The sequence below is a fragment of the Heloderma suspectum genome, chromosome 7, assembly GCF_057233095.1.
Source record: "Heloderma suspectum isolate Gila_16-S chromosome 7, 16-S_ref, whole genome shotgun sequence".
Taxonomy (NCBI): domain Eukaryota; kingdom Metazoa; phylum Chordata; class Lepidosauria; order Squamata; family Helodermatidae; genus Heloderma; species Heloderma suspectum.
The window spans coordinates 53,366,962-53,619,549 of record NC_139464.1 but is presented as its reverse complement, the minus strand read 5'-3'; the positions used below and the strand labels follow the sequence as shown (position 1 = coordinate 53,619,549).

The 252,588-nt window shown below is 41.8% G+C and overlaps 5 protein-coding genes across 15 annotated transcripts; 2 read left to right on the top strand and 3 right to left on the bottom strand.

The window, feature by feature from the left end:
- Positions 1-9,339: 9,339 nt before the first annotated feature.
- On the bottom strand, positions 9,340-92,197 carry FGD6 (FYVE, RhoGEF and PH domain containing 6). 3 transcript variants are annotated; one of them, XM_084810257.1, is made up of 21 exons: positions 91,874-92,197; positions 69,662-72,074; positions 56,037-56,193; positions 53,577-53,644; positions 53,450-53,480; positions 44,532-44,683; positions 42,201-42,357; positions 39,902-39,989; positions 28,007-28,057; positions 27,182-27,240; positions 25,158-25,229; positions 23,813-23,881; positions 22,580-22,663; positions 20,696-20,775; positions 20,295-20,397; positions 19,111-19,257; positions 16,865-16,967; positions 15,915-16,045; positions 13,208-13,336; positions 11,343-11,491; positions 9,340-10,712 (listed from the first exon to the last, which is right to left on the bottom strand). In XM_084810257.1, exons 1-21 carry the CDS (start codon positions 91,884-91,886, stop codon positions 10,676-10,678), a joined length of 4,293 nt encoding a protein of 1,430 aa, XP_084666383.1. In that variant the 5' UTR covers positions 91,887-92,197; the 3' UTR covers positions 9,340-10,675. The 3 variants fall into 3 exon arrangements, with proteins under 3 accessions (XP_084666383.1, XP_084666385.1, XP_084666384.1); XM_084810259.1 differs by lacking the exon at positions 22,580-22,663; XM_084810258.1 differs by lacking the exon at positions 25,158-25,229.
- Positions 92,198-92,409: 212 nt separating this feature from the next.
- On the top strand, positions 92,410-149,798 carry VEZT (vezatin, adherens junctions transmembrane protein). 5 transcript variants are annotated; one of them, XM_084810266.1, is made up of 13 exons: positions 92,410-92,480; positions 109,538-109,672; positions 115,844-115,894; positions 120,440-120,529; positions 121,810-121,985; positions 124,521-124,796; positions 130,061-130,198; positions 133,288-133,435; positions 134,695-135,026; positions 140,461-140,654; positions 141,615-141,715; positions 143,003-143,210; positions 145,383-149,798. In XM_084810266.1, exons 1-13 carry the CDS (start codon positions 92,445-92,447, stop codon positions 145,937-145,939), a joined length of 2,442 nt encoding a protein of 813 aa, XP_084666392.1. In that variant the 5' UTR covers positions 92,410-92,444; the 3' UTR covers positions 145,940-149,798. The 5 variants fall into 5 exon arrangements, with proteins under 5 accessions (XP_084666392.1, XP_084666391.1, XP_084666394.1 ...); XM_084810265.1 differs by having other exon boundaries at positions 130,049-130,198; XM_084810268.1 differs by lacking the exon at positions 115,844-115,894.
- On the bottom strand, positions 149,249-202,864 carry LOC146339796 (uncharacterized protein C3orf20-like). Of its 4 annotated transcripts, none has more exons than XM_084810262.1 (19): positions 202,674-202,864; positions 197,246-197,312; positions 197,059-197,162; positions 193,477-194,024; positions 191,504-191,578; positions 190,174-190,273; positions 186,641-186,871; positions 185,044-185,193; positions 181,962-182,079; positions 177,612-177,743; positions 175,744-175,854; positions 167,490-167,628; positions 165,733-165,949; positions 164,407-164,505; positions 159,941-160,226; positions 159,211-159,327; positions 156,267-156,409; positions 151,451-151,543; positions 149,249-150,435 (listed from the first exon to the last, which is right to left on the bottom strand). In XM_084810262.1, exons 2-18 carry the CDS (start codon positions 197,288-197,290, stop codon positions 151,489-151,491), a joined length of 2,670 nt encoding a protein of 889 aa, XP_084666388.1. In that variant the 5' UTR covers positions 197,291-197,312; positions 202,674-202,864; the 3' UTR covers positions 149,249-150,435; positions 151,451-151,488. The 4 variants fall into 4 exon arrangements, with proteins under 4 accessions (XP_084666388.1, XP_084666386.1, XP_084666390.1 ...); XM_084810260.1 differs by having other exon boundaries at positions 151,485-151,543; XM_084810264.1 differs by having other exon boundaries at positions 150,389-150,468; positions 151,485-151,543.
- A 95-nt stretch (positions 202,865-202,959) lies between these two features.
- Positions 202,960-215,619, top strand: METAP2 (methionyl aminopeptidase 2). The gene is made up of 11 exons (XM_084810277.1): positions 202,960-203,160; positions 204,311-204,415; positions 207,940-208,005; positions 208,873-208,975; positions 210,881-211,042; positions 211,553-211,734; positions 211,816-211,910; positions 212,005-212,101; positions 212,423-212,526; positions 214,120-214,235; positions 214,843-215,619. Exons 1-11 carry the CDS (start codon positions 202,998-203,000, stop codon positions 215,093-215,095), a joined length of 1,446 nt encoding a protein of 481 aa, XP_084666403.1. The 5' UTR covers positions 202,960-202,997; the 3' UTR covers positions 215,096-215,619.
- A 4,896-nt stretch (positions 215,620-220,515) lies between these two features.
- USP44 (ubiquitin specific peptidase 44) lies at positions 220,516-247,574 on the bottom strand. Of its 2 annotated transcripts, none has more exons than XM_084810275.1 (6): positions 247,462-247,574; positions 232,930-234,426; positions 227,056-227,254; positions 226,100-226,208; positions 222,535-222,740; positions 220,516-222,163 (listed from the first exon to the last, which is right to left on the bottom strand). In XM_084810275.1, the coding sequence occupies exons 2-6, from the start codon at positions 234,349-234,351 to the stop codon at positions 221,964-221,966; spliced, it is 2,136 nt and encodes a 711-aa protein (XP_084666401.1). In that variant the 5' UTR covers positions 234,352-234,426; positions 247,462-247,574; the 3' UTR covers positions 220,516-221,963. The 2 variants fall into 2 exon arrangements, with proteins under 2 accessions (XP_084666401.1, XP_084666402.1); XM_084810276.1 differs by having other exon boundaries at positions 247,514-247,574.
- Between the last annotated feature and the right edge of the window lie 5,014 nt (positions 247,575-252,588).

The following is a 252,588-nucleotide window of genomic DNA, read 5'->3' as shown; positions in this document are numbered from 1 at the left end:
TGGTCAGTCCTTCAAATAGAGGACACCTTCAAACAGAGGACAGTCCTCTAGGAGCCCTTCACGTAGAGGGTGTCACTTGGCTACCCAACCAAACCATGTATCTAAAGTTACAGGGAACATATTGATATACGTTTTAGGAAGTAATTTGGGACCTATAAATGTTGACAAACAAAGCTGCAGTGTCACTAATAATCACAAGTGCTGGTAAAATTCCAACCGCAGTTCCATCTAACTTGTGGGTTTTCTCTGGAAAACCTGAAAGCTAAAACCAGGGCCATCATCTGGTCCTAGCATCGTCGGGCAGCTGCTCAGCCCCCCATTAATTTTTGTTCTGTATCCTAGTGTTCCAAGCAGCATCCGGTGGCTAGATGTAGCCACTCTGTTAATATCCCTTCATGGACTGGCAGCACTGTTCTGTGAGTGTAAGGGAAAACAAGCAAAACAGCATGCCCACACGTTTTTCTGCCCTTCCCTTCCTGTGAGTTTTTCTGCTGCCACCAGGTGGAAACCGTTTTTCTCTGGCAGCCTCCACAAATCAGCCTTACAACTCTGGTTCTTAGGTATCTACTTTTAACTGCAGCAGTGAATTCTACAAGTAGTTACATGTTGTTGTTCAGTCGTTCAGTCGTGTCTGACTTCGTGACCCCATGCACCATAGCACGCCAGGCCTTCCTGTCCTGCGCTCTCTCCCGGAGCGTGCTCAAGTTCATATTCATTGCATCAGTGATGCTATCTAGCCATCTCATCCTCTGCCATCCCCTTCTCCTTTTGCCTTCAATCCTTCCCAGCATCAGGACCTTTTCCAGTGACTTTTCTCTTCGCATTAGGTGGCCAAAATATTTGAGCTTCACCTTCAGTATCTGTCCTTCCAATACGCACTCAGGGTTGATTTCCTTTAGGATGGACTGATTGGACCTCCTTGCAGTCCAGGGGACTCGTAAGAGACTTCTCCAGCACCACAGTTCGAAGGCATCAATTCTTCAGCACTCAGCCTTCCTTATAGTCCAGCTCTCACAGCCATACGTTACTACTGGGAAAACCATAGCTTTGATTATGCGGACCTTTGTTGACAAGGTGATGTCTCTGCTTCTTACTATGCTGTCTAGGTTTGCCATAGCTTTCCTCCCAAGGAGCAAGCGTCTTTTAATTTCATGGCTACAGTCACCGTCTGCAGTGATCTTGGAGCCCAAGAAAATAAAATCTGTCACTGCTTCCATTTCTTCCCCTCTATATGCCAGGAAGTGATGGGGCCAGATGCCATGATCTTCGTTTTTTTAATGTTGAGTTTCTAACCAGCTTTTGCACTCTCCACTTTCACCCTCAACAAGAGGCTCTTTAGATCCTCTTTGCTTTCTGCCATTAGGGTGGTATCGTCTGCGTATCTGAGGTTGTTGATAATTCTCCCGGCAATCTTAATTCCGACCTGTGATTCATCCAACCCAGCGTTTCTCATGATGTACTCTGCATATAAGTTAAATAAGCAGGGCGACAATATGCAGCCTTGTCGTACTCCCAATTTTGAACCACTCGGTTGTTCCATGTCTTGTTCTTACTGTTGCTTCTTGACCCTCGTACAGGTTTCTCAGGAGACAGGTAAGGTGGTCTGGTACTCCCATCTCTTTCAGAATTTGCCACAGTTTGTTGTGATCCCCACAATCAAAGGCTTTAGCATAGTCAATGAAGCAGAAATAGACATTTTTCTGGAATTCTCTTGCTTTCTCCATGATCCAGCGAATGTTGGCGATTTGATCTCTAGTTCCTCTGCCTCTTCGGAACCCAGCTTGTACTTCCGGTAGTTCTCGGTTCACATACTGCTGAAGCCTAGCTTGTAGGATTTTGAGCATAACCTTGCTGGCATGTGAAATGAGCACAATTGTACGGTAGTTTGAACACTCTTTGGCATTGCCCTTCTTTGGAATTGGAATGTAAACTGACCTTTTCCAGTCTTGTGGCCATTGCTGAGTGTTCCAAATTCGTTGGCATATTGAATGCAGCACTTTAACAGCATCATCTTTTAGGATTTTAAATAGCTCAGCTGGAATACTGTCATCTCCGCTAGCTTTGTTGTTAGTAATGCTTCCTAAGGCCCACTTGACTTCACTCTCGAGGATGTCCGGCTCAAGTTCAGTGACCGCACTATCATGGCTATCAGGGACATTCAGATCTTTCCTGTATAGTTCTTCTGTGTATTCTTTCTACCTCTTCTTAATCTTATCTGCTTCTGTTAGGTCCCTGCCTTTTTTGTCCTTTGTCAAGCCTGTCTTTGCACAAAATGTTCCCTTGAGATCTCCGACTTTCTTGAAAAGATCTCTAGACTTTCCCATTCTGTTTTCTTCAATTTCTTTGCATTGTTCATTTAAGAAGGCCTTCTTGCCTCTCCTTCCTATTCTCTGGAACTCTGCATTCAGTTGGATATATTTCTCCTTTGCTTTTCGCTTCTCTTCTTTCCTCAGCTACTTGTAAAGCCTCATCAGACAGCCACTTGGCTTTCTTGCATTTCTTTTTCTTTGGGATGGATTGAGTTGCTGCCTCCTGAACAATGTTACGGACCTCCATCCATAGTTCCTCAGGCACTCTGTCTATCAGGTCTAATCCCTGAAATCTATTCCTCACCTCCACTATATATTCATAAGGGATATGATTGAGGTCATACCTGAATGGTTTAGTGGTTTTCCCGACGTTCTTCAATTTCAGCCGAAATTTTGCAATAAGGAGCTCATGATCTGAGCCACAGTCAGCTCCAGGTCTTGTTTTTACTGACTGTATCAAGCTTCTCCATCTTTGGCTGCAAAGGACATAATCAATCTGATTTCGATATTGACCATCTGGTGATGTCCATGTTGCCTCTTGTGCTGTTGGAAAGGAGTGTTTGCTATGATCAGTGTGTTTTCTTGGCAAAACTCTATTAGCCTTTGTCCTGCTTCATTTTGTACACCAAGGCCATGCTTGCCTGTTATCCCGGTGATTTCTTGACTTCCTACTTTAGCATTCCAATCCCCTATGATGAAGAGGACATATTTTTTTGGTGTTAGTTCTAGAAGGTGTTGTAGGTCTTCATAGAACCGATCAACCTCAGCTTCTTCGGCCTCAGTGGTTGGGGCATAGACGTGAATTACTGTGATGTTGAATGGTTTGCCTTGGATTCGTACTGAGATCATTCTGTCATTTTTGAGATTGTACCCCAGTACTGCTTTTCCCACCCTTTTGTTGACTATGAGTGCTACTCCATTTCTTCTAAGGGATTCTTGCCCACAGTAGTAGATATGATGGTCACCTGAATTAAATTTGCCCATGCTTGTCCATTTTAGTTCGTTGATTCCTAAGATGTCAATGTTCAATCTTGCCATCTCATGTTTGACCACCTCCAGCTTACCTTGATTCAATGATCTTACATTCCAGGTTCCTAAACAATATTGTTCTTTACAGCATCAGATTTTCTTTTCACCACCAGACACATCCACAGCTAAGTGTCCTTTCGGCTTTGGCCCAGCCGCTTCACTCTTTCTGGAGCTTCTTGGAAATACCCTCTGCTCTTCCCCAGTAGTATATTGGACACCTTCCGACCTGAAGGGCTCATCTTCCGGCATCATCTCTTTTAGCCTTGTGATACGTTCCATGGGGTTTTCTTGGCAAGAATCGTGGAGTGGGTTGCCATTTCCTTCTCCAGTGGACCACATTTTGTCAGAACTCTCCGCCATGACCTGTCCGTCTTGGGTGGCCCTGCACGGCATAGCTTATGCCTTCGCTGAGTTACGCAAGCCCGTTCGCCACAACAAGGCAGTGATCCATTAAGGATTAGTCGTTACATACTGAAGGAAAATATATGCACTTTCTCATGAACATGTACATGGTTTTATAAATTTATTTATTTCATGTCCAGATCAAACTTTGCTCTGCCAAAATGTAGCCACTGCCACAGCTTTGTCATTAGCTTGTTGTAGATTGTCAACAGTACAAGACTCCAGCAGTAATTGACACACCATCAGATGCACTGGGTCTTGGGTTTCTCCATGTTCATAATGTATTGTCGTCAGCCAGCAACCCCCACTTAAATAAATTCGTCTTACACCTTGGTACCCCCACCCTTATCCTGTTCATTGTCCTCCAACCTATATAAGGGAGAGTATTTCCAGCGGCCATTTCTTCCTTCGTTAAAATACTCAAGTCGGTACACTCATTCCTCCATTTACTTAACCGATTCTGTTCTTTGGTCCCCTCTAGGAGATTAGTTCTTGACATAAAGCTCTTTCTAGATCTAAGTTGACGAATTGGGGGAATATATCGGCTTTCATCATGTTTTTGTCTAAACTAAAAAAAAAAAAAAATTCCTTGTAGGGAAAGCACTCCAAGCCCCGATAATTTTGGTTGCCTTTTTCTGCAACTCTTCCAGCTCTATTTTGGAGCTTATTGTGATCCAGATCTCATCTTTTCCAGGCACTGTGTAATCCTAACTTCTTTCAATGGCTATCCAAAGAGAATTGGGGTGGGCCGGGGCGGGGCACCTTGACACTGGCAGAAAGCTCCATGGGCATAGGTCTACCACTGGCAGGAATATCAAACCGGGGCAGGGGTGGCTTTGGATCCAGTGGAGCCCAAGTCCTTCCCTGTTTCCCTGAGAAACCTCTGGATCAGGCCACTCAGTTGGCATAGCTAGTTTCACTACTCCAAGGGAGGTGAGATTTCCAAAAATGAACATCTGCTGGGCAAAACAGCACAGTAAAACTGCCCTCCCCCCCGGCTAGTGCGAGCTGGCTGTTTCGGAACTAGTGGGCAGTAGAGTGCCACTTCACTCCCCTCTCCCAGTTAACATTAATATAAATAACAATTGGCAAAGCTATGCTATTAGCTACTTTACATGGACCCCCCCCCCCAAATCCTTACTTCAAGAAGCTTACAATCTAAAAATTCATATGGGAGGCAAAAGAGGGATTGGAGGACAGAGGTAAAGAGTGGAAGAAGCAATGCTAAGTACTTTCGTTATGCATGTACTTAGGCTTAAAAAGATGTTAAGTTTTACACATAAGTTTTGAGGACAACTTTTTAGACTGCAAAATAATGAATGCACACTATGATATGATTGACTTAGCCCTCACTGATCCATAAGATTATCAAGATTGAATTATTGCTGGATGCGGGCAAACAAACTGAAACATTCAGAGAAGAAAGTAATGCTGTTGCTTGGGGGAATCAACTGATTTGTTTTTATTTATTTATTAATTAAATTTATTAATCGCCCATCTGGCTGGTCACCCAGCCACTCTGGGTGACACACAAAGTATATAATAAAAGTTTAAAACAATAAAATTCTACAGTAAAAACATTTTCTAAAATACCCTAACCCACCCCAAATGCCTGCCTGAACAATCACGTTTTTAATGCGTGGCGGAAGCTCATTAAAGAGGGGGCATGGCGGAGTTCCCTAGGGAGGGAGCTCCACAGAGTGGGGGCCACCACAGAAAAGGCCCTCTCCTTCGTCCCCACCAGGCTAGCTGTCCTGGCTGATGGGACAGAGAGAAGGCCATCCAAGGCTGATCTTGTTAAGCGGCCTGTCTGGTGTGATCCTGCAATAGGTGTACAGCTTTGTGTGGGTTCACTTACATCCCATGTTTGTAGCTTTGCGGTACTCCTTGATCAGGTGCTGCTTTTGGATGCTTAGGTGACAGTGGCTAGGAGTGCTTTTTACCAGCTTTGGCTGGTTCACCAGCTACATCTTTGACAAAAGACAACCTGCCCATGGCCATTTATGAGCGGGCAACCTCCACAACTGGTTCAGAATGTAGTTTGGGGAGGGGAGAGGGAATTTGGAGTATATTAACTGAAATGGAATTGATTTGGGATATTTATGGCTCAGTCCAGCCCTCTGTTGACTTGCTTATGATCTTGGGCAAGTCACTTTGTCTCTCAACCACGCTATTTTGCCTTTTGTAAAACAGATGTTAGGAAGCAGCAGCATATACAGAAATAAGAGTGATTTGGTATTTTGACTTTTAGACCCCTTGTCTAGGAGCACAAACTGAGTACAAGTCACTTATCTCTACCTAGTACAGCATTCTAATCAGATGCATCTGGGAAACTTATAAACAGGGCAACAGTATTCCTGTTTGTCCCCAGCTTCTGGCATGCACAGCAGCAGCCTAATCAATGCTTGCCCAATGTGACATTTCCATATGACATGTATTTATATGACACACACATCCCTTGATCACACTCCCAGCATGACCAACAAATGGGTTGAGGCAGTGGGGTCCATGCCTTTCTGAACATCCACAGCCATTTTTTTCTTTACTTCCCTTGGCATCTTCAGCAGTTCTGTCTGAGAGCAACCGCATTTTGGTTGAAGAATGAACATTAAGAGAGGGCGCCAGAGTTCACATTAGGCTCCTGACCTCATCTGCCTCCCCTCAGCAGTAGTTACCTCTACCTCTTCAGTGTGCAGAATGGGTTTACATAGTGATACGCCTGTAACCTAGGCAACAAAGTGTTATTATCAAGAAGGGAAAGGACAGTTCTCAACAGTTTGAGATTTCAGCTGCTGTAGAAAATGCACAGCCCTATGTGACCAGTGGTTTTGTGTTGGACGTACTCTACTGCAGCCTTCCCCAATCTGGTGACTTTGAAATGTGTTGGACTACAACTCCCATCATTGCCAGCCAGCATTGCCATTAATCATGGTGGCCTGGTAAAACAGGTGTGGTCCAAGACATTTGAAAGTCACCAGGTTGAGGAAGGCTTCTTGAGTGACTGCTAATGAGAAAGCTGTGAGACTGACTGGGGGTGGGGTGGGGGTTGAGTGCAGCAGGAGAAGCTAAAAATATGCCCAGTCATAACTTCTGACACCTCTAAGAACATAGGAAGCTTCCTTATACTGATTCAGACTGCTGATCATCTGGCCCAGTATTGTCTCTACACAGACTGGCAACAGCGCTCCAGGGTTTCAGGCAGGAATTTTTCCAGCCCTATATGAAAGATGTCAGAGACCTTCTGTATGCAAAGGATGTGGCCTACAACTGAGCCATGGCCCCTCTGTAGTTTATGTCTATTTTAAACACACAAACTCCTGCAGTCTGACTGATTTACAGGTGACTGCTGTGCCATTTTTTGGCAGAAAGGCAGGATATAAATTTAATAAGCAAGCTTTCGTGGGAAATAAGTGGATAGCAGCTGAGGAAACTTAACATGTGGTAAAGTCTGCAAAAATCCATATTCTGTATAAGGTAAACCTAGTGGCGGCCAGAATATTTAGGTAAAGAGGCAAATGTGCATATTTTGTTTACTCTATTGATGTACATAGTATTTTTATTATATTCAAGAGACTGCTTTTACTTTTGCTCAAGTTAGGGTGCAATTAATGCTGGCTGGGGCATGCTGGGAGTTGTAGGACTTTTTTCTCTAAACATGTATACGATTGCGCTCTTAGATGCTTGGGGAAAAAAGACATTCGCAAGTTTATTTTGATAAAAACTATTTATAACTACTTTCAATTATTTTAATTTGCAATGTAAAAGTTTCCGTTCTTTCATTTACTATTAGACAATACAGTACAATTCTTAAGCACTCAACATAAAAAGTACTTAGAAAATTAGATAACAGTACTTGAAAGAAACAAAATTGTTAAATACCTCTTAAAGTCCCTTCCAAACTTCAGAAGACCACTGTGGTCTTTTAAAAGATATAAACTGAAGTTTGAGGTTCAATCATTTATTTAATTTAAAATTGTGCAGTAATGGTTGAATGTTGCATAATAAATTGCTTTACTGCAGACGCTTAACAATATAAAACAATTAGAAACATGATTGCTTGCCCCATTCTAAAGTGTCTGGTTGATAAGGAATAATATGCTAAAACTAAATGATCATAATTTCCCTTAAAACTGAAAATGTTTAATTATATAGATTGCGATCCACAGGGCCATCTAGTGACATCTGATTCATTTCTCCTGTCTTTCAAATGTCATCCCTGCTTACCAAACCACTTCTGAACCATTTCAAAGTAGTTCGAGGTTCCGCACAAGACGTTTGGAGTGGTGGTGGTAAGACTGAAAAGGCCCAGTATGCCCACACAAATCTAAAGGGGTTCCTGGATTGCAGCTACAGTCTGTTTGCTACTTTCTTACGTTTCTTTTCAAGTACTCTAGAGGCTTAAAATTAGGAGCTGACAAATTTTGACTCAATCTTAATGTAATGTTCTATTTGCTATTTTAAAATATTTTCATAAGCTGTTAGTGCCATTTCCGTTTGGAGCTTGTCATAGATTTATTCAGGGAGAACATTTGTATCTAAATGACAGACTAAGAACTCTTTCTGCTTTTTGTCCATTAAGTATTGAAGACTCCTTATGCTGGAAACTGGGAATGACAGAAATTATCCATCACATCAGTGCTTAACATTGATTCAATTTCATACATAAAATAATCAAATCAGTTCCATAGTACTACTCAAATAATTATAGTGTTCCTCTTGTGGCTCTTATTTTATCCTCTGTACCAAGTCTCTTGAAGAAGGGCCTATAAAATCTACACAGGCCACTAGAGCATGCTTGAGCAGTTCCCAATCATTTCACTGAAACTTGCCCAGGAGTACTGTGCTCATTTCCGTAAGCTGTGCAGTCACATCAACCAGAACATTAGTGCCATCCATGCCTAGTAAAAATACAGACTGCAGGAAAAGTACTGTGGGATGAGGATAAATACATGTTAGGTTGGGTGCCCATAGTCTACAGAAGTGCAAATATTTCTGTGTCAAGAGGAAAAGTTCACTACACTTCTGTTTTTACTGAACACATTTTAAAGCTCACAGAGGTTGGATACCCTTTAGACAAAACTCTGACTTCTAGCACTTCGCTGGCATTTTCCCTTTCATTGTCCCTGCTCATGAAAAAAAATCTTATGCAATCACCATAGGTTTAAGCAGTTAAATGGGATCTACAACACACTCTTCACATTGATTGAGATAGGTGCATTTTTCGATCAGGCTATTCAGAGATGTTCCTCAGTTCAGGGTACATTTAAGTGCATAGCTAGTTCCTCGGTTCAAAACTGACCACTTGAATTTTCTCATTGAAAAACTAATGCCTACTAACAAATCAGGAACAGCAGCCTAAAATGAGCAGTACATTTCCTCGCATAGGCAAGTTAATATAGTTCAGGTGCAATCCTATGCAAGTTTAGGCAGAAAAAAGTCCTACAACTCCCAGCATTCCCCTGCCAGGCTTATTTCTGTCGAAACGTGCAAAAGACGGCATAGAAAATATGTTTCCAAAGATCAAGAAGTCTTTTGGGATCATATGCTGATCTTTGGCAGCAAGACAAGCATTCTGTTAGTGATGCTTTTGATCCAACCATCCTTGCATTAGAAACAAACAAAAATAGAAATAATTTTCTTTTCCCTTGATGTGTACCTGAACTGAGGAATTGTAGGGAAAAATGATTTCATAAGGACTTAGATCAGTTCAGCTACACTCAGAGCTGAACTGTAAAAACCATTAAGAGCAAGGATTTGAACAAGCAACTTGAAGTTGAATACAGAAGTATCTTATTGTCGATATCCAATAGGCTTGGATATAAGAATCTTTTTACTATTCTATGCATTGTTTCTTTGACTTATTCCTACACTTTTCTAGTACTAGTTCCAGTTATTATTTTTTCAAATATTAAATATACCCAAATTACTAATTATGAAAGTACTTAAAAAATATAGTTCAAAGAATGTCTTGAAGGGTCTAGCAGATCAAACTGTGAATGGAAAACTAGAATGAATGACATTTCTTATCAATGTCATTACTCTAAAATATTGTGCATTCTTGATACTACAATTCATTTCAGCTTTTATTAAAATGGTACAGAAAACATTTACTTTCAAGACATTATGTACCATGTTTTACATGATATTGGCTTCGCTGGGAATATATATGACAGAAAAAAGTATGCTAAAAATAAGCTTTTGCCACACTTTAGAAAGAGTACATTGCATATTCATTTTAAAATCTCTTTGGCATTTATCATTTGAAATCACACGTGGTGTAACACTGCAGGGAAAGCAGAGTGACTATCCTTTCAGTTTTCCTTAAAAGTCCAAAAACAGACGGGTGCTAAGAAACTTCCCTGTTTCTCAACTATGGTTCTAATTCTAAGCCTCTTGTGATGCAGGATGTCAAGGGGAAACTTCACAGTCCAGATATGCTGGTGTATTCCATTTCACTTCAAAAAGACTCCATTAATGTAAGCAAAATTATGTCTCCATAGAACCACTCAGAAACCAACTGAGAACATACATAAATGTACTGAACTAAATACGACTATTTTAAGCGCACATATGACAATACTGCAGCAAACCAAAGAGCAATGGCTTGTTTACAGCTTTCCAACAAACAAAATTATCTAAGGTCAAGGACACTTTGGAATTCAATGTGAATTTCAGAAATGATTCTGACCATTAAGTAAAACAGTGGCGGAGTTTAATAAATAACACTTTTTGTATGACAAAAAGACAAGTATACACATTTCTTTAAAAATTATTATGCCTGGAAAAAAGAGGCAGGGTTTCCTAGCTCTGATGAACAAACCAGTTTTGTTTAGGTTGATGTTTGCAAAATTCAGTGACTCTTCACCAAACAGAACTGTAGTGTTCACTTTGTCACCGGATATGTTTACTTTAAACAAAGGACACCACCAACCATGCTATAATATTGTGGCTTCTTGAAAAGCTTCTATCCACCTGTTGGAAAAGGAAAAACATTACTGTGACCAAACAGAATGGTTTTCAAAACTTGCATAGTTGAACACTTTCATTAAAATGTTCAATTACTCAACTCAGTTTGTCATGATCTAAAAATACAATAAAAACCACATTCCCAGGCATTATTAAACAGGTTTCAAAATTCTGAATTAAAAATACAAAGGATCATGGGATTGTAACCCAACTATATTTGGGACAATATGAAATTTAAAGTTGCACGCTACTAATTGATATCCACCATACAAACTTTGAGGAAAAGGTTGTTTTCTCTGTCTTCCTGCTGTACTTTTGTACAAGCAGCAAGCATCTGCTTGTGCTCTCCGCAAAAGTCCAGTGTAAAGGAAAAGATGGTCCTTCCTTTGTTAGGCTTTTTCCTTTCTTTTTGCTGTTCATAGATAATTCAGAAGCGGCATCTCTGTGTTGGGTATGTGAGTCAGGCAACCTGGTGAGTGGGTTTGTGTAACCCTGCCCTATGATTTACATAGGCAGGCCAAATCATAGCTGTACAACTACAAAAAACGTGTAAAACTATAGTAGATATTCTAAAAGTGCTTGTATAGAATCCTGAGTTTCTTATTAGCATATAGGTTGAATAAATGGCCAACTTACTTTTGTGTTGATTGGGAGTCATCTGCTTTGAATATGTAAAATAAAGTATTTTTGTGCAACAAATGGAAAACTTTAGATTCTAAGTGTTCATCTTTGACTTCGGCAACTGTAAATCCCAATAAAGGTTGGCTCTCCAAAGCAGCTACATCCTAATGTTACCAAAAAAATCCAGAATCAGACATGGCTTTCCTATAAATGCAACCATTTGTAAAATAATTTAATTGGTGCTTTCAATGGCATACAAAAATGTTTCAATCTCGAGGCAGTACTAAATCCTTGGGTTGGATCCTAAGGAGACAACCTTTGGATTCAACGCTCTGTTTTATTCCTTTATTTTTCTATTGATATAATACTTGTCTCCTCCGTTCTGCAATTCCTGCCAGAGAAAACTGATAATGGCCAATTCTGCACAAAACAATAAACTAGAATTCCTGAAAATATTGGCTTATTGTTCATAACCAGCATGCTAGTGCACACTGCTTGCTTGGCACCTCCCACCAGCAGAAGCAGTTACAGTAACCAGGAAGTCACCAGGAGGAAAAAGCTTAGGGTTATATCTAAACCAGGACTCCTGGCTTGTTGCTCTCCAACAAGCCAGGAATTAGAAGCCAACTTCAAACACTGGCTTCAGTGTTTGTTAGGAGAACAAACAACAAGGGTTCCCAGTTAGGATATAATGTGAAGCTTTTCCCTCCTGGTGAGTTCCTGTTACTATAGCTGCTCCCACTGGCAGGAGGAGCTAAGCAGGGGCGCATTGCTTGTGAACAATAAGCCAAGATTCTCTAGAATTCTAACTTACCATTTTGTGCGCATGCAGCCATTGTTCACCACTACACCTATTTTTCCCAGACAAAAACAGTCTTGTGGCACCTCAAAGGTAACAAATGTATTCTGGAATACCCTTTCATGTACTACAGCCCACTTTCATCAAGTGCATGGAGTACAACAGAGTTTCTGGTTTATATATAGTACATATGGGTGTGTTGGGGGTGGGAGTAAGAATTATAAACAGTGAGGGCAGAAGGAAATTAAATGCAAAGAATGACAACCACACTATTAACAGTTTTTCTACTCAGTGTTTATTATTAACAGTTGAATTTCATTTCCTTCTGACCTCAAGGTTTACAATTCTCCCTCCACCAGTCCATATACACCACATGTATTGTATATAACACCTGAAACTCTTCATAATGCTCCATGCATCTCATTCATTCATTCATTCATTCCATTTCTATGCCACCCAATAGCCAAAGCTCTCTGGGCAGTTTACAAAGATTAAAACCCTAAAAATATAATATAATAATGTAATATTTGCAAAAAAATATAAAACAATTTTGTACAATCGACAATAAAAAAACCCAGGACCTGTTAAAATTCTTATCATATGCTGTCAAATGCTTGGGAGTAGACGAAAGTCTTAACCAGGCACTGTAAAGATGACAATTTTCGCACCAGGTAGACCTCACTGGGAGAGCATTCCAAAATCAGGGGGCTACCACTGAGAAGGCCCTCTTCCTTGCTACCATCCTCCAAACCTCCCTTGTAGGAGGACCTCTGATGCAGATTGTAGTATATGTGTAGGTTCATACCATGATAGGTGCACTGGCATGATGAAGTGGGCTTTAATGCCAGAATAAATTTGTTAGTCTTTAAGGTGCCACAAGACTGTGTTGTTTTTGCTGCAATAAACTAACACAGCTGCCCCTCTGGAAATTATTTTTCAGATGACTCGTCACTGACTTGATTAAAGTCACCATGTCTGAACAACAATTTGAACCCAGGCCTTTGGGCCCCACTCTAATGTTCTACCCACTTACCCATGAAATGTATTACATTAAATTGAGTTTTAAGTTTTGATTTCTTACCTCACTGGCAGCATATGTGTATAGCACCTTATTTTTTATCACAAACCACAGGTGTTTCCATGGTTTTTTGCTGCCCTTTGATCTGTATAAATAGCCACTCATTGAAGAATCTTCTGTACTTGCTGACACCTACAATTAAAACAAATATGGTACAGTAAAAGTGCATGAATTTGTAGCACAACTGCTACATCCTCCCTGTCCACAAATGTTTTAATATTTGTCTTGGCAACATCAGTACCCCCATCTCTAATATAATCCTGCTAAAAAGGACAAAAATACTTTAAAATTCTAAATGAGGTAAAGAGTATGCAACATATACCAAGTGAGATAAAAATAAAGCATTATCATCATCATCATCATTTATTTCATTTCTATACCACCCCATAGCAGAAGCTCTGGGCAGTTTACAAGTTAGACATTGAGGAGGAAAGAGTTGAAAAGGCACAGTTAAAAAGCCTTGTGGTCAAGACAGCTGGTGGAAGGAGTAGTCAGATATGTTGAGCCAGTATACTGAATAAAAAATAATGTACTATATTGAATACCCGCATATTTCTGGTTAAATTTCCCTAAATACAACAGTTTGTTCAAATACTTGATGTGTTTCAGTCTGAGTAGATTCAAGGGCAATATATCTCACCCTAGATTCTGACCTTTATCTGCACTGTCAAGCATACTTGTCCTACTGCTCTCTAGTTCAGTAGGTAGTACCAGTGATTTGCCTTGGATGAGTAGGGTGAACCTGGACCCAGTGGACAAGCTGGTCTACTAGATACTTAGGTACTTTGGTTTACCCAGCTACCTCTAGGGGCCAGGGCCTTGTGCGGTACCCAAGAGACATCACAATGTTTTTCATCCTGCACTCTCGTTGTAAATGAAAAATATGTGGCTGTTATCTATCATCCATAACTTTAAATGTGACTTGGTTTAGGAATGTACCTCTCCTGCAGGATAAAGAAATACAATCAAAATGTCTGCAGTTGCAACTGGAAGGTTTCTAATGTTAAATTTGTTGGATGCATTTTGGGTAAGGGAACAGTACAGATAAATGTGCAGAATAAGGGAATATTTTTACTAGGAGTATTAGGGCAATTTTCTTTCTCATTCTGAAAATGCAGTGCTTCTCTTCCATCCTCATAATGCTGTCAGGTATGGCACAGGGACACATATGGGTACATTTACTTCTAGTGTGAAGTGCTAAAAAGGATTATAACAGATGTTGGAATATGCAGCACTAGTCACCAATGTCTAACTTGTAAACTGCCCAGAGAGCTTTGGCTATGGGGCAGTATAGAAATGAAATGAATTAATTAATAAAAGCTGACAGTAGTGTGCCAACTGCACGTTCGTAAGAGATGTCTAGGACACATGCCTTAGTTACATCCCTTTTGGATTACTGTAATGTGGGGGCTGCCTCTGAAAAGTGTTCAGAAACTTCACCTGGTCCAGAACGCTGTGGCCAGACTGTTGATTGGGGTTGGTTACAGGGAGCACATGACTACCATGTTACAGCAGCTTCACTGGCTACCAGTCTGTTGCTGAACACAATTCAAAGTGCTGGCTATGACCTATGAAGTCCTATATGGCTTGGGACCAGGCCACCTGAAATATCGCCTTCTCCAATATGAACCTTCCCAGGTTTAAAATCTTAGGTGGAGGCTCTTCTCTTGATCCCGCCACCACTGGAGGCACGTTTGGTTGGTGGGACTTCTCGGTGGCCACTCCCAGGATCTGGAACTCCCTGCCAAGGGAGACTAGGTTGGCTCCCTATCTATTGTCCTACTGCCAACTGGCAATTTTTTTTATTCAGGCAGCTCTTTAGTATGCAAGTTGGTCTTTTGCTGAAAGGGGATTTAATTGGTTGGGTGCTGTTTATTTCTTTTACTGTTGTATTTTTAACTGGGTTTTTAATTTGTTATGTTTCAATTAAGGTTTTGTTTTTAATCTGTATTTAATTATCATTAGCCATCTTCAGCGCCATTTGCTGGCAGAAAGGCAGGATATGAAGTAATTAAATAAATACATGGTGTGGTAGGAAATTAGACCTGCACCTGTATTGGCCTCTGGCTCCTATTGGCCATATACACAGCTGGGGTTCCAGAGACCCTTCCCAGCATTTGCCATGCTTGCCCTGTGGTTCTGAAGAGGCAAGCGACGCTGTTGGCTTCTCATGCTTGCAGCAGTGCCTCATTTTTCCTAGCAAAGGGGGGCAGGACTGACCAGAGAAAATAGGAGGAAAACGAGTGTTGTGACTCTGTGGAAGGGGCGAAGGATTTACTGATGGTATTGTATTGGAAAATGGAAAACATCTAATAAGCTGTTCATAACACAGAGATAAAAGAGTGAACATGTGAACTGGTCCCAAGGGCCAGGAGTTGCATTCTGCCATGCTTCCTGTATTGTAAATTCCATAACCATGGGAAGGAACATGATGTAGGTAGCAGAGGGCAAGATAATTCAAGGGACAGTAATGGGAAAGGTGAGGGAGAAATGCTAGTGACAGCAGCTGCATCTAGAGTAGCATACTATAAGTACACCCTGGCCATACATGAACTCTGCCTCCCACTATAACGTTCTGTGTTTAAAAAAAAGAAAAGAAAAAGGCAAAATAGCATAATTTGCCTCATTCAAATAGATCCCACTCCCAAGTAGTTTACTGAAGATTAACAATGGATCAGAGATCATTTTAAGGCTAATATTCAACACATACTTCCTTGAGAGCAGCTGGGATCTTTTTCTGCTTTCTTCCAGATGGGATACTGTGCAACACTGTAGACAAGGCACTAGATGGAGATCTGTGGTTTACCGGAGACCCATTTTTAGGAGAAGTACACAGATTATCTGAAATGGAAACAACAGTCACACTAGTCTTGTATTTCAGAAAAAAATAGGAAGCACAGCTTCCTGTTTTTTGTGAATTGCAAGTTTTACATGCACACCACCCACCCACCCACTTCTGACAGTATTTTCATAAGTGACATGAAATGTAACTTTTTGTTTTGTCTTGTAATATTTGTACATGTGTGAGTAATTCTATTGCAGTTTTGAGTGTTTTGGAATCCATATCCCCCTTTCACAGTCTTACTTGTGAACACAGCTGGAGTAATAGTACTAAAAGATTTGTGTAGGAATGGATGATTAAAATAACTGTCCAGGCTCTTGCTAAACTGTACTCAAATGGATGCATGTTTTTCCCAACATTGCATGAACTCAAAACAAGTCTCTGCAAAATACAATTTAAATTAACAGATGTGCTTATGTAAAACATTTTCAAAACAGCAAAACAAGAAAAGATGATTAATATGAGAGGTATATTTTTACCTCTGGAGAACCATAGTGTTAAAAACTAAAGCAGGAGGAGTAGGCAGTTTGGTGACCAGATTTTTTTGACCAGCATGGCTAATGGTTAGGGATTATGGGAGTTGTATTCCAAAACATCCAGAGGGCACTGGGTTGCCTACCCCTGAACTAAAATGTATGTTACACAGTAATGCATTACATTTTCCTTCAGGAATTTGATTCTGTTCTATTTAATCCTTAAATAACTGCCACAAGCTATACTGAAATAAGGAATGTCCTGTCCTAGAAATTACAGGCTCTGAAAAGAAATTTGAAGCAAAAACAAAGTAGCAAAAACGAAAAGCAAAGTTTGTACCATACCCTGTTTTTGTAGTTCCTTAAAGCAATAATCACATACTCTTGCAGGGTGATTTTTCATGTAGTCTAATGCATGCTTATTTGATGAACAAGCTTGGCAGATTATCTGGAAAAAAGAAACATACAGAGTGTGTACACACACACACACATACACACCCTCTACACCCCTTTCAAGCCTTGCTTCTGTGTGCATATTTGAGGACCTGGGGGAAGTCTTGCTTCTCTGTGTGCAGCTGTGTGCAGGGATGTTGGCATGTGTGTGGGTTGCGGGGGGGGGGTAAAAACTTACACCATCAGTTTTCCTTCTGTGAAATGGGTATTTTGTTGTGCTATGTGGGATCAAATATGGGATTTGATACTGGACCTCAAACATAACCTCTGCCTTGTATTCAGTTTCTTGAGGAAGTTACTTGCCCTTTGTGACTAGGAAGGCACTCACAGCAGCCATTTTGTGGTGATGCCCAATGACACTTCCTCATATTTCCAAATGTGCCTTCATGCTCAAAAGAGTTGGAGTCCCCTGAGGGTCTTAGGAATTAGATATTGGAGATGGTGGAGGCAGGGAATACAGCCATAAGACTTTTCCTACTTTTGCACACAATGACAACTCAGAATATATGGGTTGTTGTTGAATCGTGGGGCTGTTGCTATGTGCAAACCCTGCACTATAGCTTAACTACGGGTTGTTAACCACTAACAACCCAGGAAGAGAAGCCATGTTTCGTTGCTGGGTTGTGAACTCTGGGCTGTTTGTGATTAACAATCCATCGTTAAACCATAGTGCATGGTTCGCACATAACCATGATTCAGTAACAACCCACAATTCAATGACAACCCATACTCAACCCGTACTCTCAGTTGTTGTTACATGCGAACCAGGTCTATGGCTCAGTTCAGATGTAATGATAAACTATAGTTTAGCACTACGGGAACAAGCTTGGTTGGCCTTGAGCTTGCATGTTCCCTTCTTCTCTAGCTGCAAGCAGGAGATTTGAAGCATACACTTTCTTGTTTAACCTAACATGAGGTTCTCATGATGTCTGAAATGGGAACTCTGGTTAGTTTAAACCAGGGTTGGGCAACACCTGACCCATGGGCTGCATGTGGCCACCACCAAAATGTACAGTAGCAGAACATCTGGTGGTTTGCCACAAACCACTACAGAAGGGTAAAATGGACACATTTGGCTTGAAAACAAACAAAAATATGTCCATTTTACCCCTCTGTAGCAGCTTGCTGCTAAAATTCAGAGGCAAACTGCTGGTTTTTTGGCTGCCAACAAATCTGTCATTGGCAGAAGTGTGGCCTGTGGGGGGGGGGGGTGCCCATGAGGTCAGAAGTAGCTTCTGGACTTCCCAAGTTACCTACCCCTGGTCTAAATTATGGGATTTTTTAAACAAAGCCAGGATCAGAAATCATGGTGGGCTGCATCTGAGCACATAATGTTCAACCATAAAACAAAGCCTCCCCTACACAAGACTCACTTGCTTCCCACTCTGGCTTGACCATGAGGAGTTTCAAAGCCTCCATTTTTTTAAATTAACCACATCTTCTTGTGTCATCCAAACCCAGACAAACTGTTGTTAAATGTAATGATGTTAATGAAAAGAAGCCAACTTCAAAGTACAGCTTGCATTCTCGTTAGGGTTAGATGGTGAGCTCATATTACACCAATTCTATACCGGCTGCACTGGTTGCCAGTGTGTTTCTGGGCCCAATTCAGAGTGCTGGCATTGACTTTTAAAGCCCTAAATGCTTTGGGTCCAGGTTACTTGAAGGACCACCCATATCCGTATGAACCTGCTCATGTTTTAAGATCATCTTTGGGGACCCTTATCTGGCTTGCCAATAAGATCAGTAAAGATGGGGTGCACCACTTCTCTGTAGTGGCCTCCACCCTATGTAATCCCTTCGCAAGAGACATATGGCTGGCTCCTTCTGTGGCTGCTGTTGAGGGTGCTGTAAAACCATGCTTTCTCTGGTTTTTAATTGAAAAGATGTTATTGCATTTGCTGCTTCTACGTAATCAAAACTTCCAATCTCCTCCTTGCAGCTGTGTCAGAGGAGGGTGGGGGGAGCAGAAAGGCCCGAAACTATTAGTCATAGTGTGCAAGCTATATAGTGAAGATCACTGTAGCGCAAAATTGCAACATCTTCTCCAAATCGCAGTACTTCATTAGTAGGCTGCAGTCCAGCTAATGCGTATTTTAACTAATAGAGATGCAATATAGCTATGAAACTTTTCCAACCTTCCCACATGCTCGGCAGTGATGTCTTCTCCATGTCAGCGTGAATTCACTAGTACAAATCATACACATGGTAGCTCTAGTATCAGGAATCCAGATTGGAGCCTTTGACCCTATAGGACTATCTTCTTCCTCTTTCTCTACGTCTGCCTAAGGAAGTGAGAGAAGGATGACTTGATGCAAGGAAACCTCACATGTTTATGGATGTTTAAAACTTCATTTTTTCTAATTAGGACTGTATATAGTACATCTGTTCAATTATCAATGACATCAACACATTTTTAAAGAGCTATAGTTTCCAGAGGCACCATTTCAGATTTCAGTGTGCATTGGAGTGGGAGACCAAGTTTCTGTTTGGGGAGGGGGCGAGGCGGAAGGAGATTCACATCTAGGTACAAAAGTGCTCTTCCGTATATTCAAGATAAATTGCAAAAAGAGCAGTATATTTTAAGAGCATTGATTGTACCTCATAGACTGTACCTCATAGAGTCATAGAGTTGTAGGGGCCCTTGTAGGCCATCAAGGACAAATTCATGGAGGATAAAGCTATCAATGGCTACTAGTCCTGATAGCTATATGCCACCTCCAGTATCAGAGGCAGTATGCCTATGTACACCAGTTGCTGGGGAACATGGGCCGGAGGGTGCTGTTGCACTCATGTCCTGCTTGTGGGCTTCCTGTGGGCAGCTGGTTGGCCACTGTGTGAGCAGAATGCTAGACCAGATGGAACTTGGTCTGATCTAGCATGGCTCTTCTTATGTTCTTGAGTCAGACCTCCTCCCCAGTACATGAAATCCAGAGGTAGAGCATACCCAACAGATGGCTACCTAGCTTCTGCTTCAAGACCTCCAGTGAAGAAAAGCCTCCCCTCCCTGGTAATTGATTTCTTTGTCTAAAATTGATCTAACCTTGAAGATGTTTCTCACAATGTTCAGCCAAAATCTGTCCTATAGCGAACATGGTAGCTACAGAATTGTTATTAGCACATGTCAAACATGAAGACACCCCCCGCCCCCCCGAAATGGCAAGTTGTACCTTTGGCATGCATAGCCAAGTATATGGGTCCACTGTACAGAACCAGTGAACAGGATCAGAATGGTAGGTGCTCCTGGCAAAAACAGATGGGTTGGGACAGGGCATGACTTAACTCCAAGACAAAATATACTGGCAATCAATAGAAAACTTACCTCTTCCAGACTTTTACTAGGGTTAAAGGTTATTCTTTTCTTTGTATAGTCTTCAATTGATCTGGAGATAGCTTCTAACCATTCATCTCTTTCTGTGGCAGAACTGTTGGGGGTCAAATATATACTTTGGTTAAGCACACTCTCACACAGCATTACTAAGGGTGCAATTCTATGCTTGTTTATACAGAAAAAAAGTCCCACAATTCCCAGCATGCCCCAGCCAGCATGCCCGGCTGGGGAGTTGCATGACTTTTTCTGTTTAAACACACATAGGATTGCACCTTAGGACGCTTTCCCTTTTTATCACAACATTTAGCTATGAATTCACATGTTTTGGGGCAGGGGCAATAAACAATACTTTGCTACCCAAGTATACATAATTTTGTGTCTAGAGAGCTTACCTTGCTGACAGAATGAAGGACCGTTCTACACTTTCTATGTTCAGTTCATTCTGGTAAGCTTCATGGGTTGGCTTTCTAACCTGACAAGGAAGCAGAATGAATAATCCAGTTGTATTTGGTTTACCCAGAAAAGGAAATGTCCTGTCAACTTGTCATGTCAAAAGGCTTAGCAAAGAGAAACAATAGGCATTACAGACAAGCACAATGCTTTGAGAAGTCAGAAACTACAAGGCAGAGGATGATGACAATATAAAGAGAAAAAGAGTAGTTTTTAATGTGACACAGCCCAAATATGGAAGTAATATAAGTCATGCTTAGGAATATAAATAACGCAGAAGGAGCTGAAATGATCAGACAGATACAGCAGGGGGCAGGGGAAGGGAGCAGGTTTCCCAGGTAACAGGAAAAGAAGGTTGGCAGTTGCTGTGGAAGGATGGGGAGAGAATGAAGAGCTGGAGTGGGAGAGTCATGTCTGACACAGAGGTAAGCTAAAGAAATTCTTCATGAGACAAAGAAGAAAGCAGTGAAAAAAGTCGAGAATAAGCACCCAAGAAGCAGCAGACTGAGAGTAAAAGATCTGATAGAGAAGCAGTTACGGTTAACAGAAGAAGCGTCTGTTCCTGAAAGAACCAAAGATCTGTGCTGTGTGTCTGAAGGAGGGACTAAGGGGTTTATGTTTTCTGATGGAACACCTCTGGAGGTTGAAGAAAGGAGAGACAGAACTGCAACAGACTCACTGTAGCATACGTGTTACCACTCGTTGAAACTGTATTTAATTAAATGTTGGAAACACTTGTTTACTCTGGCATCATTGTTATATCTATTAACTTCCCTTTCTTTATTATCTGAATTCTGTACTTACCCTTTATTTTATACATGTGTGTTAATCTTGCCCTGTTGTTTAGATCTAACTACATTTCTAGGAACCTGGGGTTCACTATGGCAGGGTTAGCAATATTTATGATTGGAACACCATTCCAGAATGTCTACATAGAGTAGGGATGGGAATCTCTGGCCTGGAGGCCAATTTGGACCACCAAGGCTATCCATGTGATGCACTGGACCTAAGGTGAGTTCTATTTACCTTTCCAAAGCATGTGCCCCCCTGCCCTGCTGGCAAGGCTAGTGTGTAAGGGGATCCCCACCGTTATCAATGACTGGAGATAAGAGCAGAGATTCCTTTCCCCACTAGCTTTGCCTACCCTGCTTCCTCTCCGATGGGGGACAGCATGGGGCAGGCAAAACCACCCTGGCTGAGATGTAGAATGGAGGAGCACTCTTCCATCTGGCGCCTTGGCCAAGGTGGCTTTGCTGTGCGCTGGCTTTCCCCAGCTGGGGAAAGCCTGCTCACAGCAAAGCTAGGTCCCATGTACCCATGAGCTATGATGCACCTAAGCTAAGGCACCATGTACCCATGAGCTATGATAGTCCAATACCATAGCCACTATACCATACTGAGATCAGAGTGGCCCAGGTTCAAATTCCCACTCAGTCACAAAGCATACTGGATACCCTTGGGCCATTCACCATCTCTCAGTCTACTTCACAGAGTTGCTGTGAGGATATAAGGGGAGACCACGTATGCTGCCCTAAGTCCCTTGGAGGAAGGGGAGGATAAACATGTAATACATTATAAACAAGAAAACAGACTGTAGAGCAGATCCTCCATACATTTAAGAAGGATTTCTTCTAAGAAAAGCACAGAAGTCTCCATTAAATACAGGCATTATCAGTAAACCAAAGATGGTATTCTTTAGCAAAGGTTGCAGCGGAACAGCTGATCTTTGTCTTAGCACCCTTTAATGTTTTATTACAGAAGATTTTGGTGCAGGAGTTCAAGCTATGTGTTACAAGGCATGACAGGGAGAAATTTCATTCACTCACTTTCATTCCAGCCAATGACAGCATGTTGTTGAGTTTATGCATTCCAGACTGTACAGGAGTTGTATACAACAGAGCATCATTAAACTGCAATATAAATATGATTGAAATTACACTGTATTTAAAATAAAGGAAATGTGTACACTTCAGTGCAAACTTCCACCTACACAGGGCAGGCAACAGACAGTCAACTCTGCCCCTCATCACCACCCCCACCACCATGGTGGGCATGCAGCAATGTGCTGTGACCAGGCATGGCAACCCAAGCTCATCCTCTCCCCGAGGAGCATCCTGGGGCCTTAGACATGTAAAAATAATCATGGTATCTTACCAAATACACAAAGAAATTGGGTAGTATCCAACTGTGTCATTCCACTAGTGCAAATGATGTTGCGGTAGGGAAACTGAACTACGCGCAAGAGAAGAATCCAACTAAAGTCACTTCTGAGAAAGCACAGTCGCGAAAGTGGTTTTGCGTAACTCTTGTGCAACCCATTGTGCATTCCTGTTATGCAGCTGGTTATGCAACTGCTTGCACCCACTGTGCAACATGTTGCACGATGCATTGTGCAACCAGTTGCACAACTGCTTGGACAACCAGTTGTGCAAGCATAAGGGGCAACCGCTTGCGCAACGGAAAGATTCAGCGGAGCTCCGCTAGCACTATTTGAGTCTGTGGAATGTCACCGTTGGATCCTGCCTACTGTGGCTGCATAACTTTCCTGAACGATTTCATCAATGTTCCTTCTTTGAAAAAGACCTGGATGATCAAGCACGCATCCATTATTTGGGGAACCAGTGTGAAGGATATGAACCCTATGATGTTGAACTCCCACCCCTCCAGATAGGTACTATTGCAGCAGATTGGTACCATTCTTTAAAGGACTTGCTAGTCTAACTAGATAGTAGATGTCTGGATTGTACATAGACCTTGGCACATCTGAAAAAGTAGCCTTAGTTTTTACAAGAACTGAACTTTTAACCTGAACTTTGAGAAGAACTTTTTCAAAAAGTAAAGGCCCCTAACCAGGAAAATGGGAAGAGTGCTGCATTGCACTCATAGAAGATGAATTCAGGAAGCCACAGTGAAGGGAAAAACAGCAGTACAAACTGCAGTATAAATTATTCAAAACCATTAGCTGAACTTGCTAGTTATTTATATTTGTAGTGGGACTGGCTGCACCATTATGAAAGTACTCTAGCATTAAGCACGTAAAAATGCTCATGGTATCTTACCAGAAAAAACACTCGTGGCTGCATAACTTTCCTGGACAGTTTCATCAGTGTTCCTTCTTTCAAAAAGACCTGGATGATAAAGCAAATAAATAAATGTAGAGATCAGCTGCTGAAGGCATACATTCACTCAAAAGAAAGGGAGCTTCTGTACTTTTAAGAGATTATTGACATACTAACCAAGAGCCTGACAAAGCAACGGGCCCATGGAGTCAGGAGCGGAGAAAGAAAAAAGGAAGGTGAAAATTGCCAGGAGAGGAGCAGCTACCATTAGCACTAAAATTAAGTCTGTACAGCCAGGACGCTGCTGCTGCTGTAAGTCAGGAGGGGAGAAGGCGGAGGCCGCATTTTGCATATAGGCAGTGATCTCGCACGTAACAACAATCCATCGGCTTAAAAACTGATGGGTTGTTGGGAATGAGCAGGAGAGGTGCCTGCAGCATGCCAGCCTCTTCCGCTTTACCGCACAACCAGCTTCTTTGTAGGTTGTGCAGCGTGATGTGCAAACCCAGCAGTTAACCCACGGTTTGTTGCTGGGTTAACTGCTGGGCTGTTTAGCCTCTAAACAACCCAGCAGTCTGGGTTCGCACATCATGCTACACAGCCTATGAAGGAGCCAATCATGGATTGTGCTGTAAAGCGGAAGAGCTGGGCACACTACAGGCAGTGCCCCTGCTCGTGCATGACAACTCATCAGTTTTTAAACTGATGGGTTGTTGTTATGTGTGAACAGGGACAAGGGAGAAGCTGAATTTCACATGTTGAATTTTAGTTGGGATATAATGCAAACCTAGACAGGGTTGGTATAAGCAGAGCTTCATGGAGCATCAGAAACTAGAATAGTGGATTGTGGTAATGGTACCAGGCTTTGCTTTCTTTTCCCTCCCACCATGGCAGTAGCACTCTTGCCTTTGGAGAGGAAATGTTTACTAACAGATTTCATACAATCATAGAATAGTAGGGTTGGAAGGGGCCTATAAGACCATCAAGTCCAACACCCTGCTCAATGCAGGAATCTAAGTCAAAGCATCCCTGACAGATGGCTGTCCAGCCTCATCTTGAATGCCTCCAAGTGCAGGAGAGCTCACCATTTCCCTAGGTAATTGGTTCCATTGTCGTATTGCTGTAACAGTCAGGAAGTTTTTCCTGATGTTCAGCTGTAATCTGGCTACCTGTAACTTGAGCCCATTATTCCGTGTCCTGCACTCTGGGATTTGGAGGTGGGTAATGAAGCAAAGAACCTAGTCCATCTCCCCACCCTCTCTTTTAGAGCTAGAACCCACAACTGGGCTACAAAATTGGCATTTAGTTTTCTAATAATCTCATTCATACTCATTAGTGAACTTACCCTCCCTGGTTGTACAATTTCATGGTGACCATTTAAACTGTACTGTATTTGTATAAGCTTCTGAAAGTTATCCTAAAGGGTGAAAGTATAAAGTCACTGTAAACAAATGGGCATGAGAAATATTGCCAATATAAGATACAATCCTTTCAAAGCACCAGAGAGCCACATTGGAAGCTAACTCAAACTGTCTTCAGAAGTGCAGACACTTCTTCTGCCCTAAATTAGTCACACTTCCACGTTCTATGAAATATACCACTAGAAACTTCCTGCCCCTGGAAGTCAGGCAGGCACCAAGTCTGTGCTGCTTTCGGCACCTCCTGAAAACAGCTCTTTTCCAGGAAGCATTCCGTAGCTGACCAGCTAGTTTTTATTGGTATTCTGTTTTTAAAAGAACAATTTTAAAATGTTTTTATCTTCTTATTATTTTACCTTTTATGTTCACTGCTCCAGAATCTGTTTTAGATGTGGAGCAGTATATAAAGGTTGTGAAACAAACAAACAAATAGAAGCCACACAGGGAAAGAGGATTTTCTGAAGAGCAGAATTAGAGAAGCTACAAGCTGGAGGTTCAGGTCAAGTCTTATGGCTTGAAATTACAGGCTTAGTTCTAAACACAGGCTGCATTCACACAAAAGGGGAAGTCAGAACTACTGAGAATTACTGTTGTATCTCCAGGTGCCTCAAGAGGGAATATTAGAGATGAGGGGTGTTGGGGTTAAACTGAGGTGGTCTGTAGCTGTGTTTGCACCAAACAGATAAGGCAGAACTGTTGAGAATTCTGGTTCATCGGTAATGAGCAAACATCCTGTCTGATCACTCCTGCTTGGGTCCTCTTGCAAAGAGGAGCAGCTAAAATAGCCAGGAACTTACCAGCAATAAAAAGCTTAGTGTTGTGTCTGAACCCGGATCCTGGCTTGTCAGGATGTGAAGAAAACTACAAACCCCGGCTTCAAACTCTGAGTAGTTAGAGGATACAAGCCAGGAGTTTGGGTGCAGATGCAATGCTAGGTTTTCTGTTGCTAGTAAGATCATGCTTACTTCAGCCACTCCTGCTTACAGGAGGAGCCACACTGGAATGATCAGTCAGCATGCACCAATATGCTTTCTCGTTACTGATAAGCCAGAGTTTGCAGCAATTCTGCCTTACTGTTTTGTGCAAACACAGCTACAGACCACCTCAATTTAACCCCAACACCCCTCATTCCTAACATTCCCTTTTGAGGCACCTGGAGAGACAACAGTGGGAAAGGAATTTTTTTTTTTAAGCAGGACACTTAAATATGTGTATTAGGCTGCTATTCTGGAAAAGTCATCCCAAGGTGGTAAATGCCAATATTAAAATTACAGTATTACATTAAAGAACTTTGAAATTTAAAAAAACACTGAAGTAAGCATAAATACCTTAAAGCAGCTATTCTGGAAAAGTCATCCCAAGGTGGTAAATGCCAATACTAAAATTACAGTATTACATTAAAGAACTTTGAAATTTAAAAAAACACTGAATACCTTAAAGCAGCCTTTCCCAACCTGGTGTCCTCCAGACATGTTGGACTACAACTTCCATTATCCCTAGCCAGCAGGCTCAGGGATTATGGGGGCTGTAGTCCAACACCTCTGGAGGGCACCAGGTTGGTGAAGGCTGCGTTAAAGTAGGATTCAGCCAGTAGAAACAATTTTTCAGCAGCCTGTCCAGTAAGAGTACATCTGTTAAAAGCCACTTGAAATAGAGGCTGTTAATGTCTTCTTGAATGCCAAGACTGAAAATGCCAGCCATACATCCCTTGGGAGGGAGTTCCACAAAGTAGAACTGCAAGTGCTAGCTTTCAGCCTGCTATCTATTTCCAGAGTTTGAGCCTACTCACAAAACAAGAACCCAACCATGGTGCAGTTCAAAATGGTGGCTGCACAGTGGGGCCCAGTTATGAACAGCATAGAAATATGGTAACTAGAATTGTTTTAAACATGCTGCTGATGAATTTTTACGTGTACAACCATATAAATTCCACAACTGAGATACTACTTACTCCCTGTTTCATAATGTCATTGGCGTGGTTGGCCACTTCTATGACAACAGCAAGGGCATCTTAAAAGCAAAACAGAATTGATGTTGTTGTTGCTATTTGGACTACGTGGGTCAGTATGAAGAACACAACCAGTTCTATGGAAAACACACAGTCTTAAAGAGTAACTGAAAGGAAATAAGGGAAATTGTTATCTATGTGGCACTCCAGTGGTGAGTGGGGCTGCAGGCAAAAGGGGTAGGGTCAAAGCAACAAAAATACCAGCCCACTTTAGCTTTAAGCTCTTACTGCCAGTAAGCAACCCTTAGGAGAGGCATTTTAGAATGGGGGAAAACTGCATAAAAACTAGGAAACCACCAAATGATTACCAGTCACAGGAAAGGGGCATGGTCATCTGGGGAACGAGATGAGCCGTATTCTGCTCCCCGGCCTGAGGTTCAATACCTCTGCTTTAGAGCCGGCTTCATGCATCAGTTCCAACACAGCTTGGAAAAAACAATCCTTGCATTCGCAGAATGGACTTGGACCCAGTCGAACTTCCATAACTAGAAAAGTGTGGGGGGGGGGGGCAATTTCTGCTGATTCCCCCATTTCCCTCTCAGGAGCTTGTCATGCTGTTCCAGAGTACTCCTCAACCCTCCAGAGCAGGCGTTTAGAGGGCACAGGAGACTGCAGGAGAAGGGGGAGCTGGGACCCAGGAGCAGAACACCCTTCACAGAACTCTGGATCCAACCCCAGGACTGTACTGCCAACCAAATATCATAAATTACTAAGTTCAAGAAGATTTGCATTTTTCATTAAACTAGAGTCTAACTATAAAGCAATTACCTTGAGTATCTCTGAAGTCCGCTGAATCTTCTAAAAGGTTCTTTAAATAATCTGTGGAAAGAGAACATTATTAAGGAAGAGAGCAGAATGCTGCGTTAAGGAAATATCCAAGGTAGGTTAGGTTGAATAGTCAGAAATTTATTAAAGCACATCACAGCCATGGGAGAGACAGACGAAACTGTGTCTCTCCCAAATAAAAGAAACAAGATGCATTTATTTAGACTGAAAGTTGGAGAACAAAGAAAATATACTTACACATGCTCAGAAACCAATTAGTACTCAGCAACAATCTTATCAGCACAGCGGCCTTCTTATTTTTAGGGATGAGTTACTTTGGTGGATAGGAATTTCTTGCTTATGAGCATGTTACAGTTACCCCCCCCCCCTCTCTCTCTCTCAATCCCATCAGGCACCTTGCCTCAACCAAACTACTTACAAGGCCTAGTCAGGCCTACCTTCACAGCTGCTATTTCAATGAACAATCACAGTATATTGTGTTAACTAAAGAATGCAACCAATAATTAGTGACATATTTGAAAATGTGAAAAAAATCTTGCACGATCTGAATAGGACAGAATTTGCATTATAAACATTTCATAGAATAGTAGGGTTGGAAGGGGCCTACAAGGCCATCGAGTCCAACCCCCCAAATAACAAATAACGAAGAAATTTGTTATTTCTTAGATCAAACATTCTGAAAAGTTGAGATATGAAATAAATTGTTATATTGTACATAAGCAGCTTGCCTTTCATTGAAATGTGGGACCTAGAAGTGGTTAATTTTTGCTATATTATGCTTTCATGAGAACATAAGAAGAGCCATGCTGGATCAGACCAAGGGCCCATCTAGTCCAGCATTCTGTTCGTACAGTGGCCAACCAGCTGCCCACGAGAAACCCACAAGCAGGACATGTCATGTGCAACAGAACCCTCCCACCCATGTTCCCCAGCAACTGGTGTACATAGGCATACTACCTCTGATACTGGAGGTAGCATGTAGCCATCAGGACTAGTAGCCATTGATAGCTTTCTCCTCCAATAACTTGTCTAACCTCCTTTTAAAGCCATCCAAATTGGTGGCCATCACTACATCCTGCGGTAGCCAATTCCATAGTTTAACCATGCACTGGGTGAAGAAGGACTTCCTTTTACCTGTCCTGAATCTTCAGTGCAGTAAGAATGTCCTCTGTTTGTTTATTAGTCACATTTATGTACTGCCTTATCTCCTAAAAAGCCATTAAAGTGGTGTACAACCATTTAAAACAAAACCATACAAAAGCATTACAAATTTAAAAAATATAAAAACATTAAACTACATATTTTAAAAAGCTACATTTTATTTATTTAAACAAACAAACAGAAAAGATGCGCCTTTATAGCCTTTCTAAAGGCTAAGAGAGTGGGGCCAATCGTAGTTCTTGAGAAAGCGCATTCTGTAGTTTGGGAGCAATACAGGAGAAAGCCCTTTCACATGTGCCCAACAAAAAGACCCCTGTGCGTTGTTGCTGAGTTTGGAGACACATGATACCATGTTCTAACAGCACAATACTATGCAAGTTTAATCAGAAGTAAGCCCCACTGCATTCAATATAATTCATCAATATAATTGTACAAGATGTTTAAGCAAAGCAACAGCTACACGTTTATTTGCCTTATAATCTATTTTGCCTTTTGGCCACTAGATGGTCCTGTTTTACCACATAATTATTCCAACCAGAATTAGGGATGTACGAAAGTTCCGCCATGGATCTCGGGGAGGCCAAATGCCAGCGCATTCGGCCCCCCGAAATCGGTGGCGGAACAGCCCACCACCACCCTGCCCCCCCGGGAAGGGACTTACCTTGGGTGGATCTTCCTGGCGGCGACAGCTCCGGCGGCAGTTCGGCGGTGGCATTTCCAAGTTAAAAAAAAAAAATGTGATAGGTTACGTAAAGATTTACGCAGCCTATCACGGCTGACTTAAAAAAAAAACAAAAAAAAACACACGTGTAGACGCTACGCTATTTGCGTTCCCCTTATTTTCACTGTCTTAGTCTACATAAATGTTTACGTAGACTAAGACGTGCCAAAATAAGGAACACAAATGGCGGTGGCCATGGCCACCGCCATTTGCGTATGCGCGTGTTTTTTGTGTTTTTTTTAAGTCAGCCGTGATAGGCTACGTAAACATTTATGTAGCCTATCACGGCTGACTGCAGGGATGCAAACGGCGGCGGCTACAGCCGCCACCATTTGTGTCCCTGCTAGCCAGCGGCCAGATGTCCGGCTGCTGGCGGCCCCGGCCGGCGGCTCTGCAAAATCGCTGCGGAGCACAGCCAGCCGGCCAGGATTCGGGGGGGGGGGGAGGAACGGAGCACCTTCCCCCCCGGCGAGGATTCCGGGGGGAGGGACAGAATGCCTCCCTCTCCACCATCAGCATAATTCCCAAAAGGTAAGTGATTTTCGTACATCCCTAACCAGAATTAGGGAAGTTGGAGAATTCCGCCACAGATTCCAGGGAGGCCGAATGCCAGCACATTCGGCTCCCCGGAATCCATGGCGGAACGAAGCCACCCACCCTACCACCTCGTGAAATGGGCCCGGAATGGAGACTACCTTTGTCGGCTGTTCCGGTGCTCCCTGAATGGCGGCCACGTCTGCGGCCACCATTCACCTCTTTCAAAAAGCCGTGATAGGCTACGTAAGTATTTACGTAGCCTATCACGGCTAACGCAGAGACACCATTTGCATCCCTGCAGAGGCTGTGATAGGCTACGGAAATATATATGTAGCCTATCACAGCAAAAGGCAGGGGCGCAAATGGCGGCGGCTACGGCGGCCGTCATTTGCGTCCCTGTGCAGCCCAGTGGCCGGATGTCCAGCTGCGGGAGGCCCCGGCCGGCGGCTCCACGGAGTCGCCGCGGAGTGGAGCCGGCCAGGGAGGATTCCAGGGTGAGGGACGGAGTGCCTCCCCCCCACCGCGGATTGCCTGGTGCGGAGCCCGGTAAGAGTTTCGTACATCCCTAACCAGAACAGAATTAAAAATTGTAATTACATGACAGAAAACCTCAGACACATTGATTTCAAAGAGACTTAAAAGTGCTTACTGTAGCTGTCTTGCATCCTAACATAATTAAATGTGTATTTAAAACATTTTGATCCACTCTTGAAGGGGAGCTGGGATCACATGCAGCACATCTTCCTGAAACAGATTGCTTTCTCTCTCCCCCGCAGTCAGAAGAGAGCAAGAATCGTGGTGGGGAATAACAGATGGGGTCAGATTGGAAGACAATGCACCAGCCTGGCTGTTTCACAGCTATTAAGAATCTAGCTGAAAGCTATACAAAAATGCCAGGAGACCCAAGCAGGTCTTGACTGAATGGTCAGAGTAGAGACAGACTTTTTCCTAGGGATTGTTACAAAGATACATATTTATTTAACGCATTTACAGTAAGGACCAGAAATATTGGAACAAGGATAACTGGTTTGGCAGTTGGCCTCCATACACCACCACATTGAAGGTGAAAGGAAACACACCCAGATGGGAACAAAGTCAGGACTTTCAGCTGTAATTCAAGGGGCTTGACAAAAGTGGGCACTAACCATTCAGGAAGGACAGCCAGTGGCATACACACACACCCATCGTTGGTGGCTCATAAGTAGTGGAACAAACCAACATCATTTCATACTTAAGGATTGCCTTTAATACCTGGATGAAAATCCTTTGCAGTCAATGACTGCCTGAAGTCTGGAACCCATGGACATGACCAAATGCCGAGTTTCCTCCCTCGAGATACTTTGCCAGGCCTTGACTGCAGCTGCCTTCAGCTGCTGCTTGTTTGTGGGTCTTTCTGCCTTCAGTCTTGTCTTCAGGAAGGGAAAAGCATGCTCTATTGGATTGAGAGACTTGGCCATTGAAGAACATCCCGCTTCTTTGCCTTGAGAAACTCTTGGGTAGCTTTTGCTGTATGCTTTGGGTCATGATCCATCTGCAATATGAAGTGGCGTCCTATCAGTTTGGCAGCATTCGGCTGAATCTGAGCAGAAAGTATAGCCCTATACACTTCAGAATTCATCCTACTGCTTTGATCAGCAGTCAGGTCATCAAGAAACACCAGTGACCCGGTTCCATTGGCAGCCATACGTGCCCATGCCATAACACTGCCTCCATATTTGACAGATAATGTGGTATGCTTTGGGTCATGAGCTGTTCCTTTCCTTCTCCATACTTTTCTCTTCCCATCACTCTGGTACAAGTTAATCTTGGTCTCATCAGTTCAAAGTGTGTTTGCTGGCAAAGGCTAATCTGGCCTGTCTGTTCTTGAGTGTTACCAGTGGTTTGCACCTTGTTGTGAAGCCTCTGTATTTACATTCATAAAGCCGTCTCTTGACTGTAGATGTTGACAGTGACATGCCTACCTCCTCAAGAGCGTTCTTGACATGGCTAGATGTTGAGAAAGGGTTCACAACATCTAGCCAGGTGAGCAGAATTCTGCGGTCATCAACTTTAGTTGTCTTCCGTGGTCTTCCAGGCCTTTTGCTGTTGCTGAGCTGGCCAGTTAATTCCTTCTTTTTCAGGATGTTCCAAACTGTGTGTTGGCCACTCCCACTGTTTTTGCTATCTCTCTGATGGGTCTATGTTGTTTCCTCAGCCTAATGATGGCCTCCTTCACTCGCATGGACACCTCTTTGGACTTCATGTTGGGAGTTCCAGTGAACAGCTACCAAACGTAAATGTAACACTCAGAACCACCTCCAGGCCTTTTATCTGCTTGATTGGTCATGGGGTACCCAGGAAACAGGCCACACCTGGCCATGCAGCTGCTTGTCAGCCATTCGTTCCATTACTTATGAGCCACCAACGATGGGATGTGTGTATGCCAAACCCCTTGAATTACAGCTGAAAGTCCTGACTTCACTTCCATCTGGGTGTGTTACCTTTCAACTTCAGTGTGATGGTGTACAGAGGCCAACTGCCAAACCAGTTATCCTTGTTCCAATATTTCTGGCCCTGACTGTATATCTATAACCCACCTTTCTTCCACCATGGAATTCAAGATGGGATGGCTGAAGTTCCCAGGTTGTCTCTCATCTAAGCACTAACAAGACACAGACCTGCTTAGCTTCAGCTGCCTCATGTGCCCTCAAGACCATGCATTGGCTCAGACTGGGCACATTCTGCTACAAATACCACTTTCCATAATGTCTGTGCTAATTTGGAGATGATTAATAGCAGCATGCTGGTTGATCTTTCTGCTTGCCTGTTTGTGCAGATCTCGCACGCAGGACTGCTGATTATTTCCAAGTGCTTTTCTAAGTTTACAGCAGAATATTTAACATTGATTTTCTATAGCCACATGCACTGAATATACATTTTATTTTCAACAAAAAGATTTTTTTCACATTAAAGTCTAAACATTTAATGGGATGGGCAATTATGTGAGACAAAATTCCACATTGTTCTTCCTAGATAAATACAGCATTTTTGGAATATCTCTCATAAGTAGTGCAGGGGAGAAAACTTACTATTTATGCAAAGGCTGAGGAAAGTAGAGCAGTATAAATGCTTTTCTGGCAAACAAACAGCACTAGAGAAGGATGTTACAAATAATAATAGCACATAGGAGGAAGAAGTGAAGGATATGAGTAAACGGAAGGAAGGGAAATAAATAAACAATTGCCTTAAATCACTGGAAGACCTACTCATTTTGCTGCTGTGCTCTATTGGAATTCAATCAGTCAAGGATTAAATTGAGCCACGGCTCCCCTAGAGCTCCACTCCAGAACTGGTTTTCCATGTTTTAAGGAAGACCCCTGGAATATGTAAATAAGTATAAGACTGTCTCTTGGGCTGTGTTTCCACCAGTAATTTACTCCATGCTGGCTGCGCGGTAAGGTCTCTGTGCTTCCATGACGTTGTGGCCATTCAGCACCAGCCCCGCATTTTATCGCTGAAAAACCACTTCTTCTGAGACTGGTTATAGTCCGACTTTTCCAGCTTACTTTGGCTCCATTACCGACCTGTTTCCACAACCCCACTGGGTTTGGTATCATAGCCTGCCCACGGGGCGTGTAGCCCGGCCCTTCTGGGTGTGTTCCTCATGACCTCAGTGACCCAACCCTTTCCCTCCCTGTTTTCCAGAAGTTTCATCACCGTTTTGGAGCAGGATGCCAAGCAACCAACTTTTAAAACATCATTGAAAATAAGCACTAGAACACTAGTGCGTATAAGCCTGCTATTGTGGGCAAGCAAGTACTCCCATTACAGCCTGAAAATCAGGTTTATCTCAGATCACTTCCACAGAACTACATGTGGGGTGGATCCACGGCTAATATTCCTTTCTGTCATTTGGACCAGGGAAATGCTGCCACAAGCATCATAGTCTAGTTTTCATATTACATGCTAAGTCACTATCTCATTATCACACCATTGTACCGGTCTTCGATCAGTATGCACACCCTCTACGACAGTATCGTCCTATGACTCTATCACTCAATTGCGAAATAGCACTAACAGGCATTTGTGCTATTGCACGATAGCACATTTTCTGGAACAAGCCCCCTTGACCTCAACAGGAGTCAGCAGGCACCCCTGGAATAATGCACTATCACACGATAGCACAAATGCATGTTAGTGCTATTTCGTAACTGAGTGACAGAGCCATAGGAAGATACTGACATAGAGGGTGTGCACACTGGTCGAAGACCTGTGCAGTAGTGTGATAATGAGATAGCGACTTAGCGTGTGCCTGCTAATGCGGTAGCCTTAATGGTACCTCCTAATATGGTAGCCTGCTATTTAGCGGGAAAGGGGGAAAAATGGGAAAAATCGGGCTTACGTCCAGGAAGTCTACTCAGAAGCAACTCATGTGGTGGTCAATAAGGCTCATTCCCGAGGTTGCCATTAAGGGGAGTACAGCCTGGAGGGGGGAGCCTCTCCGATTGTTCCAGCAGCCCCTGCCAGTCTGACCATGTTCACTTCCAATCCCCCCACCCCACCCAGAAGTATGTTTCAGTCAGCGAGTGGGGAGAGGAAAGGGGGCCTCGAATAGAGGAGGCAGCAGGAACACAGATGAGGTAATCAGACCCAACCCAGACTCCATCCAGCCATCAAGAAAATAATTTGATTATTTAGCTCAGTGGAAACAGCACGGAGCTCCAAGCTACAGCGATAAGCCGGGACTTTAAGCACTGTGGAAACTGGAAAAGGAGCAGATGCGATTGGGGAAACACTGCAACAAAGTTAAAAGCCAGGTGAAGCCAATAGTGTGGAAACACAGCTTTGGATGTATGCCAAATGCCACTTCCACTACCAGTAGCCACAATCTACTCCAACTATTCCAAATTAGAAGGAAGAGCATCTAACTCAGGCTTTAGCCCCCATGCTATAAGCTCGCCACTTTAGCAAGTTTATAGTATGGGGGCCTCATTATTATTATTATCATTATCATCATTATCATCTGCTGCTGCTATGATTGCATTCAGAAATCTTTACATCGCTGTGGGGAACCTGTGGCCCTCAAGTTGTTGTTGGACTGCCATCACCCCTAGCCAGCATGGCCAATGGTGAAGGATGAGGGGAGAAGTAGTTCAACATCTGGAGGGCCACGCATTCCCGACCCTTGCTTTGTACCGTATTGCAAATCTACTGTATTATTATTTACACCACCACCATCACTTTACACAGCGCATTACAAAACAACATAAGCAAGAGAGACAGGCCCTTCCCCAAGGTGGTTAGAGTTTACATTTTGATTGGGGTGGAAGATGGGAACAGGGGATGAATAAGAGCAAATGCAGTTGCAGATACTATGCTTCATTAGAGTTGGAGATGAGGTGAGAAACAAGACTGAATTACCATTTCATAGAGATACCTCCTAATTTACTTTCCCCCCAGCTCCCATTTGCATGATACTTAGCTCTTGTGTGGGTGTGGAAAGGAAATTAGATTTTCTATATCAGAAGAATGCAATGGCAAATAAAGGTTAACCATGTGTCTTAGAATATTATGTCTTCCAGCACCTAACAAATGTATTAACATACACAATTAATTAATTAATTAATCATGTTGTTTCTGCATGAAACAGCAACATTCAAAAGCACAATGACTACCTTATTAAACAGAATAGCACTTGCAAATCTAACAATGTAATATATGTCATCGAATGTCATCAAGTGCATGTAACCGGGTTGCCACATGCAGTATGTTGGCAAAACCACCACAGGGTTCATGTCAGGTACAGTAACAAAAAAGACAGAACAACCTGTTGCGGAACACTTTAATTCTGATGGCCACAGCCTTTCTTTCAGACATGGCAATATTTCCAATTTGAACATCTAATCCAGCATTCCTTGAAACAAGGGAAAACGATAGATAGATAGATAGATAGATAGATAGATAGATAGATAGATAGATAGATAGAAAATTGCTATTAAATTTGTCTTTTGGGGCTACAATACTGTTGTTTCTCTAACAAGGAATTTTTGATTCCTTGTTAGAATCAAACAAGGAATCAAAAAATTCCTTCAGGAATTTTTACCATGGTTCAGTCTGACTGTAGCCATAACTTAATATAGTGACAAATTCCAGAATAGTTTGCTGTTTTGGCAACACTGCAACAGTTGTTTTGGACTAACAGTTCAAACCTATGCATGTTTACTCAGATGCAAGTCCCACTGTATTCGATGGGTCTTAGTGTGCACAGGATTGCATCCTAAAAGTCCTGCAGTGCACTCAAGATCAACAAGATGTACCATAAGCTTTTGTGGGCTTGTGCATGAAGATATCATCCAACTAAGAAAGTGGACTTTTTGCTCATTAAAGTTTATGCCACAATAAATGTGTTAGTCTCTCAAGCCAGAATTCTTTATCATAGCCTAATGGTTAATGTTCAGTAATGATTTATAACAGACACGTGACTGCAAAAATGTACTTCTGGCTTTCCATATTCAAAACAGGTGGATTCTTCCATCAGAGGATAATTCCCTACAGTTATTATTTAAATGTCCACACTCCTTTCCTCTAGGAAAAGTTTCTGATGCGGGATAAAACTTGTGACCACAAAGTAGATATTGAACACATGCTTCCAATTCCATGCTTTTCACAAATAAGAAGTGGAAAATGCAGGCCTACAACAGTCTTACTGGAATTACTGAGCTAACCGATGTAGGCTACAATAGTGCATCCTGTTAGAAATACTTAAATCCCATTGATTTCAGTGGAATTAGAGCAAAAGTAACTGAAAGCAGGAGGGATACATTATTTCAAAGCTCCAGGTATGCAGGAGCTCCCTGTTTTTATCTAAAAACCACTGTGCGTGCTCACAGGGATTCCATATTGTCCACATGAAGTTTTCTGCTGCTAATATCAAGGAATGGAGAAGCTCTCATGTGCACAGAACTGTATGTACATGCAAATGTATGTATGTATGTATGTATATCTGTACATATGTTTATATGTATAGAAGAGTTTTAAAGAAATAATCATACTTTCCTGGCACAAGCCATACATGTTTAGCAATTGGCATACACAGTCCTCTAAGCAACTAGCAAAATGACCTATTTATTCATAGTTGATTAATCGAAGAGTCATTTCATCACAGATAGAATGCTTAGAATATACAACCCTCTGAATTGTCACGGAGGGAAGACAAATTGTGAAATTATTTCTGCATTTCACTCCATGGTCTCTTAAACTAAGAGCAACAACATCAAAACCAACATTTACCGCTCCTGACCTGCCAACGCACTAACATGACACAAAGAAAACAAAACAGACCGAGGAAGTCTGAACAGTGTGGAATTCACTAACTCAGCATAAATAGTGTTCTCTGCATCTTTGGCAACGGAGTTAACCTTTCTGCAAAAAACCTACAGAAATATGAAAGCAACAAAGAAAAATGTTTTCATTTCAGGGAAAATGGGTAACATCTGGCTCGACTACATATGATCGACTACGGAGTGCAGCACTGAATTATTTCTAGCAGAGCAGCCCCACCTCCATTATTCATTATGAATACAATCATGTAAGAGTACTGAATAGCTAGATGGGAACAAACAGCCAGAGAAAGGAGCGTAGGTTAATGCTAGTGCACAGAATTCATTCCTCCCGCCCCAAACTTCACTGATGGTGGAAAAGTGATCAATAGTTCACTATTTTGTTTCTGTTTCTTTCCATTTTCTCCTACTAGAAGCGGACACAGACTCATAGAATAGTACAGTTGGAAGGGGCCTATAAGACCATCGAGTCCAACCCCCTGCTCAATGCAAGAATCTAAGTCAAAGCATCCCTGACAGATGGCTGTCCAGCTTCATCTTGAACGCCTCCAGTGTGGGGAGAGCCCACTACCTCCCTAGGTAATTGGTTCCATTGGTTCATATTGCTCTAACAGTCAGGAAATTTTTCCTGATGTTCAGCCGGAATCTGGCTTCCTGTAATTTGAGCCCATTATTCCATGTCCTGCCCTCTGGGATGATCGAGAAGAGATCCTGGCCTTCCTCTCTGTGACAACCTTTCAAGTACTTGAACAGCACTATCATATCTCCCCTCAATCTTCTCTTCTCAAGGCTAAACATGTCCAGTTCTTTCAGTCTCTTCTCAGAGGGCTTTGTTTTCAGTCCCCTGATCATCTTTGTTGCCCTCCCCTGAACCCTCTCCAGTTTGTCTGCGTCCTTTTTAAAGTGTGGTGCCCAGAACTGGACACAATACTCAAGATGAGCCCTAACTAGTGCTGAGTAGAGGGTAACTAGTACTTCCTGTGATTAGGAAGCTATATTAATGCAGCCCAAAATAGCATGTTTAATCTTTGAAAACGAGTGGTCATCCTCAATTCATATTGTGGTGAATATCAAAGTAACTTATTGAGTGGGTTTCTACCATAGGTTTCTGTGTGTGTGACAGGACAGGCACACATGCTGCTGCAGCTCCCATTCCTTACCAGTATAATAACAGATGGGGCCCCAAGTTTGGCTTTGAAAGTGAGAAGGAGCTGAAGACTTTTTTTACACAATAAAACATGTCAACAATATTTTCTCCAGGCAAATGCTCACAGATTGGAACTTCCCAACTTTGTTTCCATGTTCCATGCAATTATATACCAGCCTCAGCTATTGCTACAGATCTAGACAAAGTTTACACTGGGGTTGTTGTTTTTTTGTTACTCAAACAATTGAGTAACAAAAGTACTTAATAATTGAGTAACAAATGTACTGCTACTCTAGAGAAAATAATTTTTCCCTGACGATCTGTATAATACATTAATACGATATGCCTACAAATTTTTCCTTTTAAACCTTGGCAACTAAATTTTAGAGAAGAAACTCACATTATTGTTTTCTTACAACTGATAAGAGTAATGTACAGCACAACCTTATGCGTGTTTACACAGAAGTCCTACTAAGTTCAGTGAGATTTACTTCCTAGTGTGTTTAAGACTGCAATTTTAAAGACAACCCCCTGCTCCCTCCCTCCCAAGAAGTAGGTTTTACAGAGGGGTAGAATACAGATTTTTTTTAAAAAACTTGTATAATCTCTACAACATCACCAAAAGTACAGAATATGCATGGATCAGCATTTGTTATAAGAAAAATATTTGTATTATAGCAGTTTTCAGAGCCTCCCTTTCCGTTTTGAAATCAATCCTGTTCTATCCTGAACAGCAGGACCAGACTAAACAGCTGTGGAAACATAGTATAACATCATAGGCTGATGCTTATCACTATCCAAATTTATTTAACAGATAAAAAAGAATGAACAGCATGCTTCCTTTGCATTTTCATCCACCCTAGAATAGGCCAGAAGAATTTCTAGCAATATAGTAGTGTTACCACACATCTAAATTCAAGTGAAATACTTTTTGTTGAGCTGAGATTGCTACATATTCAGAACGGCTTTTAGCTTGTCAAGCTGACTTTTACCTGTCAAGAGCAGCCTGTACTGGGGGATCCTCTGAACTGGCTTGAGCAAGTAGTGCTTTAGTGCCAAGCTCGCACAGCGAGGACTCATCTGAAAAACAAACCACCCGGAATTCTAAAACATCAACTAACATTCCTTTAAAATAACTTATCTCAGCTCAACAGTTTACTGCTGCTACTGTACGCTGGAAAAGTAAGTTCTTAATTGGTTTTTATATCACCAGAAGAAGACCAGAGATAGACTTGAATTTAGAAACCTCCTTTGATGTAAGATTTATCTAGCATGTCAGCTTGCTATAGGCAGTATCCAACCATGTTGCTGCCACCAATGATGATGTGTTAGTGTAAGTGACCTTTAGGGCAATACCAATAGGTGACAGGAAAATGCTGTCGCACCAGCATATGCAATGACATAAGTGGAGCAATGTGGTGCCCTAGATCCTTTCTTTGATGCCCACTGGGACATCCTATTTCTCCCAATTGTTATTTTAAAAATATTTTTATAATTTCTTACTGGCAGCTTGGTTTGCTTCAAAGAGATATGGGAGCCTTTAGCTGCTGCCCTCTTAATTTCCCATGAATCCCTCTGGGCAGGTTACGTGTCCTTTGTGACTAGTCGTGCCCACTCATGGCAGCCATTTTATGGCTGTGCCCAGGACAGTTTCTCAAATTTCCAAATGTTCCCACAGGCCCAAAAAGTTGCCTACCCCTACATTAGTGGCTTCATTGTTTTGAAAGTTTACTCCTCAACCCTGTCCATCTCCATATAAGCCAAGTATATCATGAAAACAGCTCTTTTCCAGGAAGCCTTCCTTGGTTAACCAGCTTTGGTTTTATTAGCGCTCTGTTTTTTAAAGAATAATTTTAATATATTTTTAAAAAATGTTTTGTTCAGTTTATCTCTTGTTGTTCACTGCTCCAGAATCTGTTTAGATGGGAAGTGGTGTACAAATGTTGTAAATAAATAAATACATATCATTACTTCTACTTTTGTGCCACATACTAGGCAGGCAGCTGCAAAAGGTTACAGCAAATAACAATTTTCAGTTTAACAAATCTAAGACACTCAAATCTAGACACAGTAAACTAGGCAAATCATAAGTAAAGAGACATGAAGACATGATACTTTGAGTTTGCATTATGGTCCAAACAAAAACAGTTTTACCCAAGGGAGATGGCCTGCCTCTAACATTCCACCCATTTAAAATTGCCTGAAAATTATTTTCTTGTGGACATAGGACTTGCATAAATCACAGGATCCTAGAGCTGGACAAGGATTTATAGGCCATCTAGTCCAGTTCCTTGTTTGATGGAGGCTGAGGGGATTACAGGCTTGCTAATAAAGGAAAATGACCTCTTATTTTTACATTTGTCAGTGTATCCATGTATAGTTATTGAAAGGAGTGGCTAAACTGCATCTGATGCAACCCTACTTGCTAGCTGTAAGAACTGGTCTATTGTGACCAACTTTCCTGAAATAAAACTATTTTTGGCCTTAATAGTTGCTTCCCACTTCAGGTTTCCGAGTTCATTAAAAATGAAACATCTAAGAAAACAGAAGTCCCCCTAGCAATGTTCCACAATGCCTATTCTAGGTTATATTGGTGAATTAGACCCTTCTCGCATCAGTTTTCCACGTACTTAAGAGGAAGTCTACAGAACAGAGAAATTTCTGTGTACAAGAGTTGCATATGCTTTATCTGTAGGAGTTTTAAGTGGAGATTTTAAAAAGGAGTTGGTATTTACTCCAATTAAATAACGGTTATATAAATGTTTTTCTTTTAATTTCTTAATAAAGCAAGGTGATTTTTTTGGGGGGATGACAATTTGGCACCCAAAATTAACAATAAAATCTTTTGATCATATAGAGGTTCCATATCTTCCTTATATTTGACGTTTGGAGAATGAGCCATTCATAGTACTTTGTTTCAGTTAGTATGTTAGTTCAAGTGTTTAAAATGCTTCCCTTCCTTTCCACTACTGCATTTCTCTTGGTAACATTATACCAAAAATATACATATTACTTATTCATTAGCAGACAGATATGACATCCAAGTACAATATATATGTTGCTTATCAGATGTTATTAATCTTCATTGCTTAATCCTATAAAATCAATGCAAGCCACTCCTGGGAACGTATAGAATGTCCACTCACATGCATTTTAAAAGGGCACAATATGAGAAAACTATGTGCACTACACCTGATAAGACATGTGCATTTTGTATAACGCAGTCCTTAAACAACTCTTAAGGCAAAAGATACTGTGTGTGGACAGACATGTTTACAAATGTTTAATTACCTCAAAATCTCGAACGATGGCAGCAAACCCAGGATTCTTCTTACATTGCTCATGTAGGAGGGCTACATTCCTATCAAATTCTTTGATGTAAGTGGAATACATTTTTAGGTAAGGTCCTTTTTTCACAAATATATCAGCAATTCTCTGATGGTCAATCCTAGAATTTAACACCGTAAACAATTAGAAACTAAACCTGCAGAATACAGCATGGAGGAAGCATATTTTCCCTCACTTTCAGTTCTCCCTCATAACCTCCTTACCCAGAGGACAAAAGGATCCTGGGAAACAGTGCCACACCCATGACTCTGGATGTGCAATGCTAGACTCTGGCCCTGTAATGTGTTTAGGATTGAACCGGCTTCCAGTTTTGCAACATATTCCAGTATACTGTTATCCAAACAAACATCTTAAATCTACAGGGGGCAACTAGTGTTGTGTGAGCTAAATCTCACCTTTGGACAACCACCACTTCTCAGCATATGCCCTTGTAGCTGATAAGAGGGGCCCTTTTAGAGTCAGCGAACCTTTTCAGGCTTGGCTTCTCAAGAAGAGAAAAATGGCAGAGGTGAGCATTTCCTTCACTTCCCTTTCCATCCCTGCTGGACAACACTAGACTAGGGGGGTGCTTCCACTAGCGATTTACTCCGGGCCAGCTGCATGTTGAGGTCATTAGGAATATATGACGTCGTGGCCATCCAGCAGCCACCCTGGAGCTTATCAGGGAAAAACGGATTTCCTGAGACTGCTAAAGTCCAATTATTTTCCCTAAGTCAGGTTCTCCCCAGAACAGTTGTTGTATGCCCCAACCCTCGCATTTAGCTCAGGTATGCTAGCCCTGCCCAGGGGTGTGCCTTTCACCATAACCCCAGTCAAGGGGTGTTTCCTCCCATTGTGCTGAATGAGGCTTGCCCTCTGAATGCCCACAGAAAATATCAGAGAACACCCTCAATGGACATGGCACAGTGCAATCTTGATTCTCCTTGGTTTGTGTCTGTGTTTACTGCTCTCTTTCCCACAACAAACCCATTAGCGTTTCCTCAGAAGTAACTCCCATTGTGCTGAATGAGGCTTGCCTTTGAATGCCCACATCAGAACTTTCAGAGATCCCCCACAATTGAAATGGCACATTTTAAAGCCCAATTCCTTAAGTGCGATTAAGCGCGATCTCAAGGCTCCAATTCATTGCCTTAGGAAGTAACTACTTCACAGCTTCCGTATAGAGATCCTGTGCATTAAATGGGGGCTGCTTTCCATCTCTTTCCCACAACAAACCCATTAGTGTCTCCTCAGAAGTAACTCCCCTTGTGGTCAATGAGGTCCTGTGGGTTAAAATCGGGGCTGGTTTCCGTCTTTGTGTTCTCCCCACCTCTTTCCCAGCATAAGCATATGTATGTATGTCTACTCAGAAGTAACTCCCATTGTGTTCAATGAGGCTTGCTCCTAAAATGCAGGTGCATCTGGACTTTCAGGGGAAAGGAGAAAGGGGGAGGGGGGAGAGGGGGGAAGCCTCTCTTATTGGTTGAGCAGCCCCTGCCAGTCAGATGACGTTCACTCCAACCCCCACCCCCACCAGGAAGTATGTTCTATGAAGCGATATTTTACAGGTCCAGAGAATCTGCTCATGGAGCCCTGCTCACAGCAAAGCCGATTCCTTTTAAAAAATCCAGTACTCCTCCACTAGCTTCTCCTTCCATTGTCATGGAAATATGGCCTAGGAGCCAAGCTAGTTGTGATGTTTTTCACATCATTTGGCCTTGCATGGTTGTTTTTTTCTTTAAACAAACAGCTGGTGTAGAGGTTGAGCCAGATCAGGACCTTAAGGGGAAGGGAGGCTTTAATCCTTTGCCCTTCCATGTTCTCCACCTGAATCAGGCCTCCCTGCGCTTGCTATTCGCAATGGAAGAAAACTTGCTATTGGCATCAGTTATTACACACACACACACACACCCCTAAACAACATGAACAACATCATGTCTAGTTTGGCACAAGAGTTTCTAGGCTCATTAAGAACAGATTGCTCATCATTAAGAGAGTAAGGAGGAAGAAGAGAAGGCACTTGGTACCTCTGACCCCTGTTCTCCGACCAAAATGCCAAGCTAGTTAGATTAGTGGCATAAATGAGTGCATAAATGTGTGCATAAACACATCCACACACCTAATGAAAATCTTTGCTTGAAAATAGCCACAATAGCAGACTCTCCACTTCAGAAATCATCTTTGTGGACTAAAAAAGGCACACATTACTAGACGTCTGACTATCTTTAGGATCAATATCCCAGTGTGTCAACCAATTAGTAAGAAGAAATATGTGCCCTGTATATGCATAGTTACCAGTGAGACAGCCGTTCTTCTAATTCTCTCAAGAGGTCCCGATTAAGCTCATACAGCTGAGGTAGGTAGTACAGGATCTGATTCAGGATCCTGTCTTCAATTACTGGCTTTCCAAGCTGCCTGGAAGCATGTGCCACTGAATCCCGGAAATCCTATTATAGTACAAATGGGAAACACACATAACATACACACCCTCTGAGAAACTGGTCTGTAAGCAACAATGCAGCTTACATGACTTCCCTTGTACACATGCAGCAGACCGTTTGGCCAAGAACCCTAGGACTGGACATGCGGCCCAAAGTTAAGTAGACACTTCTGAGCTTTGTAAAAAAAAGAAAAAAAAAAAGAAATTCAGGCAGGGTTGATCCTATGCTTAGCTGAATAGAAAATATAGATTCAGGTTCTGCAACAGTCTATTTCTAGAGCTATATCCTATTTCTCTCTTCGATCTAAAACCTTGGCCCTATCTAGAGTACAAACTTCCACTACAAACTTATATCAGTCTTGCAGCACTGTAACTGTCATGGTTTCCCCCAAAGAATCCTAGGGAGAGAAGTTTGGTGAGAAGTCATTGGTGAGAAGAGATTCCTCCCCCACAGGACGTAGCGATGGCCACCAATCTGGATGGTTTAGAAGGGGATTGGACAAATTCATGGAGGATAAGGCTATCAATGGCTACTAGTCCTGACAGCTATATATTATCTCCAGTATCAGAGGCAGTGAGCCTATGTACACCAGTTACTGGGGAACATGAGTGGGAGGGTGCTATTTCACTCATGTGCTACTTGTGGGTTCCCCACAGGCAGCTGGTTGACCAGTGTGTGAACCAAATGCTGGACTAGATGAACCCTTGGTCTGATCCAGCATGGCTCTTCTTATGTTCACAGAACTACCTTTCTGAGGAACAGAGAATGATTGTTTAACTGGTTTAAGTCCGTAATATGGCTATGCTCCTAGAGTTGTTCCATTTCCACCTACAACCAGTGGAGATGCCTCTATAGCTTTGGAGTGATGAGGAGGACCCAAATAATAGAACTTGCCATCTGTTCTGTCTACATTTCAATGTCTTACCATATAGGCCTACTAGTAAAATGGCTGCAGTGCCATATCCAGGGGATGTATTGAGAGCTATGTCTTGTCAGATGTTTTAAAAGTTCTGAAATCGAATTCTGCTGCTCTGAGGGAATGATAAGCTATTATTATTTATTTGTGGGCACATAGAGCCTCTTCACACATTCCATGGCAGAAAATCCCAATCCTAGCTGTCCTGCCATATGTGTCTGTCTAATGCACACAAACATTTGCAGAGCTGGATGTATTACTGAAATGTACATCCCACTGAAAGGGATTTTTTCATTGCTTAGAACTCCCAACCCTCACACATTTTTACAGGTAATACATGCAATGCGTAAACCAGCTCTCATTCCTGTGTAAATCTAAACGTAGCAACAGGAGGTTGCTTGCCCTCCCAGTTCAATACAAAAATACAGTGCTTGTGTTCACTTTTGCTCCGTTACACAATCTCCCTATTTTGCTAGCAGTTCCAACATCTGCATGCTGGAGACACCAGGGTAGATATAGGGCTAAAAGAAGGTAGCGCATTTCTGGACGGGTTCTTCCCTAACCCAACATCAGAGAGAGAGAAAGTGCTCAAACACGAGCTCCTTACTGCATCTCTCTTTTTTTGTGTTGGGGGCAGGGGACATGCTGTCTCCTTATATGTATTTCACTGGTTAAATTCACTTCTCTCAGCCAAGCAACAGTTATATAGCAAAGTGAAATAAGTATAAATGTACACATGCAAACAAGGCAAAGCAGTTATGTAAATAAGTGCACAGATGTTTGAGATGTAGACTTATATGCCAAGAAAAACACCACACAGTGGGGTGGGGGAGTGAACATTGGCCAGCACTTACCCCACCCCCTTTTTGGGGTGGTTTGCAACCTCTTTTAAGATTACTTGACTTGAATCTGGAATGGGGAGGAGTGCCTTTTGGTATTGCAGACTTAACTGCACTAGTTTTCAATGAAAACAAATGGCTTTATTCATATGGAAATGCAGTGTTTTTACATCTTGGGAGCCAACTGGTGACACAAAACTTAACTAGCTTTTTTACATCCCTGGGGTTTCATGACCTTCAAAGATTGCCTTCATGCAATGAAATAAGTCAAAGAATTACTCTAGCTAATAGAATCCAGATGGAACACAGTAGCTCCAGAGAGCTTTAAGCAAAACATAACATGCAGAACATTAACAAGAACACTTAGAAAAGTGCTAAGGGGGAAAATATGCTGGGAATGTGTGTACTCTTAACTTGCACAAGCCAGATTGGTGTTATCTTGAACGCCCTTATTCATGAATGTAGAACAGTAAAAGGCTAATAATGGTGAGGTCTAGCTCTTTTTGGCTTAAGTCATACAACAATTATTCCTTCTCCTCCATCTCTCTCTCTCTCCCAATACACCCTACCCAGCCCCCCAACAGAAAAGAAGAACAAACGTATGGTTCCTTCTAGGTGAAAAGGAGCTTGTGGGAAGGAGGGCCAGCTGCACCAGGTGGGCTGTGAGCCTGTTTCTGCCCCTGCCAAACAGGTACTTAAGGTGGGGCTGCCAGAGGCAGCACCTCAGGGGAAGCCTCCACTTCGCACTTGGAGACAGCAAGTAGGAGCATATGAAAATCCACCCACCGCCTCTCCAGAGACACCAGCAGCCAGAGATACTAGCAGCAAATAGCAGCAGCAGAGGGCAGCAGCATTAAAGACAAGGAAGAAAGGGGGAAACACAGATTGTATCTGCTCCTTCTTAGCTGCTGCTCTCTTTTATACTGTTTTATATTTTATATCTTAACATTTTAATATGTGCCTGGGAAGACCACTGAGCAACTCAGGGGGTCAGGGAGGTGCCACCATAACTGTGGTCACGGGTAGGGAAAAGTATGGCGCTGGGGGATTAACAGGCCAGCTCAGGAGAAGAGGGGCTAGACACCCTCTTCTTGTTCTTCCCCCAACCTGATGGTTCCTGGTGGCCTTACCAGTTTGCCCTTGGGTCTGGTGGTGCTGCTGCTGAATGCCAGGTCAGTCCAAAATAAAATCTCCCTCATCCATGATGTGATTGTGGATGAGGGGGCTGACCTGGTATGTATTACTGAGACCTGGGTGGGGGAACTGGGAGGGGTTACTCTCTCCCAGCTGTGCCCTCCTGGGTACTCAGGGCAGTACCACCACAGACACAAGGGTTGGGGAGGGGGGGTTGCCGTGGTCTATAGGAATTCAATCCCTCCGTCTAGGCTTCCTGCTCATTCAAGTGCAGATCTTGAGTGTTTGTACCTTGTGTTGGGTACCCAGGACAGATTAGGGATTCTGTTGGTGTACCGCCCACCCCACTGACCATCAGACCCACTGCCTAAGCTGACGGAGGTGGTCTCGGACTTGGTGTTGAGGATCCCTAGGATGATGGTCCTGGGGGATCTCTACTTCTATGCCGAGGCTGCTGTATCCGGATGGGCTCTGGACTTCATAGCCGCCATGACAACCATGGGGCTGTCCCAACATGTCATCAGCCCAACACATATAAAAGGACACACGCTTGATCTGGTTTTCTCGACTGGGCAGGAGGATGGTGATCTGAAAGTGGAGGAATTAACATCTGTCCCTTTGTCATGGTCAGATCACTTCCTGTTGAGGTTTAGACTCTTGGCAGCCTTCCCCCTCTGCAAGGGTGGGGGACCTATTAAAATGGTCCGCCCCCAGAGGCTAATGGATTCCGATGGATTCCAGAGGGCTCTGGGGGATTTTCCTGCTGGTATGGCTGGTGCTCCTATCAAAGCCCAGGTCGCTCTGTGGAATGCAGAGATGACTCGGGCGGTTGACATGATCATGCCCAAGCGCCCTCTCCCGCTGAGCAGAGCCCGGCCAGCTCCTTGGTATACACCTGAGCTGAGGTGAAGCAAGAGGGGAGACGGCTAGAACACAGGTAAGAGCTCACTATCAAGCCTACTCTGTGGCGGTGAGGGTGGCAAAGAGACAGTTCTTTTCCACCAGCATTGCATCTTCTCAGTGTCGTCCAGCAGAGCTTTTCCGAGTGGTTCATGGCCTGTTACATTCTGGGCCAGGGAGAGATACTGTGGAAACCTCGGTTGCACACTGTGACGAGTTTGCATGGCACTTTGTTGCTCGGATTCATCATGAATTGGACACCATGATTAATACAGTTCCATTGGTGGAGGCGTTCAGAGCACTATCTGGTCCAGTTTTATTGGATGAGTTTCAGTTATTGAGGCCTGAGGATGCGGACAAGGTGCTTGGCCAAGTCCGATCGACCACGTGTGTGCTTGACCCTTGCCCTTCATGGCTCCGTGAACTCAGTAGCACAGAGCACTTTTTATCAGCTTAGGCTGGTATACCAGCTACGCCCTTATCTGGACAGAGTTAGCCTAGCTACAGTTATCCAGGCTCTGATAACTTCCAGTCTGGATTACTGCAATGCATTATACATGGGGCTGCCTTTGAAAACGGTCTGGAAACTTCAGCTGGTCCAAAATAGGGCAGCAAGATTGTTAACAGGGACTGGCCTGCGAGCTCATATTACACCAGTACTTTTCCAGCTGCACTGGCTGCCAGTCCATTTCTGGGCCCGATTCAAAGTGATGGTATTAACATTCAAAGCCCTAACGGCTTGGGGCCAGGTTATCTGAAGGATCGCCTCCTCCCATATGTGCCTGCCTGTACCTTAAGATCATCCTCAGCGGCCCTTCTTCGTGAGCCCCTGCCAAAGGAAGTGAGGTGGGTGGCTACTAGGAGGAGGGCTTTTTCTGCTGTGGCACCCCGGCTGTGGAATGAGCTCCCTAGTAAGGTTCGCCTGGCACCTACACTGTATTCTTTCCGGCGACAGGTGAAGACCTTTTTATTTTCCCAGGCATTTTAGCATTCTAGACTTTTAGCTTTGCTGTTTTAAATCTGTATTTTAAATCCCTGCATTGCTGCTAGGCTTTATTCTGATTGTATTGTTATACTGTGGTTTTAATGTTTTGTATATTTTATATTGTTTTATTGTGTGCTCTTTGGTTTTAATTTTTGTGAACCGCCCAGACAGCTTTGGCTATCAGGCGGTATAGAAATTAAATAAATAAATAGATGATGATGATGAAAAAGCATTCTTGAGGCTATGTTGTCTTCCTCCCACAATAGAATGGAGTAAAAGTAGCTTGTAATATGAATAGTTAAGACAGGAAAAGCATGTGCAGTGCTGTTACTTGAAATCAAGTAAAGGTAACATTTAGTCTCAGTTGTTTATGACAACCAGCAAGCCATCATGATAGTAATATGTGCTAAAGCAGGGCTGCAGAACACTTTCATGATGAGGCCCTGGACTGCACCCCACCGGGCCCTCCGCAGCCAGGATGACATTGGTGGGACTGGCCACGCTACTGACATCATCACCCCACCCATTTCAGCATTCTTCATGCTGACAGAGGCGGCAGCATGGCACACAGAAATCAGGGTGCAGGGGAACCCTCCATGGTTATCACCAATCTCTTGTGTTTCTGGAGTGCAAACTGGGAATTGCTCCCTTTTTCTTTCTTGACAGAAAGGCTCAGTACCTTGAAGAGCTGCATGCAATTCAGCCCCACCATTGCATTGCCATGCTGGGAAAAGCCACGCATGTTGAATTTCTCTCAGCTTTCCCACGCAGCTGTTAAAAGGCACAGACTTCATACACCTGGTGAGACGCATTACATGCTCCCAGTGTTACAGCCCCTTATGCTGATTTTCTCTTTTTTGTTATTCACTTATTTTTCATTAAGGATGGAAAGGCTACACTCCATTGTATTTCTTCACACAATGGAGGCCTCCACTTCTGCTGTCCATTAATAGACAATGACCTGGTCTGCACATAGTGCTAACCCATCATTTATTTAACCCAGGGATTGTTGAATTCTGAGTTGTCATGCTGTGCGAACTCAGATGCACTAACAAACCATGGTTTATTAATCATGAACAACCCAGAAAGAGAACCCATGGTGTGTGGTTGGGTTGTGAACTCTGGGTTGTTTAAAACATGGATTGTCATTACGTGTGAACCCAGAACCATGGGTTGTTTTGCCAGGCTACAGAGGCAGCAGGCAAGAGTGGTCAAAAAGCCCAGCCACTCTACATGCCAGTACTACAGCACCACAAAGGCATTTGGGATGCAGAGAAGGTGCGAGCAACGGAGAGGGGAAACAAATAACCCACGAATTGGGAAAACAAATCACAGTTTGTTTAATCATCTGCCAGACAAAGCCTGGGTAGGGCAACAAACCCTGAAGTAATTATGGGTTAAATAAACCATGGATTAGCATTATGTGCGAACCAAGTCATAAACTCCACTGTTCATTACAGGCTGCTTTTGAAATTCTGAGTTTCAGAAGTGGCTTGTAATGTTGTGAAGTTAAGATATGCCATCCTAAATTTTATGCATGTCAAATTCAGTGTATACTTTGTGTCAGTGTTAAAACACACTTCTAATACTTAAACAGAAGATCATTTTTAATATCAGAAATGTTTCCTAACACCAAATCTGAAGTACTTTTACTTTAAAGTAAAAAGCACACCTGTCCATCTTCAGCATCTATTGTCTAGTCACAAAAGATTTTAATATGCATGTATGGCTCCCAGGTGAGTCCCAGGAAAGGCTCAATTACTCTAATAAATTTTAATGGGTTACAGGTGCTGCATTCTTGAATTACAGACTAGTTAGGTGCAGTTTCATGTATTGCCTATTAAAAAATAGTTTTGCATCCACTTGCAAATAGTGCTAAATCACCTCTTGTAGATATTGTCTTTCATCTTTAAAGAAAATACTAATAAAACATTATTACAAAAAAGATGTTCCATCAGAAGTAGATACCAGATGGCATATGATCCATACACCTTTTGTCATACTTCCTAGCTACTGGCCAACTAGGTGAATTACAAGCACAAAGTTATTTACAAAGGAATCCTTTGTTAACCTGGATAGTGAGGTTAACCCATAGTCCAATGAGCGAAGTTCTAATGAAGCCAGTGTCTTGGTTTACATGACCTGGCATTACATGAATGAGCCTTGTGCTCATATGTTCCTTTCTCCCACTGTGCACTCCGTTTTAATCAGTTGCTCCCATGGAAACTACATTTGCCATTACATCACAGTGAGCAAACTGTGCTTTGTACAGTCCCTCCAAACCTGGACTGAAAAGTACAGTTTGATTCTGGTTTGAAATCCTGGTTTGAAGGGATTGCACAAACCACAACCTGCGGTTTCAGAAGTAACAGCAAACTGGCTTCTGTAAAAATTGAAATAACTGATTAAAATAGAACAGAGAAGAGAAGAAGGGCTGGGAGGAGGAAGGAGCATGCAAGCACAAGAGTCATTCACATACTGCCAAATCATTGTTTGATGTAACATGTGACCGAAGCCAATGATCTGTTCTAGAGTAAGGGATTATGGCTTGGATCTCAAGTATAACAAATTTATTTAATACATTATGGTCTATACTTGTCCAATTGCAAAACCATCACCTGTACTGTACTGTTGGTAAAAGCCAGCATTTTCACCAGAATTTGCCAGTCAGACAGGTCTATATTCAGGGAGATGGATATCAAGCAATTTGTAGGGAGGCAAGAAAAAAAAGAAAAGAATGGGGAAAATAAATATGCTGTGTGAGGGATGAAAGGAAAAATATATGTAAAAACCAGAGAGGGGGTGGGCAGGTAACTTTAGTGCCCCAAATCCAAAAAGCTGAATCTGTGCAATTAAAAAAAGCCGCACCAGTTGCCACAATCACTAAATTGCTTTATATTTGGAGAGGTTCATTTTTGTTCTGACTTTAGGGAAGAATGGCTGTGAAATTAAAGGGCCCTGACCTGACAAGCAATCACCAGCGTCTGAACTTTGATTGCCAAAGAAAAAGAAAAACCTGATCAGTCAGGTTCAAGCCTGGCTGCCTAGCAAATTAAGCTCACACACTATCTGTAATACCTGAAAACAATCAGTGGGAAAACTGTATTCCCTTAAAGGCTATTTAAACACGAACACACCCTAATTATTCAAGTCTCACTTTCATATTCCCGCCCCCCTTTGGATGCTTTTCTATGTATACACAAAAAAGCCTAGACATTATAAGAGAAGGCAAGGCAGTAATGAAGAATGAATCTTCCTAAAAAATGACAGCAGAATATGGCTGTAACATCTTCACTGATGAATGGCAATAAGCAGCAATTCCTTTTAATGCAGTATTAAAAGTCACTGTGTCCTTGTTCAGTTACATAACCTCTGTCACAAAACTTCATGGCAGTTCCATGATATTTTCTTTCTCAGCACAACAGGCTATTTATGGCACCTTGATAAGTCAAACTACCATAAACAAATTAAATCTGTGTTACAGCAGTGTTACATTTTCTTAGTATGTGAAGGTTTTCCTGTGTGCACACAAATGAAGAATTTTCAGATGTCAAAAACAAACCACAAAAGAGCACCCTCCTGCTCTACTGCATTCTGACCTAGCTGGGAATGCACGTGCATTCCGGACTGGCAGCCTTGTGCTCAATTTCAGGATTTCCATCTTTCAGTCTAGAGGTCTAGAAGTTTATTGGCCCCAAACAGAGCACATTCTAAGCTCCATAACGATTTGCAACATTTGGTCCAAACTTCTTGCTTGCAGCATTTCAATAGAAAAAATAATGCATCTCAGTTTCTATTAAGAAGAGTTCCAGGAGTTTGGAGTAGTTTATTTTCTAATGGTTCTACCATTAAGGGCAGCCTAAATTAATTTTAAATAAATACAATAGTAAGTGTTTGTAAAGAGGGAACATGAATAACTCCAGTTTAATACAATTTCTGTTAAAAATGTAAATTATTAACTTTTAAGTAAACATAACATGAACAAAGTTAATACTTACAATGTGTAAGAGCTTTAGCACATCTACAAACCTATTACAAAAAGAACAAAAATGCATTATCTCAGCTGCACAGGAAAAATATACATACATGCCTAAATGAATTATTTAACTCTACACAGATACTTACACTTTCTCTGAGCTCATGATTTCTTTAGCAATATGGTAAACCTTTGTTTTCTTCCCAACTGCTTTAATCTGAAAATTGGGGAAAAAAACTTAACAGAAAGTAAACATGCTGTGTGTGTGTGAGAGGAGAGCTGTTTTTTAAAGAAAGCAATAGCCCTAAATCCTAGGTTCCTATATATAAACATTCTGCTAGAATAATATTGCATATTTCTCTATAGCAGCCTTCCCCAACCTGGTGACCTCCAGATGTTGCAGACTACCTGACCATTAGCCATGCTATCTTGGAACAAGAAAGTTCAGGATTCAATACAACCTTATTTACTGTTGGAGCCTATTTCACTGGTATTAGTTTATGTTTATAGGTCTTCATTATTATTTTTTAAAAAGAAAAAATTCTTTACTTAAATATACAATTTGTATCCCCCAAGAACTGTGCTACAATACTGTACGGACAACTCCAGATGTTCAAAAGTCATGAGTCAGATCAGCTGAACTAGCTTTCCCTTTGTACATTCTTACTGGAACAAGCATAACTTGGCCTGGTTCTATAATAAAATTATATCCAGTATACAAAAAAAGTTCAGTTAATTGTCAATTGCCTCCATTTCTACTTATTCAGGAAAGCAGCAGAACCTGCTTTTAAAACAGCATCTGCTATCCATTGAAAGAAATGGAGCCAGAATAATGTTTTATCTTAGTTCTCCAAGTATGGCTCGCTATTGAGAACATGCCTGTTTGGCAGTGGAGACAAACAGCACTCACTTCAACAAATCTTTTTTAAGCCAAGACTATCTGGGATATAATGTTACAAATGATTTTCTTGCATGTTGTTTCGCATTTAAAATCAGGTAATAGAAGAATTGGATAGCTAACCATAATTAATATTTGCTGTATACACTACAGTTATAATGGCTACCTGTTGGTTTGGGACCACGTTATCCGAAGCTCCACCTACAATCATATGTACCTGTCTGGGATTTAAGATTGGATTGAGGCCTTTTTCTCTGATCCACCAGTGAAAGCTGTTAGACTGGCAAGTACCAGAGACAGGGCCTTTTTGGTGGTGGCCCTGTATCTTTGGAATACCCTCCCTAGGGAAATACATATGGTCCCCTCTGTTGGCCTTTCCAAAAGCCCTAAACACTTTTTTTGTTTCAGTCCACATTTGAATATATAACAACTTAAAAAAAAAAATTTATCTCATTTCCATCTAACGATCCTAGGGAGACTCTAGAACTCTTGTATCAATGTCTGGAGGCAGTTTTGGGATGAATGAGGGAAAACAAGCAGAGACTTAATCCAGACAAGACAGAAGTACCGTGAGTAGGGAAATCAATCTCAATAGAAGAATACATCTGGTCTTAGATTGGGCTGCACTCCTCCTAAAGGATCTAGTGTGCAGTTTGGGAGTGCTCCTAGACTCAGCACTAACTGGAGAAGCTCAGGTTGCAGCCAGGAGTACTTTTTGCCAGCTTAGATTGGTACACCAGCTGCATCCTATGTGTAGAGGACTGATCTTGCCTCAGTTATTCGTGTTTTGGTGATATTCAGGCTTGACTACTGTAACACACTCTACATGGGGTTTGCCTTTAAAGACTTTTAAAACTTCAGGTGGTGCAAAATGCACCTACCCAGATACTGGTGGGGGCTGGGGGGCTGGCTTATACAACACTGATACTGCACTAGCTGCGTTGGTTTAACATTTAAAAACTTAAAAAGTATGGACCCAAATTACTTAAAGGACCACCTTCACCAATACCAGCCAAAAAGCCAATACACAGATAATAAGCAAAACTAGCTAGCCATCTATACTTGATTTGTAGTTCCTCTGCAGCCGCAGAACGTTTTTGCAGTCAAGGAAGAAGCTGATTGTTAGGAAATTTGATCCCCCACTGTCCCCAATGTATGACAGGCTAGCTGCAGCCAGAAAAAGAAAAGATGCTTGCCCATTAGTCTCAAGTTCCATGTATACTGAAAAATACAAGGAGCTCTGCAATGAAACTCAATTATCCCATTTGACTTTGCAGGGATGTCCCATGCACATTATATTTTTAAAATGACCGTGCATCACAAAGTTCTAGCAGTTGAATTTCCTGTCACTGGTAATTTTCAGAAATTACTGGCAATTACTGAAGGCTTTGCAGGACAACAGCCAGGAAGACCTAATAGGACTGTGGCTTGGATGGAGACAAAAACACAAGCATACCTCTTATAGATAAATGCTACTTTGCACAGTTAATATTGTGATGATTTTACTGCTGACAGATTTATCTACTGTTTAACTTTTTGTTGTTGTTTAACTTTTTGTTGCTGGTTTTTAGTTTTTATCGTATTTTTCTTATTGTTATGACTCACTCTGAGAATATATCACAGGGTGGCATAGAAATAGACTAATAAATAAATATTGGTATGTCAAATTAATGCTACAAACACACACACACACACACACACACACCCCTACCTGCTTGTTTTCTTGTGTATCAAGCTCCCCTTTGCTGGAGTCTGAATTGGTATCATCATCTTCATCAGAGCTGTTCATATCTCTCAGCAACATCTCATCATCCGAATGTACATCTTCCAGCACAAAAGCAGAACCATCAAGTTCTTCCACTGAGGACCTACAGAACAAAAGTGCTACATAATATAAGCATAGTTCCACTTAATTTTGGGGTGAAGCACAGACCACTGCTTATTAAAGAAGCTTGGTTCACTGTTAACACAATCCTAAATTCTATAGTGTAATCCAAAGAGAGAGGGAGACAGCAATTTCCTGAAGGACCACAACCATGGTTGTATCACAATTATTACAAAGGCTGCGCACCGCCTCGTTACAAAGCCCGAATGATGAGGCAAAGCGGGCAGATTCGGAGCAGCCTCCTCGTGATATGAAGTGGATCACAGCAGAACTGAGGCAACCCGAGGCAAAGCGCCTCCCGCACAAAGTGCCTCCTCTGCCTCGTATATTCAGAGCTCTACTTAATTCCTGAGCAGTCCAGACAGGCTGTCTCCAAAACGTATCAACTTCTGAAACTCACACGGAGGAGCAGGAGGAGGAAAAGGGGTAGGTGAGCAGACGTGAGAGGCAGGGGGAAGCGGGAAGTTGAGTGCAGGAGGAGGAGGGAGTGTGCTTTGGCGAACAGGAACTCTCAGCCAGAACCTACGCCAGCAGTCTCCAATCAGAGTGATGAAGGAGGGAAGTATATACACTTCTGTGAAAGGCTGCATTTGTTTATTGTGCTAGCTGTGTCTTCGGGAGGGGACTGATGTATTGTTAGATGATCTGGCGTGTGTGTGTGCACACGCACGCATTCCTTGCAGTTCCTCCTTCTGTTTCTTTGTTCTTGATCACCATTAGGCTTTCTTCGATATTTAAAAGGAAACAAACAGTTAGGTTGTAGTGGGATCATTCCCTCGCTCCTTGCACGAGCTGCCCCTTTGGGACTGTGTCTTTGCACCCATTGCAGCCGTTTTCTCCTATTTCTTTCTTCCTCTGACTCGTTTGTTCTGCGTATTATTCATCTCTCTTTTCAATATTTTTTTCAAACAAACATAGCTTTTCTTCGCTGGTTGCTGCTATGCTCCCCCCTCGCCTGCTATTCCATTGTTCATGTCACTTGTGGACTGCGGAAAAGGCTGTGTTTGTTTGTTAAGGTTGACCCTCACTTCTGCTTTCTCCATTCCATTCCTTGTCATTTTTGTCTTTCAACTCTATCTCTTCTACATTTTTAAAACCCAGTCTTGTCTCTGAGCAGGGGGAAACAGCCAGGGCACTCCAGCGCCAGCAGCCTGCTCCTGCACTTCAGGAGGCAGCACCAATCGGTCTTGCTTGGGGAAGAGGGCCTCACATTCCAGCAGGCCGGCAGCAGGGGCAAGCAGAAAGCTGGTAGTGCCACTGGAACTCCTGCAAGCAATCTGTCTCTCACCCCCAAGAGGCTTAGGCAGGCCACCATGGAGGAGATGGGGTGGGGCAAGTATGGGTCCACCACGTGGCGGTTTCCAGCGTTCAAAAATCAATGGCCCTTCCAGGCTAGGCACTGACAGTGTTCATTCAAGATGCATTCAAATTACTCAGTGTGTGCTAGAAATAAACAAAAGCAAATAAAAAAATAACCTCTTCCAGGTTATTGATATAAAATATAAAAATATAAAAATAACCTGCCTGCCAGGTAATGTGTGTATTCAGCCAGAGAGAGGCTGAGCTAGTGATTCTTCTGAATAAGGGTGGTTTTGCACTTCAAAGAAACCTGCAGCAGAGATTAGGGATAGTGACCTCAACACATTTTCTCTTCTGAGTTCGGTCTGAGTTTCTCGGAATAGCAAATTCAACCTGTGCCTAGCACAAAACCCAGTGGGCCAAACTGCCTGGACTTTGGCGGGTAGGATGCCCTCAAGGGGGGCTGGGAGAGGTCAAGGTTTCACACATGTCTGCAGAAACAGGGAGAAGTTATAGCTCTTTGCCTAAGAATGTTTGTGGAAAACATCAAATTTCACCTCCGCCTACCACTAAAACCACTGAGTCAAACTGCCTGAAATTTGGCAGCTGGAGTCCCCCCCTGGGAGGCTGGGAGGCCCCCAAATTTCATGTCTGTATCATAAATACTGAAAAAGATATGACCATTTGTGTTTTCCTATGCAAGTCAATGGGAAAACGCCAAAAACGAGTGAGCTGGATATCCAAATCTCACTTTGGATTTGGATCCGAGTCGAAGTGGAGGGGGTCTGAATTGGTCCAAGGCGGATAGGGGCCGCTAAGGAGTATTCGACGCAACATCAGAAGCTGAGCAGGTCTGTGCACAGCCCTAATTATTAGCATAGCAATCTGAGTGTCTTTACAGATTACATAGCTTGGTGGATGTCTTAAAATTCTCAGCCAAAATCCTTTTTCTTTCATTGTTCACAAGAAATTTCAAGATCTCTTCATGTGCTTGATCTCGTTATTTTCTGCCACAGAGCAATGAAGGTGGCTCCTCTTCTGGATCTTATGGCTTCAAGGACATATTTTTACAACAAAAAGCACATTAGTGCTAGAAGATTAAGATAATTTCCCAAGACACAAATTAAAATACACACCATCTATATGCTAATATTATATATTACATTATATAACATCCAGTTCTTCTAGAAATCAAATTAAGCCTACATCCTAAAAACCTTGATGATATTCCTCTCTGACAGCTGTCACAATAATTGCAAAGTTAACTTTGGGGACACCCCACTGCTAGGACCCAAGATGATGTCATTTCTAATTAGATATGTCTACCTTGCTACAGTAGTTGAAAGAGACAGGTTTCACTGATCTTGTGAGCAAACTTCCCCTTCTAACACCATCAGATAATCATTTTTTTAAAATGTTGCTTAGTAAGTCTTTAGTAAATTAAGTCTTTAGTTAGTTTCTTGGTAAGAAGCATATAAAATATTTTGGAGGAACACAGCAGTGTATTACGCAAATTGATTCTGAAGCTGAATCAATAAGCTAGATAGCATAGTATATCTGTGATATAGTAGTATAAACTAACTCAACCATGCCAACAGTTTCAGAAGAAACAGGTTTGCTAGTCTTGTGTAGTGCACAGTCAGTCTGCTGGAAATGAGCCATGGAAAAACAAAATGGTAGCCCCAAGACCTTTTAAAATCTAATAAGCTTATCACATATCCTCAGGCTAGAATATCTGGTTATAGAATGGTTCTAGCAAGTGGCAACAGCATCCTGGTTACAATCCTTAGGCCTCTCATGGCTCATATACTTTGAAGCAGGATAAAACATATTGTCATAGTGCAGTTACTCACCTAGCTTGGAAGGGGCAAGCCTCAGCAGGCTTCAATCAAACTAAAGATCCAAAAGGAACTTCTGTTTGCAGTAAGTGACACAGCCCCCTGCTCGTGCAATTATGGCCCGATACGAAAGCTCAAAAGAGAATTACACTCTCAAACTGCAAGAGCTGTTACAGGGCTTTAGCAAAGCAGAGGGACAGGTGGAAATGCCAGTCCCCATTCCAATCCTCAGGAAAGACTGCTCACATTTCTATGAACACCCAAGCTCTGAGATACTGGTCCAGCATACAAATATCTGGGGACCCATGTAAAGAGAAGATTAGTTAGGATGCAGCAGAGCTCTTTCCACTGAGATGAAACATTCATCAGCTTCCCCAGGGAGATGACCCAACACCTTAGTCTTATCCCAGAACAAAGATTTTGGAGCCTAGCAGGAAGCCAGTCACAAACCCAGTTCTCATGTAACACTGGCAAGCTGCAGGGGCCGCCGCTATTTTGAATATGCAACCTCCAATCAAAGGTTGCTCCATTACTCCCGAACCTGAACACTCTGGGTTAATCGTGGGTTAAACAAACCACACTTAACCTACAGTTAGTTGTTAGGTTAACTGTGAGTTGTTTAGCCCATGACTAACCCATAGTGTCCGGGTTCAGACATCACAGAGCAACCTCTGATCGAGCTGATCAGAGGTTTCATATTCAAAATGACAGCGGCAGTCTATACCTCTTCACAGCACTACTGCATGTTATTAGCACTTTAAACATTTTCCAGTACTCCATTTTTCTGTTTATTGCCAACTATTTTCTCATACCTATTTGTCATCAACATATTCCAGTTTTACATAAGCTAACATTTTTGCAAAATGAACCAAAAATGTGCTGAACTAATCGCATTTAAAATATTAACCTCCCACGTTTTCTGTGTTAAGCATTACCACACATTAAGCTTTTTTGGAAAAGAAACTTCTGCATTAGCAGTCATGTGAAACAAGTCACCATTAAGTCACTGCACTATTCTTTGAGTAAGAATACCCTGTCACAGCATGTGAGCTGGATGTGACACACAAACAGTGCTAGTTCTGGTTTGCTGAACTGAAAAATCTGAACTTATGTGAAAACGCTTCATCTGAAAGAATCACAATATAAGCATATCATACTAAATCCTGCTTTATTATTAATTTTAAACTCACGGAAGGGAACAAAAAGGAGAGCCACCAGTAAAAATGTATATATTTAGACAAAAGTATTTCCTAGCAATACTCCCAGCAGCTTTTGGAGGCTGGGCTGCTACTAGACATTTTGCAGTGAGTGCTCATCATGAAGTTTCTCCTGCTAAATCCAAAATCTGAAGAATTCTTCCTTTGTTAGTGGTGCATGGTTATTTACAATTAACACTGAACATTTTGGAGGGCCTAATATGCCCTCAAAGAAAAAGCGTAATATGCTCTTGAGGCCCATATTTATAAAAACTTACCTAATCTTAGAAAAAAATAATAATGGAGCAATCCTATCAGGATAGGCGGCTGCCGCCGAACTCAGAGGCGACCGCCCATCCAATGCATGGCAGGAAGAGTAGAGAGGGAATCTTCTCCTCTGTGCTCCGGACACCCTGCATTTGCAGCTAGACAGCTGATTTCAGCAGTCTTGCTGTGGGACATCAGAGCGCGGGGTGGGGAAGCTGGATGACACATACCGGCGCTTCCATACTTCCAGCCCCCAGGAACTGCTCCGTTCTGCACTGCTCTTATGACCATGGTGCCCGGGGATGATCCATGCCTCCTATGAGGCAGCAGGGGCTGGGACGCAGTTCTCCAGGAACTGACCTTGGAGCAGGGGCTCCAAAGATTGGTTCCCAGAACTGAACAATCCTATGGCCATCTAGTCGCTGTCTAGCAACCACAGGATTGAGCCCTAAGTCACCTAATCTTAAAATGTTTAGAAGAAGTTTAAATTTTCCCCTGACAGATCAGCTATGCATTTTTGGTAGGGGTGCATCAAGTCTGATTTTCCCCAGAGGTTGGCATCCTTTCCTTGTTGAATAAGCATTTTATAACTTCAGAATTTTCACTGAGTATTCATCACCATCAGCTTGGCAAGTTTAGTGTATAAGATGAATGCTTTTTAGCCTCCAGAGGTTTCCTGTGATAAATTATGACTGATTTACACATTACAATGGATTTTTAATTTTAAGATTATGATTGCTAATATAATTTATTTCTGAATAAAATGTACTAAGCTCTTACATAACATAAAACTGTCATCATGCATATCCAAGCCATGTTTGAAAAGGTTCATAATAAATAGTTACTTGTTACAATCCAATCTGAAACAAAATGTCTTAAAATCACACAGAAAATGAAATATGTTGCCCCAATATATGCGAAACCTTGCATACTTTTGCCTGTGCACTATGCATTATGCATTCAGAAGTTTGGGGGCCAGAGCTGGTCCAAGAGATTTTGCTACCTGATGCAAAGGACAAGATGGTGCCCTCCCCCACATTCTGTGTGCAGAAGCCCACCAGAGTGGTACACCTTATGTTATCATTGGCGATGAGAGAGCATCTTCCACTGCACATGAAGGCAGCAGGCTAGCTTAAGGGCCACAGGGAAGCCAAATGGTACACACAGCTCTGGCATCTAACACCTCATTGCCATCCAACATATGCCATCTAAGGCAGCTGCTTCACTCTGCCTACTGATAGGGTCAGCCCTGCTGGGAGCTTAAAGCAGCCCTTCCCTGAACACACATCATCTCTATTCCTTTATGCCTAATTGCCTTTCCAGTCTGTGTCTCCCGCTCACCCAGTTTTATGTTCTCCCATTCCCAAGTACTTGCCAAAATATTTTTATGCTGAGAAAAGCCCTAACATCAAAAGCATGCAAGTTCACGTACATTATTTCAAGAGTAGAATCAAGTTCCTTTAGTAGAAATGGCATCGTAAACATTAGGATAATTTAACAAGGGTTACAAACCTTATGCTAAGTACTATCAAATACAGATACCTTGAGGTGGTTCTATATTACATGCCTAATTCTTACAGACACATGGGGGATTCTTATGGCTGTACAGCCGAGCTAAGTGGTTACTTGAGGCACCAGATCTTTTTGAGACATAACTCAATATGGAAATACTTCCTCTGGATCACCAGCAATGTAGCAGAGGATGTGTGCAATCTGCACGTCGCACTTTAGCATCCTCTGAGTCACTGCAACATTAGCTGCCTTAGGCTGTATCATTCAAATCTAACAACACAGCCACCACAGGTATCAGAATAGCAGGGGCTGTACCAGTTAACTTTCTAACTTCTTGAAAGATTTCTTGCAACAACTAGTCTTTACCTAGTGGGTTGTTGTGACCTATAACAAGGTCCCAGCCCAACCTATGACAAATACCACCATCATATTTTCCTCTCTCCCCCTGTTTAAAGAAGATATATGCATCTTCTTTAAACAGAGAGGCAAAAGACGAATGTGGGGTATAATTGGTCTCATGCCACAAACTGAAATTAAAGATATGTCCAGTTGTAAAGTATGAGGTCATTGGTGCTGGAAGGTTTCCAAAGCTACACTGCAGGAGATCAAACATGCAAAAGGGACATATTGGGCTGGTTCAGACGTACATGAAAGGTTCCACCCTTAAAGGCAGCCTAAAAATACTTTTAGGTAGACAGATTTCCTGACTTGCTAAACCATCGTTTTAACTGCTGGGAACAAGCATGGAGACTGTATACTCCCCCCTTGCCTCTTCCTTTTGTCAGTGCACCAATCCTAGCTAGCTCAAACTATAGCTCCTATTCAGTCTGGAAGAGAGAACTAGGTTTTAATGTCAGCACACCAATGAGGAACTTAAACCAGGGTTTGAACCATGTTCTATGTGTTGTGCATTCTACCTCAACCCAATTCTTACTGAAATATCGGTTCCTTAACATTTGTCTGAACAATAGTTATATGACAACTCTTCCCAGTCAGAACAATCAAGAATCTATATATCATGCTAGCCTGTTATATGATCCATATGTGGTTACTGAGATAGCCAGAAATATAATGTGGGAAAGCTAGAGAGAATCCAACATTTTCTTTAGTACAATGTATGGAACGTATCACAAGGCTAAAAGATATGACGCTGGAAGATGAGCCCCTCAGGTCGGAGGGTGTCCAATATACTACTGGGGAAGAGCAGAGGGTATTTCCAAGTAGCGCCAGAAAGAGTGAAGCGGCTGGGCCAAAGTCAAAAGGACACTCAGCTGTGGATGTGTCTGGTGGTGAAAAGAAAATCCGATGCTGTAAAGAAAAATATTGTTTAGGAACCTGGAATGTCAGATCAATGAATCAAGGTAAGCTGCAGGTGGTCAAACAGGAGATGGCAAGATTGAACATTGACATCTTGGGAATCAGCGAACTAAAATAGACAAGCATGAGCGAATTTAATTCAGGTGCCATTATATCTACTACTGTGGGCAAGAATCCCTTAGAAGAAATGGAGTAGCACTCATAGTCAACAAAAGGGTGGGAAAAGCAGTACTGGGGTACAATCTCAAAAATGACAGAATGATCTCGGTACGAATCCAGGGCAAACTATTCAACATCACAGTAATTCAAGTCTATGCCCCAACCACTGAGGCCGAAGAAGCTGAGGTTGATCGGTTCGATGAAGACCTACAACACCTTCTAGAACTAACACCAAAAAAAGATGTCCTCTTCATCATAGGGGATTGGAATGCTAAAGTAGGAAGTCAAGAAATCACCGGGATAACAGGCAAGCATGGCCTTGGTGTACAAAATGAAGCAGGACAAAGGCTAATAGAGTTTTGCCAAGGGAACACGCTGATCATAGCAAACACTCTTTTCCAACAGCACAAGAGATGACTCTACACATGGACATCACCAGATGGTCAATATTGAAATCAGATTGATTATGTCCTTTGCAGCCAAAGATGGAGAAGCTCCATACAGTCAGTAAAAACAAGACCTGGAGCTGACTGTGGCTCAGATCATGAGCCGCTTCTTGCAAAATTTCGGCTTAAATTGAAGAACGTCGGGAACACCACTAAACCATTCAGGTATGACCTAAATCATACCCCTTATGAATATACAGTGGAGGTGAGGAATAGATTTCAGGGATTAGACCTGATAGACAGAGTGCCTGAGGAACTATGGACAGAGGTCCGTAACATTGTTCAGGAGGCAGCAACGAAATCCATCCCAAAGAAAAAGAAATGCAAGAAAGCCAAGTGGCTGTCTGATGAGGCTTTACAAGTAGCTGAGGAAAGAAGGGAAGCGAAAAGCAAGGGAGAAAGGGGAAGATATATCCAACTGAATGCAGAGTTCCAGAGAATAGCAAGGAGAGACAAGAAGGCCTTCTTAAATGAACAATGCAAAGAAATCGAGGAAAACAACAGAACGGGAAAGACTAGAGATCTCTTCAAGAAAATTGGAGATCTCAAGGGAACGTTTTGATAGGCATGATAAAGGACAAAGAAGGCAGGGACCTAACAGAAGCAGATGAGATTAAGAAGAGGTGGAAAGAATACACAGAAGAACTATACAGGAAAGATCTTAATGTCCCTGATAGCCATGATAGTGTGGTCACTGAACCTGAGCCGGACATCCTCGAGAGTGAAGTCAAGTGGGCCTTAGGAAGCATTACTAACAACAAAGCTAGCGGAGATGACAGTATTCCAGCTGAGCTATTTAAAATCCTACAAGATTATGCTGTTAAAGCGCTGCACTCGATATGCCAACAAATATGGAACACTCAACAGCAGCCACAAGACTGGAAAAGGTCAGTTTACATTCCAATTCCAAAGAAGGGCAATGCCAAAGAGTGTTCAAACTACCACACAATTGTGCTCATTTCACATGCCAGCAAGGTTATGCTCAAAATCCTACAAGCTAAGCTTTAGCAGTATGTGAACCAAGAACTACCGGAAGTCCAAGCTGGGTTTCGAAGAGGCAGAGGAACTAGAGATCAAATCGCCAACATTCGCTGGATCATGGAGAAAGCAAGAGAATTCCAGAAAAACATCTATTTCTGCTTCATTGACTACGCTAAAGCCTTTGATTGTGTGCATCACAACAAACTGTGGCAAATTCTTAAAGTGATGGGAGTACCAGACCACCTTACCTGTCTCCTGAGAAACCTGTACGAGGGTCAAGAAGCAACAGTAAGAACCGGACATGGAACAACCGAGTGGTTCAAAATTGGGAAAGGAGTACGACAAGGCTGCATATTGTCACCCTGCTTATTTAATTTATATGCAGAGAACATCATGAGAAACGCCAGATTGGATGAATCACAGGTCGGAATTAAGATTGCCAGGAGAATTATCTACATCCTCAGATACGCAGATGATACCACCCTAATGGCAGAAAGTGAAGAGGATCTAAAGAGCCTCTTGTTGAGGGTGAAAGTGGAGAGTGCAAAAGCTGGTTTGAAACTCAACATTAAAACAACGAAGATCATGGCATCTGGCCCCATCACTTCCTGGCATATGGAAGGGAAGAAATGGAAGCAGTGACAGATTTTACTTTCTTGGGCTCCAAGATCACTGCAGACAGTGACTGTAGCCATGAAATTAAAAGACGCTTGCTCCTTGGGAGGAAAGCTATGGCAAACCTAGACAGCATAGTAAGAAGCAGAGACATCACCTTGCCAACAAAGGTCCGCATAATCAAAGCTATGGTTTTCCCAGTAGTAACATATGGCTGTGAGAGCTGGACTATAAGGAAGGCTGAGCGCCGAAGAATTGATGCTTTCGAACTGTGGTGCTGGAGAAGACTCTTATGAGTCCCCTGGACTGCAAGGAGGTCAAATCAGTCAATCCTACAGGAAATCAACCCTGACTGCTCATTGGAAGGACAGATACTGAAGCTGAAGCTGAAATATTTTGGCCATCAAATGCGAAGAGAAAGCTCCCTGGAAAATACCTTGATGCTGGGAAGGATTGAAGGCAAAAGGAGAAGGAGATGGCAGAGATTGAGATGGCTAGATAGCATCACCGATGCAATGAATATGAACTTGAGCACACTCTGGGAGAGAGCGGAGGACAGCAAGGCCTGGCGTGCTATGGTCCACAAGGTCACGAAGAGTTGGACACGACTTAATGGCTGAACAACAAAAATGATGTCACAAGTAATGGAAGGAAGGAATGGAAATGATAAAGTTTTTCCCTTTTACAACATTCAAATAACTTCTTACCAAATGAAGCCTGAGTGCTAGCTCTCCGCATTTACATGTATGTGGAGGATCAGGGAATATTCATGTGCAAACATGTCTAAATAATTCCCAAGTTACCATATTGGTCACAGTATTGGCAGGGGTAACAACAATAAGAGGAACAGGTCTGAACACCACAGGGCTTTTGTCGGCTTGTGGTATCTTGCCATTGCTTCGGGCCATTCTGTGTGCTACTGATGCTATTGTATCCTTGCCTTCATGTGTACCTTCATTGGCACCCACCCTCTTAGTTAAGAATAAAGTTTTAACTCATGTTCGGATCTCCTTCCTGGGAACCTAATCCTCAGAACTACTGAGCCAAACTATGATGAAGGATTTTGTCTAGCTAAACACCTGGCCCCTGGCCCAAATGTGTTTAACTTAGCCCTGTATTAAACAAATAGCTTACCCTAACGCAAAACTGTTCCTAGATTGTATCACTTCAGACTGCAAAAAAGGGGCTGCATGACTGAATTCTCACTCCCTGCCCCCACCACACACACTCCTACACATAGATAATTGGCATTTCAGGGAAAGGCTAGGGTATTAGAACTCTTCTCCGGTTTGCTTTCTATATGCAGGGAGTTTATGTTTTGTTTTTAATATGGGGAAGAATTTAATCATGCTGCCCCTCACCTGTAGCCTGAAATGGTACAGTAGGAACTGTCTGGAATATGATGAACTGTTCATCTAAAAAGCCTCTAATTTGCACGAGCTCAACAGCCAGAAATTGAGTTCACCAATCCCAACTATATGAGACATCTACAAGACTATACCACTTCAGAGCAGTGCAATTCTATGCACATCTACTGAAATGTAAGTTCCATTGACCCCACTGAAGTCAATGGGGCTTACTGCAGAGTAAGTGGATATAGGACTGCAGCCTAAAAATACATTTAAACACACTTGCAATTAAATTCCCATTGTCCTCTTCCTCCTGTGGGGTAATTCTTTTCTAAGATGGGTGTGGAACCCTTTCTCAGAATCTTGTGTGTGTGTGTGTGTGTGTGTGTGTGTGGTTTCTAGAATTTCACAGTATTTCACTGTAAGAAAAAAAGTCTAATACTAATTTGTATTTCCTAAGCTAGCCGATGCTAAAAATAACACACAGGAAAAGGCTGTTCAATCATACAAATAGGCCTTTTATCCATTCTGATTCTATGTGACCTTGCGCTCTTCTTTTAAGTTACGATACTCTTCTGTAATCATGTGATACTACACTGCTGTTACAGGAAGTTCATATTGTGGGGAGAGGGGTGGGCAGCGGGAAGTATCTAGCTATTTCCATTGCTTCCTTCTCTTACTCATTTAATGCAACATCATAATTCCACACTGAAAAACATGATGGATTATGTGGAGCATTCCCACCCTCTCCCATGCAGTTCGGGAGGCACAAAATTTGGCATCTTTCAAACGCTTCCTAAAAGTGCACCTTTTCACCCAGGCTTTCCCAGGGTTGTAACTGTTGTTGGTTTTACATGCTACTTTTAAACTTTTAAAGTCTTATGATTTATCATGTTGTATTTTATTTAATTGTTTTAATTGTTCTGAACTGCCCAGAGAGCTTCAGCTGTTGGGCAGTAAATAAATGTAGTAAATAATAACAGTAGTAGGTAGTAATAATAATGGCCTGTGGGGTTGGCTATGTTAGCAGGCACTGGGGATGGATGAATCAGTGTATTTCCAGTCCATGCCACTTTCACATGTAATCATCCACAAGTCCATGCATTCCATTACCATGTTCAACTGAGATTTTTTTAATCCATAAAAGCATTCAATTCTTTAAAGTATATGTTTAAACATACTTTCTCTTAAAATATGCATTTTAATTTTTTTTGAACCAAGAACTACATCAGAACATTTGGGAGGTGTGGAATCTGATTGATATCTAAATTCTAATCACATTAGTCCTGAAGGTGCGGATCAAGCCAGTTTGTATCAAAATTCGCAAAGACCAAATTCCTCAAACACACCAATGGAGAGAAGCTACATACTTTTATAGATTCTGACAATTATATGGCATTCAGTGACTTGCTGCATGGCACCTAACCAAAAACTGGCCTCTGCAGCAAAGAGAAATAAGGAGGGAAGGCATGAAACCATCATCAAAGTGAATATAATATTAAAAAATGTAGCCCTTTCAACTGATTAAAGCCATTGCAGTAATTAATAGTTAGGCTTTTAATGTATTGGATTGCAATACTTTTGCATATTAGCAAACCTAAATATACTTGTCTTGGGGCCAAATGTGAAATGCATGTCACATGTCAACAACAAAAAAAGCAGATGGGTGGGGGAGAGGAGACAAGATCTGGACTGCAAAGCTCCCCTGTGCTGCTGTCCCAATGAAAAGCCTACCCACACACCAGCTGGGTGTGTGGGACAGGCTGGAATGGAAGCTGCCATGAGTCCCAAAAGATACTTTGTTTCTCTGAGAAGCAAGGTAGTTTGCAATTTAACAATACTACCCCTCACTCTTAGAAAAATAGGCTATCACTTATATTTTCTTCCCCAACAATTTGGAAATACAAGTGATGCCAATTATTATATATTATATTATATTATATTATATTATATTATATTATATTATATTATATTATATTATTATAATAACATATATTATTATTATAACATTCTTGATAAGTTGAATAGTAAATTTGTGATGAAAGCTTTTCATTCACTTGGGCCCTATATAAAATGTGAGAAGGGTTAGCATGCTGGTTGCCATTTGCTTAATTACACTCCTGGGCACAGGTTGACATGTTATCCGAACCCGGGTGGCATAGCTTGTTTGAGGGGGAAACAACTCTCAAATAATGTATGGCCCTGGGAATGGAAGAGAATAAAGGGGGGGGGGGCATTAAGTGTTTCACTGAGATGCGAGGGGATTCAGGGAATGACATTTTCCAAAACAACCAATTATGCCAACTTCCTTGTTACTCAGGTATGGGTGCAAGAACAAAGGGGGGGGGTGGCCAACATCTTTCACATACTTCAGTCCTTGAAAGTCTGGAGTCAGAACATGACCAACCCTTGAGTGTAGATTGATAGCAATATTTCACACGTACTTCATATCCTCCCACTATGGTACCTTACCTGCGGAACTCTGAACAGCTCCTTGTAGGTTCGTATAGCTCTTCCACCTCATATACATTAGCATCATGGTCTTCTACAGTCCTAGAATTGTGCCACTCAAAACATGGGTTTTTATCAATGGACACAAAAGGCAAGTTCTCATACTCTGGGATTTCTTCATAATGGCTCACATTTTCATATTCTGGTACGTAGCCATGAGTGAGAGAACTCAAGCATCCTTGTGATGTGAAGGTCTGTTCATCTAAAGACTTTGATCTCTGGCTAATTGTCGTTTCCTTCTGACCTCTGAATCTTTGCTTTTCCTTTTGTGAGGATAGGCTACCCATTTCTGGGGAATGTATCTTTGAGGGCTTATTTTTTCTTCCATTTATCATGCTGGTCACATTTTGATTTTTGTCAGGCCCTTCCGCGCTAGAAAAAGTAACAGTGGCATTATCAGTACAGTGGCTGCCCTTGGTCAAAAATTTCTGGAAGTCACTTTTCATTATGCAAACAGACAGTTTCATGTTTAAGAATTTTTTTAGGGAATTTTTCTTTTGAGGCTCTTTTGGCAGCTTGTGTATTCTCACCGTATCTACTGAAGACAAGGATTTGGCTCGAGGTTTTGTCACAATACTTGGAAGTTCAGAGTTTTTTGCATTCTTTGTGTTTTTTAAGGCTTCTGGGTTGCCTGAAAATGGAAGAATAGGATGAGGTAATTTCCAAACAGGTTTCTCCAAAAACGACTTTGGAGTATCGCAGGATAGCAATGCACCTTGTTCTTTGGCTGACAAATGCCTTATATGAGCCTCCTCCAAAGGAGTCCCTGAAAGTCTCTCTTCATTAGAAAGGTAAGCACTTCTCTCAATAAGTTCAGCTGATGCAGCTTTTTTCAATAGACCAGCTGCAGGAATGCTGTGCCTTTGAGGTTTTTTAGGAATGATTCTTGGAGAACTTTCACCTTTTAAGTGAGCATCTTTATCATCTTTCTTTTGTGCATAATCATGAAGGCTCTCAAAGGCAGGCAAATGCTGATTGCATGATAACTTTAATTGCTTAGGCAAACTCATAGAAAGATTACTACACCTTATAAAGCCTGTCTCTTTGCCATTAGCAGCCAAAATACTGGTGTCTTCCATTATATTACCAGTAGGATTTATGGAGTTAAGGACCAAAGAACCCTCAACATTTTCTGCCTGGTAAGAGCTTTCACGTGGAACCTCAGGCAAGGGGTTTTGTGGGATCAGTTCTTTGGAATCAGCAGATTCATTTGGCAGATGCATTTTTCCAGCTACATATGAAGTAATCTCAGATTTATCAACTGTGTGTATAAGTTCTTCATTTTTATAGGAAACACTTTGAACAAGAACATTAATTTTTGCTGTTTTTGTAACAGCACACTCAGAAAATGTAGCAGAACCACACTCTGAAGCTGCTAGTTCTTTCATTCCTTCTCCTGGTATATCTATGCCATCTTGGCGAACTAGACAAGGCGCACGTAACTTTCTTGGTTTGGGAATTGGGAGACATTTATTTAATGGAGCAGAGCCTATTCCAGATGAAGACAAAGATTCATCACCCCCTTTTGTGTTAGTGCCTGTATACAGATCATCAGTATCTACTTTTTCAAAAGTTGTTGGGTCAAGTGAGCAGAAGCAACTGTTGATGTTTTCAGTCAAAAGAGGAGCTTCTGACATTTCAGACTCAACACCAGTTATCTTCATATGGTTGTCTGGGTTGTCCATAACTTCCTCAAAATTGGATGAAGGTACAACAAGGTCTGTAAATTCTATTTTAATGTCATTGTTAGAACTATGGTTATCTTTTTCAACTTTACTCAAAGGCTTATGCCTCAAACAGCTATTACTGGGGAAAACACTTTGTGTTAGAACATCTTTGAGTTTTTCCTCTAGAAGACTAGCCTTTAAAATGACCCTGTTTTTATTCATATTTTTTTCATTATGACTATCAAATATCATTCTAGGTTTCAGAGATGATGATGGTTGTTCACCTATATCAATGTTCTCTAGGTTTTCCAACTGTTCAAAAATGGTTGGGTTTTTGCATGTGTTCTCCCCATTCCCAAATTTATGAATGCATTCAACATTGCATGAACACACCGATATAATATAAGCAGTATTGTCTCTTGGGGCTCCATTTGTGTAATTCACATGAACCAAGTACTCAGAAGCATCTCTTTTGTGTTCTTCTAAACTTTTAGAACTTTTGCTTAAATATGGTGGTGCAGTTTTAACCTCTGGAACAGATGAGCACTTCAGAACCTTTGGTTTTGGTGCTATTGCTGGTTTTGTTTTCTTTGTGGGTTGTAAAACATCTGCAAGAACAACATCTGGTTTAGGTGCCACAGGAGGTGGTACTACTTTGTTTCCTACCACAAATTTTGGTTTTGGGGCCACTGGTGGCTTCTTAATTTCTAGAAGGGAGTGAAAAGAGAGAGAGAAAGGAAAATATTAGGTTGGTTATGATAATTCTGTGCAGAGCACAGAAATGTATGACTATGACTATACATATTAAAAGCAGACATTGCTATTTTTATAGAGGATAAGGCTATCAATGGCTACTAGTCATGATGGCTATATATTACCTCCAGTATCAGAGTAAGTCTCCCAATACCAGCTGCTGGGCAACACGAGTGGGAGGGTGCTATTGAACTCATGTTCTGCTTGTGGGGCTTCCCACGGCATATGCTTAACCACTGTGGGAACAGAATGCTAGATTAGGTCTTTGGTCTAATCCGGCACAACTCCTCTTTTCTCATTTTTATTTTCTATAATTTTTCATCACTATTTGTAATAAAGGCTGCGGTTCAAGAGAAGAGAGAGACAGTTTGGGAAAATTAGATCTATCTTTAAACGAATTAGGGCACAATCCTATGCATGTTTAGTCAGAAAAATGCCCTATAGCTCCCAGCATCTCCCAGCCAGCCTGACTGGCTGGGGCATACTGGGAGTTGTAGGACGTTTTTTCTGTCTAAACATGCATAGGATTGTACCCTTATAGAGCGATGGGAAGGAAGGCTGGGGTTAACAAGTTCTGATTGAATTGTTTTCTTTAAGTGTTTGCCTTACCAGTCATGGACGAATTAAAATCAAAGCTAACTATTAAGATTTCATTATTTAAACCAAGTAGTCTACAGAAGTTACAGAAAACAGACTTAAATAAATAATCATTTATTACATTTCTATACTGCCCAACAACCAAAGCTCTCTGGATGATTCACAAAACAAAAAATGTGCAGCCCCACACTATAATCACATGTTCTAGCTTGACAGCACTTGGTTCCACTCATCTCTCCCCCAGAATACATACGTGAGCTTTGCAAATGAGTCCACAAAACTATAGTTACTAAACCGCAAACACTTTTACTTGCTTATCTGCCTGCCTACATGTATGTATATCAGCCATTTGTGGCCTGAAAGAGAAAAGAACCTACAGAACACCCAACTGCCATTGCCAGGAGGAGCTCACCTGAGGCACTGTTGCAGCCCCTGGCCCCTCCCTCTCTGCCCCTGGACAGTAAAAAGACCTGCAGTCCTACACAGAAGGAAGCAAGAAGTGTGCGGCCAGGCAACAGAATACGCAATTGCCTGCAATCAGGAGAATGAGATGGGAGAAAAGGTGACCGGAAGAGCCGTAACAACCTACTGAGAACTGTGCCTTTTGAGGGGAGAGAGCATTCTCTATGTGCTGTGTATAATGCTATGTTCCTGGGGGAGATAAAACAACCGTGACATAATTATATTTTATTCCTTTATGTAAGCCACCTTGGGAATCTTTAACTAGAAATAAAATCTAATCAAAATTAGTCGATTTAAGCTTTGCTGCTTGGCATCCTAATGGAAATTCACGTTCACCAAGGGTGACCAGGCTATTTACAAGCCTGTTATAAGGCATTACATTCAACTTGAGAGCCAGAGTAAACTACCAGACAGAGCATTCAGCTTCAGCCAAGGATAACCAGGTTCAAATTCTGTTCAGCCACAAAGCTGCATGGGCTAGTCACATTGCGGGGGGGGGGGGATTATTAAGATGAACCCCCCCACACACACATTTAAAGAAGCCCTGCACCCCAGCCAGCTGGACCAAGATTCTCTCTCGGAAGGAGAATCTTTATATATGTATGGGTGTAAAGCAGGAATGGGCAACTGCAGGCAGTCCAGGAACATCCCACCAAACAGGGCGGAACTGCCACTTTACTGCCAAAATTTGGCAGCAAACCACTCTGTCGCAGTAAAGAGCACTACAAGGATTAAATTTAGCTTGTTTCCAAGTTAAATTTAACCCTTTTGGCATCCCATACTGGCTACAGAGTATCAAAAGAGCCAGATTTAATGTGCAAATGAGCTAAATTTGGCCTTTTTGGCACTCTGTAGCCACTAGGATGCCATTATTTTCATTTAAAAATGTCTTTTTAAAAAAATTGCTGGTGTGTCAGGAGGCAGTGGAGGCCACTCCAGATGGGCAGCTGTGGCCACATGCAGGCTGAAGACAACATGTTTCCCACCCCTGGTGTAAAGCTGGTTAAATGTGTAGTCAGTGGAGGGGGTCTTATTATTGTGAATGTTAAAACACTTTTGATGAAATTGATACTCTCAGCGATCTAAATGGTTTACATGTCCAAGCAACTACCCCACCTTAAATCTTATTTTTAATCAAATTTGCGGTTGTCGCTGCATCCACAGCATCAACATATTTGTAGATCGTGCATAAGCTAAAAGCAATTCCCCACACCATTTGTTGTTGTTCAGTTGTGTCCAACTCTTCGTGACCCCATGGACCATAGCACGCCAGGCCTTCCTGTCCTGTGCTCTCTCCCGGAGCGTGCTCATATTAAAATCACAATAAACAATATTAACTATTTTTTTTTAAATCACCAGAAAATCATCAGGATCTTTTCCACAAGGCAGTGGTCTGGTTCGCACAAAAGGAGACGCCACCATAGGGATGCCACTGTGGAGAAATTTCCCTGCGAGGCTTCTCATTGTAACGGCGGCCATGGGTAACAAGCCACCCAGAGCCCTACAACAGCCCATGGGTTCTGGGTAGCTTATTAATTGCAGCTTGTTAACTGCCTGCCAATCATACGAACCCAGTCTGAGTCACGTGACTGTCACTGTGTTTGAGGATCAGCTTCAATGCACCACCCCTTGATAGTACAAACCTCCCTAAAATCCTTTCCCACTCTGTCAAACTTACCCCAAATCTTTCTTTTCCTTTCCCACCAGCATTAGGGACTCCAATTTAGTTACTCCACACCTCTGCTTCACACTCAAGCTCAGCCCTTTTTAGCCTGAATGAAGCACATGTCCGCAGCTTGGTGTAATTACTGTCTTGACTGTACATGTTTATGAAGAAAACTCTACCACCTAATTTGCCCAAACTGATGTATGTATATTGAAATCCTTGTTAGCCGAAACTACCCTTGCCTACAGCCCCTTTCCTCAAATGTTTTTCCCCCAGCCAAGGTCAGTCAGATTCATTTATTGTCTTAAAACAACTGGTCATCACAAAATAATCCTCCACAGTGAAAATTAACTTTAGAACACGCAAAAAATAACTTTAAACATGGCAGTCACCAACACAGTTCTGATAGCCACTACATTTACATAAAATGCCAGGCTCAAAAGGAAAATTGAGGAAAGATGACAATGAGAGGGTCTTCTTTCTGGCTGCACCCAAACTGTGGAAACTCCATTCCCCAGGTTTAGTTAGATTCTTCTCTTTTGACATTCCATCATCTGGTCAGGATGTTTTCATTCCCCCTGGCATTTGGCCTATCAGGTTCAGCTTTAATAGGCTGATGCCCCATTATATAACTTCTATCTGTTTTATCTGTTTTGGCCTGTGCAGCAACAGGGCACAGCTGCCAATACAGATGTACGGATTTTGTAAAATCCATTCTGTCTGTGTTTCGCAGATTGTCAGGCACTATTTGTTCTGTCAGCCACTGGAATTGGATTTCTTTGTTTCCGAATTGGCACAAATTCGCATTGGCACCAACTCCCATGTGCAAAAATGTGCACATTCCCCCCCCCCATGCACATTTTCACACTTTAGCCTATAGGGGAAATGCACATTTTTGGCCATGTTTTTTTAAACAACATGCATATTTTTCTACCATGAAATTTGCGAAAAATCTAGGAATGTTAGAAAACCACTCTGCAAGTCCTCAGAATCTGCCTGACAGGAGAAAAGCCATTCTGTTGCAGAATCCACAGGTTGAATTCATGAAAATCTGAACTCATTTGGTTCTGTTGAGGATTTCTGACATCCCTAGCTGTTAGGCATGATCCCAGTTCCATGATCAATGAGTATGGGGTGTTTGTATGAACACTCCTTATCTCCTGACGCATAGATTTGTGGCAATAAAATGAAGGTGGGGAGACTATGCATGCCATTCTGAATGCAAACACACATGAATTTAGTAATTTAGTGGTAAACAAAAGCATGTTTAAAACTAGATGCTTAAAACCCCTACACTGGCTTCCTGTCTGCCTCCCGATCCAGCAGAAGTTTCTTGTCCTTACCTTCAATGCCCTCCATGGCCTTGCCTCACACTTACCCTCTGCTCTTATATCCTAATACCTCCCTGTCCGTAACCTTCACTCTGCCAGCTCCATCACTCTTGGCCTTTCAAAGGTCCCCTGCTCCATGGAAAGGTTCTGCCCTTTTTCTTTTTGCAGCCTTGGAACTGCCTCCCAGGGCACCAGAGTGATAACTCCTCTTTTACTTTGTTAGCAGGATGCTTGTGGTAGAGCAGGCCCAGCAATCTCCATAATACTGGCAGCCAATAAGCATGGTGCCTTTAAGAGAAATTTGGCCAAGGCAGGAAACTTTGGCCTTAACAGAGATTACTCAAAAACTTTAGGTCACGTACACAAGGCTAGATCTAGCATTACCAAACCAATCCAAACTGTAGATGCACAAAAGAGGAAGAACTAATCAGACATGCAAGAAACCAGCCTTGAAGTGAATCTCCCTCCTGTTTAAAAGTCAATGGCTTCTGGATGTAAAAACAGGAAGGCTAACTAGCAAATAATGTCACAGGTTTCATAATAGCTCTGGTAAAGCTCCTCATGAAGAAGCACCCTTCACAGAGATCACCCACTGACTACTCTGGGAGTAGGGTGATGGATCTCATTGTTTTCAGCCAGGAACAGCGATTCTCACCACTTGAGAATCTTCCAGCAACTTTTGTGCATTTGTCATGACAGCCATCATGTGTAAACTGGATAAAAGCTCATAGTTTTGTGCGCTCAGTGTGCCAGCTTTTGATCAGTTCCAAGCGTAGCTGTAGGTCCAGTACCATCCGGGTCCTTGCTACTTAGCGACTTGCCTCCTGACCACCTGTGTTTTGGCAGGATGTCAAAGTGATCTCTCTTGGAGAGACACAAACCACCAAGTCCCCACTACCGTCACACAAGTCCACAGAGACTACCCAAAAGGATATAGTTCTGTCACTCTTCCACTGCTTTATTTATTTATTACAATTTTTATAAGCCACCTTTCAAGATCTACAAGGCAGCTTACAAGTAACATTGTATTGTGAATGGAACAGAATGGAGGGCTATATATATATATATACATATTTAAAATAATAAGCTGTGTTAAAGCAGATGGTCTCCACAGCAAGAAACTTCAGTAAGTTGTATATATTTATTTCTTGTTTTCTCAGCAGCAACTGCAAGTAGTGCTGTTTTATGGGTGTCATATTTACCTACAGCAGATGACAAAACACAAACATACTAAACTCTGTTAACCTTGTCACATCTTAATGAACTCCAAAACATTTCTCTCTTGGAGTCTTGTATAAAGTCAGTATAGAAAGTAATGGGCAATGTCCTCAATTGCTCCTTGTCTACAAACACCCAGGAGTTAATTTACTGGAATTTTAGCATATGTCATCCTAATAAGCCAATGACTGTTTCAAAATGAAACCTGGTAAAAGCTTTCGTCTGAGAATGAGCTTCGAAGATAGTTTCTTTGGATGTGGCGCACTTTTGATGAAATTGATACTCTCAGCGATCTAAATGGTTTACATGTCCAAGCAACTACCCCACCTTAAATCTTATTTTTAATCAAATTTGCGGTTGTCGCTGCATCCACAGCATCAACATATTTGTAGATCGTGCATAAGCTAAAAGCAATTCCCCACACCATTTGTTGTTGTTCAGTTGTGTCCAACTCTTCGTGACCCCATGGACCATAGCACGCCAGGCCTTCCTGTCCTGTGCTCTCTCCCGGAGCGTGCTCAAGTCCATAATCATTGCATCGGTGATGCTATCTAGCCATCTCATCCTCTGCCATCCCCTTCTCCTTTTGCCTTCAGTCTTTCCCAGCATCAGGGTCTTTTCCAGAGAGTTTTCTCTTCGCATTAGGTGGCCAAAATATTTGAGTTTCAGCTTCAGTATCTGTCCTTCCAATGAGCACTCAGGGTTGATTTCCTTTAGGATTGACTGATTTGACCTCCTTGCAGACCAGGGAACTTGTAAGAGTCTTCTCCAGCACCACAGTTCGAAAGCATCAATTCTTCGGCGCTCAGCCTTCCTTATAGTCCAGCTCTCACAGCCATACATTACTACTGGGAAAACCATAGCTTTGATTAGACGGACCTTTGTCGGCAAGATGATGTCTCTGCTTCTTACTATGCTGTCTAGGTTTGCCATAGCTTTCCTCCCAAGGAGCTACAGTCAGCTCCAGGTCTTGTTTTTACTGACTGTATAGAGCTTCTCCATCTTTGGCTGCAAAGGACATAATCAATCTGATTTCGATATTGACCATCTGGTGATGTCCATGTGTAGAGTCGTCTCTTGTGCTGTTGGAAAAGAGTGTTTGCTATGATCAGCGTGTTCCCTTGGCAAAACTCTATTAGCCTTTGTCCTGCTTCATTTTGTACACCAAGGCCATGCTTGCCTGTTATCCTGGTGATTTCTTGACTTCCTACTTTAGCATTCCAATCCCCTATGATGAAGAGGGCATCTTTTTTTGGTGTTAGTTCTAGAAGGTGTTGTAGGTCTTCATAGAACTGATCAACCTCAGCTTCTTCGGCATCAGTGGTTGGGGCATAGACTTGAATTACTGTGAGGTTGAATGGTTTGCCTTGGATTTGTACTGACATCATTGTATCGTTTTTAAGATTGTACCCCAGTATTGCTTTTCCCACCCTTTTGTTGACTATGAGTGCTACTCCATTTCTTCTAAGGGATTCTTGCCCACAGTAGTAGATATGATGGCACCTGAATTAAATTTGCCCATGCTTGTCCATTTTAGTTCGCTGATTCCCAAGATGTCGATGTTCAGTCTTGCCATCTCATGTTTGACCACCTCCAGCTTACCTTGATTCATTGATCTTACATTCCAGGTTCCTAGACAATATTGTTCCTTACAGCAGCGGATTTTCTTTTCACCACTAGACACATCCACAGCTGAGTGTCCTTTCGGCTTTGGCCCAGCCGCTTCACTCTTTCTGGTGCTACTTGGAAATACCCTCTGCTCTTCCCCAGTAGTATATTGGACACCTTCCGACCTGAGGGGCTCATCTTCCAGCGTCATCTCTTTTAGCCTTGTGATACGTTCCATGGGGTTTTCTTGGCAAGAATACTGGAGTGGGTTGCCATTTCCTTCTCCAGTGGACCACATTTTGTCAGAACTCTCTGCCATGACCTGTCCGTCTTGGGTGGCCCTGCACGGCATAGCTTATGGCTTCACTGAGTTACGCAAGCCCCTTCGCCACAACAAGGCAGTGATCCATGAAGGGCACACCATTTAGTCCAGCAATTTATTTGTAGCTATTCTCAGATTCATTTCTGGCATTTAATCAATTTACAGTATATACTGCTCACCATATCTCAAAGTATCTGTAAGCAGTTTAGAGATATCTAAAACAATGCTATGTCCCTAATGTAACATAGCACTGAAGCCATGTTCCACTAGGTAAACACAGAAGAACCTTAAGAAATATAGTTTGGATTGGTTCTAAGATGTTTGAGCCCTCCAAACCGCATGGTTCTGTCTCACACGTTATTTAGGCAATAACCTTCCCAATCTTAATTGTAGAAGTTACTAGGTTTCCTCCTTTAGCATGGGAAAAATTCAATATGATCTATACTATGTAATACATTTTGTGACTGATTTGGATCCTTACCAGTTCATGGAACTGTGCCCCTTAATATCTGAATATCTAAATATGTTCACCTGCTCAGTATCCAAAGCCATCCAAAACCCATTTGTGATTTTTTTGGCCTCTCCAACCACCACCATCCTGGTCTTAGTATAATTTACAGTAATGTGTCCTTGCTAGCAACAGAGTCCCCAGCTGAGATAAGGGACCATTCTAAACTTTTTGCTACCCCTTTTGCAGTTAAAGGTCAGCTCTCTCACCTCTTCCTTCTAGAGAACTGGAGAAGTTTTGTGCTTAAACACACAGAACTGTCACCATCACATCTAGCTGGCTAATGGTGAGAAAAAATGAGTTTTGTTGGTGGAGTCTAAGGTCTATATTCTCCATTTCTTCTCAAGACTCTCCTCTGCAGTTTACAAAACCTAGGACATTATGCAAAACAAACCTGAAGAAATGTAATCACCTCAAACATTCCAACATCAAGCTCAAGTTTCCTTAATGTACAGGGCAAACAAGTTTAGACATGGTGATCCCTCACCCATCTCTTTAAAGATCATCCACCTTCCAAGCCTACGCTTTTCCAGTAATAAAGCAGTGGCATATATCACAGCATACAGCAATCTGGGAAACAATCCAAACTGAACACAGCATAAACCTATTTCCCAAACAACTTGCATACAGCTTTCTTCTGAAAACTTTCCAAGTATCCAATAGGGGTCTGTCAGACCCAGCTCCTGTGCAGGTTTGGGCTGGGGAGAGGCAGGGAGAGAAGAGGACCAAAACAGAGAAGGAGTAACGTGAAGATAGTGCAAAATGGAGACCAGGGAGCAAGCCTAGCTCATTAGCTTTATACTCTGGACCATCCTAAGTCTATCACTCTGCACATCCTTCCATTGGACAGAGCTAAGTTGTAACACACAGGCACACCAGATCAAGACAGGCAGTGGAACCTTCTCCAACCTGATGCCTTCCAGATGTGTTGGACTGCAAACTCCCATAATTCCCAGCTAGTGCCCTCCAACACATCTGGAGGGCACTAGGTTGGAGAAGGCTGGGCTATGGGCTCAAATCCAAACAGTGTCTCTTCTTTAAAATCTGTCCACTACCAACCCCTCTCCAACCCTCTCTAGATTTGTCACACACTGTGCTCATAGTCTCAGATTTTAAAACCTACTTACATCTATGTAAGTGTATATAGATTTATATTTTTTCAAACTTCAGTGCCTGCCACGTATTAATGTATTATTAGTTCATCAGTATCCATCAACCCTCTTACAGCCTTTAAAACTCAACTTCCACAGCCAACTGCACAGAAAGCCTGCTATCTTTTTTGTAAATAATCATACCAATCCAATGACTAAAAATCCTCCTGCCCCAAAGCCAGCCTTCTTATTGCAAAGCAAAATTTGCCTTTCACCCCCAACCCTAAATATATTTACCATATTTAAAACTGTAGCCACAATCAGAGCCAGCCCAGACATTTTCCTTCTTGAGGTGAAGGGCAACATGGGGCCCTCCCCATCCTGATTCCATGTATAGAAGCCAACCAGACTGGCAGTTGAATTTTACTTCAATGGTGGTGATGGGAAGCATCCTCCACTGCACTTGGGGGCAAAAGGCTAGCTTACGGGGCACAGGGCAGATGGATCTCTGTCTTCTAACACCTCATCGTTGCTCCCTGGCCCCCAGCATCTGCCACCTGAGGCAACCGCCTCACTCTGGCTAATGGCAAGACTGGCCCTGACAATAGTTCCTCTGTTGTTTCAAGTTGAACTTTAAACAGATACTCCCCCACTTACCCTGAACCATAAGTTCACTATATGTTTTAAGCAAGACACCATATCTCTATCTTTGTTTCTAGCAAATGGAAGAATCATCAATGATCTCACAGTACATCACATTCCATAGGATCCCCACCTCCCACCCCATGTTCAGCAGGCTCAGACACTTCCAGTTAATACAGGAGCATCAGATAATTCCATTTAATCCAGGTTGGAACTTGCTGTTTCCTTTATTTACATTATGAAGTGCACTTCTTCCCACACATAACTTTATCAAGTATGAATCACAGTCAGCTGTGTTTAAGAGGCACAACCCATCTGCCCACCACAGCATTTCAGACTCCTTTGCTCAGTCAGGATAATCAAATTCTCATCCAGTAATTCCTCTCAAATGCAAAGCTGTCCATACATTTTCTGAATAAGAGCATCTCTTCCTAATCAAAGACAATCTCCATGAATGCCTGCCTCTTGCCTTCTGTCATGCCTTCTCTCTCTACACTTCTCAGACCAACTACATTTCTTAGACTTTGTTATGCAATGCCAAACAGATGTTCTGTTTCCTTTCACCCTTATGATTAACTTGCTTTCTTCCTTAGATGTGTATTTAGAATTTCACTCACTGTAATAGTTTCACAATAACCATTTTGTATTTGCAGAACACCAGGCAATGTGAAAAATACAGACAATTGTTCTAATTTCTCACAGCTTTACAATGCAAACTGTTTTTCTCCATGTATTGTTTGTACAATGGCAGTGATTTTTTTCAGGTGCGCTAGTGTTCAATGTAAACATGAAAGGAAATGACTCAGAACATCCCGGAAGATGTGACAGCAGCCTTTGAAACATGGGGTGGGGTGGGTAGTTGCCAAGCATAGTTTAAGAAAATAACCTAAACATATCCCAAATTCAAAAGGAAAACATTTAAAAATTTAGCCTATTTAATATCATGCTGAAGGGAAACAGGAAAATTGTGAATAGCTTTAAAATGGATAAAGAAGAGATGAAGAAACTTCCTTAACCCGGATGGTGCAGCTGTAGCTGAGTAAATAGTGGACATTTTAAGGGATCAAAAGGACACCTAACCCTTTAGACCTATTTTTTTTTTAGTCTTTCAAAAAAAGGGGGGGGAAGAGTGATGTTTATCTAGTTGACTTCCTTTTTATTGCACATTGTCCTCATCTGTTGCCCTACTGGAATAAGAGATCCTGATTAAAAAAAGAAAAAGAAACAAAATAAAATGGCATTTTCATATATGCATATGAAGAGCTGAAAATTAGGAATAATATTTGTAATTCATAATCAGAACTGTATTTCTGCCTTCCCTTCTCTATAAGCACACTACAATGACACAGTCTTTAATATCCAGCTTTATCTGAAGTATGTTTACTGGGCAGTAAGCTTAATTTACTGTAGTGGAACTTCTGAGTAAGCATGCCTAGGATTGCACCTTTAAAAGACATGCAGCCCAATCCTATGTATGTACTCAGAAGCAAGTCCACCAAGTTCAGTGGAGCTCACTTCCAAGTGCATCTAAGACTGCGATCTAATGCATACTTGAGAGAAAGGCCCACTGAGCTTAGTGGGAGTTACCTCCAAAAACACAGACAGAGAAAGAGTCTGCTATAGATTTGAAGACTATGTTACTTTTTCTAGCTTTGCATCCTACTTTTTCTAGCTTTGCATCCTAAGATTTATGCACACATGAGGTAGAGTTACATGTACATCTATTTCACAGCAAAAATGAGCATCCCATTAAAATTTGCTAAATATGCACCTGTCAGCAAACGGTCTGATATGTTTGTGTCCACACAAAGAAACAGGTGTACCAATATTTCTTTATCAAGCTGCTCATCTCTCAAGTCCCTAAATAATTGAAGCTGGTATATTAATTAAACTAACACAAAGCCCTGTTCCTAGACTTACATCAGCAGTAAGATAGGCAGGGACAGTAGCTACACTGCCACAATATTACAAGAAGAGGTATTAAGATGTTATACTGGTTCTGCAGCAATGCAGATTTTGTAGAAGGAAACTCTGCCAACATGTAGCATCATATTTTCTCCAACCCTGAAGAAACACAGAAACATAGGAAGCTACCTTATACTGAGGCAGACCATTTGTTCATCTAGCCCAGCATTGTTGACACTGACTAGCAGTGGCTCTCGAGGGTTTCAAGGAGGATTATTTGCCAGCCCTACCTGGAGAAGCTGGGCAAAGCATATGTTCTACCACTGATCTATGGACCCTCCCCTACAGTCCTTCCCTTCCTGGGAAGAACCCTAAAGTGGTTTATGAATAGGCTTACATCAATCTATACACTGACTGGGTTAGCGATCTATGATATGGATTGTGGAATTCTGGCTTGTTGTAAGCTGTGAATTGCAGCCACACTAACAAACAATGGTTGTTAACCACAAACAATCCAGATAAAGAACCCATGGTTTGTGGTTGGGTTTTAAACTCTGGGTTGTTTAAACCATTGGTTGCCATTACATGTGAACCTAGAACTGTGGGTTGTTCAGGGGTTGTTTTGCCAGGCTACAGAGGCAGTGGGTAAGAGCAATTTAAAAAACCCTCAGCCACTCTACATGCCAGCACTGCAAAGGCATTTGGGATAAGGGGAGTGGGCAAAGGAAGAGGGAAACAGCCCAGGGACTGAGAAATCAAACCATAATTTGTTCAGTCATCTGTCAGACAAAACCAGGGTAGGGCAACAAACCATAGGTTAGGGTTATGTGCAAACCAGACCACATATTTTCACTAAAGGCTATATTTGGAAATGTATTCGGCCATGCAGCAGAACTTAGCTGTAATGTAACACCACCACCACACACACACACACTGCTCATGTATCAAATGGAATGCAGAAACCCATGAAGTGTTTTCCACCAGAATGCACATTACCCTTTCTTATTGGATCCATTTTATAACCTTCAAGCCTGAAATTCTCCAGTTCCAGTCTCTCATTCAGGGCTGACATATACTTGAGTGGTCAGGCTTGTGGGAAAGTTTATCACTGGTGCTCCTTCAAACAGCATTGGTGATAAAGCTACTGCTTGCCACCCCAAAAATGCAAATAAATCCTGTCACAGGAAAAAAAACCTCTCAAACTAACCTCTACAAATCCAGGAAAATGCACTGGTAAACTAAAACCAAAACTAACAGCAGCCCATATCATCTTAACACTCTCTGAGAAGAAATGGGCAACTCTACAAGCATCACAATTATGTTTAAAAGCGGAATTTTCTGCACTACTACTCAGAAGTAAGCCTACTGAGTACAATAAGGCTTACTTTGAGGTAAATGCGTACAGGACTTCAGCCTTGCTGCCGATAATAAAGTTCATGTTCCCATGCAGAGATTAGATTACTTTTATACAGCATTTCTAGAACACTTTTAACTATATTTCTGCATTACCAAGCCTTCTGCCATTAATTGAATAAGCAGGCTTCAGAAACTTTCAAAACTTCTTCACAGGACCAATGCAAACAAAACACTGCTGTTCAATTAACTATTTTCAAGAGAGCAGAACTTAGGTTCATATGCTCCCTCCCCTTCTATGACAGAGATAACCATCTAGCTAGCTTTTTAACCAGTTTTGAAATCAAGGTCTGAAGCTGGTTTGCAAAACCTAGTTAACATCACTACAGACATCACACCACACCATGGTTAATGCTGAAAACGGAACTGAGAGGGGGAATTCATACAGGCGAAAGGATGGAGAAAGCCGAGCTCATCCCCACTCCCAGTCTCTCAAATATGGTTAAGAGATTGGCAGCATGGTTTCTCTACAAGGCCTCAGAGTTGTTTTACCAGCTTCTTAATACTGCCACAAATGGAAAAATCTGAAGTTCACAAAACATATATGTATCTGCATTCATTCCTTCTACCTCTTTTCATGTTGTTCTTCCTCTTTCCATTTTGATGCTTATTTCTCATACCTCACTTCATGAACGGCCCCCATACAAATTCTGCAATCAGAAAACATGAGCCAAAGCAAGACATTCCCCTGCCTGAGGCAGAGCAGCAAATGTCACCCACCACCCCTTCCCAGATGTCAAGGTGTATATAGTTTGAAGGCCAGCACCTCTTCCCTCCCTGGCAGTAAAAATGCAATAACACGTTAAATAACTATCACTTTCCTGCCATTTCATGACATCCAAAATCAACTGAGGCAGCTGCCTCACTCTGCCTAGTGGTAGGGCAGACTCCTTCTTCCCCTTTATGTTGATTGTTTCTACTGATGAGCAAACTCTACTCAGCTTCAGATTGGTTTGTATTTATGAACATTGTTGGAGAACTCTTCGGGAAAAGCTCCCCTTTCCCTAAAAATTATAACCCAGCTTGTAACATTGGCACATGCACGCTTGTCGTATTCGGCCAGTTTGGATGTCACCGTAAATCAGGGTTTTCACACTGGCATACGCTGCCTGACCGCACCTGCTGCAAATGGGAGAAGCTAGAGAAAGAACCCAAGCCTCAAGATGGTCTACTAGTTTTTGTCCAGCTGATCACAGATTAGAAAGTGCGGTGCAAAAGTCAAAGTCTGCATGTGTGCAGGCTCTTATTTTCCTTTCTGAGCCAGATCAGAACCTCTGCTGAAATGATGCTCAGTTCACAGTATATCTGAGCATTACAAGCAGGACAAGTTTCTATCCTGAGCTTGGTAATTACAGACTGTGGCAGCATTACTAGTTGATTGCAGGAACTGTCTTATCTTGAATAGCCCCTTTCCATTTCCCTCATTATTAGCTTACCTTTGGCACAGAAATGCACTTCAGACAAAGAGCTGCTTTGATCTTAGAATGAGATATTAACCCAAAAGAGAGTGCACTTTGCAAGGTATGATAAAAAGTCCCCACACTCAAAGTCTGACCTAAAATAATTGCTCAATGCCAGGAAATTATCCATGTCACGCGATATCTCTTTTGCATTTGCACTAAGTAGCACCACTTTAGGATCTGTGAAATACACAGTATATTACCAATAATTAATTAAAACATAAACATAATTCTGCTGTCATTTATGTGGCAATGTTAAAAATCTGTAAAGAAAGGAAATTAAGGGCGCAATCCTATAGCTTCTAGACAGCGGCTAGATGGCCACAGGATTCGGTTTTCGGGAGCCAGCGCTCCAAGGTTGGTTCCCAGAAAACCACTTCCCTGCCCCTTCATAAGAGGCACAGTTCACCCCCAGCTCCTCACTCATAACAGCAGCACAGAGCAGGGAAAATGGGGTGTCCCTGGGAGCGCAGAGGGGATGGCGGAAGTGTCATTACAATGCTTTCTATGCACCATTGGCCTCCCCCTCTCCACTGCTCTGGCTAGACAGCTGAAATTGGCCATCTAGCCATTAATGCCGGGAGGCCAGGGCACAGAGGAGAAGATCCCCTCCGCCCATCCTGTATTGGATAGTCAGTTGCCTCCGAGTTTGGAGGCAGCCAACTATCCCCATTGGATTGCTCCCTAAAGAAAGAAGTGCAGAAACTTGATAGGTTTACAGCTGTAGTTCTCCAAAATGCTTCCACAGATATCTGTAGAACAACTATGGAGCAAGTGATGAGTTGCAGACTTGTGTGTCTGACCAAATACCACAACCACTCATTGGATCCTGTCCTTTTGGGGAACATCTTACTTAAAGGCAGTTCTGTCTTATATTTGTTCTCAAAAACTACCATAAAATTAGTAGATCCACATGCTTTATCTCCCAGTTTTTATTCAATGAAGATAGTTCTGATCTATGTTGCTAATGCAGGCATAAGGGAGCTACTAAGCTAGAAGATGACCAAACAAAAAGATATACAATGATCTCTGACAACAACTACAAAAATTTCTAAGTATTTATTTATTTATTTATTTCATTTCTATACCGCCCAATAGCCGAAGCTCTCTGGGCGGTTCACAAAAATTAAAACCAAACAACACACAATAAAACAATTTAAAATATACAGAACATTAAAACCACAATATAACAATACAACCACAATAAAACCTAGCAGCAGTGCAAGAGTTTAAAATACAGATTTAAAACAGCAAAGGTAAAAGTAACACTTACAAACACAGTATCCTCTTGTTTTAAGACAAGGATTTAGTTATCTAAACTGATAACTGCCAGGAAGGGTAAAGCACCGCTGTTGAGCAGTTTGAAACAAGAGCCTAATAATGAATGCCTTCCAATATTTACATATGGACTTAACTTGTGTAATCTTGGTCAGGGTGGGCAGGCTTCAGGTTTCCTGGATCTACTTTCTTTTTTTTACTGGAACCTCACGGTCCACTAACTGGAACCAGGTACAAAATACTGGTTCAGGGGGATAGACACACACCTAGAAGTAAGGAACAGAGTGCTTTTATGCAGATGGCTCAGACCAAGGGCAGAATCCAACAGTCTCGGTGATTCCTTTCCGCCCTGCTGATTCCCTTCTGCAAGTGGTGGGCCCTGCCAATTCCACTGCGCAAGTGGAAACACTTGTATCTGGAAGGAGGCAGGTTCGCAGAGCTCCCTCATGCGAGCTCCACCAACCTGCCTCTTTCCAGAAATGAGTGCTTCTGCTCATTTTGGGTTGCACAGGAAATGCTAAATTGCTGCTGCCCAAGTGGCAAGGGCTGCTTGTGGGGGCTTAAGTGCCCCATTGGATTCTGCCTCAAGAATTTGTCGTCAGCATCAGAACTGAGCTAGCAATCTTTTCACACAAATTCAAACTGTCAGAGTTCCTTCATTTCAACTGCCAAATTTGTAGGGAAGAGTCTTTTTGCTTTTGTTAAACAATTGGGAGTCTGAAGCTTTGCAGATCTACTGCAAATAACCCAGAAATCTATCACTAGAACATAATCTACTTCCTCCCCACCCCTGATCTTGATTAAGATGAAGTATGCCCTTGGAAAACAAAATGAAAGATCAAATGCAATTAGCATTAAGAATTCTGTTAAGGCTACATAAAGCAAAAAAAAAAAAAAGAATATACTGGCAAATATTTCCTTATTATAAAACATGCATATTTATGACCATTTTCACACAAGACTACAATTCTCCAAAGATAAATTTAAGTGTATAGTTCTGCTCTCCTACAGCACTCTTCACCCCCAACAAGCCCAAGCCTTTTGCTATGTGCTACAAAGACAATGACAGTTTACAAAGTCCAGAGCTCAGTCAGATAGCAAAACTGTCACCAAAAGGACAACAGATAAGAACAGTCATTTGGGCTCCATTCCTGCACAGACCTAGTCACTACATCACAAGGACAATAGCCACCATAGGTCAATGGAAATTCAGTGTTGGATCTGGGCATGGATTCAAATTCCAAATACCCATAGGCTTTGGTTGTCATTTTATATGTCATACAGAGTACCATGTTTGCTGCTGGGTCCATCGCGGTTCCCATGCCACTCCTCGAGCTTATCTTTTGCCTATGTAGTTTGGGTTTACTATTCACAAAACATGCTATCAATACCCAGCACCTGAACATCTGAAAAGTAGATATGCTCCCAAAATGATATAGCAACAGCCATGAAGGATGCAGTAACCATGCCATTTTGGACAGGTAATACATAAATCAGTCCATAAAGACTGATTTGCAAATAACCAGTACAGATGCTTCACCATGCATACCTGCAGCACATAATATAATTTCACCGAGAACAAAGCATGCTTGTATCTGAATAGACTGTATCCAGTCCCACTGCATGGTGATACTAGAAGGTCACAAAGAACTGGCTGGCATGCACACACAAAACTGAGCATGTATATGGTACATACTACCTAACAATGCAAATCTACTCAGAAGTAACTTCTGTTGAGTTGCTCACAGGTAAATGTCTATACAAGGAGCGTAGAAACTCTTTCAGCCTGAGAGATGAATTCCATTTTGGAGAAGCTTTCAGGGCCCACATTCCAGTGGTGGGTGGGACTGAAGGTCAAATGGGGTGGAGCCAAAGGCAAAAGGGGCAGGGCCAAAACTCCAGCATATTTTACCTTAAAGCTCTTACTGCCAATGACTAAGCCTCAGAAGAGTCATTTCAACTTTTAGAATGGGGAAAAAACTACACAAAAGCCAGGAAATCACCAAATAATCGGTGGTTGAGGGAAAGGGGCTGTGACCAAGGGAATGGGCATGGCCATCTGGGGAATCCCAGGAGAGCAAAATTTAGCATCCATGCCTGAGGTTGTACACCTTTGAGCCACACTTCGGATTGCAGCCTAAATCAAATAGTAGAGCATAATTACAAGTAAAAACAAGCAAACTTAAATTTAGGCATTTGTTGCATTTCTGATAGCAATTTAACATTCCATCTATGTTTTTCAATCAGGCAAATTTTACTTTTCAGAACACTGTGATATTAAATGTTCCTGTCATCAGAGAATGGGATACTACAGTTGCTGCTACATTTCATTAGGTTAGTCTCCACTGGAATAGTTTGCACATAAATTAACCAATACTCTTCAGATAGCATACAATGATAGCACTCTGTTTAGCAAATTTTTAGCTAAGGCTGCAATACTAAGTGCACTTCCATTGGAAATTGGTTATACTGAAATCAAAGCAGTTTACTTCCAAGTAAATATACTTATGATAAGGGTGTAAGTTAGTGATTTGCAGTTCTGTGAAGTGTGATGCAAAAGTTAAACCAAAAGAATTAGCTCAGAATGAAAATATTTTCAGTGCGATACTCCACCTGTCTACTAAGCCCAACTGAGGTCAGTGAGATTTACTCCCTCATAAATGTAATCTTATACGCATTTACTAGGGAGTAAGTCCCACTGAAATCAATGGAACTTATTTTTGAGTAGACATGCACAGGATTGAACTGTTAGTGTATTAACAGGCAGCTTTCATACCATCAATAAAAAAAGATCCAATTGCCTATTGCAACAGATAATTTTTTTGCGTCTAATGTATTATTAACCATTTTAAAACACAGTACCATTGCCTGCAAGCCATTAAACATGAGCTCCCCACAGCAGATTGTAATTTGAAACAAAGCTGGCTTTGTTTTCCCTAACTGGGACCATGGCATAAACATAACATATGCCTTTGTTTTCCAAATCATGATGGGATAGTTAGGGTCAAACTTTACCAAAAAGCATGCCAGAAAATTAGGCACACAGACACAACCTTTATTGTGAAAAATGCTCTCTGTTGATAACCACAGCAAAGTTTGAATAGAGTGTTTACCAAACGTGCATCTTCCTAGGGCTATTTATTACTGAAGTGGCAGCTATAGGCCTGGAGTTTCCACAAAAGCCTTCTACAGAATATCAGAAATACACTCCGCAGTTTCCCAATGATGCATTCTGTATATCACGAAAGCTTGCTGCACGTTCTTTCAACAACGGACGTTCCAATAAAAGTCAACACTTGACCAATCTGAATTGCCAGCCATAGAACAGAAATGTATGTATTTTAAATGTACATTACTCAAACCCCCAACCAGTAAGTTTCCTTTCCTGAGAAAAACAACTGAGAGTCCTTGGCTTTCGGGTACTACCTCAAGGCTCTATAAGGCGACCCCCCCATCAAAAATAAAGTGGGGGAGGAAAAAGAAGATACATTTCCTTCTATTTCTGCGGACGCAAGGAAAGAATGAGTAGGAATTCATTTCCAACTACATGAGACAGGAAACTGGAGATTTGTTTACTCCCGACTGTTTGGATCCTAAGAAAGCAAGAATTCGATTCACCAGACAACACCAAAAAGCAGCTTTTAAAAACCCCGCAGGAGGAAGAAAAGCTCTCCGTTTCGCCCTCTCTGGTCTCTCAGAGTAGACCTTAGGCGAGTATTCGTTATGGAAAGCGCTCGAGGGAGCCGATGGGGGTCCTTAAGCTGATAGGGAGGAGGGCTGAGAATAAATTGGGGGGAGGAAGGCTGAGGGTGCTCAGGACCCCTTCAGGCGTTGCGTTGGCCTCCTTCCAGTCAGTGCGCTGCTCGCCCTTTCCCGCTAAGAAAAAGGGGGAAGAGACAAGGGTAAAGACAAAAGACGAGGTCGGGAGCGCTTGAACGACGAAAGAGCTGAACTTCCAGCCTGGAGGAAGTCTAGACAACACCCCTAGGTCCTCTCCCTTCCCTCTTCGGGGCTTCAAGGAAAAGAGCATGAGCCGGGGGGGGGGGGGGAGAGAGAGAGAGAGAGAGGAGAAGCCGTTTCCTTGCATTGTCTCCTCAGCCGCCTCTGCCCGAGCAGCCCCCTCCTCTCCGGGTTGGGTTTCTTGTCCGCCCCTTGACTGGCCGCATCTGGCTTTGCTGGGAACCGGCAGGAGAAAGAAGACTTCCCCGCAACTTTTCTCCGCGCGCCGCTCATCCCGCCGTCGGGCACTCACCGGCTGAACTCATGGTGCCTCCCTCCCATGCGCCTTCCTCGGCTGCCTGCCCCCACCACCCCGGGAGCCCCCTTTTAAGGCATCGCGGCCCCTCTCGACGCTGCTGCAGAGGGGAAAGTCCGCGGCTCTGTCCCGGCGGCTGCTGAAAAACGCAGCTCGCTCCTCCGGCTCCCGTATAACATTCCCGCAACGCGCAGACTGACTGACGGACTGACGAAACGAGGTCCGACGGCCGCTCGCGCTTAGCACGGATTCTCCTGCGCGCTGCAGAGCAGAGCCCTCTACAGGCCAAGAGCCGCCAGCACAGGCACTCTCACAGATCCTTCTGTCACTGCCGCCCCCTTCCATCTTTTTCCCCTCCGCTCCGTTCCAAAAGAACCCTCCAATCAGAGCAGCGCAACCCGGGCAATTACGGGTTCTCTTTCTTCCCCTCCCTCTGCCGCGGTGGCTGTTGGGAATTGTAGTTTTCTCACGCCAGCGGTTGGGCCGCTCGGGGAGATTATGCCGCCGGGGCTCGGCGGACTCGGTTTCCCATCGTGCTTGGAGAGAGCGGCACGGATGGCGGAGAACGATGACACCGGAGTTTGACGACGAAGTGGTGTTTGAGGTGGGTGGCGTAGCGAAAGGGGCCTGGTGAAGGTTTCCGGGTGTCCGCAGCGACTCGGCGCCGCTTTTTTCCTCACAGCCCTGGGCGACGGAACTGGGTGGGGCGGGTAGAGTGCCTCTCAGGGCCCGCGCCGGTGGCTGCCGAGAAGGAGCTCTGACAGAGGGCTAAGCTTCCGCGCTGTCCCTGGTCTCGAAACCTCGCCCCTGAGGGGAAGGGAGGGTCAAATTGAAACCCTGGTGCTTCAAGTGGGGAGGTGTGATGTAACAAAAGGGGTGGCTAACACACTAATCCTATGTTAGTCTACTCAGAAGTAAGTCCCATTGAGTTTAGTGGAACTTACTCACAGGTAAAGGTGTTTAGGATCGCAGCCTAAGTGTGGAAAGAAAAGGCATGCTCTGGGCAGTTGGGACTGCCCCAAATTCCATGGTGGTAGTTCCCTTCGAATTTAAGCTGATTTCCAGAGGGCTAGCCGTGTTAATCTGTAGCAGCAAAAACAACAAAGCCTTGTGGTGCCTGAAAGAATGACCATTTTATTATGGTATAAGCTTTTGTGAGCTAAGTCCATTAAATGCCTAAAGTGTCATGCTGACTTACAAGTATACACATGGTGGGTGGGGAATTGTAATGCTTATACCATAATACACTTAAGCTTAATAAGCTGCTCTTGGCCAGCCAAAGAGTACAAGTGAAATTTGGAAGGATACTTGAGAGTGATGGATTCCTCTCCAAAGAGGTAGAAGCTCCTTTAATTAAAGCAATACTGATCGGGTGGGGGGATTGAATTGTGAAGTAAAAAAACCTACCACTTTTGTGTCTCTGTACACAAAATCTCCCCATGGAGACATAATTGGAGACAATGTTAATAATAAATCATGATGTTTTGAAAAACACTATACAAAAAAGGTCCAAGATTTCACTTTTTTTAAAGTATATTTTGTCCCCACCCCTTCTCCCCAACTTTTTTTATGTATTTACGGTCCTTTTGGTGGAACCTGAATTCCCTACATATGGTGGAACTGGCACAATTCAAATGCTATTGTCTATTTCAGTTATGGACTTTGTAGCGCTATAATTTAGTGGTATATCAGATACTGGGCTGGTTCTGACATAACACTAAACTATAGTGTTTGAAGTTTAGTGTTACAAGAACAAGCATAGCCTCCCCCGCCCTTCTCCTCAGGGACAGCCATGAGGACGAGATTGGAAGCTTTTGCTTCCATTTTAGATTAACCACTGCTTCCCACATTGTCTGAACCCAACAAACTTTGGTTCACTTTAACTATGTTTTATTTCAGGGATGGGGAACGTATATTGTTGGACTGCAACTCCTGTAATGCTGGGCAGGGCTTGCCACACGTTCCCCACCACTGCTTTATTTGAAACAAGTCATCTTCAAACAATGGGTTATGAAGCTGCATTTTTTTCAATAAACCATATTAAAGATTAACCACACTTTAGGGTTCAGATAACAACCTGAACCCTAAACTGCAGTTAATTCAAAATGGACCCTTTGGATCTCAGCCATCCATAGTAATAGAGGGGAAGGGCGAATGTGCAAGCCCGGGGCTCGCTGCATCTCATTCTCATAACGGTATGGCCAGGTTCACACAATCACCACAGCCCACTGTGGCTTATTTAAGCCACAGTTGGTTGTGGCACGTGCTGGCAACCATTTTGAATATTCAGCCCCTGGCAGGGGGTTGCCTTGGTTTGCTGTGTCATCCAAACCTGGTCAGCAGGAGTTGTTGGAGGGGGAAACAACCCTCAAATAACCCTACAACAGACCATGTGTTGTTATTTGAGGGTTGTTTCTCCCTTCGAGAACCCGTGAGATCATGCAAACTGGCCCTATGGATTTAGTGTTACATCTGAATGTAGCCAACGTGTATGTTTTGGTATGAGGTTGCTCTTACTACAGAACTGTAATGGATAAATAATACTCAGTGCTCCCAATTTCCCTGGAGCAGGAAGAAGTTTCTGGGACAACCTTCTCCTTGTAAAGAGAGAGCACTAATCTTTTTTGCAATGTCTGTTTTACTTAGAACATACAAGTTGAATATGGGGGAGCTGGCAAGCACTTGGACAAACAGTGCCATAAAACAATGGACTTGAGTTCCTTCCCACCTCCCCCACTGACATATGATCAGTAGCTAGTAGCCACCAACCATTAAGTAAGCAACATCCACTAGAAAACTGTACAAAATCCTTGGAATGGGTTAATTTTACATGTCTAAAAATAATGGTTACAATGATACAAAGGCAGCCATGTTGGCCATAAGAAAAGTTCCAAAATCTGTATTGTTGTAATACCTTTATTAGGCCAATTCAAAGATCACAAGTTTTCAGGATGTCCATATCTCTTCATCAGTCAAGATGTTACAAAAAGCGGGGAGGGGGGGAGGAGACCCCCCCCACCAGTCAGCCTTCCCCACCCCCTGTTCTCTCCCTCTGCACCAACCTGAGTTTTCTAACATCTTGCCTGATGAAGTTCTCAAATGCTTGTACATTTTTTGTGATATTTTAGTTGGCCTAATAAAGCATTACACTTTTTGGATTTTACAAGAATATACTATGCCCATTGTAACAAACCATGTTAATTATTGTGGTCAATTAATTTTTGCAGTCATAATTGAAAGAAAATGTTTGGTAAACAAGTTGGACAGCAAGCAATTTAAGTGTAGACTAATCACAAGCTGTATCACACAGGGATCATGGAATGTAATGATTTCCAATTGCAGTTGGAAAACTACCATGCCTTTGTCTACCTTGTCTTACTGATTGATATTGGTCAGAGTTTTAACTATGAAATATACAGCCTAGTCCTGTGTTCCATCTAAGATGGCCCCCACTGCATTCCTGCTTGCAGCCATGCAAACTATCTGGTATCCTGTGTTAGCCTTTACTCCGTGCATGGTCCTTTGGCAGTGGTACTATGTTTGCTCACTACATGCAATATCTAAGCACAGAGGAATAGTCCATACTCTGTCTTTGGCAGTTGCATCTGTGTGTGTGTTTTTGTGCCCCTTCATGTCATACCTATTTTCCACCCAATTGGGATTCATGCATACCTTCCACATTTCAGTTCCATGCTCTGGTGCAGGAAATGGGCCTCCTGGCTGTTCTGGTACAAACTATAACTATAAACTACAAGACTGCTAAGTTGCTCTCTGGTCCATCTCAAATATTTCTTGATATTGAATCAGACAGAATCAAGTTCAGAACTATCTTGACAGGCTGGAACATTGGACTGGAAATAACAAAATGAAATTCAACAGAGAGAAATCCAAAGTATTACATTTAAGTTTTAAAAAATCAAAGACATAAGCATATGGTAGGGGAGACCTGGCTTGGCAGCAGCACATATAAAAAAGAGCTAGGTGTTTTAGGGAGCAATCCTATGACCGCTAGTCAGTGGCTAGACAGCCATAGGATAGGTCAGTTCCCTGAAAACTGACCTCCACCCCCTCCCACGCTGCCTTGTAGGTAGCGCGGAACGGCTCCATGTTCAAAAGAGGAGCACAGAGCAGCAAAAACGAGGCATTCCTGGGGGCGTGTCAGGTCCCACAGCTAGACAGCTGAAATCAGCTGTCTAGTTGTAAATGCAAGGCAGCTGAAACGCAGAGGGGACGATCCGCTCTGTGCTTCTCCTGCCCTGCATTGGATAGGCGGTCACCTCCGAGTTCAGAGGTGGCTGCCTATCCCAATAGCTGAATATGAGACAGCAATGCAGTTTTTGGCTGCATTAACAGAAGTGTAGCGTCCAGGTCATGGGAAGTAATAGTTTCGCTCTATTCTGCATTAGTCAGGCCACATTAGGAATACTAGGTCCCATTTTGGGCACCATGTTTTAAGAATGACACTGGCAAACTGAAGTGCCTCCAGAGAAGAGCGACCAGTATAGTAAGGGGGCTGGAAATGAACTCCTATGTGGAACTGTTGAAAGATCTGGGTGTGTTTAGCTTGGAGAAGAGGAGATTAAAGGGAGACATAATAACAGTCTTCAAACATCCAAAAGAGTTTCATACAGAAGACTGAGCAGGCTTGTGCTCTGTTGCTCCAGAGGGCAGAATTAGAAGCAATGGGTGGACATTTCTGGGAAGCAGATTTCAGCTAAACATTAGGAGAAACGTCATAATAGTGAGAGTTGTACAGCAGTGGAACAGACTGCTTCGGTAGGTGGTGAGTTCTTAGCTGGAGGTATTTAAGCAGAGTCTGCACAGTTATCTGTCTGGGATGCTGTAGCTGCATCTTGCATTGCAGAGCCTGCGCTGAGCAGGTGTTTGAACTAGGTCATGGGTCAGCAACACAGTGAACATGTGCATACCTGTGCCTGCCAAGAAACCCTGATGCACCCACCAGACCCCTTTCGTCCCTCTCCATGGCTCCCTCCACTCATTATGGCCTCTAGCTTTTCCTCCTCATCCTTTCCATCCATAGGTGCTGCTACTTCCTGTGGTTTCTGCCTTGCTGCCTGATGTCAGTTCCCCATCCTCCCCTTGCCATCTCCTCTGTTTTCACTCAGTAGCAGCTGGCTTGTTCCTATCTCCTTTGCACACTCTGCTAGATGGAAGCTATTTATTTATTTATTTATTTATTATTATTGCATTTATATCCCGCCTTTATTCCTCTTGCAAGGAACCCAAGGCGGCTTACATTATCCTCCTCCTCTCCATTTTATCCTCACAACAACCCTGTGAGGTAGGTTGGGCTGAGAGTGTGTGACTGGCCCAAAGTCACCCAGTGAGCTTCCATGGCCGAGTGGGGACTAGAACCCGGATCTCTCGGCTCCCAGTCCAACACTCTCGCCACTACACCATACTGGCAGCTACTGCTGCCTCCAAGGTGCTACAGTTACTGCCTCACTACCCAATGTCAGTTCCCTATCTTTCCTTTGGAAGGGGCATGGGGGCACAAGGGCAGAAGGCAAAACCCAGTGGCTGCCACCAGCTCTTTGTGCTATACGCATGTGGTGGTTGCTCCCTTGGCCTTTGTGCCCCTCAGGCTCTCCTTTCCATCTCCTCTACCTTCTCCCAAGCCTGGAAGGCCCTTCTGCACCTTACAGCCCCTCACTGCCTCCAGCAGTGCTGCCCTTGCTAGGGTTTTTGGTTCTGCTGGGGGAGAAAGGAGGATTAATATGCTGCATAGCTGGAATCATCTCCCATTCCTCCCTCCTCCAACACCATAGGGAAAAAAGTCAAGGGGAAAAAAAACGCTGAGAAAAGCTAGGAGAAAGGAGAGAAAGCTGAGAAAGAATCCTGAGGTAAAGAGACATAAGGGGAGAAAAATCAGAAAAAGGCAGGGGGAGGGAGAAAAGCCAGAATTCAGAGAGGGCAATGGAAGAAAAGCCAGAAGCCAGAGAAAGATAGAATCCACAGAACACAGCCACAGAGAGAGAGAGAGAGCACACTTCCATGCACACACAAAGCTCTCTTACACATGCACACCTATACATAGAAAATTGTGTACCAACACTTTGTGATTGACCACACACCCCACAGCAATCTGTGATGGTGCCTCATGGGCCCAAAAAGGTTGCCTACCCCTGGACTAGAGGAACTCTTAACATCCTTACCAATTCTATGATGGCTTGTATGTAAACATTAATTATAACTCACTGTATCAATTCAGACATTATGGCCAACCCAGCAGTTTGTCCATTGGCAAGGTACATGCTGTAGGCTCTTGCACTCTTTCCATGAAGTTTTAAAATTTTGGTTTAGAGATAAAGACTGCAATCCTTGTCTAGCATGACATCTGGACTGGGTTCCTTGACTCGTTGATCTCCTAACAAGCTAGAATCCTAAATCGTGAACAAACCATGTTTGTGAGATCCGGGTTCTGTCCCCACTCGGCCATGGAAGCTCACTGGGTGACTTTGGGCCAGTCACAAACTCTCAGCCCAACCCACCTCACAGGGTTGTTGTTGTGAGGATAAAATGGAGAGGAGGAGGATAATGTAAGCCGCTTTGGGTTCCTTGCAAGAGGAAAAAAGGCGGGGTATAAATGCAATAAAATAAATAAATAAATAAATATAAACCCTGAGTTATGACTCTGGCTTGTTAAGAGAGGAACATGCCAAGGAGCCAGGTTCAAATGTCATTCTGAACAAACCATGAGGGTTTCTGGCTTTTTCATCCACTGCTGCTAGGAAGAGGAGCCAAGTGGGAGTGATCGATCAGCATGCACAACCATGCTTGCTCGTTCATAATATGCCAGAATTCAAGGAAGTTCTGGCTTACTGTGATATTCGAATGTGGCCATTTTGTGGACTCTTCGTAAAATGTAGGTTTACAAGGTGTGGTGATTCCACACTAAGCGCCTAGTGTGGAAGCAGCCGCCTATAGTTACTAGGAAAATAAGAGAATGGTCATGCATGAGGGATGGAGAAGCATGCAAGTTCACAGCATATTCCTAATGGCCATGCTATTGTTTGTTTGTGAAGTCTGAATTGAGCCCTTGTGTGAAATCCTAAATGCTGGCTGTTAGAAAGCGTGATAGATGATAAAAGTAAAGTGGAAGTGCGAACCGTTGCATTCTTGTAAATTAGTAAGTGAAGTGAATTCTATTACATTTTTAAAAATCTATTTAAATGTGTCTTCTCATATATATATATTCATAGGATTGTTACATCAAGCAGTTGACTTGTTGCTGATGCCACTTCAACTTTCTCAAATCCCTTCTGAGATACATATTCATTAGGGTGGCCACTTATGCATTTGCACCAAAAAAGAGGAAACACATCATCAAAAAAAGAACAGCAATTTGCGTAACTTTTGCATATGTAAATGTATTTGAATAGGTGAAAAATTAAAAATAATAACTATAAATAGAAATACAATATATATCACCATAGTGAAGAAGACTGACTAGGTGTGCTGTGTGCCTGCTCAGTCTGCTGTCGGGTTGCTAACTGGTGATGGGGAGTTTCAAGGCCTCTGCTCTCCCTCCTTATGGTTCTTTGATTTTAAACTGTATTGGACTGGACACCTCCTCAAATAGAGGACTGTCCTCTGCCAGCTCTCCAGAATAGCAGACTATCCTCTGTAAAGTAGTAGTTGTTGTTGTCGTTCAGTCGTGTCCGACTCTTCGTGACCCCATGGACCATAGCACGCCAGGCCTTCCTGTCCTGCACTCTCTCCCGGAGCGTGCTCAAGTTCATATTCATTGCATCGGTGATGCTATCTAGCCATCTCATCCTCTGCCGTCCCCTTCTCCTTTTGCCTTCAGTCTTTCCCAGCATCAGGGTCTTTTCCAGAGAGTTTGCTCTTCGCGTACCCTAACATTAATGTCTTGGATTTTAGATGAATAGCAAATTGGCAAGCAGTATAAAAAGCACCCCAAAATAAGGGTTTTCTACAGCAGCCGCAACATTTTTTCTTTTATAATTTATTCATGAAGCATGTGCTGTTACTAGAAATACTCTTAATGAACACTCAGTGGTATTTTCCATGATGTTATTGACTGGATATATATTGGAGGTAATGGAAGTATTCTGCAGGTAATTGGGATGCTTAAGACACCAGAACAAATATGGTTTGCAAAAGTATCAGTATTATCTTTATGCTTCTTTATGTGTGTACTCTGATACCTGCTCATTCTTCTGTACATAGGATATTTTAGTCAATAATGGCATAATTTTATATTCCAGGATCTATTTTACTTAAACAGCACTATTAATCTCTATTAAGAAGGGGCTAGTATCATTTACGGGAGCAATCCTGTAGCCCTAGTCAATGTCTTGGGGGCCATTGGATACTTCGGATTCTTAGATCCGAGTTTGGAGAGAGTGCTCCAACTTCAGACCCAGGAACCCGCACTTCCCAAACCTGCCTTCTTGCAGCCAGCATGGAGAGAACCATGCTGGCTGCCTCTCTGAGGTCATAAAAGTTACCTTTGAAAGGAGGTAAAGGGGCGTTCCAGTGGGAGGGGAGGGGAGGGGACTGGAGGGGCCAGCTTATGCAGTATCCTGAGACCTCTCCAGCCTCCTTCCCTCCCTCCCCACCCCCCGAGATGCCCCAGAAACCCCCGCATCTAGCTGAAACAGCTAGACAAAGTCCCTCACCAAAGACTCCTGAGCAAACTTAGCAAGCATGGAATAAGAGGATGGGTCCTCTTATGGATCAGTAACTGGTTAAAGAACAGAAAGCAGAGAGGAGGAATAAATGGCAAATTCTCCCAGTGGGGGGAAGTAAATAGTGTGGTCCCACAGTGAGCTGTATTAGGACCAATGCTTTTCAACCTGTTCATAAATGATCTGGAATTAGGAGTGAGCAGTGAAGTGGCCAAGTTTGCAGATGACACCAAATTATTTAGGGTGGTTAAAACAAAAAGGGATTGTGAAGAGCTCCAAGAGGATCTCTCCAAACCGGGAGAATGGGCATCTAAATGACAAATGCAGTTCAATGTAAGCAAGTGTAAAGTGATGCACGTTGGGGCAAACAGCCCTAACAGCTGTTTGCCCCAACAGCTTGAAGCCCTAACTTCAAGCGTAGCCTGATGGGATCTCAGCTAGCAGGGACTGACCAGAAAAGAGATCTTGGGGTTGTGGTGGACAGCTCAATGAAAATGTCAACCCAGTGTGCAGGCACTGTAAGAAAGGCAAACTCCATGTTAGGCATAATTAGAAAAGGAATTGAGAATAAAACTGCCAATATCATACTGCCCCTATACAAATCTATGGTGTAGCCGCACTTGGAATACTGTTACAGTTCTGGTCACCTCACCTAAAAATGATATTGTAGTGCTGGAAAAAGTGCAGAAAAGGGCAAGGGGCTGGAGCATCTCCCCTATGAGAGAAGGTTACAAAAGCTGGGATTGTTTAGCTTGGAAAAGAGGAGGGTAAGGGGAGACTTGATAGAGGTGTACAAAATCATGCATGCTGTGGAGAATGTGGATAGGATGACATTTTTCTCCCTCTCTCAAAATACTAGAACCCGGGGTCTTCCCCTGAAACTGATTGGTGGGAGATTCAGGACAGATAAAAGGAAGGACTTCTTCACACAGCGCATATTTAAACTATGGAATTCACTACCACAGGATGTAGTGATGGCCACCAATTTTGAAGGCTTTAAAAGGGGGTTGGACAAGTTCCTGGAGGAAAAGGCTATCAATGGCTACTAGCCTTGATGGCTATGTGCTACCTCCAGTACCAGAGGCAGTGAGCCTATGTACCCCAGTTGCTTGGGAACATGAGTGGGAGGGTGCTGTTGCGCTCATATCCTGTTTGTGGGTTCCCTGTCAACAGCTGGTTGGCCACTGTGTGAACAGAATGCTGGACTAGATGGGCCCTTGGTCTGATCCAGCATGGCTCTTCTTATGTTCTTAAGAAATGCAGAGCAGGAAGCACAGCAGAGAGGAGGATCGCTTCCACCACACCTCCCACTCTTCATTGAATGCTTATCAGCTTCCAAGTTCAGAGGCTTATGAGCATCGAGGGCGCAGTTGATAGGATTGTGCCCTCAGTCACTCTTAAACACTTGAAAGCTTGAAATACATATAAATACTGGAGGACAAAGAGCTTAGTTGTACCTTTTCCTTATGCTGGCTTGAAAACCATCTTAAGATTGGTGGAACATGCTTTTTATTCAGTAGAGAGTTTGTCTGTTTTTGTTGAAGGAATTGGACAAGGCAAGTTTTTTTGTCTTCCTAAGAGTGCAGTCGTCTCCATCTTTAGACAGAAAAAAGTCGTACAGCTCCCACCATTCTCCAGCCAGTGCCCTAAATCTTGCATGTCTTCTAGCAGTGATACCTATGCTGAACTAATTAGTATCTTTTCATTATTAAAAATTAGTCAGCTGGTCAGCCCTGAATTTCTGGGATATTTGGCATAATTTTAATGCAGATGAATTTTGAGAAACATTCATTGTATTATGAGGTATTTTATAAACTTTATGATTTAATAGGAAAGAACCTATTTTCTAGGTGGCCGGCAAATTTCTCAATGATGTAAAATTCTTCAAACTTTGGATTTGACAGTGTAGGTGTTTGCAACAGTAAAGTAACCCCAAACAATAGCAAACAAGATATCTTTGAAATATTAACCTTGGTTAATGTATTGTGTTCAGTCGTTCAGTCGTGTCCGACTCTTCGTGACCCCATGGACCATAGCACGCCAGGCCTTCCTGTCCTGCGCTCTCTCCCGGAGCGTGCTCAAGTTCATATTCATTGCATCCGTGATGCTATCTAGCCATCTCATCCTCTGCCGTCCCCTTCTCCTTTTGCCTTCAGTCTTTCCCAGCATCAGGGTCTTTTCCAGGGAGTTTTCTCTTCGCATTAGGTGGCCAAAATATTGGAGCTTCAGCTTCATTATCTGTCCTTCCAATGAGCACTCAGGGTTGATTTCCTTTAGGATGGACTGATTTGACCTCCTTGCAGTCCAGGGGACTCGTAAGAGTCTTCTCCAGCACCACAGTTCGAAAGCATCAATTCTTCGGCGCTCAGCCTTCCTTATAGTCCAGCTCTCACAGCCATACATTACTACTGGGAAAACCATAGCTTTGATTAGACGGACCTTTGTCGGCAAGGTGATGTCTCTGCTTCTTACTATGCTGTCTAGGTTGGCCATAGCTTTCCTCCCAAGGAGCAAGCGTCTTTTAATTTCATGGCTACAGTCACTGTCTGCGGTGATCTTGGAGCCCAAGAAAGTAAAATCTGTCACTGCTTCCATTTCTTCCCCTTCTATATGCCAGGAAGTGATAGGGCCAGATGACATAATCTTAGTTTTTTTAATGTTGAGTTTCAAACCAGCTTTTGCACTCTCCTCTTTCACCCTCAACAAGAGGCTCTTGAGATCCTCTTCGCTTTCTGCCATTAGGGTGGTATCGTCTGCATATCGGAGGTTGTTGATAATTCTCCCGGCAATCTTAATTCCGACCTCTGATTCATCCAACCCGGCATTTCTCATGATGTACTCTGCATATAAGTTAAATAAGCAGGGTGACAATATGCAGCCTTGTCGTACTCCTTTCCCAATTTTGAACCAATCCGTTGTTCCATCTCTGGTTCTTACTGTTGCTTCTTGACCCTCGTACAGGTTTCTCAGGAGACAGGTAAGGTGGTCTGGTACTCCCATCACTTTCAGAATTTGCCAGAGTTTGTTGTGATCCACACAATCAAAGGCTTTAGCGTAGTCAATGAAGCAGAAATAGACGTTTTTCTGGAATTCTCTTGCTTTCTCCATGATGCAGCGAATGTTGGCGATTTGATCTCTAGTTCCTCTGCCTCTTCGAAACCCAGCTTGTACTTCCGGTAGTTCTCGGTTCGCATACTGCTGAAGCCTAGCTTGTAGGATTTTGAGCATCACCTTGCTGGCATGTGAAATGAGCGCAATTGTGCGGTAGTTTGAACACTCTTTGGCGTTGCCCTTCTTTGGAATTGGAATGTAAACTGACCTTTTCCAGTCTTGTGGCCACTGTTGAGTCTTCCAGATTTGTTGGCATATTGAATGCAGCACTTTAACAGCATCATCTTTTAGGATTTTAAATAGCTCGGCTGGAATACTGTCATCTCCGCTAGCTTTGTTGTTACTAATGCTTCCTAAGGCCCACTTGACTTCACTCTCTAGGATGTCTGGCTCAAGTTCAGTGACCGCACTATCATGGCTATCAGGGACATTCAGATCTTTCCTGTATAGTTCTTCTGTGTATTCTTGCCACCTCTTCTTAATCTCATCTGCTTCTGTTAGGTCCCTGCTACCTGTATAGTAATAACAGCTGCATAAAAATAAGAGTTTATCTTACTGTATTTTAATACTGGATCCATGAGACATCACATTTATGATAAACTAATAGTTGCAAGGGTAAGAATTGCCATTTTAATAGAACCACAAGAGGTACATTACAAGATGCACTCTTCTGCATTATGCAATTTAAACAATATAGGACACAGGGAAAGGATAATACCACTAATATTTGAAACATAATCTTATCCCTTCTCAGACTTTTTTTTAGGGTGCAATCCTATTCAGATAGGTGGCCACCTCTGAACTCGGAGGCGACTGCCTATCCAGTGCAGGGCAGGAGAAGCACGGAGGGGATCGTTCCCTCCACACTCCTCCTGCCCTGCATTTTGGCTAGACAGCCGATTGTGACTGTCTAGCCATGGAAGGGCAGAGTGGGGGAGGAGGCTGCTGTACGACACATTGGATGTGTCATACAGGCATTTGCACCTGCCCCGGAACGCCCCTTTTTGGCCACTCTACGCTTCTCTTGTGAGTGCGGAGGACAGGGTTGTTCCACGCTGCCTCCGAGGCAGCGCGGAAGTGGGGGAGGTCAGTTCCTGGAAAACCAGATATCCTATGGCCATCTAGCTGCTGTCTAGCTGCCATAGGATTGCTCCTTTAGTGGTTTAAAGAGGCCTAGCCAAAAGGAGACATATACTCTCCTTTTTGTTTTTTATAAATTGTACTTTCCTTTCTTGTTATCCTTTTTTGCATTTGTTCCAGTTTAGTTTCTGCCTCCTGAGCATGGGTGACAAGACCTGAAACCACTGTTCCACAAAAGGCCTTAACCCCTAAACCTTCTACATCCCTATTTCCACTGGAAAAGCTGTGTGTAAATCATCCAAAGACTGTATTTGCCTTCTTGCAGTTGCCTGATGGTTTGTTAGTCATAGACCAAGCCCCCCTCCCCAATTTTTTCTTTTATCCATTGTTATTTTCTGCTTACATGTTCCCTAGAAATTATAAAATAGATGTGTTATAAGCCTTCAAAGGTGTATATATAGTTGCAACAACAACAAAAGCAAAACTAGACATGAAAGTACAAGTACTAGAACTACTGTTCTGGTGGAATACTAAAGGAATCATATCGATCATCATCAGATTTGGAGTAAAATCAAGAAAGAAATTTGAGTCAATCAAATTAAATGGTCCTAAAACCTTGTATTTAATTAAATGGTGTTGGGTTTGGCTGTGAGATTTTGAAAGACAGTTTAAAAAAAACCATTTGGAACGATGAGAGTGAGAGTCTATTTTGTGGAAAAGAGGAAAATAATTTTGATATTTAGAAATGCATAAATCATGTACATTTCCAGAATCACTGTCTTATACGCATCTTAGATGAGATTTATGTGCAATTTGCTAGTTGATAAGGAGGCCATTATGTTTATGAGGCAAGGGAATATGACTAAGACCTTTAAATACAGCTGCTTGGCAAATCTTTGCAAGGGATTTTATATAATATTGATGTGCATTATTTCTTTTAAGCAGTCGGTTCCTAAAAGCCTTTAAGAATCCATCAACTGATTCTGCATTACCCCTATTGTACAGTAACAGGAGTAATCACAATGCCTTAGTGAGCTGCTACTGCTGCTGCTGCTGTCAGGAAAATGTGCCTGTGCAAGAACACAGGTGCAGTTTCTCTGACTGATATTTCTAATTTTCTGCTCCAGTCACCCTGGAGAGACAAGTAGAAAGAAATGGGGAGGTGAACGAAATTCTCTCAGATGCGCTGCGAGAGTATCTGAGAGAGAGGTGGAATCACATTTTCCAGGAGACAAGGATTGCGCTACCAGTAAGTTGTGTGTGTGTTTGTGTTTCAGAATAAACTTGGCTGTTTTTGGTTTCAGCTGTTAGCACAGTTCTTATTGGCTTTAGCTGTTGCCCAGACAGAAAATGCTAGACAGAGAAAGAGTATGTATAGTTTAAGGTTGTTGTTAGGAGTCTCTTCTTTTGTTTATGTTCTAGCTCCTTGATCTACTATCTTTAGCTTTGCTGTGGTTTTAGACAAGGATATTATGGTATTTTAATCTATATGAGGTTTTTAAGTCATAATGGTTATGTAGTTAAGAGTTAATAAAAGGTTGGGTCCACAGGAGATATAATAGGGTTGGAGAGGGAGTAACCCTTAAAGACCTAATGGAGAAAGTCTTAGTCATTTCCCTTTATAATGCATCAGCAAAAATTACCTAGGTGTGGCTTTGATTTTAGCAGCTATGGCAATGAATTGGGTAACTTTTCACATTTGTGGCTTAATTTCAATTTCATTTGTTAAAACAGATAAATTGACTGATATTTTTAATGTTGTAGTGTGACCAGTATATCAAATAAATGCAGATATAGATAATGTGATAATAGAGAGTCAATCAATTATAAGTTAAATCTTGATTTTAAAATCTTGATGTTAATGTTTTTCTGTAAGTACCTTCCTTGTCTCACAAAGTTCTATATGCTTACTATTTGTTGTCTGCTAAACTGTAATCTCCTGTATCGTAGTTTGATGAGCAATTCAGTTTGATTAAGAAACACCTGGTCTTCTCAAAAATTCATATTGTGGTAATATTTTTATTAGTCCAACTCAAAGGTGTTGAAAGGTCACCAAGCTTTCAAGATCTCCAGCTCTCTTCATCCCATAAGATATTATAAAAAAGCAGGCGTGTTGGGGGTGGGGGGAATAGGCAATGGGGAAGTCTGACCTGATATTGAGGTCATGAAGGCTGTATGGTCAGAGTCTTAAGATGAAAAGGGGAAGAGGGGGCTTGTTGTTGGTGTTTATTCACTCAGTTGCTTCCGACTCTTCATGACTTCATGGACCAGCCCACGCCAGAGTGCAGTTCATGGACCAGCCCTTGAGTGCAGTTTCATAAACTGCCAGTGTAGGGCCCCCAATCTGGATTGGGACTGCAATGGGGAGGAGGTGGCAAAGGGATAAGTCCTCTGCTTCCCACACTAGCGTCCCAGTCCAGATTGGCCCTCCTCCACTGGCAATTTGTGAACGTCTGCATCTCAAACATCTGTACACTCATTTAGATAATTACTCTGCCTTGTCTGAATTTCTACATTTATACTTACTATACTTCGTTATATAATTGTTGCTTGCTTGAGAAAAGTGAATTTATCCATGCAGTGAAATACATATAAGGAGGCAGAGTGTTCATTGCATCCTCCCCCCCCCCCCCGCCTGGACACAAAAAAGAGAGAAATGCAGTAAGGAGCGTGTGTTTGAACACTCTTTCCCTCTTTGATGTTGGGTTAGAGAAGAGTGTGTCCAGAAATGCACTACCTTCTTTTAGCCCTATATCTACCCTTATGTCCCTATGTCCCCAGCATGCAGATGTTAGAACTGCTAGTGAAATAAGGAGATTCTGTGAGAGAGCAAAAATGAGCACAAACACTGTATTTATATGTTGAATTCAGAGGGCAGGAAACCGCCTGTTGCTACATTTAGATTTACACAGGAATGAGACCTGGTTCACACACTGCATGTATTACCTGTACAAATGTGTGGTGGTTGGGTGTTCTAAGCCATGATAAAATCCCTTACAGTGGGATGTACATTTCAGTAATACATCCAGCTCTGCAAATGTTTGTGTGTATTAGACAGGCATATATGGCGGGAGAGCCACGATTGGTGTTTCCTGCTATGGACTGCGTGAAGAGGTTCTACATGTCCACAAATAAATAATTTAAATAATGGGTTATCGTTCCCTCAGAACAGCAGGCATAGAATTCAGGCACGGGTAACTATTAAAAATTCTGACAAGACATAGCTCTCAACACATCCCCTGGATATGGCACAGCAGCCATTTTACTAGTAGGTCTATATGGTAAGACATTGAAGTGTAATCAGAACAGATGGCAAGTTCTATGATTTGGGTTCTCCTCATCACTCCAAAGCTATGGATAGATTTCCACTGATTCTAGGTGGAAATTGAACAACTCTAGGGGCATATCCATACTACAGACTGGCTTAACAGTTGTTCCCTGTTCCTAGGAAAGGTAGTTCTGTGAACATAAGAGCCATGTTGGATCAGACCAAGGTCCATCTAGTCCAGCATTCTGTTCACACATTGGCCAACCAGCTGCTTTGGGAAGCCTACAGTTAGGATATGAGTGCAATAGTGCCCTCCTGCTCGGGTTCCCCGGCAACTGCTATACTGCCTCTATTTAAAATAGTAAAGGCATTTTCAGATGTCACTGGCATACTTCTCCAGGGAGTTTCTGATATGTAGCCAAGTCATATTTTGTAGCATTGGGGTGAAGGTAAATGTCTTTTCAGTGCTTTTAAGGAAATGGTCATGAAATAGACAGTTTTATTTATTTTGCATTCATTCTCAGGCATATATCCGGGTGATTAAGCTTTAAGTGACTGAACAGTGAAATGTTACTGTTGGAAATCCTATGTGGAAACACCAAAACCTATTTCTGTTGGTTTTAAACAAAACTAATGGTCAAGAAATTCAGCAAAATCCATTAGCAACATACATACTTGCTATGGACAGCTGCTCATGCTGGGTCTTGTCAATAACTTTTTGGAATGGATGCTAATGCTCTTTTGTCCACTACTTAGAGCATGCAAAAAAGGGCTGATGCTTGGAATTAATTTTAAAGACACAGGAGCAGAGCTAGAAAGAAGGGGCAAACCAATGGGTTAAGAGCTTTGGAAATTACAGATAAGAGGGCATAGGTTTGCTAGGCTCACTCCTGAGGTGCAGCTTCTCCAGTTACTGCAACACTATGATGAGAAGAGCCATACCTAGTGACATTCCCACTTGCATCTGTATAGTATACAACTAGTTTTAAGAAGAGCTGATTGTGCCTTAATTTAGGTGCATGTTTCATGTTGTGTTTAGGTTTTTGTTGTTAATTAGGTACTAGGTGGATAAAGCCCCTCCCACAACCTATAAATGTTATGCTAAGACCTAGCCCTTCACCACCACTTTTCTGTGCTGAAAAAAGCCTGTTGCAAAGGGCTTGAAGGCGTGTAGCGTTTTTTCCTGAATAACAATCTCATCAGAGTTGCTGTTCCTGCCAGGAATAGTACCTGTTCCCAGCAGTGAAACAAAGGGATTAGGTGTTTCCCTGTGGTAGAACTAGACTCCCTCTACCAAATCTATGCCATACTGCTGTTGCACAGCAGGGCATACAATTGGCATCTTAAGTAGCATCTCCAGTGTGATTTCCATTTCTTGAGATTTCTTCTTGATTTATACAGGAAGCTTTCATCTAGTGTTATAGAAAAGTGTATACACCCAGCATCTGGATAAATTGTAATCATTGTGAATCCAGACATACTTTATAAACAAGCCAATTAATTATACCTTTAAAATTTTTATTTTAGAATTCACCACTTTATCAGTACTTACAGGACTTGGGACACACTGATTTTGAAATATGTTCACCATTGTTGCAAAATCCAGAAGAATGCACACCCGAAGAGGGACAAAAAGACATGGATACAAGTGCCATTCAGAAAGTAAGTACTCAGTTTGGTAATTCAGGTAATAAACTCTTGTGAAAATCCTGGTCTCTGTTTAAAAATGCATTCCTTTCATAATGTGTATCCTTTGTTTGCACATGAATGCTATTGAAAACAATATGTATTACTGTGCTGGAGGTCCAGTCCTGCTTTTGGGACCCTTGTGACAGTTGTTCAGTATTCTAGCTTTTAGGGGGCAACTGAAGTCAGGAGATGGGCAGGGTTCCCTTTTCCCCTGCTGCTAGAGAATAGTCATAAAATTGAATTTAGCCCCATGGAATGTACTTCTGAGCAGACTTGGAGAGCATTGTGCTGTTGGTGTTATAATACAGATGAGCAGCAGTGATGTAATAAATTCTGAAGTGCAGGAGTGTATATACCCTACATCAAAGAGCAGCAATATAGAGCATAATATCCACTTTATTAGGATCAGCATGACTTCAATCATATGCATAGTTTCTTGGGAGTAAGTTCCATTGAACTCTGTTGTACATACTTCTTACTGCATAGGTTCTTACTTCAATGTCAGACACATTGAGCTATAATAAAAGATCTTCAACCAGCTGAAATGCAACCTTTACCTTTTAATTACAAATGCAAACAATCTTGTAAAAAGGGTTACCATTTAAACTAAAGTAGGAACTCCATCAAAGAAAAGGGAAGAAATGTCCATCCTCTGTTTGATTATTTTCCTTATTCTCTAACTTCCCCTCTGTTAATCTGTCACAAACAATACTAAACTTGAAAGCCTTGTTATCACATTGTTCACTTGCCAGAGCAAAAAAAATCCCCCAGTTAACATGGTGCCCCAGCACATGACATCACTGTTCTTGCTCTGAAAAAAGTCCAGGAGTTCCCTCACATAGCACCTCTACTATGCCACTGATAATTAGTTTACAGTCACCTGAAACAGCCAAGGCTCATCCAATGTGTGGAAAACATCTTATTTGTTGCTAGTGCTTCTCGCTCTGGAAACAGCAAAGGAGTCAGTCAGGGCTGCAGTCTGGTGGCAACAGAGACCAGCAACTTGGAACCCAAAAGATGCACTTGTTGGGGAATGGAGGAGTACAGGATATTTTGAAGGGATGGGAATAGTTATGCCTGTTTCCCTTTTTCTGTTGTTCAAATTTTGCTCTTAACAAACTGCTCTATCGAAATAGCACAGCCCAGAGGAGGATGAGATAATTCACATTAACGTACTATTTCCTGCAAAATGTTGCAAACCAAAAAAATATTTAGCAGTATGAACTTCTTACTTTTACCCAACAAGATTATTATTATACAGCTTATTAACCATTTTTTGGCTTGCACTGCGACGCATTATTACCTGACTAATGTCCAGTTAGTTAATATGATGTATCTACACAGAGCCCCTTCATGGATCACTGCCTTGTTGTGGGCAAAGGGGCTTGCGTAACTCAGTGAAGCCACAAGCTATGCCATGCAGGGCCACCCAAGACGGACAGGTCATGGTGGAGAGTTCTGACAAAACGTGGTCCACTGGAGAAGGAAATGGCAACCCACTCCAGTATTCTTGCCAAGAAAACCTCATGGAATGTATCTCAAGGCTAAAAGAGATGACGCCGGAAGATGAGCCCCTCAGGTCGGAAGGTGTCCAATATACTACTGGGGAAGAGCAGAGGGTATTTCCAAGTAGCGCCAGAAAGAGTGAAGCCGCTAGGCCGAAGCTGAAAGGACACTCAGCTGTGGATGTGTCTGGTGGTGAAAAGAAAGTCCGATGCTGTAAAGAACAATATTGTTGAGGAACCTGGAATGTAAGGTCAGTGAATCAAGGTAAGCTGGAGGTGGTCAAACATGAGATAGCAAGATTGAACATTGACATCTTGGGAATCAGCGAACTAAAATGGACAAGCATGGGCGAATTTAATTCAGGTGACCATTATATCTACTACTGTGGGCAAGAATCCCTTAGAAGAAATGGAGTAGCACTTATAGTCAACAAAAGGGTGGGAAAAGCAGTACTGGGGTACATTCTCAAAAATGACAGAATGATCACAGTACGAATCCAAGGCAAACCATTCAACATCACAGTAATTCAAGTCTATGCCCCAGCCACTGATGCCGAAGAAGCTGAGGTTGATCGGTTCTATGAAGACCTACAACATCTTCTAGAACTAACACCAAAAAAAGATGTCCTTTTCATCATAGGGGATTGGAATGCTACAGTAGGAAGTCAAGAAATAACCGGAATAACAGGCGAGCATGGCCTTGGTGTACAAAATGAAGAAGGACAAAGGCTAATAGAGTTTTGCCAAGAGAACACGCGGATCATAGCAAACACTCTTTTCCAACAGCACAAGAGGCAACTCTACACATGGACATCACCAGATGGTCAATATTGAAATCAGATTGATTATGTACTGAAGCTGAACCCTGACAAGACCGAGGTACTTTTGGTGGGAGACAAGAGGAGGCTGGGGGATGTTGACCTGGTGTTGAATGGGGTATGGCTACCCTTGAAAGACCAGGTCCGCAGCCTGAGGGTCATTTTAGACTCCCAGCTGTCCATGGAGGCTTAAGTCGTCATCTGTGAGCCGGACAGCCCTGTATCAACTCCATCTGATACGGCGGCTGCGCCCCTTCCTTCCCAACCATCTGCTCCCATCGGTAGTACATGCCTGGTCTCCTCTCATTTAGACTACTGTAATGCACTCTATGTGGGGTTACCCTTGAAGACGGTTCGGAAGCTGCAGCTGGTACAGAACGTGGCGGCTCACCTGATTAAAGGCAGCCGCCGGCGAGATCACATCACTCCAGTGCTGAAGGAGTTGCACTGGTAACCAGTTGTTTTCTGGGCCAAATTCAAGGTGTTGGTTTTGACCTTTAAAACCCTATATGGTTCCGGCCCAGCCTATCTTAAGGAGCGCCTCCAGCAACACCAGACAGGCCGCTTAACAAGATCAGCCTCGGATGGCCTTCTGTCTGTCCCATCAGCCAGGACAGCTAGACTGGTGGGGACGAGGGAGAGGGCCTTTTCTGTGGTGGCCCCCACTCTATGGAACTCCCTCCCTAGGGAACTCCGCCATGCCCCCTCTTTAATGAGCTTCCGTCGTGCATTAAAAATGTGGTTGTTCAGGCAGGCATTTGGGGTGGGTTAGGGTATTTTAGAAAATGTTTTTATTGTAGAATTGTATTGTTTTAAACTGTTTTATTGTACGTTGTACATAGCCCAGAGTGGCTGGGTGACCAGCCAGATGGGCGATTAATAAATTTAATAATACATACATACATACATACATACTTTGCAGCCAAAGATGGAGAAGCTCTATATAGTCAGTAAAAACAAGACCTGGAGCTGACTGTAGCTCAGATCATGAGCTTCTTGTTGCAAAATTTCGGCTGAAATTGAAGAACGTAGGGAAAACCACTAAACCATTCAGGTATGACCTAAATCATATCCCTTATGAATATACAGTGGAGGTGAGGAATAGATTTCAGGGATTAGACCGGATAGACAGAGTGCCTGAGGAACTATGGACGGAGGTCCGTAACATTGTTCAGGAGGCAGCAATTCAATCCATCCCAAAGAAAAAGAAATGCAAGAAAGCCAAGTGGCTGTCTGATGAGGCTTTACAAGTAGCTGAGGAAAGAGGGGAAGTGAAAAGCAAGGGAGAAAGGGGAAGATATATCCAACTGAATGCAGAGTTCCAGAGAATAGCAAGGAGAGACAAGAAGGCCTTCTTAAATGAACAATGCAAAGAAATCAAGGAAAACAATAGAATAGGAAAGACTAGAGATCTCTTCAAGAAAATCAGAGATCTCAAGGGAACGTTTTGTGCAAAGACAGGCATGATAAAGGACAAAGAAGGCAGGGACCTAACAGAAGCAGATGGGATTAAGAAGAAGTGGAAAGCATACACAGAAGAACTATACAGGAAAGATCTGAATGTCCCTGATAGCCATGATAGTGCGGTCAGTGAACTTAAGCCGGACATCCTAGAGAGTGAAGTCAAGTGGGCCTTAGGAAGCATTAGTAACAACAAAGCTAGCGGAGATGACAGTATTCCAGCTGAGCTATTTAAAATCCTAAAAGATGATGCTGTTAAAGCGCTGCACTCAGTATGCCAACAAATTTGGAACACTCAACAGTGGCCACAAGACTGGAAAAGGTCAGTTTACATTCCAATTCGAAAGAAGGGCAATGCCAAAGAGTGTTCAAACTACCATACAATTGTGCTCATTTCACATGCCAGCAAGGTTATGCTCAAAATCCTACAAGCTAAACTTTAGCAGTATGTGAACCGAGAACTACCAGACGTCCAAGCTGGGTTTCGAAGAGGCAGAAGAACTAGAGATCCAATCGCCAACATTTGCTGGATCATGGAGAAAGCAAGAGAATTCCAGAAAAACGTCTATTTCTGCTTCATTGACTACGCTAAAGCCTTTGATTGTGTGGATCACAACAAACTGTGGCAAATTCTTAAAGAGATGGCAGTACCAGACCACCTTACCTGTCTCCTGAGAAACCTGTACGAGGGTCAAGAAGCAACAGTAAGAACTGGACATGGAACAAACGATTGGTTCAAAATTGGGAAAGGAGTACGACAAGGCTGCATATTGTCGCCCTGCTTATTTAATTTATATGCAGAGTACATCATGAGTAATTGAGGTTGGTAATTATCACCAACCTCAGATCCGCAGATGATACCACCCTAATGGCAGAAAGCGAAGAGGATCTCAAGAGCCTCTTGTTGATGGTGAAAGTGGAGAGTGCAAAAGCTGGTTAGAAACTCAACATTAAAAAAACGAAGATCATGGCATCTGGCCCCATCACTTCCTGGCATATGGAAGGGGAAGAAATGGAAGCAGTGCCAGATTTTATTTTCTTGGGCTCCAAGATCACCGCAGACGGTGACTGTAGCGATGAAATTAAAAGACGCTTGCTCCTTGGGAGGAAAGCTATGACAAACCTAGACAGCATAGTAAGAAGCAGAGACATCACCTTGCCGACAAAGGGGGACTTCAACCTCCCCTCCCACCCTAGGGATCATCCTAATCAGGATCCTGATTCTGTTTTCTCACTGCTACTAACAGTGAGGCAACAGCAGTCTCTGCATCTGGATTGCTGGGAGTGGGGAGAAGTTAAAGCCTCCCTCCCTGCAGTCCCAGTCAAGATCTCTGTTTCCTTGCTGCTAATTGCAGCAGGGAAACAGCTATTCTGACAGGGATTGCTGGGGGTAGGGAGGATTTAACCTTCACCTCTTAACAATCCTAATCAAGATTGCTGTTTCCCCAATCTGTTCCCTGTCACCCAGTTAATAACTTATCAGCTGGGTATCGGGAAAAGTGGGCGGGACACCCCTGGGCTGGTGGGCTGCACAGAGAGTAGCTGAAGGCCAGACACAGGCTGATAGTTGCCCATATGTGATATTGAGCATAGATATGTAGATATATACACATACATGCATACTTTGCTTTTGCACGCACATCTGTATATGGTGCACTAAAGCCTTGAATCCATTCTAGACTGCTTAGAAGTGTTTTCAAAGAACATAATTTGAGTGCCCAAATTACAGTGAATTTCAACAGTGACCTCACAGTTTACAGTTCCTCCCTTCTCCCAAAGCGTGTGTGTGTGTATGTATTCATGTAACTCAGAGTAACACTTCACGCATGTGATGAAATGGAATGTAGTCCACAAAAGCTTATGCCATCATAAATGTGTTAAGTCTTTAAGGTGCCACAAAACCCCTAGTTTTTACCACAACAGACTAATATGGCTACCCCTCTGGAAAGTCAGGGAGCCTTGAGTTGCCTGATTCCCTTACAGCAGACTCTTCTGCATGTGTACTGAGAAGTAAGTTCTCTTCAGTGAGACATCTGGGTAAATGTGTATAAGATTGCAGCCTTAGTTAAGATTGCTTGAGAGGGTCAGAAAAACAAATAATTCTAAATAAAAAACAAAACAAAATGAAAATGGAACTCCAAAGCTGGTAATCAGATGCATGTTCTGTTTTGACTTTGTAAGGAAAGAACCTGAAACGGAAGACCTCCTGAAGTTCAGAGTGTTATCCAAACAGTTAGGGGCCCCTCTGCAGTGGCTTTGGGGAGGAGGGTAACTAGCTGTGGTCTTCAAATATGTCTGTATTGCAATTCATGCATATCCTGAGCTGAGCTCACACTGTCTATTGCCCCTCTGTGTTGCAGGTATGGGCAAAAACTGAGATAGCATGGGGTTGCCTCATCCAGAGAACCCAGGTACCTTATCTGTGCAAGGTTCTTCCACTCAAAATTGTTTCTTTTTCAGGCATTTTCTCCTGTACTTGGGTACTAAAGTTCCAAAGCTGAAGTTCCCATAGAGAATACATCACGGGCATGCTGCTGCTCATTTTCTAGGAAAATAGCAATATAATGAATGGGTAGCTAGCACTGTAGGCCGAGCACAGTGAACCCATTTTAAGTTAAAATTTAGCAGCTGCCGAACTGCTAATCCTTCTGCTGGTCACATGATTGTACGTTTTGCTGGAAAATCGTCAATTTTATGATATCTCCTTTGCAACTAGTTGGAGTATGTTCAGTGCAGTTCTAGTTCAGCCTTCCCCAAAACATTTGGTGCTCTCCAGAAGTTATGGACTACAACTCCCACATTCCTGACCATTGGCCATGGTGGCTGGGGATGATGGAAGTTGAAGTCCAAAACATCTGGAGGGCATCAGGTTGGGGAAGTCTGCTCTAGCTACGTGCTAAACAAGATCTGTCTGCCCATGACTCTGCAGGCTAGAGGCCTTTCCCGAAGATAAGGCACTGGAAAACAGGTTGACAAAATTTGATCTATGCATTCTGAAAAAATGTGGCATTTTTACTGTTCAGATTTTCACTCAGCTATGGTTATGTCATGATGTAGTAGAATTGTTCATATAAGCCAATGAGATCAACAAAATTAAAATTGTTAGAAAAATAATAAAGAGATAAATAAAAACAACAGAATACTGCTAGAACAGGTTCATAAAAATCCAGCATATAACAAAAAAAAAATTGGTACCTGCCAATTGGTCTCAGTGGTTTTTTAAAGTTCTTTTTTACTTCTGCTTCTGAGACTTTTTTTCCTGTACAGTAAAACTGCTGAAGAACACTGATTCATTGTTAGCATTGTACTAAGGGCAGAATGATACATTATGTTCCATATCCCTGTTTAACTTCATTATGCTAAGGCAGGGTGCATTTGAAGGTGAGAAATGACAGACAGGAAGGGCTTACTTAACTCTTCCTCTCCCCCGTCCTAATTTCTCCTGTAACTGCACCTCAACCAACTGTTTTCCCCAGCTGGGCTCCAGGACTAGAAGCTTGGCTTTGGGGGGAGAAATGGCTTGGAGGAGGTATTTACAGGGGAGAACTGGCAGACAGAAGGGTTAACCACCTCCCTCCTGCCAGTCCTCGCCTGCAACTGCCTGAACCTTGCAGGCATGTATTTAGGAAATGTGAATTTCTGGTATAATATCAAGTTCTCATATAAGAAGGATGGTGTTGTGGTTAGGGATCTTGTCCGGAATTAAGAAATCCGGATTCTTTAGGTTCTGCCCTGATTTGCAAGTGATTGTGAGGCAATCGGAATTCAGTGTTTGACATAAGCATTTCTGTAGTATCTACAGAGAATGCAGTTCTGCCACCTTTGCATTCTATGGTTTCCATCCTGAGCATGACCTTTCAAATATTTGCCTTGCTCTTGCAGTTCTGCACAGGACATCAAGCTTCTAGACCTTCCAGTGGTACTGGATGGAAATGAAAAATATATTTAGCTTACTCTCTGCAGTGAATTAAAGGCTGGCAACACTAAGATTAGAAGTGGATAGTAGTATTAGTTCCTATGTTTACAGGGAAACCCAGCAGGCTATTTCCCTTTCATCCTGTAGTATTACCGATGACTGCAGTAGAAATGGTAATAATTGCTTATTTCCAAAGCATGTTTTGTAATAATTTTTCAGTTAAAAGTTGCTGGTGATTATTAGTTCAGTAATGACTATCACATAGACAATTATTTCTGGATAAGTGTCCTTTAAATGTACCCTTAATTGTGGAATTGTCTAAAATATGGTAAATATTAGGTGTGCCTGACATTTGAAATAACTACTTCTGCTATTCATTGGGCTGGTCCACTTACTCAATTGCCTTGGGAGTTCATAGGGCTGCATCTGGGCTTGTAGACAGGTGGTGCTTGTGTGCAGGCATCATTTGTATGAACTGTCATTTTCACATATGAGCTGTATATATGGCAACTGAAATTCCCATGATATTTCCAACAGCATTTTTTTTGGCCCACCACAATCATGGCAATTTTGATAACCCACATGTAGGTACCAGTTTATATGAGCACAGCCTGGCTGCAAGCCTAGTGTCATCCTCACATCTATCTATCTATCTATCTATCTATCTATCTATCTATCTATCTATCTATAAAAAGTATTTTAGCTGCTTTTCAGGGCTGCCCCTTCACAAAGCAGTGTACCCACAAGAGCATGATTACATACAAGAAGTAACAGCCACAGCGGCAAGCATACAGAATCCTTTGCAAAACTGCTTGGAACACATAAGGCAATTACAAATTTAATTGAAGGCAGCTTTAAACAGAAAGGTCTTTGCTACTCACCTAAATGCCTGCATAGAAGGAGCTAGGCATACAGGAAGAGAGTTCCACAATGTTGGGACCACCATCAAGAAGGCCCTATCCCTTGTGCACAGCAACCTAACATTTTAATGGTGGGCACTTGAGAAGGACCCACTGACATAGATCTTAGTGTACAGCAAGATTGTATGGATGAAGGTGGCCCTACGAAGAGCCTAGTCCCTTCACGTGAAAAAAACATAGGATGTATGTTGAAGGCTATCAAACATAGCTTCCACCATTGTATATGCTAATTTCAAGAGAATTAGCTCATTGCTTTGCTAGATATGTTGATGTTTTGAGATACAGTGTGGAAGGGGGTATTTGGGGAAAATAGTAAGTAGCTAGTGAGTGCAGTGTACAAACCAAAGAAGAGGGAAAGTAGTTACCAGACAAATTACGAGGAAATAACAAATTTGGTGTAATTGTCTCTCAAGTGCATTCACTGAGGTGATGTTTGTATTTAAATGTTTTGTTAGCTTGTTTTTTTAATGAAAGAAACAACACCCTATTTATGCTTGCTTGTTCTTTCAATATCCCAGAAGCCAAGCAGAGTTTGACTTGAAAGCCAAGTAATGACAATGTGCTTAAAGTTAAGCACATTAACAACTTGCGGTTTAGTGGGGTAATTGGATGAGAAACTCCCTTAATTGTTGCTGTAGGAAGCTCAAATCATAATCTTCCCTCTGAGTCAGTACTGAGCTGGGTATTCATAAGGCTTGTTGGTATGTTGTGCTGAAGTTTAAAGAAGACTGAGCAGAAACCCAAATGACTTAAATCATCAAGACACTTTTCTCTAGAGAAAATGACGTTCGTAACCCTGATTAACTGATTTAATTACATTTGCCTTTGATCTGATTGACCTTTTAGTTTCAGCATTTAGATTCTCAATTATAGTACCAATTTATGAGTGCTGTTTATACAGCTGCCAGTTTACATTTTAGGGAGATGTCCCTGTAAATTTGGTCCCGTTTAACCTCAGAACCTGCACCAAATGGGTCTGAAGCACCCAGTGGGTAACCAAGCTAATCCCAATGGACAAATATCACCACAGACAAAATCGTAGATTGAAATCTATTCAAGGCTTTATTTCAGGGAATATACAAAATAAAGAAAGTGGCATGGTGGTTATATGAGCGTTAGAAACTGTCTCTACAATTACAGGGAAAGAGAATGCAACAAAAAGAAAAGATAAAGCACAAGAACTGCAATTGCCAAAGCTGGTACTATGAACTTGGCCAATAAAATAGCGGCTTGAGCTTCTAACATTGTTATGACTCCTCTTTCCAACTTTCTCCTGTTTTCTACTTGCGGTTCAAAGCTAAACCAAAACAACCTAAACTAAGTGTTAACCCTCCCATTACCTCCTCCTGCTTCTTACTTGCATACAAAAGCTATGCTAAAGCATTACTAAGTTCCTCTAGGCATATGAAGAATAGAGGTAGGAGTTAGAGTGAACAGAAAACCCAAGACTTAGAAATAATTCCATTTGCCGCCTCTGAAGGTATTGAGCCCATGTTTCAGTCCCTCTTGATCAGAAATATAGATCAGAACAGCCATTCCACACCCAACTGTGTATTGCAAGACTGAAGAAAATGCACTTTTTCTCTTCAACCTACCATCCTTAAAAGTATGTTGAGGCCAATTAACTACCTGCTATTAATTAATTTTGGGTGTGTGTCCTACACTCTGTATTGTAAAAAGGAATAGTCACATGTGACTTAAATCAAGCAGAATCCATTTTGGAAATGTGTGGTAATATTATAGGCTTTATGCTTGGTAAAGGCTTCAGAGATTTTCTCATTGATTCTTTCCCTTGGATTTCATTAGCCATTTTAAATGCATCCATGATCTTTGCTTGGTGATAGACCATTACAGGAAAATATTATGCCCTTGTAACTTAATATTCACTTTTTTGCAGATTGGAAATCAACAAACTAATCTCAGCTTTGCACAAAAACATGCGTAACATGCAGTGACAAAACTTCTGTCTGATCTTGCATAAAAACCTGTTTCTAAAGTAGCTCAACAGGCATTGACTTCACATGTAATTAGATCAGATGGAATAAATGAAACCTGTTCTTGTGTTTTTAGGACAATTATTTATATTTATGGACTATAATAACTTTTTTCATTCTTTATAGAAAGACATCCTGTCAAACCTAGCTGAGAGTTTTGCAACCTGGCTTCCTTTTTTACCATATAAGAAAAAAGATGATATGCTCCACCAGCTGGTAAGCTTCCTTTATTAAAAACCTGCTCTCCTCCCAAAACAGCTCTACCATATTCCCAATAATCTTCTATTTGATTCCTTAATACATTATTTTCTCCCCACCTTTTTTTTAATTTAAACCAATGGGTCATAGCTTGTTCTACATATTATAAAGCAGACCAGAGTATTTGATGTTCAAATCTGTATGTGAAAGAATTATATAGTAAGGGGGCCAAAGCTCAAGGTTTACATGCATTATTTATGAATTGTTACTTTCTGAAACATCTTAGGACCACACACACATCCTTTTTCAAAACTCCTTGTTAAAGTAACTCTTTTTTTAATACATATTTCAACTTATTTCCTCAATTCCTTGTTTTGTGAATTTATTTCCAATTTACAGTTAAAAACTGCTCTTGTCAGCTTGATATCTCTTCATCCCAAAGCACTCTAGATCTCCTTTAATTTGGAAATGGGAACAGATCTTTCGACAGCAATCAGTGGCTTCTGATACGTATTGCTGGCTAGCGTACAGTCAAGTTTAATTCACAAACCTATCTATCTTCAGGAGTTATTTTTGGTTGGAGGTTCTATAGTAATAAATTTATAATGCCTTGCATTTTACTATCGAGTTATAATTTCATCACCGAACTGGTTTAGGAGTAAAGAGCAGCTAGGTGGCCATAATGGATTGTTCCCGTAGAATTGTAAATTCTTTGGCACAACCCATAGTTCCCATACCCCACTGTAATTCAGTCTGTAACTTACCCTAAATACATGCAACTAAAATAACCCCAGCCTGGCGCCGGGTTTGAGGAGGGCCTGGACAAGATGTATTCCATGTCCCCCCACAGGGGCGCTTCCCAGGTAATTCCTCCGTCGTAGGTGATCTCCCCCTACCCCACCATGCTGCTGCCACCACTGGGTGTTTTTCACATACCCTGTGAGCTTACCAGGTTGGGGGTGTGAGCAGGCACTGGCAGGAGCAAGCAACTGGGAGTTTGCCTAACTGTGCCATCTGCAGACATCAGGCTCAAAATAACTGCAGTTTGCTTCCCTGCTTCCACTTTCCTCCCCTTCCTCTGTTGTTTTCCATGTGTCTGATTTTTTATTGTAAGCTCCTCTGGGCAGGGACCTGTCTTCTTGTACCATTCTAAAGTGCCATGCACACTGATAGTACCATATGCATAACAATAACATATAAACCTTTACATAGTGATAGAAAAGGTTTTTTATTTGAAAAACGTTTGCGTGTGTGAATGTGCTCAACTGATACTATTTTTCTCATCTCTTCATATTAAGGATGTTGGTTTTCGCTCGGAGGCTCTCTGCACCATCCTGCAACAGGAAGTTCTGCTGCAAGAGGATGTTGAACTGATTGAGCTTCTTGACCCTAGTATCCTGTCTGCAGGGCAGCCCAAGCAACAGGAACATGGACACCTTCCAACGCTACGCTCCCTAGCAACGCCTAATATTTGGTATTGCCTTGAGCCATGTGCATGCTATGTGAATGCACAGCCTTCCACTGAATAATTTTTTTTTTCTTTCTGATTAAGATTATTTATTCCCTGCCCTATCTCATGGCTTTGGAATTGGCTTCACTTCTGTGTATTCCTTGTTAACTTGCAGAGCTATGTTATAGAAAAGTATTAATTTGTATAATATGTTGCAGGAACATTCTCCTCAGGCTTTTAGAAAGACCCATGGCACAAGAGTTTGTAGAGAGTTATCCACAAGCTTCTGTGTACCTTGGACCTATTAACAGTGGACTTTGTGTCCAATCTTGTATTGATCCCCAGTGCTGTGACAATTGAGCAGCCCTCACTATTGACTCTTTTCTCAGGGAACATATTCTGGCCCCACTTGAACACATTTTCCCCTTTGATCATGTTGTTTTGCGACTAAGGACAAGAGTGAGCCATTCTGTATCAATTCTCTACTTTGTCTGGACTCTATTATATCTAATTGGAATAGTTTTGTTCTTCTAGGAGCTCACTATATAGCGGAGGTGGGCAGCTTGTGCCCACCCCTGCTATATGGATCTGGATTTGGAAATTATGTAATACTGCAGTATTTGGCTCATTTTAGGTGATTGTTCTTCCTTCCTATATGTTTTTAATTACCAGTACTATATATGTAGTAATCTTGTCAAGTCCAGTATTTCAAAAGCTAGCCGTTGGTAAAAGTAATCGGAAAACGCAAATTTCTCACAACTCAAAATGAACAAGAAAAGAACTGGATTTATTAATCAATTCTCAGTTATTGGTCTTAGCGTCAGATAGAATATCTATTCTGTATTCCTGTAGATACCTGTATTTTGAAGCCATTTTTCAAAATAACAGTTTTGCAACAGAAACCTCAATTGAGCAAAGCTTGCTTGTTGGGCATAATTGTTAGATGGTTTTAAAAAAAAAACAATGAGCAAGCAATAAAAAGGCTGCTTACCAAGAAGTCTTTTAGTTTCTGCTTAAAAACACACACAAAACACCTTTAGAGTGTGATATTCAGGTTAAATTAGTCAGAATCTGGAAAAACAAAACTGTCATTACAGGAGGGCTTGGTTACCCTAAAGAAACATGCCCTTTTTTGCTGTCCTTAAAACCTGGAAAAACATTGTTACCACCCTTCTTTGCTGAACAACTAGTCTTTAGGTCATATATTTCAAAGAGTAACCTTTTCCATTGGGTACATTTTAAGGAAGTTAACACATCATAGCTCTGTATAAGTCATTTGACTCCTCAATCTTCATTAAGAGGAGTGTATTTTTAATTGATAAAGAAATTAAAGCTTTAGTTGATTATATGAGGCCACTGTAATTCAGTCTGCAAGTTAAAGGCATGCAAGTAGAACAACTTGACTGAAAATTTTAGAAGCTATACATAGGAACAATATACATTCCTCTTTAATGGAATGTCAACTGCATTTTATCATTAATTTTTCAGGCTGCACTAATGGTTAACCTAAAGCTGATGTGGCTAGAATTGCCATATTACAGTTCCCCAAATCTGGGCACCCTAATTTGTATATCTTCCATGAATTTTACCCTTTTATGTAGATTTTTTCATTTTTAAACATTAACAATGCAACATGTCTGCATGCAAGTTGATTTAGCAGAGGCTTTTGCATGCAGTTGAGAGATGATTTAGGTTGGGAGGAGGTCAGAGGAGGCAATTGAACTGGGTTGACTCCTGAGGGGTGCTCTATATAGGAGATTTTGGGCTGGAAAACCAGCCACAGACCCAACTTTTAACCTGAAATATTAACAATGGATTACATTACAGGGCTGCTGTAAGCTACTCACTGTTCGTCCTCACACCTCCAACCTGCACTATGGGTGTAATGGATTGTACCGGCATTGGCAGGGCAATTTTTAAATGTTTAAAAAGAAAAGGCATTTTTCTATACAAAATAAGGCCTAAAATAGAAATAGCATGAACTCCTGCCTTTGCTGCTATCTTTTGTTTTGGGGGACAGGGACATGCTGCTGCCCAATCACAGCTGATTTAAAATCCTCAGTTTCTCAATTGTTTGCTATGGTTAGCTCTTACTTCTGCAGAGAAAATGAGTTCCATCTCTAGAAAATTGAATTGTAACTCTGTATTTTCCCATTTTTCTGGATCTCATGTTTCTCTCACGTGTCAATCATTGCCTTGACTTCCCTCAATGGGAGTGAAGGTGGGAATGACCCACTTTTCACAAAATGTAATGAAATGAAAACCATTAAGCAGAATGCTTCCTGCATACTTTGCCTTGTATCCCTGATTCATAAGGGCTAGAACCTTTTGCTTTAAAAAAAAAAATGAAATATTGGAACCTGGGTAAGGTGTGGTAAAAATGGGTGGTGGTGGTGGTGGTTTTTAATGAAAAGTTGGAATCCAAGTTAGCTAATAATAAAAATGGGCATCCGTTAACATGTCCAGAATCTGGCCCAAACTTGGTAAACTGGTAAATATAGCACTCTCAGTAAATATAGTACTCTTAAGTGTGGCTCATATTGCTTATTTGTTTTGCAGGGATATTTCATTACTGCTTGTCTTCATCAGCACACTGATTATGTTTCCTTCTTTATGGAATGGATCCCTTCGATTAGCTTGGGGAGCAGGACTGTTGTTATACATAAGCTTGAGAGGTTTGGACACGTTGAGGACAGCGAAGTTGCAAATGTCCTTAAGAAAATGCCATCTCCAACTTGAAGAAATAGTGACTAATTGCCGAGCCTTCACTAACCTTGTAAGGAAAGCTCTACGGCTCATTCAAGAAACTGAAGTCATTTCCAGAGGATTTACTCTGTGAGTCTGAATTTTAGGTTATTTTATGAATTGGTTTCAAACACACACACACAAATACTAGTCTAATGTTAATAAATAATAAAGAAACTTTTCCTTTAAATGTTTAAATCTAATATTTCCCTCCCATTTATTTACACAATGTATTTATGGTATCCAAATCAAGCTGATTTGTAGACAGGATATAACAAGGGCACAAATGTGAATTATGTGGGGTTTGGCACAATTTTCCAACAACTTAAGCATTTCAGTAAAAGGAAGCTGCAAACGAGTCATACACTGGTGAAAGAAGAGATCAATATGTGCATTTAGCAAGTAACGCTTTCTGTACTTTGTTACTGAAGGGTGAAGGATAATAAATACACATTTATAATTAGATGCATGTATCTTTGAAAAAGTCAGATGAAGTAGCTTTATCTTTTACAAGCTACGTGCTGCCAAGCTTCTCAAAGAGATTTATGCCTAATTTTATACAAATGCTTTTTGTATATGAGTACAGATGTAGTTGGGTTACAAGTATACCAAGTTAAAAATGTACAAGATTCTCTTTAGGACCAGTTCTCATTTAACAAATATGAACACAGTTAATATTTCAGATTCATTCAAAACCATATTTTGTGCCATTTTCTTTAATGACATGTAATTTGCATAGAAAGTAAGTTTTGAGGTTATTTTAATCTTTAGAAGATTATGTAGTGCATAGAAATCCTCCCCCCATCCCCACTCCAGTAGTTTAAACTTCTTCAGAAGCTTTAAATACAACATGGTGTTTAAGAGATTATTCCTAACTTTACTTTGAAAATAGGTTATGTGAATGATTGTAGTGAGCTGTGAGAATTAAAATACTTGTGGATGTATATTTTCTCTTGTCTTCAACCGTTGCTCTTTTCTGTAACATATTTCACTTAAGTTTGTATGTTGATAAATGGAAAAGGTAAAGAACCAATAAAATATCCACAGTTCAAGTTGCTTAAACATTCCCATAATACAGGGAACACGTTGATGCCTACTTACAGAGCATATGCTGTTAATACTAGATTAGCTGTGTGATTTGTAAATGCAAGCAGTTACATGCAAAACTGAAACTGTAGCCATCTGATAGATAGCAAGTGTCCTGACCATGGATGGTAAGCCTAAATTGACATCTCTTTTTGAATGTTAAGCCTTGTTGCAAGGCAGTGCTTCCAGATAGAAGGCTCTTAGCACTAACAGTCAAAAGGCATTGTGTAGCAGCTATTCCATCTTTTCTTCCTTGGTTTTTTTTTTTCTGGTAAGAAAAAAGACAGAAGCAGCAGCAGGAAAACATGGGATGACTACAAAATGAAGATGACATGGAACCCCCTTAAAATTCCATAAATGAGGCAGTGTGATTGCACAATAAAAGTCTAATCTGCAAGCACCCCTGGTCTATTCTTGACAAAGCAACATACAGTTAAGCATAGTTAATCATATAATTAAACTAGTACTTCAAAAAGAACTTAATGTTAGCTGCAGTCTGGAAAAGCCCTGAGGCAAAACGTTTTCCTTAATTTTAGCAGGTGAAGCTTGGGAACAGAATTGTCTAGCTTTCCAACTTTAAAAAATAAAAGTTAATTGGCTCGATCCAACTGAGTTATAAAGTAAGCAGAAGGCACCTCCATTTGTGCAGTGGGGATCCCCAATTTACATTGATTCACCCTTCCTGCTACAGCCCCTCATCACATCCTACACTGATCCAAAGGGGGGGGGAGGTGAACTGTGAGTGAATCTTGCAGAATCAATATATTGGAGTGGTTAGAGATGGACTAGGAATAGGGAGGCCCAGGCTGATATCCCTACTCAGCCATGAAGTTCACTAATTGGCCTTAAACTAACATATCTCAAAAGGTCATTGTGAAGGCAGACTGTACGCTACCCTGACGTGCTTGCAGGAAGGGCAATCTAGAAATGTAATAAAATCAGCCGAGCAGATTTTATTGCTCTTTTTAAGCCCTCAGCTATCATACAATTTCAGTTAAAAAAAGTTTTCTAACCATTAAATTTCATAATAAGTATTTTATCCCAATAATAAGATCATGCACACTAAAAGATATAAAGTTACAAGGAGCAAACTGCAAATGAACAAAATGGATCAGTCCAGTTTAAACTTGCTGCAGTTACGTATAGTGCAGAATGAACATCCCTAACTAGAAATTTCACAGCTACATCATTACCTGGATCCATTACATTTTTCAGAACTGCTACAATGTATTTTGCTGCTTTGAGAATGACATATACTTCTCTGATGAGACTTGGATTTCCTTTTGAATTTTTACCCATAATAGTAGAATATATTTAGCTTGTAGTTCCATATAGATTTCACACTCCATTAAAAATGTGCAAGATCCTTCTCCATTTAATCAAGCTTGTGTAAAGGCAACTCTTAGTTCTCTCAACATCAGGTGCTCAAAATACTGCGGGACCTGAACAGGAATAATCATAATACTCCTTGGCTATTAAAAATTGATTTACAAAATGAAATACCAGCACTATTATTTTGGAATTAAACATTTTTAATGTTGCAGTAATATTCCTCTGCCCTTCTCATAGCCCACGATTTATACACAGGGAATTGGACAACCCAAATTTAAAACTACTATAAAAAGCTTATGCCGCCAAGAACCAGCCCCCATCTTCTGAAAGTCTTCTCCTACTCATTCTGAAGTCTTTTGGAAAATGATTTTCAAGTAGAAAAATAATGCTTGTTTACCTGATTTTTTATGAAAGGCAAACCCAACTCTGTTCAAATTGTAGCTAACTTTGTTGATTTATGCATTGACAAATCATAGAAAAAACTCCACTTGTAATTTGGCTTGAAGCCAAAGTGTTTTAAGTTCACTGTCTTTGTTTCTATCCTCCCTTTTAAAAAAAAACCATTTAGTTATGGTTAAAGAAAGCCTTTTGCTTTTGCTGGTGTAATAACCAATGAAAGAGGAAAACAGGAAAGTATTCCTTCAGATAACTTGTTATCCTCCACTTTTAGCTTGGCTTCCTGCCAGTTAACTTGAGGATAAAAACCTATTATAGTCTGTTAATAATGATGCAAAAACTTCTCAAATGCTTAGTTGGGGTACTTTCAGACAGCACGTATTTCAAACAGTTGGTGCTTCTGGGCTGTTTGAGTAGGCACTAATAGCATAGGTCAGTTTCTTCTGCCTGTCTTTTATCTCTTGATTCTTGCCCACAGCTACATTTCGATGTGATGCTTCACAGAGATGTTTAGGCGGTTTCTACACTTGGTATCATAAGTGAATGGTGGTAGAATAGAAGTCTAGGCAAGATTTGTGCTGATGTTACATTCTGTCTATGATGTAGTGTCTTCTTGATTATTATCCTTAATCTTTTTTTTAACTCTTTAGACAAAATGTGAAGCACCAATTTCAAAAATAAAAATATTTCAAAAATAAAAATATTTCAAAAATAACTAAGCAGTTTTTGTCCAGATGTCAAAATAGTCTTTCCAGGGTTATTCATGTTACATATAGACTGAACTATTGTAATGCACTTCATGTAGGGTAGCCCTTGACAAGTTCTCAAAAACTTTAACTGGTTCAAAATGCATGCACCAAATTACTGACCAGGCCAGGTCTCAGAGAACACATGAGGCCAACTCCAAAACAGCTCCCCTTGTTCACAGTTGGATTCTGGGCTCAGTTCATGGTACTTGTGTTAACCTGTAAAGCTCTAGACTGTCTGGGTTTAGACTACCTAAAGGACTGCCTAGTCCCATTGAGTCAACCCATAGTTTAAGATCTTCCATGGGTCCCTGAAATTCTCACCATTTGAAATATGAGGGGGTGGGGGGATACCTGGAATGTGGCCTTTTCAGCAGCAGCACCAAGACTTTCAAACTCCTTGCAAAGTTCATTTGCGGGAAGTTTTTTCTGCCCACTTTCTATTGGCTTTACAATGTCAAGGATGGTTTTACTTCAGATAATTTTGGGGGTTCTCTGACTTTAAGCATTCTCCTGGCTATTCTTTTGAAGTATCTGGCTGTTAAGTTGTTCCTGCTTTTTGTTTTTGGTTCACACTTGTTTATTTTATGTCATCTTTTTAACAATACTTACATTAATCCAAGGCCCAAGAGGCAGGATAAAAATATTTTGAACAAACAAACAAACAAAAAGGCAAGCTACCAGGAAAGCTACTGGTTGCTAGCAAAGCATGGTCAAAAGAGCGCTTTTCGTGTGGCTCTTGTGCCCATCATTGGTAGAATTAGTTCTTTATTACTTTGAAGGTTTATATGCCACCTTTCAGTCAAATTATTCTCATGGTCGTTTACAAGCAACAGAAAATATAATGGGCTCCCATCCTGCCCGCCCCGCCCTGCCCCACACACCAGCAGCCTGTGGCCCTCTAGCTAATGGATGGAGGCCGGAACATGCTTCCCTTCAGTTCTGTTGTCCTAGGGCACTAGTAACTGGAGCCGAGTGTACTTCCTGGCAGGCAGGGTGGAAAGCAAACTCCCTGTAACTGCTCCTTGTTTGGCAGATTGCTGTAATGTTCTTCTTGGAAGCAGGGAATACAATCTCCCAGTAGCCCTTGGTCACCCAGCCAGTGGCAGAGGCCAAAGTGTGTTCCCTTGCCTTTTCAAGCCCTAGGACATAGATGGATTGCACTCCTAAATGTGTTTGTATTCGGAAGTGTATCTGATAGGGGTAAACCAAACGTTGGACTTACCTGCTCCTAATTTTAGTGGTCACGTGCCTAAAGCAACTGTGATGGGTAGCAGTCATTTGTACATAATATAAAAGGCCACAATAACTCTAACTCATTTCATTTACCACTCATATTTTTGCTAGCCTTTCCAGAGTGGAGAAACCATTACTTTTTAAAGACTAAGAAATTGAGAACTGCAGGTTTTATAGGACTGTGAAGACGTATATATCAATAAGAAACAGAAAAGCCATATATAAATGTTATCTCTAAATATAAAAGCAGTTCTAAATGTCATGATATTTATTTAATTTATGTGAAATGTGTTATATTTCTTTTAGCTTTAATAGTGGGCTTCAAGGTAAAACTCTGTATTGGATTTTATCCTATACTACTAATGTAATGGCTAGGCTCTTCCTCAACATCCTTAATTTACAAAATAATGAAATATATGATGAATGTTTCAATAAGTATAAGGGTATAGTCCATGAAATGCAGGGAAAGTAAGACAGTACTACTGTGTTGTATTTTTATTACTCTTTAGGACATCTGTACAGTTGTATCACATTTTACTTTTCAAGTTTGCTTGACAGGGTCAGTGCTGCTTGCCCATTTAATAAAGCTGGACAGCATCCTTGTCAGCATCTCATTGGTCTTCGGAAAGCTGTGTACCGATCAGTAAGGGCCAACTTCAGAACTTCAAGACTTGCTACCTTGTACATGCTGAAGCAATATCCTTTTTGAAACCTGTCATATAGAAAATGGGTATGTTGCCATAAGGAGGAAAGAAAGATTGCTGGACTGGCTTTTATGTTAATTTTCTTTTTCAGTCATGAGAATGTACATAGTTGGGTTTACAGTGTAAACATATCCCTGGCATTAATATCATACACATTCACAGATGCCATAGTTTGGATTTCTTTATTACATTTTTTCCAGCCTTCTTCCAACAAGCTGAGGGTGCAGTATACATGGTTTCCCTGTCATTTTTATCCTTACAACAGTTCTGTGAGATAGGTTAGCTGAGGCTTAGTGACTTACCCAAGATCACCCAGTGAACTTCATGGCAAAGTGGTGATTGGAATTTGGATTTCTCTTGTCTCAGTCCAGCAACCTAACCACAACACTCACACTAGTGTATTGCAAGCAGTGGCAGCTGGCAGTCTGAGAATTTGGTGAAGGACAAAGTTTCTACCTATGGATCTTGTGTTCTACAGCCATCCCTTCTCCCACAATTCCTTTTAACCTCTCATCTATCTTGCTCTTTCCCCAAGCATTCCCTGTTATCAGATAACAAACCATATAATCCCATCCATGTTTACTCAGAAGAAAGTCCCACTATTTTCAAGTGGGCTTACATCCCGATTACTGTTCACAGGATTACAGCCTTAGGTTGGAAGAAAAGCCCCTTGAACATAGTGGGACTTGCATATGAGTAAACATGCATAGGATTGCAGTGTAAGCAACAAACAATCCTTTTTCTGTCCTTGCTGTAGCCTCTTCTAGCCCCCACTATCGATTCTTATCTCTGAAGCTCTTCTGCCTGTCATCCTCTGCTGGTAGTGGGGAAGGGAATAAGCTGGAGCATAGTTTAGGCTTAATTGAGCCAAAGAAAAGGAGGCAAGAAAGGCTGCCTTGGAGGATGGCATCTGAGTAGGTAATAGCTCACAGTGTGGCTCGGTTCACATGGTCATAGGGTGGTTGACAAGCCACCATGGCTTGTTAACCACCTTGTGTGTGCTTGTCACCTGCTGGCTGATTTGCATAATTACCCTCACTTGGAGCAGTTCTTGTGTCATCCGAACCCAGCAAGGGTGTCTTGTTGGGGTGGGTAACAAACTACCCAGAACCTATGGCCTGTTGTGTGGTGGTTTGTTAACCACTTCAACAAGCTACCCTTGCTGGGTTTGGACAACATGAGAAACTGTGGTGGCAGGGGCTTGGATCGGCAACCTGGAACTCATGAGTGATTGTGCAAACCAGGTCCTTCGGTCAGCTAGGTTTTACTCTGGTTTTATTCTGGTTGTATTGTTATATTGTGGTTTTAATGTTTTTATATTTTTTATTGTTTTACTGTGTGCTTTTTGGTTTTAATTTTTTTGAACTGCCCAGAGAGCTTCAGCTATTGGGCAGTACAGAAATGAAATAAACAAACAAATAAATAAATAACCACATTCTGTTATAATTCATAGTCTGTGGTTCAGTGGAACATTATAGCTGGTGCTCTCCCCTTTCTATATATGGCTTGGCTGGGTTTCCCTCCACCTTCTTTTTTAGGAGTAAAAGTGCTTTAAGTGTAGTACAATAGCCCCTTTGACTCAATTTGAATATCTTATCTATCAACTCTAGTATAGAGGATATCTAGCAGGCTATATAAAGGTATAAGACCAAAATAGTTGCCCCTTTACTGCTTCAAATGTGCGCCCACCTTTTTTCCTAATATTGTATGTATGTATGTATGTATGTATTTATTTCATTTTCAATAGGCCATAAAAGGCAGTTTTCCTTAGCTTATTAATGTTTTCTGGAACAGATGGGTTTTTAAATGTTTTTAATTGATTATTGTGAAAAGGGCAATTAAATTTTATCACGTTGGCTGTGCTGCAGCATTATATTTAGCTAGTTAAATATAGAAATCCAGGGCCTCTAAACAGGCCTTATGTGACTATAGGAAGGGAGCCTCAAAATGGCAAATGAACATTTAAAAAAGGAAATAGAGAAAAGAACATAGTTTCAATGAAAGACCTCATTTTGTACTTTGGAATCCTAAAGGAATCTTTTTCATAGAGCAAAAAAAAATTGCTCAAATTACATTTGTTTCAAATGAAACTTAATATTTTGTTCTATAATTATGAAATAGTCAAAGCCACTGACAAATATAAGCAAAACTGAGAATTCTATTTTTTTATTTAAAAAAAGTTTACCTGCCTTTTTTCCCAAAAGAACTCAAAGTAGGTTACAAAAATCAAATGTCAGACAGTATATAAATTGAAACAACAATAATACATAGAACAACAATCATAGTAAAGCAACATTTGACATAACAAGCCAAATATTTCATCAAGCAAAAAGGACCAAAGAATGTTATGAATAGACCAGAATTTCATGTAGAGAAAAGCCTTGCTTATTGGTATTTTCTATTTATCAGAGAGAGAACCCTGATGCTGTGCTGAAATACTCACGTTTGAATGATAATGCAGTCTTATACATATCTACTGTTGAGTTTAATGGGACTCGCTCCCAGGTAAGCATGTATAGGATTGCAGCCTGAGTCATCTTTTCAGTCCTCAGTAGATTCTTAGCTTAGTTTAATCCTTATAATTATTATGTGCTGTGTTCATGCTTTTCATAAAGCCCATCATGTTAAAGTTTTATATGGTTTTGATTGTGTCATTTTTAATAGAGGAGCAAATTATTACATTCAATAATATGTATTAATGCTTCCAGATGAATGCTGATAGTTTCAATTTTGTTGGTAAAACAGATTTTTAAGATGTATTACTTAAAATAAAAGAAAGAAAAGCAATCTGTTTCTAAAATAGAACAAAACCAACCATCAAATCACAGGAGGATTTTCTTTCCCCCCATCCCAAGTTTGTTCTGCAACTTTATTATTACATTTCTATACTGCCTAATAGCTGAAGCTCTGGGCGGTTTACTTATTTGATCTAAAGAATGAGTTATTTCTTCTCTGTGAATAAATTACACTTTCTGGGCTCTTCAACTTGTTAGAAAGGTAGCTGATTGCTTTTTTACATCCGATTTGTCCATGTTGCATGTAATACAAAACCTTGTTTAACTGCCTTAACGCTGACTGAACTTACCCTCTGAATTCTGAGAGCGACAATGTAACAAACTACATCTGTGTGGTGCCTTTTAAGGAACTAGGCCTAGGACTAAGTGAAGAGCAGGTGTCGGAAGAAGAAGCACACAATTTCACAGATGGCTTCAGTCTGCCTGCTTTAAAGGTAATCCAGCCTTTAGTCTCATTTCACTGGCTAGTCATAACTAACCTATGTCCCATTCATTTAAGTGGGTCTACTCTAAGTAGGACTAACATTGGATTCAACCTCATAGATTTTAGCATTATTAGTCTATTTTGTTATTATTTTCAGTTAGTAGCAATTGAATAAAACTAAATGACCTGAATTATGTTAATTTCAAAAACCAATCGAAAGCTCATTCAGTTCTCTAGACCATTTTAAGTTAGCTCTAATGTCCTTTGTGCTAGACTCAAGTGTTACCTTTCAAAACAGATCTTGTATGCTTGAACTATGGACTATTGAAAGGATCTTTAATGTTCCAAAATAAATTGGTGCAGCAAGAGAAGATTGTTTTCCCCATTTTTTTTGTACTACTTTCTCAAAATGGCTCAGAGTGCATATTATATTAATAGATTAAGGGTGCAATCCTATTCAGATAGGCAGCCACCTCCGAACTCTGAGGTGACCGCCTATCCAAAGCAGGGCAGAAGAAGCATGGAGGGGATCGTTCCCTCCGCACTTCTCCTGCCTTCCATTTTCAGCTAGACAGCTGATTGCGGCTGTCTAGCTGCGGGAGGGTTGAGCAGGGGAGGAGGCTGCTGTACAACTCATTGGATGTGTCATACAGGCATTTCTGTCCTCCCCGCCCTGAAATGCCCCGTTTTGGCCGCTCCGCGCTCCTCTCGCGAGTGCAGAGGAAGGCAGCACGGAAGTGGGGGGAGGTCAGTTCTCCAGGAACCGACCTCAGAGCACGGGCTCCAAGGTCAGTTCCTGGAAAACATGATATCCTATGGCCACCTAGACGCTGTTTAGCGGCGATAGGTGTGCTCCCTCCACATTTGTACTTGATGGATATGAGTTTATCTCATTTTTTGGTGTTTTATACTACAATATATACTTTAAAAAATAGAGGAGCTCAGGATGGGTTACAGCTAGTATATACATCAGTAATGGATCCCTGTCTCCAAAGAGCTAACCTGTGGGAAAAAAATAAGTTAAAGGCATTAATATAAATAGTTTTTATGGGAATAGTCAACCCAATATGTACCATGCTTAATCTGGAATAATTGATGTAGTTTAGATTATTTATTTTAAAAATTTCTGCTTCCATCATTCAAAGTGGTCTAGTTGGTAATTGTTGTTGACTTGCTTACAACGTAATGTATTAGAGAGCAGGAAAAATGGAATATAGTTGATGACCTTTTATAATAATGAAGACTGCAGTGACTGTTCTGTGTTTTTAGGTTTTATTTCAACTTTGGGTTGGGCAAAGTTCTGAATTCTTCAGACGGCTAGTTCTTCTGCTGTCTCCCTCCAATGCATCTCTCAAGACCCTGATTACGCCAGAACGTTTGCCTCTTTATATCTTTTCTGATGTGACTCAAGGTCTGCCTCATGCTCATGCTGCCTGCTTAGAAGAGCTTAAACGAAGTTATGAGTTTTATCGGTACTTTGAAACACATCATCAAACTAGTTTGGAACGTTCAGTCAAAACTGAGCAGAAAACAGGACACATAAACCATCTCCATACAGCAGTGCGCAGTTTGCAGCTCCATCTAAAGGCCTTACTGAACGAGTAAGTTCTTCTCTGGGAGAGAATTTCTCAGCAGTTTAATTCCAGTTCTAATTGTTGAGTTACAAAAACAACTTGGAAATGTAATGTTGCAACCATTAACTGTTGATAAATTTATGGAGACAGATATTGCTGTAACTTCCTTTCCCTTATTTCTTCAGTTCTTATTTAATCAAACAATCTAATTTAAGTTCAGTAAAGAGGGGAAATAGTTTTTCTTTTGCAAGTATTTCTTGCAATATCTATGCAAGAGCTGCTTATGTAATATTGATACTTTTAAAAGAAATCTGAGAGTTTGTTACACAGTCAATATTTGGAGCTGACTGTGTGAGAACTGCAGAGAGGTAAGGTGGTTGAGTAGAACACATGAAAAGGGACCACAATCCAAAAGTGTTTATGTGTGCTGAAGCCTATCCATTTTAATAGATTTGTTTTCATGAAAATCAGTTGGCTTAAATATACTGTATTGGACTGTGGAGAATCCACAATCCAATACTGGAGAAGGAAATGGCAACCCACTCCAGTATTCTTGCCAAGAAAACCCCATGGAACGTAACACAAGGCTAAAAGAGATGACACCAGAAGATGAGCCCCTCAGGTCGGAAGGTGTCCAATATACTACTGGGGAAGAGCAGAGGGTATTTCCAAGTAGCTCCAGAAAGAGTGAAGCGGCTGGGCCAAAGCCGAAAGGACACTCAGCTGTGGATGTGTCTGGTGGTGAAAAGAAAATCCGATGCTGTAAAGAACAATATTGTTTAGGAACCTGGAATGTCAGATCAATGAATCAAGGTAAGTTGGAGATGGTCAAACATGAGATGGCAAGATTGAACATCGACATCTTGGGAATCAGCGAACTAAAATGGACAGGCATGGGCGAATTTAATTCAGGTGACCATCATATCTACTATTGTGGGCAAGAATCCCTTAGAAGAAATGGAGTAGCACTCATAGTCAACAAAAGGGTGGGAAAAGCAGTACTGGGGTACAATCTTAAAAATTATAGAATGATCTCAGTACGAATCCAAGGCAAACCATTCAACATCACAGTAATTCAAATCTATGCCCCAACCACTGATGCCAAAGAAGCTGAGGTTGATTGGTTCTATGAAGACCTACAACATCTTCTAGAACTAGCACCAAAAAAAGATGTCCTCTTCATCATAGGGGATTGGAATGCTAAAGTAGGAAGTCAAGAAATCACCGGGATAACAGGCAAGCATGGCCTTTGTGTACAAAGTGAAGAAGGACAAAGGCCAATAGAGTTTTGGCAAGAGAACATGCTGATCATAGCAAACACTCTTTTCCAACAGCACAAGAGACGACTCTACACATGGACATCACCAGATGGTCAATATCAAAATCAGATTGATTATGTCCTTTGCAGCCAAAGATGGAGAAGCTCTATACAGGCAGTAAAAACAAGACCTGGAGCTGACTGTGGCTCAGATCATGAGCTTCTTGTTGCAAAATTTCGGCTTAAATTGAAGAACGTCGGGAAAACCACTAAACCATTCAGGTATGACCTAAATCATATCCCTTATGAATATACAGTGGAGGTGAGGAATAGATTTCAGGGATTAGACCGGATAGACAGAGTGCCTGAGGAACTATGGACGGAGGTCCGTAACATTGTTCAGGAGGCAGCAACGAAATCCATCCCAAAGAAAAAGAAATGCAAGAAAGCCAAGTGGCTGTCTGATGAGGCTTTACAAGTAGCTGAGGAAAGAAGGGAAGCAAAAAGCAACGGAGAAAGGGGAAGATATATCCAACTGAATGCAGAGTTCCAGAGAATAGCAAGGAGAGACAAGAAGGCCTTCTTAAATGAACAATGCAAAGAAATCGAGGAAAACAACAGAACGGGAAAGACTAGAGATCTCTTCAAGAAAATTGGAGATCTCAAGGGAACGTTTTGTGCAAAGACTGGCATGATAAAGGACAAAGAAGGCAGGGACCTAACAGAAGCAGATGAGATTAAGAAGAGGTGGAAAGAATACACAGAAGAACTATACAGGAAAGATCTGAATGTCCCTGATAGCCATGATAGTGCGGTCACTGAACTTGAGCCGGATATCCTAGAAAGTGAAGTCAAGTGGGCCTTAGGAAGCATGACTAACAACAAAGCTAGTGGAGATGACAGTATTCCAGCTGACCTATTTAAAATCCTAAAAGATGATGCTGTTAAAGTGCTGCATTCAATATGCCAACAAATTTGGAACACTCAAGAATGGCCGCAAGACTGGAAAAGGTCAGTTTACATTCCAATTCCAAAGAAGGGCAACGCCAAAGAGTGTTCAAACTACCGCACAATTGCGCTCATTTCACATGCCAGCAAGGTGATGCTCAAAATCCTACAAGCTAGGCTTCAGCAGTATGCGAACCGAGAACTACCGGAAGTACAAGCTGGGTTTCGAAGAGGCAGAGGAACTAGAGATCAAATCGCCAACATTCGCTGGATCATGGAGAAAGCAAGAGAATTCCAGAAAAACGTCTATTTCTTCTTCATTGACTACGCTAAAGCCTTTGATTGTGTGGATCACAACAAACTGTGGCAAATTCTTAAAGTGATGGGAGTACCAGACCACCTTACCTGTCTCCTGAGAAACCTGTACGAGGGTCAAGAAGCAACAGTAAGAACCACACATGGAACAACCGAGTGGTTCAAAATTGGGAAAGGAGTACGACAAGGCTGCATATTGTCACCCTGCTTATTTAACTTATATGCAGAGTACATCATGAGAAATGCCGGGTTGGATGAATCAGAGGTCGGAATTAAGATTGCTGGGAGAATTATCAACAACCTCCGATATGCAGACGATACCACCCTAATGGCAGAAAGCGAAGAGGATCTCAAGAGCCTCTTGTTGAGGGTGAAAGAGGAGAGTGCAAAAGCTGGTTTGAAACTCAACATTAAAAAAACTAAGATCATGGCATCTGGCCCCATTACTTCCTGGCATATAGAAGGGGAAGAAATGGAAGCAGTGACAGATTTTACTTTCTTGGGCTCCAAGATCACCGCAGACGGTGACTGTAGCCATGAAATTAAAAGACGCTTGCTCCTTGGGAGGAAAGCTATGGCCAACCTAGACAGCATAGTAAGAAGCAGAGACATCACCTTGCCGACAAAGGTCCGTCTAATCAAAGCTATGGTTTTCCCAGTAGTAATGTATGGCTGTGAGAGCTGGACTATAAGGAAGGCTGAGCACCAAAGAACTGATGCTTTCGAACTGTGGTGCTGGAGAAGACTCTTACGAGTCCCCTGGACTGCAAGGAGGTCAAATCAGTCCATCCTAAAGGAAATCAACCCTGAGTGCTCATTGGAAGGACAGATACTGAAGCTGAAGCTCCAATATTTTGGCCACCTAATGCGAAGAGAAAACTCTCTGGAAAAGACCCTGATGCTGGGAAAGACTGAAGGCAAAAGGAGAAGGGGACGGCAGAGGATGAGATGGCTAGATAGCATCACCGATGCAATGAATATGAACTTGAGCACACTCCAGGAGAGAGCGCAGGACAGGAAGGCCTGGCGTGCTATGGTCCATGGGGTCATGAAGAGTCGGACACGACTGAACGACTGAACAACAAATTGGATTGTGGCCTGTGAGTATGTATTTAATGTGATAATTTACTGAATTATTTTAGTTAGATTACTTAGGAAAATCAATATTTACCTCTAAAGAAAATGTGTGTAATGAGTTTTTAATGAAAGAAAATTGGTTTGCATTTCGCCACTCTATGTGTTTCTTATTCTGGATTTAAAGTAGAAAAGCCTAGTCATAGCTTTGTGTTCTTAAACCACCTTTCCTCTGATGAGATGTGTCAACAGTATAGCTCATATTAACTCTTCTCAGAAGCACTCTTCAAAGTAGAAACATTCACAAGTCTCCTACCCATCTTTATTTGCTGATGAATTACAGTGCAAACCTATACATATCTACTCAACAGTAAGTCCCATTGAGTTTAATGGGACTTACTCCCAGGTAAGTATGTATAGGATTGCAGCCTTAGAGGTTTTTTTTATTGTTGAACATATAAACATATGAAACTGCCTTACAATGTCTTACCATTGGTCCTTCTCGTTTAGATTATCTGTAACTCTAAGGATTCAGCCAGGAGTCTTTCTGGCCATGCTACCTGAGATCGTTTTAGATGGATTTGCAGGGAATTGAATTTCTGAACTGCATGCAAAGCACATGCTCCACCACTGATCTCTAGCCCTTCCCTAAAAGAGGAATTACTGTTGCCACTGCTAAGTATTCATGGATTTATTTCCAGCCTTCCTTAGAAGCCTGCTCCTAGTCACTGTGTATTGGGGGTGAGCTGGAACTGCTACTTCAGAGGCTTAGGGCATCTCTACACCAGCCTAAAATCCTGTATTTAAAATTGGGCTTTCTGCTTCTGTTTTAAATGCAGGAATATGATGACACCCTTTTTCATATGCTTCTTCCTCCCGCCCTTCCCCCCCGTATCGGAGTCTTCCGGTCTCTTTCATTGATCTCTCTCCTCTTCTTGCCACTTTTACTCTTTTCACCGAGGAAACTGAAGCTGAACACAACGGGGTAATTTGATAGCTCATTATCTGCAATCTATTTAAAAATGGAACAAAGGGCATTTAGTGCAGGAGATGCCTTGAATGATCATGGTGTCATGTAAAGAGCCCGCAAACTTCCATGAAGGAGCAGTCTCAATCTCAGGATAAAAGCTCAGTGTGAAGGAGCCCTTGGATTATTTGTCTGAAAGTACTTTCACCTTTTAGGCCCTGCCCAAACACTTCTGGCATATTGATATCATGCATACCACAAGAGATGGGCTCTGCCCACTTCACAAGACAGAATGAGCTGATTTGATTTGGATGTCATGATAAACCATTGCACTTACCATCACTTCTCATGAAGGTACTGAGCTGCAGCATGTCTCAGGTGCACACATTTCCTGTCTCCTCCACTGCAGCTGCATGATTGGAAGCTTTTTCTTCTGTTTTTGATTAACCACAGCTTGTTTCCTCCAAGTGTGACAAATTGTTAATTTGAACTCTGGCTTGTTTGAAACAAGCCAGCTTCAAATCATGGGTTATGAAACCAGTTTGTTTCAACAAACCATAGTTAAGGACTAATTAATACCTGTGTCCAGGTCAGGGCTGACATCCATGGGTTGGCATCATTGGGCACCTGCCGAGGCACACCCCCCATAGGAGCCTACTGCCAATCCCTGGAGCCCTGCTGCTGTTCCTTCTTACTGTTGTCACCTGTTTATCTGTCTGTCTCAGCAAATATATGTATATATTACCCATGTTCACTAAGAATAGGACAAGAAGCAATTAGTTCAAGTTACATATATATATAAAAAATGGAGGAAACATCAAACAGGTTCACAAAAGTGTTTGGTTCAGATGCTAATGAGATACTTGTTTGAGGGCTTTTTTTGTTTTTCTTTTGTTTAGAGTAATAATCCTTGAGGATGAACTTGAGAAGTTTATTAGTTCCAAGGAAAGCCAAGAGCTAACTTCAGAGGCCTACCAAGCTGTAGAAAAAAAACTGGAATTGATTCAGCCTCATATGCAAGCTAGCAACAGCTGCTGGGAAGAGGCAATTTCTCAGGTGGAAAAAATGGTTAAAAGAAAACCAGATAAAAAAGGTATGTTGTCTTCACAGTTCATAAAACTTATAACAAGCAGTTCAGAAATGAATGCAAAGTTGGGAGTGGGGAGAATCTGTAAAGCAACCGGTGTGTATTCCGATTCCTGTAGGACTAGGGTGCAAGGAGCCATTACTTTGCTGTCAGCTGACACCATGATGCAATTAAAAAGGTGGGTGCCCAGTTATATGAAGGCACCCTTTGCTACATGGAATTTGTCGGGTGGCCAGATATTGTCAAATAATAGGCAGTCAGCTGCCCTACTTAAGCATTTGCTATGTGATCATTGAACTACAACCTAATCAGCAGGCTCCCGGTGGGGGTATTTATACACCCTTAATTTACTTCAGCTGTGCATGTATTTTAATCAGTTCATCTTGAACTGTGGTGCTAGAACATGTCTGCTGTAGATATTAACTTGAGTCATATTTCATTACCTTCAGAAGACAGAATATTCAGTAATATTTCTGTCTTGAGAAATAAATTGGATTCTCACCTAAGCTGTGCTCTCCCAGTCAAACACTTGCTATTCTTCCTCCAATAATATATTTGCCCAGTTCAGATGATCATATCTCAGCCTATTAAGACAAGATATGATGAGCCTTTTGACTGTGCGCAGGGCCCCTTCATTCCTCCCTTCTCACGAGCCACAATTAAATCTAGATTACTCATAGTTCCCTGCTTTGTAAAACTAGAAAACTATAGATACCAGCTTCAGAACATTGGTTTAAATTTTAAACCAATTTCAAGTGTGGTGGGTTGGGAAGCCAAATTTGTGGGTCCTAATCCTGAGTGTTTTGAAAAACAAGGACAAAAATAAGGCAGATGTTGGCAACATTTTGATCCTAAACAAAACGTGACTGGTGGGTCTCCTTAGAAAAATCTTTAATATTTGGAGACCATTAATTTGAATGTTACCTTGAGTCTTATTTTCTCCTTTCCTTATCTTCCTGCACCCAGATAAACCAGAACCATCATGTGAGAACAAGCATTGCACCATGATACCTTTACTGCTGCCAGCCGTGCACATAGAGGATAAAGACCCAATCCCTGAAGAACAGGTAAAAATATTATAGAGCCCTGAAAGGATAATGTATGTAGTGAATACTCTTTCCCACCCACCCAACAGATATTCATGTACAACATTTGGGTAACTCCTTTCTCCTACTGAAAAGGTATTTCAGTTGGAACTGTGGAATAAGTGATTGTCAATAGATGCTATAGTACTCTCATTGTACCACATGGTGGAGCCCCACTGTAGCTTAAAAACATTTTAGTTCTACATTACTACGAAATATGCATAATGTGGGCTGCAATCCTTTACACATTTACCTGGAAAAATTCCCATTGAACTCACTGGGGCTTCCCTTTGAGAGGACATGTATAGAATTGCACTGTCATATCTAGAGCTGAAGCAAAGATGGCTATATTAAAAACAACAACACTGCTAGAAACATATGGAGATTAATGATATGTAACATTGTCTAAAACTAATGCAAGTAAACACCTTGGCTTTGTTGGCATATTCTATCATTCTTGAAAGAACTATTTAAAATACGCCCCAAACCTTTTTCTTCACAGCAAGAAATGAAGTGCTGAGGAATGAGGCGCTTTGAGAAATTGTCCTAGAAGGATTCTAGCATAGAAAACTATGCTAGAGCATGTCAGGTAGAACACTAAGTGAAGGGAACTTTCAACATGCAGAGGGCCGAAGCAATGCAGTCCCAATGGACTATACCATATGCTTTTACTAAACATGCAGATGGATTCTCAGTGGATAATCAAAATATATATTTGAAAGGATTCTGTTTTTCAAACTTTCCAGTGTTAGCTTGTTAATAAAAAATGTCAACATGGGGTTCTATAGGCAAGTGGTAGTTATATATACAGTATTCTTATAACATGTTAATGGATAAGACTCTTTCCAGAAGGGTGTTTAATCCAGGTGCCCAAGATGAGATAAAAGGGCACAAGAATTCAGGGTTTTTTGTTCACCTTTGATGTAAGCCTGAGGTACTACTTGGATCAGCATAATTTTAAACTTACAAAGTATTGAAGAAAGTGAGATGTTGTTCCTGTAGAATGTTTGAAAATTTCAGTTGCCCCAGCAATTTCTGTTGACCGCATTTGTGTGTCTACATTGCATAAATTTGAAAGAGTATAGCTGACCATAATTGGCTTGCCTTTAAATATCAAGTGGAGTTATTTCAGAATTTCCCTTTGGCCTTTTAGCTACACTTGGGATCCAAATCTTCCAGTGTAAATCAATGGGGATCAGGAATACCAGTGACTTGTAGGAACTGGGTAATGTGTAGATCAAACCAGATGTCTATTAACTTTTTCCTCAGGAACTTGAAGCATATGTTGATGATACAGATATAGACAGCGAGTATAAGAGAGATGACTTTTATTACTTTTCCCTGGAAGACAGAGAGAGACAAAAACATGAAAGAGAGGAATCCAAGAGAGTGCTGCAAGAACTAAAAGCTGTGTTGGGATTTAAAGCTTCAGAGGCAGAAAGGCAAAAGTGGAAGCAACTGCTATTTAGTGATCATGGTAAGCATTATTTGTTGTTAATTTCAGGATACCTATATGCATCTTACCTGACAGCAATTTAGTTTTTCATGATCAGGATCAATGCCTTGGAGTGCCTGTGGTCCTGATTTGCTATACCACATTGGTGCTGCTTGTCAACAGTATTTCTCTTTCCATAGTAGAAGATTGGACTTTTGTCCCTATTGTTAGAGGAAGGAAAGTACTTTAGGTCCCTAACAGCCAGGTGCATTGGGAGTGAGCACAGGAGGTGATGATGATAATGGTAACAGTGGGGGTATTTTCTTCCATTGGGTATAGTTTCTCTGTTTATTCCAGAGAGTAGGAACAATGCAATGTCTGCACAGAACATGAGGTGAGGACAGGTTTGGTGCAACCAAACTGACTGTCTTGTTCCATTCTTCCAGAATTTCTCATCTAGACTCACACGAAGGTCAAGAATACCAATCATATTGTTCCCTTGAAGGATGCTTATGGTCTTTCCTTCTAGATTCACAAAGATTGTGTGCGTGCGTGTGCAAGGTTTGATTTTAATACACGGTATTACATACCAAAGGAGCTTGAAACCAGAGAATATACACTTGGGCAGATTTACTTTCCATGTAAGGAGCGGGGTGGGGGTGAGCTTAACAACATGTGTTGATAAATCTTCCTCCATCCCTCAAATTGATGGGATTGGCTGGGGAAGGATAATAGATTTTCTTGCAGAGTTGAGGTGCTTCAACATGGTTTTCTCGTGTTATGCACTCTGATTCAGGTGCCTGACACAACTGCAAGTGGCAGACCAGCGACGAGGGGGATCACAGTCCAAAACAGACACAGTGACTTTGCATGATCACCGCAGCCACTGTGGCTTGTCATGGTGGGTTGCGGCGCCCATGGGCGCCAAGTTACCAGTACAACCCCCTATCACCCATAGCTTCACTAGTGAGGGTGGTTTGTTGGGGTAGTTAATAAACCACCCTACAACAGACCATGGGTTCTGGATGGTTTGTTAACAACCCCAACAAGCCATTCTCGCCAGGTTTGAACAAGAGAAACTGTGGCTGGTCAGGGTAATGATGCAAATCAGCTGGCATATTACCAGCACATGCAGCGTGGTTAACAAGCCACATGGCTTATTAATCACCCTGTAGTTGTGTGAACCATGCCGCTAACACATGAAAACTGCGCTAATTAATATATTTTTGGTGTGTGTGGGCAGCTGCTCGATGGATACTGCTTAGCTCATTAGTACAGCCCAGGTCTTTATGTACACCTTAATCAGTTTTAGGATTCAGGATTCCTGAATCTCTTACTAAAATTTACACTTGTATGTAAGGGTGAGCAGCAGGGCTGAAATCTAGGACACCTTTCCTATTGTCTCTTTCTTTCTGTTCTTCCTCCCTCTAACTTACCCCTAAATTAAAGAAATAATGAATGTACTGCAAAATTATTGATACTTATTTTTGTTTACAGCATTTTTACCCCGCTCTTCATCCCAAAAATGTTCCCAGAGTGGCTTACATAAATTAATAATAAGATATGTAAATCAAGAGATGTCATGCTAAGCCATGGTTTGCACCAACTGTAGTTTGCACTATGGTTTGTGTGCCAGGTGTACATGTTTTATAGAGTTTCCCTCTTCTCCTACCTCCCCTGAAAACCAATGGATGTTTTTTCAGACAGTGGCTTGAGAAAGCATTCCAAACCATGATTTGTCAGTTCAGATGTAATTCCAAACCACAGCTTGCAAATGAGTATCAAACTATGGTTTCAGATCGTTTGGCCCCTTAAAAACCATGGCATGCTGATTCAAACATGACAAACCACAGTTTTGCATCTCCCACAATAGAAACCTGTTTTATCTTGGACTTTGTAAATTAATAAATAGGCTATGAGATTTTTTTCCCTATTACCTTTAGCAGATCCGGATAACTGTTATTTAACAGAACATTGCTGAAATGTATGGACAGTGTAACAACTACTTTCATTTTCATTACATATGTTAACACTATTGTGTCTGACACATGTTTCAGAGGATATATGGTATAGCAGCTGTTACCTGATGTGTCCAGCTTAATGTGTATAGAAAATACAAATATATTATTGCACTGAGCATCATACATCCTCTGAAACTTAAAGCAACTTTTATCATGTACTTATTTTGAGCATTTACATTTTTTCCCTCTTAAGCTGCAGTGAAACCCTTGCCTACTGCAGAGCCAGAGGAACCCATAAACATTTTGGGATTGCCTAAGAATTCAGACTCAGGCAAGCAGGATTATAGCAGAAACAATAACTTGGAAGGGACGACCTCTGACCCAAAAACTGATGATGAGAAAGGTAGGACGGAGTACTTATCTGATGGACCTGGTGTGAGTAAAAATGACACTGATGCTAATGGTGACTCACCAGAAGTTGAAAAAAGAACATGCTACCAATGCAACGGAGAAGGCGAAGATTCTGAGCCAGCTGATGTGGATAGTGTGACTCTCCAGCCACCTGAGAGAGATGTGTTACAGTCCGCCATCAAACAAAGGCTGGCTGACCTCCATATATCAACAGATTTCCATTTCACATCAGGTCTAGCAGCACAGGTTGCTGCCAGGTCACTCACATTTACAACCAGGCAAGAGCAAACATTTGGAGATGAGGAGGAGGAGGAGGAGGAAAAGGAAAAAGAGGAGAATGAAGACTTTTTTGAAAAATACAAAGGAGACGTAAATGACTGTGACACTGAAAGATTATAGATCACCTAAATTTTGCCTTGCTTATTTGAACAGCACAGAAGGCTAGTGGGATAGCAAAAGCAGCATATGGAGATTCAAAGTTGAAAATATTGGATGGCAAAGATGAGAAACATGTCCCTTTAAAAATTGTGATATCACTTGGAGGTTACTAGTCTTTTGAAATATGTACACATGCAAGTATAAGCCAGACTCAAGGTACATAATATGGTTCTTACAGGTACCACGGATGACTGTGGCATTTCTTTTAATATTTTATCTTTATTTATTTTTATTATAAGGCTTTTTTCCTAACAGGAAAATAAAATGGTCTAATTATCATTTCCTAAATGCTGATTATAATAGCAACTTTAATTCTAAAACTACTTGAAATGGTTCTTTTAACAAGAACATAAACACCATGTGGTTCATTTTCTTTGTTTTATATCACTTAAACTGGTTTTTGTTGATCTATTGGTTCATTAGGCTCACAGCCTAAGATGTTGACTATTTAATTTAAAAAATGAAAGCTATAACTGGTGTGTCCTGGGATGCTAATCTAAACTAATGCAAAATTGCTAGCAGAGAGTTACAAAGCAAAAAACAAAACATTTGAGCATTTTAACTTCTGGGCCACAGTGAATACATCTTTAATGTATTTACAGTGATTTTTCCATACTCCAACAACCACCACCACATACACACACATATATCCCTTTTATAGGATATTAAATAAACAGGTTCTGAACAGATCTTCCCTCCATTGTTTTTTTCTATCCATTTTCTTGTAAAGATGAAAACAATTTTACTTCTGCAATAGAGAGTAATCAGTGCTTGGTGACATTTTATTTCAGTTCCTGCTTTGGTTTTGCATTGGGTTGTACACTCTGCAAAACACTTCTGTCAAAGATAACTCAGAAACTAGTTCTGTTGCTTCATTTTCAGTCTGGTCTACAAGTGAATTTCCATGTACTTCACTTGAGCGCTTCCTCGACTATTGTTGAAGAGTAATTGCTTCAGCTGACTTTCCCATGCACTAAGGGTAGTGTTGGGGAGCTATTGGGGTACCACACAAGGGAAGTAGCCTCAATAACTGCAGCATATGAAATGGTGCTCCTACATTAAGTGTTTTAGCAAGAAATTCATATGGAGCCATAGAGAGATCATTAACAGGATATTATTAACTATAATGTAAATGTTCTAAGATTCTTTTAACTTAAATATTTTGTATGGCTTTACAAAACAAACACTTACTTTCCTTACTAAGGGACTCCTTCTTCCTGATGCCATAGATAAAGGAATCCTAACGATAAAATTGTATGTATTTGCTTAGATTTCTAGTCCGAAGACGAAGGCTGCTCTAGTTGTTCATTTCCCAAGAGTCATTTGAGGCACATGTCAATGCCTCTCACGTGAAAGCATGTGGAAAGCATGTTTTCCATACCAAATGGTTTACTACTTTTCCTGTATGAACTTACCGCATTATCAAAATGCCACGTTTGAATCCAATACACAATGCACAGAAGTGTCAAGTAAAATAGACTGTGTGCATGCATCCCAAGGGGTGTCCAGTGCACCTGGACCCCGAGGAAAAAAATGCTTTTTAGATACCAGATCTGAGAAAAGGAGCACATAATAGATGAAAATTACAGGGAAGTCAAACTCTTGGCCCTCAGGCTGTAGCTGGCCTGCTCGCCAAAATTTCCTGTCACTCTAACAAGATATTTCATAACCACCACTTTTCCCCACCATTCCCTATTCCATTTCATTGCTCCAGATGGTACTTCAAAAACAGGATGTATCCAGCACTTGATGGGCTGAATTCACCCAAGACAGGCCACCAGTTTGACAGGCCTGCACTAATAAAATTTGGATGTTGTTCAGTGAAGACATAGCTGAACAGTAAAAGAAATTACTGTATATTTAACACTTTGATTACTGTCAGAAACCAAAGACAGAAACATTTTTGCTGCATGATGCTTTCCTTATTTACAAAACAGAATGAACAGCCACAGCCTAACAGCATAGGCTGTATGAATTAGAGACAATTAACAATTTAGATTGGAGCTAGTTTACCAATACTAAGCTAAGTCAGCAACTGCCAAGCTTTCCACTGGTATTAAAATAATAAGTTGAAAGGGCTTATGTTAAATTGTGCTTAGTCCTCACTGTGTACTTTAAATGAACCAGTTCCTGTATTAGAAGGACTTGTGCCCCATCTACCAGAAGGCTGTTTCCCATTTTAAAAACACAAAGATGGCTCCAAAATAATAGCATGAAGAAGGGTGGACTGACTTGAATGTTGCATGATCTACTTTATGTTTACTAGAATCCCATGTGTGTGAAATTTAGAAAGCATGGCTGCATACTTAGGATCTCTTTAACATTTCAGCATAACTGTGTTTAAATAATTTCGATTAGGAGCTTTTGCTCAAGAACCTAAAAATTGCTTTGATGGATCAGACCAAGACCAAACTAGTCCAGCATTCTTTGCAAGAATTATAGCAACCAGCAGGCACTAGGTGATCCCACTGAATTGGACAATTTAATTAATTAATTAATTAATTAATTAATTTCTACACTGCCCAGTAGCCAAAGCTCTCTGGGCAGTTCACAAAAATTAAAACCAAAAAGCGCAGGATAAAACAATATAGTATATAAAGCATTAAAACCACAATATAACAATACAACCAGAATAAAACCTAGCAGATTTACAATACAGATTTAAAACACCAAAGCTAAAAGACTAGGAAGCTAAAATGCCTGGGAGAATAAAAAGGTCTTCACCTGGAGCTAGAAGGAATACAATGCAGGTGCCAGGCGAACCTCTCTAGAGAGCCTGGCCCTAACCTGGCCACTGTCTACCTTCTATAAGGAACTTTGCTGTTTTCCTTGAAGTTCTTTATTCCAGCAGTTATTTATTTGGAAGAGCTGCTGGTTATGTACTTCAGTTGTCTCCATATCCAACATCTACAGCAGTCTTTAACTTCCTGCATGCATATCTTATAACACATATATGATGTGCATTTCATTCTTACATAACAATAAACATGAATTAGGTCTCTGTATTTATCTGAGAAAGTGTTTGTGGAAGTAAAGCATCTGCAAATGAAAACCAAACATTCCATATTAAATGTTGGGAAAACTGGGTGAAAATGTTTATTAGAAGTAGACTACAGTTTCCCATTTTCAGTTCTTAGTCTCCAATCCTGATACATGCAAGTCCTAATTTATTGGTTTCTTTAAATGTTTTGGCTGAATTTTGAAGTGTGGGATATAACAGCCAATTTATTGTGATATCAAAACATTAGTCAATGTAAATGTCTGACCCACTTAAAGAACTTATTTTTAATATTTATTCAGTTCCAACAAGTAGTTTCTGAGAAGAACAAACATAGTTTTAAATAAATTTCTCATATACCAAGTTCTATAACCACTGAATTCTGACATCTGAGAAAAAGACACACATCACATTATTCAGTATCTGCTCTAGACTTCCTGTTATGTTAGGAAGTACCAACTTCTCTCAGGCATACAAATGTAACATTGTAGAAATTTTGAAATCATAGGAACGTTTTTCCAGTTTCTTTTTCAGGGGAAAAACAAACGGTAGTTTGGGGGAAATTGAAATATATCCAATACTTACTTCCTTATCAAATTTAAACTTTACAACTTTAAAAACATAACATGTTTTATGTATCACTTAGCATGTAATAGTTATAAAACTTAATAGTATAAATGCTTTAGTTTTATTCTAACAATAATTACAACTGCACCTAATGTTAGATATGCAGTAACAGCTGCAATCCAAAACATGCTGAACTGGGAATAAGCACTATTGAATCAGTAGGGCTTACTCCTGAGTATATATTCATAGGATTGTGCTGCAAATTAGATTTTGCCCGTTGAGAAACAGAAAGTTGAAAATTGAAACCATCAACATGTAAACAAAAGGGTAGTTCTATTATCTGGGCTTAGTGTAGCACTACCATTCTTAACCCTACTCTTTTAGAACAGAAAATAACCTATAATTAATGCAGGTGTAGCAGTGCATGTGGATATTCAGTAAATGAGTCATAATAAAATAGAATTCTTCAACAGTATATAATCGTAGTAACTGTAGACAAAATTAGCTATCCTGAACCTATTTTTATTTATATCTCACTTCATCCTAGTATTACCTTAAATACTAGCATAACTCAAGTTCATAAGAAGTTATTTTCAAATTCCCTCCAAACGTCCATTTCAGCCCTTAGAAAAAAAGCAGAACCTCTGCCAGGTATTTTCTCCAAATTTTTCCTTCCCCCTCCCCAAATGTCATGTCACTACTTAGGCATTTTTCTGTCCTGTACAATGATCTTCCTGCAGTTTGTGATGGGTTTTCAGCCAGTAAAGTATGTTGTTACAACACCAGAGGTCCATCCTCACTCGAGCAGGTTCATCCAAATCTTGGAGTTTGGACCTGGATTCATCAATGTAATTGTTTCTGTATTCCAGTGCAGGTGGCTCCTTTGTATAAGCTGAATAATTCAAAATCATAAGTACTTTCTCTCCTGGTATATTTCAAAATAAAATACCAAGCAAAATGTGTATATTCAGCATCAATATATACAAGAATCCTAACATGGCACGTGCACACATTAGAATTTTTCTTAGAAAACTCTAATGTGTACCTTAAAGCAGGAAATGCCCCATGGAGCCCCCCAAACCGCACTTTAAACTCTGGCTTCAAAAAGCTTATGAAAGGCGAAATCATGAACGTGTGCAAACATTAGTGCCCTATCCCCCTTTTAAAAGCTCTTGTGCAAAATCTGCAAATCCATTTTGAAGTTGGGAAAGTTTTAAAGAATAGCAGGAGGGCTATATGGGGCATTTTGTGGAGGGGGATTCTCTGTAAATTCAGGTGTGCACATGTCCCTTAGGATCATAACCATTTCAGATTTGTCATAATTCCAACTATGGACATACAGTCATGATGTGCCTGCTCTGCAGGTAATTGCCCCATGCTGAATCACTCTAACATGGCTCACCAAGACAAGGTAATAGTATTAACTTGTGTTTAGATGCTTTCCCCAAAACAACTGGCCCTGAAGAATTTACTCAGACCTGCATCAGTTTTGGGAGTATCTGACAGTTCTGACATAATTTATTCACTATAGACATGCTAGACTCTCCCGGGAAATTGGTTCTAAACTGGCCAAAGGTCCTATGATTATCCACTGTCTGATCACAAGCACTTGGATGCTCTTGCAGTCTCACCCCATGCCCTGGATTTGCTTTTTGGTAGAGGTAGAGCAAGGGCTAAGTGCCCTAAAGCAATGTTTGGTCATGCTAGACATTTCTTCATAAATCATTGGTTTGAATTCTTCCTCCATAATTCCTGTGATTTGAGTCATCTCAAAAAGAAAATGTATCCAGACTTGAAGGTGCTCATGGTGTTTGATAGCAGACATGCACTTACAAGCCTCTGCCCATAATTTTTTTACTGCAACCTGGGAAGTTTTATTCCATGAAGGGAGAATTATTTTTACCTACCTTCCAGTGGCATAACAAATACATCTAGAAATACCTTCTTAAATGCTTGCTTGAGTATGTTCAGGGTAACTCTGCAGGCTGTTTTCAAGATAACTGGAATGTGAAAACAAAGACCACAATGAAAGTACTGCAGTTATAACAGAAATCAAGGTGGGCTATAGCACCAATTATGTTAAACTTTAAAATACATTCACTATTGTCTATTTTATAATTCTAGGTTATCACAGAACAGTGGAATTTTGATTTTTTCCCTAGACTTAATTACAAGCTTAGTATGAAGTTTACATTACATACTCATTATCTGACTAGGTACTTCACATGAGCCCTAGAAGTTGAACCCATAGATGGGTTTGCTGTATCAGCTGAAACTGGCATGTCAGATCAGCTATTTTTAATATGGATTCCTGGCTAGTTAACAAAAACCTTTATATCCCAGGAGTTCAGAAAATGAACACACATTCTTCCTCCAAGATTTTTAAAGCACAGTTTTTATAGTCTTTAGACTGCAATCTTATGCACACTTATAATGAGACTTTTTTGGTACTTCTTTCTGACTTAACAGTGCAATCTATACATATTTGTTGTATTCATTTGTGTCATAGAAGTCAGCTTTCTAAGGAGTTGCTGGTACTTTCTGGCTGTAGCCTAGATCTCTTCCCTTTTAACAGCTGTCATGAGTTCAATGACTATTCAATGGTAGTTTTGCTTTTGGGTCCGGGACATACATTTTTTTGCTGACCATTTTAGCTTCTCTCATATAGTTGTAAGTGTTGTACATCCACAAATGTCTTCTCAATTAATGGAAATAATATTTTGAACACTGTTCTAACTGCTCAAAGCACTTTACTCGCATTATCTCAATAATCCTTACCCAAATTATAGATGGGAAATGGGGCTGTGAAAACTAAGTGTGCAGCCCCACGTTTCATTTTACTTTGTAACTAGGCAATCTGGTTACTTCATTTACATTAATCAGTGATAAATCATTTTGTAAATGCTAGTCTTGTGGTACCTTAAAGACTAACAAATTTATTCTGGCTTAAGCTTTAATGGACACTGTCCACTTCAATGGTTGTTTTATCTGCAACAGACTATCACAGCTACCCCTCTGGAATGTCTAAATGCTGTTCTTTTGCTTTAAAGATTAACATAACCAAAATAAGTGTAAGAACATTTTTGATGCCAATTTAATTAAACTTCCACTGAATTCACACTTCAGTTGAAGTCACTGCAACATTCAATGTGATAGAGGCCCAAAGGGGCAACTTGAGAAACTGTTTCCAAAGGTTTTCCCCTTATTAATTTATTTACCGGTACAGTATGATTATAGACTTCTTTCACAGATACCCCTTCAGTTCCTCTATTCTGCATTTTTACTCTTCTTAAAACAAACTATTTACTACTTGGCATATCCTGGTTCACCCTTAACATGCATTCCTTCTCTACCATCCATAACACAGTGTCTGTCTGTGTTTAAAACCTACCTGCCTTCATTATAAAACAACATTTTGTCAAATGGGCGGAGTGAGAGGGGCAAATATATGCTTTATCAGCACTACAGTTTTTTGTCTATTAATATAAATGCTTGTTTATAACTTGACTTTCCTCTGAAGATTAATTTCTTGCTAAATGATCTTGACAATACCTAGTTTATGCAGTGTACAGTGCAGGCTCACTGTTGCAAGCACTTTACTAATGAACATTGGTTACTCCTGTCCATATACCTGCTGACTGAAGGCTGAGTATTATTTTTCCTCATACAGTAACTCCATGGGATGCCTTTAACGATTCAATTAAGATCTTAATGGCTCTGTTTGTAAGGCCTGTTTGCAAGTCCTCTGCAGACAGAGTTTCTTGTCACACTAAATGAAAAGCTTGCTGGTCAAGGGTACTTACTAGGGGATTAATCAACTGAGAGAACCAGACTGCAGCTGATGAAGCTGAGGGAGAATATTGGTAGGACAGGTATATAAAGGAGGATTTTGCTGCTGTGTTGCCTTGGCCTGTGGAGAAGTTCTAGATACCCTTTGTGTATCTTTTAAAGGTACAAAGGAGAAGCCAGATTGGCAGCTTTTCTTACAAACTTTGTATTACAGGCTATGTACAGAGAAATCACTTCCACAGATTAATGATAGCTCTAACATAAAAAGGTAAAGGTGTCCCCAACAAGTCGTGTCCGACTCTAGGGTGTGGTGCTCATCTCCATTTCTAAGCCGAAGAGCCAGCGCTGTCCGAAGATGCTTCCGTGGTCATGTGGCCGGCATGACTGAACACCATCTTCCAATCCCTAAGTTGTTTCTGTACACCCTCTCAGAACTATAAGATCCCATTGAGAAAGATACTTTTCTCTGCAGGTTTACCCTAAACTCTGGGACCTAAAGTTAAGCCTGTGCATTCGCCTGTGATGTTTCTCACCTGTATGTGATTCTTGAACAATGGCCCATCTCTAGCTCACTGCTGCTATTGGTATTTAAGAGTGGAATTTAACATTTAATTACGCCAACATGATGCTGTTACGAGAAGAGTAGTTTGTTGTTTATTAGTCAGTAATCAGGGAAGAGATGTGTTGTACCCAGGGCAAACAAGGAGGTAAATCCATACTCTGTTGAGTTGGGCTCTTTAATTTATGTGATATGTTTGTAGAACTAAAGGTCCATGCTTTTCAAGGTCTTTTAATCATGTCTATTTGCTTGATTTAATGCTGATAAGCGTGTTGCTAAGGAAGTCCTTTTCAATTTTCTACCTTCCTTGGGTAGTTTTGAAGGTTTGTCTAATGCATTAGCAAAGTGTATATTGGCAAATACAATTACTATTTGACAAAGAGTAATACTACCATGTCTGGACTTTCATTCTTTCCTATGTAAGGAATCATACTTGTTTCCTGTACTAATGAGAATGTATGTATACATATGAAGACTTGAGATTGTAACTTTTAAACAAGTAAAGATCTATTTCCTGTTTCTGAACTTCTCTATTAACTCTTCAGATGCTTGACTTGTATAAACTGTCCTTTTATATGACTTTCTGAACTTCTCCTTTCTCTCATTAAAAGCTATACTTCCCTCATCTTTGTGCTGCTCGACACTGTCACACTCATTTTTCAAACAGAACTCTTATGTAGTCTCATATAGAAGATTGCAGCATTTTACCCCACACAATTTAATCTAGAGAAATCACAGTCCCCTAGTTCAATATAACTGAAGGTTCAAATCACTTTTCTAACCCTATATAGGGGGGGAAATAACCACCCAAACTATGACTACAAAAGAGTGACTGTGTATGAAGGGGTAACTAAGCCGCCTTAAGTGAAAATGAATGTGTGCCCTAACTTCTAATTTCAACTGTCTTATTTTGCAAATATTTACCAACACATCATAAGAGCAGTCTTTATGTTCATGCCATACTTTGGGCTTATTGTGAGTCAAATCAGGGTAAGCAGACTCCAGGTTTATTGGATCGACTTTATTTCTTTGCTGGAACCCCAAGATCCACTGGCATAAAAGATGTACGCTTAGAATTACAAATCAGGATGCTGCTGAGCACATTTGTAGCCTAGGAATTTATTATCCGTATTGAAACTGAACTGAGCTCACAGTCCTTTTACTCAGAAGTCCACTCCTGGTCACCCCAAGCTTTCTTCATTTCAGCAGCCTAATTTAGGCTGGGAAAAGTTATATTGTTGCTACAACAAAGGACAAATAACTTCCCCCAATAAATTTAACAGAAGAAAAACTAGTGATATTCAAAGACACTCCTCACCCTGAAAGAAACTAGAGGGACACACACAATACAAAAGCAAAACACAGGCCACTCCCCACAAAACAGGCAAACCACATGTGCGTGCATACACATGGAAAAACACCCCCAGTAGCCACTTCCCCCACACACACCCGAAGCTTACCCAGAAGCAGCCTTTTCCTTTATTTTAAAGTTTTAGCTAGCTGGTTGGACACACTGGGCCAAAGGCGTGCTGGGGAAGGACAGGAAGAGGAAGGGGTGGCTGGAAGCTAGTGACTGATTATTTTCTTTCTACTGTATCCAAAGTTTAAAATCTTTAAAATGTTTTACTTTTTTTTAGTAAAAATTGGGAGGGGCAAGGGAGCTTAGTAGTGTCTGGGGGCACAGTGCCACCCACAAGCATTGCCAAACCGAGAATTAAAGAATTTTAAACTATGCATCAAATACTTTTTAACCATTGAGCAACTTAAATTTGCATATTACCAAAGCCTTACAATTTAATAAATAAAGCTACCATTCATAGGTCTTATTCATATATAACACTAAGCCAAGTGGGAATGAGTATGGGTGAACACTGGGTTCGTGCACTCTTCCCCCCACCCCACCCCACCCCACCCCACCCCACCTAAAACCGTAATTAAAACTAAATATAGTTCCTAGTTCAGTCATAACAATTGCAGTTAATGACAACGGAAGCAAATCTCATGGCTGTGTCAGAGGAGAGGGCTGGGGAGTGCATGATCTCAAGGTTCAGCCAGGTACTTCCCCTTAATGTTAAACTATGATTTAGTGTTGTGTCCAAATGGAGCATAATTTCTCAGCTCCTTTTTCACTCCTTTATAAAGTAACACACTAAAACTAAAATAGCCTCCAAAAATAGTGTGTCATTGAAATGAAGCCACCTGCATAACATCCCAATTAAGCAACTTACCATCTAACATTTTAATCTACAAATTAAAAATTGCAATCCTAATTAAAAAGCTTGTTGCAGAATTTCATATAGGGCAATTAATTTACTTTTGCCATCCTTTTCATAAGGGGAAAGAAAGCAAAACAACTTTAAACTACCACCAAATACCTGAATCTATAATCAGTAGGTAAATAGTAGCCCCTTTTGTAGTTGTTCCTGGTTAGAGCAATTTGTTTTTGAAGGTCTTTTACTGATTTGCTGTATCCATTGAAAATGTAGTTGGCAAAGAGCAGCTTTCCTTGAATGTACATCTGCCAAAAATGGATAAAAAGATATGAGTAGAATGGAAAAGCCACCTTTTATTAAGAATGAAAATACTTGGATTGAGAGTCACATTGGTGTTGATGAGACCTGCAGGGGAATGGAACTCAATTCTATCTGGGGCTACACTGCTAATTTTAAATTGGTCAGGACATATCGCACCACAACATGCTCATGTGCCATCCTGCTCACATGTTGAACTGTATGCTCAGAAACCACAGCTTTACTCTGCAATGGAAAGACATAGCAGCTTCTTAGCCTCGGCCATGATGCCTCATGCCATCCTTCTGTATCACAGCATGAGCTTATGTTCAATTTAGGATGCCTTCAAAAGGCATCCTAACCCTTTTAGGCCAGCTTTTTAGCCAGACATTCTCCACCTTGTGACTGTATCATCCATTTAGACAAAACTTCTACAATTTTAAAATATTTAATAATGAGGATTTACAACATCAAGTAGATAAGGTTGGGTGCTTTCATCTGTTTTTGCTTTACTTTTGGGAATGGCAATCAGTCTGACTCAATTTTCTTAATGCAAGAGAGAGGGGGAGAATGAATACATGCAAGTTTCCTACACTTTTCTCAAAACAATACTGTGAAGTCATCACAAATTTTCATCAGGTTCTCATGGTTGCAATTATTCATTTAAAAACGAATTAGAAGCAATAAAGAAAAATAACAAAAACTTTTTCTGCCATTATGATTTATATCAAGCTTTTCCAAGGTTCTGACTAATGTTGATGTACACTAGTGGTCTTTACTTCTTTGACACAATGTGAACTTGCAGTAGCACAGTCCCATGCTGGTTTGCTTGGAAATAAAGCCTACTGAGTTCAATGGAACCTACTCTCATAATACTAGAACCCAATGGGATCATTCAATTAAGCTGATTAATGAGATATTCAGGACAGACAAAAGGAAGTACTTCTTCACACAGCACTTAAACTATGGAATTCACTACAAGATGTAGTGATGGCTACTTACTTGGATGGCTTTAAAAGGGAATTAGACAAATTCATGGAAGAGAAGGCTGTCAATAGCTAACTAGTCATGATGGCTATATATTAACTCCAGCATCAGCAGCAGTATGCCTCTGTATGTCAGTTGCTGGGGAACACGAGTGGGAAGGTGCTGTTTCACTCATGTCCTCCTTGTGGATTTTCCCTGGACATCAGGTTGGCCACTGTGCATACAGAATGCTCTACTAGATGGGCCTTTGGTCTGATCCATCAGGGCTGCTCTTCTGTTTAATCAGCCACACAGTGTTTGCACAAACAGTCATGGTAACCATGGGTGTGCGTGTGTGTCTGCTATGGGACCTACCTCCTGACTGGGTTGGATATGGAAGGGAGTCAAGTTTAACGTTTAGAATCTGAAGCAACTCCCAAATAGCTACTACTATGGTGAAAAATGGCCACGGTAGATTCAAACAGAAGGCGAATCTCATTTTATAGATTAATGAAACTTCGAGATATAGGAGAACAGGGGCCCTCTGCTGTGCAAACATGGAAGCAAACAATTGTGCAGACAATTTCTGTGCATTCGTGGTTGTTATATTGGGGCAATGGCCAAGGGAGAATTGTTTTTGCTTCTGGGACAAGAATACAAACACTAAAATACTGTGAAGATGGCATCCTAATGTGAGCTAACTCCACATTTCACTTCAGCACACAAGGCATACAGTTCAGAGGTCTATTGCTCTCACTAGAAGGAAATCCCCCAGTCTTGGAATGTACTACAGCAAAAAAAAAAAAAAAAAAGTAAGAACTAGTTTATTTCTTCTGTGGGAAGCCACTAAGCATTTTGGAAATAGCAGGGATGCTGTTGCCTGGAACCACATATCCCCTCTTTAATTACTTTATCCCTTTATCAAAATAGGAAATCTAGAGATGTGATGATCTAGCCCATGGTAAGACATCTCTTGCCTCTCTGGGTCTGGAAAGTTTGGCATGAAGGATAGGATAAAACATTCAGTGTTTTAGCCAGGAGGGCTAGAATGACCTGGCCAACAGAGGCTCCCTGATTTTTCCATTAGGCCACTGTAAGGCAGTTTCTGTCCCAAAACCAGGCCAAATGCCGTCAGGCCTGGCCTGAAATGCACCAAGAAAATCAGCTCCATTCAGGAATGCCTGGAGTTCATTGGCAAGGTGCTTGAGCAAGTTGTTCCCAAAGGGGATGTTAGTAACTGACCTATACTTGTTCTCCACTTCTGGGTTCAGGCTAGGTTTCTTCAAGAGCAAGCTGATTATGGCCTCTTTCAAAGAGGCCGATACCAAATGACTTTGCAATAGGAAGTAAACTCTATAGCATTCTGCTGAATTTAGGATTATGTTGCTCAGGATAAATTCCAGATATTGCTTAGAACTGACAGTGTCCCCACCCCACCCCACCCCCCGAAAGTGTAAAGTTAATTTTAAAATTGTATGCTGGGGAAATTAAAAGAAATTTAGAAAATCTTGCAAAACTACAGATATAAAATGTTGCAGTATTAGTTCTTGCTTTTTAAATAAGTTTAGACTTGCCAAATCCTCTTACAGCGCAATCCTATGCATGTTTAGACAGAAAAAGTCTTGCAACTGCCAGCATTCCTCAGCCAGCCCTGCTGTAGAAGCGTGGGTCCTGATCCAGATCACAAATAGGCTCCATTGATGAGTGAAGTCGGAACTGCTTCCATGTGGCTGGATTTTAAACTGCTCAGAAACTATGTGTTAGGAATTCTAGTGTGCTGAATATGCAGTATGTATCCAGTGTGCTATCAAGAGTTGTAACAGGAAAGATAGTTGTAACCTACCAAAAACATCCCAGGAGCAATATTATGCCTTTTCACCAGCAATGAACCACAACTGTCTGTGAACTCATCTGCAGAATTGATATCGTATCTGAGCAGGCGAAAAGAGTCCAAGCGACCCTACAGAACCAAAGACAGCATCATCATAGGAATATGTCAACAATAAATCTTGTCTATTAATAGTTGGAGCACAATGTTCCCATTGAACAAGTCAGCATTAAGGGAACTGGCCTTTTCTGGTCTCTGCTGCTCAGACTGGCAACTGTCCCAAGTACATTTAACTTAGCGAGGGGCATTCCTACTTGTCAAAATATCTCCCTGGTGTATTCCCACCTTACTAAATGTATATAAGTTATTGCTGCTAGTTTAAATCTAGCACATCCAGGAGACCTTCAGCATTCATGCTCAGAATGAGCTCTTCCATCTCAGTCTCTTAGTGCAGTCTTACACATGCTTACCTGGAAGTAAGTTCCACTGTAATCAATAGGATTTAGTTTTGACTAGACATGCATAGGATTGCACTGCATATCTGCTATAACCCAATCCTATTATTCAAATCATGTAGGAGGTTCCATAGCACTAAAGTTAAGTTGTCTGTACTTGTTAGAAGACAAGGATGCCCAACTCAGCAACTGAACAAAAGGGTACTTTTGCACCAAGACATTGTTGAAAACGTTCTTGCTTTTACAGCAGACATTGTTGTGACTGGGACATTCATACCAGAAAGGCCTACCTGTGTGCAAGGCATACTCCGGTTCTTGGTCTTTCTCTCATAGAGCTGCTCTAGATGCTCATCTGTGCTAGCATCATAGTCTGTTGCTCTCAGTGAAGTGGTCACACAGACCACAATGATTTGCTCTGGGGAAGACACCTGGTTGTTAATCAGGTTATTATACTCCAGGTCTGTAATATATGGAATCTGATGGTTGCTGCATCTGCAAGTCTTCACTTCACCTCCCAGCATTGTTCTTCGGAGGGCTACAGGACAGGCAGTGTGGGATGCACAGCATGCCTTTTCACTGTCACAAGAGAGCAATAGCATAAGGAAACGTAAGTTCGAGAAGGGCTATTATTACAATGTTTTACTAGCTTACACCTACTTGATCTTCCTGACAAAGCCTCTCTGCTTTCCAGGTAATTCAAAAGGCCACAGATAAATTATCTCTTTCTCTCAGTTTGCTTTGATCATCAGGTTTCTTTCTCTTCACAACTGTCTCTATATACCTATCCTTGAAGGTGCTCCAATGTTTTGCCACTACCCATTGCTCCGCTAATTGCCCTCAACTTATCCATGCAAGCTCATTTGCTACCAGTGTCATCTTTTCTCTTTTCCCACCTTTGTGCTTTCTCCTTGCTGCTTTCTATGCCTGGTAATAGCCTTCCCTTTGCTGGCCTTATCAATGCTATATTGATATATTTGTTTTATATCCCTTTATCTTTCATGACTTCCCAGAGAGTCCCAAAGGGTTTGTTTGGTTTTGCTATATTTATGTCCTCATCTTCCTCTGTGCACTTTACAGATTCCAGTTATGTCTGCCCAGGTACAGTCAGGCCCCCTTACGTTCAGTCATTAAAACTACAGCATGGTGTTCAGACTGTTCCTTGAATTATAGTTTCAGATACTGGGAATTTGTATTTATTTTTATTTACTTCACAAAGCGGCTTACAATATTTTGCTTGAGGTTCCTAGCTCCTCCTCTTATAGAAACAGAATTCCAAGGTTCCCTGACAATATAGAATGGCTGTTAAGCCAATTTAAGTCTGCAGCACGGACAGGGCCAGCATCAATGGTAGATATGGTCAGGCACCTGCTGAGGACCCACACTCCAGCAGGGCACCACTGACAACAGGCCCTGGGACTTGCTCCTCCTCTTCACCATTGCAACCTGCTTTTCACCTGCCTCTGGCTCTGGCCCAGACGATGGTGGTGGGGAGGAAGAGGAGGAGGAAGAGGAGTGGGGGGAGCAGTAATTGCTACTGCCTACCTGCTCATTGAGCCAGCACTGAGAATGGACATGCCCATTCTCTCTCTCTGTCACGCCATGCACTTCACCTCCTTTTAACTTCCACACTCCCCTGGAAAGCTTTCCCTTTCCCCATTTTACTACATTTTTACTATTTTTGGCTTTGCAATGTCTATTACTAATAACAACAAAGACTTTTGCGGCACATTAAAGAAGAACAAATTCATTATTATTTTAACAGAGCAATACAAGTACTTAGCAATACTCTCCCTTTTGTAAGGGAGGAAGAACAGTGTCCAATTTACACATTTTTTCTCCTTGCATTGCTTATTATGAACGAGCCAGGCTTTTTGCATTCAAACAGCAAAAAACAAAATATAATCTGGTACGAACTGAACACAAAAGAGAATTATTTTGAAAAAAAAACACCCAGTGCCTCTTGAGTCCTGGTTTTAATTGAAATGTACGTTTTTCTAAAAGTATAATGTGTCCACAGTTTTGATAAACTCTCTCGTGCTGCAGAGCAGAGGAGCTAGCCAGACTAATACAAAGAGAATTCTATCAGATGCTCTTTGTGTGCACAGACTGGCTAAACAAGTTTTGTAGACAGTGTAACACAGAGTGCGGGTATTGGAGTCTTTTTCTATGACATTGGATAACTAGTGATAAGGTCCCGAAGTGCTGGCAAACGTGATATTGCTTACTTCTGTGCAGCAACAGGAGCAACTGGTCCCAAGGCTAATGTGGGTCTACCTAGCATTACCCTGATCCCACATCAGTCAGTTGATAACTCGATGAATGTAAAGAATGAGTGGACCTTTGCTGCACAGGAAAAAGCCGGTTTGCTTCATTTTCCTATGCTAGTGCTGTAAGCTCGTGCAAGTAAGTAGAACAGTCAAATCTGTGAGATTGGATCACAAGCAGCTCAGTTCCAGTTATTTTTACCCATAAGGGAAACCTAGCATTGTGTTCTTTTTTAAATGGCAACATGAGTGCACCTCTGATACGCACATATTTATTTATGTTTACATTGTTAAAAATCAAACACATTTTTGGCATTTCAGCCAAAATGATACATTAGACATGGAAGGCAAAAACAACAGAGAAGCGTCTTGTAGAAATAAGACTGCACGGCTCAGGCTGAGTTTGAAATACCTTTTAGTTAGAGATAGGTGTGCTGTTGGAATGTCAGTGTGGTGTAGTGGTTAGAATGTTGGACTAGGACTGTAGAGACCCAGGTTCAAATCCTGCTCAGTCATGAAACTCACTGGGTGACTTTGGGCCAGTTGCCATCTCTCAGCTTAATCTACCTCACGTGTAGGTTGTTAAGAGGATAAAATGGGGGAAGGGCAAGAACCATGCACGCTGCCCTGACCTTGGAGGAAGAGTGGGGTATAAGTAAAATAATAAGAATAAGAATACAAAGCTATTGTTATGGTTTAGGTACTTTAAACTAATCCAATTGCCATCCTTCCCCTACCCCTCTGGAATAAAAATAGTATACAATCACTTGAAGAAGTATTTGAGGTGATATTAAGGCGGCAATCCTATACCCATTACCTGGGAATGTCCCATTAAACTCAATGGAACTTCTGAGTGGATATGTACAGAACTGCACTGCAAAAGTTATGCTCTAAGACAGTGGTCCCCAAAGTGGGGTGGGGGCCCCCCAGGGGGTGCGCAACACAATCCACTGGGGTGCACGAGCCGCCTGATAATTGAGCAGCCTCCTGCTGCTCCCTCAAGCTGCCGTTGTCAATGACAGCAGAGGCAGCAAGATGGGATGGGAGCCGAGAGGGAAGCTCCATGGCAGTTCTCTCTCGTCCTATCCTGCTTCTGCTGCGGCCGGCAAGAGCAACTGTTGCCATTCTCTGCCTGCCAGAGGAGAGTAAATTTGTTCCAAATTTGCTGACCTTTTCTGTGATGACAAGCGGCTGTCAGTAGAATGCTACCTAGAAGATAATTAAAAAAAAAAAAATCAACACACTTAATCTGTCCCTTCAAGGTAAAGGTGATGTTTTAACAATGAGTGAGAAAGTAACTTCTTTTCTTGTGATATGGAGAGAACATTTTGAAAATGGATATTCGGAACTGTTTCCATTGGTATGTGATTTTGTTGCCAAAAATGATGTATCTATGAAACTCTCATATCTGCACACTTAAAAAACGTGGAAATTGAATTTTCTAACCAGTTTAAAAATCTTCCAGATGAAGAGTTTCAGTGGGTTTTGAACCCATTTGTTAAAACTATAAAAATGTGACACCTTCTGATTAGTTTGCAAGAACAACTGATCAACATCAGGGAAGATGGAAGTTTACTAGCTGAATTTCAACAAAAACCTATGCATAATTGGTAGATGGGATTGAAAAATGAGTATCATGATTTAGTAAGTGCAGCCAATTTCATTTCTTCCATTTGGATCTATGTATCTTTGTGAGGTGTCTTTTTCAGCTATGACAGCCATTAAAACCAACTATCAAAATAAACTGAACTTAGAACCAGACCTTCAAATCGCTACATCACAAAGTATTAAACCAAGATTTTCAAAAATAATGAAGCATATTCAATCACATTGCTCTCACTAAAAATATTAATATTTTTTTAGTGAGAGCAAAAAGGTTGTTTTAAAAAAATTGTTTATTTCATCTTTATCTCATCCTTTTTTAATTAATTTTTTAATTTTATTTTTGTGTATATTTTATAATGTACATTTTAGTACAGTAGTACATGTATATCCTTTATAAATAAATATACATGTATTGGGGGTGCATGCTCAAAAATTTTTTACTGATGGGGTGCACGATCAAAAATGTTTGGAGACCACTGCTCTAAGACAGGGCGTGGGGTTCTACCCTTAAAGACAGCCTCAGAATTTATTTTTAAAATGGTGGCCCATGGATCCGATGTGGGCCATGGGCCCTTCTCGACTGGCCTGTGCCCTCCTTTTTAAACTTTTTCCAACCCTAACTGCAGCATGTGGGGGAATTTTTGGAGGTTACAGCTGGGGAAAGAAAGGGGTAATTCTCCCTCCCAACATGCTGTGACCTTCCCTGAAAATGCCCCCCTCAGCGTGTCAGTTAGGCTGAAAAAAGCCTCCCAGGCTAATCACCTAATTGCTGGTGGATGGGCGAGGGGATGGGGGGATGGGCTTCTTGTGTGGCATGAGTGTGTATTTGTGAGAAAGAGACAAAGCATCTAGTTCATAAAACCTGATTTGTACTCAGCTGTACTCACCTTGTTTTGGGAGAGATTTGGGGTTTGTCTTTATTTAAATGGAAGCAAGTCATGAATGGCTGATTTGTTTTGAAAATTATGCTTGATAAATGGGGAGCTCTGCAAGAGAAAGTGACCATAAATCAGATAAAAATTTAATATCAAGGAAAGAGGTGTGCAACAACTGTTCTGCAATTCTAAGGTTATCAAAATTGATGTGTAAAGCCCGTTACTAAAAGCTGTTTTATTTAATTTAGGGTGCAATCCTATGCATGTTTAGACAGAAAAAAGTCCTACAAGTTGGCTGGGGAATGCTAGGAATTATATGACTTTTTCTGTCTAAATATGCATAAGACTGCGCCCTTGATGTATTTACAATTATATTTAAGTCACTTTTAAGAGGCTAAGGTGCAATCCTATGGCCACTAGTCAGCAGCTAGATGGCCATAGGATTGGTCATGTCCGGGAACTGACCTCGGAGCCTCGCGGAACCGACCTCGTAGGCAGCATGGATCTTCCCCAGGCTCCGCATTCTTAAGAGCAGCACGCAGGGGGTGGGGGTGGGGTGTAAGTGCCAGTATGACGCTTCCTATGCGTCATCCGGCCTACCCGACCTGTACTCTGATGTCCCGCAGCTAGACAGCTGAAATCAGCCATCTAGCCATGAATGCAGGGCAGGTGGGGCGCGGAGGAGAAGGTCCCCTCCGCGCTCCTCCTGCTGTGCATTGGATAGGCGGTCACCTCCAAGTTCAGAGATGGCAGCCTCTCCCCACAGGATTGCTCCCTCCAACTGTTTCATACATTACATCTTTACTGGATACACACTGGATACACACTGCATATTCAGCACACTAGAATTCCTAACACATCTTTTCAGAGCAGTTTAAAATCCAGCCACATGGAAATAGTTCCCACTTCACTCTGGTAACTTATCAACAGAGCCTATATGTGGTCTGGATCAGGACTCACGCTTCTACAGCAGGGCTGGCTGGGGAATGCTGGCAGTTGCAGGACTTTTTCTGTCTAAACATGCATAGGATTGCGCTGTAGGAGGATTTGGCAAATCTAAACTTATTTAAAAAGCAAGAACTAATACTGCAACATTTTATATCTGTAGTTTTGCAAGATTTTCTAAATTTCTTTTAATTTCCCCAGCATATAATTTTAAAATTAATGTTACACTTTCGGGGGGTGGGGGGGTGGAAAGTAGTATGACACTCTCAGTTCTAAGCAATATCTGGAATTTATGCTGAGCAACATAATCCTAAATTCAGCAGAATGCTGTAGTGTTTACTCCCTATTGCAGAGTCATTGGTGGACACAGTGGTAAACGACTTTTGCTTTCACCTGCAAGACCCAGATGACACATCGTGTCTTAGGCGGCTGCAACCTGGAGCAGACTGGAAAGGAAGATGATTGCCCAATGCAAGGGCCTCCCTGTTATTGCTCTTCTCTTCTCCTTGTGTTGTTCCGAGGTCTAGGGAAGCACTGGCAAGCTGCGTTTTGCACAGTCTCCCTCTCTGAGGGAAGGTTGAGGGTTTTTGTATATGAGGTGAGCTGATTTCTGAAATACAGTATATCACAAAAGTCAACCCATGTATCAAAGCATGAACAAGGCCTTATTCTTGAAGCCGAAACACCTGATTTAGGTTGATTTGGAAAACTAGTTAACCGGTGCATGATTCCAGAGCATAAGAACTGGAAGTTGAAGGGGATTTTTTCCCCCTTAGATGGAGACCTTCCAGCTTATACACATTTCAGGTCATACAAATGTAAAATACGTGCCTACTTTGTATTGGACTGGATCCAGATCTATGTTGGACCAACTGTGCTGGTGGAAGTGATGTTCCCTTCCCCCCTCGTTCCCACAGCAGCCCCTCCAGTCTCCTGAAAATACTGCACAGCTGAATTGGGAAACTGCTGAATTCGGTGAGCTCTGGTGTGTGTGGGGGGAGGGAGATCCCCCAAAATTGGGCAGAGGGACCTTCTGTAAGTGGAGCCCTTCCTCTTGCACAAAGTCCCTTCATCTCGTGGAAGACAGATCCTGGATCCAACCCATTCCTTATAATGCATTGTTTTTCAACTGGGGCAATACTGGGAGAGGAATCCCAGTAAAAAAAAAAAAGGCCAGTATAATCAACATCATATTTTGATCAAACGTTTTAAAAGGTTATTTTGCCATGGGACAGGAAGATTGCTTCAGAGAAAATGTTGGGTCTCAGGGAACACCAAGTTCATGGGCCCCAGCCACATGGAGTCAGCTTCTCTCCTCCAACTGGGCTCAGGTTTCCACCAGCAACAGCCTATCCTCCTTGCTTTAGTGAGTGGAAACCGCAGCAGTTCTGATCTTCTAGCTCAAACCCAAGTTAAGAATATAAAGCGTTTTTCTGCTATGTAAGATTAATTCCCTGGTGGATATACGTCAGGGAATCCCACTGCTTCCCTTGCTATATCATAGCATCTGAGACCCAAGACAGAGGAAATCAAACATATAACACTGGTTTAGTTCACACATGCGATCTCTCATCACACGTTTGATGGCTCATAGCTGAATGTGTGACCTCCATTTTAAAACTCTGTGTTTGAGTTTGTTTGTTCTATTTTTACCTTGCTTTTCAGACAAAAAAAAAGTCTGCCAAAGCAGCTCGTGATTATTAACATTCAATACACTCCACTGGTTGTTGCAGTACATAAATGAAAATAGTGTACAAAACGTATGATCTCAAAACATATCATGCCACACACACACACACACACACACACACGAAGTGTGAAAATGTTTATGTTAAAGATTATGTTTTTAATACTACAAAATGCATCAAAACTGTTAAGCAAAATACAGCTGATCATTCCAGTGATGTCATGGTCCCTTTGCAAAGGAAAAGTGGATGTCAGGTTAACACTGCATGCAGCTGAACTGTAATATTTAGTCTGGACAGTGCCTTTAACTGCACTGATCTGCCCATATTGATTATAATTATGTTTATACATCTCCATGTGTACAGACAATGCAATTACTTATTTAATTCATATGTCTGATAAAATATAAAGGAATTTAGAAACGTTAACTCTCCAATAGTTATGCTACTAAATTAAAGACTAACCAAAAGCTCTCCGGTAATATTCCATCCAGTCTTCCAGGATATTCTGGATTTTCCACCTCAGCTTTCTTAATTCTCTTGTAGCACTCAAGTCTTTGATATGGCTCAGATCCCCTGTTGGAATCCCTGGTATCTTTGTCTCCTTTGATAAATGTATGATTAAAAAAAAGACAGCATTGCATAATACAAATATTTATCCAACAAAATCCACAGTTGCCATGAGCTCTTAAAAAGCAGGATTGGACTGAGATCACCATTTCACCACACTGGTTGATGCTCTTTCTACAAGATGATATACAGGTGCCCAAACTACTCTGGCATGACAGTGTTTGCTCTGGGGTAGTGGGATTGCTATATGAGCTCATCTTTGGATGTTGACAGTGTTGTCACCTGCCTCCTCTCTAACCCAGAGCACCTCTTTTCCTCAACTTTTAGAGGAAACCTATTGTGGCAGCTATCCCTTCCCTACCTCTGTGCTGGTTCTAATTCAGCATTTGCCCCAGCAACAACAGTTATCACTTTCTCCCCATAACATGGCAGCAGTGACTGAATCCATGGTGGCAAAAATAGTTGGGCATATGTAACTTATTCCCCACCCCAGAGCAAAAATGGCTTCATATTCCATTCTGGACATCTCCTAAATTCCTTTGCTTGAAGGTTATAAAGTCAGTTTGTGAAGAAAGAGGACAGTTGTTGCTGAGCAACCAATCCATATCTTTAGGAATAAAAGGCGTCTGGCCTTTTTGGTCTCAGAGATACGGGTTCGTACGGGCGTCTGGCCCTTATGGTCTTAGAGATATGAGCTCACTACGATAAGGCTGCTACATTGGATTTTTAAGTCTAAAAGCTCCTCTAGAGCTAGTCTCTGAAGAGTATAAGATGGCTATGAAGAGAACTCACTCCGCCACTAGTTTCTCAATGGCGTTTCTTTACCATTATCTGTCTTGCTGAAGTCAATTTCCAAGATGTTGGGCAAAAATACAGAAATATGAAACTGCTCTGTGGAAGCTGGCATCTCAAAAATGATGATGGTTGACACTGGGGGATGTGATAGATTAGGGGGAAAATGTAGAAAATTACATGTTTGTTTAAGCATTACAGTACTTCCTCTAGAGAAGTGTCAGGGTTTGGTTCTTTTCCCTCTCTACCTTGAAAGCTCCAAATGTTTTAAAACCTACTTAAAGGGATTGTTGCTGAGATCTTGTGGAGCTGGACAGTTCAAGCATTTAGGGCGCAGTCCTATGGGGATGGCCATAAGCCTCCAAACTCAGAGGTTTATGGCCATCCAGTGCAGAGTGGGAGGATCAGCAGAGGCAATTGTCACCTCCATGTTCCCCCTTCTCTGCATTTCAGCTAGACAGGCTTCTTCACCGCTCTTGCTGAGGCACCCTTCTCGCTGAGGATTCTTTGTAAGCTGGCCTCCCCAGTCCCCTTCCCTCCCCACTCATGGGAATGCCCCCTTTCCCTCAGGGGTCACTTTTGTGACATCAGAGAGGCAGCCAGTGCAGTTCTTTCACCAGCTGGGAGAGGAAGGGGAGCTTGGACTCCTGGGTCCAAGGTTGGAGTACTACCTTCAGATCCAGGAATCCAAACTGTCCTGTGGTCCCCCAGATGCTGTCTAGGGGCCATAGGATTGTTCTCTAAATGTCTGAAATATCATGGTGTATACAAAACACTCCAGGAGAGAGGGGAGGATAGGAAGGCCTGGTGTGCTATGGTCCACGGGGTCACGAAGAGTCGGACACGACTTAACGACTGAACAACAACAATACAAAACATTATATCATATGTACCGGATTAACTGTCCACTATAATTTAAGCCACTGTTTCAGTTAAAGAATGAGTACATAGCCACATTGAAAGTGCTATTCTTCCATCAATATGAAACCAGACACTACTGTTAATTGCTAGTTTGATTTGATTTCCATGCCAAAACAAAGGAAAATAAAATACATTTTAAGCCAGATGGTGCTGAGTCATTATATTTATTGCTATAGATATTAATCAGTATTTTAAATAGGGCTATAGATTGATATTTTAATACAAAACTGGGAGAGAATGTGAGTGTTTTGGGAGGAAGTGGCCCATTAAAGTGTGCGCTTGCACGCGCACACACACACTGTCAATAAATATCAAGCAATTTGCAGAAAGAAGGCTTAATGTGTCATTTCTATGGCAATCTAATGATACATTCTAGAAGTTAATGACAGACACTGTTATTAAAAGCTTAATCAGTTTAATATATCTTACTCTGCCTTCAGCTTTCAAAAGACAAAATGAAACTAAATTCTTTACACTGTTTTATGAATGCATTTACTATTTTCAAAGTACAGCAATGTTAGATTACTTAGTTAAGACCATGTGTGTCTGCATATGCGTATAGATAGAGATAAACCTGCAATCGTATATCTACTTGCCGTTGAAATCAATGGGACGTACATTCATAGGATTGCACTGTTACAATCCCTTTCCTCTTTTAGCAAACTTAGGGTGCAATCCTATGCATGTTTAGTCAGAAAAAGTCATACAACTCCCAGCATTCCCCAGCCAGCCATTGATTGCACCCTTAGTGCATTTAGAGGAAGGGTAGGGAACCTTGGGAGGTCTGGGGGTCATTTTTATCTTCTGGTCTCCCCCCCAACATGGGGCAGCTCCCCCCAAAGGAGCAAAATTGTTGGTTTGCCACTAAAATTCAGACACAAACTGCTCCATAGCATTGTTGTTGTTGTTCAGTCGTTCAGTCGTGTCCGACTCTTCATGACCCCATGGACCATAGCACGCCAGGCCTTCCTGTCCTCCGCTCTCTCCCGGAGTGTGCTCAAGTCCATATTCATTGCATCGGTGATGCTATTTAGCCATCTCATCCTCTGCCGTCCCCTTCTCTTTTGGCCTTCAATCTTTCCCAGCACAGAGCGCTAAATTTAAATTCAGCTTGTTTTGACTGGCCATTTTGGTGCTCTGTAGCCACTATGGATGTGTTGTTGGGGGGGGTTGTAAAAAAAAAGTTTAAACTTTTTTTTTTTAATTTCAGAGGGGCATCAGGGGCCACACATTGCCCATGCCTGATTTAGAGAGTAATTCCATGGATTCCTCTGTCGATAGACAGGGGGCTCTGAGAATGGATCCCTCTGTCAATCCTATGCCCTACTGGCAAAATCCAGGCAAAGTTCGAGGAGGATGGAGGCAATTTCCCATTCCACCTCTGAACCTGTCTAGCTGACCTGCCTTTTTGTGGGCAGGGCTGGCAACGGAAAGGTCATCAGATCCTGGGAATCCTGGCCTCTCCTCCCACTAGAATGCCCCCTGTTTGACCTCTCTGAGTTTGCTGTTGCAACCTCACAGGAGGAGCCGCTGTGGTGCTTTCTGCGCTGTGGTGCTTTCTGTGGTGGCTGAGAGGGGTGGGGAGGGGGAATGGCCTGATGTCGGATTCGCTCTTCCAAGGTCATAGGGGTATCTATGGCCTCTGGAAGTGGAATCTGGGACAGTCTCCCAGGGATCATAGGGTTGCTCTTCCCAAAGCCATATGAACAGTGACCAATATCTAGCAGGTTTGAAAAGAATCTTTGAAAGGCTTTTTCTTTCACCTGAGATGATGATACATGGATTGCTGCTGTGCAGCGATGAACTACTTTATGAGCTGTACTGTGATTGTGTCTTTAATTATCCAAATTGCTAACAATAAGAAAAAAGTAGCAGATGTTATATAAAAAGTGAGAACTTCTGATTTCTTTCCTTTTTGGTCACTGGGAAAATATTCTCATTCTCTCCCTGTCCTGCATTTTTTAAAAACTGTATAGTCCTTTAAAAACATTTTTAAAAGAGGAGGTTGCCCACCAATAGTAGGAATATATTCAGCAACCTTGTCATAACAGGCTTTAGCTGAGTGTTCATATTGTTCTTGTTGTACTTCAAAATGTGTGCCACACTTGTACATTTTTTTTAAAAAGGCCAGAATGGTGCATAATACATATTGATAATAAAGCACATTCAGAATATAACACCAAACAATCATACCAAATAACAACACAACAGAAAAGCAACAGCAGCATCAGATAAAAATAAGACAATCTATGTAAACATTCCCATCAGATAAAATCAAAATCACTATTCATTCAAACCCCAAGCAAATAAAAAAATCTGAACCTGACATCTAAAACTTAAAAGAAGGCAGCAGGCAGGCCTGTTGGCAAGGGTATTCCATAATCAGGGAGTCATCACAGAAAGGACCTGTCCCTAGTCACCATCTGAACACACATCTGAAGACAGGGGCAAAAATGCCAGCGCATCTGCCTGACTTATTCCCAGTTCTCTTTATTCCTCTTACTTTCCTTCACTTGCAGTCACCATGTGGGGCATCTCTTGTTGTTGTTGTTCAGTCGTGTCTGACTCTTCATGACCCCATGGACCATAGCACGCCAGGCCTTCCTGTCCTGCGCTCTCTCCCGGAGCATGCTCAAGTCCATATTCATTGCATCAGTGATGCTATCTAGCCATCTCATCCTCTGCCGTCCCCTTCTCCTTTTGCCTTCAGTCTTTCCCAGCATCAGGGTCTTTTCCAGGGAGTTTTCTCTTCGCATTAGGTGGCCAAAATATTGGAGCTTCAGCTTCATCTGTCCTTCCAATGAGCACTCAGGGTTGATTTCCTTTAGGATGGACTGATCTGACCTTCTTGCAGTCCAGGGGACTCGTAAGAGTCTTCTCCAGCACCACAGTTCAAAAGCATCAATTCTTCGGCGCTCAGCCTTCCTTATAGTCCAGCTCTCACAGCCATACATTACTACTGGGAAAACCATAGCTTTGATTAGACGGACCTTTGTCGGCAAGGTGATGTCTCTGCTTCTTACTATGCTGTCTAGGTTTGCCATAGCTTTCCTCCCAAGGAGCAAGTGTCTTTTAATTTCATGGCTACAGTCACCGTCTGTGGTGATCTTGGAGACCAAGAAAATAAAATCTGTCACTGCTTCCATTTCTTCCCCTTCTATATGCCAGGAAGTGATGGGGCCAGATGCCATGATCTTAGTTTTTTTAATGTTGAGTTTCAAACCAGTTTTTGCACTCTCCTCTTTCACCCTCAACAAGAGGCTCTTGAGATCCTCTTTGCTTTCTGCCATTAGGGTGGTATCGTCTGCGTATCTGAGGTTGTTGATAATTCTCCCAGCAATCTTAATTCCAACCTGTGATTCATCCAACCCGGCGTTTCTCATGATGTACTCTGCATATAAGTTAAATAAGCAGGGCGACAATATGCACCCTTGTCGTACTCCTTTCCCAATTTGGAACCAATCGGTTGTTCCAAGTCTGGTTCTCGCTGTTGCTTCTTGACCCTCATACAGGTTTCTCAGGAGACAGGTAAGGTGGTCTGGTACTCCCATCACTTTAAGAATTTGCCACAGTTTGTTGTGATCCACACAATCAAAGGCTTTAACGTAGTCAATGAAGCAGAAATAGACGTTTTTCTGGAATTCTCTTGCTTTCTCCATGATCCAGCGAATGTTGGCGATTTGATCTCTTGTTCCTCTGCCTCTTCGAAACCCAGCTTGTAGTTCCGGTAGTTCTCGGTTCGCATACTTCTGAAGCCTAGCTTGTAGGATTCTGAGCATCACCTTGCTGGCATGTGAAATAAACACAATTGTACGGTAGTTTGAACACTCTTTGGCATTGCCCTTCTTTGGAATTGGAATGTAAACTGACCTTTTCCAGTCTTGTGGCCATTGCTGAGTGTTCCAAATTTGTTGGCATATTGAGTGCAGCAGTTTAACAGCATCATCTTTTAGGATTTTAAATAGCTCAGCTGCGATACTGTCATCTCCGCTAGCTTTGTTGTTAGTAATGCTTCCTAAGGCCCACTTGACTTCACTCTCTAGGATGTCCGGTTCAAGTTCACTGACCGCACTATCATGGCTATCAGGGACATTCAGATCTTTCCGGTATAGTTCTTCTGTGTATTCTTTCCACCTCTTCTTAATCTCATCTGCTTCTGTTAGGTCCCTGCCTTCTTTGTCCTTTATCATGCCCGTCTTTGCACAAAACGTTCCCTTGAGATCTCCGATTTTCTTGAAAAGATCTCTAGTCTTTCCCATTCTATTGTTTTCCTTGATTTCTTTGCATTGTTCATTTAAGAAGGCCTTCTTGTCTCTCCTTGCTATTCTCTGGAACTCTGCATTCAGTTGGGTATATCTTCCCCTTTCTCCATTGCTTTTCGCTTCCCTTCTTTCCTCAGCTACTTGTAAAGCCTCATCAGACAGCCACTTGGCTTTCTTGCATTTTTTTCTTTGGGATGGATTTCGTTGCTGCCTCCTGAACAATGTTACGGACCTCCGTCCATAGTTCCTCAGGCACTCTGTCTATCAGGTCTAATCCCTGAAATCTATTCCTCACCTCCACTGTATATTCAGAAGGGCTATGATTTAGGTCATACCTGAATGGTTTAGTGGTGTTCCCTATGTTCTTCAATTTAAGCCAAAATTTTGCAATAAGAAGCTCATGATCTGAGCCACAGTCAGCTCCAGGTCTTGTTTTTACTGACTGTATGGAGCTTCTCCATCTTTGGCTGCAAAGGACATAATCAATCTGATTTTGATATTGACCATCTGGTGATGTCCATGTGTAGAGTTGTCTCTTGTGCTGTTGGAAAAGAGTGTTTGCTATGATCAGCATGTTCTCTTGCCAAAACTCTATTGGCCTTTGTCCTGCTTCACTTTGTACACAAAGGCCATGCTTGCCTGTTATCCCGGTGATTTCTTGACTTCCTACTTTAGCATTCCAATCCCCTATGATGAAGAGGACATCTTTTTTTGGTGTTAGTTCTAGAAGATGTTGTAGGTCTTCATAGAACCAATCAACCTCAGCTTCTTTGGCATCAGTGGTTGGGGCATAGATTTGAATTACTGTGATGTTGAATGGTTTGCCTTGGATTCGTACTGAGATCATTCTATCGTTTTTGAGATTGTACCCCAGTACTGCTTTTCCCACCCTTTTGTTGACTATGAGTGCTACTCCATTTCTTCTAAGGCATTCTTGCCCACAGTAATAGATATGATGGTCACCTGAATTAAATTCGCCCATGCTTGTCCATTTTAGTTCGCTGATTCCCAAGATGTCGATGTTCAATCTTGCCATCTCATGTTTGACCACCTCCAGCTTACCTTGATTCATTGACCTTACATTCTAGGTTCCTAAACAATATTGTTCTTTACAGCATCGTACTTTCTTTTCACCACCAGACACATCCACAGCTGAATGTCCTTTCGGCTTTGGCCCAACCGCTTCACTTTTTCTGGCGCTACTTGGAAATACCCTCTGCTCTTCCCCAGTAGCATATTGGACACCTTCTGACCTGAGGGTCTCATCTTCCGGTGTCATCTCTTTTAGCCTTGTGATACATTCCATGGGGTTTTCTTGGCAAGAATACTGGAGTGGGTTGCCATTTCCTTCTCCAGTGGACCACATTTTGTCAGAACTCGCTGCCATGATCTGTCCGTCTTGGGTGGCCCTGCACAGCATAGCTTATGGCTTCACTGAGTTACACAAGCCCGTTCGCCACAACAAGGCAGTGATCCATGAAAGGGGGGCATCTCTACACCAGCCTAAAATCCTGCATTTAAAATGGAGCTTTGTGCTTCCGTTTTAAATGCAGGATCCCGACTCCCTTTCTCACGTGTTTCCTTCCCCTTCTTCCCCCTTCCTCTCCCCGTATCTGAGTCTTCCATTATCTTTCATTGATCTCATGCCTCTTCTTGCCTTTTACTCTTTTGACAGAGGAAACTGAAGAGGAACACAACAGGCTCATTTTCTGTGATCTATTTAAGAACAGAACAAAGGGCATTTAGTGCAGGAGACGCCTTGAATGATCACCGTGTCATGTAAAGAGCCCACAAACTTCCGTGAAGAAGCAATCTCAATCGCAGGATAAAAGCTCAGTGTGAAGAAGCCCATGGAATGATATTATTGCATCCAAGATTCCAGCAAACCATAACACAAACAGTTGTAACTTACACATCTACCCTTCATTTATGTTGGGGTTGCCAAGACAAGTTCCCAGGTTATTGCACAATAAGAAATCATAGTTGCATTAGCTGAATGAGCATTTTGCTTACAATGTTGATGGTGTTAAGAATATTGAAAATAAATTACAGCACAATATGCTGTTTCAATGTCATACTAGATAGGTGGGGATGGGGGAAAATACTAGAAAAAAAGCTGTTGCTTTGCAACAACTTTTATTTATTTTGAAGTTGAGTTTCTGACAGTGGCTTACTTCTTTTGTTAGTGTTTTGTGTGCTTCCTCCTCCTTTAATATTTTGCTGTGGATTTTAGAAAATCCTTTGACTGATTTAGATGACAGTTTAACTTCTGTGAGTATCTGACCCTAGAAAACAAAATGAGAGAACAAGATATATATATATAGATGTTATGTGCAATGCATATATTTTCTGCCTTTTTCCCCTTGCAGGACCTCTGTAGTTTCCACAATGAGGTGACAAGCAACATAGCAGGTAAAACTTTTCTTGGCATAGAGATGCAGTAATAGAGGAAACATTGTAACAGGCAGCAATTCAGCAAAGCTGATGAAAACTCACCAGCCCTGCCAAAGAATAGCAGCAATTCTGGTTATGTGATTGCAATGAGATTACCTGTAAGAAAACAGAAGTATCTTGCCATTTGTTTGGCTCCTGATTGTGATTAGGTACCTGCTTAAAATCTGAGCTGCATCGTAGCTGCTCCATGACACAAGCTGTTCTTCTGCAGCCGTTTTGCATGGAGGGAGATGCTGTTTTTCATCATGGTTCATTAAACCGCCAGAGAATGGCAAAATCCGTGAATATTCATGGCAAGTTGCTGCATATGGACACAGCATTGCATTTTTAATTTTCTTTGCATTTATCTCTTACCCTTCCTCTTAGAAATTCAGGGTGGTTTATAAAGAAATGTATCCAATTTATTATCACAACAACCCTGTGAGGTAGATCAGGCTAAGAAAGTGTTATCCAGTGAGCACAGCTGAGTAGGGAGTCAAAACCAGTCTTCCCAGTTGAGTACAGTTCTCGAACCACTACACCACACAGGACTCTATTAGCTTTTCTACACAAGGCTATTAATCGGCTCTATCTACTTCCGGTTTAATTGCAGAACTGAGATCCAAGCACTACACAAGGAGTGTTTCCTTTCCTGCTTTTCTGCTACATAACCTTTAGGTGGCACTGTGGCATAGTGGAATAGCGCAAATACACAAGAGGAAATTGCGTTTTCTTTTGCTTTCACAATTAAATGCTGCATTTTCTCTGCTCTAAAAAACTCACTGAAAGTCCTGTTTGAAAACAGAAGCAAAACTGGAGGGTCACAACGTGAAGAATGTGAAGAACGTAAAGAACCCGTAAACTACTGTGAGTAGGGAATGACAAGCACCCAATAAATGCCTCAGGTAGAAAAGCCCTATGTGGCGTAGGTTTCAAACTGCTACCACACTATATGTGTATGAGCCAGACCTTTGGGAAGTGTAATCTCAATATTAGTTTGAGATTCAAGCTTTATTATTTATTAGATTTATGCAGGAGAAAATAACATAGCACCTGCTATATATTATATTCACTAATATATATATTAGTGAAAACCCAGCATTTCACTATTGCAATTGCCTAGACACATTCACTCCAGTCTAGGGCTCCAACGCTTATGTACACAAGAACTTCCAAAAGGCATTCCCATTTACTACAATGCGGGATCGAGTTGTCCCTAACTTCAATTCAGTAGGGAAGCCCGTCTGCATAGGCACAATGTGTGTACCTTCTCATTCTGTTTATGTTATTGCTTTTGATACCACTGCACAACAAATATTGTACTTTTTCCAAATGTTCCCACAACCAAATCCTCCCAGATGTACAAACATATACACCTGTAATCTCCATGGAATCTCTGTATTTGTACAGGCTCTAGAGAAGGGGTAGGCAACCCAGTGCCCTCCAGATGTTTTGGTCTACAACTCCCATAACCCCCAACCATTAGTCATACTGGCTGGGGCTGATGGAAGTTGTATTCCACAACACCTGAAGGGGACCAGGTTGCCTACTCTGCTCTAGAGTGATTGCCATGTTGTGTGGTCTAGTATAATAAGATGCTGCAGCATACCAAATTTTCTAACTGTGGAACAGCCACACCTCGTACTGGTGACAAAGACAACCGCACACTTTCATGACTACACTTGTAAACCAAGGAAACAGCAAAGCGTCCTGCAATCTTCACAGTGATACATTTGTTTACCTAGAGTAAGACAAAAAAGAGAGATATACTCCATATTATTGTTTAGATGGTAAATTTGTCAACTGAAAATAGAAAACCGTAAGTGGGAAATGCAACAAAATGCTGTAGTGTGCAGTGCTCCTGTTGAGTATTTCAGTCAGCCATGTCTTTCTGCACAATACCCCACTCCATTCCTCTGTCCCCTAGTTTTTCTCTTCCTCCTGCCTGCCAACAGTCAGTCAGCATTCCATCCCCACTAAACATCCCCTTTGGACTGTTTTTGTTCTCCCCTTCCCTTCCCTCAACCCCCCCCCTTCATGCCTGGAGTTTTGTTTCTAAATATTTTTTGTACTTTGCAAACCTTGGGGTTTCATCACACCTGCTGATAATGCCCTCTTTTATGCAGGTGGTGCCATTTTGGCTACATAAGGATCGGCACGCACACCTCAATATCAAAAATAGTGGGAATTATATGTCTTAAAAAGTCTTGCTGAAAAAAATGTTTCAGTCCCAGAATTCAGACAATATAAAAACTAAACCACAGTTTATGTGAAAAGAAGGCTGTGATTATTTGCCCTTGGATTCCTTGTGAACTATTCCTGAGGGATTCCTGTTTTAATATATACTGAATTGGGAGCAAGGATAACTGTTCTATTTATAATGGTTCCTCATTTTATGCCAATAAAACGTGTTTTTATTGGCATAAAACTAACAGTTTCTCTACTGCTGTTGTTAGTTCTGTTCCCTTTAGGTAGGAGCTCAAACAAGGAAGTGATGTGAAGTCAAACACTGCATCTCCATTATCATCTACCAGTCATGCTGCCTCCAGTCTTATGATCATCTTTTGCAAGAAGTCCATTAGAAGCGTTTCAGATGGTGCACATCAGAAGCTTGGTGTATTTATACACTCTTTCTTTATTAAGAGTATTTTATTTGAGAAATTTTTTTAGGGGAAGAGTTAACCCAATTTTGGAGGGAGGGGAGACAAAAATTCATTAAGTAAATAAAAGGGTATAATTTTTAAAATAAAATAACTCCTACTTATCTTCTCTCTGAGTGGACCAGCTCTAATAATTTTACTCAGTTATTATCAAAGAATTATTCCAAAACATATGCAGCTTGCTCCAGAGTTCCACTAGCATCCCAATGTTCACAAACCTCTTTCCCCTTCAGCAGGAGGCCTGAGAGATTCTGGGGCCTACACTTAATAAAGGAATTGGTTGGCCACGGTTAGAGCAATGTGAGTCTGGACTGTGTCCAGCGTGGAAGGCTGTAGAACCCCCAAAGGCCACCTATTCAAGCTCTATCATAGAGTTTGTTCTGGCCAACATACACAGTTAGTCAGGAAGCTCTCTGGAATATTTCTTCCCACAAGTTAAGAAAACAAACACAGGCATATCTCAAGGGGGTAAATCTTCCAAGTAAAGCCTAAGCAGGAAACTAATTAAATATCTTGGGGCACTGCCAGGCGGATCAGAATAAGTCTAGAAAACAGGAAAGTGCCCAAAGGCACAAGTAAACAAAATAGTGAAGGAGTTTCTAGCATTTGTCTGAACAGGTTTAGGGCCCTTCCAATTGGTTTTAAAAATAACACATTTTAATTCTCATCCTCTGCTATTGTTACTAGGGAATGAAATAAGGTTGCTGCTAGAGATGGTCAAACAGGCATCTCAGTGCTCCAAAGGTAGTTGGTCATTGCCATGGAAAGGTCCTTGTGTCTTTTGTACACACAGACTGATCCCAGAATGCTCACAGTTGAGTGGGTATTGTTGAGTGGCCTACTGGCAATGTTGCAGCAGCAGCAGCCGTTCAATGGGTGCATCAAGAGAAGGTGAGGCAGGAGCACAATGAGAACATCATGGCCCTGTGCCACAACAGTGCAGCATCATAAGGTCCTTCTGGCTGCACTGTATGTAAGGCAGCACAATGTTCCACACCCTTGTGAATATGCAGACATATTCACTGTCTGCAAAGTATAGTTGGGTAAATGATAAAATCATGCCTCTGTATGCCTTGCCAGGTATAGGATGCTATGGCAATGCAGGCCACTGCTAGTCCTAATACAGCTATCATGGCTGGATAAGGTTTGGCTGCTAGATAATGAGGTAAACATGATCTTCAGTTCAGATCTTGCATGATAGGAAGGAAGGGACTTTTCCCTGTACAGTTTAACACACGTTAGCTTAACCATGTTACCCTGGGGGCGGGGGGGGGGGGGAGAAAGGAACAGAAACAGAGTCAAACAATTGAACTTTAAAGTGATGCCCACTCCTCCTTTGCTTGTGCATGACTCAATCTTCATTCATAAGCTTGTACTGCTTCATGATGGGAGAAAGGAAATGAATTCACAGGCTGTGTTTCCACCAGCGATTTACTCCAGCCTGGCTGAGCGGTGAGTTCTCTGTGTTTCCATGACGTTGTGGCCATTCAGCACCAGTCCCGCATTTTAATGCGGAAAAACCGCTTCTTCTGAGACTGGTTATAGTCCGTTTTCAGCTTACTTTTGCTCCATTACTGACCTGTTTCCACAACTGCGCTGGGTTCTGTATCATAGTCCTGCCCACGGGACATGTAGCCCAACCTTTGTGGGTGTGTCGCTCTGGCCTCAAAGACCCAACCCTTTCCCTCCCTGTTTTCCAGAAGTTTCATCACCATTTTGGAGCAGGATGCTGAGGGACCAATTTTTAAAACATCATTGAAAATAAGCACTGTAACACAGCCCATGACCCCAGTCAAGAGGTGTTTTCTCCCAGTGTGCTGAATGAGGCTTGCCCTCTCAAGGACCACAGAAATAACAGAGAAGCCCCTCAACTGACATGGCACATATCAAAGCCCACAATTCCTTAAATGCAATTAAGCATGATCTCTGATCTTGAGGCTCCAATCCATTGCCTTAGGATGTAACTCCTTCAGTTTCCATATAGAGATCCTGTACATTAAAATAGGGGCTGGTTTCAGTCTCTTTCCCACAACAAACCAATTAGTGTCTCCTCAGAAGTAACTCCCATTGCGGTTGATGAGGCATGCCTTTGAATGCCCACATCAGAACTTACAGAGATTCCCCCTCAATTGAAATGGCACACTTTTAAGCCCAATTCCTTAAGTGTGATTAAGTGACCAAGAGGGATCTTGAGGCTCTGATTAATTGCCTTAGCAAGAAAGTTCATTATAGATATCCTGCGGGTTACAATGGGCGCCGGTTTCCATCTTTGTGTTTACTACCCTCTTTCCCACAACAAACCCATTAGTGTCTCCTCAGAAGTAACTGCCATTGTGCTGAATGAGGCTTGCCTTTGAATGCCCAAATCAGAACTTACAGAGGTTCCCTCTCAACTGAAATGTCACACTTTTAAGCCCAATTCCCCAAGTGCGATTAAGTAATCAAGTGGGATCTGGCTCCGAATAATTGCCTTAGGAAGACAGTGTTTCACAGCTTTATTGTAGATATCCTGCTGGTTACAATGGGGGCTGGTTTCTGTCTTTGTGTTTACTGCTCCCTTTCCCACAACAAACCCATTACTATCTTGTCAGAAATAACTCCCACTGTGGTCAATGAGGTCCTCTGAGTTAAAATGGGGGCTGGTTTCCCTCTTTGTGTTCTCCACCCACCTTTCCCAGCACAGGCATGTGTGTGTCTACTTGGAAGTAACTCCCATTGTGCTCAATGAGGCTTGGTCCTGAAATGCAGGTGCATCTGGACTTTTAGGGGAAAGGAGAAAGCGGGGAGAGGGGGGAAGCCTCTCTTCACAGCAAAGCTGATTTCTTTTTAAAAATCCAGTACTCCTCCATTAGCTTGTCCTTCCATTGTCCTGGAAACATGGCCAAGGAGGCGGGAACACTCATGAGGTAATCAGACCCAAACCAGACTCCGTTCAGACTCCACCCAGCCATCAAGAAAATAATTTGATTAGAGCTCAGTGGAAACAGCACAGAGCCCAGGCTACAGCAATGATAAGCTGGGTCTTTAAGGGCTATGGAAACAGAAAAAGGAGAAGATGCGATTGGGGAAACATCGCAACAAAGTTGCAAACAAAGTGAAGCCGATAGTGTGGAAACACACCCACAGTTTACTTGTCTTCCTTAAGCAGGAGTGAATTCTATTGTGAGCGAACACAGGTAGTTACCTACTTCTTCTAAAGCAACCTGAAGAATTCACAACTTTGCAATTATTATTTTTTTCCCAGCAGAAAAATAGTCTCATAAAAAGAACTAATAACAAATAAAAATAATAAGTGTTACCTGTATAATAACTGGGTCATCAAGCTTTCCTGCTCTAGGCCATTTCCACTGGCGTAGTATTTCTCCATCTTTATTAGTCACCAGGCCTCCTTCCTGATTAAACATCATTGCTATGTTGCTGCAGAAATCAAAAACCAGTTTTTCGTGGTACAATTTAGTAAAACGTAATGAGCAACCCAAGAATTCAACTTTGATCTTAGGGCTTTTAATTAACATAATGATTCACATACTTATCACCTCACCATAATCTTTTCACACAGTGTTCAAGGCAGGTGTGCATTGAATATAAATGAACAATCTAGACTTAGAGATAAACAATGAGGCAAGGAGTCATAAAATTGTTTAAAAATGTAACAAGCATTTTTAATTGCAAAATGTGAAGGTGCATGAAAAGTTCCATGTAGCTCTGGTTCTTGTAAGTCTATTCCAGATACACTTCACAGGTATCAGCTATATATTCCACTATGTTTTGATCCATAGCAAAATCTCATACTTTCATCTTCTGTAGCTGTCACTCACAAACCAGTACAGACAGAATATTTAGGGTGCAATCCTGTTACATCTGTGCCTAATGCTCTTAAGCTTCCGAACTCTGAGGCTTACAAGCATCCAGTGCAGAGTGGGAGGAGTGGCAGAGGTGACTGTCGTTTCCACCGGTCCTCCTGCTCTACATTTTCTGTAGAAAATGGGCTTTTCTGCCTGTCTAGCTGGGGCATGTTGGATGGGTGGGAAGAAGGCTGGAGAAGCCTTAGGAGAGCTCATATCCCTGCTTCTCCAGTCCCCTCCCTGCCCACTGGAATGCCCCCTCAACCTCCTCTCCAAAGTTACTTTTCCAACCTTGGAGAGGCAGCCAGCGTGGTTGTCTCTGCACAGGCTGCGAGCGGGAGGGGAGCACAGATTCCTGGCTCCAAGGTCTGAGTGCTGTCTCTGACCTCAGATACGGGAATCCTAAGTATCCTATGACCCCTGAGATGCTGTCTAGGGGCCATCGGATTGCTTTCTTCAGCTCATTAACATCCCTAATCCTAAATACAGGTACATAGTTTGGGGTGTTTCTGGATCCATCCATGTCACTGGAGGCCCAAGTGACCCCAGGGCCTGAAGTGCTCATTACCAACTTTGTCCCCATATCTACTTTAGCACCACTATTACAAGACCTAATAATGCCATCCACAACATCAGGGGCTTATACACTTGCTCATCTTCCAATATGGTATATCCATCATTTGCCAGCAATGCCCCATTGCATTCCACATAGGACAAACAGGGCAATATCTATGCAAAAGAATAGAGGGATGCAAATCTGACATCAGAAATTACAATATTAAAAAACCATTCAGGGAACACTTCAACCTCCCAGGACACTCTGTCAATGACCTGAAGGTGGCCATTTTTTAACAGAGTAATGTCAGATATCAAAACAAAATTGCTGAAGTATAATTCATCAAGAGTGTCAACTCAATTTCCTGTGGTTTGAACAAGGACAAAGGCTTTCTTAAAACAAAATCACACTACATGTAGTAATCTGCTCACCAATGCAATGATATCTGTGCTATCAACCAACAATGTTTTGTGAATGGCAACTGTTAAGGTAAATATCACTATCTGTTCTTTTTGCATTTTAATTCCCTCTAACCTCACTGATTCTGTGAACCGTCCCCCACCATATATACATAATTTGCCAGCTTGAAGCTAACCCTTCATGACATCTGATGAAGTGGATTGTGCTCACAAAAGCTTATGCCAAAATAAATTTGTTAGTCGTTAAGGTGCCACAAGTCTCTTTGTTGTTTTTAGGAACGGATGTCACAACTGCCAGCACAGCACCTTCACCTGTGCCAGTGTTATGAGCCAGCCAAGCCAGGTTATCACACAGGCACAACCAGATGAATCAGTTCCACTCCAGCATTATGTGACACTGTAGCACTGAGTTATAATGGATTTTGGCACCGAATTTCCAACATCCACGCTAGATCAAGAAGTTTGCATTATCCTATGAACAGAAGAACATGAGACATATTCTTAGTTGACAAAGGGTCAGTCACGCTGGAAGCAATGTGGGAACCTTTGAATCATGTGCTGTGCTCAGCACCTCATGTACCCCCAGATGGCTGCCTGTACTCCCTATATCTGCCCTAGCCAACATATTGTTATGCCGGTGCACCCCACTTCTGAGTGGTGAGAAGTTTCAGGGGTTCCAGCAATTACCCAGGCTTCAGTTTCCGTAGATGGAGGTCACTGGAGACTTGTGGCATTTCAGTCAGATAAGCATTAGTACTCCAACAGACTCCTGTTTGCCAATAAGATGTCTAGGGAAACATGAGACTTCCTGCAAAGAGCAGTCATCTCTCTGCCTCTTTTCCAGCTCCCAGTTCTGGTACGGACTGACTGGGTTCACACAAGACACTGTGGCTCATCATGCTTTATTTAAGCCACAGCAAGCTGCAGCGCCCACGGGTGCCATCCTGAATATTCAACTCCCGGCTGTGGGTTGTCATGTCACGCAAACTTGGCTAGCAGGGTTTATGTGAGGGTTAAACAACCCTTGCATAATCCCCTGCCATGGCCTGTTCTAGGGTTATGCAAGGGTTGTTCAACCCTTGTACAACCCCTGCTGGCCAGAATGGCATGACACAACAACCCATGGTTGAGGGTTGAATATTCAGGATGGCGCCCACAGGCATTGTCACTCGTCATGGCTTAATTAAGCCACGACAAGCCACAGCATGTCATGCAAACAGCCCCAGTGTCTTCTTGCTACCCACACACTTAGGTTCCCTTTAACTGTCCTCACAGACCTTTGAATTAACACATTCTTTAGGTGGGGGGAGAGAAAAGTAGGCCCCCTTCAAGTACAGTCTACCTATAGCTATTGCTGAGGAGAGTCACCACTCAGCTGATCTCTATAACGGTAAGGAATCTGCCAGGCTAAATTTGCCCAAACAGTTTGATCCATTCTAACAACATCTTTCACAATCAGACTCACAGAGCCAGAGGGATCCTTGAGAGATCATTCACACTAACCCCAAACCCATAACATGATGCAGTTAGTAAAAAAGTTATCTGGAATATTTATTCCTACCTGTTAGGAAAGCAGACACTGCCATGTCCAAAAGGAGTAAATGTTCCAAGTAAAGCACGATCAGGAAAATCATTAAATATATTGGTGTACAAACCACCACCAGGAAGATCAGAATAACTTTGGCAGACTGCGAAGTGCCCAGAGGGATAGATAAACAGACAGTCAAGGAGTTTCTAGCATTTGTCTGAGATAGTAAAAGCTTTTCCAGATATTTAAAAATATTGCATTTTAAACTTAGCACTAAAATAGCACAAGTAGTAACCAGTGCTAGAAAAGGGGAGAAATCTAGCTGCAGAGTAAGACTAGCAAATTGCCTGGGGGCGTCTCTTGGTTGGTATACCTCCCCCACCCCCACCCAGCCCCATTAAACAGACAACAACAACAACATGTGCATTCCACTGCTGACGAAGAAAAAAGTAAATCAAAAAAGTGGAAACCATTCAAAAACTGCTCGGGGGCTGCTGTGGGGAGGACACAGCCTTGCAGATGTTCAGCTAGGATTTGTCCAATATGTTGCTAGCTCCCTACAGAAATAAAATGGAGAGCACTCAACCTCTAAATACTACGGGGTGGGGGGGCTTAAAAATAAAGTTTGCAAAACAAAGAGCACAAAGAGAGGGGCATATATGACACGTATCACTAGATACATCCAGCACACAGGCCAAAAAGTGCCTGTAACAACCACATGGTTGAAACAGCTGTATTAGTAGGATATACTTTCTCTCTTTCATAATATAACACAGAGAGCTGACGTAAAGAGTGAGATGAAGAGTCAGTATGGGAGTGGACGCAAAGGTAAATTATTCACTTTATTCTGCATCTGACTGCAACTCAAACTTGATCAGTGTTCACAGGGGATACCATCTATACTACTGAATATAGTATAGAATCATAGAATAGTAGGGTTGGAAGGGGCCTACAAGGCCATCGAGTCCAACCCCCTGCTCAATGCAGGAATCCAAGTCAATTATAAGTCATCACCGAGCTTACACAGCAGTGACACATCCTGTGCTTCATGAATGGCAGTCCATGAATGGCTTTTGACATCCATCCTGTTCGCAGTTTTTCTCTGCCTATTCTGACATTGTTATTTACAAAAATATTAACTTCTTTTAAAACCTTGGCCAGCCTGAAGTAGTAACTTGAAGGCAAAAGGGGGACTTAATCAGTTTTCCGAAAGCATTTTAACCCCGCTTATTACCCAAAAAGGCCCCCAGAGTGGCTTACAAAGATCAGTAGTATGACAGTCCCTGCCCTCAGGCTTACAAATCAGTGGCAGATAAGGGAGGGTCTTGAATTCTGATATTCAACTGAATACAAATGAATTCGCCATTTGGAAACAGATCAACAAAGCAGACAACCCAACTGGTGACACTTGCTCTTCTAAAGTTATCTAGGACTTAACTGCTTAACAGTGCAATCCTATGCATGTTTACTCAGAAGTAAGTCCGACAGTGTCCAAGTGGGCTTACTTCCTGGTCACTGTGTTGCAATTGCAGCCTATTTTGAATCTTTGCTTTTTAACTGTGTAGTAAAGGCCTTTCTCGCCACCTCTGCTAGATGTAATTCCCTTTTATTTTATAAGTTCAAAGGATATTAAATGAAAGATGATCCGTCAACCAATCCATAGTGCAGTTTTTTAAATGCTGGCTCAGTCTGCTTGATCTTTGGCAACTGAGGTTTTTCATACAGGATCTCTGAGAAGACTCTGCTACTGGTACACTCTTTGATGTTTTTTGGAAAGGTTTCTTTACTGACATCACCATAATGGCGAAGAATAACAGGCTTGTCAAATCCTGATCCTTTCAACATAGACAACCGTTCAGTTCTGTTTAGGTGATTACAACAAAGAAACAATTTTTTACTAAGTTGGTAACTGAGGGAACCAAATACTTTTTTTGTTCAGGCAGGAAAATCTATGAAGAACCATCTTAAATAAGGTCTTGAGGATCTTGTTCAACATAACTAGAATTTAGCTTGAATATTTTTAGCCTGTCAATAGGAACTGAATAACCAGTTGACCACAGAGTATTAAAGGCAACATTTTTCTATATATCTGAGTTAAAACTAGTTTCACTCAACCCAATAATAATAATAGCTTTGAAAATCTTTATATTCAGACAATAAACCATTAAAAAGTAGATTGTAACTATAAATTCACTTGCTTTTTGGTCAGGTGATTCCAATACAGTCCTAACATGCCAATTCTAAACACAGGCATCCCAATCTAGATTAGGGTTTGATCTGTATTTCACTTTCTTTTTTTTTCATTTTCAAAAAAATCTTGACCAATTCTTTGCCTTTTCTTCTGCCTTAGTAAAGGGACAGCAGCCATTGCCAAGGCCCAGGGGCAAACTGTAAGTATTACTATGCCAATAGTTGCCCCTTGCCCATTCTACAAAGGTGCTTGCACACCACTGGCAATGGTGGAGCAGAAAGGACAAACGGCCACCCTCAGCTCTGCAAAATAGTATCCTAATGGACATTTAGCTGCTAGGATAAAAGGCAAAAGAAGTAGAACACAGCAGCTAGCTTCCTTCACTGTACATGCTGGGGTACAACAGGGTGTTACACGGACAAGTGATGTCATTTTAGCTTGCACCAGCACAAGCCATTACTTGCACCACTTCAATTAAAGCAGATCTACTGGTCTGGTCTGTAATTTCCACTGGTAAATAACACTTTTAAGGCATAATCCTATGCATGTTTAGACAGAAAAAGGGCTGGCTGGGGCATGCTGGGAGCTGTATGCCTTTTTTCTGTCTAAACATGCATAGGATTGTGCCCTTGCTATGTGAGTCTTCGGGCAGCTTTATTTCAATGTCACTCCGAGTTTTCTCACAGTCTAGCTATTACACACTGCTGACTTTGAGAAGAGACATAAAATCAGGGTAAAATACCCAAACTTATAACTAAGCACAGCATTAAGAAAGAAAGCATTCCAGACACTTGTAATTCTAAATATTAACTTGAGGAAATCTAAGGAGAATCCTTGATCATAAGCCAACATTCCTTATGTCTTAAATTCTGTAACAAGATAGCACTCAGAACCTCTTTTTGCTGACCAGGCTAAGAATAAGCACTCAATAACGCTAAGTCAAGTGCTATAGTGTTTGCACAGGAACCTGGCAACAGTCAGCAGAGTACATTCCAAAATGAAGATCAAGATTTCAATGCCAGGTCTGTGTGCCAACAGGGGTAATAAACACCGAAAAAGAAAACATGCTCTCCTTTTCTGGGATCGATTGCTTTGCAATGGGGTTGCCTATAAGATTACATTTTAGATTAAAGTAAATTTTAATAGATAAGAAAACATAAATGTGTAAGAAACAACTTTAGCTGATAGAAGGCAGTCATTTGATCTTGATTCCACAAGCTTAATTGTTTATTAGCTAAAAATTGCAGAGGGAAATATAGACGATGAGGGGGTTCTAAAGATGCTATAGTAATTGTTCTTAAAAATATTCCTTAGATGAATGCCAACTTGGAAAAAAGCCTACATTGAGCAACTTGTTTATTCCCTAAACAACAACAACCTAGAGTTGTTCTCTCTTTAAAAAAAAAAGTATCTTTGTTTTATTTTTCTCCTGTTAAATACCAAATATTTATAGTTCAATTAATGACCCTTTTCAAAGGAAATGTGTTTCTGTGATCTGGTTCTGGTACTTTGTGTGCTCCCATGTTCACCCACAAGAGCATGTGTGGCTTCTGTTGGGCTCATGACCCAGCAGGGATTGCATGGGGGCACCAGCTGCATGAATCAACACCTCTATGTGCAGTATTTTCATGTAGCGGCTGTGATTTGTGCAAACACAGTGGCCTAGTTTGCACATAGCAAGAAGCCACCACAGGTGAATTTACTGGTGGGGCTTTTCATTGTGGAGACAGTTGCCATTTTGAATATTTGGGGTGTCCTGTAGCTTGACATTATGTGCAAACCCAATGAGAGTGGGTGGTTGGGGTAGTTGGCAAGCCAGCCAGAACCCATGGGCTGTTTGAGGGTTGCAGGTGGCTTATTACCACCCTAACAACCCACCCTCATCAAGTTTGCATCTAACAACAAGCTGTGGCATGCTTCCACCATGGCTCAAATATTCAAATTGCCTGCCACTGCCATGATGAGAAACTCCACAGGGAAATACATTCACAGTGGCTTCTCATTATGTGCAAACCAGGTCAATGGTTCAAAAAAGCAATGTCTTGATTAAAAAATTGCAGTGGCTGGATATATAGGTTCCAATTCATGCCATGATGTCAGGATGGAAACTGAGCCCATAGAGCCCCAGAGCAGTTCTGATTCTGAGGAAGAACAGCAATCCGTGGGAGAGGAGCGCGCTCATCTCTAACAAGCACAGCAGCTGGCAGAGATTCCTCCTGCCAGCATTCCTGGGATAGATAGTGACCCTGGCAGTGAGAGAGCGCTGGAGGGGGGCTTGCTGGACACTCGGCGCAGACGCAGGGAGTGATGACAGATGGAGGGCGCCGAAAGGAGGCACTCTGCTCGTTTGGCACTAAAACGACGGTCGCGTCCTGAGGACCCAAGGGAAAGAGGGAGGATCTCTCCATAGCCCATAAGTTCAGAGTCTTCCCAAGGTTCTCCTTCAAACGGGGACCAACTGCCTTACCTGGAGCTTAGGCTACTCTGCTATCTATCCCCAGTGCAGTTCCTTGCTTAGTCGCTAGTGATTAGTATCTGTAAGAGTCATAAAGTAATAAAGGAATGAAGCCTTGGAAAGAATCCTCGTCGTCTGTGTCCTGAGTTGGCTATTGGAGGGGACTGCAAGAGGCAGCTAGGGCACTCCTGACACATTGGTTCATACTGTCAGTGCCTCCACACAGTCCTTACCCAGTTGGGAGCCCACCAACAGCCCTGCATACTGGGTCTGGAGCAATCTGATGCTGCAATCCTAAACACACCTGGTGGGAGTGAGCCCATTAACTCAGTGGGGTTTACTTCTGAGTAGACATGCATAGGATTGCACTGTTGAGGGTCTATGTTGGCAATTTAACACATCTTAAACCATCTCTTATTATCTTAGTCTTTAACAGAACAGAGAAATTGCAGTTTAATTTAACCACAACACAAAGAAGAACCATAATAAAATGGGATTTTCTATTAAAATATAATACGTTTGGATCTTAGCCAGTTGTAGTCTTTCCACTGCCCAGACATATGGTATCTTCCATTCTAGGTCTTTAGAGTTACAGTCAGAATGTTGAAAAAACCAACCTTTATAAAGAAATGAAAACTCAGAATTAGGTATCTGAAATGTTGTAGAAAAATTTTAAATCTCTGTCAAATTCCAAGACATTTATCAGAACATTAAAGATGTTCCAGTTAATCAAAACAATACATCTATGTTAAGACAGCCAGTTTAACAGATTGGAGAGCAAGCTGAATTGGGATATGGATGACTTAGCTGCCAGCCACAGACACCAGGATATCTTGGGCAAATCACTTTCTTTCAGCCTCTTTGCATCTCTAAAATGGGAATAATAGTACTTGTCTTACAGAGCTGAAGCAATGGGCACAAACAAACAAACAGCATGCAATGCTTATTTTCTTAACAATTTCACAGAGTAATTTCTGACCACTGAAAAACAAAAGCCCTATTCACATTGCAAAGCATATGACAATGCATCACATCTTCAGCCGTTACTTTGGGCTGAACTTGTCTTGGGCAAACTATATCTGCTTAGGCAATATGTATGTATAAAATGTACCCATATATATGCCAGCAACCAATTAAATCAATCTTGGTTGATTGGTTAAATGGTAGATGATTAATTGTCAATAAACTATCATATTACCAAAACATGCCTCTTGGGGATATTGAAGTTAGTGTGAATAACATAATTTAACAACCTCCACCCCCAAAAGTACCAGTTAGTTACCTGGTTCGCACATGATGCCAATTCATGGATTGTTTAACCCATGAACTGGTGGAGCCACACTGCCTCCTGCATGCTTGCTGCTTCTAGTTTGCATCCACATCCATCAGCAACCCAGGAATGCCCCATTCCTGAGTTGTTTGCTGTGCAATGCAAAACTGGAACTCTGGGTTGCTGAGGGACAAACAAACCAGAGTTTGAACCAATGGTTTGTTGATGGGTTCAAACTCTGGGTTGTTTGTCCCTCAACAACCCAGAGTTCCAGGTTTGTGAGGCATTCCTGGGTTGTTGATTAAAGTGGATGCAAAGTGGAAGTAGCAGGTGGCTCAGCATATGTCTGCACGTAATGACAATGACATGGGTTGTCGTTACATGCGAATAGGACCAGTGTTAGAAGTAAAGGCCATCTATAATCATTTCTTTTTCATTCCCTATTACATCAAAACCAAAATAGTCCCAAAAGTAGAGTTATGTCCTTAACTATCTGTCCTACCTGCTAACTCACCCCCAGCTTTAGTTGATTAATCTACCAATTACACTGATTAAAGAGAGAGCATATACACCGTACCTCTTTCCTTGCACAGTTTTGACGACAGTGAAAAACTGATTGCAACCTGTGAATCACTGGCATATTGTTGAGGGACTACCGGTGAACAGGGGAGAAAAGAAACCAAAATTGTTCATGAACACTCTGCTATATAAGTACATACAAATACAATTATTAAGAACTGTTTTAATTACAAACTTGCAAAGAGCTAGTTAAGGGCCACAGCAAGCGCTCCTGTGCTGTTAACGTTTTTCATTACTGAATGAAGAGCTCTGGATGCGGATTAACGCTCCTGGCTATATACCATGATTACTTTTTCACTCACCTTGAAATGGAAAAGTGAAGCTTTTTTAATAAAGCGTTTCAAAAATTGCCTAGTTTCTCTGACGTTTTTATCCTAAGCACTTATACCTCTCTAACTTCAGTTGCAAGGCCATTTTCTAATGTTATTCAGCAACTTTCCTCAGTTAATCACAAAATGTATTTTGCTTCCACTAGTGATTGTGGCCTGGGATGAAAATAGCAAATTTTAGAGCTGACATCTCTTGAAAACATGAAACAATAAAGGAACACGTTTTGAGATAATATTTTAAAAATTTGAAGTCTCCATGTTGCCTGTGCATTCTATTAGGTATAGATATTTTCAGCTTGACTCTATGTATGTTTGTATATTGTGGGGAAGAGGCCATAGCTCAGTGTGGCAGAGCCCCTGCTTTGCATGCAGAAGGTCCCAGGTTCGATCCCCGGTTTCTCCAGGTAGGACAGGAAAGACTCCTGCCTGAAATCCTGGGGAGCTGCTGCCAGTCAGTGTCAACAATACTGGGCTTGATGGATCAATCGTCTTGACTCAGTATAAGGCAGTTTGCCATGTTCTTCTACTTGGAGGTAAATCCCAAAAAGACGCCCAGATAATGTGCTTAGCATAAGGTTACTATCCTATCCACCTCCCGCCCCCGGGAATGCCTCTGTAAGAGCTTTACACTCAAATACCCCGGCCCCACCCGCCACTGGAATGTGGCCCCTGAGAGCTTCTTGGAAATTGAATTTGACCCTCAGGCTGAAAGAAACTGAACATGCATCATAGCACTTTGTTTTCTGCTGGAAGTGCAAACTGGTGTAGGTATATGTAAACACACAGACCCCACTGCAAAGCATCTAACAGCCTTTTTCGCCCCAGGCCCCCAGCCTACATTCAGGAACAGGAGGAACACAGCATACTGGAAACTTGGAAAAAGCAGACTGCTGGATGGTTCTAAGGGAGCCATCTTAGCTTCCCACAAATGTCCCCGTTCACTGGAGCATCCCTAGCACAGCTGCAACGTACCTGGTGCAGGGGTGGTAGAGGACAACTATGCTGCAGTGAGAAGTCTCTCCACACCCTGCTATTCACACATGGATGGCGCAGCATCACAGCCTTTCAAAAGCTGGCTGTTCTTTTAATATTTAAGCTTTTAAAACCTTAGCTGACAGGAGCTGGCTACTTATTTCTTCATTTTTTTCTATACCCAATTTTCCTTCAGTTTTCCCTATATAAACTTTGCTTTGGGTAAGGAAATTGTCAAATTTAGCCTTGGAGATTCATTAAATTTTGCCTAAGCCGACAAAGCCTCCACAACTTTCTTCTACGCTGCCTACAAAACTATGTTAAGTCAGGCAGGAGTCTTTCAACCTTTTGTATGATCTAGGCACTCCTGTTTATGCTAATCAAGTACCCTTACCTACCTGGAGTTAAATACGTAGGAAAGTGGTCACACCAAACTCTGAATTTAGGTTTAGCATGAAAACCAATCAACTTGCTCCTAGTTTTGTATAAGTCCTCCCATGACTGCATATGAATATGACTAGTGTATTGGCCCAGCTATCCCAGCACTTGCTGTGTGATATTAGAGCAACCATGGGTGGCTGGGGGATGTGTAGTCCAACACATCTGGAGGGCACCAGTTTTGGGAAGGCTGTACTAGAGTATTAACAGAAAACCAATAATTTCGCCTTACTCCTATTTAACAGAATCCCTGGATTCTCCATTTTCCTTGCAACACCAATGGGAAAACCAAGACTTTTCCTGCTTCCCATTTTGATGTTTTCCGCCATCTCACAGTCAGTATATTCAGATGTGGGTGACAATCTGTTGGGCTCCTGTGATGCTTGCCGTCTCCCTGATTTGACGTTTCTGTATACCAGTTCCTGCCAAGTTTTATTATACCAGGCACCTTCACTGAGCTCTTTCCAACTGTAGTTCATGATATTTAACATCCCCCGAGGTAAAATAAACTTGGACTTGGAAAAATGGTTCAACATTTCTTCCAGCTCGCATAATAGGGCAACGGCCATGCATTTATATTCATCCAAAGAAGTTGACTGTGAGAAGTCTTCTGTAAATGAATCTGAAGGTATTTGGGAAGGCTGAGCACGAGGGTCCTCACAAATGGCTCTGGATATAGAAGGATCATATGTCTGGGGAGAAACTGGATCTTTCTTTGCTATATTGTTTTTCATTAAAGCATCATTTCCTTCCATATGCTCTTCTGTACATCCAGGATTCCTTCATGTAGACAGAAAATGTATATTATTTATCTATGTATTAATTATTACATTTATATCCCACCTTTTTTCCTCTTGCAAGGAATCCAAGGCAGCTTACATGGTCCTCCTCCTCTCCATTTTATCCTCACAACAACCCTGCGAGGTAGGTTAGGCTGAAAGTCAGTAACTGGCCCAAAGTCACCCAGTGAGCTTCATGGCCGAGTGGCGACTAGAACCTAGTCCAACACTCTAACTACTATACCACACTGGCTCTATTATGCCTTACATCTAGGATATATTCTGTCTACAATTCCAGAATATAGGCCAAGGACTCTTTAGGGATGAAGAGGGTGCATCTACGCATACCAGAAGCTGCAGACACACCTATGTATATGTTCAGGCTTGCTTCTCAACTCCTGATGTGAACAGTAGTAACCAGGTAGTTAGGAAATACAGAAGCAGCATGTACTTCCTGCTGAAATCAACATTACCCTTTTATATTCAACTCATCTTTGTTTTAAAAAAACATTTCTAATTTGTAGTATGACTTCTAACAGCTTTGCCATTCAAGCTGTTCAGTCAATAATTTTACATGAAATGTCAAAAGGTTAATAACCACCTCTTGAATATATACCAATTTGTTGGTGATTCACGAAAGCATCACTCCACAGGGGCTTAATAATCAACTGAGCACCTAAAAATGACTCGTATGATCTATTTAAATAATAATTAGCATGCCAAACTTAGAAGATACTCTCCTCAGATAATTTTGCTATGCAACAAAGCAGATTTCACAGACACCTTCTCACCTATTGGCCAGGGGAGTAGGGAGAACTGGAGGAAAGAAAAGCAGTTTTTATTTTGAAATCAGAACTAATTACAAAATGACCCATCCCTACTAACCTCTGAATATTTATTAAAGGACAACTATATGATGGGCACTATATAACACCCAGATAGGGAATGGCTTTTGAAGGGTTTCTGTCTAAACTGTATAGACAAGGGAAAGGTAGGGGGAGCAAAAAAGGGTTGATAGTGATGTGGTGAGCAAGGCACCAATAGCAGGAATGAAAGCAAGGAAGAGGTTAAAATGGCTCTGGGAAGTTTTTGCTAAAGAAGTGAGTTTAAAGGTTTTGAAGGAGGCACATTTTCTTGGAAGTAGGTTCCCTTCATTTCACTGAAAGGGGTTGTAGTGAAGATCAGAACATCATACCAGTGCACTGGTTGCTAATTATTTAATTTATAATTATTATAAAGTGCACATGGGTTGCTGAACCATCATCTTTTAACAGGGAAAAAGCAAAAATGCAGGAGTGTGTGGAAATGTGCACATGAATTAAACAGATCACTTTTTTTCTATTACTGAGCATGTGTGGTACTTGAAGAAATAAATAAAGGCTCCAAGGTTCCAACACTTTTTCACTGCAACAGTGCAGGTGCACAAAAGGAGTTCACAAGATGCTTAAGTGCCACACCAGCACCTGCACTGACCTTCATAGTGGAGGTGGGGAAGGCTTGCTCACTGTGGTGGGTGGCAGCTAACTGGACAACTACCCATCTAAAACTTCTGCACATTCATTCACCTGCCTCTTTCATCTGGAGGCAGAGTTTCCAGCTGGGGAGGAAACACTTTAGGCTCGTGGAATAAATATACTTTTTTTTTCTTGCTAGAACCCTGAGACCCACAAACCAGAGCCAGGTGCAAAATAGTGGCTCAAGAGGGCAGACAAACATCAAGAATTAAGGATAAGGTACCTCTGAACACACGCTCAGCCTAGGTCAAAATTCCATTCCTGGTTTCCCCCAAGCTTACTTCATTACAGCAGCCTAATTTTAGGGCAGGGAGCCTGTCAGTTCTTGCTAATGTTAGACACTTGGGAGTTGGAAGGCCTTGCCAACCTACTGCAGATCACTCCAAGGTTTACCCAGTAGATCCCAATCTAATGTTTGCCTGCCCTTGCTTTAGAGACAGAAGTCTTCTGAGAACATGTGAAGGATTGGGATGAATATTGATAGTATCACTACTCTAGATTAAACAAAAGACTGAAGCTGGACTGAATGAGAAAAACTGGGATGTGGGGGTAGGAGGCAGAAGAAGGGAAATGACTTGCACACTCCACTCATCCCCTCATCATGACGTGCAAACCGGGTCAACATCTGGAGGACACCATCAGGGTGGGGAATACTGGTGTAGACAGTACTAAACTAGAACTAATGGACACACTCAGTATAAGAAAGTTTCCTAAATCCTACCAAATTTATTCCATACCAAATAAATTCCCTTCCCAAATAAAAGTCTCCTCTGCTCCCCACCCCCAATTTGTTCCAAAAAATCCATTTCCAGTTTCAATTAACAACCCAGGAACGGAATGTTTCATGACATGAGAAACCAGAAATTCTGCATTGTTTATGGGTTAAACAACCCAGAGTTAACGCAACAATAAGCTATGGGTTCCTGGGTTGTTAACTGAAACTGGAAATGTGTCATACTCGTTCATGTGCTCCACTCAATTCGTTCATGTGCTCCCTGGCAATTCCTGGGTTAAATAACATGCGAACCAAGTCACTGACTGGCAGTGGTTCTCTAGCGTTTTAGGAAGGAATTTTTCCAGTCCTACAGAGATGCCAGGGATTGAACTTGTGACCTTTGCTGTGCAAAGCATGTGCTCCCAACATTACATATGTTCAGAAAATAATGCCTTAACAAAAACCTCTTTAAAATGAAAAAAAATCTACATTTTAATCTGGTATTAATGAAAGTTAATTTTTGAGACTGATTAATCAATTATTACAACTTAAGTGGCCACCTAATGCAAAGAGAAAACTCCCTGGAAAAGACCCTGATGCTGGGAAAGATTGAAGACAAAAGGAGAAGGGGACGGCAGAGGATGAGATAGCTAGATAGCATAAACGATGCAATGAATATGAACTTGAGCACACTCCGGGAGAGAGCGCAGGACAGGAAGGCCTGGCATGCTATGGTCCATGGGGTCACGAAGAGTCGGACACGACTTAACGACTGAACAACAACAACAACAAGAAAAACATATTACCAGAGAAAGTTCCTAGTTTCATGAGGATTTGTGCTGACTGAAATTAAATCAGCAAGCTGTTGTCCTGGTTCCAATTTCTTAAGCAATTTTCTCTTGGTTTTCGGCTAAAATAAAAGAGGCTTTGATTAAACCCATAATAGCTTGGAGAAAGCAATAAAAATGAATTAAACACAAGAGGGGAAATTACCTGGTCAAAGAAATATATGGGTCCTTCTTCCAGAGTTTCAGCCATTTTTCCCCGTGAAATTCTACATCTATAATGATCAAATATTATGAATATACCAACAAAAAATATCACATAGATGAAATGCTTTTATTGTTGAGAGCTATAATTAAGTGCTAATTAGGTGTTTTAGAAACAATATCTAATGGGCAGAATCCATCAGGACACCCTCCCTCTGTCTTCCCCACATGCAGCCCCCACACCTCCCAAAAATCTGTCCAAAATATCCCGCAACCCTCCAGAGCAGATTTTGAGAGTATGCAGGGGACTGCAGGGGAATCATATCCCCCTGGTTCCATTGATGGAAGCAGTTCCGTCAGTGGAACTACTTCTTTGGATTTCACTCAATGGAAATTGCAGGCATAGCCTCTGATTCAGGCCTTCACAAATGCTCCATGTGGACATGAAACTAGGGTGGCAACTTACACTGCCAAAAAAAGAAGATATGCACCACCGAAAATAGAACAAAAGAGGGCACCAATTTGCATATGCTAGTATCTATGTATATATATGGAAATATGGACATTTAAGAACAATTACTGGAATTAAAATTTTACAAAAGGCAAGTTATATAACTTCCCAGCCAAATCACCCCTCAACATTCTTAATTTGCACTCCACCCAAGATCACCAAAATCAGTTTTTATTCAATTAATTCACCCCATATTATCCAGATCCTGCTCCAAAATCAATTTCTCTTCCATTAACTACTCCCATTCAATTCAGTCATCACATAATTTCCACCCCCAATCAGATTAAATTCACCATAAATAGGGTTTTCATCATACATACGAAAACACTGGCTTGATGTTGAAGCCACGTAGTCTGCGTTAAGCCACAGTCTTAAAATGGAGTGTAGGAGAAGAATGCAGACACACAGTATAATCCCCTATATGTCTACTTAGAAGTTAGTCCAATTATAGAGTTAAATGGGGGTTATCCCAGGAAAGTGGGTCTAGGGTTGCATTCTTAAGGCACAATCCTATGCATGTTTAGACACAAAAGAGTCCTACAATTTCCAACATGCCCCAACCAGAATGACTGACTGGAGGGATGGTGGGAATTGTAGGACCTTTTTCTGTCTAAACATGCATAGGATTGCACCCTTAATTGGATTAAGCTCTACTAGGTTTCAGGCTGCAGATTTCAGTTTCAGGTTGTACCTAGGGAAGTTGAGTCAAACAAATAATGGCCGATCCCCATTTTTTCTAATTTTCACTGACTTTGTGCTTCAACATCAAGCCAGCTTCTCCCATCTCCCACCCCACAATTTTATTTAACATCCAGTCTGCTGAAGAGTTCTGGAAAACTAGAAATTTTTTTCACTATTTTGTGACATTTTGGTTAATCTTAAAAGAGGCATTGCCCTACTGTTGGTTTTGGAATTCTCCAGGAATAAGCATTTGTGAATCTCTCTAGTTTACAGAAGCTAATGAGCAGATGGCCTTGTAGGCCCCTTCCAACCCTACTATTCTATGATTCTAATAATAAAGTCTGATTTTTGCCTTTTTTTTTTTACCTTCCGACATGGTGTTAAAAGAACCTTAAGTCCAAAAAATACTCCATTTACGGAACATTTTGTCAGATTATGTCAGATTTATATTTCCCAAATGTGGTTATTAGTACTACTTATTCCTTGCTTACAGGTCTGTAGCAATTTTGTATCAGTGCTTGGAAACTAATCATGAATGCCATAAATTTATTAAAAATGGGAATAGGCTGTTCTAGTAAACTGAACATATACAATCTCTTCAAACTCTTCTTTATGCTGATATAAATATTTCCCTTTCTTATTCCCTTGCTATCTGCTTCACACAATATCTATTTGACTCTTTGTCTTTTCAAATCTCCCTTGTTAACTATAATTTTGTAGACTACAGTAAATAAAAGTTGTAACATACCCTTGAAGAAAATTTTCCACAAAGAGAGCAGAGCCTCCTTGGTTAATAATATAAAATGAAATACTTAAAAACTGTCCCTTTCAAGTAAGAGCAAAAAGGAGTTGTCTCTCTGTGGTGGCAGTCAGTCTGTCAACACAAACTGTTTTATAGCCCTGTTGCTTGGTTACCACATGGGGTGGATCGTACTCAACCATACTCCCTTTCTCCAGCCATTTTCTGCTTAAAAGCCTAGAGTCTTAAAGCAGACGAGCCACAATTCAGTGTATACCTACGGCACTGGAGTATGACTGATATTTAGAAATATATTCCACTGATTACGATAGCCTCTTTGGTCTATCATAATCAGTCACAGACTCCTAGCATCCCACACTGACAAGCACAGGGTAACTTTAATCAAATGGAATGAAAAGGAAACCTTGATCCCAAATTAAGGATGCAATCCTATTGGTGTTTAGATGGGAAAAAAGTCCTACATGCTGGCTGGGGAATGCTGGGAGCTGTAGGATATTTTTCCCCATCTAAACATGGATAAGATTGAGCCCTAAGTGAATGTATTTAGGGTCAAAGTGATAGTATAGGAAAGGCTAGTGCCCTTTTCAGATTAACTTTAACTTTTTGGTTGTGTTTACCCAGTTCTCCAAAATTGCAACATTCCACTAAAACTCAGAATCCAGCCGACTTAGAAGACCAGAAGAAAAAGGCTATACTTTACACAAAGTATCATACATGGAAAGGCTTTTAAACCACTGTAAGAAGCCCCTTGCAACAGTTAGAACCGGACATGGAACAACCGATTGGTTCAAAATTGGGAAAGGAGTACAACAAGGCTGCATATTGTCGCCCTGCTTATTTAATTTATATGCAGAGTACATCATGAGAAACGCCAGATTGGATGAATCACAGGTCGGAATTAAGATTGCTGGGAGAATTATCAACAACCTCAGATATGCAGACGATGCCACCCTAATGGCAGAAAGCGAAGAGGATCTCAAGAGCCTCTTGTTGAGGGTGAAAGTGGAGAGTGCAAAAGCTGGTTTGAAACTCAACATTAAAAAAACTAAGATCATGGCATCTGGCCCCATCACTTCCTGGCATATAGAAGGGGAAGAAATGGAAGCAGTGACAGATTTTACTTTCTTGGGCTCCAAGATCACCACAGACGGTGACTGTAGCCATGAAATTAAAAGACACTTGCTCCTTGGGAGGAAAGCTATGGCAAACCTAGACAGCATAGTAAGAAGCAGAGACATCACCTTGCTGACAAAGGTCCGTCTAATCAAAGCTATGGTTTTCCCAGTAGCAACGTATGGCTGTGAGAGCTGGACTCTAAGGAAGGCTGAGGCCGAAGAATTGATGCTTTCGAACTGTGGTGCAGGAGAAGATTCTTACGAGTCCCCTGGACTGCAAGGAGGTCAGATCAGTCAATCCTAAAGGAAATCAACCCTGAGTGCTCATTGGAAGGACAGATACTGAAGCTGAAGCTCAAATATTTTGGCCACCTAATGCGAAGAGAGAACTTCCTGGAAAAGACCCTGATGCTGGGAAAGATTGAAGGCAAAAGGAGAAGGAGATGGCAGAGGATGAGATGGCTTGATAGCATCACCGATGCAATGAATATGGACTTGTCTTGAGCACACTCCGGGAGAGAGCGCAGGGCAGGAAGGCCTGGCATGCTATGGTCCATGGGGTCACGAAGAGTCGGGCACGACTGAACGACTGAACAACAACATAGAAGCCCCTTCCTGCTCACCCAACTGCCTTTTACAAGTATTGCTTGATGAGAAGTAAGCCCACTCTCATCCTGCAGTTTTCTGGCCAACTTGGAAGGTCAACGAAGAAGAAAAGCAACTATATCCTGTTTCGTTTCCCTGTATCACATGTAATGATCAATAAAGGAGAAGGACGCAGGCTTTCTGTCCCTCCCTTTTCAATCACAGTAGGGTTTTTTTTGCTCCAGTTGGCCATGGCTGCATTTTTTCCCCTGGCTGCATTTATTTCCTTGGCTGGTAACTGTAGGCATTAATTTTTCTGGCTTGAAAGCACACAGGTGGGCACAAAGCATTTGCCTGGCTTGAGAACAGCTTGGTAGGCACTTGGCACTAACTTTTTGATTTTATTAAAATTGAATGTTATTAAATGTATTAATAACATAACTTAAATAACTCCCCTGATCCATCTCTAATCATGTTATGCATGACTAGCAGCCCTGCTGAGTTTACACATCTCCATTCTCATTAAGAGATGTGATCATTAAATTAAATGAAGGCTGAATGAGTATTGGGATGCAGATGTGCTTTTACAGCTATCCCTTTCCAGATGGGGAAATTAGTACATAAAATACTTCATTATTGCTCTTTACATTGACTCATGAGTTCTTCTCTTGCTTCCCTCCCCTCCCCTCATATAACCTTACATCCCCTTCTACATTTATTTATGAAAACTCTATTTACCTTGCCTTTCTGTCCTGAGTGACATCCAAAAATTCTAACCAAATCATAACCAAACCATATAAAAATGATAAACATACTGAAAAGTTTAGAAGAACAATTTCAGGCAGATGTCCCAGCAGATAGGTAGAATTCAACCCTGCTTAGTGAAGAATGGCTTCCACTGTTATTTTCAGGAACATCTTTGTAAATCCTACATTGAAATATTGTGTACTGGCAGGCATGGGAGGAAATTGTGTTTCAGGGTTTGTTTTTTCAAAAAATCATTGAAGTTCTAACAACAAAGTCTTGAGGCACCTTAAAGACTAACAAATTTATTCTGCATAAGCTTTCATGAACACTGTCTACTTCATCAGATGCATGGAACATGATGGAGAGTTTCAGGTTTATATTCGGTACATATTGTTGGGGTGGAATAAAAACAGTGAGATCAGTGCAAACCGTTTTAACGTTTCAAACAAACGCATAAAGCCTTGTGGCAAATTACAGTGCAATTCTATACACGTCTACTCAGAATAAGCCCTCACTGAGTTCCATGGAACTTACTCCCAGGGGAGGGTAATATCCAATGTTAGCCTTACTTAGCATAGGCCCATTGAAATGAATAAGACTTAAGCTAGTCACGAGTAACTTAAGGCCCATTCATTTCAATGGCTCCAAGTAGATCTAAAACTAGATACTACCGTAAGTGTGTACAGGAGCACAGCTTTAAACCCATAACCAATTTATTATTGTGTAAGTCTTCGTGGACTCATCAGATGCATCATTTCCCTGCATCACATGTACTGATCAATAAAGAAGGATGCAGGATTTCTGTCCCTCCCTCCCTTCCTTTTCAGTCACAGCAGTTGTTTTGCTCCAGCTGGCCATGGCTGCATTTATTTCCTTGGCTGTACTCCAGCCCACGAAAGCTTATACTCTAATAAATGTGTGACACTGCAATCCTATACGTATCTACTCAGAAGCCACTGAGTACAATAGAGCTCACTCCCTGGTAAGCAGGTACCGGATTCCAGTCTGTAAAGTAAGAGATGTTGTTGTTTACCCTGAGACACACTCTGCAAACTGTTAAAACAAGACCATGAGGTGGGTCTCCCTTTCATTGCAGGGAAGATGGAAGCCCCGGCAGCAAGCAAGCATAAGCCCCGTCCCGCTGAGAGCCTCGCGCACAGGGACGCTACAAGCGACGTTCCGCGCGCGCACTCTCCCCTCGCCCGCCTTGGCGCCGAGTCCTCCAGCTTTCCCGGCGTGCCCCTGTGCTGTGCCATAGAGGAACTCGGGCCAGAGCGGCGACCCTCGCTCGCTGTTCTGCCTCCCTCGCTGGGTCCGTCGGCGGCAGTCGTGGGAGAGCGACGGCGGGCGCTGCAACATGGCGGGCGTGGAGCAAGGGGGCAGCCCCGAGGAGGAGAAGCACCTGAACGGAGAGCTGCTTTTGGATCCCGAGGAGCGAGACGGCGCGGTGGGGCCCGGCGCCGACGAAGGCGCCAAGAAGAAGCGCAAGAAGAAGAAGAAGAGCAAAGGCGCCGTCGCGGGTACGAGCTGGGCCGGGCGAGGTAGAGCGAGCGCTGAGGGGGAGGCCGCGGCAGAGTGGGGAGGAAGGCTGGGGTAACTGCGGGAGCAACTTTCTAGAAGGGGCGAGTACGCAGTCTCCTCAGTACGGGTGAGGGAGAGCGGCAGCGGGGGAAAGCTGGCCGTGCAGGCTGTGGAGGCCCGCGGGAAGAATGCGGTGGGGTTATTAGCCCTTCTGCTTGCCTGGTTGGTGGTGAACGGGCTCCCCCCCCCCCCGTGACTGTCGGGTCATTCTGTGGACCCATGTCGGCTGCGGCAGTGGGTGAAGTCTGGAAAATGTCTGGGGGGCAGGGGTAGGTGGGGTAGCGTTGGGTATTAGAGGCAGTCAGCTCAGGTCAGTGTTACGGATTATAACCATCGGCGGTCAAAATAGGTGGTTAGAGAATCTTACGCTAGAGTGCGGACTGTGTGAATGATCTTGCGTGTGAGATCTGTCTCGGGGCTTGGGTAGGGGGAAGTGTCCTGCTGGAGTTTACTTGGGAATTGAGGGCGGGCTGGTGTGCCACTGTCATGGGGTCGCCCGCCGGGGGATGGAATCTTGGAAAATAAAGCAATAAATAAATATAACGCGGCCGTCTAAGCATGATAGCAGGAGTGAGTGAGCTTGAAATCCACATGTAATGGGAGACAGGATCTCGGGTTCTTTGGATTTACAATTATACACTCGTGTTACGCAACAAAAGAGTTCTCAAAGTGGGTGCCTCATCTTTCCGTGAGAGGGAGAGAATATGGGAGACTTGAGCAGTGAGTTCAGAAGAAATTGTGGCTGTCTAGTTTTCCTGCAGCACTGCAGACAGGACTAAAGGTAGGTGAGTGTGATCCCTATAGAATATAAAGTAGAGGGACTTAAGTTGGCCATAGAGGCACAGGGCAAAAAAAATGGGTTTATACTCTTTCACTTGAAGAAGTATCTGGCACCTCACCTATGAGTGGGGGAGAGATTTGGATCTATGTGCATACTTGAAAGAATGTCATACTTTATCTGCACTGCTAACACGGGTCAGTGAAGAGTTGTAGACCTGAGAAAATAGATGCATAAGATATTGAAAGCATCTCAAGTCCGTTGCCAGACTTTTGCATTGGTGTTAAACCACCTGTTTATTGTACAAACAGGACAACAGGAGACTGAAAGAGAATTGGAGATGACACTTGATGAAGTATCAAAACAGTTGGATAAACAAACACTGGAGGAAAAGGAAAAAGATGATGATGATGAAGGTAAGTATATTTTATGCTTCTCTGGTGTGTAAAATATTAATATACAAAATGCTTGTAGAGATTTTAATTAGGGGATTCCTGGAATTAAGAAAGACGTTTATGCTAAAACAGTTCTATGTAGTTGATTGAAAAGGTTTGTCATTGTCTAAATTGTTGTAAACTGCCCAGAGAGTTTCTGCTCTGGGACAGTATAGAAATGAAATTAATAATAATAATAATTCGTAATATTTGTCTAAAAAGACTATTAGCAAATGGTTGTTCACTGATTTCAAAAAATGATTATATTTTGCTAAGTAACTGCAACCTTGGAAGCAGGAAAGCAGTATTTATTTATTACATTTCTATTCAACCTTTCACACATGGAGCCCATCGGCATATAGGCAAAGTAGTTCAGAGTAAGATATAGGAACCAGCCCAAGGGATAACTGAGTAGAGATTTGAACTTAGAACTCCCTGGTTCAAGTACAACAGAATACCTGGTTTAGGTATTCGCTACAGTATCATGTATTGGAGTTCTTATTGGGAAATGGAAGTAGAGAGTCAAATTGCTGTTGATAGTAGCTTATACAAATCTGGCTACCTCGTAATTCTGCGTCAGTCATCTGAAACACATGCTTAAAAGTACCAGATGTTTAATTCAGTTCATGAAGTGCTCAAGAGTTTATATTCTAAGCAAAGTATAAATCTTTGTCTGGTCGTTAGAAGGAATTAATGAAAACCCAGCTTAATTTCCTCCAACGTGACCTTTTAGTTTGATTATTCTGCACATGCCAAACCATGGATGTTGTGGGAGCTCATTAGCTTCTGTGGGATGTGCGCAAGTGTGAAGGATTGCAACTGATGACCCAATGCAGAAAGATGTATGGGAAGAGCCACATAAAGCAGGTCCTTTTATTATTGTTCATGCACTGTACCTAGACTTTGAAAAACCACATGATGGAGAAGATGGGACTGAACTTTTGAATGACAGTTAAAAGGTTCATTGTGTATTATGGAGGGTTGCTCTGGATCAAGGGTAGGAGCCTATATAGGATATGGTGGTAAAGTTATCGCTTAATATCCAAGTTCTGCTGCCCTACAACTCCAGTTCATGTTAACTGGGTTTGGACAAGAACAGCACTTCATGGTCTCATAGACCCCATGGTAGCATGATGTCTGAACAGCTCCCATAAGCCCCAGCTCATTGGCTTATGGCCAATGGTCAGGGATTACAGTTTAGCGTGACAGGAATGAGCCACAGTGAGGCTTAGGCTCATGCGCTCCTCCCTCCTCTTGCATGGCCGCAAAGTGTTCAGAAGCTTTTGTTTTACACTTGTCATGTCATCTGAACCCAACAAATCTTAATTATAGTTAGTGGAAACAAGCCAGCTTAATAATTTATGAAGATAGCTTTAACCACAGTTTAGGGTTTGGGCATAACACGAAACTGTGGTTAGTCGTTGGAAGCTTCAGTCTCCTCTCAGCCCTACCAGAGGAGGAGAGGGGATGGGGGGCATCTGAGCCTGAGCCTTGCTGTGACTCCTTTAGCATGATATTTGAACATAACCAACATAGTGTTCCTTAGCAGAGTTGAAATAGTTGTCTAATATCTCTCCCCCCCCCATTTAATAGCTTATGTTTTCATGAATTGAATGTTTCACTACTTCAGCTTCCTATAATTCAGGGAAGACCGTGAATATTAAGTGACTGTTAAGTGATGGTGCCGAAGTGATGGAAGAAACTAAGAACAATTTCAGAAGTTACTGTTAGAAGTAAGAATTGCTTTGAAGGTCAGACCAGTGGTCATTTAGTCCAGCACTCTATCTTTAACAGTGGCTGGATGGAATAATTATGCATGTCATTGTTTTATAATCATAGTGCTTTTTAATGTAATTCCAAGAAATAAATGATAGTACCTAAATATAATGATAAATGAGGATTTTTATATTTCTTGACCAAATTGAGGACCCTTCAGAATTTCTATTGTTGCTGTATGTTTTGCAATAGGAAACAGTAATTTTATAGCTGATACTAACCATGTTACTTGGAGGCAAGTTTCCTTCATCTCAGTGGGACTTAGTTCCTAATAGGTATGCCTAGGATTTCAACCTTGGTCAGAAACAGTAGTTATAATCCTTATGGAAAGGTTGCAGCAGTCGTCAAGGACATGGCAGCTCAAATAGTTTGGCTTGCGGATTGGCAAATTTATCAGCAGTATTGCAGAAAAAAACTGTAATAAGTGAATAGCAGCAACTATAGAACTGAGTATTGCCAGCGTCTTCAGTGGTTAGCATAGGGAACTGGAAAGTATTCTAAATCTGTGGATGATTGAACTATATGCCAAAACATTTTTCTGATGTAGTGTAAATGAATTAAGCCCAGTTCAAGGACCAGAGAAATCTGATACAGTTTTCATTCACTAAAATGAGCAATGGTGTTAAAGAACATTGACTATTTAAAAGACAAATTTATATTTGTTTCAGAATGTGCTGGAACAGATGAATAACACTTCTTTTTAAAAAATCTAGTACCTATTTTTAAACAGTCATATTTGCAGTCTTTAATGCATTAACTATATCTTATTAACAAAATCATTTTAATCAAATCTAAAATTTCTCCCTGCATCCTAATTTTTTTTACAAAACCAGTCACTATCAAAATGCTATTTTCTTATTTGAAAACGTTGGTTGATCTAAAATTCAGAATTATAAACAAAGTGCTTATATTAGTAATTAGAAACTGGTGGTTTGCCTGGCTAACATAGGCTCCCTGAATTGCCAACTGGCACTCAGCCGTCTTCCTCTTTATGTTGCCTCTCCCTCTCCCCTCCTTATGGAACTATAGAAACAAAGGGAAACTTTCTAGGTAGTGGTCCTAATCTGTACATAGATTTTCATCTCTTTCTCTCTCCCCCCACTCCCCAAAGTGCCAGCCAGCCAGCTAGCCCAAACTTTTCTGGTGGTAGCTGTCGTAACTTGATGACTTTCTAGCAAATAAGGCGGTATATGAATGTTAATAGTGAATAATAAATAAAATAAAGAGAAGGGAGAAGGAAGTATGTGGCCAGAAAGAGTAATCAGTGATAGGGTGAACAGCATATGACTTGCTTTGGTAGAGCCCTGATTTTTATTGATTCCTAGTGTACTGTTGATTCATTAATTGTTATACCTTGAATGTAGCTGTTATAAACATGTTGCTCTACACTGGGCATAGAATTGCGTTGCGGAGAAGCTTTCTGCAAAAAGTAGGCAGCACTGCATCACAATTTTCATCCCTCTTCTTATCACAACATGGTTACACAATGTCAGCAGAGATTGTGCTAAACATCTGAATCTATGCATTACAAAGTGCATCACTTATGGAACAATACCCTGTGCAGGTCTGATGTTGTGTCAGCATGCAGTTTGGGTGAGCCTAGTCAGGTTGCCATGATGTAGCTTTGGCTGTCATTTTTGGCTAAGCCCTGTTGACCCCATTTTTCTTCTTGCAACTGTAGAATAATGCCTAGCTTCATCAATTATTATTGATACATTTGTTTTCTGTAGATGGTGATGGTGAAGGTGATAGTGCAGCAGGGAAGAAGAAGAAGAAAAAGAAGAAGAAGAAAGGACGTAAGTGTTGTCTGCATGATTGTACCATGAACCTTACTTCTATTCATGCCATGTTTCTGAAGCTGACGTATGATGCTACCTTATACTGAGTAAGTTCACTGGTCCATCTAGCTTAGTATTGGCCACTGCCTGTCAGTGGCATGCTCTTACGCAACAGACTTCCCAGCTCTGTCACCCGAGATCTTTTTACTGGAGATGCAAGTTACTAACCTGCATAAAAAGCAAGTGCTCTTATCGCTGAGCTTTGACCTCTTCCCTGTACACTTAGGATTATTGCTTACAGTTACAATTCAATATTTTTAACAAGAGAAAATCTTTTTTTAATAGCTGTCCTGCTATAGATTCCGTGGATATCTGTCAAATAGACAGCCTTTTATCAAAATCAGTTAGCAGTTCTGATGGGGTTGTACTGTAAGGGAGAGGACTCGAGCTCTTAGTAACTGTTGGTCCTCTGGCCATTGGGTAGGTTCATTCTGTATTTGCCCTCCTGTCATAGATTAACTGCTTGCTAGGAGGGGACACAGGCTGTGTGTCAGTGGTTTATATGGGACAAGTATCAGAACAAAGTCACTGTCTTGGTGAGTAGGGACACTTAGTTGTGTGGAGATGCTGTAGTTGTTTTAAAGAAATTGATAACTGGTATGCACAATCCACGCCTTTTGGCATAGACTGACTCAGAGACCTGCTCTCTTTGGCAATTGTAAAAGGCATTTTGAGAACTGGCTAGGTTATTTGAGGATATCCAGGCATGTTTTCTATTTTGGATATGAGCCCAGACAGGAGGCAAGGTTTAAATGTGTATATGTTGAAAATAATAAAACTAGATTTGCATTATAAGGAATTCAACATCTGCATTTCACCCAACAGCTAAAGTCCAGACAGATCCTCCATCTATTCCAATATGTGATTTGTTTCCCAGTGGGATATATCCAAAAGGTGAAGAGTGTGAATATCCACCAACACAAGATGGGTATGTATCCTTCAGTTTTAAAATGCAGAGGGCAATACACTGACAGTATGTGTTAGCAGAACATTATTTTTTGTTGGATCACCTAGGGCGCAATCCTATGGCCGCTAGTCAGCGGCTAGATAGCCATAGGATATGTCGGTTCCCTGAGAATTGACCTCCACCCCCTCCTGCGCTGCTTCATAGATAGTGCGGAACAGCTCTGCGCTTTGAAAAGGAGTGCGGACTGGCAAAAGCGGGGCATTCCTGGGGGCATGTCGGGGAAGTTTGAAATCCGGTACAACACATCCAGTGTGTTGTCCAGCCACTGCTTCCCACGCTCCGACTTCCTGTGGCTAGACAGGAATCGGCTGTCTAGCTGCAAATGCAGGGCAGCTGAAGTGCGGAAGGGACGATCCCCTCCACACTTGTCCTGCCCTGCATTAGATAGGTGGTCACCTCCAAGTTTGGAGTCAGCTACCTATCCCAGTAGGATTGCTCCCCTAATTGCCTGTTTTAGAAAATCCAATTATTAGACTGGACAGTTTAGTTTTCTGCTACTTTGGAGTATCATTTTAATTGAAAGTGGGTGTATGTTAGAGAATTATCATCTGTAGAACTTTGTGCGTGCATGTGTTTCTGCATAGTTTGGTGGTTGGTTTTGGTAAGAATGCTGCTATGCTTCATGAGTTGGGGCCACTTCTATATGTTATTATTCTCTTGGTACTTGGGAATTTTCTGGAGTACAGTCATGAATGTTAGAACATGCATAATTGTCACTTTGCCAGCAACACACACTTGAGCATAGGCCCAGCCCTTACTAGGCCTGTATTTGTGTGTATTTTGTTTGCAAAAGCCAGTTGTTGCCTTTTGTGTATACCACTCAAAAGTGAAATCCATATATTTTTTATACTCCAGATCCAGGTCCTGAGGATTAAGCAGCAATATAATAACCTAAGTGTATTCATCTATTTTCATAAGTTTCCAGATAATACAAAGAGTACATCGGAGTTCTTAATGCATGTAATACGTTAATATGCTCATTCTTCATGTCTTTAATATCTTTGCCAACCTCATTCCTTAAGTCATGCATATGAAGTGCTTTGTGTAGGTCAAAAATCTGTGATAACACATAAAAGAACACACATTGTTTGCTGACATGCACTAAGGTGGTAGACTGAATTATACCATTTTGGACTGCAGGTGAGGTGCCAGTTTTGAATGCCCCCATGTAAATAATTTTCTGCAAGTAACCCCCCCCCCCCCATAGCAAAGCAAGGAGAAACGTGGCAGTCCAGACTGCACCATACAATGCTAGTGTTCCATTTGCAGAGTGGTTGTGTAGGGAATATTAAAAAATGTGATCCATCGCACCTGCATTCTGAAGTGGTACAATCCTCTTGACCACCTCATACTGCATGTGTGTATGCTAGGCATAAGATTAAGAGAAGATGTGTACAGCTCCAAACACCTGAATTCTTCTTTCTCAAAAGAACCTGGCAAAAAAGCTCAACTGTTCCTTAAATTCCCCTAAATTCCAAACAGAGTATGGGCTAGGCATCTAAGCTTTTTAATGGTTGAACTGGCATAGATGCTGTATTATCAGTTTCATCTTTTAAACATTTTCACACCAATTTCTAACTACTTTTTGAATATGGGAGTTTAAAGAGGTTTAGTAGAGTAAATTGGCAGTAAGCATCAATTGTACACCCCTCTGGAACTTGGCCATACTGAGCTAGCTGAATAATTTGAGCAATTGCATATAGTTTTTAAGGATACTTCTGGCGATCTAAAAATGTATATATTAAAATATTTTTCCTGTCTATGGGGGCTTATTAAGTGAACCAGTTCAAGCATATCTTTGTCATCTAAGTGTATTACATGCTACAGTGAAAAGTGCCTAACTTACTTTGCATTTCAACATTAAAGTCGAACTGCTGCATGGAGAACCACAAGTGATGAAAAGAGAGCACTAGATCAAGCAAGTGAAGAGATCTGGAATGATTTCAGAGAGGCTGCTGAAGCACACAGACAAGTGAGGAAATATGTTATGAGCTGGATCAAGCCTGGAATGACAATGATAGAAATCTGGTGAGAATAGAAGACTGTAGGGTTTTTTAAAGAATGGCTACTCAGGAGCTGAAATCTTCATAGGTTTAATTAAATGTACTGGGCATACTTTTGTTTAGGAGATTTCATCTCCCACCAGTTCTCATAGCAATAGGTGATGATTGCAAAATCATAATGTTTAAGCAGAGCTGTCTAGTTGTTCTCACTTTAAAAAAACAAACACACACAATTCTGGATATATTCGGGGGGGGGTTATACCTTCTTCAGGCTCATGCTGGGGAACAAGCAGCTGTCATAAAGTTGCTGCAAAGCTGGTTAACGGATGTTGTGATGTAGCTCGAGATATGGCCCTTAGCTTTTTTGGCTTGGGGCAGCAAATACTAGTCTCAAACTGTAAGAATATTATCAGTAGTATGCATAGCAACAAAAAAAAGATACTGTTTGAAGTTTCTAAAATGTAGCTGCTGGGTAGCTAAATAAAGCTGTTGGAAAACAAATCCTTTCATGTAACAGAGACATTTGCTTTCCTAGTGAAAAATTAGAAGACTGTTCTCGGAAGTTGATCAAAGAGAATGGCTTAAATGCTGGGCTTGCATTTCCTACGGGGTGTTCTCTGAATAACTGTGCAGCCCACTACACCCCCAATGCCGGAGATCCAACTGTATTGCAGTATGATGATATCTGCAAGATAGATTTTGGAACACATGTTAGTGGTGAGTTTTCTCTTGCTTATTATGCAGTCAGATAATTTAGTTGAAGGCAAATGATTTTATCTAATATGTATCTAATTTCAGGTCGTATCATTGACTGTGCTTTTACTGTCACATTCAATCCAAAATACGACAGGCTCTTACAAGCTGTAAAAGATGCAACTAATACTGGAATAAAGGTATACTCTCATGGGGAAGTGTAACGTTAGTTCTTATCTACTTTGTGAGGAAAAAATTACCTTCAATTTCAACCTGTCTTGTGTATGCGTACAGTGCGCTGGAATAGATGTTCGTCTGTGTGATGTTGGTGAAGCTATTCAAGAAGTCATGGAATCTTATGAAGTTGAAATTGATGGCAAAACATATCAAGGTAAATTTATTTCCATCTAGTACACATAGTAGTCTTCAAACTGAAATACAGTATGTGTGGATGTACTGTATGTAGTTACAGATACATACACTATTTGTGGGACTGTGTACAGTTGTTCCCCACAAGTAAAATATTTTGAGACTTTTTTAAAAAAGATCTTGACTTTAGTAATTAGCAGTCTTCAGGAATTTTGTATAGTCTTCTGGATTCTAAAAGCCAAGTAGGTGTTTTTAAAGAATAGAATTGTTTATTATAGACAGGTTAACTATTCTAATTACCTAGGTGCACTTATCTCATCGAGTTTTGTATTTTATGTAACAGTGAAACCAATTCGCAACCTGAATGGGCACTCGATTGGACCATACAGGATACATGCAGGCAAAACTGTTCCCATTGTGAAAGGAGGAGAAGCAACAAGAATGGAAGTAAGCAAATTACTCTTACAGCCTGATCCTATGTATGAGTTCAATGGGCTTTGCCCCCATTGAATATATTCATAGTATTAGACAGTTAATGTTCACAAATGGACTGTCAAACTTTGCTTGGTTTGATTTGACATGATTTCCCCCCTTGACAGATCTTTGTTTGTCTGTGTTCTGTACTAATAAATTATTTGAAACCCAGAAGTTTGTAGTTGCTGCTCACAATGAAATGCTGTGAATATGCATTACTTATAGTTGGCATTACTTTCATTAAAATGAAAGATGAAATGTATACCTATCTAAGGAACAGATGAGAATATCATTTATTTTGTTCTTGCAATTCATAAAGGTTCCATTCCCCTGTTTAGTTTTGTTTAGTTCAGCAAAGATGATTTTTAGACACAAAAGAACGTATAAGTAAAAACCAGATATTACATGGGAGGTGAACTCTTCATTTAGAAAAACTGGAAAGCTGGTGGGTTGATGTCAAAAGAAGGGAGTGGGATTCATGCATTACCTGATTATTGCCACAGCTAATGAGAGACCTTTCAAACCATATCATCTAATAATGAGTCTCCAGAAGTAATCCAGAGCTCACAGAATGTTTCATTTATTCTGAAAATTCATTGTTTTCCTTGATCTTACCCAACAAAGGTAAGCTAACTGTTTGAGATGTCACTGCCCTGCTTCTTAGCAGCATTCTGATACAGAACGCCACTTCAGCGCCAGGTATAACCTACTGGGCCAGAAAATGACTTCAAGGCATATAACTCATTTCTACTTCTAAAATGAAGTACACCTTACCCTGTAAACTGCCTGTGTGGGAGATTGCCTTGGAACCATATGCAAGCAAATCTAAAAAAAAAAAAACCTTCTTGGAGTAGGTCTTCTAATGAAATAAGTACTAAACATTCAAGCTAATCCTAGTATGTTGGATGAAGCTGTATGTAAGGGTCACCCTGATAGTGTATGAAAAAAATATTTTAAAGCAGAGGTTCTCAGACTATGGTGGGTGGACCACTGGTGATCCATGAGCTCCATTTAGGTGGTCTATACTTGGCTCTGCTCTTGATTTATTTTTTCTGACAATGAGGATAAGAGTAAATGAGGCCTGTCTCAGTAGCCCTGGCCTAAGACCTGTGTTTTTCATAATACTGGTTTTGCAGCTGGCTTTTGAACATGTTGCCTGTGATAATGAAAACACAGTTATTAAAGTAAGAGTAATGTATGTGCTTTGATTTGTAGAGCAAAAAAAGTTTTAAGTTGTCCTCCATGAGCTCCAGCATTTTTCAAGTAGTCTGCAAAAACAAATTTGAGAACTAACTTAGAGGAAGTTAATAGAATCATATATTTCACATGCATGTTGCCTATACTTCTGCTCTGTAGGTTGTTGTGTATTTATCTGAGAACTTTGAGAAGGGAAGCTGTATTAGTCTATCGTCTTGTGGCACTGTTGAAGAATAGGAAATATTGTCACATCAGCTTTTGTGGGCTAGAGCCCACATTGTCAAAGGCAAACAAACATATTCTGAGACTAATTCAATTCATAATACGCTCTACTATGCTTATTTAGTATGTATTTCTGTCTCATTATAGGAGGGAGAAGTATATGCTATAGAAACCTTTGGTAGCACAGGAAAAGGTGTTGTACATGATGATATGGAATGTTCTCATTATATGAAGAACTTTGATGTGGGACATGTGCCAATAAGGTAAGTCGTCTTGCTTTTTCTCCAAAAAAAGAGTCACTTTAGGTCTGTCTACACTGGAGCTAATGCAAAATTTGAAAACAGTCACGGTAAGTAGATGAAACACAATGTAGGTGCCCTTGTGAAACAGAAATCCATACAACTCTCTGTGAAGATTTCTAATCAAAATATTCTCTAGCTATGGTGCAGCATTACCTTTAGAAAAGAAACCTTGAAAACATTTATTGAAAACTGTTTTATCAATAAAAGTAAATGTGTTTAAAGTTCAGTTGATCAATAAGATTAGGATACAGAACAAGTGGTAGATTGTTAGTAGTATCTGAAACTCTGGTTTTAATTGGAAGTATTGCCAGTGCAATGCGAAGAAAATGCTTTCTCTCTTCCATGACCAGAAATTTGGACATTGGAAAATTATGATGCTCTGGACCCTTGGTCTCAAGCAATGACTTAAAGCTGCAATACTAAACACACTTATGAGGGACTAAGCTCTGTTGAACACAGTGGGATTGCACATTAAGTATCATCCTGATGGTTGTATTTGTTTCAGAAGCAAATGCTTCTGATGCATCAGCCTTTCTTCCTACTCATTCAATGCACTCTTTTCTCCTAGGCTTCCAAGAGCTAAACACTTGCTGAATGTTATCAATGAAAACTTTGGCACCCTTGCCTTCTGTCGCAGATGGCTAGATCGTCTGGGCGAAAGTAAATATCTAATGGCTCTGAAGAACCTGTGTGACTTGGGTATAGTGGATCCATACCCTCCCCTGTGCGATATTAAAGGCTCCTACACAGCACAGTTTGAGCATACCATATTATTGCGTCCAACGTGCAAAGAAGTTGTCAGCAGAGGAGATGACTATTAAACTTCAAGGCCATTACCTCACCTATGTACTCTGTTGGAACACATAATGCCAGAATAAATTTGCAATCTGTTTTAACAGTGGACCCAATGTGATAACTTTCCATGTTCAGACGAGAGGAATTTAATCAAAGGCAAGTTCTCTAATGTAACTAACCAAGGAAAAACAGCTTTGGGGGACTCTAGAATATTTCAGGTTACTATATTTTTCTTTTGTGGGAAATATGCTATAAAGCGCCATTTTTAGTTTGGAATGAGTTATACATATTGTTTGGAATATTTCTGAGAGAAGGCTTTTCAGATATTTATATTACCATATTCTTACTTGAATGCTTCGAATGACTACACCTGATTTCTGCGCCTACGTTGTCTCTGGTATTGCCTTTTAAACTTCCTGAAATCCATTTTGTAAAAAAATACAAAATAAAGACATCTTCAAATCTAAAACCAAATACGGTTTTTAAAGGTGTTACAGCCCTAGGCAGCAGTACATTGGAAAAACTGACTTATTAAATCTTGTTTTAGAAATATGCTTCCTGTATCTATTTGCACTTGAAGCCAGCACAAGTCATAGTCTTCCTATATGGCATGATGCTTGCCTTGCTTTGAGTCATAAAGTTATCAACTTTCTGAAATGCATCTGCTCTCACCCATGGTTTACAGTGGCCTAAATTGCATAGGCTGATAGAAGGAACCAGAGGTCTTAACTTTCCTCATTTTTCTGCAGCTCTCTTATGATAAATCATACTAGCCAGTATTGGCAGCTTACCATTATTAGAGCCTTTGATTATGTCAGATTACTTACTTAATGTAAGCCGGTAAGTATTCCAAGTTTCATAAGGAATTTCTGCTAATAAAAGCTTGATATGTTAGGTGCTCTTCTCCTGTACCTGTGTAATGGCAGTAGAGCCCAGGCTAATCAAAATGAAAGATGAGTTCGTCATCTTTTCTGCAAAATTGCTGTCCATCATTCTGTTCTTGGCATTAAAAGGATTTTAGTAGGTGGGGTGTTTTCTTCTAGTCAAACAAATGCAAACGAAGGATTAGTAAAATCAATTAAGTGTAATATATGGTATTGGCTTGTATGATTAATGACCATTCATAAAGCAGGTTTTCATTCTGCTAGCGGGAGGTTTTTTAGTTTTAGGTACCCTCCATGCTATTGACACTAGATGAGTGCAGAAGAACCACTAAAATATTGAGCTTTTATTATGTGCTTCCTAACATGTACTTTTGCAGAGGACAAGATAAATGTAAAGCTGAAAACAGATCAACTCAGTAGCCAGCACACGGAGTAGTTCCTGTTGTGCCATAGGAGCCTGGCTTGTGTTGTGGAAAACTGAAGAATTAAAACAGAAAATGCACAGATAAAAACAAGAGAAAAGGAAAAAATGCTACCGTCAGTCATGAGGAGAATGTTCTGAATGAAGTTGCCAGGGCCAAAAAGGAACTGAGCAGGAAGTGGCAGTAGACATACCTGTTTTGAGCATGCCTTCTGTCCAAATGTTTCATTGCCTTGCTTTAGAAGGTTCAAAGTACTGCTCCGCACAAGCATAGAACCCATGTGTGTTCAGTGGTCACAGAGACAGGTGAAAAAATGTATGATCGGAAACATGCCTTACCAACACTACCTTTAAAATATCTTCTGGAGAGCTGGAGTCCCTCAAATGCAGGAAAAAATGAAATGAGAAGGTATAAACATTTAGCTTGTGTAGGTTTTCTTGGCACAGTGTAAGTAAAACTTTTCAATTGTTACAATGGTATTTTTGTGATCAGTATCTACTAGCTTTCTGATACTGGAGGTTATAAATGAGCTAATTTTGCTGGTGGGTTGTTACTTAAAATCGAGTCTAACTTGGAAGACTGACACTGCAGTCCTATACAGGCTTATTTGAAGGCAAGTCTCACTTAGGCTTACTCCCAGGAAAGTATGAATGTGACATGATGCTGAATAAAGTAGGTGAAACTCTTTCCGGACAGCCACAAGCAGAGCAGGAAGAGCTCTGCTTGCTGAATTTCTGCTTATACAGGCACATATACTGCCAGAAAAAACTTTTCTGAAGTCATACAGTTAAGGTAGAAACCAGCAAGCTAGAGCTCTTAATACATAATTTTTTCCACAGTAAGTGTAACTTAGGGTGCAATCCTATGCATATTTAGACAGAGAAAAGGCCTACAACTCCCAGCATTCCTGAATGCTTGGAGTTGTGGGCCTTTTCTCTGTCTAAACATGCATAGGATTGCACCCTAAATGTTATTAAACCTTGATCAATCTTAGCTAAGAATTACCTTTTAAATTCCTTGTCCTTTACTCCTGTTTTAGTTTTATTAGGACTAATCCTGTTCCCTGATGCATTTAACCTGATTTGGTTCTTAGTCCCTGCTCTTCTTATATTCCACTTCTGTTCTCTTGTTGTTTATCTTCCTTTCTTCCCACTTAGCAGAAATATGGATAGATCCAGCTGTGGGCCAAAGACTTATAGTAAGGTGCTGTAGATTCTTGTTCAGAAAGGACTTCTGGAAGATTGGTCCAGACTATAGTGAGCTCTCTTCTCGCATAGGCCTTGCTACTTGGTATGCTTGATTGATTCTCTTCCATGTGACATTCAGTTGGGGCATTGGGGTCTCTCAAGGTAGTAGAGCAGGGCAGAGAACTTTCAGCCCAAGGGCCAAACTCCATTTCAGAAAAGGTCTCAGTGGCCGCATTCCAGCAGTGGGCAAGGCCCCAAATACAAAGAACACTAGCATATTTTAGCCTATAGCTTTTATTCTCAGTAACAAAATCTTTGAAGAGGCATTTCACCCTTTAGAATAGAGCGGGCTTGGGAAGAGAACTGCACAAGAGCCAGCAAGCAATCTCTGGTTGGGGGAAAGGGGGCATGGCCCAGGGACCAGATTTGGCCCCTGGGTCAGTGCTTCTGCACTCCTGACTCTTCTACTCTGCCTATTGTACTGATGGCTGCCTTCTGACTGTCTCAGAAGGATGATACCACAGAAGGGCAAAGAGTATACACTCTGCTAGGCTGAGGAAGATGGGCTTGGAGTATCTTTATAATTACGTTAGCAAACAATGGCCAGTTAACACAAAATATTCATAGGAAGGTAAAGTTTTGTTTTCAATTCAATAATTGTCTTGCTCAAGGTATCACACCTGTTTATGGTAGCTGCTGTCAATCACTTCATAGTGAAGCTTGAGAGAACTAATAAGATTACTATAGCAAGAAAGGCCATCTGCAGTCAAATTTTGGTTTGATATCACTGGTTTTCCTGGGAAGAATTGTGGACCCCACTATGTGGCAATGTGCCAAGAATTCAGTTAAAGAGCCCTAACAATTATATTTACAGGGTTCCCTATGGAAAAAGTAAAGTGCTGCGCTCAATATGCCAACAAATTTGGAACACTCAACAGCGGCCACAAGACTGGAAAAGGTCAGTTTACATTCCAATTCCAAAGAAGGGCAACACCAAAGAGTGTTCAGACTACCGTACAATTGCGCTCATTTCACATGCCAGCAAGGTTATGCTCAAAATCCTACAAGCTAGGCTTCAGCAGTATGTGAACCGAGAACTACCACAAATACAAGTGGTGTTTCGAAGAGGCAGAGGAACTAGAGATCCAATCGCCAACTTTCGCTGGATCATGGAGAAAGCAAGAGAATTCCAGAAAAAGTCTATTTCTGTTTCATTGAAGAGATGGGAGTACCAGACTACCTTACCTGTCTCCTGAGAAACCTGTATGAGGGTCAAGAAGCAACAGTGAGAACCAGACATGGAACAACCGATTGGTTCAAAATTGGGAAAGGAGTACGACAAGGCTGCATATTGTCGCCCTGCTTATTTAACTTATATGCAGAGTACATCATGAGAAACGCCGGGTTGGATGAATCACAGGTTGGAATTAAGATTGCTGGGAGAATTATCAACAACCTCAGATATGCAGACGATACCACCCTAATGGCAGAAAGCGAAGAGGATCTAAAGAGCCTCTTGTTGAGGGTGAAAGACGAGAGTGCAAAAGCTGGTTTGAAACTCAACATTAAGAAAACTAAGATTATGGCAACTGGCCCCATCACTTCCTGGCATATAAAAGGGGAAGAAATGGAAGCAGTGACAGATTTTACTTTCTTGGGCTCCAAGATCACCACAGACGGTGACTGTAGCCATGAAATTAAAAGACACTTGCTCCTTGGGAGGAAAGCTATGGCAAACCTAGACAGCATAGTAAGAAGCAGAGACATCACCTTGCCGACAAAGGTCCGTCTAATCAAAGCTATGGTTCTCCCATTAGTAACTTATGGCTGTGAGAGCTGGACTATAAGGAAGGCTGAGCGCCGAAGAATTGATGCTTTCGAACTGTGGTGCTGGAGAAGACTCCCTTACGAGTCCCCTGGACTGCAAGGAGGTCAGATCAGTCCATCCTAAAGGAAATCAACCCTGAGTGCTCATTGGAAGGACAGATACTGAAGCTGAAGCTCAAATATTTTGGCCACCTAATGCGAAGAGAGAACTTCCTGGAAAAGACCCTGATGCTGGGAAAGACTGAAGGCAAAAGGAGAAGGGGACGGCAGAGGATGAGATGGCTGGATAGCATCACCGATGCAATGAATATGGACTTGAGCATGCTCCGGGAGAGATCGCAGGACAGGAAGGCCTGGCGTGCTATGGTCTACGGGGTCACGAAGAGTCGGACACGACTGAACGAGTGAACAACAACAAGCCTGTGGTATAAAATTATACCTGAAATCTTCTGACATCCTGCCCTCAGAAGTACTTAGATTAAAAGAAAATGCATGAAAAGGCAGAGTGCTTATTTTTCATGTCAGCCTACAACATCAGCAGCCTTTCTGTACCACTGAAGAACCTCTGCGCAGCCTGCTTCACAATACCCAGTAAAACAGCTTCTCCCTTCCCAACCCTTTCTTATTGGCAAGGGCGGTGGGAGTGTTTGAATTCCATAATCTAAAGTGAAACACTGTACAGTTGTCAGTTTTCTTCAGATTTGGGAAGACAGAAAAACTTCGCAGGGATAGGGAGAATTGTTTAAAGCGCATTATTTACGCTAGGCTTCCAACATTAACCACAGAAAGCTAAGTGTTCCATTTCTCCTTGGTGATTCATGGAGCATTTAAGTTGGTATCTTATGGCTGCAGGGCCAGGTACACTGGCCTATTTTTAATCTTACCCCTCCTCCAAGAGTCTCCCCCTAATTTTATCCTTATGTCAAAGGTACTGAGTTCCATGGGCGAGTGGGAATTTGAATCAGGCTTCCTAAGTAGCACATGGTGGCGGCTGCCTCTTTCATCTCTACTTGCTGAAGGTAGCCTGTGTAACAACTCCCATGTGAGAAATAAGCAGTGTAAAGAAGGGCAACTAGTCAACATATATCTAGAGATCTTTTTTTTAAAAAGGCCAAAACACATTTTACATTGAGAAAGGGGGGAAACATTGATAAAGGTTTATTAAAAATTAAGTGGTATGTATAGAGAGAAACATTACTTTTTCAGTAGCCTGATTAATAATATTCAGGAATGCCTCCCCCCACCCCACCCCAAAATTTCACATTTAAGAGAATTCACTACCACATGCTATGATTACTGTTCTGAAACTGTATGAATCTCCCTTAGTAAGACATAATACCTAAGAATAGAACCACTTCCGTTTACGGGGTTGGATCAGATTTAAGCATGAGCATCTGGGCTGGCAGAAACGGGACTTTCCCACCTGCTCCTTTCCACGGCAGCCCCTCCAGCCCCCTGAAAATCATACACAGGAGACCAAGTGAAGGAGGGAACCCCAAAAATTGGGCAGAGGGACCTTCCACATGTAGAGCCCCTTCCTTTCACAGAAGGCAGATCCTGGATCCAACCCACCATGTTCAGGGGGAAAGCAATAGGAGGTAGTAATGGCAGCTATCGTACCTACGGGCAGGCCAAAGCAATTTGAATGCTCAAACTTGTACAAATGCCAGTATGAATAGCTAATGCATGCAGGATAGGTGCCATCCAGATGTTTTGGACTACAACTCCCTAATCCCTTACCATTGGCCATGTTGCCTGGGGCTGATGGGAGTTGTAATCCCAAACACCTGGAAGGCATCAGATTGTTTAGTCCTGCGCATAGGCCTATTAGCTCCTGCTTGTACAAATACCAGCATATCTTCGAGCTTTCAAATTGCCTTGCTCAGGGATTCAATCTAGTCCAGCAGCCTGACTAAGATCAATGGTAGGGCATAAGGCCTGGGGAACCCAGTAATGATAGCGATCTCCTGTTACTCTTGACCAGTACTTCAGTGATTGTGTGGATAAGTGATTATAGTTGACTAAGTATAGATACAAATTGTACTTTACCCTCAGGAGGACTCTTCAGCTCAGAGGGGGAAGTAAATTTTAAGCAAACATGGACAAATATTTCTACATTTGTTACCATCATTTTTTTTTTAATTCTGTGGAAGCAAGACAGTCTCCTGCAGACGAAGTCAATGGTATGCCAGAAATGTAGTATAAAATGCACACTTTTTATAAAAAAATCCAGAATTACATAAGTTGCTCACCAAAATTCCTAATCTATATTCCCTACACTAAAATATAAAAATGCTGAAAAACAGCTTGAGGTAAGATTTAAAAATTAAAATGGCAATTTTCTTTTAAAAAAATAGCTATACAGTCATCTAGTAACTTAGGAAGTTACCTACCATCAATATAAAGTATTAATTTATACTAAACTTTTTCCCAAAATGTTTTTTTAGCAAGTAAAAAAGGATTTGAGCACATACACTGTTTCACAAGACAGATTTAGCACAATACTGCACTTGTCTCAATACATGTACAAGAGACGATTCAAACTTGTACTGTACTCAGTAAATTGGCTTTGGCTTAGCTATTACTGTCTACACTGGAACAATTAACTTCAGTATTTGGCTGTTTTCCAGATGGTGAGTCAAGTCCTGATACTCTACAATGTCCATTTGCCTGAGTAACTCGTTGGGTATAAAACAAAATGTAGGCTTGCGCCTTGCGTACTTCTTCCATAGTGCACATGTTGAGCTTGGAATCATTGCAGTGTACCCAGACTCCTAGAACAGAAAAGTAGAGTAATGTAAGTCATCATAGCACTTAATACTTTTCAATATCATATCAGTGTTTTATTTATTACAATTTAAGAACATTACATTTTCCATAGGTATAGCTGTATCTTCAAGTATTATGGGGAGAACACTCCCTATTTGCATAAAGGGGGGATTTTATATGCAGAGCAATTGGAATAATAGATCGGCCTTTCACGGTGGCATGTGCTACAATTTTAGAAGATCCCCTGATTAAGAGTATCTTAAGAATGTAGAGAGATTGCTTATAGCAATATAAATTCAATAACTCAGAAAGTTACTGCTTCAAAAAAGAGCCAAGCTTAAAATTGGATTTCACATTTAAAATTCCTTGTTTGTACCTCCATCTGAATTGAAGCAATAGGCAGTGTAGTGTCCTGAGCCAAATCCTTTCCCATGATGCATCACAACAGCAGACAAGTCATAGATAAAGCAATCTGGTACAAGGGACTTTAGAGATTCTCTGCAGCAATAGGGCTCCATGTTTAGCATCTGATCAAAGCTGACGTGCACACCAATCTTCTCACGATGATTGCGTCCTGACCATCTTAGGGGATAGAAAAGTCAATACATTTTAAAAATGATTTTTCTACTTCTTATTCTGAAAGTATTCTCGTTCATTCATTTATTCAATTTCTATACCGCCCCATAGCCAAAGCTCTCTGGGCAGTTCACAAAAATTAAAAACCGTTAAAATACATTATCTAAAGTATAAAAAACCATTCACATAAGGACATAAAACTGATAACATACACAACAACATATATCTAATATCTAAAACAATCAACCAGACATAATCCAGGACCTGATCAAAAGGACTCGTTATATGCTGCCAAATGCCTGAGAGAAGAGGGCAGTTTGAACCTGGCGCCAAAAAAGATGACAATGTTGGCACCAGGCAGGCCTTGCTGAGGAGATCATTCCATAAATGGGGGGCCACCACCGAGAATGCCCTCTCCCTTGTTGCCACCCCCCACCCCGAGCCTCCCTTGGAGGAGAGCCTTGGATGCAGAGCGTAGTGTACGGGTCGCTTCATGCTGGGAGAGGCGCTTTTGTGGTCCTGAGCCATGTAAGGCTTTATAAGTCAAAACTAGCACCTTGAATTGGGCTCACAAACATACAGGCAGCCAGTGCAAGTGGGCCAGAATCGGTGTTATATGATCGGACCATCTTGTCCCTGTTTTCAGTCTGACCACTGCATTTTGCAAACTGAAGCTGGTAGAAGGCACTCCATGCCGCTGAGGTTACTTGAGCCTCAAGTGACAAAGATGGCTCCAGGAGGACCCCCAAGCTATGAACCTGCTCCTTCAAGGGAACTGCAACCCCATCCAGGCAGCAGAACCACCCACTAACAGCATCTCAGTCTTGTCTGGACTGAGTTTCAGTTTAATAGCCCTCATCCGATCCATTGTCACAGCCAGGCACTGAGTTAGCACATCCACAGCCTCATCTGAAGGGGATGAAAAGGAGAAATAGAGCAGCGTTACATCAGCATACTGATGACAATGCACTCCAAAATTCCAGATGCCCACACTCAATGGTTTCATGTAGATGTTGAATAATATGGGGGACAAAACTAACCCCTGCAGAACCCCATACTGTAGAGTCCACAGGGCTGAGCAGTATCCCCCAGGTACCACCTCCTGGAGCCAACCCTCCAAGTAGCAGCAAAACCACTGCAATGCAGTGTCTCCAACTCCCAACTCAGACCATCGTTCCAGAACAGTACCATGGCCAATGGTATCAAAAGCCGCTCAGAGTGCAAGGAGAATCAACAAAGTCACATTCCCTCGTCTCTCTCCCAACATAGACACAACCAAGGCTGTTTCTGTGCCAAAACCCAGCCTGAATCCTGACTGAAATGGATCTAAATAATCAGTCTCATCCAACAGTGTCTGGAGCTGGTTGGCAACTGCCTGCTCAAGAAACTTGCCCAGGAAAGGAACATCTGCCACTGTCCTAAAATTATTAAGATGTTCCAGCTCCAAGGAGGGTTTCTTCAGAAGTGGTCTCACCACGCCTCTTTGAGGTGGCCCGGGACCACTCCCTCTCGGAAGGAGGCATTTATTACTTCCCTGGCCCAGAAAGCTGTTCCTTCCTGGCCAGCTTTAATAAGCCAAGAGGGCTTTATAAGCCAAGGATCCAATACGGAACTGGTTGCACAAACCTGTCCAAGCACTTTGTCAATGTCCTTGAGCTATACCAACTGAAACTCATCCAAGAAAACAGGACAAGGCCATGCTCTGGACATCTCACCAGATTCACCTGCTGTAACACTGGAGTCTAAGTCCTGGTGGATGCAAGAGATTTTATCCTGGAAGTGCCTAGCAAATGAATTACAATGTAACTAAAGGCTAAAAACCTCCACTTCTGTGCTAAAGTATGTATCTCCATCAGTGGCAGCAGTTAATGAATCATACAGTTGGAGGGTGCCGTCTAGGCCATCTAAGTCCAATGCACAACTCATTACAGGAAATTCAGAGCTAGAGCATTGAACCGATGGCTGTCCACCCTCTGCTCAAGACCTCCAACTAAGGGAGAGACCGCCACTCCTACAAACAACTGGCTTCATTGTCAAACTGCTCTTAGCACTGAGACATTTCTTCTAATGTTCAGTCAAAATCTACTCTCCTGTATGTAGCTTGAGCCCAATAGATCTAGTCCTGTTCTCTGACGCAGAAAAGTTCAAGTATTTACCCCTCCTATATGATAGTACTCTTCAAATACCAAAAGGGTTGTCTTGTTCTCACCCTGCCTCAGCCATTCTTCTTCACTGCCCACCAAGTTACTTTCTTATGTCCTGCTATGGGAACTTGCCTGGAGCACCCCAGTTCAGGGTTCAGCTCTATCGCAACTGCCTCCTCCTCAGCAAATTTGGCTGGTTCATTCAAACCAATGCTCATCTACTTCTTTACTGCCAAAAGTTCACAACTTTTCTTGGCTCTAAGCCTCATGTGGTTTTTGCCCCCATCTCACTTTATCTTTGGCTCTTCACTGTTCAAGTCCAGGTGGCCCATCACACCGTCTTCTTCTGTCTACTGCCTATTTAATCATGCTCCCCTTCACCACACTGACTCCCATGAAAAACATGTAGCCTATCCAATCCTCAGGCCCTTTGTAAGTTTCCTTCATGGCACCCTTCAGTACATCCTTTCCCAACCTGGTACCCTCCAGATGTTGGCCAAACTGCCTGGGAATTATGGGAGTTGCAGTCCAAGACATCTGGAGGGTGCCAGGTTGAGGAAGGCTATTTTAGTATTTACCCCTTTCCTTAGTCCCCTCCTCTCCTTCACCTCTCTTTTCTCATATTCCTGTATATTGCTCCCTAGTCTACTCTGCCACTTCACCTGGCTTGCTTATGGACTCTGTACTTCCTGGGACATCTTTCCACTCAGCTTGTCTCTAATGCAGGGATGGAGAACCTGTGTTCTTCAGATGTTGGACTACTACTCCCATTGTCCTTAGCTGCTGGTCATACTGGACTCAAATTTCCATCACGCCCAGCCAGCATCTGGTGGGTTACAGGTCCCTGCCACTGCTCTAAGACCTCTGTGAGGTCTTAATTTCAGCCAAACTGAATACTGTGTCTCCTCTCATAGGGGCCAGACTGCTAACTTTTAGATACTGATAGCTTTGTTCCTTGAGCAGTTAAAATGTTCAGAACGTTTCACAACATAAACGTTTCCATCACTGTGAAAAGCATCATCACCAATTCCTTTAATACATTACAGTATAGCTAATTGGCACTCCATAGATGGAGTGCACAATTCTGCTGGAATTTCAAGAAACATTCCTTATAGCTCAACTAAATATACAGACCTTTAAAGAAAACCAACCCCAAATTCCTTGAAAGAAGGCTGCCAGCTCACATTAATATGCTAGCAAAGAGATAGTTTACTACGTTACCTGAACCGCTTAAGGTGTAACCGCAAAACTTGAGGTAGTCGGCATACCATTAGCTGCTTCTGTGCTTCTGTGAGTATAACAGGCTTAGAAGAAAACTTCCTTCGTTTTGCTGTTAAAAGAAGAAAAAGATCCCTTTGACTAACAGAACATTCAATATACAACTAGACTGTATAGCAAGGACAGGCAAGCTGTTTTGGTCCAGGGGCCCGACTATACCCTGAGATCAAGCTGACAGGCCAGATGATATCAAGGGGGTGAGGCCTACCCCAAAGACCCCCTTCCGATGATATCTTCTGGCCTTGTCCCTTCCAGTGTTTCTCTCTCCATGCCCTTCTCTGCATGGAGAAAAGGACTCAGTCATGGCTTGCAGGACCAGTTCCTGCAAGCACTGATCAAGTCAGGCACCTCCTTCCTGCACCCCTCACATCCCAAGTGGGAAGTTAGCGGAACAGGAATGGTCTCAACCAAAGCCTGCAGGAACTGGTCCTACAAGCCCCAGCTGAGTCTGCAGAATCCCCATGTTGTCTCTCCCTGGCCTCCTCCCCAAACCTCCAGACCAGGGGACAGGCCTTGGGAAGGGGAGGGCCTGTGGAAGGTGCCCAACCTTCTGTGGGCCAGATTGGGCACCTCCACAAGCCAGATTAGGCCCATGGCCAGAGAACATGCAAAATGGGGAGCCCTGATGAAGAATGACCAATGTATTAGTATAATAGATATTATTTCATTTCTTGGGAACTCCTTTACTTGAAACATGACATTAATTATAATGTGAACTCAAGGTACTGTTCACATCATATTCTTAAACATTTCACTCAAACACACACACTCACGCATGATGTACTTTTCTGATTATGTATAGATATATTAATGTATTGGCAGTATCTGTGGTCTTAACTTAAGCCAGTTCACATGTTACATGGAAGTCAGATGCGAAAGTACATACTGCCTTTACTCACTGTTGCACTGATCACAAGCATATATCTTTCCCTCCAAGGCTTCCGTTTCTGTAAACTTGGCCAACATTTCTGTCAACAGGCATGGATACTGACAGGTTGTTTCCTTCCCATTGCAGTGGTATCTTTCAGGAAATTCCAGTGACAGGTCCCAGAAGGGTTCTATGGTATTTGACTTATTATCACATGCAAGACACGTTACCTGTCAAGATAAACCATCATTTAATTTGAGTCTCCAACCCTCCACTCTGCCCCCTCCCAATAAATTAAGAGCGACAGCAACTTGATATGTATTAATCGCAGATGCAAAGAAAAACTACTTGCTTTCTCATATTGAAGCATCTTCAACATTATCTTGAAACTGGTCCACTGGTCTTTATTTTCAAGTCTAAATCAAAACTATGAAGTGTTTACTGTTTTGTTTTTATTTTAATAGTGTATTACAGGTCAGTGAATTCTTTATATAATCCTTTATTTCAGCCCTTATCATTACTATGAGGAAACCTAAACACATATCCCAAGGGCTGGTTAGCACTGATTTTTCTTAAACGTTTCCCCATAGTTACTGAAAAAAGGCTTTTAAATAGTCCCTTAATTCTAAAAAGGTACACTAATTAAAGAAAAAAAAGAGGTAAGGACCAAACCTCAGTGCAAGCAACCCCACAGGTATCATGCTCTTTGTTATTTTCCACTGTATTGGTGTTAAATGTAACTGTAATTATTCTACAAATGTTTTCTACCCAATCAATAGTACAGTGACTGACTATTCCTTAAAATGAATTTATAACAGATTAAAATTTGCCAGAGGAGGGCAAATAATGTCATATAATGAAACAACATATATTGAGGGTAAAAATTAAGCTGACATTAGTTTTATATATATATTAAGAGAAAGATGTTATGACGTTTCCTAGAAACAAATCTAAAGTTGCTTTAAAATACTATATGCAAGGCATATCTGGAAAGCCCCTCAAATATTCCACAAAAAAACCCTACCTTGTTGGTGGGCTTGTTTTACTGCCAATAGGCACAGGACTGCCAAGTTCACTATTAGATATAGCCATTTATTTCTTAGAAGCATTTGCTAGATGCCTTTGCGAAATTAAAGGTGTCTTTGATACAGAAATAAAAACAGATGAATGGCAACAAAAATATACACTTGTACAAAGAGCGTCCTCCACAGCATAGCACTCAGTACTATAGTCAGGAAAACACAGCTCTGCTTCAGAGAACTCCCTTATGAAGTGTACAAAGCCATTTTGTTACAAATGTGGAGTATTTACATCAGGGTTGGGCAGAAAGTATATCTCCAGATATTTTGGATTTCACTCCCACCATTCCTTACCATTCATTGGCCATGCTGGTAGGGGCTTCTGAGAGTTGAAGTTCAAAACATCTGGAGATCTACCTTCTGCCCACCCTTGACTTACATGATCCCCCAATTTTGAATGCAGATCAAGGGTAGATGCACTTCAGAGTAAATACAGAACAGTTATATTTATTTATACTTATATTAAAATTTATATTCCACCCTTCTGGTGTTTCTGCACCACTTAGGGCAGCTAACAATTAAAGCCAATCATAAAATCCCCCCCAACTCCCAACAATAAGGACAGATGCAACAAATAAAACAAAAACATTTGATAAAACTTACCCTGCTGCTGATAGAACAAATACCTGACTTAACAAGATCTTTGCCATGCAGCAAAAACACTGTTAAAGTGCATGCCAACTTAGCCTCCTGAGGCACAGAATTCCACCATTTAGGTGCAGCCACAGAGAAGAGCCTTTATCTCATTCCCATCAGCCACACCTCCACCATAGTTGAGACATAGAGAAGGGCCTCTTCATCAGAACTTAGGGAGTCAGAAGGCTGGTATGGGAGGGGACTGTCCCTAAGCCAGGAGTGGGCAAAAGGTAGACCTGCAGATTTTTTGACTTCAACTCCCAGAAGCCCCTGCCAACATGGTCAATGGTCAGGAATGCTGGGGGTTGAAGTCCAAACTGACTGGAGATCTACTTTCTGCTCACCCTTGCAGGCATCCAGAGCCATATTTTTCTGAGGTAAAAAATATACAGAAGCATCACATGTCACTTGAATGCCAAGTTATATTATCAATTCAGGAAAACTTTTTTGCCAGATCAACTAGCAAAGAACTGGTTCAGTGTAAACATTACAAATAGTTTATGGAAATCACTGATGGTTGACACTATGCAAGGTTCTGATTCCTCACAGCAATTCATTCCATGGTTTGGATAATTTTCTTCACATTCCATAACCTTGCCCATGGATTGTGCAGTTTTGTTCATGCTATATAAAACACATGGCCAAGGGAGCGGCAGGGGGTGATCTGTTGTGGCTTCAAGAATAATCTGGTGAAATGCTACACAGAGAGGGCTGAGCACACAGGCAGCTGCCACATGGAAGTATTTGAGGGGGGGCCCCCACATGGGCACAATAAGATAATCCTATCACCAATCCATAACTGGAGAGAGCCAGTGTGGCACAGTGCTGGACTGGGACTTGGGAGATCCCAGTTCTAGTCCCCACTCAGCCATGAAGCTCATTGGATCTCTTTGGTCCAGTCACTGACTCTCAGCCCAAACTGCCTCACAGGGAGGAGGACCATGTAAGCTACCTTGGGTTTCCTGCAACAGGAAATAAGGCAGGATATAAATATAATAATAGTGTAGCTACCCAGAAGAGCACGCAATCTGCACGGACACTAGAAACTATATTATCTGTGAAGCTCTTGCAATTGCACCAAGTGCTGTCTTTTTAATATCATGGTTATTATGGGTTGCTTGCACACTGACAATGAGACTTTCCTACAATGCTGGGCTCTCTAAGGTTCCTGGACTTTAGGAAAGGTGTAGATACAGAAGACAACTTCACCTCAGTGATCATGCTAGACATCTGACACCTGGCTACAAGTCCTCCTTATTCCTATCAGGAACAGCCACTGTGCAAGTACTTCAAAATACATTTACTACCACAAAGGTATTATCCAGCAGTACTTCCCATAGTAAGCCATTAGTGTGGGTACATGACTTGAACTACCACAAAAACAAGTTCTTAGGTGCTTCCTGCAGTATTATTAATGCCATTTAGGAATTGGCATGCTAGGACCACAGAGAGTATTCTAAAAAAACTATTTCAGACTACTCCAGAGCAGTTCCAATATCAGTGGAGTATCAGTAATATCAGTAAATGAATTATGGATAAAATTGCCCGAAATGCTATTAGCAACTCACCTCTTTAAGATAAAGGTAACCAGGAGATAGATTAAATAAGCTGTAATTAAGAAGAGTATATCTTCCTATATAATACAGTATCAAATACAGGTGAATTTAAGTGAAGAGATTTTACTGGATAAGAAACAGAAAAGCCACAACAGCTGCAGCCACTTATTCTACTGGCATGCATTATACAAACATCCCAATTCAGTGGTGGAAATTTAAGTCAGCTTTGACCTGAAAACCCCTCCTGTTCCAGCTGTCAGTTACCCTAGTGTGTCTCTCAACTCACAACAGACAGCAGCAAGTTGTGTGGCTTTATGATATTACAAGATTTGTAGCTTATAATGGGAAAATTAAACTCGCTTTTCCCCTGTGGTACATAACAATTATCTTCATGTGCTGTTTAGTTTCATCAATACATAAAATAAAACATGTAAGTGGATCATAATTAAAAAGGAAAGCTAATCTAGCACGATATATATCCTGCTACTAACAAACTCACCCACTGAAGCAAAAGGCCAAGACATCAGCTTCAGAAGCTATTAATTTACAACTGTATGTAGGGTCATCAGTTATTATTCTGATGTGGTCATATCATAATCAGTATGCTCTTCTGAAGATGAATGGAGATACTTCCTTGCTTACTATAATCCTACATCTAGCCTCCAACTTAATGCTTTCTTGCAGACATGAAAGAAATCCATAGCTACGATTGCCAAGAGCAGTAATTTTGCATTTGACAGTTACTATTCCATAATTCTGACTTGTTTAACATTTTTTTTAAAAAAGTTGTGTTGATTTGATAACTAGTCTACAAAAACCATGAAGTCAACCATGGCTGGGTTCAGACAACATGATAATCCACACTGACTGGGCTTGCATGACCCAACAATCCATCGTGGAACTAGCCACAGTGGGTTGTCATGCCATCCGAGCCTGGACCAGTTTCTGCAGAGTGGGTTATTTTGGGGCAACAAGTCACCCTGACAACCCATGGCTAGTTCTAGGGATTGTTCGACCCATGATGGGTTGGTGTGTCATCCGAACCCAGCAGAGCTGCTTCCTTTCAACACTTCCCTGAGTCTTCAGCACATCCAGAAAGGGGAGATGCCGACTTCTCCCCTTTACTTTTCGCAGCTCCCATTAAGAATAGTTACTGCTGTGGGGTTGTCAAGTATCCCCTTTCTGGACAGGCTGGAGACCTGGGGAAGTGCTGAGTGGAAACAGGACACTGACAAGTGTCAGTTCAACACTTGAAATTGAGAGGATCACAGTGGCAAGGGGAAGATGTTGTATGTGTGGGTCCCCCCTTCTAGTGCACCTACATCTCCTTGCCAGTGCTCTTCAACTGTGCACAAATTAGCCTATTCGCAGTCTAGCAGTGTCAATTTCCTTGTATGTTACCTACCCCGCTTCACTCCCTTAAACAGCCGAAACTTACAAGGACATTGACAAGGCTATACATATTGGGCAGCCATAAGTGTGCACTTGTGCACGACCGACAAAAAAATAATTATAACCCAACTTGTGCAATTTCCTGGAGTTAAAAAAGTTAAAAAATCTGGGGAATGAAAAGGGGTAGCAATCAGAGCAGGGAGAGGGACAGAATGGCAAGACAGGTTCTGCTCCAAAGGACATTGGGATACCGGCTGGAAGACCGAGGGGGAAGGAGGGGGAGAACAGCCCACACTGTGTAGCTTATTTTGTAGCGTAGAGTGGCTTAGCATGTCATGCGAACCCACAGTTCAATGACAACCCACGCTCAACCCATATTCAATCCTTGAGTGTGGGTTATCATGTTGTCTAAACCCAGTCAATATATTTATTAAAAGGACTGATTAAAGGAATAAACCATTTCAGTAATGAACTGAAATCAATACTCTTTAATCTACTACACTTTTGTAAAAGCTCAGGTTCTAACTACTGTTGCATCATGCTAATTTTTATCTGCTTTGGTATGTTTTATTTTTTTGTTGTGTTACTCTATTTCTGTAAGCCCCTCCAACAGCTTCAGTGTCAGAGCAGCTAATAAATATGTATTTATTAAAACTTCAACTACAGAGAATCCCAGGTGACTAAATACAATTACAATAAAAACACAGACATCAGTATGGTAAAAGCAAGAAGCATAAAACTATTTAACCAGCAAAAGACACAATCCATTTAAATGACTGGGCAAATAAAAACATTTTGACCTGGTATCAAAAGGAATATTGGCATCAGTCATCCCTCCCTTAGGAAGGCATTCTAGAGTCGGGGCACCACCACAGAAAAGGCCTTTACTTTGTAAATAAAGCTCTTTTCCCAACAATGGAACCCTGAGAAGGGGTTTCTCTGACAATCTTATGCTACAGGCAGGATGGTATGAGAGAAGCATCTCCAGTAGCAGGACTGGGAAAGACCTCTGGTCAAGACTTTCAAAAGTCACTGCCAACCAGCATACAACACTGAGTTAGACGGACCAATATTCTGAGTCAATATCAGGCAGCTTTGTATGTTCAATTTACAAGACATTTACATGGTATTGAATTTTCTTTAAAATCAGTTCTTAAATATTCTTATCAACTCACTCATTTATAATAATTTTACTTCAATCTTTTAAATTGTTACATAGCTTTGTGGATGCACACAACATACCTGACTTAAAAGCTGTCCATGAAAAATAGTATTGACCACATTCAAAACCTGTTTAATGAGTTTCCTTTGAGAAGTGGGAATGAGAGCTGGACATTTTGTCCTAGCTGTCTCCAGTTCTTGCTGTACTTTATCCAAAAGTTCACAGAGAAATTCCTGAGCATCTTGTTGGGCATAACCACGAAAGGCTGGGATTAGTCTCCAAACAGAATGGAGCATTGCAAAAGGAGACACCAAAGCCCACTTGCCAGACCACATGACTTGGAACAAAGTATGTAGTTCATGACAAAGAGAAATGTACTTTGAACTTGGCTCCTTAGGCTGAATAAGTTCCATATTTCTACTATGCGATGCCCCCCCACTTAAGCCTGATGACACACTAGATCGCCTTACACTAGGTGTCTTGTCTTTAACATCGCTTTTGTTCACATGAAAAATAGAGTCAGGTAATGGAGGATGTTTAGATGATGATCTTGTTTTCCCATTGGCTGCAGCTGCTAATAACTCTTGTGTTTGGTTCAAATCAAGCTTCAAAAAACATTCCCTAAATATGAGCAAGTGACTCAATACCTGAAGAATAGAATTCATATAGCATGTATTTCCCAAATTTCGTAATCCTGTTACACCAGGAGTCACAGTAGGCCTTCGTTTAACTGGAGAGTCAATTTTTTTTAATTTTACTTCATCTGAGGTAGCCGTTACTTTCAGCTCAACAGCAGAGTCCAAATGTTGTGGCATTTTTAGTGCATAGAGTGGTATTTTTGAGGAGTCCTTATTTTGATTTTGCAAGCGAAAGCTCTTCCTTGGGGGCATTTTTTCCATTTCTTCCTTCAACTGGCGCTTCCGCTCTTCTCTTTTCTTCCTAGCATTGATTCTTTTCTCTTCTGCCTTTTCCCTTAGCTTCTCTTCTTCTAAGAACCTTTTTCCACTTGGTGTCAGTACAAACCAAGATCTAAACACTTTGCCCATTAATGCATGCCTCCTGTGCCACAGAGCTGTGAACATACGATCTTGGTTACGAAGCAAGGCTTGTGCATTATTATGTGAAAGATCATCACTTGTGCCCATCGATCGCAAAGTCCTGCCACTACGAGTAGTACAGTCGTAATTTTGACTCTTGATTGCACTTAATGTACTTCGCAAGAGTTTTAAGTCACCAGTTGCATTATCGTTAAGAACATAGTCATCACAAAGGTAGCAAAAAACATACAGCTCATTCACTTCCAATGCCACTGGATGATTGCTTTCCTGAAAGTGCTTTAGTGCATGTTCTTCAATGTATCTTCCACAAGCAACATGTGAGCAACCTAGGCAGGCCCATACAGATTCTGTAGTATTGCATACCATGCAATGCCATTTGTGAGGATTCACGATGGAATGGTCCTGGGCAAGCCGCAGCCGTCCTACATGTTTACACTTATCCATTGTCAATACTACAATGTTGACAAAATACTACAGAAATGCATCATCCATACAGTTCCCCAGTCTTTTCATTTTGACCTGAAAATTAAAAAAAAAAGTTAGTTTCACTTGCTGTGTTAGACTCTGTAGAATACACTACGTATTTGCTCATTTTAAACATTAAAGTTCAATTGTAGTTAATTGATCCAGGTATCTTAATCAAATCCTTGTCTTCAAAAGTTTCAGATGGTAGCTTGGAAGAGCACAAAGAGTCAAGCTACCAAAACTTCCAATGTTAAGATTTAGGCATATCAATAGACTACGGTTATATTACCACCATCTATCATATTAGAATTAAACAAATTCCATTTTAGAATTGCCCAACTTGAACTCTCAAGAACAAGGTTTTTGAAGTAGATACAGTTATTTATATAGACATTCATTTTAAGATCTGTGTATTATAAAGGCCTTATTTTTTAGCTAAGAACTAGTTCTTAGTGGCAACAAAGCACAGGATCACATGTAAAGCATTCAACATTGACATAAGAGGTCTTGCTGTAGTGCTGGAATCAAGCTCTGTTTCCTCTGCTGAGTCAGCAGTCATCACCTACACAGCTGCTATGGTACTTAGAATAAGACCCTATGTTGCATATGTGCATCATGCAAGAGGCTTTTTCAAGACAGATAGTAGTAAAAAGTGAGGGGAGAAGAACCCCAGAGCCCTCATACAGGACTCTAAGGGTAACTGGGGGTCCATATACTTAGTACAGGCAGAATATTACATGGACAGAACAATGGGGGAGTAGGGGTTTACAACAAAAGACAACATCAAGGTAGCTCTGTCCTGCTTGCCTCACATAGAATGCCACTGTAGTTATGTAATGTTAAATGCTACCATCATGAGAACTGCAGTACCCTTTTGTCAACCATTCATGCAGAGGTACTAGTTCATACAAATGGCATCTATACACAAATCCAGTGGCAGCTTTGCATACCCTTTAAGCCATGTCAGGCTCTTTTTCTAAAGATGTTTTCTATTACTCAGTAGCTAAGGATCTGAAACAAATTTTATGAGCAGTTGCTTCTTCTGTAGATAAGACTTGTGTCCTTGTTTGCAGGGGAGTTATTTTTAAAACCATGTGAGGAATTGAAGGAGCATAATCCATCTCTTCCAGAATATGACTGCAAATATGAAGACAGTGATAGGAAGTTATTAATCTTATATAGCAAAAAATTACTTTTTGTTATGTATATTTGAGAATTAGCCACAGTTTACCTAAAGCAACCAGTTTAAGACAGATTTCTGTTTAATAACTCAAGGCCCAATTCTTGAAGATAGTCCACTGGCAAGCTACTAAGAAGGGATGCAACACTTACTGTGCCTGTACATAACCACATATTGTGCTTATGTTACCACAAATCATGGAGCTGCAAACCAAGCCCATGATGTTGCACAGTACAGGTACATGAGCCAATGAACTTTAGCCTGACAAGCAGTCCAACAAGTCAAACTTATTGCCAGTTTTACAAGTATAACATGGTTTGATAAAAGGTGCATTATGTATCTTTTATTGTAAATCACCCTGATAGATAAACTCCTTAAAACAGAAACTAAAAAAATCTTGGTCCACCTTGTGTAGCATTGTTTCCAACAGGGAGTAGCAAGATAACTCTGGGAATTTACAAGCAGGGCTGGAAGGTAACAACTCTCCCCTGTTGTTTGTCCCTAGCATCTAGTGCTCAAAGGCATGGTGCCTCTGAACCAGGAGGTTTAATGAGGTGTTGAGAGACCTCTTTTCCATGAACCTTTCTAAAGCTGTTTTTAAAAGCCATGTCAGCTAATAGCCATCTTATGATAGTAAATTCCACAAGTTAATTACGCACCGTGTGAAGTTTTTTTCCTCCTGCCAACGTATTTCATTGTGTGACTACATCTTTAGATACTATGAGTGAGGGAGAACTTCTCTCTCCACACCATTCAAAATTTTATAAACCTCTTGTCATATCCTGTCCTGCCCTTTCCCCTTTAGTCAGCTCTTTTTGTTACCTAAGAAGCACCAAATACTTTCCTTTCTTACCAATCTCCCAACAGAGAATGAGTAAACCAAACCCTTGCGTATTTAAGATATGATGAAAACACTTCCCTGCAATTAAACAAAAATATGTACACCCCTCCTAAGTTTAACAGAAATGTAAGAGCAGCCCTCAGCTCGATTAGCTGTGTATGCCTGACTTATTAAAAAATGAGAATCTCTTTAAAAAAAGAAGTACAAATAGAATCCTGTACATAAAGGCTGATTGGTGACTTAAGTACAATGTTAAAAATCACTGATTTAAATAATCTTCGTTTACATCACTTCATTTTAGCTACAGTACTTCTCCCCGCTGTCTTACCTCACTAATGAAAGATAAAACTCAAAAGTAAGGATATATTCATTCCCTTTTTGTCCCATTCATTATGAAATCTTCATAGAACAAGAATGTATTTTAATAAGTAGGCCTTCTTAAATGAACAATGCAAAGAAATCGAAGAAAACAATAGAATGGGAAAGACTAGAGATCTCTTCAAGAAAATCAGAGATCTCAAGGGAACGTTTTGTGCAAAGACGGGCATGATAAAGGACAAAGAAGGCAGGGACCTAACAGAAGCAGATGAGATTAAGAAGAGGTGGAAAGAATACACAGAAGAACTATACAGGAAAGATCTTAATGTCCCTGATAGCCATGATAGTGCGGTCACTGAACTTGAGCCAGACATCCTAGAGAGTGAAGTGGGCCCTAGGAAGCATTACTAACAACAAAGCTAGCGGAGATGACAGTATTCCAGCTGAGCTATTTAAGATCCTAAAAGATGATGCTGTTAAAGTGCTGCACTCAATATGCCAACAAATTTGGAACACTCAACAATGGCCACAAGACTGGAAAAGGTCAGTTTACATTCCAATTCGAAAGAAGGGCAATGCCAAAGAGTGTTCAAACTACCATACAATTGTGCTCATTTCACATGCCAGCAAGGTTATGCTCAAAATCCTACAAGCTAAACTTTAGCAGTATGTGAACCGAGAACTACCGGACGTCCAAGCTGGGTTTCGAAGAGGCAGAGGAACTAGAGATCCAATTGCCAACATTTGCTGGATCATGGAGAAAGCAAGAGAATTCCAGAAAAACGTCTATTTCTGCTTCATTGACTACGCTAAAGCCTTTGATTGTGTGGATCACAACAAACTGTGGCAAATTCTTAAAGAGATGGCAGTACCAGACCACCTTACCTGTCTCCTGAGAAACCTGTACGAGGGTCAAGAAGCAACAGTAAGAACTGGACATGGAACAAACGATTGGTTCAAAATTGGGAAAGGAGTACGACAAGGCTGTATATTGTCACCCTGCTTATTTAACTTATATGCAGAGTACATCATGAGAAACGCCGGGTTGGATGAATCACAGGTCGGAATTGCTGGGAGAATTATCAACAACCTCAGATACGCAGACGATATCACCCTAATGGCAGAAAGCGAAGAGGATCTAAAGAGCCTCTTTGTTGAGGGTGAAGGTGGGGAGTGCAAAAGCTGGTTTGAAACTCAACATTAAAAAAATGAAGATCATGGCCCTGGCCCCATCACTTCCTGGCATATAGAAGGGGAAGAAATGGAAGCAGTGACAGGTTTTATTTTCTTGGGCTCCAAGATCACCGCAGACGGTGACTGTAGCCATGAAATTAAAAGACGCTTGCTCCTTGGGAGGAAAGCTATGGCAAACCTAGACAGCATAGTAAGAAGCAAAGACATCACCTTGCCGACAAAGGTTCGTATAATCAAAGCTATGGTTTTCCCAGTAGCAACGTATGGCTGTGAGAGCTGGACTCTAAGGAAGGCTGAGTGCCGAAGAATTGATGCTTTTGAACTGTGGTGCTGGAGAAGACTCTTACGAGTCCCCTGGACTGCAAGGAGGTCAAATCCGCTGCCGCCACCACCACCACCACCAGGCCTTCTCTGTAGACTTCTGCCTGGCAGACCGCCAGTCCCTGCAGGACCAGGCCCCCAGGTACCGAGCCAGCTGTGCTGCTCCACCTGCCCCTCCCTGGAGGGGCTACATAAGCTGGTTGGCTGAGGTGGCCTGGGAGAGCCAGGGCCTGCAGGAGAAGCCACCACCACCACCCGGGAAGAGGCATGCCTGCTGCTGCTGGGCCTGCTGCTGCTGCTGCCGCCACCACCACCACCACCACCAGGCCTTCCCTGTGGACTCCTGCCTGGCATTATTTTTAAGGGGATTTTTAATTGTTTTTTTGTTAGTTTTGTTTTTTCTAGGGGATTTTGTTGTGTTTTTAGGGGTGGGTAGCCTGCCTGATAGGCGGGAGCGAGGGGGCATGTGTCCACCTGATGGAGGCAGTGGGGGGAGCGTTGGGGGCCAGAACATACCGAGGCTGGGCGGCAGGCGCTGGCGGAGCGGTAGGGGCAGGCCATGCCAGGTAAGGGGAACAAGGGTGAGATGTGTAATATCTGTCCCCTGCTCCGGGCCTGTCCAGAGCCAAAGGATGGTTGGGGGAGGCATGACCCCATCTTCTGGCCTTCGTTTGCTGCTCTGCAATGCCAGGTCTGTTACCCAGAAAACCTCCCTCATCCATGACATGATCCTGGATGAGGGTGCAGACCTGGCATGTATTACGGAGACCTGGCTGGCCGAGGCTGCTGCTCCAACCCTTGCAGCCATGTGTCCAGCTGGATTTTCGTATGTACAGCAGTTGAGGGCTGGGGATCGGGGAGGGGGAGTGGCTGTTATCTACCGAGAGTCCTTGGTCTTCACCAGACCCCCTCTCCAAGAGACCAAGGTTGCTGAGTGCATGTACTGGAGGTTGGGCCCGAAGAGCAGTCTGGGGATTCTGCTCGTGTACCATCCACCCCGCTGCACGACTGACTCCCTGGCCGAGGTGCTTGAGGTGGTCTCTGATGTGCGTGTACAGTCCCCTAACTTATTGGTGTTGGGGGACTTCAACATACATTCGGAGGCCATCCTCACAGGAGCACCTCGGGACTTCATGGAGACCATGGCCTCCTGGGAGCTGCACCATATTCTAAGTGGGCTCACCCATGTAGCCGGTCATGCACTAGACCTTGTGTTTGTTTCTGGAGAAGCGGGGAATGATCTGGAAGTCGGGGGTATATCCACCACCCCCTTGTCATGATCAGATCACTATCTGGTGACGTTGGACTTCTCGGTTCCACAACCCCTCCGCAGGGGTGGAGGACCCATTAAAATGGCCCGCCCCAGGCATCTTATGGATCCAAATGGATTCCTGAATGCGCTTGGGGATTCTCTGGGGCACGCCAACGGCCACTCGGTCGAGACCCTGGTGGGTGGATGGAATGCCGCAATCACTGGGGCATTAGATCAGGTGGCTCCGAAACGCCCTCTCCCCCTGAACAGGGCTCGGACTGCACCATGGTTCAATCCACGGTTACGAGCTCTGAAACAGGAGGTGAGATGGCTAGAGCGCCGGTGGCGGAAGTCTCGCTCCAAAGATGATCAGACACGGGCTAGAGCTGTATCTTCAGCCTATCACGTGGCGGTGAGGGCAGCAAAAAAGGAATATTATGCTGCCTCTATCGCGTCTGCAGAGTGTTGTCCCAGGAGGCTGTTCCAAGTGGTCCGAAGCCTGGTCGGTCCTGTGGCTCCGGAACCACTGGAGCAATCCAAGTCCTCCTGTGAGGCCTTGGCAAGGCACTTTGCAGATAAAATTGATCAGCTTAGGTATGTTCCTCTGCATGCTGTGGATACAGTTAGTGAGCAAGAGGCGGCCTGTGGCAAACCAGTTTTGTGGGATCGGTTCCAGCTTCTTCCTCCTGATGAAGTGGACAAGGTGCTTTCATCTGTAAGGCCGACCACCTGCTTACTTGATCCTTGCCCATCTTGGCTCATTATGGGCTGCAGAGAGAGACTGGGTGAGGGGATCAGGGCGGTGGTGAATGCCTCCCTTGAGGAGGGAGTGATGCCATCAGCCCTCAGGGAGGCAGTGATAAGACTGCTCTTAAAGAAGCCCTCCTTGGATCCTCAAGTTCTGAACAACTTTCGCCCAGTCTCAAATCTGCCATTTTTGGGCAAGGTGATTGAGCGGGTGGTGGCGGTGCAGTTGAAGGCATACTTGGAAGAAACTGATTATCTAGACCCATTTCAGTCGGGCTTCAGGCTTGGGCATGGGACAGAAACGGCCTTGGTCGCCTTGGTAGATGATATGAGGAGGGCTCTGGATAGGGGTGAATGCTCCTTCCTTGTTCTCCTCAACCTCTCAGCGGCTTTCGATACCGTTGACCACGGTATCCTCCTGGACCGCCTGGAGGGGTTGGGCATTGGAGACACCGTATTGAGGTGGTTCCGGTCCTTCCTCTCCAGTAGGTACCACAGGGTAGCACTGGGAGAGGAGGTTTCGGACCTGTGGCCACTTACTTGTGGGGTGCCACAGGGTTCCATCCTCTCTCCGATGCTATTTAACATCTATGTGAAGCCGCTGGGGGCTATCATCAGGAGGTTTGGGGTGCAGTGTCATCAATATGTGGATGACACGCAGCTCTACCTCTCGTTCAAATCTTCACCAAGGTTGGTCGTAGAATCCCTGTCCAAATGTCTGGAGACGGTGAGTGGCTGGATGGGGAGGAATAAGCTGAAGCTGAACCCTGACAAGACCAAGGTACTTTTGGTGGGAGACAAGAGGAGGCTAGGGGATGTTGACCTGGTGTTGAATGGGGTACCGCTACCCTTGAAAGACCAGGTCCGCAGCCTGGGGGTCATTTTGGACTCCCAGCTGTCCATGGAGGCTCAGGCGTCAGCTGTGAGCCGGACAGCACTGTATCAACTCCATCTGATACGGCAGCTGTGCCCCTTCCTTCCCGTCCATCTGCTCCCATCGGTAGTACATGCCCTGGTCTCCTCTTGTTTAGACTACTGTAATGCGCTCTACGTGGGGTTACCCTTGAAGACGGTTCGGAAACTGCAGCTGGTACAGAATGCGGCGGCTCACCTGATTAAAGGCAGCCGCCGGCGAGATCACATCACTCCAGTGCTGAAGGAGTTGCACTGGTTACCAGTTGTTTTCCGGGCCAAACTCAAGGTGTTGGTTTTGACCTTTAAAACCCTATATGGTTCTGGCCCAACCTATCTTAAGGAGCGCCTCCACCAGCACCCGACAGGCCGCTTAACAAGATCAACCTCGCATGGCCTTCTCTCTGTCCCATCAGCCAGGACAGTTAGACTGGTGGGGATGAGGGAGAGGCCCTTTTCTGTGGTGGCCCCCACTCTGTGGAGCTCCCTCCCTAGGGAACTCCGTCACGCCCCCTCTTTAATGAGCTTCCGTCGTGCATTAAAAACGTGGTTGTTCAGGCAGGCATTTGGGGTGGGTTAGGGTATTTTAGAAAATGTTTTTATTGTAGAATTTTATTGTTTTAAACTGTTTTATTGTATGTTGTACATCGCCCAGAGTGGCTGGGTGACCAGCCAGATGGGCGATTAATAAATTTAATAATAAATAAATAAATCAGTCCATCCTAAAGGAAATCACCCCTGACTGCTCATTAGAAGGACAGATACTGAAACTGAAGCTCAAATATTTTGGCCACCTAATGCGAAGAGAAAACTCTCTGGAAAAGACCCTGATGCTGGGAAAGATTGAAGGCAAAAGGAGAAGGGGACGGCGGAGGATGAGATGGCTAGATAGCATCACCAATGCAATGAATATGGACTTGAGCACACTCCAGGAGAGAGCTCAGGACAGGAAGGCCTGGCGTGCTATGGTCCATGGGGTCACGAAGGGTCGGACACGACTGAATGAGTGAACAACAACAGCAGCAAAATATTAGTAAGTGACTAAGCAATTGGATTTTAGCATGTCTTATTAGCAGAACAGGCACTACATTCAGTGCTAGACAACTGTCAGAGAATACCAACTCCTACTAGTATCAATCAATATTTTAATTACTTTACAAACACGGCTCTCCAGCATTTTTCAGTATTAAACGTTCTTGAAGATAGTCCACTGACGAACTACTAAGGGATGTAACACTTATTGTGCCTGTACATCACCACATACTGTGCTTGTGTTACCACAAATCATGGAGCTGCAAACCAAGCCCATGATGTTGCACAGTACACGAACATGAGTCAATGCACTTTAGCCTGAGAAGCAGTCCAACAAGTCAAACTTATTGCCAGTTTTACAAGTTTAACATGGTTTGATAAGAGGTGCATTATGTATCTTTTATTGTAAATCACCCTGATAGTTTCTGTTTTAAGGACATTATCTACGAAAAAACTTGCTAAGACAAAATGGTCCACCTTGTATAGCATTGTTTCCAATAGGGAGTAGCAAGATACTGGGAATTTACAAGCAGGGCTGGAAGGCAACAACTTTCCCCTGTTGTTTGTCCCTAGCCTCTAAGGTATTTAAGACTGAAAACTGCTGGAGAGCCTTGTTTGTAAAATAATTATCTAAGTACTGTGACCACAGCCAGAGTCTATAAAGAATATATGATAAATCTGGTCTAGTAATCTAGTTTTTGACTGCTTAATATAAATCAATTCAATAGTGCAATCCTATACATTTCTACTCACAAATAAGCCCCTTGAGTCCCAGGTAAATACTGCAGTCTGAATGAATACTACATGGTATGTGTTAATGGCATAATCTTATACATGTTTACTCAGAAAATCCCATTCAATTCTATGGGGACTGCCCACAGTTAAATGGGTACAGGGTTGCAGCCAAAGTCTGTTAAACAACTTTACATGGACTAGTATGTAGCCAGCAAAATATAAGAGCACTTTGATTTACACATTTTAGATCATTTAACTTGATTATGCAATGCCTAGTCTCTCCCAAGGCCACAATATAACTACCTGGAAGGACTTATTTACTCAGATATAAACACAAATTTAAAAGAGAAAAACCAAATTCACATCAATATCAAAATGTGAAGTCAATTTCCTCATCAGTTGGTACCAGTATTTTAAAATAAGTCCTAAATGCGTACTAAATGCGTGTTCCCTTTGGTTTGACAGCCAGGATGGTCTACCAGTGGCATAATCCAGAGCTCATTAGATAGGAAGGTAGTCGCACAAGCTGAATGAAATAGGAAAAATGGTACATCAGAAGATACGCAGACACAAATATGACTACAGAAGGGAGAAAGCCCTGGCCACAGCATCCACAATAGGACAGGGAGATCACAGCAGCTTTTTAGAGTTGTGCTGTGGATTATACTCACTTGCAACCTCCACAGGCCAGTTTAAGTTTCCACCCTCCCAGAGTTTGTGCATGTACAGTATCATTCTTCTGTATACACAGTAGCTGGCCAGGGTGCAATGAGAGAATTATGTGGAGAAATCAGCAACCTGTTCCTGTGCCCTCTGAGTAAGGTATCTAGAAGGAAGCAAGATTCACACTGTTCCTGTGAGAATCCTCCCTCAAGAAGCCCAGAACAACTTCAAAGTGTCAATTCCTTGTTCCTCATCTGGTCCAGGTCCTGCATCTCTTCCCTGCCTACCTAAAAATAATCCTTGTGCTTCTGGTTTTACCACTGCTGCTTTTCTGGAGCTATATGAAAGATGTTCCAAGTACAGGGTAGGTTTACAAGCCCACAGGGAAGAAATTCTGTTCAAATAACTCACTTGAGACTCCTCTGCTATATAGGATATTGAGCACTGAATCCATCAGAAGCAGAGAAAATGACGAAGGAGCAAAATCTCCAACAGGGCCCACTCCTCCCCTGTGATCCTTCCCTCCCTCTCCCAGGAAGCAACTCAGAGCTGTTGAGAGAATTTTAAAAAGTCATATACTAGACTATTTTTTCTCTCCCATTATTACCTCTTGCTTAAATTAGATTATCCAACCAAGGGACCTGAAATAACAAGATGAACTACCATAGAGGATGATGACAGAGATAAATGAATTGGCTGGCACTGAGGATGGCATTCAATTTGAATAGTGGTTACACTGCTGTTGTCCAGCAGGTAAGAGTTGGATTTGGTTCTGGGAACTCTTTGCCATCTTCTTTCCCACTTATCTCAGCTAGATACAAAAAGATAAAATGGGGAAACTAACAATCTTTTGAAGTAGATTAGGTCAGCATGGTGTTGTAGTTAAGACTAGGATCAGGGAGGCCCAGGTTCACATCCCCACTCAACCATGAAACTCACTAAGTGATGTTTGGCCAGTCATTCTCCCTCAGCCTGACCTACCTTCACAGGATTGTTGTGTGGATGAAGGAAGGGAAAGAACTATGTACACTAGCCTGAACTCCTTGGCGGAAGGGTGGGATAAAATAATATAAAAATACAAATATTTCTGGTCCAAGATGGCCTAGGGAGTTCCATGGATTTATTGTATACAGAGGTACTTTTACAGATATGGAGAGTCATTTACTGAAGTGACTCCCCAAGCAAGCTAGAACTTCCTTCATGACCCCAACTGTCAAGCCCAAAATTCATCACTCAACTTCTTGCAGATTTTCACCTACACCTATTGAAAGTCACAACTATAAGTCTCCTGCAGACTCACACTTGGTTAACACTGATTCAGGGAAAGCTGCTTCAGTTCTAAACCAAACACTCTTACTGTATGAAAACTAAAGCAATAATCCATAAACACTGGATACCAATAAGTCAAAACAATTATCTCAAAACAGATAAATTCTTAAGGGAGTATTGCTTCACATACTTCAGCAGAACTTTTACCAAAAGAATACACCATAGACTGATGTGCTGATAGATTTTGGCCCCAGTGATTATATCACTGGGAACATCATGCCTATGGATTAATCAAGCCCTCTCCCATTTCCACCAACCCCTTTGCAATCTCTTATAAACTGTCTAATTCGTACTCTTAGTTTGGTATAATTTCCCTCAGTGAGGTCAAACAGGGGTGGGGTATCTATGGGGTATAGTCAAGACCTAGCTAAGGAGTCTTACATGTAACTATTAATAACAGTAAGGACACTGCAGGCCCCCATGCACTGCAGGCCTACATGCCTGTATATGATAGGGAAATAAGAGAGGACAAGAAGGAACTACAACAACATGTAGCAGTGTGGAATACTCCCAGTTAAGTATTCCAGCCACTCCATTCCATTGCCCCTCCCAATTTTCCACACACCCCCTTTAGTGTTCCATAGCTCCAGAGCATGCTCAGTCTTCATTGGACTGTTCTGCAGGTTTCCTCTCTTAGGATTTCTTTCTAAATATTTTTCGTATTTCCACAAACTTTGGGGTTCCCCTAAACCCACTAAACCTCCCCTCTTGTATGTGGGTGGTACACAGCTTACAGTGATTCCATAGTGTGTAGTACTTTCCATCTGACAATTAAAAGTGTTTCTTGGTTCAGCACACTTAACACCAAGATCTTAATTACCTCCTCATGTCATTACTCCACAGTAATTTAAGTATTTGAAAACATTATACATATTTCAAACTTCACGTATTTGAAACTCAGAAGTTAGCATTATTACCACCTGCGATCATCAAAACACATGAATTGCCACTCTCAGTAAGATATACTTTGAGTGGCCCCTGTCTACATAGTCTTTGTTAACATAAAGAATGCATTCAAATCCTAGAAATAATGGGCTGGCTTTCTACATACATTGCTTAGTTTCATTCCAATTTACATTTAATTGTAGCCCCTTGCTGACCTATTAACAAATCTTCTAGTTCACATTGTTTCAGAGATTTCTCTCTCCCATATCTTTTGAATCGCTCTCAATGAGATTTATGCACACAAACCCTAAGGAATGGGTATGCCTCATTGTCAGTTATTCAACCTCAACAAAAGAATTCAAGTGTGGGGCCTAAACATTGCACTTGGCTGCTTACCTTAAGAACTCTCCAATTTTAAAAAATAATATGCCTAAATGACTCAAAACTTAGCATATTTAAGAAACATTTCCTGTACTCACTTTGATCGCTGGCTCTTGATCCTTGTGAGGATCACAAGGATTCCCTTGTGAGGATCACTTATTTCAATGAACCTTATTTCCAAGAAATTGTGTTTTGAGACCACAGCCTTCAGGTGCATACTCAAGAGCACTTAGCACACATTTACAGTCGTTTGTATTCACAATCAAGATAGTTAAGGAACAGCAAAAAGGCAGGTTTCTCCTATTTTTCTAGTATATGTTCACCTAATCTAGATTAGATTACACACAAAAGCAGGAAGTATTCCAGATTAATTAGGAAAATTAGGTGTCAACTTCCAAAATAAGCAAGTGCATGTAAAGGAGTGTGTGTGCGTGTGTGTAAGAAAGACTTACAGTTTCAAAGTAAATGACAACCTACTGAAAACACCAGTTATGATTCTTCCCAGCAACCTTATTTTTCAGAAATTTATTACAAACCTACTTCAGGTGCAACAAGTGCTTCCTTTGAAAGACCAGGGTTGCATCTCTGACAAGGGAGGTCTTAACAGGTCTACAAACATCTTTCCACTTCCTTTGTGTGTACCACATCAGTCCCACAGAGGTCAAAACAGAAGACACGGGCATCCCTTTTATAATATATAAAAAAGTTTTAACACATTTCTTTCCTGTCTAACCATCTCAAAGCGAAAACGTGTAGTCATCTAGAATGGCATTTAACCTATGGAGGCCGACAGCATACAGGGGCTGTCTCTACATGATCCGTTACCACTAAAATATTTGTATGTCGGGGGGTCTGAAGAAGAGAAGTCTCACAAGACTCCCCACTCCGACTCGCTTAAGGGGACAAGGACAATCAAGCGACCCGTTCCGGCTCCCACATCAATAGCGGCGCCTCTGAGCTTCGCTCCCCTGTCTTGGGGACATCAGCACAAGAGAAGGAGCCTCGCCTGTTTCACTAGCTCGAGGTTGCGAAGAAAGGGGCTGCACAAGAGAGTGGCTCTTCCCAGGCAGCGTGAGAGAAGTGCCCTTTCCCGGCTCCTTCGGAGACGTGCCAGAACCGAACTCTGGAGCTGGTACTTCCCGTGTGACGGGGAGAGCAGAGGACAGTTGGAAGTAACGGGCTCCTCACAGGCGGAGCGGGCATCTCCCTTCTCTTCTCCCCACCCGCCACCCCCAATGCCCCTGCCCGCCCCCCTCTGCTTCCGGGAGGCCGGGTGAGCCAGAGACCGCCGACTCTCACCCGACTGGCTTGAGCCACGCCGCTGAGGGAAGCTCATTTAGACGTTCAGTACCGCGCGCAGCCGTCGTCCTCGAGGCTGCCGCCGCTCGCCAGCCGCCGCCGCCATCTTGTGCGCTTCGGGCCCTTCAGCGTCGCAAGCAACCGCCCCCTTGGCGGCGTCAGCACCGGCGCTGACAGGCAGGTGGTGTGTCTAACGCGCGCACCCGCGGCGGGGATTCCTCGTGCGGGCTGGCGGGCGACGTTCCTGACCGCGTATCACTCGCCGCTACGGGGCTCCGGACCTAGCGCCTGCCGCGCTAGGAGCCCCGCGCTTCTGTTCCTTTGGGCGCTTCTCCTCGCAGGCTGCCTCCGGCACGTTTGAAAAAACTGACCCTGTGCGCTCCCGCTGCAGCCTGGAACTTATTTACCCAAGGCGGAACATAGGAAGCCGCCTTGGCTCAGGATTGCCCACCGACTGCCACTGGCAGTGATTCTCTTAAGGCAGCCTTCCGCAACCCGGTACCAACCAGATGTTTTGGACTTCAACTCTTAGCAGCCCCAGCCAGCATGGCCAAAAGATCAGGAACGCTGGGAGTTCCTGTTCGAAGCATGTGGAAGGCACTAGGTGGAGACAAGGCTGCTCTAGAGTTTCAGAGAAGGATCTTTTCCAGCCTTATCTGGAGATAATCGGGGTTTCTGAACCTGGGATCTTCTGCATACGAAGCATATGCCGGCTTTCCCCAACCTTCTGCGCCCCAGATGTATTGGACTACAACTCCCAGAAGCCCCCCCAGCTATACTGACAGGGGGATTTTGGGAGTTGTAGTCTAACACAAGTGGAAGGCACCAGGTTGAGGAAGGCTTGCATATGTGCTGTCACTGAGGGGTGGAGGCCCAGTCATTTCCAGATTATAGGGAGCCCTTAGCCACATGCCTTGGGTGGGGACCCTGCTCTCCACCCCTTCACCAGATCCAGTCTTCCCTGCTGTGCTGCCCAGACAACAAGGGTGACTGAGTAAGCAGCATTGTCTTATTGACAACCCTGTTCCTTACTGGCCACTAGACCATTAGCGCTCTTCAAATACTTGAAATGCTGTCACAGAGAAGAAGGCCAAGATCTCTTCTCCATCATCCCAGAATGCAGGACACAATGCAGGAATAATGGACTCAAGTTACAGGAAGCCAGATTCCGGCTGAACATAAGGAAAAACTTCCTGAGTGTTAGAGCAACACGACAATGGAACCAATTGCCTAGGCTCTCCCACACTGGAGGCATTCAAGATGAGGCTGGACAGCCATCTGTTGGGGATGCTCTAACCTGGATTCCTGCATTGAGCAGGGGGTTGGACTTGATGGTCTTGTTAGGCCTCTTCCAACCCTACTGTGATTCTAAGGAGATCGTGGGGGAGCCATGAAGGGAGAAGTGATTTTGTTGGTGTTTTGCTATGTTTCTTTAAGGTCTAAAGCATCCTGAGATGAAATGGTACAGGACAGAAGCACTCAACTTCTAATCATCGCTAGAAAAAAAAATTACATTTGAGAAGACACAAAGTGTTGTGGCCGTGGGGCAGGCTGCAGGAGTGCAGAGCAGTTCTCTCTCATATATCTGTCACAAACACAAGCACCTAACCATAAGGAAAGAGGACAAGTCTTTGTACTGTTAAGTTGAAAGATGTTTTTAATTGAGTTTGCAGAATGTAAAAGTGATTTCGAAATTCCTGATGTTATTGCTTGTATTTTGTATTGCAGATCATTCTGCATTTATATGCTAGTACCAGTTCAGCTGGATTGTTGGTTTCCTTGGAGCTATGTACTACAGAGTTCAATGGCGCTTACTCCAAGTAAGTGTATATAGGATTGTAGCCTTACGTATATATAATGTGCTATCCAGAGTTTGCAGAACATACCTCATCTCATATCTCATCCCTTGAAGACGGTTCGGAAGCTGCAGCTGGTACAGAACGTGGCGGCTCACCTGATTAAAGATCACATCACTCCAGTGCTGAAGGAGTTGCAGTGGTTACCAGTTGTTTTCCGGGCCAAATTCAAGGTGTTGGTTTTGACCTTTAAAACCCTATATGGTTCTGGCCTAGCCTATCTTAAGGAGCGCCTCCAGCAGCACCAGACAGGCCGCTTAACAAGATCAGCCTCGCATGGCCTTCTCTCTGTCCCATCAGCCAGGACAGCTAGACTGGTGGGGACGAGGGAGAGGGCCTTTTCTGTGGTGGCCCCCACTCTGTGGAACTCCCTCCCTAGGGGACTCCGTCACGCCCCCTCTTTAATGAGCTTCCGTCGTGCATTAAAAACGTGGTTGTTCAGGCAGGCATTTGGGGTGGGTTAGGGTATTTTAGAAAATGTTTTTATTGTAGAATTTTATTGTTTTAAACTGTTTTATTGTATGTTGTACATCGCCCAGAGTGGCTGGGTGACCAGCCAGATGGGCGATTAATAAATTTAATAATAATAATAATAATAATAATAATAATATGTACTAGCTACACTTATTTATTTATTTATTTATTTATTCTAGCTACCTTCACAACCATCTTACAATAAAAGTGAGAAGAACCAATATAAAAAAGAGGACACTTTGAAATTATCTGGGATAGTTCTTAGTGTCCAGAATTAGGGTAGCCAGATACAAAAGAAGACAGGGTTCTTGTACCTTTAGTTGTGCAGAAGAGGGAATTTCAGCACCAACACAACTACTAATGGTGCAAGATCCCTGTCCTCTTTTGTATTTGGACATCTGAGTTCAGATGAAGTACGCATGCTGAGCACAGCTGCTACTTTGGGTGGTGTTTGTTTAAAGAAAAAAAGGGAAAAAATAAAAAAATACAGATTATTCCTGAACCATTCAAGGTGCAATCCTATGCATATTTAGACAGAAAAAGCCCAACAACTCTCAGCATCCTCCAGCCAGCATGGCTAATTAGGGGATACTGGGAGTCGCAGGACTTTTTTTTCTGTCTAAGCATGCATAGAGTAGCACCCAGGGGTATTATTCTTATTTTACAGAATTCACTTACTTCAGCACAACACTAACTGTGCTACATAGAAATAAGTCAAAGTGATTTCAGTGGGACTTACTTCCAAGTAAATATGCACACTTACCTAGGAGTAAGCCTCATTGAACTCAGCAGGGCTTACTTTTGAGTAGAGATATATAGGATTGCACAGTAAAAGTTTAAGTATTCTGCGGATTTGAAACATAATTGAAGTGCTTCAGATTGCTTATTGAAATCTCACTAAGTAGGGTAATTGAATTGCTGCTGTATTTTCCAGAGATCTTCCTGCTTCTTCTGTCTAAGAATAAAGGCGAATGTAACAGCCCATTCTAATGCTGATTTGTATGGACCATGCCTAATGGCTGCCCCTCCTCACTCAGCTTCTCAGTTCTTTTACAGCTTCTCTTTTACTTTGCTTTTGCTTTTGCTTTTTTGCCAATAGCCCCTTTGAGAGTTAACTTTTATCTCTGCTTTTAATGCATATTGTTAATAACAAGAGCAGATTAACCCGGTTTTGCCTTGAAACTTTAGAAGTAGAGAAGAGGTTTTACTCATCAAGAAAGCTAGACCAGAGGTTTTCTGTTTATAAAGCACTACTTGGTTAAACTTAATTGTATTCCTGTTTCTTCTGTGAGCTCAAGGAAAACTCAGTCCTTCTTATGCTATTTTTCTCTATCAGATTTGCAGCCTGTCATATAAATTAAATTAATGATAACCCTAGGGAATAAGCCGGAGACAGATTCTAATGCAATAGGAATGTATCCATCATAGTTTTCCATTGTTCTTTGGATATGTATAATGTGATTTGAAGTCTCATTTAAAAACTAAGGAATTATCTTATTTCAACCCGATGTCAAACAAACTGAACTCTGCTGTAGCAGTTGTAACTCCAGCAAAGTAATTGAAGCCAGCTATTGTTACAGAGTTTTGCCAAGAGAACACGCTGATCATAGCAAAAACTCTTTTCCAACAGCACAAGAGGCGACTCTACACATGGACGTCACCAGATGGTCAATATCGAAATCAGATTGATTATGTACTTTGCAGCCAAAGATGGAGAAGCTCCATACAGTCAGTAAAAACAAGACCTGGAGCTGACTGTGGCTCAGATCATGAGCTGCTTCTTCAAAATTTCGGCTTAAATTGAAGAACGTAGGGAAAACCACTAAACCATTCAGGTATGACCTAAATCATATCCCTTATGAATATACAGTGGAGGTGAGGAATAGATTTCAGGGATTAGACCTGATAGACAGAGTTCCTGAGGAACTATGGACGGAGGTCCGTAACATTGTTCAGGAGGCAGCAACTCAATCCATCCCAAAGAAAAAGAAATGCAAGAAAGCCAAGTGGCTGTGTGATGAGGCTTTACAAGTAGCTGAGGAAAGAAGGGAAGCGAAAAGCAAGGGAGAAAGGGGAAGATATATCCAACTGAATGCAGAGTTCCAGAGAATAGCAAGGAGAGGCAAGAAGGCCTTCTTAAATGAACAATGCAAAAAAATCAAGGAAAACAACAGAATGGGAAAGACTCGAGATCTCTTCAAGAAAATCGGAGATCTCAAGGGAACGTTTTGTGCAAAGACGGGCATGATAAAGGACAAAGAAGGCAGGGACCTAATGGAAGCAGATGAGATTAAGAAGAGGTGGAAAGAATACACAGAAGAACTATACAGGAAAGATCTGAATGTCCCTGATAGCCATGATAGTGCGGTCACTGAACTTGAGCCAGACATCCTCGAGAGTGAAGTCAAGAGGGCCTTAGGAAGCATTAGTAACAACAAAGCTAGTGGAGATGACAGTAGTCCAGCTGAGCTATTTAAAATCCTAAAAGATGATGCTGTTAAAGTGCTGCATTCAATATGCCAACAAATTTGGAACACTCAACAATGGCCGCAAGACTGGAAAAGGTCAGTTTAAGTAGACTCTTACGAGTTCCCTGGACTGCAAGGAGGTCAAATCAGTCCATCCTAAAGGAAATCAACCCTGAGTGCTCATTGGAAGGACAGATACTGAAGCTGAAGCTCAAATATTTTGGCCACCTAATGCGAAGAGAAAACTCTCTGGAAAAGACCCTGATGCTGGGAAAGACTGAAGGCAAAAGGAGAAGGGGACGGCAGAGGATGAGATGGCTAGGTAGCAT

What these genes read in the sequence shown, in the direction of transcription:
- LOC146339796 (XM_084810262.1), bottom strand. Translation starts at nt 197,290, where the DNA reads ATGGCTGAAACTCTGGAAGAAGGACCCATATATTTCTTTGACCAG. An exon ending in CCATATATTTCTTTGACCAG is followed by an intron (nt 197,163 to 197,245) that starts GTAATTTCCCCT and finishes CTTTTATTTTAG; the next exon opens with CCGAAAACCAAGAGAAAATT. An exon ending in CAACTGGCTAAGATCCAAAC is followed by an intron (nt 186,872 to 190,173) that starts GTATTATATTTT and finishes TCACCTAAACAG; the next exon opens with AACTGAACGGTTGTCTATGT.
- VEZT (XM_084810265.1), top strand. Translation starts at nt 92,445, where the DNA reads ATGACACCGGAGTTTGACGACGAAGTGGTGTTTGAG. An exon ending in ATTTCCAGAGGATTTACTCT is followed by an intron (nt 124,797 to 130,048) that starts GTGAGTCTGAAT and finishes TTACTTTTCAAG; the next exon opens with TTTGCTTGACAGGGTCAGTG. An exon ending in ACCCAATCCCTGAAGAACAG is followed by an intron (nt 141,716 to 143,002) that starts GTAAAAATATTA and finishes CTTTTTCCTCAG; the next exon opens with GAACTTGAAGCATATGTTGA.
- USP44 (XM_084810275.1), bottom strand. Translation starts at nt 234,351, where the DNA reads ATGGATAAGTGTAAACATGTAGGACGGCTGCGGCTTGCCCAGGACCAT. An exon ending in TGCTTGTGATCAGTGCAACA is followed by an intron (nt 226,209 to 227,055) that starts GTGAGTAAAGGC and finishes TTCTTTTAACAG; the next exon opens with CAAAACGAAGGAAGTTTTCT. An exon ending in TTGCTTCAATTCAGATGGAG is followed by an intron (nt 222,164 to 222,534) that starts GTACAAACAAGG and finishes TTTCTGTTCTAG; the next exon opens with GAGTCTGGGTACACTGCAAT.
- FGD6 (XM_084810257.1), bottom strand. An exon ending in ATCATGAGCTCAGAGAAAGT is followed by an intron (nt 53,481 to 53,576) that starts GTAAGTATCTGT and finishes TTTTTGTAATAG; the next exon opens with GTTTGTAGATGTGCTAAAGC. An exon ending in TCCTTCATTCTGTCAGCAAG is followed by an intron (nt 20,398 to 20,695) that starts GTAAGCTCTCTA and finishes GACCCCCAACAG; the next exon opens with TTCTGCCACAGAAAGAGATG.
- METAP2 (XM_084810277.1), top strand. Translation starts at nt 202,998, where the DNA reads ATGGCGGGCGTGGAGCAAGGGGGCAGCCCCGAGGAGGAGAAGCACCTG. An exon ending in AAAGAAGAAGAAGAAAGGAC is followed by an intron (nt 208,006 to 208,872) that starts GTAAGTGTTGTC and finishes TTCACCCAACAG; the next exon opens with CTAAAGTCCAGACAGATCCT. An exon ending in GTGGGACATGTGCCAATAAG is followed by an intron (nt 214,236 to 214,842) that starts GTAAGTCGTCTT and finishes CTTTTCTCCTAG; the next exon opens with GCTTCCAAGAGCTAAACACT.